Source organism: Manis pentadactyla, chromosome 16 (genome assembly GCF_030020395.1).
Source record: "Manis pentadactyla isolate mManPen7 chromosome 16, mManPen7.hap1, whole genome shotgun sequence".
In the NCBI taxonomy this organism is placed as follows: domain Eukaryota; kingdom Metazoa; phylum Chordata; class Mammalia; order Pholidota; family Manidae; genus Manis; species Manis pentadactyla.
In genome coordinates, this window is record NC_080034.1 from 18,421,816 (window position 1) to 18,665,608 (window position 243,793).

Consider the following 243,793-nt stretch of genomic DNA (forward strand, 5'->3'; position numbering starts at 1 on the left):
AGTTGTAAGACTTTGGAGCGCTACAATTTGCACTTCTCCAAATTCTTGGTTGAGTTCCAACAGTATAGATCCAGTCAAATTTGTTGTTTTACTGTATGCACAGGCCAGCTTAGATATCTCCTTCCTTATTCCCATGGCAAGTCCAGGAACTGGTGGGATGAGTGCATCTACAGCTGTAGCAGTGCGTGGATCTTTGTTGGGGTTTTTTGATGATCATCTTCTGGCATGAGTCTTCCAGAGAGTGCAGATGTTGGAAGTTCTTTTTCATATCGTATCTTAGTTCATTTTCGGGGTAGCCCAATTAGGCTTTGATCCTCTGTATAAACACAAACAGACCCTTTGCCTACACTTTTATATGCCCTTTATACCCTTGTGTAGAACTCGTTGGAGGTTACCACACAGGAACTGCTCTTTTTTTTTTTTTTTTTTGCTTTGTTTTTGGTATCACTAATCTACACTTACATGACGAATATTATGTTTACTAGGCTCTCCCCTATACCAGGTCTCCCCTATAAACCCCTTTACAGTCACTGTCCATCAGCATAGCAAAATGTTGTAGAATCACTACTTGCCTTCTCTGTGTTGTACAGCCCTCCCTTTTCTCCTACCCCCACATGTATGTTAATCTTAATACCCCCCTACTTCTCCCCCCCTTATCCCTCCCTACCCACCCATCCTCCCCAGTCCCTTTCCCTTTGGTACCTGTTAGTCCATTCTTGAGTTCTGTGATTCTGCTGCTGTTTTGTTCCTTCAGTTTTTCCTTTGTTCTTATATTCCACAGATAAGTGAAATCATTTGGTATTTCTCTTTCTCCGCTTGGCTTGTTTCACTGAGCATAATACCCTCCAGCTCCATCCATGTTGCTGCAAATGATTGGATTTGCCCTTTTCTTATGGCTGAGTAGTATTCCATTGTGTATATGTACCACATCTTCTTTATCCATTCATCTATCGATGGACATTTAGGTTGCTTCCAATTCTTGGCTATTGTAAATAGTGCTGCAATAAACATAGGGGTGCATCTGTCTTTCTCAAACTTGATTGCTGCGTTCTTAGGGTAAATTCCTAGGAGTGCAATTCCTGGGTCAAATGGTAAGTCTGTTTTGAGCATTTTGATGTACCTCCATACTGCTTTCCACAATGGTTGAACTAACTTACATTCGCACCAGCAGTGTAGGAGGGTTCCCCTTTCTCCACAGCCTCGCCAACATTTGTTGTTGTTTGTCTTTTGGATGGCAGCCATCCTTACTGGTGTGAGGTGATACCTCATTGTAGTTTTAATTTGCATTTCTCTGATAATTAGCGATGTGGAGCATCTTTTCATGTGTCTGTTGGCCATCTGTATTTCTTTTTTGGAGAACTGTCTGTTCAGTTCCTCTGCCCATATTTTAATTGGGTTATTTGTTTTTTGTTTGTTGAGGCGTGTGAGCTCCTTATATATTCTGGACGTCAAGCCTTTATCGGATGTGTCATTTTCAAATATATTCTCCCATACTGTAGGGTTCCTTTTTGTTCTATTGATGGTGTCTTTTGCTGTACAGAAGCTTTTCAGCTTAATATAGTCCCACTTACTCATTTTTGCTGTTGTTTTCCTTGCCTGGGGAGATATGTTCAAGAAGAGGTCACTCATGTTTATGTCTAAGAGGTTTTCGCCTATGTTTTCTTCCAAGAGTTTAATGGTTTCATGACTTACATTCAGGTCTTTGATCCATTTTGAGTTTACTTTTGTATATGGGGTTAGACGATGGTCCAGTTTCATTCTCCTACATGTAGCTGTCCAGTTTTGCCAGCACCACCTGTTGAAGAGACTGTCATTTCGCCATTGTATGTCCATGGCTCCTTTATCAAATATTAGTTGACCATATATGTCTGGGTTAATGTCTGGATTCTCTAGTCTGTTCCATTGGTCTGTGGCTCTGTTCTTGTGCCAGTACCAAATTGTCTTGATTACTATGGCTTTGTAGTAGAGCTTGAAGTTGGGGAGTGAGATCCCCCCTACTTTATTCTTCTTTCTCAGGATTGCTTTGGCTGTTCGGGGTCTTTGGTGGTTCCATATGAATTTTTGAATTATTTGTTCCAGTTCATTGAAGAATGTTGCTGGTAGTTTCATAGGGATTGCATCAAATCTGTATATTGATTTGGGCAGGATGGCCATTTTGACGATATTGATTCTTCCTAGCCACGAGCATGGGATGAGTTTCCATCTGTTAGTGTCCCCTTTAATTTCTCTTAAGAGTGACTTGTAGTTTTCAGAGTATAAGTCTTTCACTTCTTTGGTTAGGTTTATTCCTAGGTATTTTATTTTTTTGGATGCAATTGTGAATGGAGTTGTTTTCCTGATTTCTCTTTCTGTTGGTTCATTGTTAGTATATAGGAAAGTCACAGATTTCTGTGTGTTGATTCTGTATCCTGCAACTTTGCTGTATTCCGATATCAGTTCTAGTAGTTTTGGGGTGGAGTCTTTAGGGTTTTTTATGTACAGTATCATGTCATCTGCAAATAGTGACAGTTTAACTTCTTCTTTACCAATCTGGATTCCTTGTATTTCTTTATTTTGTCTGATTGCCGTGGCTAGGACCTCCAGTACTATGTTAAATAACAGTGGAGACAGTGGGCATCCCTGTCTAGTTCCCGATCTCAGTGGAAATGCTTTCAGCTTCTCACTGTTCAATATAATGTTGGCTGTGGGTTTGTCATAGATGGCCTTTATTATGTTGAGGTACTTGCCCTCTATTCCCATTTTGCTGAGAGTTTTTAACATGAATGGATGTTGAACCTTGTCAAATGCTTTTTCAGCATCTATGGAGATGATCATGTGGTTTTTGTCTTTCTTTTTGTTGATGTGGTGGATGATGTTGATGGACTTTCGAATGTTGTACCATCCTTGCATCCCTGGGATGAATCCCACTTGGTCATGGTGTATGATCCTTTTGATGTATTTTTGAATTCGGTTTGCTAATATTTTGTTGAGTATTTTTGCATCTACGTTCATCAGGGATATTGGTCTGTAGTTTTCTTTTTTGGTGGGGTCTTTGCCTGGTTTTGGTATTAGAGTGATGTTAGCTTCATAGAATGAGTTTGGAAGTATCCCCTCCTCCTCTATTTTTTGGAAAACTTTAAGGAGAATGGGTATTATGTCTTCTCTGTATGTCTGATAAAATTCCGAGGTAAATCCATCTGGCCCGGGGGTTTTGTTCTTTGGTAGTTTTTTAATTACCGCTTCAATTTCGTTGCTGGTAATTGGTCTGTTTAGATTTTCTGTTTCTTCCTGGGTCAATCTTGAAAGGTTGTATTTTTCTAGGAAGTTGTCCATTTCTTCTAGGTTTCCCAGCTTGTTAGCATATAGGTTTTCATAGTATTCTCCAATAATTCTTTGCATTTCCGTGGGGTCCGTCGTGATTTCTCCTTTCTTGTTTCTGATACTGTTGATTTGTGTTGACTCTCTTTTCTTCTTAATAAGTCTGGCTAGAGGCTTATCTATTTTGTTTATTTTCTCGAAGAACCAGCTCTTGGTTTCATTGATTTTTGCTATTGTTTTATTCTTCTCGATTTTATTTATTTCTTCTCTGATCTTTATTATGTCCCTCCTTCTGCTGACCTTAGGCCTCATCTGTTCTTCTTTTTCCAATTTCAATAATTGTGACATTAGACCATTCATTTGGGATTGCTCTTCCTTTTTTAAATATGCTTGGATTGCTATATACTTTCCTCTTAAGACTGCTTTTGCTGTGTCCCACAGAAGTTGGGGCTTAGTGTTGTTGTTGTCATTTGTTTCCATATATTGCTGGATCTCCATTTTGATTTGGTCATTGATCCATTGATTATTTAGGAGCGTGTTGTTAAGCCTCCATGTGTTTGTGAGCCTCTTTGCTTTCTTTGTACAGTTTATTTCTAGTTTTATGCCTTTGTGGTCTGAAATGTTGGTTGGTAGGATTTCAATCTTTTGAAATTTTCTGAGGCTCTTTTTGTGGCCTAGTATGTGGTCTATTCTGGAGAATGTTCCATGTGCACTTGAGAAGAATGTATATCCCGCTGCTTTTGGATGTAGAGTTCTATAGATGTCTATTAGGTCCATCTGCTCTACTGTGTTGTTCAGTGCTTCCGTGTCCTTACTTATTTTCTGCCCAGTGGATCTATCCTTTGGGGTGAGTGGTGTGTTGAAGTCTCCTAGAATGAATGCATTGCAGTCTATATCCCCCTTTAGTTCTGTTAGTATTTGTTTCACATATGCTGGTGCTCCTGTGTTGGGTGCATATATATTTAGAATGGTTATATCCTCTTGTTTGACTGAGCCCTTTATCATTATGTAGTGTCCTTCTTTATCTCTTGTTACTTTCTTTGTTTTGAAGTCTATTTTGTCTGATATTAGTACTGCAACCCCTGCTTTCTTCTCACTGTTGTTTGCTTGAAATATGTTTTTCCATCCCTTGACTTTTAGTCTGTACATGTCTTTGGGTTTGAGGTGAGTTTCTTGTAAGCAGCATATAGATGGGTCTTGCTTTTTTATCCATTCTGTTACTCTGTGTCTTTTGATTGGTGCATTCAACCCATTAACATTTAGGGTGACTATTGAAAGATATGTACTTATTGCCATTGCAGGCCTTAAGTTCGTGGTTACCAAAGGTTCAAGGTTAGCCTCTTTAGTATCTTACTGCCTTACTTAGCTCACTTATTGAGCTTTTATATACACACTCTGGAGATTCTTTTCTTCTCTCCCTTCTTGTTCCTCCTCCTCGATTCTTCATATTTTGGGTGTTTTGTGCTGTGCTCTTTCTAGGAGTGCTCCCATCTAGAGCAGTCCCTGTAAGATGTTCTGTAGAGGTGGTTTGTGGAAAGCAAATTCCCTCAGCTTTTGTTTGTCTGGGAATTGTTTAATCCCACCATCATATTTGAATGATAGTCGTGCTGGATACAGTATCCTTGGTTCAAGGCCCTTCTGTTTCATTGTGTTAAATATATCATGCCATTCTCTTCTGGCCTGTAGGGTTTCTGTGGAGAAATCTGACGTTAGCCTGATGGGTTTTCCTTTATAGGTGACCTTTTTCTCTCTAGCTGCCTTTAACACTCTTTCCTTGTCCTTGATCTTTGCCATTTTAATTATTATGTGTCTTGGTGTTGCCCTTCTTGGATCCTTTCTGTTGGGGGTTCTGTGTATTTCCGTGGTCTGTTCGATTACTTCCTCCCCCAGTGTGGGGAAGTTTTCAGCAATTATTTCTTCTAAGATACTTTCCATCTCTTTTCCTCTCTCTTCTTCTTCTGGGACCCCTATAATACGGATATTGCTCCTTTTAGATTGGTCACACAGTTCTCTTAATATTGTTTCATTCCTGGAGATCCTTTTGTCTCTCTCTATGTCAGCTTCTATGCGTTCCTGTTCTCTGATTTCAATTCCATCAATGGCCTCTTGCATTTTATCCATTCTGCTTATAAACCCTTCCAGAGTTTGTTTCATTTCTGCGATCTCCTTTCTGGCATCTGCGATCTCCTTCCGGACTTCATCCCATTTCTCTTGCGTATTTCTCTGCATCTCTGTCAGCATGTTTATGATTCTTATTTTGAATTCTTTGTCAGGGAGACTGGTTAGGTCTGTCTCCTTCTCTGGTGTTGTCTCTGTGATCTTTGTCTGCCTGTAGCTTTGCCTTTTCATGGTGATAGGAATAGTCTGCAGAACTGGGACGAATGACGGTTGGAAGGACTTCCTTTTTTGTTGGTTTGTGGCCCTCCTCTCCTGGGAGAACAGCGACCTCTAGTGGCTCGTGCTGGGCAGCTGCGCGCAGACAGGGTTTCTGCTTCCTGCCCGGCTGCTATGGAGTTAATCTCCGCTGTTGCTGTGGGCGTGGCCTGTCTCGGGCAGCTGCTCCAAAATGGTGGAGTCGCGTTGGAGCAGGAGCTGCTGGGAGGCTATTTATCTCCACAAGGGGCCTCCCTGCTCCCTGCAGCCCAGGGGTTTAGGGTGCCCAGAGATCCCGGATTCCCTACCTCTGGATTAAGTGACCCGCCCTGCCCCTTTAAGACTTCCAAAAAGCACCCGCCAAAACAAAACAACGCCCACCAAAAAAAAAAAGAAAAGAAAAAAAAAAGTTTTTAATTAAAAAAAAAAAAAAAAAAAAAAAAGGTGGTCGTTCGTTTTTCTTTATTCTCCGGTGCCAGCCTCAGGCCTCTGCTCACCGGTCTTTCTGCGCTGTTTCCCTAGTATTGGGGTCCCTATCCCTTTAAGACTTCCAAAAAGCGCTCGCCAAAACAAAACAGCAAAAAAGCAAAAAAAAAAAAATGGTCGCGCGCTTTTCTTATGTCCTCTGTCGCCCAGCCTCCAGTGCCTGCTCACTGTTCTTGCTGCCCTGTTTTCCTAGTATTGAGCGCCCTGCACTCTGGCCCGGATGGCTGGGGCTGGGTGCTTGGCAGTCCTGGGCTCTGTCTCCCTCCCGCTCTGCCTATTCTTCTCCCGCCGGGAGTTTGGGGGATGGGCGCTCAGCTCCCGCCGGGCCAGGGCTTGTATCTTACCCCCTTCGCGAGGCGCTGGGTTCTCTCAGGTGCGGATGTGGTCTTGATATTGTCCTGTGTCCTCTGGTCTTTATTCTAGGAAGGGTTGTCTTTGTTATATTTTCATAGATATATGTTGTTTTGGGAGGAGATTTCCGCTGCTCTACTCACGCCGCCATCTTCCGCCCCTCTAGACATAGTTTTAAGAGTTATTCATTGATGTATCATATACATCAATTATATATTATATATATATATATTATAATATTATCTCTCTCTATAATATTATTATCTCTATATATATTTGGGAAAAAAAAGTTCCTTTCTCACCTGTGCTCCCCATTCTCCAGTGCCCCTCTCCAGAGGTAACCACTGTTTCAAGTATCTATATGAAGATAGTCAATACATATATAAGTAGATATGGTTATATAGCTTTAAAAATGCATATAGCCATCCACATAGCTAGTATATATGTTGTTTTTAACTTCTTGTCATGTTTTGGAATCAGGTTATTAGGTGTGTTTTTGTTTTTAATGGCTACATACTGTAATTATTCATCAAATTCCCAACTGATAGACATTTTGATTTGTAGTATTTTGCCATTACAAACCACACTAAAATGAACATCTTGTATCTACTCCTAAAAGATACCTTTTTAAATATGAATTGCTGTGTCCAAAGGTTTTTTTGAATTTTTAATGTAGATAGTTATTTCCTATATTCCACTTTTTCTCTATGAACTTTGTTCTAATTTAAACTCCCACCAACAATGTAAGATGTGCTCACTTCCTCACACTTTTACTAACATGGTTCTCAAACTTTTATATATTTGTCCATCTCAAAGTCTAAAGAAATAAATAGCTCCTTTTGGCCTAATGTCCCTTAGGTCTAATGTTAATTAGATGTGAGGTAGAATATTTACCAGGATGTTTAAAAGCCCTTTGTATTTCCTTTCCTATGAACTTTATCCCCATACTCTCTGTCCATTTTTTTTAATTGGATCACTGATATGTTTTATTGTGATTTATAGAAACATTTCATATATAAGGAAATTAGCCTTTTGTCTATTATGGATGGCCAGATTTTTGTCCCAGTTGGTCATTTGTTTTTACATTTTATGGGCAATATGGTATACTGAAGGCACTGAATCAGTCATCAAGAAATGATTCATGGAAGTTAAACTGTGCTTAAATAAGTCAGCATTTATTAAGCACCACCTATAAAGTGTGTGGGAAAGGATATGCCAGGAGGAAGGACTGGTTACATTCCTTTGGTGATATCACTCTGCAAAGGCTTTGGAAAGGCTTCATATAGGTATTGTTAACGTTTAACATCCACAACCATAGCGAAGACAACAATGTCCAACAAATGAGACGGGCAGGTCGGGGGGAGGAGGAAGGCAACTGAAAACATGTGGGCAAATTGAAACATAGAAAGGAAAAAGAAACAAAGTGGGAATGAATGAAGTATACTTGAGTGATGCCAGGGAAAATGAAGAGAAGTAGACAAATGCAAAGCATATGAAACCATAGACAGACTCCTGAACTGCTTTGTTAATTATGTAACTAACATAAACCCTTACTCAATACTGGTTATTTACTATTTGTTAGTCATACAAAGTTGTCATGTGCATTATTGAGACAATTCCCTTCACTAACCAATTGTTCAGTTTCCTCCTGAATGGGCAAGGATCTAATCTGGATGAGAATACTAAAGGGTGCATTTTATTTATTTATTTATTTATTTATATTTTTTGAATTTTTATTTATTTATTTTTTTGATATCGTTAATGTACAGTTACTTGAACAACATTATGGTTACTAGACTCCCCCTATTATCAAGTCCCCTCCCACATACCCCATTACAGTCACTGTCCATCAGCGTAGTAAGAAGGATGCATTTATTTTTGAAGTAGAATTGCTCCTTAGTGCCATTGGACACTACAATACCCAGTGAAAGTAGTGAGTTGAATGAATTGCTAATTCTGCACCCATCTGGTATGTGGTCAGGGTGGTATTTCCAAAATGCAAAGGAAGCTTAGTAACTCTATGATCTTGCAGGTACATTATGAATTGCCACTTCTAGGGGGAAATGTTTTTATAAATTTTTGGTTAGAGGATAATGTAGGGCAGTTTACCTCTCAGGGGTATAGAGGAAGGAACTATCTAGTGCCCTATACAGCATAAAGTGAAGAGGGAAGATAAATGTCTGGAACTTCGGGATAATTCATTATTATACAAGGAAATCAATATCTCAAAAACTGTGAAAAATTAAAATATACAAGTAAACCAATCAATGAAGACTTATACTTCATGTACACCTCTTGGACAGAAAAAGGAAGATTATGATAGATATCTGAGAGGTCTGGAAAAATCACCTACTTCTAATTGCATTTACCTTCGCTCTTCAGGTCCTTGACAACTACCAATTAAGCAATTGCACCAGTTATTTTCTTTAACATTCATTTTGACATCTAAGACATATGTTTCTGATCTTTGCAGAGTGGCTTGTCCTCTCAGAAAGAAAGAAAAAAGAGAGGTTGGGGGAGTAAACTTAGAGTCTTTGAGATTATAATTGAGACAATATCCAGTGAAGTCATAAACTCTTTCAGTTAGGGGCTGTGTCAAATAATTTTATTGTATTATTCACTTAACAAATAGTCTTGTGCTCTGTCCTTCCCCTGCTTGCTATTGTTTTCTCTATTCTCTCTCTCTCAAGGAAAGGCATCTCCATTGACTTAGTTACATAAGCCAGAAACCTAGAAGCAACCCTTGACATTTCCCTGTCTCAGCACTTAGATTACCTGATGTGTGATAGATTTCTTCTCCCAAATATTCATTGCATTTGTCTACTTCTTTTCATTTTCCCTGGCATCACTCAAGATCAAGCTACCATTAATTTCTGTTTATTTATGCAATGGAATATATGCATATATGCAATAGAATAATATATATCATATTTTCCTTACCCATTCATATATCTATGAACACTTACTGTTTCCATATCTTGGCTATTTGGCAAATTATGCAATGAATGTAGGAATGTAAGTATCTTTTCAAAATTCTGATTTTATTTCCTTTGTGTCTGTTCCCAGAATTGGTATTGCTAAATCATATGGTAGTTCCATTTTTATTTTGAGGAAAATCCATACTTTCTTCTGTGTGGCTGTGCCGATTTACTCTCACCAACAGTATACAAGGGCTGCCTTTTCTCCACATTCACATCAGTACCTGTTATCTTTTATCTTTTGAGTAGTAGTCATTCTAATGGGTGTGAAGTGATGTCTTGTGGTTTTGATTTGCATTTTTGCGATAATTACTGATAGGTTTTGATTTGCATTTCTGTTATCTTTAGTAATGGTGTATACCTTTTCATGTACTGTCAGCCATTTGTATGTCCTTTTTTGATAAATGTCTATTCAAGTCCTTTGCCCATTTTTAAGTCAGGTTATTTATTTATTTATTTTGCTACTGAGTTTAAGTTTCTTGCATATTTTAGACATCAAATTTTTGTTAGATACATAGTATGCAAATATTTCCTCCCATCCATAAGTTGTCTCTTAATTCTGTTGATTGTTTCCTTTGCTATACAGAAACTTTTTAGTTTGATGCAACTCCACCTGCTATTTTTCCTTCTGTTGCCTGTGCTTCTGGGGTTATACCTAAAAAATCATTACTCAGACTGATGTCAAGGAGGTTTTTTCCCTATGTTTTCTTCTAATGGTTTTATAGTTTCAGGCCTTACATTTAAGTCTTTAATCCATTTTAACTTAATTTTTGTAAATGGTGTAAGAATCCAATTTCATTCTTCTGCATGTGAATATCCAGTTTCCCAATACCGTTCATTGAACAGATTTCTTTCCTTATTGACTATTCTTGGCACCCTTGTCAAATATATCTTTACTGTAAATGCACAGGTTTATTTATTTAAGGTTCTCTGTTTTGTTTCATTGGTCTGTATGCCTGTGTTTATGCCAATACCATATTGTTTTGGTTACTGTAGCTTTGTAATATATTTCAAAATCAAGATGTGTCACCTTCAGCTTTGTTCTTGCTCAAGATTGTTTTGGCTATGTAGGGTCCTTGTGTTTCCATATGAATTTTAGGATTGTTTTTCTATTGCTGTGAAAAATGCCATTGGAAGTATAATAGGAATTACATTGAATCTGTAGGTCACTTTTGGTAATATGGACATTTTAACAATGCTAATTCCTCCAATCCATAGACATGGGGTATCTTTCCACTTATTTATATCTTCTTAAATTTCTTTCATCAGTGTTTTATAGTCTTCAATGTCCAACTCTTTCACTTTCTTTGTTAAATTTATTCATAAGGCACACTCAAAAGTAAAAGGTTGACAGCTTTTCCTCTAAGATCATGAATAAGTTAAGGGTGGCCAATCTTATCACTTTCATTTAACATAGTAGTGGAAGTCCTAGCTGGAGCAATTAATCAAGAAAAAATAAAAATAAAAGGCATCCACATCACAAAGTTAGAAGTAAAATTATCTGATATGGCGTTAACCCTAAAAACTCCACCCAAAGCTGTTATAACTAATTCAGTAAAGTTACAAGGTAAAAAATCAAGTTACAAAAAATCAATTGCAGTTCTATATACTAACAATAAGCTTTTAGAAAGATAAATTAAGTAAACAGTCTCATTTATAGTTGCAATTATCTTTAGTTGTTCTCTCTCTCTTTTTTTTTGTAGATAATTATTTTTTATTGAAGGGTAGTTGACACACAGTATTACATTACATTAGTTTCAGGTGTACAACACAGTGATTCAACATTTATATACATGATAATTCTAGGTACCAGCTATCACCATACCAAGTTGTTACAATATTTTGACTATATTCCTTATGCTATACATTACATCCCAGTTACTTATTTATTTTACAATTGGAAGTGTGTACTTTTTTTTTTTTTTTTGTGAGGGCATCTCTCATATTTATTGACCAAATGGTTGTTTACAACAATAAAATTCTGTATAGGGGAGTCAATGCTCAATGCACAATCATTAATCCACCCCAAGCCTAATTTTTGTCAGTCTACAATCTTCTGAAGCATAACAAACAAGTTCTTACATGGAGAACAAATTCTTACATAGTGAATAAGTTACATGGTGAACAGTACAAGGGCAGTCATCACAGAAACTTTTGGTTTTGTTCATGCATTATGAACTATAAACAGTTCAAATATGAATACTCATTTGATTTTTATACTTGATTCATATGTGGATACCACATTTCTCTTTTTATTATTATTATTTTTAATAAAATGCTGAAGTGGTAGGTAGATGCAAGATAAAGGTAGAAAACATAGTTTAGTGTTGTAAGAGAGCAAATGTAGATGATCAGGTGTGTGCCTGTAGACTATGTGTTAATCCAAGCTAGACAAGGGCAACAAAACAGACATGTATGCAGAAGATTTCTCTCAGAACAGGGGGCTGAGGTTCTAAGCCTCACCTCTGTTGATCCCCAATTTCTCACCTGATGACCCCCCTGCGACTGTGCCTGTCTTAGGTTGCTCCTCCCTTGAGGTGTTCTCTCTCTCTTGAACAACATTTACCAGTTACCCCTTGATCATTTTCTCCACATAGAAATCAGAGTAATCATTTAAAATTTAAATCATGTTTTGTCACGCCTTCTGCTCAGAAACTTCCAATAAATAAACTACTTGCTTTAGGAGAAAAAAAAGAAAGCCTCAGTGGCTTAACACAGTAATAGTTTATTTCTTACCACATCATAATTCAGTGGTAGTATTTCTTTTGCTAATTCAGAGACCCAGATTCTTCCATGTTACGGCTCTACCACTGCTCAAGGGACTCAGAATCTCACATTGGGTCTTCTGGATCTGGCCAACAGACGAACGAAATAAGAAAGATGGACTAAGGGAAGGGGAGTATTCAAGATGTTTAAATGACCAAGTCTGGAAATGGTGTATATAATTTCTATCAAATAACTCACTATATAACCCCACTTAATTTCAAGATGGCTGGGGAATATAGTTTAGCTGTGTGCCCAGGAAGAAATGGAAATGTATAGATATTGGTGAGCACTAACATTGTCTGCCAACAATTAGCAAAATTTGCACCATGGCCCATAAGGCAGAGGAGGAAAAATTTAAAGTTAGGCTAGGGAGAGGTTGTTAAAAAATGACATCTAGATTTTGGACTCGTCAAATGAGTTAGATAGTTTAAGATGTTATTCACTGAGACAGGAGGAGCACCACTGGGGAATGGCATTTTCAATATGTTAAAGCTGAGGTTATAATGAAATATTCAATTGAAAATTCTTGGTAGGAGATTGGATTTCCAACTGGTGAGTTTAGGAGATCTTGGCTACCTATATTATTTGAGAGTTATCAGTATATAGATAGGGATTGAAATCAGGAAAATAAATGAGAATAACTAAAAAGATAAACAAAAAATGAGATCTAGAACCAAACTAAATAACAGCAGATTTTAAGGAAAGGCCGGAGAAGGTTAAAACAGGAGTTAAAGCAGAAGAGGCTGATGTTATAGATGGTTCTTAAAAGGGAATTGTTAAACATTTCAAATGCTTTTAAGAGGTCACTTAATATAATTGAGAGAAGTCAATAATTCAGCAAAATAAGCTGTTGATAACTTTGTCAAGTATATATTAAGGATAAATTTTGGTAAGTCTTGAAACGAAATGCATAGATTTTAGTGAATTGAAGAAGCAAGCAGGGTAATTAAGTAGAAAAGGATCATTATGTATCTAATTCAATATGTTAACGTGGTATTTGTAGGGAATCTTGAGGTCTAGGGAAAAAATTCCTATATCTGTCTATCTATCTATCTATCATCTATTCTCAATCTATTTTTCTATTTATCTATCTATCATCACTGAAAAAATTCTGCAGTGTGTGTAAATGTTGATGGGAGGAAACCAGTAGAAACAGAACATGAAGGAGAGGACAGGGGATTAAGAGGGTGGGTGAAAAGGAGGAATTCTCTCTACTTGTAACAGGAGGGAGGAAAAAGGGTACATACTTATCAAGGTAAATGTATAGATTTTGTGAGTATAGTGATTCAATTTGTGATTGCTAAATTATATTTTCTCTGGTAAGTAGGGAGAAAGTTTACTACAATGAAATAAGTTAAAAGATCATTGGTCTTGTAAACATATAGTAAGGAGGTTGAAAATGTGTTGTGGAGAATTGAAACATTGCTTATTAGGGAAATACAGAAATATTAATTAGCATAATTAAGGACTCAGCTTAGGCTGGAGAACTTAAATTTATAATATAGCTGATCTATTTGGTCTCAAAAATTTCTCTGACAGTGCTCAGCAGTTGCGTGCGTAGGTGCAAAAAAGATGAACCATTTCATTCAAGGTTAGGGTTTGCAGACTGGACCAATGCCAGGCCACAGAACATCTGATTTAAGGTTATGAGGAAAGGAGGAGTTGACCCAATTAACCAGAGTTTGAAGCTGATATCATAGGAAATGAACCCTGGGATGAGTTAACAGAGAGGAAGAAACTTGAGGCATCAAAATATTTGAGATCATAACGAATTTGAAGACAAAGTGATCTGAGCAAGTTGAAGGACAGGAAGTTGTGATGATCAAATGAGATGTTTAAACTTAATATTTTGTAGATGTTGCTATTCTAGATGCTTTTGAAATACTGATTTGGACAATCAGATTGAAGCAGGGTATGGTCAAGCCTTCTGGTGATGTGGGAATCAGAGAACATGGGAGCTATTCTGTTGAGTGTATCATTTTCACTGGCATTGCAGTGACCTAGTTATGGCAGAGTATTAGTGAAGGGAAAGAAAATGAACCCTATGTTATTAAAGTCTTCAAGAAACCAGTTAGTCAGTAGATGGCATTAAAGTAGATGCATGATCACAGGCAACTTACTCTGTTGTACAAAACGTAATGTACTTTATAAATAAGTTTTACTTCAAGTCCCTATTGAATTTGAATCATACATTTTCACATTATAAATTATATAATATTTATGCTTATTATAATTATTATGAGAAAACACAGTTAAATTGGTGAGGACCCCAAAGCTTTATTATAAAGTAAGTCAAATTCAAAGCTCTGTCTTTTTGCCTCCTGTTCCCCTTCATAAGTTTGTAATTGTTTGGTGGTATCTTGGAAAGATATTCTTGATACATGGTTATCAGGGCTTTTTTATGCAGTTTTTTTCTGAAATGTACAACCTGGGTGGATGGCCTTGTGTTGCGGGCATTCATTCTCTCCAGCTTATAGTCAAGTAACTGATCCCAGTCTTTTCACGCTCACCATTAAGATAGTAACTTCTTTTTCTGCATTATCAGGAATCTCCATGGCTGCTGGTTGTGTCAAACTCAACACAATTATTTTGAGATATGAAAAATTCTCAAATGTTTCTTTACACTAAGACCCCAGGGGATTCAGAAGGTTGACACAGGTTTCTTCGCCTAAATACGTGTCCCATTTCTCATCAGGTACTTTGGGGCTATACTGGAAGTGGAACTTCTCTAGGTCAGCTGTTCCTAAGGGGCTTCCCAGAGAACACGCTGAGGGGCTGGTCTGCTCTGGGGTCCCTTCAGCCTCATTTCAGGTTCCTGTTGTTATGACTCAATGGCTCTGACTGTGTCTGGGATGGGGCCTAGGATACCTCCTTAGGGACCCTCAACAAAGTTTACTTAATTTTATTGTTCACCTTGCCCAACATTTTTTTTCTTTCTGCAGGCTGGATTGACTTTATTTATTTTAGGTGTCACACATTTTTTATGTTCTAAATTCTCCCTGTAGAGAGAGAGCCCTTTGAGCTTTGTATTATTGTTTGAAGACATGTTTTTCGGTAATAAAAAAAAAAATACTTCCTTTGAAGAGCTGGCTCTTGAAAGTCCAAACATTTTGTATTTCAAAAATGTTGTTTTTGCTCTGGATTTAATAAAGTACATTTAAAAATTTAATTGATTTCTGAAAATTTAGTTATTTTCTTATTCTAGTCCTAGAGTGATGAAGACCTTTAGGTCATGAGTAGATGTTGCCATCCAACAAGAAAAATGCAGGAGAGAAAAATCTTTGTTATTAACCAAGAATTTCATCTTGCCATAATATAAATAAAGAAGCTGAAATGAACTTTAGGAGAGCTGGTTTTTGTTTGTTTGTTTGTTTGTTTGTTTTTATGCAGGAATGAGAAGTAATGGTATGGGATGGCCTTTAGAAATAAAGTTGCATGTGGATGTCATTCTTTTCCCCTGGAACATGGGTTTTCCTCCACAAGAGACTTGTTTGGAAAATAGAAATTTCCAAAAAGGTCCATAATTATTTAAAGCAAATAAGAAATGTGCTAGAAGCCTCATTAGATAAACTAACAACAATAATAAATTTGCATGCAGATCAATGGAAGTAACTGTTTAGGAAGATGTATGTTTAAAATCTGTCCTGGAATGCCAGAATCCAAGATCTACTCTTAATTTTTGTCCCTGTAGCCATTTGTTCATGGATATTTCCTTGTTTTTAAGATGTTTAGAAAGAAAGACAAAGGCATTTTCTGCTTCCCCAAGTCAACAGGGTTTGCAGAAAAGACTGATTTGAATATGATTTCCGAAGGCTGTAAGATTCTTTTCACCGTTGGATCTTCAAGTTCAACTTCTGAGTTAGAAATGATGATTAACTGCAGAGCATGAACATCCTTGGCAAACCTAATTGTCTGCAGAGACACCTGCAGAACAATTCAGAACCCTTTGCCACAGAGACATATACCTGTTTTCTATCCAGAAAAGAGCATCGTATTCTCTATTCTCACAAAAGCTTATTCTCTTAAAATGTTTTCTTCTTAAAATTTTTCTTGCATAGTGAGCTGAAGTGTCTAAATATTGTATAAATTTGGAATTTTTAATGTCAAAGTGTTACAGATTCAAAGTCAGATCTCCACTGAGTGTGATAATAATGTCCTAATATTGGTATGGACATTGAGGGCCTCTTTTCTAAAAGAGATTTCATAAGAGACAGATAGAAGAAAGTCACAAAAAATGGATGTTCTGTTATAGAGAATCTGGCGGACCAAAGATTCACTCTGACTGGCCCATAATTTTATGTTATCTACTGTCAACCAACACATTAAGAAAAGCTGTATCTTTTCTCATCTGCTCAAGTTTTCTTAAGAAAGCGATGACAGAATATAGAGGTAATGTATTTTTTTATTAGAATTAGAAAGGATTACTTTAGTCATAATAACAAATATAATTCCAAGAGAAACGAATTCTACTTCTTTCTTTATAAAATAATATTTTTCCTTTCATGATTTTTAACTTAAAGGATTATGCATATTAAAAAGTGAAATTATTCAAAGATGCACAAAAATCAATTAAGCTATCTCTTGTTCCTCCTTCATCTCTACTTCAATTCTGTTTTCCTAATAGGGTAACCAACATGAATCACAGAGTATATCCTATTAGTTCTTTCTCCTTGTTCAGAAAAGAATATGCATTATGGGTATGTGAATGAATATATAGTGTGTGTGTGTATATATATATATATATATATATAAATAATACACATTTATATGTATAAAGCATTATATGTATAAAGCATATATGTTACTTATAGATATTATCTCTAATATAATTATTATTACTATGGCACTTGCTTTTCACTCAATGCATCATTCCTCCCTATATATCAATAGATTGATCTAACTTTATCATTTTGATGCTATAAATTATTAATGCAAATAAACACACAAGAATAATTATACATAAGGATTATATCATACATGTGTTTCAAAAACATTCAGTCTTTTTCTTTATTATTTGTCTCCCTTTACAAAAAATATACACCACCATAAATATATGGATTTTTAAAATGTTAACCAAAAACTTATTTTCTCTTTCTCTTTATCTTGCTCTTTTTGGTCCATAATAGCTTGTGAAAAGCTCTCCACCTAAATTGGTATGGCTCTAATTTATTTTTATTTGGTTTGTGATATTTCATCCAATATGAACATAGATGTTCATTCAATCTTTCAACCATTCCTCCATTAATAAGAATTCATTTACTCTTAAGTTTTGCTATATAAAGATATAATGGATACCTTTAGGCATAGCATTATTTAACTGTGCTTTTAAAAAAAATCTTTTCAATCCAGTCATGACTTTGGATTACAATTTCTATTAAAAAACCAAAAGTTAAACAAAATTTGTTTCATGAAAGTAAAATTTTAAAATATTTCGTTAAATCGTATATATAATATATAAAGTATACATGATATGTATAAAATTATAAAATATATAATACATGATATGTATGTAATATATACATAATGATGTGATAAGAAGTTAAAGAATAATATTACATGTGCTTTCCATGGTGAAACAAATCGCCAACACCTTTGAAAGGCTCTTCTGTGTTTATTCCCAATTGTAGTTCAGTCCTGTATTTCCTCTACCTCCTTACAGTACCAGTGACAGACATAATTTCAATGTGAAATTTACTTTTGTTAATTAATATATATATATATATATATATATATCCTTAAATAGCTCAAGATTTATAGCTTTATATGAAAGATAGGACAGTATGTGCTCTTCTATACTTTGCTTTTTTGTTATACATGTATACAGTTCATGTAGATAGACAAATCTATACTTCATTTAATTTTTGGCCTATGGTCCATTGAATATGTAACTATGATAAATTGACTCATCCTCCTATTGATGCACATTGACTTTCTTTACTATCTGTATGTACCGAAGAGTGAAATTGCTCGGAGGTGTGGTATGAGCATCTTCAGCTTTGTGAGATCCTGCAAGATTCCTCTTCTTCTTCCTTTTTCTCTCCTCCTCCTTCTCCATTGTCATTACCTTCCTTTTACCTGATGTGTACAATTGACGAAGGAAAACTGGGAGGGCTTGTAGAGAAAGATTGTGTGGTTGAATTAGTCACTCTATTGAATTAGCGCTTCACAATTCCTTTGATATCTTAACCTTAACACATTTTAACCATTCTGTTTGTGAATTCTGTGGTGTTTATATGTTAAGAGCAGCAGATGTGAGTTTGAGTTCTACTCTGCTGGTCCTTGCTGTATGCTCTTGATTGAGTTAATGATCTCAATTTCCTTGTTCATAAATTAGAAAAATATAATTGCATCTCTATCCTCTATGAGAATTTTAGCTCCAGAAGGACCAGAAATATGAGTGTTGGTCACCACTATATTTTCATTGTCTAGAATAGTGCTATCATGTAGTAGATGTTTAGTAAATATTTACAGAATGAATTAAAGAATTAAATGATGTAGCTACTGGAAAGATCTAAGGAAGGAGCCGGGCACATAGTAAATGCCCATTCAATGTTTGCCAATAAGTGGTAATAAACATGTTAGTTGGTGGTGCTTGGACTAGTGATAGTGACGTTGCTATTAGTAATATAATAATATAGGTAATGTTTATTGAGATTATACTACATAAATTATTTAATTTGAACACTCAACAGTCCTTTGCAGCAGTATAATTATCATCATATCATGAATAAGATAACGGAAGCAAAGAAACTTTAAATAACTATTACTAATTATAATTATAATTTATAGTGGATTGAATATTAACTAAAAAAATCATTCCATTTATCTTTCATTTTCTGTGAATGTTATTATTTTCCAGTCTTGCTTGGGCTGCTAAGAAACAGATTTAAAATTGCAGCTCACCTTTAACAATATTTAGAACCATGTGGCTTAACATTATTATTTATTATAGTCCTGACTTTATTTCTCTGTTCTTGTCTTTCATTTATCCTAATTCCCTAAAATACTTATTCTTTTCTCTTTTCTTGCATATATTTCTGAAAGCTACTAAGCGACTTAAAGCAAAACATCAAAATGAATTTTTCCCTTGCATTATTTCCTGTCATTTGTACAAAAACCCCGTGGATTAGGCAGGCTTATCATCTCTATTTTACTAATGAAAAAATTGAGTTTTTAAGAAATTATTGTGACTTTTACAAGGTAATAAAGATTGAAAATGAAAAATCCAAGGCTCAACTCAGATTGAACTTATCCTTTAACTTTGTTGTGTTATTTTTAGGTTTACTTTTCTAGTATCGAACTCTCAGGTAGTTTGGGAAGCCAAACGTTGATAAACTCTTTTTAATGGAGAAAAATTCCTATTTCTAAATTACCTTTTATTTCTAGTTTCTGGTATCACTTTGTCCTGCTCCTGTATTTTGGCCTATACTCCTAACAAAAGTAGTAAAATTATCAAGATTGCAATAGTGACATAATTGCAGCAGTTTTAAATATCAAGGTCTAGGGTCAGTTATTTAGAGCACATTTAAGGTGAGTTTTGTAGTTGCAACACTTAGCAATAACATTGCTAAAACAAGTTATATGCTACAAACCTAAGCAAATGTCATCCACTGTGCATTCTTCTCTGCGTGCTTCCCACTGCCCTGCCCTGCCCTGGTCACAAAGCCACTCTCATAACAAATGGTTTAGTCCTAACTCTACTGGACAATTCTGTCAATTATGCCTGCACACACATCAAACTTAGAAGAAAGAAGAGGGGAACATACGTGTCATTTTGATATTCATCCTGAAGATTCATTATTTTAGGAAGAATACAGAAGGGTTTATGATTAGAAGTGATCTCTACTTAGAGGGATGTTTAATAGTTCCTTAGCTGAAACATCTAAATGAGAATAAAGTGTATTCAGAGAACAGAAGAAGTTTCTTCAGTACATATATTTCAAAGAGATTATGTTTGTTTTTATTTTCCAATTGACTTTAAAAAATTAATTTCAAATGTGTTTTTGTGGGAGAAGTAATTTTATTATCACACTTATTTCAACTTCCGAGGGACAATTGAGTCAGGGTCTTAAAAGTTTATATCACTGCAGGAAGCTCCTTATATCATCCTCACCCCAGGCGGGTCTGTCAGAAGTGAATAATGATACCAGAAACCCTCTTTTCAATCCCCCTTCTTGTAAAGAGCTTGTTTCCTTTTATTAAATTTGTTAAACAGTTCATCACTTTGGTCTCTCAACCTTTTTTCATTACTAAGGTACAGATTTTAAAATGATACTGTTTTGTCTGTAATTGTAATGAGTAAAATACAGGAGGGACCTGGTGTGAACGCAGGGCACCTCCTTTGTTTGAACTCTCCAGACTCGTATTACTCATGTGTTAGTTTAACACATCCCCACAGGCAACAGCTCATTGCTTAAAGTTAAGAAATATGAATCCTTACACTAAGCCATAAGCTATTTAACTTACCAGCAATTGAATTTAAAAGATTTAGGCTGTGAGTACAGCTGTAACCCTGGGAACAAAGCATTTACAGTAATAAGGACATAAGGAACTATGAAGGGATAGCCAAGAAGCTTAGACCCTTGGTTCTTGGTGAGAACACGTCACTGGACATTCTACTTATTTTTCATATCATCCTTCAAAGTTCCTTTGATTTTTCATCATGATCTCTATCAGGATGTTTATATATACCCTATGCATAAGAGTTATAGAATGTTATTGACACATCAATTTAAAAATGCTTGCAATGTTTATTTCTAATTCAAAATGATTTTGATCATTCCTCAATTATATTCCCCTTTGAGATGGTCTCAGGTTTATCAGTGTCTGAGTAGGTTCTGTGTGATGTCTTGAGTCATATTACTGATCAGAGCTATGCTTGACCATGAGGTTTATGCAGTTTCAGAGTTTCACATTGCAGTCTTGTCTGTCCAGGGATTCAGTACACAGTTGGGAGACCTCCAGTTACCTCCTATCAGACCAGCATCTGGATAGAGGGTAGGCAGTGCTGGCAGACAAGCTGGCTTCACACAGTGCCTTCTGTGACTGGTTCTCTTGGGTGTTACCAGTTCCCCAGAACCTTATTTATCTCATCACACACTTTATTAAACATCCCATTCTTTGTGTTCAGCAAGGGCCAGTGTCAGTAAAGCTGGGAAAAAGAATTTTCCTTTCAGAGGTTCTGCACTTGCCCTTGAACTGCCTTTACTCTTTCCTGCCCTGTTCCTCTGGTGATGCAGTAAAGAAGAAACACTTCTATAGGTGCCTGGCAAAGGATTCAGAATGATGCGCCTTCTCCACAGACTTTTAAGTGTGAGTGAAAATTGACCCTCTGTAAGGATGGCATCTCACTGACAGCCAGCATGCATTTTGGAAAGAAAAGTACATGGTCTTAGTAACTTGATATGGTAATCAGTCCCACCATAGAAAATAAAATAAAATGTATGTGAGATTTGTTCTCATTTTCAGTTATATATCCCACAAAAATGAAGGGAGTTTTTTTCACCCAGGACTCTTGGCTGGGCCTCTGAAAGTCAGATTTTTTTCTTATAGAATTTTGACAGTCTCCAATTCTGTGATGTTTCAGGCTAAGTTTTGGGTTGACTCTTTCCCTAGCCAGCATTTCCCTTGGCGGTATAATGATGGGCAAGTCAAAGCTAGGTCTAGGTTGTCTGTTTACCTTACTAGTAGACGTGGGGAGAGAGATAACTTTACTTGAAAAAAATTCCCCATATACTTCCATTTTTCTATTTTTGTTATCATGGGCATATGATTTTTTTCCTGTAAGTTACTCGAACATCTTGAGAATACCATGAAAACACATGTGTTGGAAGCAGATCATTTTGTCTGTCCAGACAACATTTCAATGTTTTGTCTAGGTTCCTTTATTTCCAGTTTGTATGCACATCCTTAGGGAGGTTTTGAGTTTTATATTCAGAGGTTTGTTTACTTGGAAACTCAGGATATGTGCGCCTTAACAGATAATAAACTGTCTCAGTTATTTTAAAAATATTTAGAAATCCTCACCTTTCACTTGTCCTTTTAGGATGCAGTTTTCCACCCTCATGGTAAGCAGTGTTTGATTTTATTCACAAAAAGCTCAATTAGGTGGTGAGCAAGGGAAATAAAACATATGTAGGCATTAACATTCTCCTCTGAGGACTCTTCGTGTTTCAGGATATGAATAATGTACCACATATGGATGAGTAATTCACTCAGTGTGCCAGGAGGGCTCTTATTATTTCAACCAAGGAAGGTTTTAGAATTTGGGAAAGATATCCACAGATTGATCTACTTGGAAAAGAGCTGTGATGTGTTTACATTCATCATCACGGGCAGTCAGCTAGAGGAATGTTGGGAAGAAGCCTTTTCGTCATTTTAAAAATGTAATTTATTATTGCTGGCTGCATGGATTAAGATGTTCCAAGTCATTTCTCCAGTTCCTCTTTGTCTCACGTTCCTGCTGGGTTCTCAGTAGTCATCTTTAAGAAAGAGGGCTAAAGTCAAGTAGCGAAATTTACTCAGAGTTTCTAAGGTTTCAGACATCTAGCTTCTCTTTTATCTCCCTTTCATTTTTCATTTCTTCTGTTGCTCTTGCTGAATGTTGTAGCAGATCAGATGTTTTAACAAACATCACACACACACACGCACACTCACACACACACAAACATTTTCAGCAAAGATCTAAATCCATCAATTTCATTAATATCCATCATCTGGCTAGTGGCCTCGCTATTCTCAACTGCTAGTTGATGCTTTAAATCAAAGACACCATGTGTATTACTTCTATTCATTACACATTAACAATGCTTTCTGTCTTTGATGAAATTTTCAACAAAAATTTCACCTAGAAAAAAAAAGGATGGCAAATATATAGACAAAAAAATTAAAAATACAATTCTTTAATAAGTATGAAAGTGTTGACAGTAATATATGAGAGTACGTAATTGGCTCAAGTGGAATATTTGCTAAGAGACAGAGGGAAACCATTCTCAGCGTGAGATGTGTTGATACTTGCAAATTTATTTAGAAGACATTCCCAATACCTGAGGAAACTGGCTTAAAAACAAACCAAATTTTTATCACTTTGATCTCTCCTCCCCCATATCCAGTCATCAAGTTTTGGCATCAATTTAGATTTGGACATTCTTCTTCACTTCTTACTGTCCACAGTTTAATTGGTCACTTCAGATCTCTTAATGATTATTCTGGATGTAAAATTTTAATGGTTTTATTCTTTTCTATTTACCAACATTGTCTTCCTCTTCCTAAAACACTTTTTGTTTGCACCACTTTATCTTGCTTGAAAACCAAGAGTTATTCCCTGATGCCTGTTTGTATCAAGGTTGAATGTCTCAGATTAACTTTAATTATTTTTTGCATAATACAGTTCCTCTATAGTTTTCTGACCTTATTTTTCTATTTTCATACATCTACTTTCTACTTGCATTAAACTGGCTTCTTCACTGTTTCATGAGTACACCATTAACTCTTCAATTTATTCAGTTTGTTCCAACGTGATGCTCTTTATTCACTTGAAATGTTCTCTTTGCCTCTTCAAACACATCCTTCTTCTGAGGCTACTCCACATATATGTCTTCTGTGAATAATTAATGACTAGACCAACCTGTATTGGCTTACCCCTTTTGTTGATTCCTGTAACTCAAGTGCACACTTGGCCATATATTAGACCATAGGCATTCTGATATTTACATTAGTGGTTTTGACCTTTGCAAGATCATAACAGTCCATGTAATTTGGTGAGGTGTACATCTGAATCACACATGTCTTGAGGCTGGCGTGGGCTAGTGAGTCACTTACTAGTAAGAAAACTGGCCATTACTTTAGTCTTCTGCTTTGTATTCACATTTATAGTCTTGTGTAAAGTCATGAAACTTTTATTTCATGTGAAAAATAATATCCATCCCAAATGCAAATCCTTGCCAATATGGAGATTCAAACAGGACTCTAGATGATTCTCTCAGAAATGTCAAGAGTGTGTGTACTCTATGTGGTTTCCTCACTGCTTCATGTATAATAATGTGGTCTCCCAATCTAGTCAAAATTCCCAGGAAAATGAACTCTGCACTGAAATTCTCTATCCTAAAAATCTTCTAGCAGAGTTCAGGGAAGAATATGGTCATGCCTTTACTAAACTAAGGTATACTGATTACCTACCAGGCACAGTACCTGTTACTGTGAATATTTTACTCACCTTCAGGAGCTCACCATTATATGATATCTGTTATAGTATAAATTTGTACAAAATTCATTGTCTCTCAACTGATAGGATGAATAGATCCCTTAGAAAGATGTGTACTTCCAAAAAGCTTAAATTGATATGAATTTTATTATAAAAACCTAAAATAAAACAGAAATAGGCTCTAGGAGTTTGGCTCCAAATTCCAGATTTGCTCTTTCTGTAATATTTTTATACAAGAATAATAAACTTGAACTATTATTCATAAATTATATATGACTTTATATAAAATTTAAATATTGTCATTCTTAATTGATAAAGTACATATATAACATGAACATACTAAAATATGTTCATTCAATTAAAAAAGAGACCATGCCCAGATTTAGTTTATTATGATTACCTATATGATTCTGTTTCTTCTCATTATAATGATTCTTAGATACAACTAATCAGAAGTTTGTTCAGTCTCTTTTGAATTGTCAATATGTCGTATGTTTTTACTAAGGTGAAATGCAAGTAGAAATGGTCCTCCAGCCTTTTAATTTTTTTTGTTAAGTGCATCCTATAACCTTCCTCTTGGCTCAAATGTTACCAAGCTTTCACTGCTTCTTTACCTGGGGACCTCCTGGAGCTATTGATCTATTTTAGTCATGGCTTAAGTTAAAAATTAAAAAAATTCGGAGTTCCTAGAGGCTAATCTCAGCACACCTTCCAGGAGGAGGAGAAAATAGGTAAGGCTAGTAGAACACCTTTCCTTAAAGTGTTCTGCCACTTTTTCTTTGTTACTCTTCAGGGTGTCCAAACTATACAGTCATCATCACACCTGACATAGGAGGGTGGGGACTATCAAGATGATTATACCAAACTTAATTTTTATATATATATATATATATATATATATATATATATATAAAATTATTGTTAAAAGTTAAATTGTATGTGTTAGTACATATACATATACATATATATTTAAAACTATATTCATTTATTTATCTTGCTATACTTAAAACACATGAATCAATTTCAGAGTGAATTGTGGAGGCAGTGTCCAGTAATGACACAGAGGAAACCAGTAAATTGATACAATTTTAATTCTGTAAGGCAACTGTTATAACAACAGTATCCTTTCATTCTAGACAGAATCAGGATACTTAGTGGGAAATGCAGTGGGCACCAAAGCAAGGTGCTGGCTGTCCCTGGGACAGTACTGCTTCTGAAAGACTATCCCAGCATCTTGGTTTTCTATAAACAGCCGTGATCTTAGGGTATAAAGATCTTAGGGTCTAAAGCATTACTTTTTTTTCCTGGGGAAAATGCTCATGGCTACAGTGGTATGAACTTTCCACTATAAAGTATTCATTAACTTAGGAATCAAATACATGTAACTGACCAAATTTAAATATAGGTTGGCCTGTAGAAACCCCTCAGTGTTTTAATTTTGGTTGAGTTTGCAATACTTGAAAAGGTATTAGAATCAGTAGCTTTTTTAACTCTGTAGAAACATAATTTATATTTTACATTTTATATTAAAAGCAAAATCACATTTTTAGGGGATAGCCTTTTGTGGGCAGTATACATTTAATGCATTTACAGCACAATTCTTCCACACTAAAACATTGTTCGCTACAAGTGCTGCATGTGTTCAACCTCACAATACGTGAGCATAGAGAGCAAACGTGAAGGTTGTCTTTCTTGCTCCTCCACATATTCCAAGTGCCGCCAGTATTCTATCAATTTCCTCTTGTTTGTGACAGCCCTCTTTACGTCCCCCCGTCATCCGCCCCAGTGATGTCAGCTTGCCCTAGAGGCCTGCTGATGCTTGGGTTGGTCTCCACCATCGTTTCCTGGGTTCTGTGTTTTTCCCCCTTCTTGTTTCATCTTCTCTTGGGAGGAAACACCTCCTCTGGTAATTTCTTGAGAAAAGTTGCATGGACAGTAAAAACCTTAAAACCTTGCATGCCTGAGAATGTCATTAGCTCCTTCTCACACTTGATACAGGTGCCTTGGGTATGTCATTCTGGTTGAGAATTATTTCCCTTAGCATTTGTTAGGTGTTTAGCTTTCACCCCTTTCAACTATTAGTACTCTTTAACTTTTTTTATCTCCAGTAAACTAAATAGCTACTTTAGTTATTAAAATTACTAAAACCATAACTAAAAGTTACTTATTTAGCAGTCTTATAACATTTTTACTCCAATACTTTGCAAATGAACTCTTCCTTCCTGTCCTCTCTGTAAGCTTTTAGGATCTTTGTTTCTGGAGTTGTAAGGTGTCGTAATTATATGTGCTATGAAAGTCTTTTTTAAACTACTGTGCAGTAATCTGGAATATTAATGTTCTTAACTTCTAAAAAAATCTTGACTTATTTGATAATTTCTTCTCTGTTTTCTCTACATTTTTAAAAATGTCTATGATTCATAATAAAATTCATAAGCTTATTCTTAAATTTAAATTTTGTTATCCTTTCCCTTCTATTTTCTTTATCTTTGTCTTACTGCTTTTTATTCTAATATATTTTCTCAATTATATCTCCCCATGTTTCTGTATAGGTTTCCATTTCTGCTTTCTGTTTTAAATTTCCAATAGCCCTTTTTTTTGTTCTTAAAGATTGCATTTTTATAACCTTATCTTCTTGTTATGTAGTGAAATACTAACTCTTGTCTTTCTGAAGGACATTATGTTTTCCTGATGTTTTATTCTTTTATCTGCACTAGTTTTGTCTTCTCCTAGATCTTTAGAAAAGCTTTTTTCATCTGTTTTGGCTTCAGTTTTGTCATATGTGAGTTAAGACCATACTTGCCTTTTTTCCCTAGTTAAGAATTAGGTCCTATAAAGCTAGTAGAATGTTCCATGTTCAAAAATGGCCTTATTTCATAGGGTATTGCCTGGTATTATATACAATACCATAGATATTACAATAGATTGGTCAACTAGTATACCAGGTAGTTTTGGCTGTAAAAACAAATCAACTTTAAAATGAGTTGCTTAATATAACAACCATTTATTTGGTGATTCAGTGGGTCAGGTGGAGTCTGGACTGGCCCAACTGATGTTAGGCAAGCTCATGCTTTTTTTATTAATTGCTATGTAGGCTGGCCACTGAGTGATCTAGGGTCTCATGTGGTGGTTGGTAGGCTGTTGGCTGGGACAGCTTTGTTCTCTTCCCCTCATCTTTCCAGCAGGCTGGCATGAGTTTGTTCACATGATTCTTCTCAGGATTTCAAGTGCATCAAGAGGGCATGCCCTGGTGCACAGAGGTTTTTAAACATCTGTTTTATATCATGTTTGATAATGTTTCTTTAGCCAAAGCAAGCCACATAGCCAACCCAGATTCAGTGGGTGGGGAAACTGTCCCCATATCTTGATGGAAGATCTGCAAAGTCACACTGTGATATGCAAGGAGAAGACTAAGTGGCTATTTTTATAATCTGCTACAGAATGGTTCCCAGCTGTTTTGTTGGGTATTTTCAAATGTCAGGTTCTGTAAGTTTTTTCTCTTAAGAAAATTTTACTCAGAAAGAAATTTTCAAGGGAATATAAGGCTAACTGCTGCATTTCCAGTAGGGGGATGGGATGAAAGGATCTTACCAGTCACTGTCATTTTTTTCTTAACCTTCCCATATTCATTTTGATGTCCCACATTCATCTTTACTTTTTTACTCTAAATTGATAGACCCTCTGTTTTTGCCTCTCCAGAGTGAAAGATTGTACTCTTTTGTTAGTGTGGTAGAGAAGTTGTTGCCTGGCTGTGTAGACAGTAGATAAAGACCTAAATGGCAAAAAAAAAAGTCCCTATGGTACAGTAGTTGCAGTCAACAATGAAGTGACAGCAGGACTTACCTGGTACTACTATTTGAAAATAGTCTATAGATAAATCTTTCCATGACATACATATTTCAAATGTTGTACATTCCACTCATTAAATGTAGAAGTTAATAGTTGTTAAGAGCAAGACATCACACGAAGTTTTGCCATCCTAAGTGCTCTGGACCAGGTAGTTGAACTGGGAACTCCTCTTAAAAGATTTCCTGCCATTTTCCAGTCCCCCTGTATGCACACATTAGAGACGCCAGAGGCCTGTAATCTCTGAGCCTTGCTAGTTTTTACAGATCTGCTCCAACTGCTAGCTTTGAATTTACTTTCCTGACAGTTACCCCGTATCTCTATGCTTTCCAGATTTCGACATTGTGCTGCTATCATCTTCTCTCCTGTTTTCTTCGTTTCCACTACATTGTAATTTTCACAGGAGGGAGTGGAAAAGGTAGACGTGCTTCCCTCCTTTTTTCTTTCTTTCCTTTTTGCTGCAGTGACAAACCATTTACATATAATGTGGTAGAAAATTGTTGTCTTATTTATACTAAAAGCCCATCCAAAATGAAATATGGCCTTGGTAAATTGCAACAAAATAGAGTTCATAATTATTATTTCTATTCATGAATCTATTCTTAGACTATAGCATGAATTTTTCCACGTAACATTTATGGCCAGAGAAACTGACTGTATGTGCGGTTATTTGTTGCTGTTACTCAGACTGTAAATGTTCTTGATGTTTTATAATTATAATCTTAAGACAAGGCATTATAAAGTTATATACTAAGTAATCTATAGAATTGAATGTGTAGTAAAAACCCAAACTTTCTTTAAGCCAAGATGGATTTACCAACAACAAAATACAAAACTCATAGATGTTGTCAAATCTTAAATTAACCAGAAGGAAGGACTTTAACAAAATAGAAAGATATTTGTGTGCATGTGATTAGAATTAGTGTGTAATATAAAAGTATATTTTCACAACGGTGTCTTAGTCCGCTTGGGTTGCTGTAACAAAATGCCAAAGGTTTAGTGGCTTAAACAGGAGACATTTATTTCTCACAGTTCCAGAGGCTGCAAGGTGATGGTGCCAGCAGATCTGGTGTCTGGTGAAGGCCCTCTTCCTGATTTTCAGACAGTTTCCTTCTTACTGTATCATATGTATAACCGGGAGAGGGTAGGGAGGGAGGGGGTTAAGGGGAATAAACATGGGAGTAGGAGGGGGAAGAAAGATTAGCTCATCTCTTCTTTTTTTTTTAATAAAGGTATCATTGATATACAATCTCACGAAGTTTTCACGTGAGCAACATTGTGGTTACTACACTCACCCATATTATTAAGTCCCCCCCACACCCCATTGCAGTCACTGTCCATCAGTGTAATAAGATGCTACAGAGTCACTACTTGCCTTCTCTGACCTATACTGCCATCCCCATTACCCCTACATTATGTGTGCTAGTCATAATGCCCTTAAACCCCTTGTCCCTCCCTCTCCCCCTTGCCAACCCCCTTCCCTTTGGTAACCACTAGTTCCTTCTTGGAGTCTGAGAGTCTGCAGCTGTTTTGTTCCTTCAGTTTTACTTTGTTGTTATACTCCACAAATGAGGGAAATCATTTGGTGCTTGTCTTTCTCTGCCTGGCTTATTTCACTGAGCATAATACCCTCTAGCTCCATCCATGTTGTTGCAAATGGGAGGATTTGTTTTCTCCTCATGGTTGAATAATATTCCATTGTGTATACGTACCACCTCTTCTTTATCCATTCATCTACTGAGGGACACTTAGGTTGCTTCCGTATCTTGGCTATTGTAAATAGTGCTGCAATAAACATAGGGGTGCATATGTCTTTTTGAATCTGGGATCTTGTTTTTTGGGGTAAATTCCTAGGAGTGAAATTCCTGAGTCAAATGGTATTTCTATTTTTAGTTTTATGAGGCATCTCCATTATTGTTTTCCACAAGTTGAACCAACTTACATACAACAGTGTAGGAGGGTTCCCCTTTCTCTGCATCCTCGTCAGCAATTTTTGTTCCTTGTCTTTTGGATGTTGGCCATCCTAACTGGTGAGAGGTAATATGTCATTGTGGTTTTAATTTGCATTTTCCTGATAATTAGAAATGTGGAACATTTTTTAATGTGCCTGTTGGCCATCTGAATTTCTTCTTTGGAGAAGTGTCTGTTCAGGTTCTCCACCCATTTTTTAATAGGGTTATTTGCTTTTTAGACATTGAGGCATGTGAGTTCTTGATATATTTTGCATGTTAACCCCTTAATGGATATGTTGTTTATAAATGTATTTTCTCATACCATAGGATGCCTTTTTGTTCTACTGATGGTGTCCTTTGCTGTACAGAAGCTTTTTAGTTTGCTATAGTCCCATTTGTTCATTTTTGCTTTTGTTTCCCTTGTTTAAGAGATGTATACTATCCTTGTATCCCTGGAATAAATCCCACTTGATCATGATGTATGATTTTTTCATGTATTTTTGAATTCAGTTTGCTTATATTTTGTTGAGTATTTCTGCATCTATGTTCATCAGTGATATTGGTCTGTAATTTTCTTTTTTTGTGGTGTCTTTGCCTGGTTTTGGTATTAGAGTGATGGTGGCCTCATAGAATGAGTTTGGAAACAGTTCCTCCTCTTCTACTTCTTGAAAAACTTTAAGAATAATGGGTATTAGCTCTTCTTTAAATGGTTGATAAAATTCTGCTGTGAAGCCATCTGGTCCAGCCATTTTGCTCTTAGGCAGTTTTTAAATTACTAATTCAATTTCATTGCTTATAATTGGTCTGTTTAGATTTTCTGTTTCTTCCTTGGTCAGTCTTGGAAGGTTGTATTTTTCTAGAAAATTATGCATTTCTTCTAGGTTATCCAATTTGTTAGCATATAACTTTTCATAGTATTCTCTAATAATTTTTTGTATTTCTGTGGGGTCCATAGTAATGTTTCCTTTCTCATTTCTGATTCTGTTTATGTGTGTAGACACTTTTTTATTGATAAGTCTGGCTAGGGGTGTATCTGTTTTGTTTATTTTCTCAAGGAACCATCTCCTGGTTTCATTGATTCTATTGTTTTATTCTGCTTGATTTTATTTATTTCTCTTCTGATGTTTATTATGTCCCTTGTTCTACTGACTTTGGGCTTCATTTGTTCTTCTTTTTCTAGTTTCCTTAATTGTGAGTTTAGACTGTCTATTTGGGATGGTTCTTCTTTCTTGAGGTAAGCCTGTATTGCAATATACTTCCCTCTTAGCACATCCTTTGCTGTGTCACATAGATTTTGCAGTGTTGAGTTATTGTTTTCATTTGTCCCCATATATTGTTTGATTTCTGTTTTTATTTGGTCATTGATCTATTGATTATTTAGGAGCATGTTGTTAAGTGGGCTTTTTTTGGGCATATTTTATTTCTAGTTTCATACCTTTGTGGTCTGAGAAGCTGGTTGGTACAGTTTCAGTCCTTCTGAGTTTACTGAGGCTCTTATTGTGGCCTAGTATATGGTCTATTCTTGAAAATGTTCCATGTGCACTTGAGAAGAATGTGTATCCTGTCGCTTTTGGGTCAAGTGTTCTATAGATGTCTATGAGGTCCATCTGTTCTAATGTGTTGTTCAGTACCTCTGTCTCCTTATTTTCTGTCTGGTGGATGTGTCCTTTGGAGTGAGTGGCGTGTTGAAGTTTCCTAAAATGAATGCATTGCATTCTATTTCCCCTTTTAATTCTGTTAGTATTTGTTTCACATATGTGGGTGCTCCTGTGTTGGGAGCATAGATATTTATAATGGTTATATCTTCTTGTTGGATTGACCCCTTTATCATTATGTAATGTCCTTCTTTGTCTCTTGTTACTTTCTTTGTTTTGAAATCTATTTTGTCTGATACAAGTACTGCAACTCCTGCTTCTTTCTCCCTATTATTTGAATGAAATATCTTTTTCCATCCCTTCACTTTTAGTCTGTGTACATATTTGGGTTTAAAGGTAGTCTCCTGTAGGCAGCACATAGATTATCTTGTTTTTTTATCTGTTCTGTAAATCTGTGTCTTTTGATTGGTACATTCAGTTCATTTACATTTAGGGTAATCATTGATAGATATGAACTTATTGGCATTGTAGGCTTTAGATTCATGGTTACTAAAGGTTCAAGGGCAGCTTATTTACTATCTAACAGTCTAACGTAACTTGCTAATTATGCTATTTCAAACACAATTTAAGGATTTTTTTCGTCCCTTCTTTTTCTTCCTCCTTCACTCTTTACATATTAGGTGTCATATTCTGTACTCTTTGTGTATCCCTTGACTGACTTTGTGGGTAGTTGATTTAATTTGCATTTGCCTAGTAATTAATTGGTCTACTTCCTTTACTGTGTTTTTATTTTCTCTGGTGACAGCTTTTTAGCCTTAGGAGCACTTCCATCTATAGTAGTCCCTCCAAAATACACTGTAGAGATGGCTTGTGAGAGGTATATTCTCTCAACTTTTGCTTATCTTAAAATTGTTTAATCCCTGAATCAAATTTAAATGATAATCTTGCCAGGTAGAGTATTCTTGGTTTGACGCCCTTCTGTTTCATTGCATTACGTATATTTTGCCACTTCCTTCTAGCCTATAAGGTTTCTGCTGAGAGGTCTGATGATAGCCTGATGGGCTTTCTTTTATATGTGAATATTTTTGTCTCTCTGGCTGCTTTTAATACTCTGTCCTTGTCCTTGATATTTTCCATTTTAATTATTATATGTCTTTTTGTTGTCCTCCTTGGGTCCCTTGTGTTGGGGCATCTGTGCACTTCCATGGACTGAGAGACTATTTCCTTCCCCAGATTGGGGAAGTTTTCAGCAATTATTTCCTCAAAGAGAATTTCTATTCCTTTTTCTCTCTCTTCTCCTCCTGGTATTCCTACAATGCAATGCAAACATTGTTCCTTTTGTATTGGTCACACAGTTCTCCTATTATTCTTTCATTCCTAGAGATCCTTCTTTCTCTCTCTGCCTCAGCATTTTTGTATTACTCTTTTCTAATTTCTACTTCATTTACTGTCTCCTCTACCTAATCTAATATGCTATTAAGTCCCTCCATTGCATGTTTTATTTCAAATACTCTATTTCTCAAAGTTTCTACCTCTTTTTTGAAGTCCTCCCTAGATCTTGGATATTTTTCTATAGCTCTATGAGCACATTTATGATTTTTATTTTGAAATATTTACCAAGAAGATTGGTGATTTCAGTTTCACTGAGCCCTTTTCCTGGTGTTTGTAGGATTTTGGTTTGTACAAGATTCTGTTGCCAATTTGTATTTCTGATGATTACTATGGAATAATAACTGTGTAGGTGGTGCCCTCTAGTGCCCAGAAGCTCTGCTTTCTGGAGGTGCCCAGCCCTCTTGCTGTTAGGAAGTCTTTCAAAGTGCCCTACTTTCTTTTTTCCTGGCTGGAGTGGCTGGTTGTGTATACCTGTTCTGCACAAGTGACTGAAATCTCAGTCTGTCTGAGTATTCTGCCTATATTTGCTTTCCAACCCTACTGATCTCCAGAGCACTATGTGATGTGGATTCATGTTCTTGGAGCAGATCTCCAGGGATGGATGTTTAGCAGTCCTGGGCTTCTATTCCCTCCCCACTCTGTTTTCTTCCTTCTGCCAGTGAGCTGGGGTTGGGGGAGGGCTTGGATCTTGCCGGATCAAGGCTCTGCTACTTTACCCTTTTTGGTGTCATCTTCTCTTTTTCCCAGATGTAGGTCATCTGTTGCAGTGTTCTTTCTGGTTGCTATTTCAGGATTAGTTGTATTTTTTGCATTTTTGTGTTATATGTGGTTTGGGGAGGAGGTTTCTGCTTCAATTCTCACACCACCATCTTTTTCCACTGAGTGCCTGCTCATTTCTTCTTAAAGGCCACTGATATCATTATGAGAGCTCCCTCCTGAGCTTCTGACCTAATTACCTAATTACTTTCCAAATGCCCCATCTCCAAATGCCATTGTATTAGGGGTTAGGGCTTCTACATATGAATTTGGGGGGGCCACAATTCAGTAATACCATAAGGTCATTTTTAATGCAATTTATTTATATACACATTTACACATATGAAGTTTTTTTTTTTGTGTGTGTGTGTGTGTGTGTGTGTGTGGTGTGTGTATAATTAAATAGAAAAATAGTCTTGAAGAAATGTATTGAAAAAATATGATAATACAGTCATATTAATGCTTATAATACTTGCTATTGGTCATAATATTGTATCTTTTTCTTCACTAAAACAGAAATATTAGTATTTTTCAATATGTTTAAATGTAACTTTTAGAAGCAGATTTATAATATTCTGGGGTATCCACAGAGTGAGTTTTAGAAATTATTTTAGGTAAGACTGGAAGAAAATGGTTATTTTTCCTTAACTTCCACATAAGCATTAGATGATCAAAACAGGAAAAGAAGGGTATTTTACTATGAGGAATTGGACTTTTTTTCCCCTCTCTCTTTATTTTGATGCAATTACCCTGGTCTTGGCTGCCTTAAATAAACTTTCTTTTGATCTGATTTAGCTTGGTGCTCTCTTCTAAATTATTTTGCATTCTCAGTACTTTAATCTAAAGAATGTCTGATTCTCTACCAGAAATTCATAAATGTCAGCAGGGTTTCCTTTCAGTCTAGAGCAGGACAAGGGAGAAACTAAACATCTACAAACTTTTCTGGAGCCACTGACTTATTCAGTAATAAACTTAGAATTTATCTCTTTCAGAGACAAGTGCAGGGGGTTGACTTTCTTTAAAGATGATACATGTTACTGTATAGGTAATGGTGTCCTGTGAAGGAGATATTAGTGATGTGCTATAAGACTTTTGAAGGAAGATCAGAAGTTAGGTGGTAGCAGTAGATTCTGGTTGACTCAGAAAATGGTTTAAAGTGAGACAAACTCTGTATAGTAGTTGAGAAACCTGGGGAAAATGCTAAGATTTATGTCCTATCTGTTTACTAAAATAAGATGTAAATTATTGTGCAGTAAGAAGATAGGAAATGATCCTGGTGTATCAGGAAGAGGACTAGAGTTAGCTGCATTGAGAAAAAAGTATTTTTTAAAAAAATGCAGTTATTCATAGAGAAGTACAAGTCCAAATTGGAGGGCAGAAAGGCTGACTTTCTCTTCAACTCACAAATATTTCATGGCAGGGGTTGGACTAGATTTCAGACTCTTGTCTCTTGCAGATTGGGTTCTGAAAGAAGCAGTCTAGGTGGAGTTTAATATGTAATATATTTGTTATATAGTACTCTTGGGATCAACACCTGGGAAAGCAAAGGGATGAAAGCAAGAGAAGTCAGGCCTAGGGAATCACAGCTGACCCCACAGGGAGCTCTGGTGCTAGAACAGCCTTTGGCATTTCTCCCAACTGGGCCAAGATACCAGCCTTTAACACTTTTGTAGAAATACAGATCATCCACTTTTAGTATACCTGCCAAAAAATTCTCAGAAAAATTTGCTTAATTATTAGTTTATCTGTACAGAAGAGTAAATGAAAAACTGTGGTTAGGTAGTCCAGCAAACACTGGCTGATGGAAGAACGATACCAGCAATCAAGATACTTGGGTTTAAATCTTGTCTCTGCCACTAACTGACTGCCAAAGTTCATAGTTCTTAGTTTTTCTTTCTAAATAGAGGGTGGCTCATTAGAGATGTAAAGTATAAAAAGATTTTTTTCTACACAACTTTAATGGGTTATTTGTCCCAATAATGGAGATAGGTATATGAAAAACACCTAGGTATCTCAAATACTATTTTTTTCTAATTGTAGTATCTTTCAAACATAGCTTTAATCAAAATTGAACTTCATTCAGTAGCTTGGATTCTTATTTCTTATTTTCCTTATCCCTCCCTTAGTTTTCCATGAATCAGAGGCTTTACAAAGCAATGAAATATTCAAAAGGCAGCAATAGAACTAGATGGAAGTATGGTCTTTGTGTGGGATGACTACAGCTTTAGTAACCTTTCAGTCTATGTACTTGGATCGATGCCTTTATATTAATTTCATATATTTTGAAAAAAATAAAAAGTAAAAGTTGTCCATCGTTATTTTGCTGGAGGAAAAATGCAAAGCACATATGATAGTGATGAAAACAAAATCCCACAGTTTATGTAACAGTTAGGGATGATTTATGAAAAAAGCAATAGTATAACATTTGGAATGGATTTCTAAGTCTGGGGCTTGGGGAGGTGATTCAGAGGATTGCTGCAGTGGTAATACTGATCACTCGTTACTGCAGAAATTGGCACTGTAAAGAATAGATAAAGAGATCATCAATCTTAAAAGATTTACTATTGGAATTGGTGGGGGATATTTATAACTACGAGCTATTTTGAGTTTCCAAAATCAAGACATGATTATAAGTCTTCAGGATAGGATATGGAGTACTACACAGAAGCAAAATTAGCCATCATATTTAAAAAATCATATCATTTAAATATGAATTTTTACCAATAGCTACAAATACTTGTAGGAGGGTGTTTATTGGAACATTACGTAGAGTAATTAGAAATGTGTGTCATAGAGGCAAATGTGTTTCATTATGCAGATGCAGACTTCCAGGTTAGGTTCTCTGAGACGCATATTCTGAGATGGAATTCAGTGCATAAGATGTTAATTAGGAAGTGTTCTTGGAATTAATATCTAAGGAAGGGAGGGGAGAGAAGCAAGATTGCGTGGAGGGAGAGTCAGGCTGCAGTGTAAGCCTGACAATAGCCTCTGGAGCTAATAGACCAGCCAGAGTTGATCTAGCTGGGATGGAATGGCCAAGTCTGTTTACCCCCACCTCCTGCATCAGCCACTGGAGGTAGGCTGCCCTGGGGAGGGTGCTGTTCTCTGCAGCTGAGCAATCCGTGCGAGTTCTGCCAACTGCATTTCTAGCATATGGGGCTATAAATTCTTCAGATGGGAGGATTTGGATGGTCCATCTCCTTGTCTACCACATACACAGCATATTATTGGCTTAAATACAAACATATTAAATAATATAAGTAACAGTGGATGATCTTTGGCTAATTGACCTCTGTATGCTTTAGTTTCTTCATTTTAAAAAAGTTTGCTTCTACACAGGATTATTGAAAACTCATACATGTAAAAATGCTTAGATTACTCACTATAATGTAGTGCCCACTATATGAATGTTAGTGAATATAAAATAGTAATATAACTTCATGCATTCAGAGAGAGTGAAATTTATATAGCTTGTATTTTCCTAATAATTGTTCCATACAGTTTGGTTTTCTGCTAATTGGAATGTTTTCAAGGAAAGCATTTCCTTTTTTTTTTTTAATTTAAAAACTTAAAAAAAACTTAAAACTGCAAACTTTATATGCCAATAGCTCTTGAAAATTCTTTTTTTTCATTATGTTTTTAATAAGTCCCCTAGTATAAGTATCACTGCGTCTACACTAATATTTTAAAATTTCTTTTGTCTTCATCCAAAGCTTTAGGAAACTAAATTCACAATCTATAAAAATGTAATTTCAAAATGACAAAATATCAACCTAGAAAACATGAGAAATACAAATGTTAACTGAAACTAATCTACAACTATAAATTCAATCTTAGGGCTCAAAATGTGGCTGGCCATGGGTGTTTGCCGCATACTTTGGCAGAGGTAGGAGGGGTTTGTTTTGTTTCAAAATAACTATGGAAGTTAAAAAATGTGTATGATTTTCTTTTCCTCAAACTAATTTGTATGTAATATTTGTTTTCTGATGAACTGACCTAAAGGTTCATATTTCAGGGCTTCTTTGTCAGTAGGAACTTGGCAAAGAGCTCTGACTATAAAACATTCGCCAGTGGTGGATGGAGCCTGCAGCAAAGCAGCCAGCTCTCTGCTGCACTGGACTTTACTTCTTTAAAAGAAAAAGGGAAGGAGACAATTTCAGATGAGACAATTTTATGAATGACCTTTCTTCCCCTGAAGATATTTGTACACCCCCAAAACTACTCCTCTACAGGAATAGATACTGAATAAATACTATGTTTGTATGTGCTAATGGAAAAAACTCAAGCTATCTTTTTTTTTTTTAACTGAATGTTTTCCTTGAGAAAACCATCTAACTTTGATACATGATAGGACCAGGAGGCATCTATGTTTTGCCCTTTAGTTTGCCCCTATTAGGACAAAGCAGAACATTCTTGTTGGAGAAATGATAAACTACAAGAGAAATGAGTGGCTTTTAAAAATAAATTTTAAAGAAACAAGCATACTATACAACTTCCAATTTTTCAAAGTTAAGCAAGCTCAGTGTCTTAATAACTTTCAGGCTGGCGAGATGTAATGAAAAACTGAAGTTAATAATGGGCCATCGGAAGGATACTACCATTTTTTTCTGCAAGAAGACCTTCAGTGCTGACACAAAATTGGGTAAGCCGGTGGCATGGACATTTTCTGTCCCCCAAATTGTGATGCATCAAATACCAAGGTCACTGAAGAAGAGTTTAGTATTTAGAATCTGTACATTCCTGTGTTGAGTGAACACAAGATATTTTATCAGCTAAAATGGTGAACTATCATACTACTTCCAGAGCAATGGGAACCCCTGATATAAGTAGATATGCACAGATAGGAAGAGTGCTCACAAATATCTACCTATCCTATATTTAAAAACGGAGTTTACTAACTAGACATAAAATCTAAAGTAAATTGCTTTAAGTAAAGCAATTCAAAGGACAGTAGCAAGAATCTGAAATGATCAACTAGGAATGAGTTAGGGACATCAAATGAACATTCTATAAAGGGAAAGCTTAAAACTTTTCTTAGTTATATAATTCTTATTTGTGGCATCTGCTTTCAAGTTAGCACAGCTAGATAACCAATTTCATTAAAGCACCCAGCAAATAGAGCCATTCATGCAAAAAAAGCGGTGAGAGACTCGAGAATCATGAATGATATTTTTATACGGTTTCTTCAGTCCCTGTGAAATTAGTGAAGTCTCAAAGTTTGGACCCCAGACTAACAGCATTACCATTACCTTGGAACTTATTAAAAATGCAAATTCTCAAGCACCACATCAGACTCACTAAGCCAGAAAATCTGGGGTGAAGCTTATCAGTCTGTATTTTTGATTGGCCTTCCAAGTGTTTCTCATGCAAACTAACGACTGAGAACTATTACTTTACAGGAAAATGATACATTAAAAAAAAAGAGATGTCATTGTATTAAGTTATATGTATATCTCCATTTTCACACATTTGAATTTCACGTTAAATGTACTTTTGTTATTAGCGGATTCATTACCAGTCAGCTTCATCATATGATGATGCTCTAAGTTCATCTTCCTCAGGCACATTTCCAAAACTGCGTGTGTTCACTGGTTCAGTTGTTGAATGCAATCATTTTTATTTCATTTTACTTGTTTTTTTTATAGGAAGAGTGCAACACAGAAAAATATCAAAGTACTGATACAACTTATTGCAGCAGAATTTGCCTACATTTTATATAAGTAAAATAATACCCATATTATTAAGTTAACCAGAAGTTGCAACTTTTTAGTTCCATTTATATGCTTATGGGACTTAATCTTACTGATTTTGTGTTTAATTGTGGAAGAAATATGAAAAGTCAAGAGAATGCCTGAAATTCTCAAAATGTATCATTGTGACTTAAAGGAAAATGTGGGTTGTGTAACATTTTTGGGCTCTCTTAGAGGGGAAACACTCTTGCAAGATATTTAGAAAAATCCTATTTTCCTTTACAGTTTTAGCTATCAATTTTCTTGTTTGTGCATGTAAGCAACAACCAATTATTCTCAAACTAAAAGAGCTATAAAGTTTTTCTTGGTTTCAGAGAGTCAAATATAAAATGCCAGCTCTACACTACTCATGCTATGCACATTTCATTGACTAAGGATATTCATTTATTGTAATCATTGTATATTTTATTTAGCATGCCAAGATATCTAGAGGCAAATAAAAAATTTCTAGACAAAATAGATATTTTATTAGTAAGATATTATTTATTACTCATGTTTATCCTATTTTAAAATAGAGAAATGTTCATGGAAGGTCTAAAGGAAGGTCTATAAGGGGAAAATGTTAGGATTGAATAGATTGATTTGTCTATAGAGTTGCATTTTCTCAATGGATTGAGAAAGCAATTGTAGGAAAATAATTGCTGAAAAAAAATATTCTAAGCTAAAATCATATACTTTTAAATATATTGTAAAACTTAAATCATATTTATGATTTAAGTACTTGCATAGCCTTTAATATTAGAAATTACTCTAATAAAACATACTAATTGAGAAATTTGGTCAAAGTTAGTGATTGATAATAGTTGATTTTCTAAACCTTAATTCATATCCAACTTGTTTAATCAGGAACATTTTACAGTTATAAAATGTGTTGATTCACAAAGAAAAATTAATAATTTTAGAGCTAAAGTGCTTGAATCCCTTTGTGGTAAAGTTTATTGCATAAATGCCCATGATTCTCCATTTATTCCTGTAATCATCCCCTTCGTAGTGCACCTCAGTAGCTTCAAGTAGTAAAATCTGTATCTTTACCCTTGAGCTTGGATTAAATCTGGGACTTTCTTTGGCTAATAGAATGCAGGGCAATTGATAGGATGCCAGTTAAGAAACCTTGTGTGGTTCCCACTGTTTTCGCTTTGAAACCTAGCCAGCTGCTATGAGAACTATACTACAGAATAAGCTGAGGCTATCCTACCGAATAAGAGGTGTCCATCCCAGTCACCCCAGTAACCCCAGTCAACAATTAAGCAAATAGCCAGACAAATAAGTGAGGCCATCCTCAAACAGCCAACTCCTAGCCTTCCCACAATTGAATATAGATGCTAGAGAAAGCCCACCTTAGATCAGCCATGCCCAAATCAGCACATCCAACTGACCTGCAGACTCACATTTCACAACAGAATGCACATTCACGTGTGTATGGCAACTGAGGTTTTGCTATTTGTGGCCATTTGGCTTGCCAGATTTAACTACTAAAAATAGAAGATGTCCAGAAAGGACAGAAAGGATTTGCATGAGGCCTATCTATACTAAAATTATTTTTTATGTATTTGCAATAAATTATAAGTATTTAATTACATACTGTTTTTTAAACTATATTTCCTTGATGATTTGGCTCTATTTAACTGTATCTTGTTTTGCATCTCAAACTCCTTGCAATTACAGCATAGGTTCCATTTCTATTTGCATTGTAACACGGCTTTTGCAACTGTCATATCTAATTTATTTTGTTCTTTGGTCCACTGAACATTCATTAATGAGGAAAAAGACTCAGCATTAGTGTTACACTCTAGTATACTGAACACTTACTGGCAAAAATGAACAACTCTGAGAATTGATTTTCAGTTTGATTTGTTGAAGCACATTACTGTTTTTAACGGCATGAATTGCTTTTGCATTCTTTAGGATGATGTTGCATATTTTGATCAACTATTTAAAATGTCCACTAAAAAAAAGAAAAAACCATTGTTACCTATGTTCCATTCTTCTTCAACCCTACACATAATGATTTCATGTTATCACACTGGAAGAGTATTTACTAACATTCATATACAAGAATCAAATTCCTTAAGGGATGAAATCCATTTCCAAAGACAGTCATGACACATGCCTTAACAATTCCACACCTTTAAATCAGAATTTATTTTCCTAATCATAAGTAATGTTGTCTCTTTTAAGAATAGCCTTTCCACTTGACATTTGTCATTAATTCTTTCCTTAACATATTCAACAAGTTCCTATGCAAAGGAGCGCTCTAATAACACCGTTTGCCCACCTTCCAATTTGCACAATCCTAGTGTTTGAGACAGTAGAGGCTTCACTTTGTTAAAGAAAGCCACCAGGGTTTTGAATTTGAGAGAATTAAAGAATGCTTAAATGCCAAAGTAATCACAAAAAATGTTAATCCTTTAGTTTGAAAAGAACAAATGCTGAAGTAAGTGAATAATTTTATAACATTTACTTCAGTGTCAATAGAATGGACATCCAATGATGTTCGAGGATATCTATAATATGATACAAGCTTTATAATATTAGAATATGGACAAGAAAGCCAAAACCTTCCATAGAGTCATTCATGTTTTGCTTCAACTTCAAAAACACTGTCTCTCCTTTAAGCAAACATACATCCAAATTTTTATTGTATTACCTCCACCAAAAGCAGTACATTTTTTTTCTTATTAATGCCAACTTAATAAGAGAGTCTGCAAAATTTTCTGTTGTTTCCTAAGTTTCATCTTATAAGCATGATTTTTCACAAGAAAAATATTGCATGGGCAGAGGGAAAACTTCTGCATTGTAATTACTTGCATCTGTGGTTTATTCTGTTAACAGTGAGATATTTACATCTTTGGTAATCTGTCATAGTAAATGTAGTTAGTACTTTTAAAACTTATTGCAGTGGATTTTGTCCTGGTACCTAAATTTGCTTGCAATTTTGGAATCAGAAAATTCTTCTGCTATTGGTACATTCAGTCCTTGGAGCTAAAAGACTTGATGAAAATATACAATGTGAAAGGCCTTACAACTTTTCTTTTTCTGAAAGTTTCTTCACAGAAATGTTTCTTTTATCTTTCTCTGGAAGATCTTAGCTGGAATATGCTGTTCTGTACCAGATTTTCCATAAATTTCAATATTGAATTAATAATGCATACTGCTCAAAGAGCTTCAAGAGTTCTTTTTCTTTGTTGAATATGTATCCACTGTTCAGGAAATTCACCATGAAATTTACTCTTGCATTTTATGATACAAATGTCCAAAAGTAAAAAATAGATAATAGCAGCCACTGCAAGAATTGACAAGATTCCATTTTGTGATATCACAGCCCTACACTAGAGCATCTGTTATTTCACGAGTACAAACTGTAATCAGAAGTTGAACCATTGGAAGAGTTGCAATCTAACAAGTGACTTTGATGTCTGATGTAAAAAATGGTTAACTTCCCGTTTGCCTGAAAGAGAGCTGCATTTTAAAATAATGCAAAGCTAGGGTTAATCTTTAAGGTTTTGGCAAGTCTGGAGAATGGTAGACTTTCAGAAGTGGGAGTGTTTTGATGGCCTGTGGGGCTGTATAATGTGGTCACAGGAGTTAAGTCTGCTGTTGAATGGCCGACTTCAAAGTCACTGGGAGTGAGGCACTGGCTGGCTCTTACCTGAACTCATCACCGATTGGCTGACTTTAAAAAGCGTTGCCCTATTTTTCATTTTCTAACTTTACGAAGAGAGACTGTTGTTGAAGGCTGATGTCAGAGCATGTATACAGATTCAAAGTCGTTTCTACTTAATGGTGGTTGTCACAACTTAGAACTCTGGCCCCCAACAAAATCTTTTTCTTTTCGTTATTTGAATATGAAAAATAAGTACTTTTAATTATCAGTCCCGTCTGCCGATCTTCCCTCAAAGATCAAACTGCAAGGGGAAACCACAAGAGATTGTTCCGATCTTTCTTTGTGAAGGAATGACTTTCAGCTAATGTCATCTAAATGATTTAAGCACCAATTACTGTGACAGAAAACAAGGTCAGTCATATTTTAGTAATTTTTTGACAAAAGCTGAACAAAGGGCCCTTAGGGTGTCCTATCAAAGTTAGTACAGGACACAGAACAAAAATCATTAATACAGGACATGTTCAGTACATTCAAGACACTTGGCAGCCCTCACGGCAACAGGTAATTGATAGAGACTTTTACAGCAAAAGTGGGGGTTTGTTTTAGTTTGGGGTTTTTTTGACCCTGCATTTGAACACATCCAGTGACAAGAAACTTCTATGTCCTCAATATGTACAGATTAGTTGACCATGCTTTTGTTGTAGGAAACCTGCTCTTCATTACCCTGAAGCTTGATTTTCAGCCATTGATCCCAATTCTAACCTTCGGAGTCATGCAGAACCAGTGTGATCCTTCTTCCACAATGGATTTCCCTAAATGTTTCCATTTAATTATCATGCTTCTTTCTGAGTTTTGTCTTATTAAGGTGAAATCTCCAGATACTCAACTTCATTTCCTTGTATTACCAGGCTAATAAGTCTGTCAAAAATAAAAAAAAAAGAGTTCAGTTTAAAATTACTAGTTTTTCTAATTTTTGTTGGGCTGCCCATAATGATTAGACACTTCTATTTTCCATACTTACACACTGTTCCATTTATCATTTCAGCCAGCAGCTTACCTGGAATTGATATTTTAAGCCCTTATTTTGAAAAATATTACTTTATTTTTACCATTCTCATTAGTAGTTCCTTTCCACCTTCCCTCAAAGATAACAGAGTAAGTGCCGGGATTTGTGTTTTTTTTTTTTTTTTTTTGATTTCTGTATAATCTAGACATGTAATTTTCTAGACCATGAGCCCTGAGCTCTTACAACCTCTTCCTTGTATGTAATACAACATCTTGTATTTCAGTTCCTTCCTAACAACTTCTGTATCCTTCTCAATTGCAAGTTTGAAAATCTGGGATTCATTCTTACATAAGAACTATTGTATTATGGTAGAAGCTATGTCTTCGTAGATACAGAGTGGCTGTCAATCATATTTAGCCATTTATTTTAATACACTTTTAGTACTCTTGTGATGAAAGGGAAAGGCTCATAGTGGCACCATATTTTGAACTTTAAAGTGAGACTATGTGTGATTCTGAGGTTTTTTTCCAGAATTTATTTATTAAAGTACTATTCAGTTAATTGACATGATGTTTGTAATGAAAGCCAAAAATCGTAATATTTTCACTTCCTTATGTTGGGTTCCTAGGAAGATCTTACATTATTCATAATATCTAAATGTTGCAACATGACCTTGCAGTAAAACCCAAGAAAATGTGGACAAGCAAATGATACCCACATTTTGTTGTTGATCAAGAATCATAGCATTTCACACACAACATTTTCTTTTTATACATGTTATTTTAACATATTTTTCATTTAGTTGGTATTTAAGTCAAATAGTTTTCCATGCTGATAAGTTAACAACTGGTTTTATTTATGGGTGACATGTATTTTAGTATTCGTTATTGATGTTCAATAGCTACATGGTAAATAGAATTACCACAGCTGTTTAAAATGTAAAATGCTCAATTGGCAGATGGTACTTTAATGTAAAATTGAGCTTCTAGTGAAATAAGCTCCACGAATTCCTGATAACAGATTTGAAAGAAAAAAAATTTAAGTGTGTTTGTAATTTAAATACTTGGGGAAATGTACTTGAGAAGATTTTAAAATGCAATCTTGAAGTTCCCAAACGTCCCCTATGTTTTTAGTCATAGTTTTGGCAGACATGTTTTGTGTCATGTTAGAGTTTTCTGATCTTCTGACTTTAAACAAAAATTGCACATAAATCCTCCCTGTATATTCCAGTTACTCTTTTTGCTGCGTAACACACTCTGGCAGACTCTGTTGATCAGGAACTAGGAAAGGGCACAGAGAGGATAAATGTTCCTTGCTCCACAATATCTGGAACCTCAGCAGAGAAGACTTAGGGATGGCTGTGGCTTTGAACAGCTGATATTGGAGATTTACTTCCAGGATAGCTGCTTCATTCATATTCTGGCATCTGGGCTGAATCTGTTGACTGGATTCAGCATGGCCCCTCATGTGTAGTGGATTCTCAGAGTGTGGTGGCTGGGTTCCTGAAGGGTGTATCCCAAGAGACCCCTAAGGAGTGAATGACAGAAGCAAATCCGGCAAAAGCTGCATAGCCTTTTCTGTCCTAGTCTCAGAAGTTATGACATATCACTACTACAGAGTTCTTCTGGTTGGAAAAGAGTCAACTTTTCAAAAGGGTGGCCCTGGGTCAGAGAGAGGACAGAGGGAATGGGTATCAAAAAACTTGTGGACATATTTTAAAACCACTGCAGTGCATGAATAATATGTGATCAGACCCCAACACATTCACTTTATTAATCTTGGAATACCTAACCACATCTTTTTCACAAACCCTAAGTTGACACCCAATGATTCCTACCTCCTGGGGTGTGCACCTTTGTGTAATCCCTTCTTTGTGAGTGTGGGCAAAATCCTTGGCTTACTTCCAACTGGTAGAGTAAGGTGATGGAATGTCATTCCTGTAATTACATTACGTCATGTGAGGTACTGTCCTAGCTGACTGGAGGTAAAGACTCGTGGGCTCAATGAAGTATGCAGCCATGTTGGAGGAAGCCCACGTGGTAAAGAACTGGGATGGTCTGTATGACCCGAAGACAGCCATTTGCCTACAGCCTGCAAAAAGTCAGGACTTGTAATCATATAGCCACAGAGAATTGGATTCTACCAAGAACCCACATGAACTTGGAAGTGGATTCTTCCCCTGCCAAGCTTGCAGTTGAGAACATGGGAACACGGCTCATTTACCTTCACTGAAGCCTTGTGAGACCCCAAGGAGAGGACTAGTTATGCTCTGCACAGATGCCTGACACCCAAAGCTATGAGATAATAAATGCGTGTTGCTCTAAGCTGCTTAGTTTGAGGTGATTTGCTACACAGTGACAGAGAACTAATGCAGTCTTATTGCAGGGTCCCATGTGTGCTGCGGTTTGAATCATACAGAGAGAGTGGCCATGTAATGTCCAAACTGAGATCCTTTGAATTTGAAAAGTTCACTAAGAGTAATGAAAATTCCTTAAATTTTGAAATATTCCCAGTTGACACTTGGGTAACATGGGTTTGAACTGCCTAGGTCCACTTATATAAACATAGTTTTTTCAATAGCTATATTGAAAAGTTTTTTGGAGATTTTCAACAATTTGAAAAAAACTTGCAGACAAACTGCATAAGCTAGAAATATCAAAAAAAATTAAGAAAAAGGTAGGTCATGAATGCATAAAGTACATGTAGATAGTAGCCTATTTTATCATCTACTACCATAAAATCAACAATAGGCTATTAGTAGTCAAGTTTTGGGGGAATCAAAAATTATATGTGGGTTTTTGACTGTGCAGGGGTTCCACACACCTCAGGTCAACTGTATTGAACAATATATTGGTGCACCTATAAAATAGCTGTTTTCAAAAAGTATTTTCAATTTTCTTTTAGAAATTAGAAATACATACCCACATATATTAGAGTAAATAGATTTTATTATAGTAATAATCTGAACATTAAGAAAAACCTAAGCATTACATTTACTCATGAATTTAATCCATTTATTAGTCCCACCTTTCTCTAAAAGCATATCACTGATATTTTCTAAAATGTGTATGTGTGTGTATGCTTTTTCAGTATGGACTTAGCATCAAAACTTCCCATAATATTTCTACATTATTTTCCAAAGTTATACATTTTGTTTACTAAAACTGAAATTTTGCCTCTTTATTGGACTCTTCTCCATGGATCATATTTTCTTTAATTGAAAAGATATTTTTATACTTGCTGAGGTTCCTGGTAAGCTCAGAAAAATATCTTTGAAATAGAGCGTATTCTAAATTCCTCTATATTATTCAAATTTTAAAATGTTTAAACCCAACTAATTATAAAGTATTGTCTTTTTAGTTGCATTTAGAATACTTTCACTATGACAAAATATTTGCAAGATAAAACTCAAGTAAATTGTCTCTATGAATATTTGTTAATTTGTTATCCTATTCAAATTGAATATCTGCTGCCTTTTTCAATACAAATGTCAATGTCCTATTCAATATCTATTTTGTTGAATATTTTCCAAGTTAAATGTTGTAAAGGTATTAACCTCATTTAATTTCATTCTCACACAGCAATAACATTTATCGAAGAAAACAAAGAATTTTATTAAAAGATTCAAGATATCACAAAACTCAATTATACAACTTCAGACTTAAGTCTTATGCATCATTTAACTTTCACCCTTCAGTTTGGAGTAGTAAAGATAAACAGTTAGTCTTCTCTTTGCAAGCTTTGTCTTCTGTAATTGCAATTTGTTAAAGGTTTCTAAAGTTGAAGTCTTGGGTATTCTGTTACCAGAACACGTATATTAAAGATTTCCAACTCTTTGAATAAAGTGCTACCAAAATGCAGAGGAATCTTTTACAAATACATTCGATACATATTAGAGATTGAGACTGATTTACAAAGTGTTCACAGAGGTTCTAATATTCTAAAATCAGATCAAAGATGACCAGTGAAGAATGAATGTTATACTGTGATATTGCCATGCTTTGTTTTGTTTTTTTGTCAGTTCATTACAAAAACATTGTAGTTCAGTTATATATATCCCAGTATGTGTGCACTTGACACCTGCATCTTCAATTGTGATTAGTATAGTATTTCCCCAGTTTGGCCACATTCATGATTTACTTGTGCTTTATAATCAATTCCAAGTCCATTTTTTTCTCCACAGGTCCTGTAGTAAAAACATTATTTTTACTATACTGCTGTGCTCCACAAAATTTTTATTTGTACTATCCCAGATAAAACATATCTTCAGTGTTGAACTATTAACTATACTTACAATAGCCTGCACAGTAAAGTCAGATCTTTTACTTTGGTAGAACAAATTTCAACAGCTTTAATTTGATTCCATGAATCAGATGAAAAATGAAGTGAAACTTCTCCCTTAAATTAGCTTAGCTGCTTTTCTATTTGAAATCTCGGGATACATGTCATAAAGAGGTATCACTTATGCATTCTCTTCCTCATGGAGTGAATATATTAACAGCCCTCTCTTTACTATTCATATATATGCAAACCCAAAAAAGCCCTAGTAAGTAAATAGGCAGGATTGGCTTAGAATCATCATTTATGTCAATGAAAAGTCATCCTTTATAGTCATGTTTGATAAACATACCACATCTGCCCCTGCGTGCGTTTAGATGTTGTGTTTGGAAATAGTCTTCTTAAAATGCTGACACTTCTGTTGTACATTTACATCTTCTGATTTTCATGTGATTAGTACAACCGTCATGGTAGTTGGTAAATACTAACCACATTTTATTCAAATTCCAAATGCATCATCAACTTCCTTGAGAAGGGGAAATTGAGAACTTATTATTTTTAAATGTACATTTCTATTTTTTCATGCAATTGCTATGGATTTAATTACAGAACTGAAGGTATTAGTGTAAATAAAAAGTCAACAAATAGTTAAGATTTTACCTGTAAAATGTATAGCATATTTTATGAAACCCTCACAGTATCTAAGTGTGTTCACTACTTAATGTTCTGTAGAAGGGCTGCTTATAATTCATGTAGGTTTAGCTTATAATTTTTGGTATTTCCCTCTGACCCAGAGAATTGGTATCCTGACAGCTTCAGGCATCTCACAGGACTAGAAAGGGGTTCTGGGACAACTAACAAGCTGGTAAGACCAAGGGACCAGCAGGGGCTGATGAGTAGATTTCTTCTCCCACCACTGACACTTGAGACCAGAGGGCGGCAGCTGTCACTAGCTGCTTCTTACGAAGCACATTCTATTTTATTAGCTGGCGCCCTGCATGCTGTCCTTGAAAGGGAGATAGTAGTTATTTGTTGCATCTGGAAAAGATCAAATAAAGGAAGGGGCTAGTGCTAGTCATCTTACAGTTCTAACCACGTGTTAAAGTGAGAACTGCATTCTCAGAACAAATGTCTCACACTCTGCAAGATGAGATTATGGCAGAAGCTGGAAGTACAATATGGAGGTCGACTTAACCTATCCTGGCTTATTTTAATACAATTATTAAATAAAATCCTTTGTTAAAAGTGAGAAATTCAGGAAATTCTAAATCAAATGGGACAGTAGGACAAGTAAAATCCAGGACTGAAGCAGGCAAGCTGGGAAAGTTGTTTTTTTGAGGATTAAATGAGTTAATATATGAAGAACTATTAAGATTACACATGGCACACATAAATCAATCAATAAATGTAAGTTAAGTATAAATTATTATTATTTCAATCAACTTTCTAGAAGCTTGAAAGGAGATATAGACCATGTATTTAATAGTGTGTGAATTAATTATGGTTGGTTAGCTATAAAACTTTGGTTATTAGATTATATTCCTTTTAATATTTTATAGTCATTCTGGAACCAGTTAAAACAAAGTTTTAGAGTAAGAGAGAAATCATATTTTCTGAAGACACAGTATGAAACCTTTATAAATTATGCTGTATGGTACTTTTTATTTTGAGTGAAAATATCTCTGCCACATGCAGCTAAGATGGAGCGGTGGAAAAGAAATCTAATTTTTGCTGGCTATTATTTGTACGAAGATTATAAAAATGATATTTGAGTGCTAAAGGATATAGGATAAATCCCATAAACTAATTTTAATTATTTTCTTCTGAACTAATGATAATAAAAGTAAACACATCCTCTCTTAATATTTGAATGATAATTGTAACATAATAAAACATGTAAGCCGCCTTAGGATATTCATGAGTCTCATACTCACGAGTAAGGTTTTTGTCATGAGTGATCCCAGGACTCTAACTCTTTGACCTGAGCTTAAATCTTTGCCTGGGAAATCTGGCCTTTGATGGAATTTCAACAGCTCATTGAACACGACTAAAGGAATAAGGGAATCAACTATCAGGAGAAGTTTTAAATTTATAGGGAGTCTCCTTTCTAAGGTCTAAATGTTTGAAGTCATGGAGAAGAATTTAAACCTAAAATGATCCATGTTTTTCATGGATTTCATTCTTGCTTAGTGAGATTTCAGCAAAATAACTGTAGCCTGACAATTCCAAATGTAGGCTTGGATTCCAGCCATCTTACTAACTAGCCATGCAATGCTTAGTTGATGTCTGTGGCTCAAATTGTGTCATCTGGAAAGGAGAAATCACACGACCTTTCTTGTGAATTAGATAATATGTACTTAAAGTACTTAGAAAAGTTTTGGCATGGGATAAGACATCACCATCATTATGGTTTAAAACAGTGGTTCTCAAACAGTGGCTATTTTTGCCTCCCAGGGGACACTTCTCCTTGTCTGGAGATAATTTTGGTTGTCACAACTTGGGGGAAGCTATTGGTATTTGGTGGGTGAGCCCAGGGATTCTGCTAAAATTCCTACAAGGCACAGGACAACCCCTCCCACAGTAAAGAATGATGCCCAAATATCACTAGTGCCGAGGTTGAGAGACACCAATTTAAGTTACTCTGTTGTTGAAGATGATGTTTAAAGAGCAACAACCCTTTCTAAAATGTTGCAAATAATGCTGGTTAATCCTAATTTAGGACTCTGTTTCTTATAAGCTTCTGTTAAGCAAACTATGAGTTACCAAGAATCAGAAAGTTCCATGAATATGGTAAAAGTTTCTGAAGGAATAATAGAATAACTAAGGTGACAGGTGTGTCCCTACAACATAGAGTATGAAGGTGAAATAAAAGATATTGGAGGAAAACGAATGGGAGCCTGTTCCACCCCTTGGTGTGGGTTTATAACTTTTTAGTTAATCTTAAACTTTAAATGAATGCTGGAAAAGTTATCCAAGTAACATGTGAATTTTTGAAAGTTATAAAAATCACTATTGCATTACCCAATAATTATAGATTGTCTTGAAAATTTATATGACTCCATCTTGATGCATCTCCATTTTGTGAATTTAGTGAGGATTTGAGGCTAGAAAAATGCAGAGCATTGAATAATGCCAGTCATTAGAGCACTTACGACTTTCTGCCCTTATAATTTTTAAGTACATTGTTCTTGGAGTGATGGCATTATTGTAAGAAAGGGACTCCATTATCCAATCAATTGGTGTGAATTCTTTAGATAATTATACTTCCAAGAGAACTCTGGGAAACTGTTGGCAAGGCAATGACTTTTGCATGATGGAAAAACCTTAAGTGGTAGAGTAAAACTTCATTAGTTCAGGAAAAAAAAATTCCACATGGTATGTGGGGAAATGTGTTAATGACTATGCCAGGCACCAGAGGGAAAGAAAAAGTGATCAGGAACTCATAAATCAAAATTCCTATCCGATATATGAATGTTTTAATAAACTTATAAGCATAATAAGTCCATGGCTTGAATGGCTTATAAAAAGAGGTATCCCACCACCGTAAGACAGAACATACAGAGACGTTGAAGTTATTAAGAGAGTTCTTTAATCTTATGTTGTTCCTATGAACAATACTTTTAATGCCATCAAATATGAAAAGGTCCTTGGTTCTCATATTTAGGACAAGATTATTTCCTAATATCTATTGTAGAAATCTCAGGGAATGCAGAATTCAAGTCCTTACCTCTACAGGATGCATCTTATTCTTGAAAATCATGAGATGAAAAAGAAAAAGCAAAGGCTTTGACAGACACAAATTTGACTTCTTACACTTCTTTTTTGCTTTGGCATAGTTGTTCAAAGTTGCTGAGTTTCAGTTTCTTCACCTGTTAAATGGGGATGATAACTCATACACATAGTTTAAATAGTTAGCAAGGTGCTTCAAAGGTCTAATCACTTAATAAATACGATCTTTCCCTCCCTGTCTGTGAAGAACAGGTATGACATACTTAAAAAAAATAAATACTTTAAAATCAGTCTCTTAGCACATCTGATGGATTTAGGCATTTATGTTTATCTGTGGCAAATTGGAAAATGGTCATTTTAATGTGTAATATCCACAGTGAAATAATCATGGACATAAAATATCATTAAATCAGGTACTTTCATGGAGATTTTTATTTGAAAGTTATTTCCATGACTTGATAGTTCTTGGTAGTAATGCAGCCTGCTATCAATTGGTCTTTCCTCTCCCTTTCCCCTTCCCCTCATCAGGATAGGCTCTGTCAGGCCAACCCTCCCCAAAGTGCCTCCTTCCTGATGTCTTCTGCTCTGTTTCTAATTAAACACTGAGATGACTCCCTTTGCTTATGGTTTTCAGCTTAGATTATCACTTGGACCTATCAACATACTGCTTTCTTGTAGATATTGAAGTGACATCATATATCACTACTAAATTAGAATTTTTTTGTGTTAAAGACTGCCTGGTTCATCCTTACTTCCTACATAGTTGTATAGTGTTCTATATTTATTATGAAAATAACTCAATAAGCATGTGATGAACATGCAAATTATGCTCTAACTCATGTTTTTTACCCAGATTCTACAGTTTTGGAATTTAGTTTATTACAGATTTCTGATTAAAATGTATCTGCTGTATCTGATACACACACACACAGACACACATATGTACACACATTTTAATTTGTTTTTTTCAGATGTCACTACTAGAATGTGAGATCTTGAAAGCCAAGAAGGCATATCCTACATATCCATTCATATTTGCTTTCCCTTTAGCTACTGAGTATCAAATTTAAAAAAATCTCTACTGAGTTAAATGAATGTTCTATAGAAGTCATTAAATTTGGGTTTTGTAGTTTCCCTCTAATTGGAGCAATGTCACACATACATTCTTAACAGCAGACTGATTTCATTTGAAAAGAGGAAAAAAGAAAGCTAAGATATATGCAAAGCAAAATACCAAGTGCTTTGTACTTGTCATCAATATTGACTTGTTTTCTCATTCAATAGTACTTGATACAGATTCAAAGAATGATACTGTGTCCATGTAAGAGTTAATATAGTTTACCCGTTAAGGTCACATTTACAATAACCCATCAAAATATATCAAGCGATTGATAAAAACATTTTCCAAATAGAGTCTGAGTTTGTAGTTAATGGGATGAAAAGATACTTTTATATCTATTGGCAACAATTATGTGCACTGTAGCCATCTAATGAACAATAATAGTTAATGAACAGTCAATGTCTGTATCTTTTATTTTACAATATATTTGGCAAAGCTAGTGCTTTTGGATCCTTTTGAATTAGAGAAAGAATAAATAGACTCCTATATCTGGAGAAATGTGGTTTGCAGCTTTGTTCTGATTTCTGTATCTAGTGCCAGGTATCCACCACCTGGGGTGGGGTGTTATTTTGGTAAGATAGATCTCATTACTTATTCTCAAAAGAATGCTCTATTTCAGAACAGTGCTATTGTTAATGGAACTTTGATTTTAGTGTCCAAATGCCAGGAATGTTCTTAAACACTCTGTTATCCTTCCCATCAACTTAGATCAGACAGACATAACATATGTGAGAAGTTATCTAGATTTTTAAGCAATAAAACTGAGATGATGAAAGCTTCGCTTCCCCTTAGGTATCATCCAGTATTGGTAACCAAGTTGTTTTCATTCTTTCTTTTTTATTGTTTAAGGCTGGAGCACATTACTTGTGATACTTGCCAGAGTTTCCTAGCATCACTGTTTGAGACACACCATATGTGTCTTTGATCTTTGCCCAGTAGGTACCTTGGCTACATGCCAGTTTGGCACTTAGTACTATTATAATTTTGATTGTTTCACTTGCTTCTGATTTTATGCACGTTGGCATCATGAAGGCCCTTAAAGAGTCATTTTTAGGACTAAAGGGACTCATGAGAAAACCTGTTGTAACTGAACCCTTCTCCCCCAAGGACTTCCCACTTGAGAGTATTGATGCAGTTAGTCTATCTAGTTTTGAGTTGACTGGTCTCTGGAATACAAACCCCTCCCCATTCTGTTTTTGAGAGTCCTTTGTTTAGGATTAGGCAGTGCACACCTCTGTAATTTATTGTTGCCATTTTACAGACAGGCGATAGGAGTGGGGATAGAGAGTATGTGACTTCAGTCTACTGTTTTTCATGTGGACTAGTCAAGATATCAGAACTGTATTGCAAGATCCTCAGGTTCTCTGAGTTAAATTTAATGTTCTTGGTTCGGTTCAGCATCTCCTCAATCATACCTTCACTCCAGAATGTTTGAAAAATATGCATAAACACAATAACCAATAGAAAAAATTTCAATTTAGAATTCTGGTAAACATGGAGGACTAAGCTCATATGAGAAATGCCTTTCCCTCCCCTCGAATGCTGATATCAAGGACATACCCAGTGACTAAATACTACCAAGAGCTCCCAAGAGGGTACCGATCTTGATAGTCAGAGGCTGGGCTTTAATCATGGGTAGGTATATCTAAACTGGTAGCCATCTGAGGACAGGGAGCTAATTTAGCTAAGGTATGAACCTCTGGGTCTGCAAAGGTGGTTGCATGTATGGAAGATGGAAAAGGTTCACCTGAGTCAGCAAGAAATTAAATCCCTATAAGAAAACTGAAGCCAAGTTCCATTGTGCATAGTTTTAAATTCCAGATTCATAGTATACTCATTGTGTCCCAAGCTAAGATCTTAACAAAAAGATAAATCCAAAGCTATCAAACCAAACTGATTGGAAATCCTGGCAGAGCAAAAAATGAAACAATTCTTTGGGGGTGATCCAATAACCAGAACAAGATTCCCATAGGAAAGACCAAACCAGATAAAAACACAAACAAAAACACAACCCTTCACCAAAGATAAGCTTAAAGAAGCAAATTATGAACCACACAAGGAAGTACTGTATATATGAAACAGAACTTTGTTAAAAATACAAATAGAAATTGACAGAGACATAACTATAGCAGAGGGTTTCTGCTGTCATGCTGCTTTTGGAAGATTAAATAGATAAATATTTATACAAACATTCACATTATCATATTCTAGTTGTCCATTTCCCTTTCACAAATAATTAAAAGGCTGTACTTTAGAATATTAGTGAAAATACGATTTTGATTGTATATGTATATATATGAAGATTACATAGCCATTAACATCATAGTTTCAAAGACTTGAAATCAATATTAAATGAAGAGGACAGAATAAAAAGTACAGACAGGAAGATAATTTATTTTCTCCCTGAAAGAAAATTTATTAAAATATTTATAGCATTAGAATAATGTGTGCATCTTCTGTATTTCCCAACACATCTATAATAAGGGACAAGATTAGAATGATAGGACAGTATGAGAGAGCCTTAAAACTGGAAATTACACATAATTTGATATTTCTGGAGTGAAAGATGAGTGTAGAAAGTGGGCTGGCTATATTTGAGACTGGAAGGGTAACAAGAAGGGAGTCTCATCAAGAGAAATTTAATGTGTCATTTTAAGAAACAACTTCTCTGCAAGGGCTATGGGGAATCTCTAAGAATTTTAAGCTTTGAAGTATTGATCAGATATGTATTTTCAAAAATTCCTCAGGCTACACAGTGTAGATTTGTGCATGCATAATTAAACAGGAAACCAGACTACTGTAGTAATAATAGCTAACATTTACTGGGTGCCTACTATGTGCCAGAGACCATGTGTTGAGCACTTTATATATTCTAGTTCATTTAATCTTTGTAACAGCTCTGTCAAGTAGGAACTTTGATCATCACACTCTTACAGACAAGGAAACAGAGGTTACAGAACTTGCCAAGGTTAGTAATTGGTGGAGCCAGGCTCCCATCCCAGGTAATCTAAAACCACACTGCACCATGGTGGTGCCTTCCCAAGACAAACAAGCAGAGAAAAGTCAATAGAACAAAGAGAGACAACGGATGGGTCCAAGATGTTAATTAACATCTGTGGTTGACAGACTGTCTTTGAGGTAGGTGATTAAGGAGAGAAGAGGGTCAGGAACAATTCAGGAAATATAGGTAAATGCAAATGTTTTTTAATAAAACTTAGAAGTTGCTTAAATTCACTGGAGAAAACAGGAAATATAATTCCTTTTAATTGCAATGAATTTTTGTATCTTCTTATATTTGAATGATTAAATGCAGTAAAAAAGAAATAGCTTAGTTCTATGATGCAATGCTGCAATGATATTAAGATAGAGTGCAGAGCCTATATCAAGCTTTGTGATTTTTAACAAGTGATTCCTTTACTGTCGATGAAGCCCATGTTTGCTAACCTGGTTTGGGGAGACCTACAATACCTATCACAGGGGTTTGCTGTATCTATTCTCATTTCCCCTAGAGCTTTTCTGATTTTCAATAACAGGGGTACGTATTGAGAATTTTCATAACACATATTGAGAATTCAATCACAGGAAGATGTATACTAATACTAACTGTTCAAATTTAGAATTTGAAGGTGTTCAAATTTATAAATTTTAAAGCTTCATGATTAAATATCACACTATACTTTCCAGCAAACACACATCTATTTCACTCTCTTTAATTCAGAAGATTAAACATTAGGTATTTGTTCCTTACTGTTGCTGATGGTTTTGTTATTTACAGGAATTGTAGTTTAGGTTTTTGAGATTATGGTATTTTTCCATATGGAATGCATTAAAATAAAATTGTATCAACAAGTATTTTCATATTTGTAAGTTTTTTTCTGTAAAAGACAAAAAGTATATTACTATGGTGAATTGATTGGGATCTGAAATTTTTTGAAGACCTTTCCCACTAAGCAGTAAAGTTTATTTCTAAGTGTTGATTTTCTTAGTACTGCAGGATTATACAATATTTGATTTATTTGAGAGGTCATAGGCTCCAAGAAGACTTAAAGTTACTTGTTAAAACATTTTCAAGTTTGGAACAACTGACTCTGTTTTAATGGTTACCTTGCTGAATTAGTGTTGTTCAAATTGAGTCCTTTTAAATTCTTTCAAATGCTATCTTCCCTGTTACAGAATTACAACAGGAGAGAGAAAAAATGGTATAGAGATTGCTGCATCCTATATGCTGCATTACAACTGTGGTGGAAAAAGTAACAGTAGAGCTCTGCTGAAAACAACATAGCCAGGAGATGTAGCTCTACAAATATATACCTATAAAATAGTCCCATCCAGAAAATAATAATTTGATTTTGTGTGTGTGTGTGTGTGTGTGTGTGTGTGTGTGTGTGTGTGTGTGTGTGTGCGTGCGCGCGCGCGCGCTTTAGAAAGTTTTAAAGGTGACCAGTAATTGCATGACTTGACTTCGGCAGTTGAGAGCATGTTCTCCATTGACCGTCCTTGGTGAAAGCTGTGAAAGGTCGAAGATCCCCTCATCCTCTGTCCTTTCTAGAACTGTTTCCCTAAGGGGACATGTGCTCTCTCCCCCATTCTTTGCCTTTTTCTGTCCTTAACTGCTCTATTTCTTTTACTTGTGGGAGTCTCACCACTCTCACAAGTAAGGATGGTGTGTTTATTCTGAGTGTTAAATTCTTTCTAAGTGTGTTTATACCATGTTTTACAATTTTTGTATCCTTTCCTCTAGTTGTGCAACCGTGTGTGCACATCAGCCTCTCCTGACTTATGTTTGCTGCAGCAGGCAGTAGGGCTGACAGGCTTCCGTGGCCATGCACACGCGGCTGCACAAGGTGATTCTTGATGAGTATGTCTATTCAGCTGCAGGCTGCTGAACCATCTCTGGAAAGTTTTAGAATGAGTGTATGGAGGTAATTGTGCTTGTGAAATGAGGGGAGGCAGGGAGGTGCTCTGTTCCCGCACCATCTTCTGAACCACCTCCTCACCCAGTATAACTCCTCAGGTTTTACGGATTTGTGTAGAGTGTTCAGTTTGAATGGAGTTAGCCTTTGAGATTCATGTTGTAAGTCATGTGTTTTAAGCAACCCAATCCCATTTCCGTGCTTATCTTGTAAGTACCACCTTACTGACAGCGTACTGCCTTACCAAGTTATCTGTGACAACTCTAATATAGACCCTTCTTTATTTTCTTCTTTATTACGCTGTGCTTTTAACCTTGCAGACTGCCCCAAAATATTTTTAAGTGGAGCCTACCTTCCGCAGGTATAAAGTCAAGTGAGTTCAGCGCTGGACAAACCTATTGAAAGGCAAGGCTGTAGCTGGGCACAGAGCCCCCCACCCCGAACCGCGCGCCGGTCTCCTCCCGTTCGGACCTGTCCCTTGCCCGGGCGCCCCTGCCCGGGTGGGAAGCCGGGACCGGGCGCGCGCAGAGGCCGGCCGGAGCGCGGCAGGCACCCCACCTGGACGGCCGCCGCCCCCGCCCCCGCCCGGGCCGCGGGGCGTCCGCCGCAGGTGCCCGCGCCGCCGCAGTGCGTAGAGCCCGCGCCACCCGTCGCCGCGCAGCCCCGGGCCCGCCATGGGGAGCGTGCCGTCCGCCGTGAAGCACTGCCTCAGCCACCAGCAGCTGCTCCGGGAGCACCTCTGGATCGGGGACGCGGCGGCAGGGGCGGTCGACCCCGCGCAGGTACCGCCTCGCGGCCCCGGGCGGCCCCCCCTGCGCGCACTGCCCGCGGCCTCTGCCCCGTTCCGCCAGCCCCGCACCCCAGGGCCCGTGCTGCGGCAGCCCCGGCGGGGTAGGCCTCGCCCCTTGAAAGCTTTCCCATCGCCTCTGCCGGGAACGTGTAGACCCGCCCCTACAGATCAGACCCAGCACAGTCCCCACCGGGGCTGTTTGCAGGTCGCCCGCAGGAAACTGTTCCTTCTCTGTTTTCCCTTCGGAAGGGATGCATTATGTTATGCAATTTGTGTCGGTGGGCGCGCCTCCAAAATAGTGCCCTTCTTTTCAGTGCCCTTCCTCTACCGTGTAACAAAGACCACAGATCTGTCAGAATGGGAGACAGGAAAAGCGCCGAAGCCGACAGGGAAGGTTAGGAAAACACTGCAGATGAAATTATCTGTCCTATCGTTAATTATCCCTAATGTGTTTATGCTCCAGCGCACTTGAACACTCTTGAAAAATGTCTAAATAACACGATTTCAGACCAAAATGTATTCCCATGTGATTTCTGACCGCCCATTTTAATAGGCAACTTAATAGTATCCACATACTTGCGATTTTAATGCACTCTCAACCAGAAATGGCAAGTAAACTAGGGAAAACCCTAATATAAAGAAAGGTACTTTTCTCTTAAGAGCTTAAAATTTACAATTTTACAGATATAGTAACAGTGATAATTGCTGCGTGAATGTTAAAAGATTGAAAAAGGAAGGGACACTATGAGGATTTAGCCATTTTTTCTTTTATTTTGAGGGATGCAGAAATGTTTATTCCTGACTCCTCCTGTGAACAAAATGATAACATGTTAATTGTAATATTTTAGTCGATAATACTTTATTCTGTGGCTTGAAATCAGCTATTCCAATGTTAGTTATCTATTTTCCTATACATTTAGCTTAATCTCAGTTCAGTTTATCAATATGTGAAATTGTAGCATTAGTTCTGCAAACGAATTCACCTGTTTGTGGACTCTTTAAAAGAAACATTTTTCCTCATTACTTAAAAGATGGCATGGTCATCTGACTCAAAGCCTGCTGCTGACAGTGCAAGAGAGGAAGTTAATTCTTTGCCTTCACATATCTATTTAATTTTACTACATTCTAATTTGATCTATTATAACTTTTCTCCCAACTTTTATATTCAGTCTATTATGTAGTCAAAGATCCTTACTTTTACTCCCTTAATTTGATACTTTTTTCTGATATTTTCGCTGGATTAAAATTGTATTTCTCATGCCAGCCCCTTTGTCCAGATTTTGTGGGGTTGGAGGATGGTGGTACAGGCGAGGCTGCTATGTGAGGATGTCTACTTTTCCCTTTTAAAAGGTAGAAGCAGGGTAATTGAAAATGACTAGGATTACTGATGAAGCAATGTGGGGAATAGGATTTTGGACACAGCCTCATAAGACTTTTTGCTCCGTTTTGAGAAGAAACTTCTCTATTGTTTTATCCCCCAACTGCCTGGCCTGGGAAACTTCTGTTCCTTCCTCAAACACAGCTTAAATTTCACTTCTTTCTATCAACTCTGTTCTCCCTGCAGAATTAATACCCCATTTCTTGGCTCATGGCATTTTATGCATAATTCTCTTTTAGTCTCAATCTTGTTGAATTGTAATTTTTATGTCTGTCCTATTTGAACTCACAGCAGCATTGACACCTGGCACTTGACTCTTTTAAATTGATCTCCTTTCTTTGCTTCTATTTAACAATACTCTTATTGCTCAAAGCCCTGCCTCTCTGGTTCCTTAGTGTGGAATCAGACTGGCTTAGTGGCCAATGTCTGTCTGGTCAATGTTTAGGTTCCTAATGACTTCTTACGCACACTCACAGCTTCAGCGAGTTCCAGATTTATACTCCCATCCTGCTCTTAAGCTCTAGTCCTCACATTCAGGTGCTTACTTGACATCATCACTTGGATATCTCAAAAGCAATTCAAACTCCACATTTCCAAAATTGGATTCATGTTCTCTGCTTACAAACCCAGACCTTCAATATTTCCTACTGCAGGGAATATCATCACAATTAATTCAGTTCTACAAGTCACAAACCAAGAACTCCTTGTTTCCATTTCCCCACATCCAAAATTTTACTGCATCCTGCAGTTTTTCTTGAACTTCTCTCAAACCCATCTATTTTTCCAACTATACTGCTACTATCAGTTTTTAAATGATAGAGATACTAACATTAGTGGACCACTGGACTATTGCATTTCTTTCTCAACCCACTATCTATATAGCTAGTTCTGTTTCAAATAAGATCATGCTGTTCCCCTATTTCACAGCCTTCTATGAATTCCCACTGCTTTTAGGAATGAATACCAAAACTTTGAATGTGTTCTCTGAAGCATCAAATGGTTCTTCCATTGCATCTCTCTGCAACATCAAACTAAGTGGTTCTTTTTCTTGCCACAGTGGCCGCCTTCGAGTTCTCTCTGTTTCCTCTGGAAACGCAGTCTTTGTTTTCTTCTCTGCTAGGAAGGTTCTTTTCAGCTAATTAACTTCTATTCCAACCTTCAGATCTCAACTCAGATGTTGCTTTTTCATAAAATCTTTCCCAGACTCTCAAGGCAAGGAGCCATTGTTATATATTGCACAATGCACAATTTATTATATAAAATATTAATTACATATTTATTTTTGTGATTATTTGATGTTTAATTCTCTACCAGAGTCTAAGCATCATAAAAGTAAAGAAAAAATCTGCCACAGGATTCTCGGCAGCTCTGTGAATGCCAGGTTAGTTTTTGATGGCCAGTAAATATTGTTGTATTGCTGTATGAATAAATGAATGGATGTTTACCCTTCTAAGCCATAAAAATCTCATGCTTATGGGCACTGTGAAATTGTTCTCAGCACTTTCAAGGTCCAAAACAGTGATTAGTGCACTGTTGTACAATGAAAATATTTGTTAAATGAAGGCTAATGTGAGAAGAATAATACATGGTGTCAATAGAGTTTGGTGTTAGTGTTGGAAAATGGATTTTATTACTTTTTGTGTTTTACCTTTTCATAGGATCTAGTCATGCTTTGATGGGGAGAAAAGTCGAACATGGATTCTGAAGGGACAGCACAGTGCTTAAACAATTGTTTATTGTTAAATCTGGCGTAAAGAAGCATGGGCAGGAACCCTGTGATTTGAGATAATTTGGTTGCTGTTAGGACAGACAGAATGCTGTATTTTGAAAGACTCCTGTGCTAGACAATAGAAGATTGGAAATCAAGACCTTTTTCTGCTACCAGTGGATTCTGTGATTCTGTGCAGGCAATATCCTGGCTAGATCTTAAATTTTCAGTTTACACATTACAGATACTATATCCTGATAAATTGTTAGGATAAAATAAATATTGGGTGTGTGTATGTGTATTTACACATTTGAAGTTTAATGATTTATTATCAAATGTTAAATGGGTGAATGTGACTGAAAGGCTTACTCTGCCAGAGCACCAGTAATTAAATTCTCTGAGTCTCTAATTTTTTGCTAACGACATAGGTTTTATAGAAGATTACCTTAATAGACTGAGAGGTTAAAATTGTTCATTGTATAGAGCAAGCTATCTGTCAGGGCCTGTTTTATTTTCTATATTTGTCTCTGTTAAAATGGATATAATAACACTGGCTTAAACCAGTAATGTTTTAAAGTTTTGATTAAATTAAAGATCTCTAGTAAAGCAATCCCATTTTGATTTGCAAAGCAGTAGCTAAATTTCTTTATATATTAATACCCTGTAGCAACAATAAAATTTCCACAGACCTAAATTCTAACACAAGCGATGTTTTCAATGTATTACATTTATAAAAGAAAAATTGTAGATTATGTGAGATTAAATTCATAGTTATTTCACATTATTCTTGATCCTTTAAGTTAAATTTGCTGTCAGGAAAAAAATTATTATTCCAAGTAAAGTATTTGGTGTTAAAGGGTCTCTGGAATTTAACCCAAATGTATTATATTTCCACTTAAATTTAATCAAAGAATAATGTGACTATATACTTTTTCGTTTGCAAGTATGCAGCTGTTAGTACATTTACTAAATACCTTAGGATGACTTGGGGGAATTTTCAGGAAGGAATGAAAATACAATCCCACTGTTTGTTTTCTATTTGCCTCAGGTGTTTTTCTTTTTTTTCTCCCTTTTCCTCCTTTTCTTTTAACACTTTTTTTCTCCTATGGCTTTCTTTGAACTTACATATTTTTATTATTTGTTTTCCTCCTGCATTAGTGTGCTAGCTGTATATTATTTTTACTTTACCCTTAGTTTTGCTACCTATAAGATATCAATACAAACTTTATACAAATTAGTAGTTCTGACTTATTAAAAATACAAATATAATACCTTAACCCTATTTACTGATTTCTGCCTTTAAATTGTTAAATATATTTATTATATATATGGCATATTTGTAATATATTTTTACAGTCAGAATACGTTCATATTTATGTATTTTTTCTTTTCTTTGCTCTTTATTTCTTTCTTCATTTCTATTCTTCCACCTGCAATTACTTTCCTTCAACTATAAGTATTTGCTTTACTATTTTCTTTAGTAAAAATCTGCTGATGATTTCATCCAGTGTTTTATTTGTTGAAAGTTACAATTATTTTAATGCACACACATCTACATATATGTAATGTGCATAAATGTAAATTAATTTTATTATGCTTGTAAAAAGTTAAAATAATTGACAGCAATACAAAATGCAGATTTCTTAACAGATACAGTGGAAATGAGAGACAATGAAATCAGCTATTAGTCGTGTTTTTTGTTCTTTGATGATAATACATCTTTCACTTTCTTATGGTTTTTAACAATATGACTATTATGTGTCTGGTCTAAATTTTCTTTGTATATGCTAATGATTCAATGTGCTTCTTGGATCTGTGGCTTGATATTTGTTGGCTTTCATATGTTTTGGAAATTTTTCAATCATATCTCAAGTATTGCTTCTGTTTCGTATTAAATTCCCTCCATTTGGGCATGTAGCTTGAAGAATCTCAGAACTTGCCCTGTTCCCCATTTATTAGTTACTCTCATTTTTGTAGTCTTTTCTCTCCATACTAAGTCTGAATAGTTTCCTCTTACCTATATTCCATATCACCAATTCCCTCTTCAACTTTGTCTAATTTGCTGTTAAGCAAATTGAATTCTTAATTTTATTTGTGTTTTTGAATTAATGTATTTCTGTTTGATTTTAAAACCACTTTTCAGTGCTCTGCCATAATTCTCCATCTTGTCATAAATTCGTGAATGGGTTTATCAGAGTTATTTTAAGTTTCATGTCTTATACCTCCAATATTCTGATCTCTAATGGGTCTGTTTCATGTACCTTCCCTCGTGGAGTGCCTGCTAATTTTTTAGTTTGTTTGGTGTCAAAATAACAGAAGTAAAACCAGTGAGCCACTGAAGTAGTAATTAGCAAAAGTTTAGTGTGCACACATCAAACAGTTTGCGAACTCTGAGCACTTATGCCAAAACATGGCATGAAGTTTAGGAGTATATTGTTATAAAGCAGCTAATATAGTAAGAAAGCAGTAACTTTATTCTTCACAGTGATAGGTTATCATATGGAAATTTTCTTAAATGATACAGAGTTGGTTAGTGGTTTTCTCATGTCAATTTTAGAAAACAGTTTAAATTTTCCTTTTGATTTCCAGAGGCATAAGCAAGAAATGACCCATTCAAGTTAGTGTTGCAAAATAAGCTAAATTAAGTTGTGTGTGTATGACCAAACTGGTTTTGTCTGCTCAGGTGATTTCAAGGCTGGTCTTTATTAGTTTTTGGTTTTCAGGTCTCTAGTAAGGTTACAAATGTCTCCCCTCCTAGAATGCCTACTCATTTTTGAGTTTATGTTAAGCATATAATATGACAAATTATAGATATAATTTGAGATTCTGTATTGTACTATACTTCTATAGAAAGGATTACTTTTTTTTCCCCCTCCTTCACCCACACCTTTGGCAACCACCAATCTGTTCTCTGTATCTATGAGTTTGTTTTTTAGATTCCATATGTAAGATCTTACAGTATTTGCCTTTCTCTGTCTGACTTATTTCACTTAACATAATGCCCTCAAGGTCCATCCATCTTGTAACAAATGACAAGATTTTCTTCTTTTTTTATGGCTAAGTAATATTCTAAGTATGTGTATCACAAATTCTTTATCCTTTCATCTGCTAGTGAACTCTTAGGTTGATTTCATGTCTTGGCTATTGTAAATGATGCTGCAATGAATATGGAGGTGCCATATCTTTTTAAGATAATGATTTCCTTTCCTTCACATAAACAGTCAGAAGTGGAATTGCTTGATCATATGGTAGTTCTAATTTTAATTTTTTGAGGGTATTCTGTACTGTTGTCCATGGTGCCTGTACCAATTTACATTCCCATTAACAATGGGTTCTCTTTTCTCCACATCTTCACCAATGCTCATCATTTCTCGTCTTTTTTTGTAACAGCCATTCCTATAGGCGTGGGGTGCAGAAAGGATTAAATTTTGCTTCTGGAAAGTGCTACATGTTAAGTATAGCTTACTGTAAGCCAATCGGATGCTTAGCTAATTTGAGGCTGGGCCTGCTTCATTTGTGAGGGCTTGTCTTCTTCTCTTCACCCTTTTATTTTGTAGCTCTTCAGGGGTTCTAACTAAAAGACCTAAGGTGTTTACCAGGGTACCACTTCCTTATTGGGACTAGAACTCAGTATTTCCCCCTTAGCTTGTAAGGCTCCTGGAAGCTCTGGTTGATCTTCTCAGCTGCTGAGAGGGTTTTGGCAAATGCCTCCAGAAGAGAAGTCCTGCTGAATGTTGGTTTCCCCAGTTCCTATTTCTTCCACGTGGTATATTGGCCCTGAAGTACTCACTACCTTGGCAATTCTCTAAGCCTATCACATGTGTTTTACATTAATATTTTGTCCATATTTTCTGGTTGTTCTCAGGGAAAAGTTAGTTTTGAGCAAGCTAGTTCAAAGAGTAACAATATAACAGAAAATGTTAAAAATACCAATTTTACCATATAATTTGAATTGGAAAATATATTCATTTACCATATTACAAAAATTTTGAGGTGATTACATTCCAGGTCGTATGCAAACTGCTTCTTGTAACTATCCATCTATCCATCCATCCAGCTTTATTGAGATATAGTTGACATATAACACTGTGTAAGTTTAAGGTGTACAGATTTGATACACTTGTTTTGTTTTGCTAAATGGTTACCACCATAGAGTTAACTAACATCTTCATCACATCTCATAATATGGTGAAAACTTACAAGATCTACTCTCTTAGCAACTTTCAAGTATGTAATGCAGTATTTATTATATGTTATACATTCATGATGTTGTACATTTGATTCCCAAAATGTATTTACCGTATGGCTGAAGTTTGTATACAGTAACAACTTACTTCAAAAAAGGAATAAAAATTTGCTGAGTCATGAAAAAGCAGTATTTTATGGAAAAATGACTATTCTAATGTCCAAAATGAACTACAAATGAAAATTACCAAAGATAAAGAAGATATTTTTAAAGTAAAACTATATCCACCTTCAGCATCTGGCTTTAGGGAAACAATATACTGTATTTACTCCTTCTTTGTATTTGATATAGTTCAATAAAATTTGTTGATTGAATGACTCAATGAATGATTGAACAGATAGTTCCTTTATAATTTTATCTCAATTGATATAAATTTATTCCAGATCTTTCCATTTTATGAGCATGGATTTTGTAAACATTTTCTTCTTATTATTAACTTTTTCTTTTCCTCATTTCATTCCTGGTTTGTTCTCTTCCCCATTCCTCCCCTGTCTCTCTGCCTGTCTCTGTCTGTTGCTCTATAGGCCTTTCTACAAGTCTATGTATTTTATGAGTTTATTCAAAAAACATTTTGTAGTTTGTTGATCCTCTTGTTTGTATGTGTGATGTGCTAACAACCGATCTCTATTTTTTAAAACAAATACTTCTGTTTTCCTGCTTTTGGCATTAGTATGATAATTTATTTGAAATCCAGCTGTTTTAATTCAGCTAATTTTAATCTTTAAAAAAAAGTAAACACCTTAGGACAGTACATGCCCATTTCTCTTTGTTAAATTTGTCTCTTTTAGGCCATTTAGGTGAATTTAACTTGAGTTATGTATGCTGTGACTTGATAAGTTTAGCCTTTTTTTCTGCCGTATGTATAAGTCCCACCACTTAATGTTTCTTACCTTTGAGGCTATTTTGGTATCCTTATTTTATATGTAAGTCAATACTGTTGTTTGGAGAAAAAGATGTGTTTCATGGAATGAACTCATTCATTTTGAGAAAAAGTCTGTTTCATTATTATCACACTGTGGTTCCTTAAATAGCATGTTACCAGGTGCATTGCCATTCTCAAGAAGGTATTTGTTGACATAAGATATCTGATGGATGAGGTGAAAGTAGAGATTCCAATGTGTTGATGAAGCCATGATTTTAGTTTTGGGCATAACAAAGTTCAAAAGTTGAAAATGTAGGTATTTGTGGGCCGAGGCTTGATAAGGGAGCAATCACAAGAAATAATGAAGCTCTTTGTACGACCATATGAGCCAAAGGCTGGCGTGGACTAAAATTCTAGTGAATTTCACTGGAGATCAAATATTGGATGGAAAGTTCATCAAGACATTGACTACACTGCAGAACAGTGTCAAAATTGGGAGGGGAACGATGGTGACCTAGGTTTTAATGGCTTTAGTCTCTAAGGGATACAGGCTTTATCCTCAGCAGGGATAAAGGATAGTTGTGACCCAATCACATGGCTCTCAAAGGAGTAGGAGTTTTTATACAAGTTAAAAGGAGTAAACAGTCTTCAAGCAGTAATGGAAACCAAATACACCATTCATACTTACAGTCACTAAGCGGGTGTAGGAGACTAAGCGGTCTCTGTATGACAGAGTTACCGGTCAGGTGGCTTTCCACAAGGGTGATCGTGGCTTCATACAAGGCCAGAAGATGATGGGAATGTTGAGTAAAGAGGCGGAGAATGTGGTGGAGCTTGTTATTATAGAGCTGAATTTCCAGCTGGAAAAATAGACTTGAGTCTTAGCATAATGGGAAAGGCAGAGAACTATGTGGGGTTGGGCAGAAGAAGTAGATGATTGTTGAGAATAATATGTTGGGAAATAACTAAAGAAAACAGAATTGTGAAATAAGGTGAGTTGCCAGGTGAATGACCCTCAACAGTGTGACGGAGGGGGGTCTCTTTGGGTATCCCAGTGTGAGCCCAACCAAGTCCCTGATCAGCATCAAAATCTGCATCTCTCAAGAATGGAGATGCTCGATTTTGGAGTTACCTTTAATTTGAATTGACTTATATGTGCTTTTGGGAAAAAAAGGGTTTGTCGAGACAGTTCATGTATTGATTCCCAAAGAGAAATGCCTGGCTCATAAATGCTGAGGCCAAGGACAGAAACTAAGGGCTGTCACTTGGTCTCTGTGCCACAGGGGAGTATGCTCCCTAGTGTTTTATGAGATCAGTATAAGACTTTATAAAATCCTCCTCATATTTTATATAAATTCCCTTTTGAAAGGACTTTTTGTAGCTTCATACTACCTCTATTGCATGTTCAGTATGTACTAGGCACTGCCTAATTGCATTCTATGCAATAACTCATTTAATGTTTGAAACAATCCATTTTATAAATTTAGTCATTGGGATGCAGAAAGGCTAAATAACTTGTTCATGTTGAATAGCTAGTGAGCAGCAGAGCTCGGAATTGAATTCAGGCTGTTACAGTCCCAGAGCCCCCAGTTTTCACCACTATTCCAGTGCTTCCTAAACTTTCCTGGTGATAAGAATCACCTGAGGTGTTAAATGTCCTGGAAATTCTGAATCAGTAGCTCTTTGTTGGAGCTCAACCATCGTTGTTTTTACTTCACCTCGTTTTGGAAGACACCGTGCTGGGGGGTGCTCCTGCCCCTCTATCCCTGTATCTGCTGCCGTAGAGTCTGCTGTCACATCAGGTGTCCTCTAATCTGTCTTTGCAGAGCTTCTGGCTCCTGCCCAAGAAAGACTGCTATGATTTTCAACTTCCCTTCTGTCCTCTTTGAGGTTGAGACTAGAGTTCTGCCTGGAACAGAATTGTGTTGGATACAAAAGGAAAAACAACTTGGTTTCCAATAAATTTCCTGTTCCCTTCAATCGCCGATACTTTCTGTCCTTGGATTTCTGTTGGCCCCTGTATTCCTTGCTTTCTCTAATTCCAGCTGGCTTTCGCAACGTTCCCTCCCCCCACCCCACGTTCTTGTTTTTTCCATTAGCTCTGCACTCCTCCAAGTCTTCTGGCTTTCCTTATGCTTATTCACTCTGGTGTAACTTTCCCTGACCCTTTCTTCTCCTCTTGTCTATCCCTATCCAAGTCCAGCTTTTACTTTTGTTTCTTTTTATTTTCCCTAATCAACCAAAGGCCTAGGTTGTGCAGATCCATACCATTATGGGTCACTGTCATGTCGCAGATGGTATTTAAAAGAACTAAAGCAAAAATGTATATTTAGGGAATATCATTTTAACAGAAATTTTTATTTGACAGTGATTGTCCAGCCTGCTTGAAGCCCTAATAATAAAAGCAGCATAGGGAATCCTAGTTTCCTCCCGTTGGTCTCTCTGCTGTTAGTCTAAGTAGGAGAAGCAGATTGGATGCTGCACAGCTGACCCAAATAGAACCTCTAGAAATATTTTGTTGGTTTAAGTACCCTTGAAAGATAAGTCCTTACAAATGCCTTAAGCAGGATTTGAACTCTTTATTCATCTATTGGGCTGCCTTGCACATCCAGGTTATCTTCCTGTGCCCTTGAATATTTAATTTAGTTTTGTGAACTTTGATGGACAATGACATAGGGATACTTAAATGAGACCATCTAGGGCATTTCTGAACACTGGTTTATTTTTAACCAGTGCAGAGTCTAACCATACTTATTCAGCAGGCAGGAAATTGTCTTTAAATTACCAGAAATTTGCCATCCTCCATTTTTAGATGATCTTCCTTTTCTGGGTGATCAGAATTCAGTCTTAAATGAACACTCAGAAATTTTAAAATTTCTTTTCCTGGTTGTAACCAACCTGATGAACCCATTTTAATGCTCTTTTCTTACAGAAAATAATGCCTGTTGGTAGATCTTGTTCCCAGGTATTCATTCTAAAATCGGACTCTAGGTAAAGAGAATTCTACATGAAGATAATTAAAAATATTATTCAAGTTCATAGAAGTTTATATTTTTAAACTTTTTTTCATACAATTTATATGAAAGCCACAAAACAAGAATGGAAAAGCTCTCTGAAAAATAAAACATACAAACAAAAGCTGTTTGTAGACATTGATGAAGGGATCAGAGCTATGAGTTCCAAACACATTTTTGATAGAAAGAGCTGATACTGCCTTCCCTGGTCTGTAAAAAGACAGAGCTGTGTTCTGGGTCTCTGATACTTGTAAGGTGGTGAGGACCATGGAGAAGAGGCCAAGTGCTGTGGAAGAAAAAACCACTAAAGCTTCTGTTCCAAGGTTACTGTCCAGGCCAGTTTCATTCTTCATTGCTGTGTTCTCTCCAGATCTCTTAAATCTCTTAGTTGCTCTTTCAAAAATGTCTAAAAGCTCTGAAAGCTCATTTCTTCATTCTGCTTTTTATTCACATCACTTTTTTACCTCCTGCAATTATTTTTTGCAGTTCAACTAGAAACACAAGCCTGTAAACTTGTTCTAATTCAGTGTTGGTGATGATGATAGTAGTCTTTGTGCTGGAGGTAGAGTTAAAGACAGGTGGGATTTGGAGAGAGAGAGAAGGCATGTCTGGTCAGAATAAGATTGAAAATTAGTGGGCAGAACTAATATAGTGAAATCATGAATTATTCAGTTATATATGTATGTGAATATGTACATATCAACCTTTTGTCTACATCTATATCATCTATCTGTCTACCTATCACATATGTAAGCTATTGTCTCTTACAGGAAAAATTAAGTCCACTGGTCTTAAAAATTGTCAATTTTTTCATATTTAAATTGAAGATGGATGCTCACTTTTTAAGAGTAGAACTTTTAAGTTTTCTCTTGTGTCCTTTGTGTCTCCCCCTGCCAACCCAATTCTTGTATAGTACTTAGTGTAGCTGTATTTGTTTTCTGCACTGAAGCAGAGTTCCCTAACAAGTATGTTTGTAGAGATGAAAATATCTCTTTAGTAAGTATATACTGTTTGCAGTGCTAGATTGAGGTCTTCTCAATGGATGAGATTCTATATTTTATTTACCTTTCTGTTATCCAGAAGATCTAAATTCTTAGATCCTCTTCAGATGTTTATAGAACTAAATAGTTTGTATGTGCTAAATATAGCAAACATCCATAGTATAAACTTCAGGTGCTTTTAGCCAAATTAAATGACTTTCTGATTGGCAAAAATATGTATTTAACTATATCAAAGATATTTTTATAAGCTAGAATTAGTATTGTGAACTCTTACATGTTATATTTCATATTGGCCTATAACATTTTTATATCAATGTACTAGTGTTTTAAGTTTGAAATCCTATTCTTTTTCTTTCTTGGCTACCTTTGTAAATGTCAGGGAAAGTAGAATCTAACTTTTTGTTCATTTTCCATATCTGTTTTTATTGAGTAAATTCACATAATGTGCACTATGCATCTTCTCATGACTCCATTTTACAGGAGAAAATGTAGAAACATTAAAGGGTGCCATTATACCCTCAGGGTGATGCAGCTTCTCTGTTGCAGTGTCTAAGCTATGGTTTCTGATTTTGGATTTAGTATTTGGGCTGAATATCCCACTGATAGTAAGTGCATCAAATGTCAGCTTATGCTTGTAACTTTCCAAGTCACAGTTTGTTGGATCTATGAAGTAGGAAAATGCAGAGGGCAGGAAACTTCAACTACATAAAAATGCCTTTAATATAAGTTTCAGTCTATGAAATCAGCATTTCATAAAGTCTTTTTGGTAAACTTTATTAACAAGCAATGGGGTTTAAAAGCTTGGCAAAGAAGGAGGCAGGAAACCCCAAAGAGAACATGTCTGTCAGATGTCTTTCCTTCTGGGGTTTCCTTCCAAATGTTTTCGGATCTTGAAGGAAGTGGAGTGGCTCTCTGCCACCACTTTCATACATCTGTAACCCACTGAGTGTACAGAGTCTGGCATTCACGCTTTAAATTCTTTACTCAATCTGTACTTATTTCACCATGAAATAGAAGCCAATCATAGGTTACTGTTAAAGTTAAAATATGAATCTTTAGTTAGACAGAATTTCTACTTTTTGAGAATTTTGATTTAAGGGGTGGGAATTCTCTGATTTTTTAAACATGATATAGAACAGTTTAAACCCTGCATTTTGCAGAATGCTGTGGACCCTGTCAAATGTAAAAGCTGAGGGCAGTTTGGAACTCTGTGTAGGTTTCAGGGCTGCGTTTAAAAGATGTTTGCAAGACCTGTGGAGAAACAGATGTAGTTATCCAGTTTCGCTCATGAATGCCTGCTATCATTTAGTCCCCATTCCCTTATGACAAGATTTTAATATTTAATTTAATATCATTCTCCTGAAAGTATTTTCTAGTAAATATTGAAAGAAAAACTTGAGCTAAAGGAGATGGAACATAAGCCTGCATAAATACTTCTCTCTGGAGAACCAGATCTCTTAAATCTCTTAGTTGCTCTTTGAAGAATGTATGCAGGTGTTGACCTTTTGGTAGGAAGGACATAGCGATAACTTGGGAAGTAAAATGTCAATCATTTGTCTTAATCAAAAGTATTGTTAAGGGGCAGTAGTATTATTTTAGCTTACCTGCCCTAGATTTGCTACTGACTTATTGCATGGGACAAATGAAAGAACACGAGATACAAAATGCTATGCTAACTGCTAATAGAGTTTTATGAACAAGAGTTTGGGAAATTGTATAGTAGGAATAATAATATCAACCACTCTTTGTCAGACAGCACACTTATTCCAGTGACTTTGCTAAAGGCAAGCTTCTGAACTCTTACAGTTCTGTAAAGAAGATCCTGTTATTGTCACTTCTAATGTAAGGAAAGGGAAGCTCAGTGAGTTCATAAAACTCTCCCCAGACTGCCACATACCTAGTAGGGGCACTGGACTTGAATTTATGCATTACATCAAAATAGTCTATTGACCAGTAAGAACTTCAATATGAGAACATTATTTTGTACTCCTTTTGTATAACATTGTTTTGTTTAACATGTCATGTTCTAGATTAATCTATCATTTTAAGGAATTGAATGCAGTTGGTTACAAATGACTTCAGATGACAGAGCTCAACTTCCATCAGTTCATTTTGAGATCCAGCATTAGAAATTGAGGTGGATGAACTTGGTGAATCATTTTTTCTTCAGAGACTGGTTATTTAGACTCCTTAAAATGATCCCATATTTCTTTATAACCTTTCTTGGCCCTCTCTTTTTACTCTACGCATACCAGAGCCCTTCCTGTTCCCCTGCACTCAGGCAAAGCATTTTATAGGATATTTCTGAGACATACACCTTTCCTTAGTTTTTCAGTAGGAGGCCCCAAACTCAGGGCAAGTACAGTTGACTCAAAGTCCTATCAAAAAGGTCTGATTTATATAAAACGTACACGTATCAGATATTGTGTACACAGATTTCATAAACATATTTTGAATTCCTGGATAGCTTGTGTTGGAAAACCTTTTTTACTTCAGTCATTGCATCTTTATCCTTTTTTCTAAGTGGCCATTCAAAACTACAGTATGTCAAGTAAAACCATACTATAATATAATAAGTGGAATTTTAAAAGAACCCTCAGTTACCTAAATTGTGAAGTGATATCGTGAGGTTAATAAAAACCTTTGTTAAAAAGACATGGGCTGTTTGACATATAGAAGACAGTAATTTTCGGTCACTTGTCACTGAAATCAGAAAAGTAAAGATAAATAACTTATATACAGTTAATCATAGAATAAAAAAAATAATGGATGAGAAAGAAAAAATAATGACAAGATAGTTCTTCTTATACCCACAATGTTCCCTTCAGAGAAAAACTTCATGATACTCCCATTTGAGGAGCTGAGGAATCATAGCCAGTCCCCTCATGACTGCACATTTGAGTGGAGTTTATACTATCACTGATGCACTTTCACACGGCCTTGCTGCACTTCCATTTCTGCTCAGCATTTCTAAAAACCATGTTGGAAGTGTGGAAAGTGAGACGGCTAGGAGTTCCCTCAGGCCTGTTTCAGTAACGCCTAATTTCTCCTGCCTATGGATGGACAGATGCGGATGTTGTTCCTTGGGAGCATCAGGCTGTGATGTTGCATTGTCTACCTCTAGGGAAGCCACAGTGGAGTCACCTTAAAAGCCAGAGCAAGAGAAGACCAGCAGGTCCTTTTCAAACTCTTGGGAAAGGAAAATAAAAATGAGATCCTTGTAATTCATTTTGTATGAACTCCTCTTCATCCAGATTTGGTGAAGCCACATGTAAAACTTGGTATCGGATTACTTAATTACTTAGACTTCATGTAATAACTTTCTTCTTTGTTGTGATTCATAATTTAGTTGGAGACATTTTCTGTTGACCAATAGGGACCAAAGTGGAAAGTGAATGCTGAGAACTTTTTCAGAATGTTTAAATTACTTAAAGCAGGCTGACACATGCTAGAAAATAATATCTCATGAATTCCCAGGAAGGTATCATAAGTGCAAAAACTTAAATTTGTGACTGTCATTAGTGAAATATGCAACTCTCATGTGCTACAGAAATCACAGGAATTGAAAATAATACTAAGTATATTCTTACAGTTTTTCTGTTTGTATTTCTCTTGTGGCAGAGCATAATTATATTTGGTCTATAGGGTGTGTGTTTTACTTTTTGCATTTGAGTTTTAACATCCTGCTAGCACATATCAATACGTTTCTTAGAACACTAGTTTAAAATTTATTAGCTCTGATCTGCTAAAAAATCAGATATTTCCCAGTGATGATAAATTTTAGTTGCTCTGATTTTCCTGAAGATAAATATTTATAGCTCATAAACTTGTTCCTATTAATATGTGTTTGTTGATTAATATTAGCATGCATATATAATCCCCACTGAAAATGACACCATCCATATCCAAACATGTTTGAGGATGCATCAGTGGAAGTCTTTATGTGTGTAGGTGTATGTCTATGAATATATGTAAGTACGTATTTATTATGTTTGGTAAATGATGGTATATCAAAGCATATTTTTTGGAGCTAGAGCACCTGGGGGAAAGTGACGGTTGGGCTAAAGAGAAATTAGAGCCTGGAGCAATTGAGGACCGATATAATAAGTGAGGAGGGACCACTGAAACGTGGGCATGTAGGAGAAGGCACTGATTAGGATAGAATCTTCCACAATGCCTGCTGTTTGTCCCATCTGCCTTGTAATTGATTGCTTAGCCTATTCTGCTGTCATCTTTGAGTGTCCATGAAGCTATGATACATTACTTCAAATAAGCTTTCAAATAACCATTTAATGTATTAGATTTGTTATGGTTAATACATTTTGGGTAATAGGACCTACTCTTACTACTGCTAGACCAAACCCACGTAAGTTAGCCATTGATGTCCCAACCCTTTCTCTCCACAAGGACTGAAAAGAGACCCCTAGAGGGCAGGTGGCCTGGTGGCAGAGGACCAGACCCTGAGGCCTTTCCTTAACAACCATCTCCTATTCTCGCAAACTTTTCAGTGTTAAAATAGTGACTACCTGTGTGTGTATGTTTCTTTTAGTATACTGTAATATATGTAGGTGTGTTCCTGATATTTGTGTTTCTAAAGTACGGCTGGAAATTTAAAGAGACATAGAAAAATGTTTAGATGACTTGTCAACTTTGTAAAGCAATTTTATAGACTCATTTGAGATTCTGGTGTTATGGTTTAAAATTTCATCCATTATTTACTCTAGTGTATGTTAAGAAGACCGATTTGAAATGGCCCAAGTGAGGAAAGATACATCATTTCCACTGAGATATGAAGTCATAGCATTTAAAAGAAAGGAGTTAGAAAGTGCTATTGAAACTATGGAATTAGAAGGGATATTAATATAAAATTTAAATTTAAATTTTTATATTTTAATGATAGAAGGATTTTATCGATTTTGTAGTTGATGGTGATAGGCTGTTACTTAAGAATAATCATACAAATTTTTTTTAATTGGCTTAAGCTAGACCTGTGTTTCTCAAATTGTGGTTCTTAGATTAACATCACCATCATCCCTGAGCTGATTAGAAATGTAAATTCATGGACCCAAGCTGACCTAATGAATCATAATCTCTGGAGATGGTCCCAGGAAACTGTGTTTTAACAAGCTCTATAGGGGATTCTGACTTAAAGAAATTGTCCATGACTAAAGCCTTATAATCTATACAGGAAACAGCTGGAATTAGGAGGCTTGGGGTTTGTCTCAGTCTTATGTTATAGGGACCTTATTTTCTTATTTCTAAAAAAGAACCTACATTAACTGGGATTGTAGAATAAATAAGATCAAAGTTTTAAATATGATTTTTGTAAGATAATATGGTTTAATTGTATTCAAAGTTGTTATTAATATGAATTTCAAAGAGTTATTTTAATAAACATTGCCTAATACTAGTTTAGAATAAATAGTTGGTTCAGATATTTACATTTACTGAATAAATTAAATAAATAATGTTGCCAAAATGAACTGTATATACACAATAAAATTAAACTTTATTGAGCAACCTGATGAATTTTATTAGAAATTAGATTTCCAAATAGAAGCTTAGTTCACTTAGCTGGAAGACATAAAGACTAATTAGTCTTTGCATGTAACCTGTTTGTTAACTGTTCCTCTGAGGAATAGTTGAAAATAAGCCACTATAATTATTTTTTAATAGAAATTGAAAAGAAAAATATTGATTTATTGCCTAAAATGGCTGATAAAGGTTGCATCGATCTTTAGCACAACTGTGCAAAGCTTGTTTTTCTTTGTTTTGATGTTTCAGTCCGCAGATGTTAGCTGTTTTTGTGAGGAAATAATGGTGTTAGCTATGAGTTTTCTTGGAAAGAAAGAGCTTAAAAGCTTTGGAGTACTGGACTCACAGCCTGCACAGCCAGATGAACATGGATGGAATGTTAGGTGAAGTCCCTGGGGAGTCATTCCCCAGCAGCATCTGGAAGGAAACAATAAGTGACTGGAGGGTTTACTTTTCAAGCAAATGATTAAGAGGAGATTAAATGAAGGTGTTAGGATGTGAGGGAGAGAAGGAAGCGCTGAAGGTGTATATATAATATGGAACAGAGGGATTATGGAAAAGACTTAACAGAATGAACTATAGATCATAGCTGAATTTATAAAGAGCTGGAATTGGTATTTGCACAGAACAGTTTATGGGTATCACTTGAAACAATGTAAGAGTTACATAATACAAAACTTAATGGGACATATTTTTTGGGGAAGGAATAAAGGACAGTGATGATGTCTGGTTATTTAGAGCCACTGGAAATCATTTCTTAAGAGTTAGAAAGATGTCGTGCATTACTCTTTTATAGTCTTACTCCAATTATACTGGCCCTGCTTTAAAGTCCAAAGAAAGCTCTGGACTTTGGAAGTGGAAATCCAAGGCTTTGATCTAGTGAGTGGTTTTGCTTCAACAGTTTGATTCTAATATGTTCATAATGCATAATGACAGAGTTGCTATGCATCCTTCACACAAAATTCAAAAAATGGTTTTGCTCTTCTTGTGAATAATCTTATCTTCCTGCTCATTTCTCTTGCTTACTGACCAGTTCTCCACTCCCAACTGTGAATGAATGAATGAATTAGTGAATACAAGAATGGATCAGTGAATAAATAAATAAAACTCTTGTGCTTTTATGTGTAGGGGTTGGAAAAATTTTCCTGTTTTCCCTTTCAAGATTCTTTTGGCTGGTCTATTAATTAAATTGACATAAGACAGATTAACAGGAGAAAAACAGATTTAATTTCATACACACTGGAGTGCCACAAAGTCACGAGAGGCTCAAAGACAGGAAGTTGCCATCTTGAGCTAAGGAGAAGGGGATAGGAGTCTGAAACTTCAAAGGGAAGGAAGACTGTTTAGAGGAAGATGGGAGGAGCAAGTGTTTGGTAAAGAAATGTTTGTCCTGAGCCAACATGGCGGCGTGAGGAGGACAGTGGGAATCTCCTCCCAAAAACATATAAATTTTTGAAAATACAACAAATACAACTAATCCTAAAAGAGACACCAGAAGACACAGGACAAGAGCCTGACTACATCCACACGCGCGAGAGCCCACAGCCTGGTGAAAGGGGTAAGATACAACCCCCGGCCCGGCGGGACCCGAGCACCCCTCACCCCAGCTCCCGGCGGGAGGGAGAGGGAGCCCAGGACTGCTAAACACCCAGCCCACCCACCCGCACCAGAGCAAAGACACGGTGCTTGCGTGGAGGGCTGGAAACTAGGGAAATAGGGCAGCAAGACCTCTGAGCGGGTGCCGGAGCTGTTGCCCCTGTGACAAAGAAAAGCGAGTGCTTTGTGAAAGTCTTAAAGGGACAGGGATTTAACAGCTAGATGGAAACAACACAGGTCACAGCCCAGTAGCTGGAAATTACAGGGAAAACCGGGCCCACTAACCCCCTGGGCAACAGCTCTGAGACCCCTCACGGAGGTAAACAGCCAAACAGCCCCCCCGTCCATTACCCCTCCGGGCGCTGCGAAAGCAGAGAAACAGCCTAAGGCAAAACGCATACAGAAAGGGAAATTCCGACACTTCTGTTGGGCAAGACACAAAGACCCAGCCTACACGCAATTACCCAACACAAGCCACTAGGGGTCGCAGTTGTCCCAGTAAAGAAAGGACAGTAGCAAGTGAAAAGTTTGGCCCTCCCAGCTGACAGTCAATAGCACCTGTCAACATGAAAAGGCAAAAAAATATGACCCAGACAAGACTAACCCAGACAGCTTCGGCATCTGCTACATCTTCCCCTGAGAAGGAACCTGGGGAGATAGATTTAACCAGTCTTCCTGAAAAAGAATTCAAAACAAAAGTCATAACTATGCTGATGGACTTGCAGAGAAATATGCAAGAACTAAGGAAGGAGAATACAGAAATACAACAAGCTCTGGAAGGACTTCAAAACAGAATGGACGAGATGCAAGAGACCATTAATGGACTAGAAAACAGAGAACAGGAACGCAGAGAAGCTGATGCAGAGAGAGATAAAAGGATCTCCAGGAATGAAAGAATTTTAAGAGAGCTGAGTGACCAAATGAAAAGGAACAATACACGCATTTTAGGGATACCAGAAGAAATAGAGAGAGAAAAAGAGATAGAAAGTGTCTTTGAAGAAATAATTGTCGAAAACTTCCCCAAACTAGGGGAAGAAATGGCCTATCAGACCACAGAGGCACACAGAACTCCCATGACAAGGGATCCAAGGAGGGCAACACCAAGACACATAATAATTAAAATGGCAAAGTTCAAAGATAAGGACAAAGTATTAAAGGTAGCCAGAGAGAGAAAAAAAGGTTACCTACAAAGGAAAACCCATCAGGCTATCATCAGACTTCTCAACAGAAACCCTACAGGCCAGAAGAGAATGGCACGATATACTTAATGCAATGAAACAGAAGGGCCTCGAACCAAGACTACTGTATCCAGCACGAATATCATTTAAATATGAAGGAGGGATTAAACAATTCCCAGACAAGCAAAACTTGAGGGAATTTGCCTCCCACAAACCACCTCTTCAGGGCATCCTACAGGGACTGCTCTAGATGGGAGCACTCCTAAAAAGAGCACAGAACAAAACACACAACATATGAAGAAGGGAGGAGGAGGAATAACAAGGGAGAGAAATAAAGAATCATCAGACTGCCTTTATAATAGCTCAACAAGCGAGTTAAGTTAGACAGTAAGATAGTAAAGAAGCTAACCCTGAACCTTTGGTAACCAAAAAATTAAAGCCTGCAATGGCAATAAGTTCATACCTTTCAATAATCACCCTAAATGTAAATGGACTGAATGCACCAATAAAAAGACACAGAGTAATAGAATGGATAAAAAAGCAAGATCCACCCATATGCTGCTTACAAGAGACTCACCTCAAACCCAAAGACATGCACAGACTTAAAGTCAAGGGATGGAAAAAGATATTTCATGCAAACAACAAAGAGAAGAAAGCAGGTGTTGCAATTGTGGTATCAGACAAAACAGACTTCAAAATAAAGAAAGTAACAAAAGACAAAGAAGGACATTACATAATGATAAAGGGCTCAGTCCAACAAGAGGATATAACCATTATAAATATAGATGCACCCAGTACAGGAGCATCAACGTACTGGAAACAAATATTAACAGAACTAAAGGAGGAAATAGAATGCAATGCATTCATTCTAGGAGACTTCAACACACTACTCACTCCAAAGGACAGATCCACCAGACAGAAAATAAGTAAGGACACAGAGGCACTGAACAACACACTAGAACAGATGGACCTAATAGACATCTACAGAACTCTACATCCAAAAGCAACAGGATACACATTCTTCTCAAGTGTACATGGAACATTCTCCAGAATAGACCACATACTAGGCCACAAAAAGAGCCTCAGTAAATTCCAAAAGATTGAAACCCTACCAACCAACTTTTCAGACCACAAAGGCATAAAACTAGAAATAGACTGTACAAAGAAAGCAAAAAGGCTCACAAACACATGGAGGCTTAACAACACGCTCCTAAATAATCAATGGATCAATGACCAAATCAAAATGGAGATCCAGCAATATATGGAAACAAATGACAACAACAACACTAAGCCCCAACTTCTGTGGGACACAGCAAAAGCAGTCTTAAGAGGAAAGTATATAGCAATCGAAGCATATTTAAAAAAGGAAGAGCAATCCCAAATGAATGGTCTAATGTCACAATTATCGAAATTGGAAAAAGAAGAACAAATGAGGCCTAAGGTCAGCAGAAGGAGGGACATAATAAAGATCAGAGAAGAAATAAATAAAATTGAGAAGAATAAAACAATAGCAAAAATCAATGAAACCAAGAGCTGGTTCTTCAAGAAAATAAACAATATAGACAAACTTCTAGCCAGACTTATTAAGAGGAAAAGAGAGTCAACACAAATCAACAGTATCAGAAACAAGAAAGGAAAAATCACGACGGGCCCCACAGAAATACAAAGAATTATTAGAGACTACTATGAAAACCTATATGCTAACAAGCTGGGAAACCTAGGAGAAATGGACAACTTCCTAGAAAAATACAACCTTCCAAGACTGACCCAGAAAGAAACAGAAAATCTAAACAGACCAATTACCAGCAATGAAATTGAAGCGGTAATCAAAAAACTACCCAAGAACAAAACCCCTGGGCCAGATGGATTTACCTCGGAATTTTATCAGACATACAGGGAAGACATAATACCCATTCTCCTTAAAGTTTTCCAAAAAATAGAAGAGGAGTGGATACTCCCATACTCATTCTATGAACCTAACATCACCCTAATACCAAACCAGACAAAGACCCCACCAAAAAAGAAAACTACAGACCAATATCCCTGATGAAAGTAGATGCAAAAATACTCAACAAAATATTAGCAAACCAAATTAAAAAATACATCAAAAGGATTGTACACCATGACCAAGTGGGATTCATCCCAGGGATGCAAGGATGGTACAACATTCGAAAGTCCATCAACATCATCCACCACATCAACAAAAAGAAAGACAAAAACCACATGATCATCTCCATAGATGCTGAAAAAGCATTTGACAAAGTTCAACATCCATTCATGTTAAAAACTCTCAGCAAAATGGGAATAGAGGGCAAGTACCTCAACATAATAAAGGCCATCTATGAAAAACCCACAGCCAACATTATATTGAACAGCGAGAAGCTGAAAGCTTTTCCTCTGAGATCGGGAACTAGACAGGGATGCCCACTCTCCCCACTGTTATTTAACATAGTACTGGAGGTCCTAGCCATGGCAATCAGACAAAACAAAAAAAATACAAGGAATCCAGATTGGTAAAGAAGAAGTTAAACTGTCACTATTTGCAGATGACATGATACTGTACATAAAAAACCCTAAAGACTCCACCCCAAAACTACTAGAACTGATATCGGAATACAGCAAAGTTGCAGGATACAAAATCAACACATAGAAATCTGTGGCTTTCATATACACTAACAATGAACCAACAGAAAGAGAAATCAGGAAAACAACTCCATTCATAATTGCATCAAAAAAAATAAAATACCTAGGAATAAACTTAACCAAAGAAGTGAAAGACGTATACTCTGAAAAGTACAAGTCAATCTTAAGAGAAATTAAAGGGGACACTAACAGATGGAAACTCATCCCATGCTCGTGTCTAGGAAGAATTAATATCGTCAAAATGGCCATCCTGCCCAAAGCAATATACAGATTTGATGCAATCCCTATGAAACTACCAGCAACATTCTTCAATGAACTGGAACAAATAATTCAAAAATTCATATGGAACCACCAAAGACCCCGAATAGCCAAAGCAATCCTGAGAAAGAAGAATAAAGTAGGGGGGATCTCACTCCCCAACTTCAAGCTCTATTATAAAGCCATAGTAATCAAGACAATTTGGTACTGGCACAAGAACAGAGCCACAGACCAGAGAATCCAGACATTAACCCAGACATATATGGTCAATTAATATTTGATAAAGGAGCCATGGACATACAATGGTGAAATGACAGTCTCTTCAACAGATGGTGCAGGCAAAACTGGACAGCTACATCTAGGAGAATGAAACTGGACCATTGTCTAACCCCATATACAAAAGTAAACTCAAAATGGATCAAAGACCTGAATGTAAGTCATGAAACCATTAAACTCTTGGAAAAAAACATAGGCAAAAACCTCTTAGACATAAACATGAGTGACCTCTTCTTGAACATATCTCCCCGGGCAAGGAAAACAACAGCAAAAATGAACAAGTGGGACTATATTAAGCTGAAAAGCTTCTGTACAGCAAAAGACAACATCAGTAGAACAAAAAGGAACCCTACAGTATGGGAGAATATATTTGAAAATGACACATCCGATAAAGTCTTGACGTCCAGAATATATAAAGAGCTCACACTCCTTAACAAACAAAAAACAAATAACCCAATTAAAAAATGGGCAGAGGAACTGAACAGTTTTCCAAAAAAGAAATACAGATGGCCAACAGGCACATGAAAAGATGCTCCACATTGCTAATTATCAGAGAAATGCAAATTAAAACTACAATGAGGTATCACGTCACACCAGTAAGGATGGCTGCCATCCAAAAGAAAAACAATAACAAATGTTGGCGAGGCTGTGGAGAAAGGGGAACCCTCCTACACTGCTGGTGGGAATGTAAATTAGTTCAACCATTGTGGAAAGCAGTATGGAGGTTCATCAAAATGCTCAAAACAGACATACCATTTGACCCAGGAATTGCACTCCTAGGAATTTACCCTAAGAATGCAGCAATCAAGTATGAGAAAGACCAATGCACCCCTATGTTTATCGCAGCACTATTTACAATAGCCAAGAATTGGAAGCAACCTAAATGTCCATTGATAGATGAATGGATAAAGAAGATGTGGTACATATACACAATGGAATACTACTCAGCCATAAGAAAAGGGCAAATCCTACCATTTGCAGCAACATGGATGGAGCTGGAGGGTATTATGCTCAGTGAAACAAGCCAAGCGGAGAAAGAGAAATACCAAATGATTTCACTCATCTGTGGAGTATAAGAACAAAGGAAAAACTGAAGGAACAAAACAGCAGCAGAATCACAGAACTCAAGAATGGACTAACAGGTACCAAAGGGAAAGGGACTGGGGAGGATGGGTGGGTAGGGAGGGATAAGGGGGGGTAGAAAAAGGGGGGTATTAGGATTAGCATGCATGGGGGGTGGGAGAAAGGGGAGGGCTGTACAACATAGAGAAGACAAGTAGTGATTCTACAACATTTTGCTACGCTGATGGACAGTGACTGTAAAGGGATATATTGGGGGGAACCTGGTACAGGGGAGAGACTAGTAAACAAAATATTCGTCATGTAAGTGTAGATTAATGATAAAAAAAAAAGGCAGTTCCTGTGTGACCTCCAATGAGTTCCACACAATGATATAAAGGGCATATAAAAGTGTAGGCAAAGGGTCTGTTTGTGTTTATACAGAGTATCAAAGTCTAATTTGGCTACCCTGAAAATGAACTAAGATATGATATGAAAGAGAACTTCCAACATCAGCACTCTCGGGAAGACTCATGCCAGAAGATGATCATCAAAAAACCCCAACAAAGATCCACACACTGCTACAGGTGTAGATGCTCTCATCCCACCAGTTCCTGGACTTGCCATGGGAATGAGGAAGGAGATATCTAAGCTGGGCTGTGCATACAGTAAAACAACAAATCTGACTGGATCTATACTGTTGGAACTCAACCAAGATTTAGGAGAAGTGCAAATTGTAGTGCTCCAAAATCTTACAACTACAGACTATTTACTGTTAAAAGAACATATGGGATGTGAACAGTCCCCAGGAATGGACTGTTTTAATTTGTCTGATTTCTCTCAGACTGTTCAAGTTCAGCTGGACAATATCCACCATATTATAGATAAGTTTTCACAAATGCCTAAGGGGCCTAACTGGTTTTCTTGGTTTCACTGGAGATGGCTGGTAATTACAGGTATGCTTTGGTTACGTAACTGTACTCCTATTATGTTTATGTGTGTGCGCAGTTTAATTAGTAGTGTAGAACCTATACATGCTGGAGTTACTCTACAAGAAGATATGTCAAAGAAATAATCAATCTTCCCATGTTTTCTTCTGCCTGCTACTTCTGTAGCAGTTCTGTAGTAGTTACGAAGGAAGAAGTTTTCTTCTTCCTTCCTAACTACAACCCTTAAATAGAATTCGTGCCTCATATCGAATTTACCGAGTATCATAATTCTTCCAAGTGCTAAATACACCTCAGGACAAATGCTGGGCATAGAAGCCACAGGGCATAAATATGCAAAGAAGTAAAAAGCTAACCTTTTCAAACAATAAGGCTTCTCTCACTTACCAACTTAACATTTCCCTGTATGGCCCTGGAAGATGACTGGTTAGCCAGAGACGGGTAAGATTCCTCAAGGGAGGAACAACCTAAGACAGGCACAGTCGCAGGGGGGCCATCAGGTGAGAAATTGGGGATCAACAGAGGTGAGGCTTAGAACCTCACCCCCCCCCCCCGTTCTGAGAGAAATCTTCTGCATACGTGGATGTTTTATTGCCCTTGTCTAGCTTGGATTAACACATAGTCTACAGGCACACACCTGATCATCTACATTTGCTCTCTTACAACACTAAACTATGTTTTCTACCTTTATCTTGTATCTACCTACCACTTCAGCATTTTATTAAAAATAATAATAATAAAGAGAGAAATGTGGTATCCACATATAAATGAAGTATAAAAATCAAATGAGTATTCATATTTGAACTGACTGTTTATAGTTCATAATGCATGAGCAAAACCGAAAGCTTCTGTGATGACTACCTTTGTAATGTTCACCATGTAACTTATTCACTATGTAAGAATTTGTTCTCCATGTAAGAACTTGTTCGTTATGCTTCAGAAGATTGGAGACTGATGAAAATTAGGCTTGGGGTGGATTGATGATTGTGCATTGAGCATTGACCCCCCCTATATAGAATTTTATTGTTGTTAACAACCATTTGATCAATAAATATGAGAGATGCCCTCACACACACAAAAATATATATATATATAAACTAACTGGGCAAATTAAGTAGAGGGCTATGTACATAGTATTTGCTCCACAGCAAAACTCTGGACCAAAGAGTCACTTTTAATTCTATTTAAATATCTCTCTGGCCTCTCTGCCTGTCTAGCATTGGTGCACATGCTGAGGGCTGGCGTGAGGTTAGATGTTATGGCAGGAAGACAGACGTGTGTGCTCTGGCTCAGGAGCTCATCACCTACAGTGGGAAACAAAGCCATATACTTTAAACTTAGTAACTGGAAAACATGAAAGTCTTACAATGTATTTAGTATAAATTAGTATCTGCAGGTGAGCTCTGAGTTTTGGGGGGGACTTGAGAGTAAAACAACAAAATCTTGGAATCATCAATATATTAGTACCAAGGTGAATGACTAACTTTGTAAAGTGTGAGAAAGTTTCTTGTAGGAAAATATTTAGTAGTATTCTGAGAGAAGGTAGGAAGGTGTTTTTTTTGAATAAATTAAAAAATTTACTTTCCTCTTTTCTTACATTTGGGATGAGTTCCCTCTCATTAGTAGTCTGCCATTCTGTGCTTTCCATTGTCAAACTTTCCCCTTGCTCACTCCTCTCCACTTAACGCTGGCCTTCTGGGCCTCCCTAGAACACTTAACACACTGAACACGTTTCCCCAGTCAACTCAGAGAACACGGCAGTGCCTGTTAAAAGCTCTTTCCCAAGACACCTGTATAACTTTGCGCCTATCCCCATTGCCCATTCTTGTTCTTTTCTCAAACCACACCTTCCTACGTAAAATTGCAACATGTCTAAATTCTTCTTACCTTTCCCTAGTTGATTTCCTTTTTTCATAATAATTATCACATATACTTTACTTTTCTTTTTCTTGATGTCTGTAAAGCCTTCTGTTTACTCCATTCACTGCAGTATGACAGGTATCATCAAATGAATGGGTGGAAGAAAGCCCAGCTTATTAATAGTCATATAATTCCATGGGGCCTGTAGTCAAATTGAGGCTGATAACAGTAATCAAAACTCTTCCTCCTCCAATATAGGGGAAACTCCAAAGATCCTGTATATTAGTAGATATTTGGACCCTCAGAGTCAAGACTCTTCGTATATTACCTTGTTATGTAATTGCCAGTAATACCAGTTGAAAATTTCATCTCTTGACCTCACCGTGCCTAAGAGAATCAGTACAGCAGAATCATGTGTAATCCTTTAGACTACCGGACATTAGATCCTTTAGAAAAGCAGTGGTCCAGCTATCAGTCGGTCCCTTTTGTTCAAGGTTCTTCACTGCATGCAGTTCATTAATGTTTTTGAAAGCTTCATTTGGATAATTTGTGGGCAAATAATGATTCTACTCGTTTTCCCAGAGTATAAGTGGGCACTATGTAGAGTGAATTTTTGATGGATTTCTTAGCTATCATGAGTGTGGATATCCTCTGTTGTGTGACTAATTTATGTGAACTCTGATTGGATGGATCATATCCTTTTATTTATCCTGGAAGTGTTTATTGAGCATGTTCTACATACCAGGCTCAGTTAAAAGAGTTGAGATACAGCAGTGAACTTAGGCAAGAAGATACCCTCAAGGGGCTCTTAGTCTTATGGGAAGAGACCAACAGACAACTAAATAGACACCTATGTAACATGTAGGTGGTGGTGAGTGCTAGGCGAGGAATAGAGGTGAAGGGTGATAGAGAGTGGAGAGGTCTGCTGTTGTTTTGAGCTTCTTTCATATTATATAGGCTTTTCAGGGAGCAGAGACCTGAAGGAAGTAGGAAGTGAGCCCCAGAGACATCAGAGAGAACAGCAGTCCAGCAGAGGAAATGTAAGTGCTCAGGTGTTCAAGGGATAGCAGGGAACTCGGTGTGGCCAGGGTCGGGGTGAAGGAGGCCTGGGAGAGGAGCTCAGGAAAGTGGTAAGGTGACTCCAAATGTCAGAATACCTTGGAGGCCTCAAAAGCCATGGTGAAGACTTTGGATTTTTCTCTGAGAGAAATGGGAAGTCACAGAGAGTATTGAACTAGAGGAATGAAGTGATTGGATTTATGTTCTGAAAGTATTAGTAAGGCTACTACTGCCTTGGAGAGGGGGTGTCAGGAGTGGAAGCAGAGAGACCACTTATCATGCTTAGGTGGTTAATCCAAGTGAGGAATGATTATTTCAAAGATAGAACATTGTTTTCTGACTGACCTGACAGAGGTGTGAGAGGAAGTAAGGGTGAGTCGATTGTAGGCTTTGGCGGTTGTCTCAGTCTGATGGCTCTGCTATAAGCAAGCACTGTAGACTGGGTGTCTTATAAACAGATTTTTTCTCATAGTTTTAGAGGCTGGGAAGTCAAAGATGAATGTTCTGGCTGATTCAGTGTCTGGTGAGAACCCACCTCCCTGTTCATCTCAGCTGTCACTGTGACCTTATGGTGGAAGGCACAATGGGAGCTGCTTAGAACCTCTTTTATCAGGGCACTGATCCCATTCATGAGGGCTCTACCTTCTCGGCCTAATCACCTTCCAGGGGCCCTCCCTCCACCTACCATCACATTTGGGGATTAGGTTTCAATATATGCATTTTGGAAGGACATAATGTTAAGGCTATAGCAGTAGCAAAAAAGAAAAACACACCATTTACTGAGACTAGGAAGCCTGCCAGAGGACAGGTTGTAGGGGAATGAACTGCATCTCAGTTTTAGACAAAACCGCCCTTCACACCTGGGCAAGCAGGTCCCCTGTGCTGGGCTCCATGCTGCAAGTGGCCACTTGCAGCATAACTTCCTTCAAAATTGTGTAAGCCCCCTTTCGTTGCTTTTGTTGTTCTTGGTGCAGTCCCCTTCTCTTTTGAATGTCCCAAACAATGTGGTTTCTGAAAATACTGATCAGTTTTTAGGTCAAGAAGCTTTTCCATTCCACTACCTATAGTGACATTTAGGATAATCAGTTTACTCCAAAAATGATGACAAAACAAGTAACTGGGCTATTTTAAGGCACTGTAAAGTTTCTTGCTCAAGGGTGTGGGTTAATTTAAATACCTTATGCTGTTGTACAAATGTCGCACCATTCTCCAGGCCTCTGCTCCACTTTAAAAAAATGTGAATCTTCTGTACCCCAAAACTACTTGTGAAGTTGAAAGGGAGCTCCCTGGAATGAAAGAAGAAATTGAAATCTAGCTTGTGAAGAGGATATCGAGCTTTTTTTTGATACTCTTGCCTCTGACCATGCAGTGCCAATCAGAATTATTACATATTTAATTTTTTTTTAATTCATAATTTTTCCATAAAAACATCTCCAACAAGTAAATAGCTGAGACCTCTGTGTTCATTTAAGGCATTGTTCAGGCAGTCTTTGAATATGAGCTCTTATTTACCCTACGATGAAGTGAGTACCCCTCTGTTGCCGCTCAAAGGTTCTTACTGAGGTCGACATTGCCGAGTGGAACAGGATGCGTGGAGTTGATGGTGTCAGCGCTGGAGGTGATAGAGTTGTTGGCAGGCTCCAGACTCGGATAATGTCTCCAAAGTGGTTTGAGCTCCTTGCTGAAAAGACCTTGAATAATTTCCATGTATTATTTTGATGGTGGCAAGAACCGTATAAGGGAATCTGCTCTGTAATCAACACTGATGCTCTTCATTTTAAATTTTAAACAAGTAGATATATTTTAAAATGATAAATAATTTAAGCTATCTCTCCTTCAAAGTATTGGAAGAACCGTTTCACTTCTTTAAGTAAGCCTTTAGGAAAGGCAAGTGATAAATACCCATCAGGTATTAACCCTTCACCAAGCACTGTGCTAAATGCTCTATAGTCACATTCTTATGTAATCTTCACAATAAATTTACGGGCCAAGTGCCATTCGGGTCAGAGGGGAGGTAAATTCCCACCTTAAACAGAGGAGAATGAGGGAGAGTAATTCAATGATTTTCTCCACTGTGGGCATCCATGCCTGGCAGAGCCAGGTTTTTGGTGTCTCGGGAGTTTTTCACTATCACATTGGATGGCCCACTGTACCATCATATTTAAAAGACTCCTAAGATTTTCTTCAGTAGTAATATTGGAAATAAAGCTGCTAGTAACTCCTGATTTTAGAATTGTTTGATCTAGGTTAATTCCTTTGAGTTGCTCTCTGTATCCAAATGGTCTTTCTTTGACCAAGTTTCAGTATTTGTTAGGTGTCTTATCAGAATTAAGTGAATGAATGAATGAACAAAAAATCATTGCCTGTACCCATAATTTTGCCTGATGGCCAGTATATGAACAGCACTCTTCATGGTTTTGTCACAGCTCTCTGTGGCTATTGTCGTGATTTTATACAGGAGCTAATGAGGTACATAGTGGTAAGAAGAATACTTCCACTCTACCAGGGATGGCAAGTAGATTTTTGTTTGGCTGCTAGATGGAATCATTGATAGCAGATACCTGGAGCTGGATGGTAGTGTCCTACCTGGATAGTAGATAGTGAATAAGAAAGCTGTACTGAGAAAGCCTTGGAGGCCACATCCAGACTCCACGGCTGACACAGAAGCTTGGGCCCGCGTTTGTGATAGTTCACTGTCGTCCGTCAGAACACTAACATCTTTTTGGTTTTGAAAGAGGCGGTGCTCACCCCTTTATGCTTTGCTTTAGATACTTGAGGAGGCGGTTGCCCCTGCCTCTCAGTTCTCCCAGGATCTTGCCTTTACTCCTTTCCCTTCCCTTTCCCCTTGGCTGAATGGGAGGTGGGAGAGGTGAACAGTTTCAGAGGCACAGAGGCTTCTGCTCTCCTGTCCCTGCTGTGAGAGCTGTTGTACTATAGGTCAAGGAACGAATGTGTGGTAGGAGCCGTCCCAACTATGAGAGAGGGCTATTCCAGTGATATATTCAGGGGCTGGGAAATGACCCTGAGGGGAATAGGGGCCCAGGACTCAATTGTTACATGGTCCCCATACTCCCCATTCTGACAAGGGGACCTAACGATGCTTTGGGTCTCCAGGTATCTGTCAACTTGGACTTTGTGTCCAAGAGTCCAAAATGTTTGGTCTTCCCTTTGCTTGGTATACATTTATTCAAATAGATGTCTATAGCTCCCTTTGGGGAAACATTAGATAAATTACTGTCTGTAGGTGCCATAGTAGTACAGGGTCTTTCTCATGGGAATTTGGCTTTTTTCTTCAGGCAGTTGATTTTTGGTCTGAAAATTGGTTCAGATACATAAACCAGGCAAGGGATCATGTTTTTATTGAGGCAGCTAATAGCAACTAACTGATCTACTATATTCTTGGTTTATTTTGATTGTATAGATCAGGGTGTCTGAAACTTAACACTACTGACACTTTGGGTAGGATCATTCTTTGCTGTGGACACCTGTCTGTGCACTGTGAGATGTTTACCAGTATTCTGATCTCTACCCATTAGATGCCAGTAGTGCCCAGCATTTGTGATAACAAAAAAACTCTCCAAACATTGCCGTATGTCCCCTGGAGGGCAACAGTTACCCTGATTGAGAACCAGAGAATCCTTTAAGAATTGCATTGCTGCAGGTTCCCAGGGAGTATTAATGCCTCACATATTTCCAAGCAGAACTAACTAAAAAATAACCATGTGATCTAGCTCCCAGATCCCATTCTAGAGACCGTTCCCTCAGCTCACTTCGAGCACCAATATTCTTAGGTCTGATTCCCTGGGAAACAGATTCTTGGATGAAGATCTGTTTGCAGGAAGTTGTTGCCCTTCATTCAGTACCTGTGAGGAAGTAAAGGCAGTAGGACTGGGCAGAGGGAGAAGTGCAGTGCGCTGTACGCAGTCACGCCAGAGGCCTCGGGCAGCCCCACATGCATCTCTGGAGCTGCTGGGGCCTTTCCGAGTTGTACCACCTTTAGGCAAAGGGGCTGGGCTTTTATGTGCCTGCTTCAACCACTCATTCATTGATCACAAAGAGGGGATGCAATTTTGGGTAAGGTGACTTTCTTTAGCTGAGGGCTCTTCCTGAAAAAGGGTTCCGTGAAATCTCATCAACTGCCAGAACTCCCACTTCTGGTAATGTCTCAGTCCTGAAAATGATATCTGAGCAGCACACCCAAACACCCACTCTTCCAGTCTGTTAATAATAGAAATCAAAACTTCCAAAGGTACGTCCTTCACCTAACTTTACTAGCCTACGGCAGTCTTTCCATCTGCCTCTTACTTTGCCACTTCCAAAAATTTGCCACTCAACAATTCATCCCTAACACATCAAACACTATTTATATATCATGAGGTATGAGATACTATAAATTATTAATTAGTGTTTTCTGAGAATTATTGGTGTACGCCTGTAACCATGTAAATGCTCAGGAATTTCAGTTGATTTTTGATAGTGAGAAAGTACATATTACCTAAGGAAATAGTTTGATGGATTGACTTTATTGAGATCTGAATTAGAGTAGATTCTGTGGGTGGCTGAATAGTCTTATTGTGTTTTAGAAAAACTATTACAAAGCTGAAAATAAATAACATACCTCTGATATGATTTCCCAATTTGCCCTTGTTATAAAACCAACATAGCATAACTAAATAGATATGTAAAGCAATGCAATTGTTCTTTGACAATCATAGTAACAACCCAAATTAAATAACTATTAAGAAAAATGAATTGCAGCTTCTTATTCCCCCAACTCCCCTCCAAAAAAAAAAAAAGAAAGAAAAAGCCGGGTTTCCTCAGCAGAAGCCCTGCTCTACCAGTTTGGGAGTATGAACTATCAAATTCTGACAAGATTACATATCCCAATAGTTTTCTTAAACTTTGTGACTATAGGTCATACTGCTTGTGTAATTAGTTTAATATAGTTAATTGTATTTTCTATTACAAACTGATTTCAGAAATTTATCATACTAAAAAATTTTCCGTGATGCAACTTGGCATATTACATGGCATATCACATTTTATCCTGGGAGATTCGGCTTTTCCAAACAGATGTATATATTTTCTTTTTCAGTCAATCTGGCTGCACTTGGGTTTGCAAAAGACAAAGACATTCTTAGTGATTTTTAAAAAAGTATTAGTAAAAACACTGTAGAAAGGTAACTTCCCATACTTAGTTGTTTCAAGTCAAACTTTTTCTTTTGATTTTCTATTTAATACTTTCACTACTATCTTAAGCTTTAATACAGTAGTAATGAAAATAATAGTAATGAACAACCTGAAAATGATGACTAATTTTTCATAAAGTTTTTTCATTGTTAAATTGCCATGAATGCAAGAATAAATCATTTTATTTCTTGAAATTAATTAATATAATTGACAGTCACCACTTAAGCATAACTATGTTTGCAAGATTTCATGCTATATCAATAGGTCATTTTTAAAAAATTCTTTTGAATTTCAATGCTTTTACTGGGTGGTGTGTTGAATTCTTGCATTAAAAATTACTTCTGTATTTCTTCAGTTCATTTTTCCTTTCATGTGCTTCATCTCACTTTTGTTTCTATTATTTTATTAACATCCAAGTTTCATTGAGTGTTCACACAATCCATTTTAATATTTTGTATTTTCAGTCTCATAGACTATTACATTTATACAGTAATGATTTTGTACTAAAACAATAATAATTAGTAGATAACTGTTAAATGCATATAGGTGCATTTGTTTCTCAAGATACTTTTAAAAATGGAATTTAACTGGGAAGTGAACTTACATGAAGCATACGTTAAAAGCCTCATTTTTAAATAAACAATTTTAGGTGATCTTGTATGGTCCATCATTTTACTTAACATTTTAATCTGCCACATTTGACAGATGCCTCATATAATATTCTTATGCTTTTTTGTAACTACTTTTGATTTATCTTTATGTTCACAAATTTATATATTCCCAGAAGGAATTCATATTTTATCATGCTGTTTATGTTCACTGGCACCTAGCACCAGTTTTCTATCAAGTGCTGAGAACAAATATTTGTAAACATAAATACAGGGGAGTGTTCACATTTTCCGAGCTTATTTTTAATCTCTGTTGAACTCTGAATGCAGTTGGGAACAGAATACTGCACATACTCCACTTTTCCTTCTGGCTGTCCAAATATTACTATAATGTAAGTGTATACCTTCCTTTACCCTTTGAATTACTAATTAAGATACATTGTTCATGGAGTTTGAAGTCGCTCAAGTAGTACATAGCAAACTTACTTGGTTACAAATAAATTCCTAAACTGCTAGAGTCTGCCTTTGGATCAACCTTAGGACATGGATGTTCAGAAAGAAGGGTGTCAAGTATCAGTGTTGTGGATTCTGCCCTTCATCCCAGGGAGAGAAATGTCTTTAGACTGCTCCAGAGAACCAAGGCTCCTGTTACACCATCAGTGATTATGCTTTATGTGTTTCTATGTTCGGTTAAAAGAGAAATCATCTCTACGTATCTAAGTACCTAAGAAATAACAAATAGCAGAATATGGAGAGTTTAGTATTACCACAAAATGGATCATATGCATATTTCAGATGATAAGGCAAAATCAGATTCTTTCAGAAAAGTGAACATCTAATGCCTCCTTAAAAAGTACAATTTGATTTCAGAAGAAAATCATACAATTTTCTGACTCACACTTTTCAGCTGTGTAGTGGGACCATTTGATGTGCCCATTGTAGCAGTTCTCCATGGGAATTCTGGCTCTGAAACAGGGCATGCCAATATCCATGAAGACTTTATTTACCCATAAAATTACTCATCAAGAATTAAGTGAGTGGAACATAAAAATCTGTCTAGAAATTTTTACTGTGGATGGTATCGTTTTTCTAGGGGAAACACTACTTGTAAAGTGAATAATAAGGAATCATATCTGTCACTATAAGGAGGGTTGATTGTATATATTCAAGCCACATGTTATGACTGTTGGGGAAAAATATGTATATATAAAAACATGTAAATATACATACATATAATATGTACAGTTAGATATTATCACCCCCCCACACACACTGAAAATTTCAGAGAAATCTCCCTCACAATAAGCCTTGCATTTAATTTTATGTAAGACTGAAAAATGTGAGTAAAGCAGTCCATTTATGTTCTGCATAAAAGAATGGCTCATTATTACTTTCTCAACCTAAGCTCAATAGTTGGTAAAAACTAGAACGGGAGCCAGGGAACTTAGGTAACCTTAGAAAGTTGTATAATCTCTCTCTCAGTCTTGCCTACCTCACAGCATAGCTTCCTAGATGAAATGTAGATATAAAAGTGCTTTGGAATAATAGAGTCACGTGTACGTGCAAAAGAGTATCGCTTTTGTTGTCGCTGTATAAAAGTGAACCACTGGAAACCTGACTCCAAATGTGGGCATACACTCAGCCCTTGTAACGTGGCTTTTGGAAACCCTCCTTCTGGATAATACATCTTTGTCTTTCACTAGTATCATACACTACTCCACATTAAACAGGATACACTGAGCTCAGTAACATAGGGCTTTTAATGCTATAAAAATAAATTTAGATTATAGACCTGTTTAAAGACTAGGGGCCAACTTCTGCAGACTACTCTTTTTAAACTCAATACCTTGGATCTTACAGTCATTCATGAACTTACATATATTGAGTGTGTAAGAAAAGCGTCATGCCCACACTACCGCACCATCCCCACCCCAGAGGGTGGCATGCACATATCCCTGTGTCACTAAAATGTAAGCTTGGTACAGGTGGGGAGTTTTGCATGGTTGGTTCATTTCCATATATCCAATAACTATATTAATGCTGGCTAGTATGTGTTGGATAAATGAGTGGTTAACTTTTTCTAAATTTTTAATGTGAACGCATTCATTCAGTCATCAAACAGTGATCAAGAGCTTAGCATGTGTCCATTCTCATAACTCTGAAGGTTCGTAATCAAAAATGGGAAACAGGCAAAGAAGTAATTACAGATATATTTTTAAATAGGTCTCTACAAAGTTTATGGGATCATAAAAATGATACTATTTACTTCTATTTGGGGAGGTCAGTAAAGCCTTTCTTGAGTAGGTAACAAATTGGATCTTGGATAATGAGTAAATTTTGGTTGAGGTCAATAACTGAGGTAGTAATAATATCGAGAAATAATTCTTCATAGGTCTCTTGCATTTCTGCATGTCTTACAGGCAAAGCATTGATTACCTTGCTTTAAAGATGTTTGTCTAGTAATTAGCCTTTGAAGACAGAGGTAGTGTCTCTTTCTGAAGCAAAGGGCAGGCATGCTGAATGCCCAAATGACCTAGGTTCCCCAGGCGCCACTCCTGACCTGCTCAGGGATCCCAGACAAGAAAATGTTGATATTCTGACTACTGTTATTAATGTGAACAATAAAGTTTTTTGTCTCTAATTCAACAGTCACATGTCTTCTGCAAGTATCCAGAAAACCGTGGCAGGGTTACTTAGAAGCTAGCAGGGAGAGTAAAATCTCAGCCTTTCACAGTTTTGAGTTTTGTTGATGAGGATGGGCTATTGAGGGAGACATGACTATAAAAGAGGAAGAATGAGGACTTTTCAGGTGTATTAAAGAGATTTCAGGGAAGTTCATGGAAACTGATAACAAACAGGTTGAACAGATTTTGTGGTCCACTGAGCACTATATAGCCTTTTCTTTATTGCCTGTTATTGATGAGGAATTGGGAAGATGGTTGCAGTCTGGTGCCTGGTTAAGCTAACTGTCCTGGAAGGAGGGGACCTTCCTCGGCAACCTGGTGGGAAGCTTCAGGTCCACCCATTATAACAAGTAGCATTGAGAGAAGTCCTGTGTGGGCTGAAGATGTTCAACTTCCCTCTTTCTTTTAACCGTTACAGGGAGTGTAGATGGAAGAAATGTGACCAATTTTGTGGAAAGAAATCAAAAGAACTTTGGCTCAGTTGGGAGGTAAGGGGGTTGGGTATGTGATGCTTGCTAAGGAGAAAACTGGACCTTCTAACAGCTAGCCCGTCCTGCAGTCTATCATGCCAAGCTTAGATACAACTGGGGATGACAACAAGAGGTCTCTGAGTTTTTTTTTGAAGTGAGTCCTGGCTGCTATATAGGAAGTTTGGCCCTTTTGGGGGCGATTTCACTGGGCTGGACAAATTCCTCCGAGAAACCATAGATGAGTCGTTGACTAGCATGTGAGGTCCTACTGCCCCAGATTGTGTTTGTAAGTCTGGAAGGCAACCCACTGGAGAAAGATAAAGGACCCAGAGAATTCTAGGTAAATTTTACAGTCAGTCCCTTGTAAAACTCTTTGCATTATATTAACCAGATGAGTACTTCCAAACAATGTTATCTTGATAATGGATGAAGTGCAGCAAGTCAAGTAAGTCCGTGTCAGCGGGAGGGAACAAACACCAGTGCCTTGCTGGAAAGCAGAGCAGTTCTGGATGCTGTCAGGAGTTCCTAATGTTAAAATAGATGGTGTCAATGATGGTGATTTTGGTGTCCAGTATAGGGCTTTGAGTGAACCCAAAACATTGCAAATTCATTTGGTAGAGCTGGTAAACGGCTGCTATTCTACCTAAAATTAAAAGGAAATGTGCCTTTCTTCCTGATAGGGGAGATAATCTCTCCCTCTGTGTTCCCTGATCATTCCCCGCCTTCCTCCTGCAGCTGCTTTATGGAAACAAATGATTCTTTTTGCATGGAGATCATCCATCTGAGTATGCTGGGGAGTTTTGGGGAGAGCAGGGACTCAACTTTGATGGCTCTGTTGGATGAAGGCATCAAAGTCACCTTCTAACTCAGTCCCGAGGGGCTGGGAATCCTGACTCCATCCGTGGGGTATGGGCAGAGTGCATCATGGGAAAGGAGGCCAAAGTAGCCTTGTGGGTGGGGCCAGCTCAGTGTCCTGCTGTTATGTCTACATCTGAATGTAGTAAAATTTGATGTGTGAAGTGATCGTAATTCAGAGGGGATCATTTCAGTCAGGAAGAGCTGCATGTAGTGAAACGAACATGCCTTTTGGGGTCCCCAAATCCTTCTGACCTTTTTAAGCTGCATGTCTCTGTGACAAGTAATTTTGCAAATTAGATCTTCTAACAAAGTCAGGCAGCCTCCATCTGGAGGAGCTGCTTGGGGCTTTAGACCCCTCGCTGCTCTGACAGAAACCAGGTATCTTTTAAAAATCAGCAATTAGTTTTCTGTTGAGCTCTTATTGAAACTGGACACCTGAGTCATGGAGGTCGGTGACTTTCCGGCCTGTTTCCGTTTTGTGGCGGTCAGCTTGGACTCAATGACTAACAAGGTGGGACAGTCTCAACAGGCCTCACTAATCAAATGAAAATGGTATATTCAAGAAAGTGGCCAGCCTGTCCCTAGTGCAGTCTCAGCTTTACATAAAAGTAGCACTTGGCCTCAGCTGCCCACGCCACTGCCTAAAACAAAGCTGCTGCTTCAATGGGCCCATTCTGCTCACAGTGCTTTCCTGTCACCTGGGCCCAGCCGGATGACGTTTTGTCTAAACTGAAACCTGATGATGTCCACTGGGCTGCTGCAATTGTACAACCTCCACAACAGCTGAAAATGGATGTGATTCTCTACTCACTCAGCACAACTTGAGGCCATGCCTGTGTTTTTACTGAATCTTGGGTTGTGTTCAGTGGCTTAGCTTACTTGTCTGCCATTTGGAAAAGTACAGACTGATAGATTTAAAACCCCTTTTTGGGGGCTATGAACTGTGGCCCCAAATCCCAGCTGTGGATGCGATCACCTGTGGCCCATCCCTGATGAGACCCACAGGAACCAAGCTGATGGACATGGATTGCCACCATTGCAGGCTGGGTGCATCCTAGCCATGATCAAGTAACACATGCAATAGATGCAAAGTAAACAACTCTAAGTAGTGATGCAGAGGGTCCTGCTGTGTAGGGTTTATTTAGGAGACTTTGGAGGACGGCATGTGGCTGACGGCAATACTGCAGGCTGGCTTTATCCTGCTACTTTGAGTTCTGTTGAGAGTAGCTTTAATTAAATGTTTTATGAGAAAAGTGGAACAGATTTGGTCCCAGCCTCTGTTCATCAGATCAGTAAAAGGGGTCAACAGAATGGCCTACAACTTGGGTAAATTTGCGATACAAGATGGTATAAAAATAAAGAATGAGTAATATTAGGAAATAATTCTCCATGGGTATCTTGAATTTCTGAGTCTGGCAAGCAGAGTCACAGTTGCCTTTGTTCCAGACTATATTTTCATGAATTTTTGTATGGAGAACAGCTTTGGATGATAGAAATAGTGCTTCCTTCTGGAGTAAAGGCTAAGTGTGCAAAGCTTTGGATGATAGAGATAGTGTCTTCCTCCAAAGCAAAAGGCACGCATGCTCATAGTCAAGCATAATATACATAACATCTACCTCTGGTGCCAAGGGAAGATATACTTACTGCCTATTCCCACAGGTTCAGGTTCTTTATTTTTGGGGCTGTTTTTCTGTAAGCAACCCATTGCCTGTGCAAGCATTGCATGGTTCTCTTTGCTTCTCCCTGTAGGAGTTGGGGCTTGGGGAAGCAGCACAAATCCTGGTGCTCTAGCTACTGCTATTGCTGTGATTAAGAAGCTGTTTTCATTCTCTGACCCAGGAGTCTTGGCCTTTCACCTGGTCTGTGGCAGGCTCACTTGTTAACCTACAAGTAGGCTAAAATACAGACCTGTCACCATTCTTCACAGCAGAGAAGCTTTAAAAGATACATGTCTAACTTCAGTGGTCTAAAAGAGTTGACATTTATTTTTGTCCATGTAAAGTACAAAATGATTGCTTGTTACTGGGATGGAATTCTTATTCACGCAGTGATTCAGGGATGTAGACTCCTTCAGAACATTTTTTTTTTTTGCCTTTATTAGCTTCCAAGTTTGCCATGCTCATTTGCATCATGCTGGCTGAAGGGGAAGAAGCCTGCAAGAATACGCATGGGGTATTTTCCTGGGCCAAGCCAAAGAGTGGTGCATATCAATCATTCACCTTTATGTCCCATTGACTGGAGCTTGTTGAAACAAGTCTTGTTATGGGAGAAATGCGGTCCAGTCCTGTGTCCATGAAGACGAGAAATAGATTTGGTAGAAAGTTCCCACCAATAGTACAGACATGAAAGTGAGGAAGACGTGATTCAGCCTGGCTGAAATGATAGGATGCCTGAGGTGGAACGTGGTAGGTGAGAGGCTAGTCATGGTCTTTTACCTTAGGCTGACAGATCTCTAAGGTGACTGGTAGATGCTGAAGGATTTTAATCATGTAAAAACAAGATTAGAGAGAATACTTAGGAAGCTATACAACAGAGTTGGTAAGAAAAAATGGCGAATTTTAATGAAGGCAGTGACAGAAGAGATTCACTCATGCAATCAACAGTTAATTATTGAGCACAGTCTGTGTCATGTCTTGTTCTGGGTGTTGGATATATGACAAAGTAGTACTAGTAGTAAATGGACCAACTAGATATGAGTGGTAAGAGAAAGTAAAGAAGAGCCTGTGGGGGAAGCATCTGAGGAGAGGTGTGAGGTGGGGGATTAATGAGGTCAGTGTCGAATCATTGAATTTGAGGTGCATTTCAACATTTCAGTGAATTTGCCCAGAAATTTAGCTGCAGCTCCTTAGAAAAAGTGAATACAGAGATAGTATTGCCCAGAAAGAGACTAAAGATCACCAGAGGAGAGGGCTTTCACACCACACATTGTCAGAAAGTATGTATTATCTTTATTTTGTTTTTATTTATTTGCTGTTGGAAAGGGGGAACATATTACTCTTTGAACTTAGTGAACATACTTCAACTTCCTTCTGATTTCTCAGATATTCAGGTAGAAGGAATATGTGCCTATGCCTAGAAAGACAAAAATAGTGGTGTTAGAGTCGAGAAGAAATCTAAAATTAACATCAGGTGAGCACATTTCTGCTTTGAAATGGCTACAAACGGTGGGAGTTTATGCTTTACTTCTTGAGATTGTTCTAACAGGGATGCAGAGGAGGGCCCCAGGCACTTAACTGTACTCAGCATAATGTTGTCACCTTAAAAAACACTGTGTTCCTTTTTTTATTTTTGGTTCAACATTACTGTTTAATAGAAAAGTAGTCTTCATCCCTGTATGCTGCATGCTAATTGCTGTTGAAAATGTATTTTCATGAAACGATCAGTGTTAAGGGACTACAAGGCATAAGATTACCTAGTTTAGTTCTTGTTTTATCATTTCTGCAGTATTAGGACTGGAGGTAATAATCCTACTCCACCTTCCCACGCCATCCCTCTCCTTTATTGCCTTGTTGCGATTATGGCCACTGTGTAAATGAGGCACGATTTCATGATTGCCACCCACAACTGAGCCTAAAGCTAAGGAACCCTCTGCTTCTCTCTACCCTCCGCCCTCCCAACCACATGTATCACAACCTGCTCGGAAGATGCAGAAATGAGAACTCTTTTCCTTCTCAGTTAATTTAGCTTATTGATTGACCCAAACTCATGGAAATTGTGGAGGGTGGTATGTAAACATTGTAACAGGAACCATCTGAGTTCTTTCCCTGAGTTAGCAAAGGATCCTACTAAAACAAATAATAGCTATGAACCTAAAAGGGCCAGTGAGCATTTTTCTGTGTCTTAGAAAAAATGAGGTCCTCTATCCAAAAGAGCCACTTCACCAGTGTATGCCAGTTATTGTTAGGACAGAGTAAGATGATATGAATTGGTCTGTCCTTGAGGAAGCTGTGTTTAGGTGTTGGTTCTGCTGTGTAATGCAGAAAAGAAAGAAACAGCATGCCTTGTCTAGCCTTAGTTTTCTGGGCACAGCCAGAAAGCCACAGCCCTACTCCTCAATTCAGGGTATGGAGTGTGGCTTCTGTATGCCTATGCTTGGTAGAAGTCTGTTAATCCTAAGACCTAATTTTTTTTTTATATTTAAATCCTTGTTTGCTTGTTTTTTTTTTTTGAGAGGGCATATCTTACATTTATTGATCAAATGGTTGTTAACAACAATAAAATTCTGTATAGGGGACTCAATGCACAATCATTAATCAACCCCAAGCCTAATTCTCAACAGCCTAAGACCTAATTTTAAATGAACTCTACCAATGGTAAATTTATCATCACTTGTAGAATTATTCAACAGATTTGCTCTTTAGATACTGAATAAGTCACTTTTCCCTGTTTATATCTTAGAAATTAATCTTGTGAATTTTTATCATAGGTAGGTTGAATAACACTTGAGTTATTTTTCTAAGATGACCTCATTTGCCAATCATATAAACTTGGTAATCTGGATCATATCATTGTTACCATTTTAACTTTCTGGTGTGAGAACTTAATTTAACAAAGTGTGATTGTTTAACTTTTAAAATAAGAAACTGTGATGGTCTAATACCTCTTTTCTTGTTTCAGGAATCATCCCAGTTATCTGGCCTCCCCGATTATGTTAAAATAGTAGAAGTTGGACCAAGGGATGGATTGCAGAATGAAAAGGTAGTTTGGTGTTAGTGTTTACTATTTATTTCATATGTTAAATCTAAATATTAATATTAAGGTTCTAAAGACTTACATGTATTTCATATATTACATGGTTATGTTTGTTCTCAATTACTACTTAACTTTATAAATCTTAAACAGGATTTTCTTTCAGTTAGTAAGTAGTGTTCTATTTGTACTTGAGTAGACCCTATACAAATTACTTATAAAATAATTTTTATTGCTTTCATAGGTTATAGTTCCTACAGAAATAAAAATTGAATTTATCAATCAACTTTCCCAAACTGGCTTGTCTGTAATAGAAGTGACCAGCTTCGTGTCTTCCAGATGGGTACCACAGGTATGTAAGTCTTTAATTCCTTAACCAGATCCTCAGTTCAACTATGCTAAGACTTAGTAAACTGTGTGATATGCATTATGATACTAATCTGATATAATTATTTATTTGCTATGTTCTTACAAAATGTTAGCCCACACACTGAGATATGATTGAAGACAAACCCATTTGATGAAATATCTTACTTAGGTCAACGAAATCCTAAAAAGTTATTTTGGGATTCCATCCTAAAACTACGTAAGTATATGGTCCAATATAATGAGTAGAGGATAAGGCTCTGCAGTAGCAACTTAGGGGCCTGCCCTCCATTTACTGTGGTACACTGAGGTCATGAATGATTTTAATGTCTCCAGGTGTTAGGAGGATGTGGTGATGAGTGGCCTGATACCTTCCTCATGAATCCTGTGTTAAATAGTGAGACATGTAGATGTGCACTGTTCACATTTTTTAGTATTTGTATTTGCTAGAGGGTCAAATATATGTGTATATATAGAGATAGATATATGTAGATATACCTACATCTACATCTCTCTCTCTATATATATATACATATATTATATATTAATTATATGTGTATATATATATTATATATTGTTATTATATATGTGTATCATTTATATTAATGTGTATTAATATATATGTGTATATATAGAGATAGATATATGTAGATACACCTACATCTACATCTCTCTCTCTCTCTATATATATATACATATATTATATATTAATTATATGTGTATATATATATTATATATTATTATTATATATGTGTATTATTTATATTAATGTGTATTAATATATATGTGTATATATAGAGATAGATATATGTAGATACACCTACATCTACATCTCTCTCTCTCTCTCTCTCTACATATGTTATATATTAATTATATGTGTATATATATTATATATTATTATTATATATGTGTATTATTTATATTAATGTGTATTAATATATATGTGTATATATAGAGATAGATATATGTAGATACACCTACATCTACATCTCTCTCTCTCTCTCTCTCTATATATATATATGTGTGTGTGTATGTATATATATATATGTTCCTCATCAAAGATAAGGCAAGGAGAGTATCTGGAATCGTCTCTTGAAAGAGGACAGGGTCTTACCCTGAGCTCGCAGACACGTGGCAGCAGTCGTCACTTCTGAGACTGGGCCCTGGTCTTTGCAACGTGATCCCCAGTTAGTGAGCAGTACACGCCCTCCCCTCCCAGCCCAGGGCCCTTGTCATTGCTCCGATCCCCCAGTCTCTCCCCAGCACTTAGCTTCGCTGATTCCGTTCTCATCTCATTCCTTTGGGTTCCGATATTCTCCACAATCCTTCTTCAGTTGTTTCCCCCGTAGCTCTTTTTCTGTCATCCCTGAGGTCATTTCACCACCAGTAAGTCTCAGCTTACCCTCAGGTTCTGCTGTCAGTAATTTTCTCTGCCTGTGCTCTCTTCTTTGCTTATCCTTCCAGAATCGACAATCACTCCGAAGGCAACGATGCATCTGTACTTCCGGTCCCACTCTCTCTCCTGAGTTAGGTGTGCCAGCAGCACCTCCAGCTCAGTGGATTCAAAACCAAACTCGTTCTTTTCCATCCTCCTCTTTGCCAGTAGCTCAGCGGTTGCCTTTGGAATCACGGAGCCCTATCTGTAAAGGTCTGTCTTCTATAGCTAGTCAGTTACTGACTCGAAATCCTTCTTCCTTAATGTAGCCTGTACTTGTCTCTTCTTTTCAGTCCCATTGATGGTTGAGTATCCACAACCTTTTTGACTAATTATCATCATACTACCTCAAAGTATATAAGTAAGCACTTTCTCTCTTCCTTAGATTTTTTTTCCCATTATTCCTAAAATAATATCCCAGAAATATCAGCCTCCTCAAATTGAAATTCCAAGTTCTTCAAAGGTTCCCATCTCTCCATTGAAAAATTCTACAAAGTTTGACCTAATATTCAAGGCCCTCTATACCTGGCCCCTCTTTCCTTTTCAGCCTTAACTCTGATTTCCAACTTAATTTTGTCAAAACTCCCATCAAACCAAACTATTTCTTGTTCCTTGTTTACAGGTCCTGCCTCTGTATCTACATAGCACAGTGTCTGTACTTGCTCATGTACATGTCAGTGACTGCATCGCTCTGCAGTTATAACAGGATGATGTTAAACGGCTTAACGCACTGCAGCCTTTTTAACTGCAAGGCATTGGAAGCAGCAGAAGCCACAATGAGATTAATAATATTAGTAATATGTCTCTTTTCATAGACTCAGTTTTCAAATATCAGGGTTACTTATATTTATCATCAAAACAAACTAACTTTTCTTCATCCCATGTGTCACTGTTTAAAATCACACATATTCTTGTAATTATTTTCTAACTATTGCTTCCTAGACTGTGAGAATTATGGAGGGTAGTGACTGTCTTTTGTTTATATTGTATCCCCAGTGCTGGTACCTAGTAAGCATGTGCTCAATAAATATTTGTTAAGAGAATAATAAATCAATCAGCAACACATTACTTTGAATTCTTTGGTATGGACATGTGACTCTTGTTTTATTGATGTGTTTGGTTCTGTGTAATGAAGGACACAGATATTTTCCTTAAGGAGAAGTAAAAAGCTTGATGAGACTAGACATATTTCCTTGACATTATCATTTTGTGAAATTCTAGCCATTATTATTTTACTAGCTGTCATTCATTTTAAGGGAACATGAGACCTTTTTATCATCTTTCAATCTTCATGAAATTGCCTCTGTGTTTGATTCAGTTAGTGCTTTTTTCACGTATTTGATTATTGTTGGAGAGAAACTGGATAATATAACTTTAGAGTAAAGGTTGCAAAGAGGACAGGTCTTGGTAATATTAATTGATAACCAACCAAAGTTATATTTCAGATATTTTACTAGTTTTCTTCAAGATACCGTTATTTCCCAGTGGTTGTGTAAAGCTGCCTACAAAATATTCTTCTTTACTACAGTGATGCTCAAGGTCACATTCTGTTACTACGCAATATGGGAAACTTTTGGATAGATTATTCTTCAGACTGATGTAGGGCACATCCTGTAACATTTACAAGGATGAAGCTGGAACTCTTTCTAGAGGGCCACACTTCTTGCACAACTGGTTAAGAGAAAAGATGGATAAAACAAAAGGGAAGGCTGTCCTTCTGTGGGCAGTAGTAGGAAAATGCCTTCTGGCCTTATATTAAATAGATACATGTGATGAGACCATAAAATAGTAAGATTTATTCTGGGCCTGATCCTGAGGTGAATTCAGGACTTAACGTATAGAGATTTAATGGTCACTTCCTAGGCTCAAAATATTATTGAATAGCTGACAGAATCCCCCAAACAGCTCTTGTGGTCAGCAGTGGTGAGGTTGGCCTATCCCTGGTACCGTGTTCCTGTTCTCATTCTGCCTAGAGCTTTTGAGTAAGGGACTTAGCCTCTTTGAACCTTGGAAATCCCAGCAGCACTGCCTGTAGCATGGGAGGGTCTAGGGCAGTGCGGCCCATGAGCGGTTCCCTGTGTGTAAATGCCCAGAGTCCAGAGCATCTGGCTCATGACCAGTGCTGAGGAGGGTGTAAGTGAATGCCCGACTGATGGATGGACTGACTGGCTTACTCTGGTTTCTACACAGGTTAACTGCTTTCTCTTTGATAAACAGCCTTTTTCACAAAGATTAAAGTAAGTGTTTCATTTAAATACTAGATCAGGCCCAGTCTGAACAATAAAAGATACTCATCTGCATATACTAAGAAATATGTTACATGTTTCACTTTTAATACTCACCTGGTTACGTGCATTCCAGACAACCCTCTGCCCGCCCACTGCAACCACAAAGTGTTTTCAATAAATCATGTATCTGTGCAAGATCAGTGTGCCTGAAGCAAAGACATCATCAGATTTGTCTTCCAAAGTTACAGTAGTCACTTACTACTCACTTTTTAAAGGGCAATATTGAGAAATACTATTTTTGCAGTTTGATTTTCCATAGTTGTGTTTGTGTTTTGGATTTCCCCGAGGTTGCCTGGGTAGAGAGCATTTTTGATTGTAGTTGGAGGTTGTCTCATGTAATTCCGCTGATTTTGTTGTTTTTATGCTAACAAAAAAAAGGCCTTAAATCAGCAGAACTAATTTATTATGATAATCTCTCTTTTGAAATCTCTCATTTTGAAGAAAACGTGACATCAGACGAACCTTAAAATAATTTATGAGATTTGTGACAGAACGATTTTAGTACAACAGCTTACATGTAATTGTCTGAAGTAATTTCTGCTTTTCCTAAAGTCAATGAATGTGGCTCCAAACTGGTATTCTGTTAAATTCTCTGCGTCTTCTTCTATTTCTTTCCTTTAAACATAGGTCATGGGAATAGTCCCTAGTTTATGTTTAGATTGCTGCTTGCTCACTTATTTCTTTTTTTAGCATTTTAAAGCATTTTTACAGTTTCCCTCCCACTGTTTTGTTTGGCAGCAGCTTTCTAAGGAAGCTAAAAGAACAGTTCCACAGTAGCAGGGTGCCGTATAAAACAGGATCCCCACACCTATAATCTAAATGGCCAGAGATGATAAAATGCCTTCCATTTTAAAAAAATACACATTCTTTACAACCTGTCTGGAAAAAGGGTTCCTTAGAGTGACATTTAACATAACAGCATTTGAAATGAGTCCAGACAGCCCCTCCCTTCAATGGAACGAACAACAATAACAGCAGGAAAAAAAAACATGTTTGTCCAAACAGTTTACTGCAACTTTGGAATGTGGCTTTTAGTCGTGAACTATTTAAATAGTTATAAATACAGTAATTTTTAAAAGTGAACTAGAGTTTTATATTCATCTTCAGTTTAGCCATTTGGTGTAAACATTGTCATTCATGTGAGTGATTGAAGTGAATATCACTTATTTAAAAATAAGACAATGTTAAACGTACACAATACTGTATGCATTTATCATGCAAAGTCTCAGTTATAAATATTTGCTCTTTTAAACTGATTTTTAACTGTTGGAATGGATGGGTCACAAGTCTTGATCAGTCAGCAAGGGCTAGAAAGAGATTTTCTCTATAAAAGTAGAAAGAAATATACATAAAAGACGGTAACAACTATTTACAGATCAATCTACCACTTAAACATATGGCCTAAGCACACTGTCAGCGAGAAGGAATGAGTAAACATTTCCCTGCCCTCTTACTAGTGTGTGGTACAATTAATTCTTTATTGGTCATGAAAGCATTTACTGGATTGAAGTTTAAGACTTAGATTTACACTGATGAGATGCAGGAAGCTGTAGCGTCTGGTTCTCAGTCTGTTCTTCTCTTCCTGGCTGGACTCTTTTCTGAGGGGGGATGGGCGTGTGGGGAAGAGGCAAGGGTGGGGGCAATTTAGTGGAGGTGTGGTAGTGCGTGTGTGTGTGTGGGGGAGAGAGTGAGAGTGTGTTCGTGAACGCACACCCACAGCCCCCAAATTACTTTGCGGCCGCAGTTAACTGGCAGGGAAATTTCATTATCTTAGAAGTGTCACAGCGCAAGTCTCAAGCATTGTACCCCAGAGGAGCTTGCCTCTGCCATCTCCCTAGAGGATCCTGAAGTTTTACCCAGACCACCCCGGTTCCTGTTTCATGGCATTATGGGAGCTCTTTACCCTGTTAGTTTGTTGGGATGGGGGCGGTTGCTGAAAAGGAAGCAAGATTGAACCCAAACTCTTTCCTCAGGAGGCTGACTTAGAATGCTCAGATCTTGGCTTAGAACACTCTCTTCTGCCACACGCTGTGACGAACTGACCCACTTGCTGTCCCACTTGGGACCTTTAGGCCTTCCCTGTGCTATTTCTGTACGAGCTGTGGATCTGTTTAATTACTGCACAAGCGGGATTCATGTTGGTAATCGAGGGAGAAGTGTGTCGCCTGGACAGCTGAAGAGATGAGGGGAGAAAGCTGCCACCACAGCCCCTCTGCACCTTTCTCATCCTCACTTCTGGTTCAGGCAGAAATGAGGTAACAGTTGGTGCAACAGAGCCATGGGCTTTTGCCTTGTAACCTCTTCCACCCTGGAGTGAAGCCCTGTATACCGATTTCTAAACTTGTAGCCCAAGTCAGGAGGTCACAGGAGGAGAGAAGCTCCTTGCTAGAAGAGGGAACCAAGGGGGAAGAAAGACCCGGAAAGCAACAGGTAAAAGTTAGAGCGCACACTTTCCCTCCCTCAAAGCCCTGCCATTTGTCTAAAAACAGTGAGCACCCCCAGCTGCAGGAGTCACCACCATTATGGCAGAATGTGTTACTTCTCTGTGCGCCTAAACTGTGCCTTCCATCTGTACACCTGCTCAACTGAGTCCCATCTTCTAGACTGACACCTTTTTAGAAAGTCTGTTGTAGCCTCTTGGGCATGACTGGCATGTATACATGATTTGGCTCAATGTGTACCATTATTTAGATAATGCCTACTTTTGAAAGAATAAGGAGCAGGAGACCCTTTTTTTTTTTTTCCTGAGCAAATGTCAGTATACTCCAGGAATGAAAAGTAGCAACTGAATTTTTGTTGCTTTTTGTCAGCCCCAAACACCCTGCATAATTGTAAGTTGCTGTATTAAAATGTTTTTCTAGATATATGACCAAAGTTTTCTCCTTTTAAATGAGAATAGTCACCTGCATTCTGAATACTATACTAGGCTCTCTACAATATGGTGTTGAATTTAATTTATATGCTATACAATTGCTGTTATATAATAGTGGGATTACTCACTATAGCTTTACAGATAGTGGTGATTAAATTCCTGCATTGCTCTGACCAAATTGTGGAGCTTTGCATAATCACTTTCTGTGTTTTTAAGCAGTGATTAACCTGAAATACTGTTTTTAAAAGTCGTTCCACTTGTACAGTTAAATCTTTGCTACTGTTATCATATAGAGCAAGCAAGCTTTCTAAAGCATGTTCACATTTCTGAGAGAAGTTTTGTCTGAACATGAAAATATGAAAATGATTTTTTTGGTTGGAATAGTGGGCACTACTTTTTTCTTTTTGCACTTGTAAAAGTTATTATACTTTTAAGTAAAAGTAGAAAAAATATGAGTTGCTAACATGGTACATATTACTTAGCATTCTCCAACTAAGATGTAGTTTCACTACTCTATCCAAAGCAAAAGCAAAGCTTATAATTATGAGCAATAATGTCAGCAATTCCACTGGTTAGATTTTCTTACTTTTTCTTGCTGAAAGTATACTTCAATAGTTTTTTTGGATTTTTCTTTCCCCCCATGAGGCCAAAAACTATGATTATAACAAAAAATTTATTATGCTCAGCATGTACTGCTTTTCTAATTACTTAATTTGATCAATTACATTTTGACTAACAAATTTTTGTCCTTAGATTTATAAAAAGAACCATAACAAAATGTTAAAACACTTTACCTCACCTTCTACTCAATTATTATGAGTATGTCATATTTGTCAAGTTTTCTTTGTTTTCTCATGAAAGAAACTTTTGAAGCCACTTTATCCATATTAAAATTCCATTTTTCTATCTCATTAAAGTTATTATAAATTTGGTTTTGTAGAACTAAGTGTTTTAAAGGTCTATACAGCAATGTAATTGCATGAAAGCTGAAGAGAAGTACAGTTTGGCACAGAAAAACTTGAGTCAAACTTTTTAATGGTCTTTATGCATTACTCTAATTAGTTTGTTGATAAACATCGTCAATCTTAGTTTAGGGTAAACTCATTCCGTTGATATGACTCTGGACTAAGCCACTTAAATGCAATCCACTCCAAGAGAAGCAGAGAACTGTGCACTAGCCTAGAAGGAGCTAGAGTACTTCCAGTTAGGACTCTCTTACCTGGCGAATCGCAGCCGTTAGTGAAAAGTTTATACTGTTAAGACACTAACCATGAACTGGTTTGCTCACCAGTTTTAAATATGTTCAAGTTAGCGCTTGTGTTAAAGAGTTGATGATCCTTGTACACTGAGCACTGAAAATGAGCATACCATTTCTGTTATTTTTAAATAGATTATAAGTTTTTGAAACATATTTTTGTTAGTGTGTTTATAAAGAATTTGGTGTCTAGTTAATTTTTTCCTAATTTTTAGACACACACAAAGAGATCTCAAATTGCCTGCTTAAATTTTTGGAACATTCTCTAGGTATAATATGTAGTAAACATGGAGAATTAGATAAGTCTGAATACTAAAAATAACATTACATTACAAAAGTCACATTAAACAAATGGTAAGTTTTATATTTCAAAACTTACACACTGAGACACATGTATGTTGACATATCACTTCTATATTTGATAAAATAAAAGGACTATAAATTTATATTTTTTCACTTAGCATATTCCTTCAAGTAGAAAGCATGTTATATAAAACATTTTATTATACTTTAAAAACATTACCCAAATTCATTTATCTTGAATTCTCAATTGATAAACCGAAAGGCTGATATAAATCATAATCTTTTTAGAAGAGTAGACTGTAATTACTATAACTTTAGACATTTGTTCACTGTTTATCATATATCAAATCGACTGAAGAATGCTGTTCATCTTATAAATATCTTGGACAACTTCAAATTGGTAGTTGTAGAGGTTCATAGTTTATAGTTTTAATTGTTCTAGGTATTCACATTTATGATTGCCTTTTAAACTACATAAGTAAGCACTCCTTGAAACATCAGCATGTTGCAGCAGATTCTAATAACTGTAGAGCACGAACAGTTTACTCTAGACCTTCTTGTTGGCTGTCATGTAGGATCCATTAATAAATCATACTGCTACTCTTGTTAACACTGATGAATTTTGTATTCAATTCAGCTTATAGTATGCAGTAAGAAATGTCTTAGTAACCCCAAAATACTTACTTCTCCCCAAATCTTCCATGTTGCAGCTTCCCTGAGCTTTTAGTGACATTATTATACCTATTGTTTATATATAACAATGTACACATTTTCTGATGGAACAATAGAAAACCTGGGGCTTAACTCTTACTCATTTATCACATGATTTAGTAAAGTATTTTCTCTCTCTATGCCTTGGATCCTTTCCATTTAGTCATTCACACACTCACTGGTTTTATTTTACCTCTATTAAAAATTTTATCAAGTTCATTGTTGGACTAAAAAATTGAATAACACATACTTGCTAACAATAAACATAATATCTATATAAAAAGACCATTGTCAAGTTAAAATGGGTAATGGAAATGAAATCCCTAACAAATTAAAGGTCATACAAAGGGACTTTAAAATCAAGTGACTGTCTGTAAGTTAGTTATAATGAAGTAGAAACTAGTCACCATTCTATGTTATGCAGTTTGTCATTCGTCACTCTGGCAAACCTTTTATAAAGTTTTACCTTCTGTACTGTTTACCAAAGCTGAGCTCTCCAGATCCATGTGATGGTCTAACTACTGTAATTTGATTATGTCAGCAATGGTATTACTTGACAAGGTAATAAGACCTTTTTGGTTACAGCCATTTCTTATTGCCAGTGAGATAATTTTCCTCAAACAACTCAGGCTTACCCTCTCTTCCCATCCATGCAGCTTTCTGCTGTGGACCGAGGCGGCTAATAAAAGTGTAAGTATAGGAGGGGAGCTCTATTCACAGTCATTATAGAATGAGCACAATTAGAGACAACATTTTAAAAATCACTCCCGCTTCCATGCATGGGAAATAACTGTGACAGTGTTATTATCAAACACAAAGGCATGATGTATGAGAGGCAACGCAGTTGAATGGAAAGAAAATTATACTGGGAGATTTGAGACTTCTTGCCCCTACTTCAGAGTGATGTTGGGAACATGCTTGCTTTGACATGGGAAGACCAGGAGGGTGGTCGCAAAAGGCACGGACCGGAAACAAGAGCAGCTAATGAATATTTTTTATGTTTATCTTAGGAAACTGGGAAACGTTATTGAATAAAATGACTTTGGTTCTGCCTGGAATATTGGTCTCCCATTTTATAACCCCCAAAACCATTGGGTAGAGTGGGTTTATAATTTCAAAATGAACATTTGTAGACATTAATGGATTGTGATTAAAATGTCCTGCCTGCATTCACAGTAAGAATAAGGGTCATATTCTGCTTCCTTCGGTCACTCTTGAAAAGCATGTGTGTTCCATCCAATAGAAGGCAGTACACAAGTCCTTAGAACACAAAGGTAATGTTGAACAAGAAAGTACAGGAAATTATACACCAGACCAAATTAGTTTTAAGGCTTCTGGACTTAAGAAGTTTTGTGAATATGGTGTCAGATCATTTTAGCAGTGGCCGCCAAGACAGGGTATTGGGTAGGAAAAAAAAAGAAACTGGATGTTCAATTTTCCAGAGATTTCCTGTGTTTATTATTATAACACTGTGATTTATTAAAACTGTCTTACTTCTTCAAGCAGAGCAAGATTTCCTCTGTGCTACTGAGGCTAAGATATATGGGGTTTGTGCAAAGAGTCTGTGAATGAGGCAGGGTTATAGTACCCAGGCTACAATGCTATTCATAGCTGGGTAGAGCGTTTTTACCCAGGGTTGTCAGGAAGTGCTCTAGTCTTATTTTTTTTCTCATTACTGAATTTATGAACGTATTACCTTTAAAAGGAGTTACTGCTCAAATTGAGTTTTGAATTATAGCATCTGAAACCACATTATTTACATTTTTATAGTAATTGATGGCATGTGTTGAAGAAACTGCAAGTTCTGTATCCATCTTCCCTGCTGCCCTCCTGCGTACAGAGAGTAATACCATCAGTTATGTCTCCTCTGGCCAGTGGAGACTGTAGGCAAATACCTTCTGACATTTCCTGCATATTTTGAAGATATATGAATGTTTTCCTGGGTGATGGTTTTGCTGGGTGTGTGGGGGGGCAAACAAAAACAAATAATCTTTCAAAAATATTTTTTAAAATAGTTCACCAAACTTTATTAGTGAACAGGGAAAAATGAGGATTATAGGTCCACTAGTTTCCTGGCAAATTTAAAATGGTGTTTAAAGCAGAGAATTTATAAAATAGATATACTCAGAAATATTATGGATATGCTAAGAATGAGACATACTAAACTGATTCCACCTCTTTTTTGATAGTTTTTCTGGGGTGGTAAAGAAAAGGAATACTCTACAGCATGGGTATGTTTCAGGAAGATCCTTAACTATCTTGACGTCATTGGTAGGAGCAAGGTAGGGAATTTCACCAAGGCTGGTATTTTACAAACTTTTATTTTTTCATCCATGGGACTTTTTTTACCCTGGAAATAACTTTGTTTAAAACTTCAATATATGATACAAACAGGACAATGACTATAAAATATTTGTAAAGACCCCTCTCAAGGCCCTGGGAGGGGCCCTAGCAATATACTCACTTGGTTATATGTTTTAGTGAAAGTTATAAAAGTTACATATTTTTGTGTTGTTTTTCTTAGAGACTCCCTCCCAAATCACAACCACTTCAGACCCACAGAAATCTACATTTACCTCTGAGTAAAAATAAAATGACGCTTCCTTCCTGAAGCAGGGCTGGAGGCTCAAATGCACTGATTTGGACTCCACCAGCCCCAGCGTCAGCCTTTGGGACTGAATCCGCTGGGATTTCCAGTTTTGTTGATGTCTAGCATTTCCTGAGAAGCTGTCGGGGCTACAGAGTTCTGGGTCCTACAGAAGTGCAGAATCAGAATCTGTATCGACGGGTCCAAGAGATCTGTATTTTTTTTTTAAGTACCTCAAAAAGTTATGATGACAAATCCTGTTTGGAAGACACTGGGTTAGATGATAAAACATAACATCCAACTGTTCAACCAGAGGGTGGGGGTTTTCTACGAGGTCTTCCCTTGACATTGTGATGCACAACATTTTTAGAATTAAGGTGAAGATATAGAAGATAGATAGAAAATATAGAGGATATATTTATCAAGGAGGTATTAGAGAGTGTGCTTTACTGTCAGATAGATTTGGGTCCCATCCTGACTCACCGTGTCCCTGTCCTCCTCATCCTTAATATCTCTGTCTAGCTCTTCTTCCTCAGAAGCTGTCCCTTTTATTGGGTTGTTAAAAATATTCAAAAGGTAATGCATATAAAGAACTTAATGCATATAGACTTAACATACAGGTGACAAAGTAAATGTTTGCTTTTATCATTATCACCATCTTACTAACAAACAACATCATAGAAGAATTAGCAGAGAAGGAGAATCATGATTCAAAATGGATTGAGTTCAAATGAATCCAAACCAGAATAAATGGCCTGGAAAAGAAATTTCAGTTCATTTCAACAACCATTTATTAAATGCCCCTTTTATGTAAAGACTTCAAGGAGCTAATAATTCAGTCAGGGAGAGAGACACATAAATCAACATAAATTATACAAAACTTGATAAGAGCAACGATAGATATATGTATTTACCTAGAGAGCTGTGGGAGGTATAGAGATATGAATCAAGGAATTTGATGAGAATATGAGAACATATTGTATCTTATAATCAGAGAAGTTGAGTTGAATAGTAGAGGATGAAATAAAATGGATGAAAAAAGGAAGAATGGTTATTAGGCAGTTGAATGATAATGCGAAGGATCAGAGATGTGATGCAGCTTGGCACAGCATTGCAAACACTTTCCTATGGCTAGAGGTGAGCTGGGAGCACTTCCACAAGAACTGGATGAGCTGGTCAGATGAAGTAGGGTTCTGGAGTTCTGAAGACCTTCAAGGCTTAGCTGAAAACCGTTCTGGAATATCAAGTAGGGGGGAGGATAGAAGGTTCCATCTGAAGAATGTATAGCTTTGCTATAAGGCCGCCCTCAGCTATATAGTCATCTGATCCAAGATGACACACTTCCTGGAGTCCAAAAAGTTGGGGATGGTTATAACCTGACCATGGCACTCTGGACAATGATGGTGCTCATATAAAGCAAACAAGTCTTATTCCATAGTTTATGTGGGTTGAAGGAGAAACTCACCCTGAAATTTTTATTCCTCATACCAGGGAGGGATTTCAGACTCTTGTAAACAATGCATGTAAATTACACAAGGAACATATTGAACATGCTGATTTCTACTTGATGCTCTGTGAGATTTTGGTTCATGGGGCTGCAATGGAATGCAAAAATAGACATTTAAAAGTCATCCCAGATAATTCTCACCTGGGCAGTCCTCAGATCACAGTGTTAAGGAAGCAGTTCTCTAAGCACACTGAACCCTGCTCATTCCTGTTGGTGAAAATGGGTTTTCTAAGATTTTTAGTCTTTATTACAGCTATAAGATGAAAGGTCTTAATTCTTTCAGATTGATGTAATTAAAATGTGGAGTCCTAAGGGTCATTTGCTTGGCAACGACTCACATATTTATAGGTACATTCAAAATATCAGAATAATTGAAAGTCATTCCATCTTTACTTGTGCATCATTTAGAAAATTAAAAGATTTATATCCTACCATGGGACTTTGAAAGTCCGGTATCCTTACCTTTCCAAATGTCTTATACCCCCACCTGTGTTTTAGAGACTCATTCTCTAAATGATCTTCTTTTCCATTATGCCTCTTGGGTCCTATATCTTTTTGCTTAGTTCGTCGATTCCATACCACAGTAGGTGCCTGGCTTGGACCAGCAGGGAGAAAGTCAGGGTAAGGGAGGAATTTGTGCTGACAATGACAGAGTTTTCTTTGAATCATGGCAGGGTCGTGGAAGGTGGTGAGGTCATGAAGAGGCCTCAGCTGCTCATACCCAACATTTATTCTGATCTATTTCTACTTCCACAAAAGACATCAGTATTAATTATGCTGTTCAAAGACCCATTGTATTCTAGTCTGTTCCCTTCTTTTCCTTCTCTTGGTAAGTTTGCTTCCTATTCCACACTTCCGAAGTGCTGTCACGTTTAACCTTGGTGCCTCCATCAAAGTCCCTCATCCCAAACATTTGAACTGGGGAATATGCAGATTTCAAGAGAAGAAGCATCAGGTACGGCTCAGACTCCTCCCTCTTCACGGATTGTGTTTTTGGTAAGGTGCAAAGTGCAGTCTGGTCCCTGAAGTCATTCAGTTTTTGAGAGTAGTTGGCCAGCACTAAGGCCTCATCACTCCAAATGCAGCATCAGCTGCACTGCTGCTAACTGGTAGTATTTCAACAGTGCAGATTCATCTTTCTCTGGTCGAGATCTGGGAATCACTAGGTGACATGACACAGACCGACCACCTGTAGGGAACTAAAGGGCCTGAGGGTATCGATTTGGAGGACCCTTATCAAGAAAATAATGCATAATGTCAAATACAAAATTAAGAAGAAAATTGAAAATTTGGAATGTGAAAAAAATTCATGAAATAATAAAATTTTTAAAGTTATCAACATCACAGAAATCTCAAAATCAGGAAAAAGTGCTTTAAAAACTCAGCTAAGTATCTAAGGTTACTTTGCTCTTTTTATTTATTATAGTAAGAAAACGTAACATGAGACCTACTCCAAGTTTTTAAGTGTATAATACAACATTGCTAACTATAGGAAGAGTATTACACAGGAGGTCCAGAACTTAATCATCTTGCATAACTGCAACTGTACGCACTGAAGAGCAATTCCTCATTTGCCCCTTACCCCCATCCCTCCACAGCCATCACCCTGTGCTCCACTTCTATGTGTTTGATTATTTTAAACACCTCATGTAAGTAGAATCACAATATGTTATTTTGTGACTGGCTTATTTCACTTAGCATGATGTCCTCAAGTTTCATCCATGTTATCATATGTGGCAGAATTTCCTTCTTATTTTTAAGGCTGAATGATAATCTATTGCATGTGTATGCCACATTTTCTTTATTCATCCATCCCCTGAACATATAGATTGTTTCCACATCTTGGATATTGTGAATAATATTACAGTGAACACAGGAATGCAAATATCTCTTTGAGATTCTGATTTCAATTCTTTTGGATAAATACCCAGAAGTGGGGTTGCTGGTATTTATATATTTAATTTTTTGAGGGATCTCCAAACTGTGTTCTGTAGTGGCTGCATCATTTTACTTTCTAGTGAACTGTGTTCAAGGGTTCCGTTTTCTTCACATCCTTGACATTACTTATTATCTTTTAGGTTTTTCACAATAGCCATACTAACAGGTGTGACATGATATCTCATTGGGGTTTTGATTTGCATTTTCCTGATGATTAGTGACATTAAGCATCTTTTCATATATCTGTTGGACATTCATATGTTGTCCTTGGAGATCTATTCAAGTCCTTTATACATTTTTTAATTGGGTGGTGGTGGTGATTGTTGTTACTGTGATTTGCTACTGAGTTGTAGGTATTAACCCCTTATCAGATACACAGTTTCCAAACATTCTCTCCTAATTCATAGGTTTCCTTTTCACTCTGTTAATTGTTTTCTTCACTGTGCAGAAACTTTACAGTTTGGTATAGTAACACTTTGTTTTTGCTTTTGTTGACTGTCCTTTTGGTGTTATATCAAATAAAGCATTGCCAAGATCAATGATATACAGCTTTTTTCCTTATGTTTTCTTATAGGAAGTTTATAGTTCTAGATCTCTCATTACGGTCTTTAACACATTTTCAATTGGATTTTATGTATTGTGTAAGGTCAGGATCCAATTTCAATATTTTTTGTGTGAATGTCCAGTTTTCACACAACCCTTTGTTAAAGAGATAGTTCTTTCCCTATTGTGTATTTTTGACATCCCTGTCAATGCTCAGTTGACTCTACATGCATAAGCTTATTTCTGGGCTCTCTATTCTGTTCCATTGGTCTACATATCTGTCTTTATGCCAGTACCATACTGTTTTAATTATTGTAGCTTCATAATATATTTTGAAACCAGTAAGTATGGTATTACCAGCTTTATTCTTTTCCAAGATTGATTTGACTATTTGGGTTCCTTTCAAGTAAATTTTGTGATTACTTTTTCTATTTCTGTAAAAAAAATGCCTTTAGCATTTTAGTAGAAATTGCACTAAATATGTAGATTGTTTTGGGTAGTATGGACATTTTTGCAATAGTAAATCTTCTAATCCATGAAAACAGGATGTCTTTCTATGTATTTGTATGCTCTTCAGTTTCTTTCATCAGTGTTTTGTAGTTTTCAGTATACAAGTCTTTCACCTTGGTTAAATTCCTAAGCCATCTTTTCAATACTATTATAGATGACATTGTTTTTTTAAAATTTCCTTTTCAGATAGTTTGTTGTTAGTGTATAAAAACAATGGATTTTTGTATGTTCATTTTGTATACTGCAACTTTATACTGAATTTTTTTATTCTGAGTTGTTTTTTTCTTTGTGGCATCTTTAGAGTTTTCTACACACGAGATTCTGTTGTCTCTTAACAGATTTTACTTCTTCCTTTCTGGTTTGGAAACTTTAGGTTTTGCTTCTTTTTCTTGCCTTAATTACTTTGGCTAGGACTCCCAATGCTATCTTGAATAGAAGTGGCAAAGGAGGCCATCCTTTTCTTATTCCTGATCTTAGAGGAAAAGTTTTTCATTGTTGAGTATAATGTTAGCTGTGGGCTTTTCATATGTGACCTTTATTATGTTGAGATCATTTCATTCTACTCCTAGGGAGTTTTATTTGTTTGAGAGTTTTTATCATGAAAGCGTGTTGAATTTTGCCAAATGCTTTTTGACAAAGCATTTTTTTTTCAAATTTTGACATATCTTGAGGTGATCAAATGGTTTTTATCCTTTCTTATTGTCATTGTGATTTATTACAGTAATTAATTTGTGTATGTTGAATCTTCCTTGCATCCCAGGGATAAATCCCACTTGGTCATAGTGTGCAATCCTTTAAATGTGCTACTAAATTTGGTTTGCTAATATTTTGTGAAAGACTGTTACATCTGTGTTCATCAGGAATATTGGGCTATAGTTTTCTGACAGTGTCTTGACTGGTTTTGATGTCAGGTCTTATGAGTTTGGAAGTATTCCCACCTCTTCAATTTTTTGGAATTGTTTGAAGAAGGATTGGTTTTAAGACTTCTTTAAATGTTTGGTAAAATTTACCAGTGAAGTCATCTTATCCTGGAATTTTCTTTCTTTGGAGGTTTTTGATTACTGATTCAATCTGTGCTAGTCACAGTCCTGTTCTGATATGTGTCTTCATTTTTTCTGTGTATTTTTAACTACATATTCTTTGTTTGCCTCTTTATTATGTGAGCCCTTTGTAATATTTTCTAGGGAGAGGCTAGAACGCTGATTCAGTCTTTTCTCTTGCATTGTTAATCAAGATTGTTTTTATTATGACAGATTAGGATTCTGTATTCCAGTTTCATAATCCATTATTGGTAATGTCATACTATGATGTAGTCTAATAATTTGTGATGTGCAACCTTATACACAGATATATTGTTTCAGAAGAATTGATATTAGTTTTGGGCCCTTCATAAGTGATATATAATTTCAATATATACTCTAATATTGTGATTTTTCATAAAAATAAAGACAATATAAATGTGTTTATAATTGTATATGCTGTATATTGAATATGTTTCTGATAAGAAAGGAATTCCATTTGATTTGACATTGTTGAAAACTGATTCAGTCACAATTTTACATATACAATGTTTAGGAGAATTTTCTATAGACTCGCTTCTGGCTGAATACATTTTGAAACTTGTTTTTCCCCAAATATATACATACTTCTTGTGTCAGATATTGTAGGACTTGGTGAATATGGACTCTTGGCTTAACTACAGAGTGACAACTTGAATAGGAGGTACAATTGGGTACTGTATTTTATGTTACATATTTTAAATATAAGATAGCATTTATACCAGTATTCTTGAAGGGTGCAACGATTGTGAGCTCTCCTAAGTGGCAAAGTCTGTGTCTGGATTTACACATGAGGAAACGTAAGATTGCAACCTAAATGAAGTAAATTACATTCCATCTTAAATGAGTTATTTGAAGACCATTACAGGACACAGTTCTAGAGATTAAAGCAACACTTTGTATAGTCACCTTTTTGTCTTCTCTTCTCACACTTAACTTATCGTGCAAGGGCAGTAAAAGCATTTTTCCACCAAATCATATTTCTCAAGTCCTATTCTCTCCGTCTCCAACATCTTTATACTTAGATTATTTAGATTTTCTGTCTTTCTCATCTTTTTTGTCCTAGCAATTCTTAGCTTTCTCTTTCTACTTAATATAGTGTGACAAGAAATCTGGCATAGAACTCTTGATAGAGGACAGGGGAGGGAAACAATTTGCATTCTGTAGCAGATGAATGGAGTGAAGGAAGGAACAGTGGGTAATGCTCCCCCATTGATGATGCTTGACTTGTTCATGTTGACTGGACCAGGGAGAAGAGGAGAAAAAGTAGAGTTATGTATTTAGGTTGGGTTGCAGGATCCAGTTATAAGAGAGGTGATCAGTTATATACTTTTGCAGACATCCCTATAAAGATGGAATGTCTTAACATTTTTTTTTCTCACATGAATCTTAGATTCTACTCTAAACACTTAACCATTTATGATCATGATGCTAACTTTAAACTCTTAATATTTCCACCTTATCACAAAATACAATTGTCTCATCTTCAACAGAACCACAAAGGTGTGTGAATAATTGCTATGGTGATACAAAGTGACCCAGCTAAGTTGGCAATCTTGTTAATGACTAATCTCTTATTGAATCAAGATAACAAATGTAGCAGTTTTGTGCATCATAAACGTGTATAAGAGATTTTCACATAAAATTTTGTAATAAATGCAGCCCTGGAACTTAGAGACCTGTACAATGTGGTATCTTTGTGATTGCCTTTGTTCTGGGAAAAGGAGAAAAAAATGTTAATTACTGATTAGATTCTAAAGGAATAGGATCAGTTCTTCTAAAAAAAAATAGAACCTCTCAGTTTCTTCTGCACTTTAAAGTATACCATAAATATTTATTTAACTTTATTGAACATCCCACACAACCTGTATTCAGTTGGAACTGAACAAAATTTACTCAGTGAATATTCTATTTCCACTCTCAGCTGTTGCTTGGAAGAGAGATAAAGGATAATGGTTATTTTTACTTTCCATTTTATTGGACTTGTAAATGAAATAATTGTATGACTTTAAAAATTGCTTTCTAAACAGTATTTCACTTTATAATCCAAAAAATTTTAATCAACAACTGTGTTTTAAGTTTAGGTTTATTAAACCCTCTTATAGTACACTAGGAAGGTTGCTTTTCATAGAACATATATATGTATATATTAATAGTTTTGCTCTATGAATATTTTAACATACTTTCAAGCCCTGTGAATTATTTTGCTCATTAAAAAACAGGCCCATGTGTTATTTACATTTGACCTAAGCAAGGCTTAGATGAAATATTTGTCATTATTCTTGTTTAAGTTGCAAAGAAAAACAGTTCCTTATTTGTGCTTAAAAGAACTTCAGGTCACATGGCATTTGTATTATTTTGTATTTTTGGTATGTACACACACACATATATATCTTACTCCACCAACATGTGTATTGTATAAGTATAAATATGAACTGCATCTGCTTCATATTTCTATGCTACAATGTTAGGATATAGTAAGTATATAAGATAATGAAGTGAATCAGTATCTAAGTACTGAGATGAGTCAATATTCACATATTGAAAAGAATTTTAAAAATCAGTTTTTTAAGATCTCATATTTTAAATTAACTTTTATATTCCCTCAATGGTAAATTTCATAGTCTGCTTACTGAATATAACTGGAACTTCCAATATTTTCCCACTTTTAAGTTTATAAGAAACCCTTTGTTATTGTTTATGACTGCATTCTCATATGCATTATCTTGACATTCCAGTAATCTCAGAGAAATTGGGTGAGTTTTGGACACTGAACAATACTCAAACCATACTTTAGCCATTTATGTTGTCTGGAGAACACATTGAAAGCCTAAATATTTAGCAAAGATTATTATTTGGTATTAATATTTAGTATTTGGTATTACTATTTAGTATTCAGATAATGAATGACAAAATATTAGGAAGATGTCTAAATATGTATAATGTGGAATTCCAAATTTAATCACCCCAATGTAGAGTTAGTAGCAAATAAAATAAAACCTCTAAACTATACCATGTTACATGTTGCAATCCTTTGCATATCTTTAAGACTCCTGCAAAGTGTTGTACAAATATTCTGATTATTTGAATCCATATCAAAATGTGCATACCTAAGAAATTGATTAACTATGGTATAGCCTGTTTTATAGGCTAGATAGATACAGGTATTGCTATTCCAGACTGTGGCCAGATGATGGCAAAACATGTTACCAACCAAATCATGGGGATTTTTATGATCTTCAATGAAAGAAAAACCTTAAAAATATGTTAAACCAAACCAGATGTAGAAAGCTTTCATTAAAATGTCAAAATAGTACTGTAAATGAATAGTTCTATTATTGTTTGAATAATAGTTAAACTTTAGACATTAAAATAACATCAAAATTGAAGTATAGCATAAACTATTGAAGAGTAAAAAAAAAAGAAATTAAGGCAAGGATTTTATACCTTTAATTGAAACCTGCTCTATTTTATTCATTATAATAAAATTATATTTCAGGATTTCCTCATCTCTTTACATAATTGTCTTTATTGACCAAATTTAGAATGTGGTCTAATTCTGACCAAGTAACAGAATGCTATCATTTCTTAGATGACTTCATATATTGTGGAAAAAGTACTGAATTGTTGGATTCTAATTAATATATTATAATTATATTAAGGTACCTTCAGTGGTTATCAAAATTTACCTTTCATGACATAGGAATTTGTTTCATTACATGAGTTTCTTCATAATGATTCAAGATTTTCATTAAATTATAACCACTTATAGTTAATATGACCTATATTTCTTGAAGATTAAATTTTGATTTTTTGGCTTTCATGACTCACTGTCATACTTTGTTAAAGAAGCACTCCTTATTCATTTCTGTTATCATGTTAATATAAATGTCTCTAGTAAATATTAAAACATACTATGTTTAGACTTAAGTATTAGCAATTCAGTTAATGTTATTCTCTAGTAAGAGAGTGTCAGTACAGTGTCCTAAAAGTAGTAGTAGCTTTGCTTTTCTTTCCACATGAAGTTAGGAATAAGTACTCTAAATTTTTTATTGTAATTGGTGTGTGTACATTTGCATTTACGTGTGTATGTGTTTTGTGAGAAAGAGGCACAGAGGGAAAGACAGTCACACCCAAGCATCTAGTACAGAGGCTAAATTGGATATGTAATCAAGAACTGTGTCAAAACATGCACAAATTTTAATATTCAAAAAAGAAGACTTTAGAGGTGGAGCCAAGATGGCGGTGTGAGTAGAGCAGCGGAAATCTCCTCCCAAAACCACATATATTTATGAAAATATAACAAAGACAACTCTTCCTAGAATAGAGACCAGAGGACACAGGACAACACCCAGACCACATCCACACCTGCGAGAACCCAGTGCCTCGCAAAGGGGGTAAGATACAAGCCCCAACCTTGCAGGACCCAAGCACCCCTCACCCCAGCTCCCGGTGGGAGGAGAGGAGTCAGAGCGGGAGGGAGACGGAGCCCAGGACTGCTGAACACCCAGCCCCAGGCATCCGGACCAGAGCACAGCCAAAGTGCATACGCGGGGCCCTGGATACTAGGGAAACAGGGCAGCAGAACTGGTGAGTGGGTACCGGAGGTCGGCACCTGAGGACAAACAAAAGTGAGGGTTTTTTTTTTTTTTTTTAATTATTTAATTTTTTTAGTATGTTTGTTTTGTTTTGTTTTGGCGGGTGCTTTTTGGAAGTCTTAAAGGGACAGGGCGGGACACTTAATCCAGAGGTAGGGAATCTGGGGATCTCTGGGCACTCTAACCCCCTGGGCAGCAGGGAGCACGGAGGCCCCTCACGGACATAAATAGCCACCCAGCTGCTCCCCCTCCCACGTGGCTTCACCATTTTGGAGCAGCTGCCCGAGCCAGGCCACGCCCACAGCAACAGCGGAGATAAACTCCATAGCAGCCTGGCAGGAAGCAGAAGCCCTGTCTGCGCGCAGCTGCCCAGCACAAGCCACTAGAGGCCGCTGTTCTCCCAGGAGAGGAGGGCCACAAACCAACAAGAAAGGAAGTCCTTCCAGCCGTCACTCGTCCCAGCTCTGCAAACTATTCCTATCACCATGAAAAAGCAAAATTATAGGTAAACCAAGATCACAGACACAACACAAGAGAAGGAGACAGACCTAACCAGTCTTCCTGACAAAGAATTCAAAATAAAAATTATAAACATGCTGATGGAGATGCAGAGAAATATGCAAGAGCTAAGGGATGAAATCTGGAGGGAGATTACAGAAATGAAACAAACTCTTGAAGGATTTATAAGCAGAATGGATAAGATGCAAGAGGCCATTGATGGAATAGAAACCAGAGAACAGGAAGGCATAGAAGCTGACATAGAGAGAGATAAAGGGGTCTCCAGGAATGAAACAATATTAAGAGAACTGTGTGACCAATCCAAAAGGAACAATATCCACATTATAGGGGTACCAGAGGAAGAAGAGAGAGGAAAAGGGATAGAAAGTATCTTGGAAGAAAGAATTGCTGAAAACTTCACCAAACCGGGGGTGGAAATAATCGAACATACCACGGAAATACACAGAACTCCCAACAGAAAGGACCCAAGGAGGACAACACCAAGACACATAATAATTAAAATGGCAAATATCAAGGACAAGAAAAGAGTTTTATAGGCAGCTAGAGAGAAAAAGGTCACTTATAAAGGAAAACCCCTCAGGCTATCATCAGACTTCTCGACAGAAACCTTACAGGCCAGAAGAGAATGGCATGATATATTTAATGCAATGAAAGAGAAGGGCCTTGAACCAAGGATACTGTATCCAGCACGATTATCATTTAAATATGATGGAGGGATTAAACAATTCCCAGACAACCAAAAGTTGAGGGAATTTGCCTCCCACAAATCACCTCTACAGGGCATCTTACAGGGACTGCTCTAGATGGGAGCACTCCTAGAAAGAGCACAGAACAAAACAACCAACATATGAATAATGGAGGAGGAGGAATAAGAAGGGAGAGAAGAAAAGAATCTCCAGACAGTGTATACAACAGCTCAATAAGCGAGCTAAGTTAGGCAGTAAGATACTAAAGAGGCTAACCTTGAACCGTTGCTAACCACGAATTTAAAGCCTGCAATGGCAATAAGTACATATGTTTCAGTAGTCACCCTAAATGTAAATGAACTGAATGCACCAATCAAAAGACACAGAGTAATATAATGGATAAAAAAGCAAGACCCATCTATATGCTGCTTACAAGAAACTCACCTCAAACCCAAAGACAGGCACAGACTAAAAGTCAAGGGATGGAAAAACATATTTCAGGCAAACAACAGAGAGAAGAAAGCAGGGCTTCCAGTACTAATATCAGACAAAATAGACTTCAAAACAAAGAAAGTAACAAGAGATAAAGAAGGACACTACATAAAAATAAAGGGCTCAGTCCAACAAGAGGATATAACCATTCTAAATATATATGCACCCAACACAGGAGCACCAGCATATGTGAAACAAATACTAACAGAACTAAAGGGGGAAATAGACTGCAACGCATTCATTTTAGGAGACTTCAACACACCACTCACCCCAAAGGATAGATCCACCGGGCAGAAAAGTAAGGACACGGAGGCACTGAACAACACAGTAGAACAGATGGACCTAATAGACATGTATAGAACTCTACATCCAAAAGCAACAGGATATACATTCTTCTCAAGTGCACATGGAACATTCTCCAGAATAGAACACATACTAGCCCACAAAAAGAGCCTCAGTAAATTCCAAAATATCGAAATTCTACCAAACAACTTTTCAGACCACAAAGGTATAAAAAAAGAAATAAATTCTACAAAGAAAACAAAAAGGCTCACAAAAACATGGAGGCTTAACAACATGCTCCTAAATAATCAATGGATCAACGAACAAATTCAAATAGAGATCAAGGAATATATGGAAACAAATGACGACAACAACACAAAGCCCCAATTTCTGTGGGATGCAGCGAAAGCAGTCTTAAGAGGAAAGTATATAGCGATCCAGGCACACTTGAAGAAGGAAGAACAATCCCAAATGAATAGTCTAACATCACAATTACTGAAACTGGAAAAAGAAGAACAAATGAGGCCTAAAGTCAGCAGAAGGAGGGACATAAAAAAGATCAGAGAAGAAATAAACAAAATTGAGAAGAATAAAACAATAGCAAAAATCAATGAAACCAAGAGCTGGTTCTTTGAGAAAATAAACAAAATAGATAAGCCTCTAGCCAAACTTATTAAGAGAAAAAGAGAATCAACACAAATCAACAGAATCAGAAATGAGAACAGAAAAATCACGACAGACTCTGCAGAAATACAAAGAATTATTAAAGACTACTATGAAAATCTACATGCCATAAAGCTGGAAAACCTAGAAAAAATGGACAACTTCCTAGAAAAATACAACCTTCCAAGACTGACCAAGGAAGAAACACAAAAGTTAAACAAACCAATTACGAGCAAAGAAATTGAAACGGTAATCAAACAACTACCCAAGAACAAAACCCCCGGGGCTGGATGGATTTACCTCAGAATTTTATGAGACACACAGAGAAGACATAATACCCATTCTCCTTAAAGTTTTCCAAAAAATAGAAGAGGAGGGAATACTCCCAAACTCATTCTATGAAGGCAACATCACCCTAATACCAAAACCAGGCAAAGACACCACCAAAAAAGAAAAACTACAGACCAATATCCCTGATGAATGTAGATGCAAAAATACTCAATAAAATATTAGCAAACCGAATTCAAAAATATATCAAAAGGATCATACACCACGACCAAGTGGGATTCATCCCAGGGATGCAAGGATGGTACAACATTCGAAAATCCATCAACGTCACCCACCACATCAACAAAAAGAAGGACAAAAACTACGTGATCATCTCCATAGATGCTGAAAAAGCGTTTGACAAAATTCAACATCCATTCATGATAAAAACTCTCAGCAAAATGGGAATAGAGGGCAAATACCTCAACATAATAAAGGCCATCTATGATAAACCCACAGCCAACATTATACTGAACAGCGAGAAGCTGAAAGCTTTTCCTCTGAGATCGGGAACTAGACAGGGATGCCCACTCTCCCCACTGTTATTTAACATAGTACTGGAGGTCCTAGCCTCAGGAATCAGACAAAACAAAGAAATACAAGGAATCCAGATTGGTAAAGAAGAAGTTAAACTGTCACTATTTGCAGATGACATGATATTGTACATAAAAACCCCCAAAGACTCCACTCCAAAACTACTAGAACTGATATCGGAATACAGCAAAGTTGCAGGATACAAAATTAACACACAGAAATCTGTGGCTTTCCTATATGCTAACAATGAACCAATAGAAAGAGAAATCAGGAAAACAACTCCATTCACAATTGCATCAAAAAGAATAAAATACCTAGGAATAAACCTAACCAAAGAAGTAAAAGACCTATACCCTGAAAACTACAAGTCACTCTTAAGAGAAATTAAAGGGGACACTAACAGATGGAAACTCATCCCATGCTCGTGGCTAGGATGACTTAATATCGTCAAAATGGCCATCCTGCCCAAAGCAATATACAGATTTGATGCAATCCCTATCAAATTACCAGCAACATTCTTCAACAAACTGGAACAAATAGTTCAAAAATTCATATGGAAACACCAAAGACCCCGAATAGACAAAGCAATCCTGAGAAAGAAAAATAAAGTTGGGGGGATCTCACTCCCCAACTTCAAGCTCTACTGCAAAGCCATAGTAATCAAGACAATTTGGTACTGGCACAAGAACAGAGCCACAGACCAGTGGAACAGTTTAGGGACTCCAGACATTAACCCAAACATATACGGTCAATTAATATTTGATAAAGGAGCCATGGACATACAATGGCGAAATGACAGTCTCTTCAACAGATGGTGCTGGCAAAACTGGACAGCTACATGTACAAGAATGAAACTGGACTATTGTCTAACCCCATACACAAAAGTAAATTCAAAATGGATCAAAGACCTGAATGTAAGTCATGAAACCATAAAACTCTTAGAAAAAAACATAGGCAAAATCCTCTTAGACATAAACATGAGTGACCTCTTCTTGAACATATCTCCCCGGGCAAGGAAAACAACAGCAAAAATGAACAAGTGGGACTATATTAAGCTGAAAAGCTTCTGTACAGCAAAAGACACCATCAATAGAACAAAAAGGTACGCTAGAGTATGGGAGGATATATTTATAAATGACAGATCCGATAAAGGGTTGACATCCAAAATATATAAAGAGCTCACCCACCTCAACAAACAAAAAACAAATAATCCAATTAAGATAGGGGCAGAGGAACTGAACAGACAGTTCTCCAAAAAAGAAATACAGATGGCCAACAGACACATGAAAAGATGCTCCACATTGCTAATTATCAGAGAATCAAATTAAAACCACAATGAGATATCACCTCACATCAGTAAGGATGGCTACCATCCAAAAGACAAACAACAACAAATGTTGGCAAGGCTGTGGAGAAAGGGGAACCCTCCGACACTGCTGGTGGGAATGTAAATTAGTTCAACCATTGTGGAAAGCAGTATGGAGGTTCCTCAAAATGCTCAAAGTAGACTTACCATTTGACCCAGGAATTCCACTCCTAGGAATTTACCCTAAGAATGCAGCACTCAATTTTGAAAAGGACAGATGCACCCGTATGTTTATTGCAGCACTATTTACAATAGCGAAGAATTGGAAGCAACCTAAGTGTCTATCAGTAGATGAATGGATAAAGAAGATATGGTACATATACACAATGGAATATTACTCAGCCATAAGAAGAAAACAAATCCTACCATTTGCAACAACATGGATGGAGCTAGAGGGTATTATGCTCAGTGAAATAAGCCAAGCGGAGAAAGAGAAATACCAAATGATTTCACTCATCTGTGGAGTATAAGAACAAAGGAAAAACTGAAGGAACAAAACAGCAGCAGAAACACAGAACTCAAGAATGGACTAACAGGTACCAAAGGGAAAGGGACTGGGGAGGATGGGTGGGTAGGGAGGGATAAGGGACGGGGGAAGAAAGGGGGCATTACAATTAGCATGTGCAGGGTGGTGGGGGAATGGGGAGGGCTGTACAGCACAGAGAAGATAAGTAGTGATTCTACAACATTTTGCTATACTGATGGACAGTGACTGTAAAGGGGTTTGTGGGGGGGGACCTGGTATAGGGGAGAGCCCAGTAAACATAATATTCTTCATGTAATTGTAGATTAATGATAAAAAAAAAAGAAAATTGGGATTACTCTCTGATAGAATAAAACTAACTGTAAATCAATGATTAATGCATGCTTTAATTATCCTTAATTTTGATCATTTAAAGGGTGTCAGATGATCAGCTATGGAAATACATTTTTCTGATAATATTCCTTTCTCTTAAAAAAAAAAGCAGTTCCTTTGTAGTGATCTCTAATAAGTTCTTCACAATGGTATAAGGGGCATATCAAAGTGTGGGCAAAGGGTTTGTTCATGTTTAAACAGAGGATCAAAGCCTAATTTGGCTACCCAGAAAACGAATTAAGATACGATATGTAGAAGAACTTCCAACATCAACATTCTCTGGAAGAGTCATTCCAGAAGATGATCATCAGAAAACTTCAACAAAGATCCTGGCACTGTTGCAGTTGTAGCTGCATTCACCCCACTGGTTCCTGGACTTGCCACTGGAATGAAGAAGGAGACATCTAAGCGGGCCTGTGGCATACAGTGAAACAACAAATTTGACTGGATCTATACTGTCGGAACTCAGCCAAGAATTAGGAGAAGTGCAAGTTGCAGCCCTCCAAAATCTTGTGACTATAGACTATGTACTGTTAAAAGAACATATGGGATGTGAACAGTTCCCAGGAATGTGTTGTTTTACTTTGTCTGATTTTTCTCAAACTATTCAAATTCAGTTAGACAATATCCATCATATCATTGATAAGTTTTCACAAATGCCTATGGTGCCTAACTGTTTTTTTTGGTTTCACTGGAGATGGCTGGTAATTGTAGGTCTGCTTTGGTTATGTAGCTGTATTCCTAATATGTTAAAGTGTGTACACAATTTAATTAGTAGTTTAAAACCTATCCATGCTTATGTTACTCTACAAGAAGATATGTCAAAGAAATAATCAATCTTCCCATGTTTTATTCCGTCTGCTACTTCTATAGCTTTTCTTCTTCCTTCCTAATTACAACCCTTAAGTAGAATTCGTGCCTCATGTTGAAATTACCGAGTATCATAATTCTTCCAAGTGGTAAAGACATCTCAAGACAAATGCTGGGCATAGAAGCCACAGGACATAAATCTGCAAAGAAGTAAAAAGCTAACCTTTGCAAACAATATTGCTTCTCTGTCACTTACCAACTTTACATTTCTCTGTATGGCCCCGGAAGATGACTGGTTAGCCAGAGAAGGGTAAGATTCCTCAAGGGAGGAACAACCTAAGACAGGCAGAGTCGCAGGGGGGCCATCTGGTGAGAAATTGGGGATCAACAGAGGTGAGGCTTAGATCCTGACCCCCCCTGTTTTGAGAGAAATCTTCTGCATCCGTGGATGTTTTGTTGCCCTTGTCTAGCTTGGATTAATACTTAGCCTATAGTCACACACCTGATGATCTACATTTGCCCTCTTACAGCACTAAACTATGTTTTCTACCTTTATCTTGCATCTACCTACCACTTCAGCATTTTATTTAAAAAATAATAATAATAATAATAATGGAGAAATGTGGGATTCACATATAAATCAAACGAATATTCATATTTGATCTGATTGTTTATAGTTCATGATGCACGAGCAAAACCGAAAGTTTCTGTGATGACTGCCCTTGCACTGTTCACCATGTAAGAGCTTATTCACTATGTAAGAACTTGTTTGTTATGCTTCAGAAGATTGGAGACTGTTGAGAATTAGGCTTGGGGTTGATTAATGATTGTGCATTGAGTCCCCTATACAGAATTTTATTGTTGTTAAAAACCATTTGATCAATAAATATGAGAAATACCCTGTCAAAAAAATTAAATAAATAAATAAATAAATAAATAAATAAAAGAAGACTTTAAAATATTGACTATATTTTTTGAGTAATGTCATTACCGTTCTAATACTGGCTGCTGTGTCCTATTAATTTCTCTTTGGGAGTTCTTTTCCCAGTACTGTTTTCTATCATCGAACTTGTCACAAGCTAGATTCTCACAATTCCCTGAGAAATTCATCTCTTCTCTGCACCTCTCACAGATTAATCTTTTAAAATACTGCATATATTACAATCCTCTCCTACTAGATCAGTGCCCACTCCTATGGCTTTCTGTAGCCTTCACAATAAATCCTGAATTTTTAGAATAACATAAACCTAACTCAAAGACATATCACAGTATGTGACCCCCTGTCTTCATTTATAATTTTTTTTCTGATTATTTACCAATACTGTCCTCTATAGCCAGGTACTGTGTTCTTACTGGTGGAGAATTTTTCATCCCTCCCTCTTTTCTAACCCTATTGATATTTTTAGTGTTTAAGCTTTTATAGCTATGTAATGAATTACCTGAGAACTTGGTGGTGTAAATAAACATTTGCAATGCTCATGAAATCTGAGGCTTAGCACTTGAACAGGGTACAGATAGACAGGTGGTCCACAAGGTCTGGACCTTCCTCTGGGTGACTTGAATGCTGGATCCTGAAGTCATCTGAAGCCTCTTTCAAACACAGATTTTGGGAGTGATGCTGGTTGTTGGCTGGGGACCTCAGTTCCTCTTCACATGGGTCTCTCCATGTGAGTCTCTTCACATAGCCTCCCTACCTAAGCGAGTTGTTCCCACAGTAGCTTCCTCAAAGAGAAAGGTACTTGGAAGCTGTATCCTGATCTATAACCCAGCCTCAGAAGTCACGTATTATTATTTCTGTTACACTCTTGGTTGGAGCAATCTCATCCTGCCCAGTTTCAAGAGGAAGGTAAGTAGAGTCCACCTCTCCTGAGGGGGGTTGGTGAGGTTCTGGAAGAGCATACAAGATTGGAAATACTGCTTTGGCCATTTTGGGGGAAATTTTAATATGCCCTATTCAGGGACCACATTTGTATCCAATACGCTCTTTTAAACCTTCCCAGACAGTTACAGGCTTTCCTCACTCTGACCTCTTATAACCCGTGCTCTCATTTATGACTGGTGTATTCCTTTGAATTGTTAACTTTCCATGAGCATGTGTTTTTGCCTCCCAAACCATGCTGCAAATTATTCAGCAAGGACCTTACTTTGCTGTATATATCTCCCAAAGGGCATAGCATAGGGCTTTCAACATAGTAGGTACTCAATAAATTTCTGGATTAAAGTCCAATAGGCTTAGAATGAAATGAGAGAATTTGTGTGTGTGCATTGTGGGTGAGTGTGGTGGTGGATAGTCTTTTAATTTTTTTGAAGTATTGTTGATATACAATCTTATATGGGTTTCAAGTATACAACACAGTGGTTCAACTGTTGCCCATATTATTGAATCTTCACCGCCACTAGTGCGATTACTATCTGTCAACATAGAAAGATGTTACAGAATCACTGACTATATTCTCCATGCTGTACTACCATCCCTGTGACCAACTTACATTATAATTGAGAATTTTTATGCCCCTGTATCCCCCTCACCTCCTCACCCACCCACCCCAATCCTTCCCCCATGGTAACCACCAGTCACTTCTCAGTGTCTATGAATCTACTGCTGGTTTGTTCATTCTATTTTACTTTGTATTTATATTTCACAAATAAATGAAGTCATATGGTATTTGTCTTGCTCTGCTTGGCTCATTTCACTGAGCATAATTCCCTCTAGATTCATCCATGTTGTTGCAAATGGCAGGATTTCTTTTTCATGCCTGAATAATATTTCACTGTGTATATGTACCATATCTTTTTTGTCCATTAATCTATTGATGGATGCTTTGGTGGATAGTCTTTGTAAAGGATGCAGCTGGGGAATAGGAGATAGTAGATGTGATCTCTAAGAAATAGATGAGCAAGAATCACATTTTAGATAAAAATAAATGTGTTTGGATTGAATGAAACATGAAAGCTTAAATGCCAGTAATGCTTGAAGACAATGGGAGGTACTCTTTTGCATCTTAAATATTTAATTTTAAATTTAACATTTATTTAAAATTTGTTTAATTTGCATTATATTCATTGAAAATATTGAATTATATTGGCATTTAACTGAGAGTTAATAAGACCAGTGGACCAATAAGGGTAAATATTGTAATATTCCATAATTTTCAATGAGGTTATATTAAGAAATTATAATTTAGTTATTCACTTTTGTATTATTTTAAAATTAAAAACAATACATGCTTATTGACTATAACAAGCCAAGATGTGTAGAGACAAAACACGTCTTCCCTCATCCATTCCCATATTGAAGATCCAGATTTTGGTTTGCTGTATGTTTTTATAGCTTTCTCCATGCTCAGTTTTTACACTTCATTGTTTATGTATTTTTCCTTATGTTTGTTGTTCATGCCATAATTTGTTATTCTGAAATATGCAAAGCACGTGGTAATGTCAATGGTAATTTCTCTTTGTGATAATTACGGGATTTGATCATCGGTTATTGCTGCAGGAGGGTAATTTACAGGCTTTGTGCCAAACTAGTAAACTTGGTATTTTAATTCAAAGTTGGTTTTTTATAGATTCATAAAAAATATAGAAAAATAAAGTCTTGGCAGAATGGGTTAAATTTGTGTACTCCATTGTATTCATTTATTTGCATCATGAGAACAAATAGTAATATGATAATAGTATTGCATAAATAATTTTGACTATTACTAACAATTACTAACTTTTACTAAACTAAAATATCTGTGCTAATCAAAGAATGTACTGGATCTCAGCCTTGATAAATAATTCTAACAGAGACCTGTAATTACATTTTACTAAACACTATAAAATTCCAAACACTGTAAATTATTTGGACAGAAAATTTTCATGTGGAAGGTAAATGCATAGCATGTTGCCTTTCATAGTCACCCTAATCTCAGGATATTTGTGGATTGGGCCATGAAATTAAAAGAAGAGAATGAAGACCAGTCAAATGGAAATAATAGAGTTCAAAATTCCTAATTATTTGTAACCCATTTAACCAAATCCTGGTATGTGAACTAAAGCCAGATCTAGTTATCATGTATTCTTGACATTAAAAACTACTTATGTTTAGCTACATTGGTTTAGTTTTATTCTTTCAAACATTAATTTGTAGAATATAATTACATCTGTAAATATATCCTTCCTGAAAAACTAAAACATCTTGACACAATATTTAAAGGTACATATTTATGTGTAACTGTTAATGTGTTTAAGATGGCTGATCACACTGAAGTGATGAAAGGCATTCATCAGTATCCAGGAGTTCGATATCCTGTCCTTACTCCTAATCTTCTGGGTTTCCACCGTGCTGTAAGTGTGCTACTAATTTTCCTAAAACTAATAAGCTTCTTTTTGTTTTAAAGACTTTTACAAAATTAAAACTGTGTCATATGTAACTCACTTGTTACTCTGCATAAATACTATGCTGATATACTCACATGGATGCACAGAGATCAGTAATAACCTTACAGTATTTTTAGGTTCGTCAGTGTTCTGTGTTCAGGCTCTTCCAGTTTAACCATTCAAGAATCAAAACACAAAGATAGAATTATCCATTTTGATAAAATTCTTCTGAAAGTATATTTCATGCTTCCCTCTTAAATAAGAAATACATAATATAATTTAAACATTTTTCAATATATAATTATTAATATTGTAGTGGATAATTATTCCTGTCAGTTTTTTGGGTCAGCTTTCTGTTGTTGTTCCCTCCCTCTAGGTGCTAATCACTGTTTTGGAACTGCCTCTATTTGGAACTGCCAGTTCCTCTTATGGCTTGTTTCTTCCAATCGCATATGACTTAGGGATTTATATGAAAAAGGCTTTAATAACTGCACGTATAAGAAGAATGCATTTTTAAGTAAAGGCTTGAATTGTTATGCTTACATGGCTCTGTTTTAAAAATTTTGCAGCAGCTAATTCTGGTATTAATATTTTCACTTTTGTATTTGGGACTGTGTTGCATAAAGCTGAAGTGGTGGGTTCTAGTTGATATATTCCCTGTTAATGTATATTGTTAAAACCACTTTTCTTTTGCTTGATTTGATAAGATTTTTTATCGTGCTGCAAAAAAAAGAAAGCGGCATTTTAAGAAATTTTAAATATTGCTATCATCTGTTCTTAACAAAGTAGGAAATGTTTCCACCTTGAAAAAGGTACTAACAGAAGACACCTTCATGGTGGCTTAGAAGGGCAAGTAATGGTGTTGAACAAATACTGGCTTGGGGGTCAGGCAAGCCTGGGCCCAAAACATGGCCCCACAACTTTTACTAGTTTTGCAAACTTATAGTAGTAATTTAGCCTCTTTTGATTGATTAATATTGAATTATCCAAATGCAGCCATCTTTTTTATTTTAGCTTTTTTCTCATCTGCAAAACAATAATAGTTTACAAAATTGTGGATTCAGAATAGGGCATGCAAAATACTAACAACAATACTGTCTTACAGTAGGTATTCATAAATAGAATTTTCATTATAGAGGTTAAAATTTATTATTATGGAGGAGTAGAAACCATTTTTTTTTAAATGTTGGAGGAAAGATGACAATTTGTTTTTCTTAATAAATTAATGGGACATCAGAGTGGGGGGGTGGGAATCCAGGCATAGTGCTAGAGGCGCACTGATAGAGAGCCTTAAAAATCCAGCAGGAAAAGTAGGAGGTTTGATAGTTGTTAACAAGTCACTGAAGAAGCCTTGAGGGTGGGGTAAGATGGCAAAAGGGGCAAAAGGGAAAATTAATTAGGTTAATATTTTGGATTTAAGGGCTGGCAAAAGGATGAAGCCATTAGACGTACAAGAGTATGGTCGTAACAGTGAAGGTATGAAACAATGGGAACTAGGTTAAGAGGTAGGAGGAAAATTGGGGGCAAAATCCAAATGGTGGATTTGAAACACATTTCTGTTGGGTTAAAAGAAGAGAAGAAAAACAGCATTTACTATCCTGTATTTTAATAATTGGTCTAAACTAATATTTTCCATATATATATTAAGAGGTTTTATCGGGTGCTAGTATTTTCCATAATTAAGGTTAACATATACCTTTGATAACATGTAATTAAGGAAAGGCAAATTAAATTGGAACATCATCACTGTTGTATGTGCCTCATAGATTTATGAGTGTTGCAGTTTATGGAATTATTTGCTGTTATAAAAACTTTTACATTTCAAAAGATGGTTTGTGGCAGGATGAGAGGAATCGAATGTTAAATTCTAAGGCAAATGTTAATGCAACCATGTCTTTATAGAGTAGTTAATATTTCTTCTGCTATCATTTACATTTTTGAAATTGTTAGCTTTTTCCTCTAAATTATATTTTTCAGGTTGCTGCTGGAGCCTCTGAGGTATCAGTTTTTGGTGCTGCATCTGAATCCTTTAGCAAGAAGAATATTAACTGTTCTATTGAAGAAAGTTTGGAGAAATTTGAGGAGGTGGTTAAGTCTGCAAGGCACATGAATATTCCAGCACGAGGGTACTTACGAAATTCCACAAATTCTACTTAGTTAACATTTTTTGTTAGGTTATTTATGAACTATCTAGTAATTATTTCATCATTATAATTATATACATAGGGTATCTTATTTGTAAGTTATGTGATCAGGCCATCGATGTATGCTGATATATTTTATTAATATCAGTTAATAATTATTAGAGCGTATCAAGCTTATGGAGTGTATAATGCAATTGAGATCAGAGAGACTAGCATGCAAACCTGTTACTCATTTGATTAATACTGAATTACCCAAATGCAGCCATCTTTTGATTTCAGCTTAGTATGAGTTGACATATTGATATAAACTTAGAGTAGCATTTGGAAAGGAATCATCTAATATGGTTTCCAAATCTTTCTATATTTCTTTTTAAGAAACATGCCTTTTTCTTCAAAGAATCTTAAATTAAATCCTTTTAATTAAGTTAAATTTCAGAAACTTTTAGAGTATGTAAAACATAAAATGGAGCCTTTGAGCTGCACTGGGAATTTGAGTCCATCATCTTACTCATTCAGCCTAACCCTATATCTTTTCAAATTAGTGTTTTCATTTTCTTGAGGTAAATACCCATAAGTGGAACTACTGGATGGTATAGTATTTTTATTTTTAATTTTTGAGGACTTCCATACTGTTTTCCATAGTGGTTGCACCAATTTACCTTCCCACCAGCAGTGTACAAGGGATTCCTTTCACCACATCCTCTCTAACACTTGTTACTTCTTGTATTTTTGTCAACAGATTGCCCTTTTTATTTTGTTGGTGGTTTCCCTCACTGTGCAGAAGCTTTTTAGTTTGATGTAGTTCCAGTTGTTTATTTTTGCTTTTTTTCCCTTTCCCAAGGAGACAGATCCAGAAAATATTGCTAAGGCTGATGTCCAAGAGTTTACTGTTGATGTTTTATTTTAGGAGTTTTTTGGTTTCAGGTCTTACATCTAGGTCTTTAATTCCATTTGAGTTTATTTTTATGTATGGTATAAGAAAGTGGTCCAGTTTCATTCTCCTGCATGTAGCTGTCTAGTTTTCCCAACACCATTTATTGAAGAGACTGTTTTTTCCGCATCCTGTATTCTTACCTCTTTTGTCATATATTCATTGACCATGTAAGCACTAGTTTGTTTTCTGGGCTCTCTGTTCTGTTCCATTGATCTATGTGTCTGTTTTTATGCAAGTGCTATTCTGTTTTGATTACTGTAGTTTTGTAGTACAGTTTGAAATCTGGAAGAATGTAGCTTTGTTGTCTTTCTCCATTGCTTTGGCTATTCAGGGTCTTCTGTGATGCCATAAAAATTTTAGGATTATTTGTCATAACTCTGCGAAAAATTTTATTGCTGTTTTTGATAAGGATTGCACTGAATCTATAAATTGCTTTTGGGTAGTATGGACATTTTAACACTATTAATTCTTCCAATCCGTAAGCATGAAATACCTCTCCATTTATTTGTGTCATCTTCAGTTTCTTTCACCAGTGTCTCATAGTTCAGAATTCCCATCTTTTACCTCTTTGGTGAAGTTTATCCCTAGGTATTCTGTTCTTTCAATGAAACTATAAATGAGATTGTTTTCATATTTTTTTCTTTCTGCTAATTCATTATTAGTGTGTGAGTATTCTGAATATTAATTTTATGTTCTTCAACTTTACTGAATTCATTTATTAGTTCAAATTGTTCTTCGATGTAGTTTTTAGAGTTTTCTGTATGTAGTATCCATTTATCTGCAAATAGGGACAGTTTTACTTCTTCCTTCCATTTTGGGTGACTTTCATTTTTTATTCTTTTCTTATTTGATTGCTGTGGCTAGGACTTCCAGTACTATGTTGAATTATGAAAGTGGTGAGAGTGAACATGCTTGTCTTGTTCTTGATCTTAGAGGAAAATCTTTCAGTTTTTCACCATAGAGTATGTTAGCTGTGGATTTGTCATATATAGCCTTTATCATGTTGAGGTGTATTTCCTTGATACCTGTTTTGTTGAGAGTCTATTGTGAGTGGATACGGAATTTTATCAAAGGATTTTTCTTCATCTATTGAGATGATCATGATTTTTATCCTTTCTTTTGTTAATGTGGTGTATCATTTTGACCGATTTGCAGATATTGAACCATCCTTCCATCCCTGGAATAAATGCCACTTGATGGTGGTGAATGGGCCTTTTAATGTATTGTTAAATTTAGTTTGCAAATACTTTGCTGAGGATTTTTGCTCCTATGTTTATCATGGATATGGTCTGTAATTTTTTAATAGTGTCTGCCTGCTTTTGATATCAGGGTAATGCTGGCCTCATAAAATGAATTTGGAAGTATTCCTTCCTCTTCTAATTTGTAAATAGTTTGAGAAAGATCAGTATTAATTCTTTAAATGTTTGGTAGAATTCACCTGGAAAGTCACCTGATCCTGGACTTTTGTTTCTTGGGGTTTTTTTGATTATTAACTCAGATTTCTTGCTAGTAATCAGTGTGTTCAGATTTTCTATTTCTTCATTTAGTCTTTGAAGAATTTATGTTTCTGGAAATGTATCTATTTTTTCTAGGTTGTCCAATGTATTGGTGTATAATTTTTCATAGTGTCTCATAATGCTATGTATTTCTGTAGTGTCAGTTGTAAATTCTCTTTCTGATTTTGAGTCATCTTTTTTTTGATGAGTCTGGCTAAAGGTATATTAATTTTGTTTATCTTTTCAAAGATTTTAAATAAAAAATATATCATGCAAAGCACAGAATGAAAATTTAGAACCAAAATAATGTATTTCCGTTGACCGAAAATTAACAATGACCGTTTTTAAAACAAAAGTTACATAACCACAACCCAAAAGCAGAGATGTACTGTAAGTTTCTAAATTCAGACATATATAAGTTGTTCTGTTGCTCTTTTCATTAAAAGAAAGGGAAACATTTAGAAGTTCTTCTGTTTCAAATGTGTGTTTAAATGTGGAGTGTAAGTTTTAGGGTAAAGTTATCCTATTGGGAAGTTGAAATAACAAAACTATAAGGAGTAAAGTGCATGTTCAGCTTGTCTTCAAATAGAAAATTTGTTTTTAATTTTAAAAGATGGATGTAAACATCAATTGTATGATATCAGATTTTAACATTTTGTTTTTATCTTATAAAAAAGAATAGGTAATATGATAAAGCTAATAGAAACCCCAAGTACCCTTAAATACTGATCATTGAACAATTAATATTCTCCCATCAGTAAAGAAACTTCTAACCATGCTACAACTTCAATCTTCTGAACTTTGCTAAGAAGGGTATAGAAATACGAGAAGTAATGCACAGTGAAATCAAATAAGTAAAGTATATTGGAGATTTACTGTAGAGTTGTTATATACAAATGTATGTTTTTCCAATGCAGGATTTTGTTTCTTTGGAGAAGAATTCCTGGACTTCCTGAAACACTATTCCGTTTTTAGAAATATGCCTTTCAGTATGTGCATTCGCTATTTATTTGGGCAGTTAAAAATTATCTTACCTCTCCCAAACTTTTACCGAGTTTAAATTAGATTTTATTTTTACTGGCAGTCTTGACTTTTAGGTGCTCATTATTAAAATCCATAGGCCATTGGTACTCATTTAAAGAAAAGAGCCACGCTCAACTAGTTGAAACCGAAGTAGATCCTTTAGCGTGTCTTACTGTGGTAACAGCTGCATCAACATGTACTTGATCATCCAGAAAATTTATGTCATCAGCTGTCAGATACAAAAGCCATAAGGCAGTACATAAAACATATTTTATAAATGTTCACTAAATTTAACCATTAACCATTTATATTTTTATAAAAGTAATAAACCTTAATGTGGTCTAAATAGCAGCTTTTATTAATTATGGAGTCCATTGTTTGATTCCCCCCTTTCCCTGAAACACAGACATAGACATGCATGTGTACACATTTTTTATACATTCTCAGAATTTCACATAACATCTGGGATACATTGGGAAAAAATATCATGCCAAATCATTGACATAAAATGCAGAGTCAGCAAACTGCTGCTGCATATACATTATATGTGAATGAGCACAAGAAATATCTTCATTTTGGAATTCATTCTTTAATTTGTAATTCACATGACATATGTTTAAAAAACCTTCGTTATTTTTCTATTATTGGTATATTTTTTAAAGTACAAAAAGCAAAGAAAAAAGCCTGTGATACATGTAATCATTTTCTCTCTTTTTATCAATGGCATTTATTGAAAGAATTATCTCTTGATTTGTCAAGTTCCTTTTAAAATTGAAACACCTGAAGATATAAAGTAGTGTTCTAATATATAAGACATTCAGGTTTTATTCCTTTCTCTCTAAAGTTAGTATCAAGTTCTCTTTCATGAAGTCACAAGGGTCATGTGCTCACTCTCTTTGTAAGTATATTAATATAAAAAGGAAACTAACAGGTGCCATTATTAATCTCACAATTAAAATGCTTATAAATATGTATTGTAAATTCAAAAGATCAGCAGTTGTGCAATCGAAGCAAAACCTTTTTATGTAATTACATCCTAGGCCTCTCCTATATGGCCTAAAATGATTTAATCCACAATTAACCTCCTGAAATTCCAAGCCTACTGTAAGTTGAGAGAAGTGTATTTGTAACATTTTTCCCAGTAACCAAAGATGCTCATCCATTGTTTTAAAAAAGTACAGAATGCAAAAATAATTAACAGTGAGCTGTAACTGCTGAAGTTCTCAAATTCACAAAAAAAAGTAAAGGTGCAAAATAATAAGAACGAGTAATAGGCAAATTAGTAATTCAACTAATATATGCAGTCAGACAATTTTTAGATACAGTAAAAGATAATTTTAGAATGTAATTTTTTAACTTTCACTATAACTTCTTTATAAAATGTGATTGATATTTATCAACATTTAGGAGGACACAAGGAATCATGGTTTGCTAGAACAATAATGAATCTAGAGTGCATATTTTACACATCTCTTCGTCTGCTATCACCCCACCACCTACTTTCAACTTACCCAAAACCAATGAAAAATCCAATCTGGTTTTAAGGGTTTCTGAATAAGATTGTGTCACATGTACTTGTGACAGATTTCTTTGATGAAAGACCTTCAACATCAGAAAATTCTTCTTGTGCTCAGTTATTTTTTGACTGGTTGCCTAGCTCTATATAACTTCCAGCCTTTAAAATGGCAGTCTTTCTAACTGCTGTAAAGTAAGGGCCTAGTTGTCTTCCTCCAAATGGACAGTTTTACTGGTTTTTCCTTTGAGAGGTAATTTATAACTCGAGACACTTTTTTAGGAACTTGCAACCTGCTAATTAACCAAACCATCTAGGTTATGCTGCACTTGGGGTATTTCCTATTCCTCCTCGGTCTAATGCAAAGTGTCATGGATTCTCATTCTGATCCTGTAGATTACAGCAGTTTCACTGATAATAAGCCTTGTTATTTAGGGCTCAGTTTTTTATGGGGCAGGCTTTGTTTCTCATGACTGATGTAGACACTGGATGATCTATCCCAGTGGAACTCAGTTGCATATATGGCACCATCTTCTAAGTGGAGAGCTTATTGGTCAAATTCTGTTCTAACTTCTGTGAAACTGAGGCGTTTGTGTTAGCCTAGAAGAGCAGTTTGAATCATCATTGGCCAAAATATGGTATATTAAGCTAAAAATGAGACATCTGTTAAAGCTGTTTTCTTTCATATGTATGGTTTGTTTGAGGGTTTATATCTTCTTTAGGCTTCAAATTATTCTAGCACTGCTGTATGGCAAAATAACACATAACCAGAAATAATTAATATGTATAAACTGTGTTTGTGCAGTCATGGCTAAATAGCTCTCATATACAGCTTTTGAAGAAAGAAAGTGTTTCGTCATTTCTCATGAAATTAACATTTTAGAACAAAAGGAGGATCTTAGCAGTGGTTCTTGAGACCAGGTTACAGTCAGTTTCTTTTATCATCTATAGTGTTAAGTGCTTGATAGGATATCAAAATTTATTTTTGGTTGACTTATTAATAATAGAATGCTCTTGTGTATTGTTTGGAGGTAGGGATATTCTGCGCAAGTTCATCAAGCAGCTCCTGTATTTAAATGTCTTAATTACATTTAATTGGTATGACATGCCGTCTTATGCTCTTGACATTGTTTTTCTCTTCTGAGGATAGCAGTGGTTGACCTTTCCCCTCCAAGTGTTCGTGACATTTATTCAGGGGTTTTGCGTTTCTTTTTGCCAATATGATTAGAGGAGATGGAATAACTAGGAAGGGAGGCTTGGGTTGGGCTTAATAAGTAGGTGCTTTGTCATGATTCAGTTTAACTAGGTGAAATTGTTATAGACTTGAATGTATTAATTTTGTCTTTTATCATGATTTTTCACAGTGCTTACAAATGGCCTCAAGGGGCACAAATAAAAATAAATTCAATCCATTTGCAGAGTTCATTACAATGCTGGTTTTGGTTATTAACAAAGTTACCTTCAGTGTGATTGGTGATTCCTTTATTACTCTGCCATCTTAAACAATACGTAAAACATGGTTCCAAGTTCTGAACCTCCAATTATGTGTCAGCATCTCTGGCTACAGGATTTAGAACAATAATAGCCTAGATCTAGTTATAGGTTTATTATAGAGATTAAGATTTGCATAGGAAATTATTCAGAGTGTGAAAATGGCATCTTAAGTAACATCTGCATTAATTCATTCAAGAAACATCAATTGATTGTGTTAGATAATATACTGTCATGTGATGCTATGTAGAATATAAAAATATAAAAGTAGCCTAACTTCAAAGAGTTTCCATCAGACAAGGAAAATAATGTGTATAGAAATTCTTATAATACTGTCAAGAAAGGCAAGTACAGTAAGAGAGTTACAGATAAATCCTATTAAAAGTTTAAAGAAATACCATATTAAATTTGTTAGTGTTATTTGGAGAGACTTCATGAAGAAGGTGTCAATAAAGTGAAGCTGGAAAAAGTTTACTTCTACTGGAATAGGAGTTTTTGAGGCTGTATAGTGGAAGAGAGGTGGAAAGTTAGATGAGGTTTCACAAATTGCTAAACTTGAATACTAAGTTTGCTTGGCATTTTTACTATACAAGTACAAGTTTACTAAGTATTTACTTGGCAATACTAAGAACATGGCATACCATTGAAGATTTTCAGAGTGGAAAGATATGTAAACAAGTCTGTGCTCTAGGAGTATTATTTTGGCAATAGATACTGGAGTAAGAATGGGTGGCATGAGACTGAAAGCGGTGAGACTAGTTAGGTGTCCACAGCTGTCCTGGAGAGAGGACTCAGGGACTGTTCTGTACACTTGGGCACATAGATCACTGGCATAGGTCACATCTCTTCAGGGGGCTGGAGAGGAAGAATCAGCAATCCTTGGTTTTTTAACCAATGTTCTTAAAAGTGAGTTCCAAGTGATTTAGCAAGATAGACTCTGAAAATGATTATATCACTTTTTAAATGGCAAAGGCAGGGAAAACAGGAGTGAGCACCATTTTGGACATATTGAGTTTACTCTGGCATGTGAATGTCTCACTTAATCCATTTGCACTATTCATGAGTTTTGGAGTTGTCTTGGAGTTATTGGAATAATGGTGAGAGAAAGCAAGGAGGCTGTGGGTGACTGAGCTGATGCAGAGACTTCATTTTCTGTTCCCATTACAAACTCAGAAACAAAACAACTTTAAAATATATAGCCAGACTCAGAAAAGAAGAAAAGAAAGTCCCCAGATTTCATCAAAGAAATGCCGTACACATGTAGGTTGAGTTGATGCCACTAGCACATGGGGCTATCTGTGCCAGATATAATCCCTAGTGGCTTGAAAATGGGATTTTAATGTCTATATGGGAAAAGATAGATGTTCTGCTAAAACATGGATTTGGAACTGATTATTCTTGGGGCCTGGAAGCACCTCGTTGCCAATGCAGAGTCACTGGAACCTGCACATTGTTCAATCCAAATTGAAAAATTAAGGTAGAAATGTGTCCAGGAACTGGTAAAGTCTGCAGGCAAGGGCAAAAATAAATCACAACTCCTTTATAGGAATTTTAAATAAGTCAAGACTCTCACGGAACTCCTACAGAAACTAAAATTACCATGAAAATGCACTCTCAGTAAAAATTATAAACCACATGAGGAAGCAAACTAGCCTAAAATAAATAAGCAAAAGAAAAAGGAAAGCAGAACTTTAGCAGAAAAGAAGGAAATAGAACAATCTGAAAAGGAGATTATAAATTAACCCTTTAAAATATTTATAGAGGCAAAGGAAAAACCATGTAAAGACAGATCCTTATGGAAAAAAAGTGAAAACTTGACAGAAAGAAACATTTTTTTTCTAGAGGTGAAAAATACATTTATTAAGTGAAAACGATTCATTGAACAGCAGATTATATATGGTTGAAGTTGGAATAGTGACCTGAAAGTAGGATTTGAGGAAATTGCAATAATGAAACACAGGAAGATAAATTAATAGAACTTTTGAGAGTGAGGTTCAGAGTTCTACTCTGCCTAGTAGAGTTCTGGAAGGATAAAACAGGGAAAATAGATATGAAAGATAATGTTTGATGACCTAGTGCCTAGAGGATTTTTAAAAATGAAGAAAAGCATTAATGTTAGTATTGATGAATTATAATAAGTCCTGACATACATGGTAAAATACAGAATAGTTGATATAAACAGATAATCCTAAATATAGATAAAAAGTTGCTCTAAAATTACTGTAAAGGAACTATCATTAGCAAAATTATCAGCAAAAACTGATAAGACCAGAGATAATGAAATAATATGTTCAGCATGGAAAAATAAAATAACTGTCAACCTAGAATTCTATACCTAACCGAATAATTATACATTAGTGAAGGTGAAATAAAACCATTTGCTGAGAAAATTGTCCACAAAATTCCACCATTGCTGAAAGAACAACTAGAGAATGTAGTTCAGGAACAACAGTGAACCAGAAGTAAGGAATCAAAATTAAAAAAAAAAAAAAATAGAGAGCTTGCAGGTTGGGGCTTCAGAATAGAAAGTATTTGGAATAGGTCTGTGAGAAATTTAATCACCAGCCAATCAAAGACGGACAAAAGTACTGTGGCATAGTTTTGAGGGGATTTCTGAGATTAGATAGTTTGGGTCTTATCACTTTTTTTTTACAAAGGAGAATCATTTAGTCAGCCCAGGTGAGGCAATATTGCTAATATTGAATGGTTTTCAATTTTGGCAGAATAATGGAACTCCGAAACATTTAAAATTTTTCATGGATGCCATTCCCTGAGTTTCTGACTAAGTTTGGAGTGTTTCCTGACCCTTAGTATTTTTTTTTTAAGCTCCGCAGGTGATTCTGTATGGCCGAGGCTGAGAACCACTGTAGATCACAGACGTCTAGAGAACTGACTTAGCCACTAGTCAGAGCAGGTGATGTGACCTATTTTCATCATGAGGGAGGTCTTTTCATACTCATCAAAGTGCCTCACTTTTTACCAGTGGTTGGCAAGCTTTTCCTATAAAGGGCCAGATAGTACTATTTTAGGTTGGTGGGTCAGATGGTCTCTTTTGCAACTACTCAATGCTTATATTACAGTGTAAAAGTAGCCATGGATAATAGGTAAACAGATGGGCATGGCTTTGTTCCAGTAAAGTTGTATTTGCAAAAGAGTGATGAGCAGAATTTGGCCAGTGGGCCTTAGGTTGCCATCTTCTGCTTTATAGTGTTAAACACAGTTAATGGATATAGTTGACAACCATCACATTTGCTCTGAAGAAAGTAGCCTCATGTGTGAATAGGTTAAAGAAGTGGCCACTCGAAAGGATGGAGAGAAACATGTGAAAATGAAGTGCAGTGGTTTAAGGTTATGGCATAAGGGATAGCTATGGTCAGGTAATAAGGTGGGAATTCAGGAGAGGTCTGCTTTTTATTGCTTTGTACTTGTTTCTTTGCTTATTTTTCACATTAAGGGATAAGCATGTAAATGGATGGCTTGGATTTTCTGTTTCATCACATCTAGATATTTTGGGTCCAGATTACATGTACTTATATTTCCAATACATTATCTATAATTATTGTATCTCACTTGAAAATATGTATCTTTTTTCATCTTTAGCCACCTTCTGCAGTGTTATGTTCACATAAGTACATTTTATTTTCACATATCTTGACTAAATTTATTCAGATTATTCAAACCATAAACTTTGGTTATAGTAATTGGAAGAATAGAGACACAGGTTCCTGTCAAGCATAACTTTCAAATCTGTCCTTTTCTCCTCCATGGCCTCATAACTGCCTGCCTGTGTGTGCTTATTTATTTTAATTCCAAAACATAAATTTTATTCACATTTTAATACTCTTGAAATTAGATTACATCTGTAGAGTCAATGGATATGTATTGAACCACTGAATATGTATTTTATATTTTTACTCCAAAATATGTTATGAAATTCATAACATATCTTTCAAACAATATCATCTTAAAATGGTGGAAGTTCAGTATTGTCTTTAACTCTCATGTTTTTGCTTCCTCTTTTCCTCTGGCAACCACTTTCAGAATTCCCAAAGAGTTACATTTCTGGAAAACAAATCTGATCTTGTCACTACTTACCTAATATTTTTGAGTAATCCCAAAGCTCAGACCCCTTGGCACGGCATTCAAGGGCCTCTCTCCTCTAAAACCTCTTATATTCTGGCTCAATAAACTGGATCTCCAGACTCATTTCCTACCACCTTTCTTTCACTAATGTGAATCACTTCATTCTTGACAATCAGACACATGGTACATTATTTTAATACAAGTGTTGTAAAATCTCTGAGGAAAATTTAATGAAATGGGATTGATGTTGAGCTGAAAATAGTTAAAACAGGCTTTTTCTAAAACTTAATACTTTGAGATGGAAATGTGTCATTGTCCTTGCAGGAAAGAGTTGACCTTTCTATATTAAATTGTTGAAGAAGCTTATGGAATATCTTTATTTGGAGCCTATTAAACACAGACAAGACAATTCTCTGTTTGGGATGATTTAAGTACACCCATGAGAGATAAACAAGATGAACTTTGAGGTTGTGGCCAGTTCTGGGAGTTTTGCGGTGATTAATGACTACATCTAAATGAGGCCAAAACCTCCAGATGGGAATGAAGAGAGAAATTCAGTTTGTCAACTACATTTTCTCTCAATATGATTCCAAATACCTGGATATTTAACAGTTGAATGTGTGTGTACTTATTTAAACAAAACTGTGTATTTCACTGGTATTTTCTTCTTTGAATGTTCATATGTTGCTATAATATCAACAACCACACAAGATAAACTCCTGTTTACCTTATTCCCATCTCCTATTAAATAACTATATCAAATTGTAATTATTAAAAAGATAAAAAGTGTGAACTTAATTGAAAGTGTTCCCAAATTGGTTTTATTTGATCTGAGAACCAAATAATAGTGAAGGTACAGTGTTAAATAAATTTACATGATGGCTTTTGACTCTCTTCATTTTTATAAAATCGAAATTAGGAAATGGCTTATCCATCATCCACATATTTATAGGGCTTTTTATTTTAAATTTAGGTATGTGTCTTGTGCTCTGGGCTGTCCATATGAAGGAAGCATCACACCACAGAAAGTGACAGAGGTAAGAGATGCCCCCAGTTTTCTGGTTCATGGTAAAATGCTGTCAATTATTTTTAAAAGCAGGCTGTTTTCCTTACTACTTCTGATCTGCCCAACACAAACTAAGAAAACCCAGGAAATGGGGGACGTGTTTAATCATTTCACAAATAGTTTTGTTTTAACACTAAAGACGTGTACCTTGGCTATCACTGTTGAGAGCTAACATGTGAGTCTTATCATTTGTGTGGTCAAAGGTGGAAGGAATAAAAACATCTGTTTTATGTTTGTGTCTTTAGAACACAGTAAATAAGCTCTTCATCAGACTGTCGGAGCAGCTTGTGCGCACACACATACACTTAAACTTTGCCTTGGTTGCGCAGGTAGCGTCCCTTTGTTCTTCCCCTGCACACTTTGGAACTCGTATCAAAGTACGCATGCTTCGGTGCTTCTCTTCCTTGAGATCCTGTAGCCCTTGCTGCTGAGTTTCAAGTTGCTATTATTCCAGAGCAATTTCACAGCAATAGATTATAGTCCTTAAGGACCTGCTTATTGAACTTTATTTTCTACTTCCTTTTCCTGTTTAATCATTGATTCCAATGAACAAAAAATGCTTGGTCTTTGAGATTCTGTCTCAAATTCTATCTGACTATCTCAGAATTCTGACTATCTCAGAAGCTCATTTGCATGTGAAGTATATTAACATGCCCCTGGTGCGAAGGATGTTAATTTTTGTAAATTTAGTAAAATGGTACTGAAGCAGTGAAGATGGCATTGTTAGAAAATCAAAATTGAGGCTAGATAAACTTTTTTGGCTAAACCATTCTTCTTTTGTGCATTCATTTGAACTTTTCAAATTTACTGTAGATTTTTCAAATGAGAGCTATCCTGTGGTCTATTAACTTATCAAGATCTTTGCACACAGAGGCAGATATATTATAAAATAATGAAGCTTAGTTTTGTAGTCCTTCCCTTGCATGGAGCCCTTCTAAGACTGTTAACCATTTGTAGTCAAAATTATATATTATTTCTTAAAGAACACTTCCAAAATGGTATAACTTGAGGATCCAGTGCTGCCTATACACCAAACCCTTTGCTTTTCTGCCTTTTGCTTTGTGTCACCTTTGGATGGATGACATACATGCTCTGGCTCTTCATTCCTGCACCAGAATGCCTAGGGAGTTGCTGAAGAGAGTCACGTAACAGGCAGATTGGAAACAGGAGTTCATGAGCAGCAGTGAGCCATCTGTCCTCTTCTCCATTCTGTGGCCAGCCCACTCTCTTACTTTCTGAAGTGACTATTGCAAACTGTGTTCACTGTGTTCCAGCCTCTCGCCCTCCTCATTTACTCCCCGGCACATTCAACTACATAAAATCCCATTGACATGTGAACACGTTCAAACCTCTTCCATCCAAAATCTTCCCTTCTTAAATTAGCATCCCCATCTTTTTATCGAATATCTGCATCTTTGTACATGTAAACATCTTCAAAGGGCTGTCTACAGTGATGTCCATTTCCTCATGTGCCACTAAGACTCCAGGATGACATCTGGACCATTCACTCCACTGAAATCCCTTCTCATAAGATCACTACTGGCCACTTGGGTCAGGAAATGCAGAATTTGGGACTCGTGACCATTCCCTCCTTCCTGACTCCCTTGTATCCCTTGACACCAAAGTTCTGGTTTTTGCCGACCTGTTCAGTTTTCCCTTTGATGCCTCGTTCTCCTTTACCTGGCCATTAAGAAATTTTTCCATTTACTAGGCAGTAGAGGAAAATGCACATGATGCTTTTTTTTTTACCAAAGTTTTCATCCAATAATAGTCTCCTTGCCTGAACTAGGTAGCCCTTCAGAGTACTCCCTGATCTGTTTTTGATATTGCCTTTCTGAAACAAAAATCTGATTATATCACCACTACCCAAATTCTGTCATGGCTTCCTATTGCTCTTATGATAGGGTCCCCTACCTAAATCCTAAACCTGGCTGGTTTGCCATGCTGTCCGTGATCTGTCCCCTGCCTCCCTCTCCAGCTTCGTGCAGACTCACTCCCCCTTGGCTTTAGCTTTCTTGTCACATCTGTCCTTTGCATCTGACTGTCTCCCTACTTGGAATGCCCTTTGCATTTTATGTCAGCTGCCTGGAACAACACATTAGCCTTTGCATTTGATATTCCACCTGGAACATTCTTCTCATACCTTTCCTTCTCACCCTCATCAATAAGTTAGTGCTTGCTTTATCTCAAGCTGTCACTTAGACCCTTCCTGCTTGACAGATCTAGGTCAATTTCCTTTGCTGCAAGCTCTTGGAATCCTATTTCTTTGTTCCAAAATTCTTATTTTAGCTGTATTTACACATTCCTGAATGGAATTGATTAAGGTCTTTCCTCACTTGACTCCAGGCTCGATAACACCTTAAGCCATCTCAATATCTGCATCCCCATTATATCTCAGCAGTAGCACATTGCCTGGCATAAAATAGGCACCAAAGAAATACGTAATAAATGGGTTACAGTGTTTTGTACTTGTATCAGATTTTATAGAATGATTATTTATATATTCTTAGTTCATTTTCACAACCAAGTATCATTATTAACTTCATCGTTGTTATTGTAATTTTGTATTATCTTACTTTCTAAAGTGACTATAAGTAATAAGGCTTAGAAAATATGTTAAATAAGGGCGTGTGTTGTCAGTATTTTACAGAATAGGGATTGAGGTTTAAAAAGGTTAATCTTCTGTCCAACATCCTAGCACTAGCATGAGTGGCAGCTGAGATTTAAATCCAGGCCTGTTTGATTCCAGAACCCAAGTCTCTGTCAACATACCATGCTGCCTTCATGCAAATTCATATTGGTCTTTGGAAGGAAACTTGAAATTTACCTTGCAGAGTGCATCCATTTATGAGCCAGAAACGATAAATGACCTTATCAGTACAAAGCTACTTAGTGACAGAGCTGTGACTAGTATTTGTTATCTCTTGGCCCCTAATCTAATTCCTTGAAAAATGCTACCTCTAAAGTGCATTTTAAATGCTTCTGTTTGGTTAGAGAGTTGAGAAAGTAAGCCTCCCATAGCTGAAATATAGCTTATGACTTCGTAATTGAACATGTAGGTAGGGAGGTAGATAATTATAATTTCAAGGCATACTTGAATATAAGAAAAAAAGATAATTACAGTAATGTCATATAAAATTTTATATAATGCTTAGGATTTAATAAGCATGGAAAAGGGCCAGAGAATGAAAATATGTTCCACATGGATGCATATATGATCTTAGTTGTGATTTTTGCCTCTCAATGACATTTGCTAAGGAACAGCAGGGCTTGAGTCTGTTCATTTCCATTGTTTTACTAGCTCTTCGCCTTTCCTGATAGGTCTCTAAGAGGCTGTATGCCATGGGCTGTTACGAGATCTCCCTGGGAGACACAATTGGAGTGGGAACTCCGGGAAGCATGAAGAGAATGTTGGAAAGTGTCATGAAAGAAATCCCACCAAGAGCTCTTGCTGTTCACTGCCACGACACATATGGGCAGGCCCTGGCAAACATCCTTACGGCCCTTCAGGTATTTTGTATTATTTGTGTGTATGTGTAAAGGTATGTATCCTTACTTGTAATAACAACATAGTAAGAACGTTAGTGAGGTAATATGTATATATTGCTATGGATATAATGTTTAAACAGAGCCTGCCACATGACAAGCACTCAGGAAATATTTGTGCATTGCACGTGTTTTTTAGGACAGTGTATTGATTTTTACATTTAATTTGATTTCATAGAATCCCTGAATTTTTTCCTTTTAAAGTATTAATCCTCTTAGAGCTATGTCTGCTTTTTTCAACTCCCATATGCTCTCAGCCATAAAATTTAATAGACTGAAATATGATGGCATTCTGAGGAATGCAAAGCACAAAGATAGTAGAATATACTATTGTACTCATGTAACTGATGCACTTTTTGATAATTTGGTGCTCTATCATGAGAAGATAGGGTGCTGAAATAAAGAATATTTTGTTTAAGATGTTTTCCTCATCTTGGCAAGCATACTTCTGAAAGAACCCCTGGTTTTTATCAACTATATTCAGTTAGATAATCAAAACGAAGAGATGTAGAGAGTTGGAGGATTAAGAATTGCTCATTAAATTCTAGTGACTCAGTTATTTTAAATGTATTTCTTTAAAATAATAGATATAAATAGCTTTATAGACATTATATTAACATTAATGTTAGTTTCTATAACTCAACGAAAAATAGATTCACTTGATGTTATTAGAATCTGAGACTTTGACCATTAAAGATGAGACTCTATGAAAGCTTTTGGTAAGGCTGAAAGTCAGTAAGCAAAGCTTAATGTCACTCTTCCAAAGTGTACAGTTGCTTGGCAAAAGTTAAAAAACAATGTGAAGATCAAACCCCACAAGGGCTTATTTTGACTTTGTAACATATGTGCACAAATCCTTATTTTTCCTCTGGAAGCAAGCAAGGAACATTGTATTGAATTAGAGGAGAAAATGATATCCCATGGACTTTAGGGCGTGGGAATTTTTACAATTTTTCCTTCCCTAGGTATTCTAGTTTCTAAAACAATAGAGAACTAGGCATCACTTCAGGATTCTCTGTTCAGCTGCAACTGCAACTGATTAAGTATCCCTGACTAACAAGTTCCTGAAGAGGTCGGTCCATTTGTCTGTCTCTGCCTGTCTCTCTCATTCTTGTGTGCATACTTCTTTTTATAGATACATCCTCTATATGGTAACACTTTGAGTAGTATTTTATTTGTGTAGCATATTTATTATATAATGAATGATAGTTTAGTTCTTTGGGATATAGGCTATAGTGCAAAATCTGGGAACCCAGACTTTGGCTTCTGGAAACTATCTGCTTCTTGAAAATGACTAACTAAAAAATATTGCTGATATCCCATTGGGATTCTAATGGTTGAGAAGGTGTATCTGAGGAAGGAATGTTTAAAATCAGATATAAAGAATGAGAAGGTACTGGCCTCAATAAGGAGTGTGTGTGCTTATGTGTGTGTGCATGGACATGTGCTAGTGTGTGGGAAGAACAGTTCCAGTAGATGAAGCATCACTTGAGCCAAAGGCCTTGGGAGAGGGGATGATAGTACCCTAGGAATTGAAAGAAGACCATGTTTTCAGAGGAGAAGCAAAAGTTGAAGAACATTTGCTGAATTAGTGAAAGAGTCTCTGTGGAGAGGTGAGAATTGAAATCCTGGGGCTTTTACCTATCCTGTAACAGCTACCTGGAGGACAGGAAACAGCCTTGTGCTGAAGCAAGGTGGGGAGCATGGACGAGAATCTATATAAGGCTGAAACCTGCCTCCCCTCAAATAAAATAGCATACTCTCAGTCAAAAGGTGAACCAGCAAAATCCACCTCACAAAGGGAGAGGACAAGCATATTGAATTCTCATGGCCTTGGTTGTGGGTAGAGGGGAAATAGAGTCCCCCTTAGTATTTCATGACCTTTTGTCAACCCCAGTGTAGGTTTAGGGTTCAACTCACATTGCCTACAGAATTTGAAAGGCCCAAGCAGATAAATTATTTTCAAATGGTTGTGGATTAGTAGCACCTTCAGGTGCCAGGAAGAATATAAATATTTTTGAAGGTGAGCATCTTCAGCTTAAGCTGAACTATTCTGTGTATGTTCATGTGTGCACGTGTGTGTGTGCACATGCCGTCGGGGGGATGTATATTCTACTCTTCAGCAGCTCCTGTGGTAGTTGGTAGGAAGAGTCTACAAGCATCCATAACTGTTTTCTGTTCTTTACTGTGTGCACAAGCTCTAAGTGCATATTGGAAGCAGGAGGGCAGAAGGGAGCCTAGGCACCTGGGAAAGCCATAGCATGCTTCCAGCACGCCCCAGAGCTCACGCTGGGGTCTCAGGGTGAATGGGTGGAGAAGAGTAACTGTGGCTTGTGTAACAAGCAACATGACATGAGGCTGGAGGAGCTAGTTTAAATGAACAATAAAGGAAATGGTCAAAAAACACAGCCTTGCTGTCTATACTAATAGGGTTGTAGACTTTTGTCTTTTCTGCTCTCCACTCTTATATAGTTTGATAATCCAGTGACAGCGTAAGGAAGAAATACCCACTGTGCTCTCTTTGGAACTGTGTAGAGCTGAGACAATCTTTAAATGTTCCGGAGCGTTCGTTTTCTTGACGGCAGCTTGCTGTGGTATGGGTTTGTCACTGTAAGCACACATGTCCTGGCCCCAGCAGCACTATGGCAGAGTCCCTCTTACCCTTTTGCTCTTGTTGTTTCCCATCCCCTCCTCAGCAACAGCAGTGATGAAAGGACCTGAAAAAAAATGCCAGGGTTTAAATAGAAAGGAAATCAGAGAAAGTCCTGCTTCATTATGAACCGGGCTAACCTTGGCTTCAGGAAACAGTGGCCGTACTTAAAATGAAATCTTTGAAGTGGCTTCTAATGAAATTGGTGGTGGCTGCAGAGTGGATATCATTTGCTTTAATTTAAGGGGTTGAGAAACAATTTACAGTGCTCCAAACTGGGAGTTAATATTAAGGCAAGGAGACATGTAATAAGTGGAAACTTGGCCACAACAGTAGGAAACAAATGAGTTATAAATGGAACATCCCCCCTCCGTCTGGAAAGCACATACTGATCATGCAAAAGAGGGATCTTTCTTGGGTTCCCAGGTCTTACTGTATTTTTTTGTATTACTTAAACATATGACTTATACAACTATAGATGGTTGTATAGAAGTTAAGAATTCATAATTATCAGATATTACTTAATATAGAGAATAATTCTGAGACTGTACATTCAAAAGGATATTTACAACCACTCAAAACTAGAAAAGCAAGAAAATGAGGTGGCAAAACATACAACATTTTAGTAATTAAAGAAACATACAGAGCCCAATATACTTGTCTTAATTTTTTATGTAAAAATTGAGCTTCATCCTCCTGCAAATTCCCAAGTGCCTAAGTAAAGCACCAGTGAACAAATTGTTTAATCTGCTTTATACCAAACAATTGCGATCTCTGTTTTCCTCCACTCAGATGATTTGGGTCTTCGTAACTGGGTAAAAACAGAATAAAACAAATGAGATCCAATACCACAAATAACAGTACCATGTTAATTGGTAGCATAGAAATACAGCAGCACAGGCAATATTTGACTTTCTCCTAAAGAAATACTGTGTGCCTTTTTTTCTTTCCAACTTAATAGATTCTTAGCTAATGTGCCTTTCTTCATAATGTTTTCCATATGTTTATTACTCTTTTTTCAGAAAGACCAAATTATTTACCTAATCTTTTACATCAAAGCATTCATTTTTTTATATTAACTCTTAGGAAACCATGTTTTAATGGCACCAAACAACTAATATTTCTCCATGTAGTTCGTTTTTGAAGTTCTCAGGGAGAGTTTTTTTTTTTTCTTTTTTAATTCCAGTCACTAGCCAGATGAATCTCTCAGGTCTCAGTTTTGTGTCTGTAGAATATATACAGTGCTGTCTCCCTCCTCAAATGATGCAAAACAGAGATAAAATGCCAAGTTTCTAGAAAAACTGCCTTGGTAAACAGTACATTTGGTTAACAGTTTATTATTACAGTCATTACAATTAAAATTACTACTAATAACAATAATAATAACTTTTATTACTCAATTTATCTGTGAGTAGAGCGAGGAGACATAAAAATAAAGCATTGAATTACAAATATTTTTTGTGAATACATGCATTAGAAATTATTCATTTCTTCAGTGTATATTAAGAGCTAAACAGAAATCAGTGAACAAGATTGAGAACAAAAAGTTGAAAATTGGATGCCCCTACAGAGGTTTTACAAAATGCATCATTAATTTATTCAACGGATACTTAATTTATCAGACACTTATAGATGTTAGATTCAAATGTTAAGGTCTCTGAGCAGTACTGATGTGAAGAAAACTGTTTCAGTTTAACTCAGTATTTCCAAAAGCATTTTGTGAAATAGTTTATGTTTGAATGTGTGGTACACAATTAACTTTCTCCAACATGGTATTCTTTTGGAAAGTATTCTCATAGGAAGGCGGGATGATATATCAGTTATCATCAAAAAACAAATAAAGAGGACAATAAGACCTATAGAATTTTAACTATCCAATTTTCTAGTGTATAGAAGCAGGGCTCCTGAACTATGAGAGTTAGTAAGAAAAAGATGAACAAAGTACTTTTTTATACTTTCTTCAAGTGGTTGGGTTGCTTATAGCAGTGATGAAAAATGAGTAAACATTTGAATTATGAAGAAAAATGAGTAAACATTTTAATAATTTTGATTTTTTATCTCTAACATCTTATTAATATGAACTTCTCTCTGATTTTGGCAATAAGTGATCAGTTAGTTTTAGTTTTCAGAGATAATACAATCTTTATTTCTACATAGCCATGGGTATTTTTTAAAACAGGTTGGAAAAAGCTGCTTCTGAGCCAGAAGGCATTTTAAACTAGCATTCAGTCAATCAACATTTAAAAATAACTCATGAAATTCTATTGTAATATGCTAAAAATGAAAGTTTTAAATCTTTACATAATGGCTTATGCTTAGATCATAAACTTGAACTCTACCAAGAAAGAAACCATGTTCAAAACTGCACTGCCTCTCCCACAGCAATTAATCTATGACGATCAGATAGGCAAATGTTACAAAAATTAATTAACGTTTTTTTCCTACTTAAAATAAATCTAGTCAGCAGAAAAGTAAAGAAGAAAAAAAAATTGAATTCATCAGCAGGTTTTGTTTCTTTTTAATTATGGTTGAATGTTTTTTCAATCATTGTTTTTCCATCGATACCAGCTCCTTTAATTTACAGTTGATTTACACCCTGGGGTATGCATAGGAAGCAATGGTTGTACATTGTGGTCTGTATTCCCACAAATCACAGCTTGGGAAGATACCTAAAACATAATCAGATTATCTTTGTTGGGACTCAAAGGCGGAGCGCCAGAGAGCAGATGGACACTGAGAAGCAGAGTCAAGGCCCATGCGCTGAGAGTAGATGCGGGAGAGCGGAGCTGACAGATAACTTTTCATTCCCAATGAGCCTGAGTGTTGTACTCCTGCTTCATTTTCTTGAAATCCTCCGGTGTCTCCCAAGGGTACTTTTCGTTTTCACTTAAGGCTTGTAAACAACATTATGCAAAACAACTAACTTTTCCATTATCTATAAAATACAATATTGGAGAAGTCTTATATTTTTCTAGATTTCCATTTCCTTATATGCAAAAGAAGTCTGTTACATTAGATGATAAAGTACACATTTATATCTCTTTTCTTAAATTTCATTACTTCAAAGCAGATACAGTTAATCAAAATACTGTGTTCACTCTTCTTAGCAATTTTGACTTTGTTTATTAGCATGCTCATATTATTCCAGAAATTAGGTGAATGGATGTCTCTTTGTCTTTACCTCTGATTGCACCAAGTAATACAGCAATCCCGGATAGAAGTTGTCATTTTGTCTTCTTTGCACATAATCAGAGTTTGAATCAGGACAGACTCATCCTGATAAATGTTACCTTGTAAAAAAATAAAACACTGTTAATGTAAAATCAATCCTTGTTGCTATTATCACCTTCAGAAAAAAAAAGCATCTATTTATACAGTTACTTTTTTCCTAGTCCAGTCTTTCTTTTCTGTAGGACTTTGGCTTTTCTATTATTGGTGGGGTTGGGGCCAGAATATGATATGGCTCTTCCCTTGGCATAGGAGATGGAAATTTCAAAACGCACTACCTCTTTGAGTACCTCTCTCATCCATTCTGTGTGTGTCTCATCTTATTGTTTTAATCTTCTTTTCAGTATCTTATTTTCAACCAAGTACTTGTCACAATTCTCCCAGCCCATATGGCTTTAATTTTGAAATGTTGTTTGGCCCTGTTGTTTGTATAAGAACACATTAAACTTTTTATTTTCTAATTTATTTCCATGCTTTTTTCCATAATTTTCTGTCCTAAAAATTCATATTTATAAGAAAACTAAATGAACATATACTCTTGCCACTGTATATAATATGACCTTTTTCTTTAGGATATTTGTTTGAAACTGATCAGTTTGGTATTGAATATAAAGTACTATTCTAATGAATTACTTCTTTTTATTGAAGTATTGTTGATTTACAATTTTATGTTGGTTTCAAGTATACAACACAGTAGTTCAACAGTTACCCATATTGTTAAATCCTCTCTCCAACTATGGCAGTTACTATCTGTCAACATAGAAAGATGTTATAGAATCATTGACTATATTCTCCCTGCTATACTATTATCCCTATGACCAACTTATATTACAATTGAGAATTTCTGCGCCATTTTATCCTCCTCACCCTCCCCACCCACCCATTCCAACCCCTCCTCCATGGTGACCACCAGTCACTTCTCAGTGTCTATGAATCTGCTGCTGTTTTGCTCATTTTCTTTCATTGTTTTTAGATTCCACAAATAAGTAAAATCATATGGTATTTGTCTTTCTCTGCCTGGCTTATTTCACTTAGCATAACCCTCTAGGTTCATCCATGTTGTTGCAAATGGTAGGATTTCTTTTTTTTATGGCTGAAAGATACTCCATTGTGTATATGTACCACATCTTCTTATCCATTCATCTACTGATGGACACTTAGGTTGTTTCCATATCTTAGCTATTGCAAATAATGCAGCAGTAAACATAAGGGTACATATATCTTTTCAAATCAGGGATTTTCTTTGAGTAAATTTCTAGAAGTGAAATTACTAGGTCATATGGTATTTCTATTTTTAGTTTTTTGAGGAACCTCCATTCTGCTTTCCACAATGGTTGCACCAGTTTACATTCCCACTGAAAGGAAGGGAGCGACACACAGCAGCAATTCACTGGAGAATTCCGCTTTATTAGGGAAAGGTACTGGGTTGTATAGGAAGGGGCATGGGGTGATTGTGGTGTTACTTCTACGGGGCTGGTGGCTATTGGCTAGGTGCTGGGATTAGGGGGGCGAGGGGTGATTGGGGTTCAGGTGGCGCCGGCGGGAACCGAGGACCCGGAAGAGAAGCAGGAATTTCACCATCTTATGGGTGGGGGCTCTTCATTCCCCCCTTTCTCCTCTATGGGGTTGTGGACGTTGCTTTCTCTCTGACTGCTTCCTGCTGAACGGGGGCGGAGAAGGGAGTGAGGGCTTGAGGACCGGGAGGAAAGGGTTGATAGGACTCCCCACAGTAAGGACGAGTAGATGTGGACTTCTTCAGGTTGGAAATCAGTGAAGGTTCCCTGTAACCATAGGTCGAGGACTTGTTGATTCCAATGGTGCCAAGAGGATATGGGTGCCAGAAGCCAGGCGTCTGTGGCCATTGTTTCCAGGAACAGTTTCCAGCGGAGAGAGGGGTCCATCTCAGCGTGTGGTGGGGAGGTCACGTGAGGGTGAGGGATCTTCTGTGGCTAAAAGCTGGTAGTTCCTGAGTTAAAGCTGGTTGAAAGTTTGATTAGAGATTTTACTGACTTGGGATTTGATAAACTTTACAAGGCAAGAAGAGACAGGCTAGGAGAATGATTATTATAGGGCCTGCAATGGGCCACAGCCAGGTAAGGAAGGGGTTTGTTAGTATTGAAGAGAATGGGTTGGAGGAGTAATACTGTGGGTACTGGGAGTTACCCATGTAGTGAATGATGCAAGACCAGTAGGGACATCCCTGTAGGTGTCTGGCCATTGCCTGCAACAGGCTTGTTTTTGGTCATAGAGGAAGCAGAGGTAGGGAGAATAAAGGTAGCTGCTAGTGAACACTTCAGTGGAGGGAGGAAAGTGGAGGTATAAAGGCTCAGAGCAGCCTTTCAGAGGGCAGTCTGATGTGGCACTGAGGGCAGTAATTTTTGTTTGATGCTGTGTGTAAGTCTGTCTGACTTTGAATCGCCATACAAAGGAGGCTGGGGTGGCGGGGAAGAAAATAGGAATGAGGAGAAAAAGCAAGAGAGAGCGAGGGAGCAGTAAAGGAGGAAAAAGTCATGATTCGGGTATGGATGGCAAAGGGGGTGAACGGGAATTTGGAGGAAATAGGACAGTAAGGTCAGGAGTCTGGAGGGAGGGAGAGTCTGTAAACTTTTGTAGGTTAAGAGATCCTTTAGGTGATGTGGGGACAGAATGGTAAGGGGCGCCCCGAATGTCAGTTTATGAGCTTCTTTCTGCAAGAGCTGTCCAGCGGCTAATGCCCGTAGGCAGGGGGCCCATCCCCCAACTGTGGGGTCTAATTGCTTGGAAAGACAAGCTACTGGGGCAGAGGATGGGCCATAATATTGGCCTAGGACTCCTAGAGCTTGACTAGACCTCTCATGAATGTATAATGAGAAGGGCTTCGACAAATCAGGAAGATGGAGAGCTGGGGCTTCCACAAGGGCTCGATGGAGCTTAATGAAGGAGTGTCGGGGTGAGAAGGATAATGGTTCTTCAGGGGGGCCCTTGCGGAGGTCGTATAGGGGTCTTGCCAACAGGGAGAAGTTAGGGATCCACGCTCTAAATACCCAGCCAGGCCTAGAAAGGAAAGGATTTCTGTCTTGGTTTTGGGAACGGGCAGGTCAGAGAGGAGCTGTTTTCTGTCTAAGGTAATGGACTTTCTTTGTTGAGATAGAAGGAATCCGAGGTAAGTGACAGAAGGGGAAGAGATTTGAGCTTTGACGGGGGATACCCGGTAACCTCTGAAAGCTAGAAGGTTAAGTAGGGAGGCAGTGTCAAGTTGAGACTGTTCCCACGAGGGACTGCGGAGTAGAAGGTCGTTCACGTATTGTAATAAGGTGGACTCGGAGTGAACATGATGAAACTGTTTGAGGTCCTGAGCTAGGACCTGTCCAAAAATATGGGGACTATCTCGGAAGCCTTGTGACAAAACTGTCCAAGTGAGTTGTTCAGAATGTCTTGTGTATGGGTCCGTCCAGGTGAAGGCGAAAAAATCTTGGGAGGAGGGGTCCAGAGGGATAGAAAAAAATGCATTCTTGAGATCTAGGACTGAGAAGTGGGAGGCCGAGGCAGGGATCTGTGATAAAAGGGTGTATGGATTTGGGACTAAGGGATGGATAGGGATGATGGCCATGTTGATGAGGCGAAGATCTTGGGCGAGGCGGAAAGATCTGTTGGTTTTTTTTAACAGCTAATATGGGGGTATTAAATGGGGAGTGAGTGGGCCTGAGGTAATTTTTGTTTAAAAGATCTTGAATGATGGGTTGGAGGCCTATGAGGGCTGAAGTGGTTAGGGGGTATTGGGCCTGACAGATATACTGAGAGGGGTCATGTAATTTGATAGAGGCAGGAGGACATAGAGCCATGGAGGGGCTTGTAATGTCCCAAACTTTGGGATTTACAGGGTGTATGAGGGCGGAACTGGAGCTTTCATTGGGTAGAGGGGGGTCGTCGGCTATGAGGGCCATCAGAAAGGGAGTACTGGGGGCTGTGGGAGTGGATATAGTTATGGAAACATGGAGGAGAGAAAGGATGTCCCGTCCTAGTAAGGGGATGGGACACTGGGGCATAACCAGGAAGGAGTGGGAGAAAGGTATGGGATTGTCCTGGATTGTGCATAAAAGTGGCGGGGGGGTTAATGGGAAAATCTGTTTACCTCCTACCCCGACTACAGGAGTAATGGCAGGCGTGGTAGGGCCCCGGTATTCCCGCAAGACTGAGAAGGTGGCTCCTGTACCTAGGAGGAAGGAGATGGGGCAACCGTCTACTATTAAAGTAACCCTGGGCTCCTGTTTGGTGATGGAAATGGTCGGGCGAGAAGCCGCCGGGCCCCGTCAATCTTCTTCTGCCAGCCCCACTACGGCGGGCTTAGGATGGGGGTTGTTCGTCCAGCCTCCCCTTCGGGTGGCTGGGCAATCAGACCCCCAGTGGCCCTTTTTGTGGCATCTGGGGCATGGGGTGGTAGGAGATCTGGGGGAGGGGCACGCCCTTGACCAATGTCCCTCTTTTCCGTACTTGAAACAAGCTCCTGGGGGAGGGCTTGTTTGTAGAGGGGCGCCCAGGTTGTGGTTTTATCAGCTGGGCCAACATTTGGAAATTGGCCTGATCAGCCTTTTGTTTACGGCGTTCTTTCTCCTCCTCCCGGTTATGGAAGACTTTAAAGGCCACTGTTAGGATCTCAGTCTGTGGGGTAGCGGGGCCCTGTTCTAACTTTTTGAGTTTAGCTTTAATGTCGGGGTAGCTTTGAGCTAGGAAGTATGTCATAAGGACATGTCTCCCGTCAGGCGTTTCTGGGTCCAGGCTGGTAACTGTAATAGGGCTTGAGTGAGTCTGTCTAAGAACTCGGAGGGAGCTTCCTCACTCCTTTGAATTATGTCTTAGAGCTTTTGAAAACTGACTACTTTACGAGCTGCCTTTTTCAGACCTGATATTAAGCAGCAGGCGAAGATATCTCGAGAGCGGAGACCCACGGCGGTGGGGGACTGAAGGGTTCTGGCTCAGTCTGTGGGGGAGAAACAGGTGATGGGGGCAAAGACGGAGGAGGCTCCTGGGACTTAGAGGGGGGCTGAAAGGCTCAGGCTTGATCTGCAGGGGGGTGAGGTGGGGGAGGAGATGGTGGTGGAGGAAGGGGGAGGGGCTGTTGTAGGAGAGGAGGGGGAAGGGAGTGGGCGGGAGGCTTTTGCGGGGGAGACGGCTTGCAGGCTGGGAGAACTTGGGGGGAGGCAGGGGGAGGAGGAGGCGGAAATCTTTGATATAGGGAATCTCCTTCCATTTTTTCAGGCGCTGGCAGTAGTTAAAGAGATCGCGAGTGATGTTCGGATCAAGAGATCCCCCTGCGGGCCATTGGTTGTTATTGTCTAGGGGGTATGTCGGCCAATCTTGGGAGCAGTATTTACGGAGAAGTTTTGGTTTTATATCAGGCGTCAGGGAGAGGGTGGCTAGATGCTTGAGCAGGCATTCAAGAGGTGAGCTTCCAGGGAGGGACGAGGAGGCTCCCATGGCTAAAGGACAGAGAAGGAGAAAACAGGGAAGACGAACGGAGATCCTCGGACTGGGAGCAGACGGCAAGGAGACAAAGGGCGTCCCCGGTGATCCTTGGGGGTCTGCGGAAACTCGTATACGAGTCGGTTTCTTAGGAAGTGTGGGTCGTCACCCAGACTTCTCTAAGAAGGCAGAGTGCCGGAGTCACGAGGAACCTAGTACTAGGAATTTTCGGCGGAAGGAACGGAAGGGGGGGGGAAGGGAGCGTTTTCATCCGCAAAGGAGTCACCTCGTTTATGGCTGTTGGAGGAGGGGCTGAGGGTCCGCCGCAGCCTTGAAGGCCTAAGGCGGGGAGAGTTCCCTCCTCGTCCCCGAGCGTCAGGGCCTTGCCGGACAATCACGGTCAATGGCGCTGCGATAGCTCGGGGAAGAGCGGCCCGCTCGGGGGAAAACTTACCCAAAGGCCAGAGAGGAGTGGTGAGTGTGAGGAGCCAGCGCCAGAAAAAGAGGACGAGGGCAAGGTGCTGCTGGTGTCGGGGGAAGACAGGGCCCAGTTGGGGTGTCCCGTCTCCCGGGTTTCGGCACCAATGAAAGGAAGGAGCGACACACAGCAGCAATTCACTGGAAAATTCCACTTTATTAGGGAAAGGTGCTGGGTTATATAGGAAGGGGCATGGAGTGATTGTGGTGTCACTTCTATGGGACTGGTGGCTATTGGCTAGGTGCTGGGATTAGGGGGGCGAGGGGTTATTGGGGTTCAGGTGGCACCGGCGGGAACTGAGGACCCAGATGAGAAGCAGGAATTCACCATCTTATGGGTGGGGGCCCTTCACCCACTAACAGTGTAGGAGAGTTCTCATTTCTCCACAACCTTGCCAACACTTGTTATTTCTTGTCTTTTGGATAGTGGCCATTCTAATTTGTGTGAGGTGATAGCTCATTGTGGTTTTGATTTGCATTTCCCTAATGATTAGCAATGTGTAACATCTTCTCATATGCCTGTTGGCCATCTGTATTTCCTCTTTGGAAAAATGTCTGTTCAGGTTCTTCGCCTACCTATTAATCAGGTTATTTGTTCTTTTTGGTGTTGAGTTATATGAGTTCTTTGTATATTTTGGATGTTGACCCCTTACCTGATAAACTGTTTATGAGTATATCCTTCCATACTGTAGCTTGCCGTTTTGTTCTATGACGGTGTCCATTGTTAAACCAAAGCTTTTTAGTTTAATGTAGTCCCACTTGTCCATTTTTTATTTTGTTCCCTTGCCTGACAAGATATGTCTAGGAGATCATGCTTATGTTCAAGAGACTTTTGCTTATATTTTCTTCTACTAAGGAGGTGAATGACCTGTACTCTGAAAACTATAAGGTACACATGAGGGTAATTTTAAAAGACACAAATAAATAGAAATCCATCCCATGCTTATTGATTTACAATTTTATGTTGGTTTTAAGTATACAACATATAATTTCAAGAATTAATATGAAAATGGCCATCCTGCCCAAAGCAATTTGCAGATTCAGTGCAATCCCTATCAAAAAAACCAATGGAATTTTTCAATGAACTAGAGCAAATAGTCCCAAAATTCATATGGAACTGCAGAATATCCTGAATAGCCAAACCAATCCTTAGAAAGAAGAAGAAAGCTGGGGTATTATACAACCTGACTCTAAGCTATACCACAAAGCTACAGTAATCAAAACAGTATGGCACTGCCAAAGAGCAGACACATAGATCAATAAAAGATAATAGAGAGAGCCCAGATATAAACCCATGCATAGATGGTCTCATGGCAATTTTTTTTGATAATTGTAATGTAATCACTTAATGGTTTATATGTTCAATACTAAAAACAAAAACAAAAAGAAGTCTCCCTGACACACACACAGTTGAGACTACAGATAAGCCTAATACCCAAAAGTCAAGAATCCTTAGTTTTATTTCTTGAACAAAACTTTCTCATATGTTGCCAAATATTTCTAGTTCTAGGTTTGAACTAGGTCGGAGCAATATATGCTATTCGCTTATACTGGGTCATTCTTATTAATTTCTCAATTTAAAATACCAGACAATACTATCAGTAATAGATTCAAGACTAAAAGACAATAGAAGATGAGGAATTTAATTAGTGCAAGTTAAACATGTGGAATTCTAATTTGGAAACTACAAAGATTTTTTTCCATTTTTTTGTAAATCTCTTTAATATAGAACAGAACATAAAATAGGAATTGTCTATCAATTGTAACCACTCAAAATAATTTTACGAATTATTTAAAAATTTTCTTTTAACCAAAAAATATTCATTGGCTAACTTCTATGTGATAGTCTCTGCTATTACATGTAATAGGCAATAAAAAGGCAAAATGAAACACAATGCCTTTACTCAGAATTTTTCCACCTACCAGATAAAATGTGAAAATTATGTCAAATATCTTAGGCAGTAAGTTATTTTCACCTGGATTACTAATGTAAGTTATATTAATTAAATTAATTTAATTTTTTAGCTGATAAATTTTTTAATTGAAATATAGCTTATTGACAATATTGAGTTTCAGATGACAACATAGTAATTTAACAATTATATACACTACCAGATGCTCACCATGTTAAATGTAGTTACCATCTGTCACCTTACCAAGTTCATACAATCTTATTGTCAGTGTTCCTATGCTGTACTTTACATCCCTGTGACTAATGTATTTTATACCTTAAAGTTTGTACCTCTTTAATCCCTTCACCTATTTCATCCATCCCCCAACCCTTGCCCCCTGGCAACCACCAGTTTGTTCTCTGTATTTATATTTCTGTTTTTGTGTTGTTTATTTCTTCTGTTTTTTAGATTCCACATGTAAGTGAAATTATATATTTGTCTTTCTCTGACTTAATTCTGTTAGTATAATACAATCTAAGTTTACCAATGTTGTCACAAATTGCAAGATATGATTTTTTTATGGTTAATATTCTATTTGTGTGTGTCTGTGTGTGTGTATCACATCTTCTTTATTCATTCCTCTGTTGATGGACACTTAGGTTGCTTCTATACCTTAACTATTGTAAATAACATGGCAGTAAACACAGGGGTGCTTATAGCTTTTTAAATTAATGTTTTCATTTTCTTTGAGTAAACACTCAGAGGTGAAATTAATGGATTGTATGATATTTCTAATTTTTTGAGGAACCTTCATACTGTTTTCCATAGTGGCTACACTGATTACCATTCCCCCCAAAAATGCACAAAGTTGCCTTTTCTCCACATCCTCACCAACAGTTATTTCTTGTCTTTTTGATACCACATATTCTGAGTAGTGTGAGGCTAGATTTTGTGGTTTTTGATTTGCATTTCCATTATGATTACTGATGTTGAACATCTTCTCATGTGTCTGGTGTCCATCTGTATGCCTCCCTTGGAGATGTCTATTCAGAGCCTCTGCCAATTTTTTAATCAGTTTATCTGTTTTTATGGTGTTTAATTGTATGAGTTCTTTATATATTTTAGATATTAACTCCTTACCAGATATATCATTTGCAAATATCTTCATCCATTCAGTAGGTTGCCTTTCCTTTCTGTTGATGGTTTCCTTCACTGCAAAGAAGCATTTTAGTTTGATGTAGTCCCAATTATTTTTGCTTTTATTTCCTTTGCCTGAGGAGACACAACCAAAAATATATTGCTAAGGCATGTGCAAAAGTGTTTACTGCCTATGTTTTCTTTTAGGAGTTGCAAGTTTGCAGGTTTTACATTTAAGTCTTAAATCCCATGTGACTGTATTTTTGTGCTTGGTACAAGAAAGTTGTCCAGTTCATTCTTTTGCATGTGGCTTTCTAGTTTTCCCAATACCATTTGTTGGAGAGACTGTCTTTTCCCCATCATAAGTTCTTACTTCCTTTGTGTAGATTAATTGACCATGTAAATGTGGGTTAAATTCTGTTCCATTTCTGTGTGTCTCTTTTTACTCCTCTACCATAGTGTTTAGATTACAGTAGCTTTGTAGTATATTTTGATATGAGGGAGCATGATACCTCCAGCTTTGTTGTTCTTTCTCCACACTGCCTTGGCTATTCATGGTCTTTTATGGTTCCACACAAATTTTAGTTTTTTGCTCTAGTTCTGTGAAAAATGTGATTGGTATTTTGATAGGGATTGTGTTGAATCTCTAGATTGCTTTAGATAATATGGACATTTTACTAATATTAATTCTTCTAATCCATGAGCATGAAATACCTTTCCCTTTATATGTGTCATCTTCAGTTTCTTTCATCAGTGTCTTGCAGTTTTCAGAGTACATGTCTTTCACCTCCTTAGTTAAATTTATTCTTAAGTAATTCTTTTTGATGCAATTATAAATGGGCTTGTCTTCTTCATTTCTCTTTTTGCCTGTTATTAGTGTATAGAAACACAACAGATTTATGTACACTGATTTTATATCCCACAACTATATTGAATTAACTTATTAGTTCTAATAGATTTTTATTAAGTATTTAGGGTTTTCTATATGTAATATCATATCATTTGCAAAAAGTGAGTTCTACTTTTTCTTAGCAATTTGGGTATATTTTATTTATTTCTCTTGCCTAATTGCTCTGGTTAGGACTTCCAATACTATGTTGAACAAAAGTGGTGAGAATGGACATGACTGTCTTGTTTCTGATCTTAGAGGAAAAGCTTTCAACCTTTCACTATTGAGTATGATGTTAGTTGTGGGCTTGTCATACCTTTATTACATTGAGGTATGTTAAATCTATACCCACTTTGTTGAAAGTTTTTAATTATAAGTGGATGTTGAATTATGTCAAATGATTTTTTCTGCATCTATTGAGTTGATTGATTTTTATCCTTCTTTTTATTAATGTGCTGTATCATGTTAATTGATTTGTGCATAGTGAACCATCCATGTACCCCTGAAATAATCCCATTTGATCATGGCAAGTGATTATTTTAATGTATTTTTGAATTTGGTTTGTTAATATTTTATTGAGGATTTTTGCATCTGTGTTCTTCAAGGATATGTCATTTTTTTTGGCAGTGTTTTTGTTTTTGATATTAAGGTAATGCTGGTCTCGGAAAATGAATTTAGAAAGCATTCCTTCCTTTTCTATTTTTTGGAATAGTTTGAGAAGGATAGATAGTTGCTTTCTTTAAATGTTTGGTAGAATTCATCTGTGAATCCGTTTAGTCATAGAATTTTATTTGTTGGAGAATTTTTGTTTACCAATTCATATTTGTATTAGTAAATGGTTTGTTCACATTTTCTATTTCTTCCTGATTTAGTCTTAAAATATTGCACTTCTCTAGGAAATTTATACTTCTTCTAGGTTGTCTAGTTTGTTGGCATTTAATTTTTTGTGGAATTCTCTTATAATTCTTTGAATTTCTCTTATGTTGTTTGTAACTTCTTATCTTTCATTTTTTATTGGTTCTCTCTTTCTCTTGATGAGTCTGGATAAAGGTTTATCAATTTGTTTATCTTTTCAAAGAACTAGCTTTTAGTTTCATTGATATTTTCTTAAGTTTTTCTACTCTACAATTTACTCATTTCTGCTCTGATCTTTAATTTCCTTCCCTCTACTAACATTGAGATTTGTTTATGCTTCTTTTTCTAGTTCCTTTAGATGTAAGATTAGATTGAGATATTTTTGTTTCTTAAAGTAGGCCTGTATGACTATAAACTTTCCTCTTAGAACTGCTTTTGTTGCATTCAAAGATCTTGAACCATTATGGTTCTCTTTTAATTTGTCTCCATGTATTTTTTTAAATTTCCTCTTTGATTTCTTTGTTAATTTTTAGTTGTCCAGTAGCATATTGATTAGCCTTCATGTTTGTTTTTTTCTAGCTTTTTTTTTCTTATAAATGATTTATAGTTTCATATCACTGTGATTGGAAAAGATGCTTGATATTTCAGTCTTCTGAAGTTTATTGAGACTTGTTTTGTGGCCTAACGTATTATCTTTCCTGGAGAATGTTCCATGCACATTTGAAAAGAATGTGGTGTCTGATTATTTTAGTTGGAGTGTTATGTAAATATCTATTAAGTCCATCTGGTTTAATGTGTTGTTCAAAGCTACTGTTTCCTTATTTACTTCCTGTCTAGATGATCTATCCATTAATGTAAGTGGTGTGTTAAAATCCCCTACTATTATTGTCAATTTCTCCTTTTATGTCTGTTATTATTTGCTTTATATATTCAAGTGCTCCTGTGTTCAGTCAATACATAATTACAATTGTTCTATCCTATTCTTGTATTGGTCCCTATATCATTATGTTATACCTTAATATAATGACATAGGGGCCTTCTATGTCTCTTGTTACATTCCTTGTTTTAAAGTCTACTTTGCTCATTAAGTATTGCTACTCCAGCTTTTTTTTTTTCTCACTTCCGTTTGCATGGAATATCTTTTTCCATCCCTTCACTTTCAGTCTATAGATCTGAAATGAGTCTCTTTCAGGCAGCATATAGATAGGTCTTTTTTTTTTTTCTTATCTATATGACCACCCTGTGTATTTTGATTTAAGCTTTTAGTCCATTTACATTTAAAGTAACTATTGATAAGTATGTAGTTTTTGCCACTTTGTTAATTGATTTTTTGTTGTTTTTATAGGTCTTCTCGTTCATTTCTTCTTCTCTTGTTCTCTTCCTTGTGAGTTGATAACTTTCTTTTTAGTTATGCTTGGATTGCTTTCTAGTTATTTTTATGTATCTATGAATAGGTTGTTCATTTGTGGCCACTGTGAGGTTCTCATGTAGCTTCCTACATATATAGCAGTCTTTATTGGTTAATAATTGTTTACATTTACACACATTCTAAAAGCACTACGTTTTATTATTTCTCTCTCCTTCTATGTATGATATAATTTGAATCTTTTTATTTTGTGTATCCCGTGACTAATTTTGTGTATGTAATTGGTTTTACATTTGTCTTTTGAACTTCACACTAACTTTATAAGTGATGAGGATACTATGTTTACTCTATGTTTGTTTTTATCACTGATATTTTTTTCATTTCCTAATTTACTTCTAGTTATGGCCTTTTCTCTTCCTCTTTAAGAATTCTCTTTAACATTTCTTGTAAGGTCAGTTTAGTAATCATAAACTCCTTAGCATTTGGTTTGTCTGGAAATCTCATTATCTCTCCTTCAATTCTGAATGAAACTCTGCTGGATAGAATATTTTTGGAAGTAGTTCTTTGGTTTTACTTTCACCACTTGGAATATAGTGAGGTTTATATGTGAATTCCACTTCTGGCCTGCAGAGTTTCACTGAAAAATCAACTGATAGACTATGGGATTTCCTTTGTATGTAGTTTTTACTTTTTTTCTTGCAGCTTTTAAGATTCTCTGTCTTTAAACTTTGGTTTTCTGTTACTTCATGTTTTGGTGTGGACCTCTTTGGGTTCCATCTTGGTTGGGGCTCCTATGCTTTCTGGACCTGAGTGTCTGTTAGGGAAGTTTTCAGCTGTTATTTCTGCAAATAGGTTTCTTTGTTCCTTTCTCTCTCCTTCTTCTGGGACCCCTATTATGTGAATATTGTTTCACCTAACATTGTCATAGAGATTTCCTAGCACCATCTCACTTTCTAAAATTCTTCTTTCTCTCTTCTGTTCAGCTTGGTTGCTTTCCACTATCATGTCTTCCAGATCACAGATCCATTCTTGTGTATCCTCTAATCTGTAGTCAATTCCCTATAGTGTAATTTTCATTCCAGTTATTGTTTTCTTCATCTATGACTAGCTTTTTTTCCCCCTATTTTTCTGTTTCTTTGTTGATGTGCTCCCTGAGATCATCCACTTTTCTCTCTAGTCAGGTGAGTATCTTTATGACCATTGCTTTATCTTCTTTATTGGGTAGATTGATTTTCTCCTATTTGTTTAGTAATTTTTTCTGGCATTTTATCTTGTCCTTTCATTTGGAACATATTCCTCTGTTTCTTCATTTTGTCTGCTTCTCTGCGTGTTTGTTGCTATGTCAAAGCTATGTCTCCTGATCTTGAAAGCATTGTGCTTAAGTAGTAGGTGTCCTGTAGTGTCCAGAAATGCAGTAGCCCTGGTCATCAACCCCAGGCAGTCCAGGGGTGTCCTATTGTGGCTGTACCACAACTGTTGTAACGATGCTGGTGAGTGAGGCTGGCCTTCTGTCTTTCTGTCAGCAGTGACTGGTTTTCATGGCTCCCCTCCAGGTGCATCTGACTGAAAGGCTGAGCTGCATTCCTTGCCAGTGGGTGGGTGAGTTGAGCTAGCCCTGAGCCTAGCTGTCACCAACAGCCAACAGAACTACTGTGCGTGTTCTGATGGATGGGAATAGCTCCTCCCCTCTCTGGGGTGACAAACACATTGGAGGTGTGCATGCAGGGCCTGGCATATTGGTCTGGACAAGTCTGCAGGGAAACACTGGGGCAGGGTGAGTGGTGCTGACACAGTAGATGGAGAATGTAAGAATGTCTCCCTGGATGTGTGGCCAGTTAAGGACAGGTAGGGCCAGAAAAATGTCATTGGCCAGCTTCTCTTTCCCTAGAAAAAGCTCTTGCAGATCCCCATCCCTCTGGCATATGTCCCAAAGTTAATCAAAAAATCTCCTTTATGTGTATATCCCAGGTGCTTTTCAAGCTACTGTGTCTGTGTTGGAGCTGAGACCAGTTAACACAGCACACAGGCTCCCTGAGAGCAGAAACCCTGCCCCCTACAGCCCTCTAGTCCTCCCAGCATTAAGGCTCATTGATGCTTCAAAGAGCCCATGGTTAATGCCTGCTTGTTTTCAAAGCTTCCGAGATTAAGCCCCAAAGATTTTCAAAGCCAGAAGTTATGGGATCTCATCTTCAAAGTGCACATTCCCAGGCCAGGCTTGCCAAACACAAAGGCTTTATCATCTCACTCTTCTTTGTACCTCACTCCCTCCTGCTTTATGGCATGTGGCAGGAAAATGTTTTGGGTCCCTTTACTCCTTTTACTCTTATCATTGTGGCCTTATTTTTGTTGTTGGCTATGGAAGGGTTCTGCTTGTAGTTATCAGGTTGTTTTCAGAGTGCTGTATTACATGTAGTTGCTGCCTTGGTATGTACAGGAGGAGATTAGCACAGTGACTTCCTATTCTGCCATCTTCCGAGAAACCCCTATTAACTCTTCTTTAAATGTTTGTTGAGAATTTTTAAATTACCATTCAATTTTGTTACTAGTAATCAGTCTGTTTAGATTTTCTATTTCTTTCTGATTCATACTTAGAAGATTGCCTATTTCTAAAAATTTATCCATTGTTTTTCCAGGTTGTCCAATTTGTTGGCTCATAATTTTTCCTACTAATCTCTCATAATCCCTTGCACTTCTGTTGTATTGGTTGTAAATTCTCCTTTCGTTTCTGATTTTGAGTACTCTTTTTTTTTATGAGTTTTATTAATTTTGCTTATCTTGTCAAAGAACTAGCTCTTATTTCAGTTAATTTTTTGTATTGTAATTTTAGTGTCTTTTTTACTTATTTCTATTCTGATCTTTATTAGTTCCTTCTACTAATTTTGGGCTTTGTTTATTCTTCTTTTTCTAGTTCCTTTAGGTGTAAGCTTAGATCAAGATTTTTCTTGTTTTTTTTTAAGTAGGCCTGTAGCACTATAAACCTCCCCATGAACTGCTTTTATTGCTTTCCACAGATTTTGAACCATTGTGTTTCTTTTTTCATTAGTCTCCAGGTATGTTTTGGTTTACTTTTTGATTCATTCATTGACCCATTGGTTCTATAGTAGAATATTGTTTAGCCACTACTAGTTTGTGTTTTTTCCAGTTTTTTCTTGTAATTGATTTTGATTTTCATGTCACTGTGGTGAGAAAAGATGCTTGATATGATTTCAATCTTCTTACGTATATTGAGAGTTGTTGACCTAACACGATCTATCCTAGAGAATAGTCCATGTGCACTTGAAAACAGTGTGTATTCTGCTGAATTTGGATGGGGTGTTCTGTCTATATCCGCTAAGTCCGTCTGGGCTAAGGTGTTGTTCAAAGCCACCGCATTTCCGGGATACGCAGCAGCTTCCGGGTGTTCTCGCCAGGCCTTCTGGTAAAAGGGGCCAGAGTCACGCTCTGTAGGATGAAGGGCTGTGGCTGTGCTCTTCTGCCCGGGCAGGACTAGAAGAACCCACATCAAACAACTCCAAATTTTCTGAAAAAGGCTTTCTGATAGGGAGTATTCAAGAGCTGTACTCACCCATACGTGATGCTATGAATTGATTCTTTTCCTGGATATAGCGAGGAAACTCCGTGTAGATGCTGGCTTTGTTCTAAGGGTGATTGGCTCCGCCCACCTGAACGCCCCTCAGCTCAGGCACTGCTGGGTTATGCAGCTTCCAGCTGTTCTTACCAGCCTTTCTTTCTGATGAGTCTGTGGGCCCTGCTCCACAGTGGGTGGGGCTGTGACACAGCCCCTATGCCTGGGCCTGGCCACATTCTCCAAGGTCAGCAAATTGAAGACTCCTTGAAGAGTCTTCAGATCAGGTAGACGTGTACCCATCCCTGGTCAGACCGCACCAATGACTCAGCCCTGCAGATGAGCCAAGCTGCTCATTGGAACTACTACTTGGACTCTGCAGGTGGGAAATCAGTCTGCCAAGAGCCGAAGGCAAGTTGTAAGCCCCTCACTCCTTCTCCATCACAATCAAATACCTATTGGTTGAGCCCAGCATATTTCCCTGTGATCCCAGTGGGACATAATGACAGCAGGGGCTCTCACGGTGCTGGATATCACCCTTGGGTTCTCTGTTAACACTGGAGGTACTGTAGGCTCGGGAGATTTTCTTGGCATGGTGCTGTGTAAGCCTGGAGGAGTAGTGAGGTCAATATTTTGCTGTTCCTCTTACCCTTCTAATGTGGTCTATCTTGGTGTCTCTGGGCATAGGTGTGCTTTGTCTCTCGGGGGTATGAGCTCATCCCCATGTTCTAGGACTCTCAGTGGTGTCTTGAACTTAAATAGTTGTTAGTTGTTCTTGTGAGAGGCAGTGAAGTCAAGAATGACCAGTATTGCCATTTTGGTCAATTGTTTTTTTTCTGATGTACCTTTTGAAAAATTGCCAAAGAAATAAAAATCATAAGTAGTTTGTCAATCTAGCCCAAAATATCATTTTGAATTTCCTTAGCATGCATGGTTTTGGGAAGTTTCCTATCCTGCTTTCTACTTTATTCATTACCTTTAAGAACATGTGTATGCATATTTATATACTCTATGTATAGTAAATATATGTATGTGTATATATATATATATTTTTTTACATTTACATTATATGTTTATATTATATTAATCTAATTAAAACAGTGAAATGTTCTGTTACTGGGAAGGATGCATACAAGAGTAAGCTCAGGTTCCTGACCTTAGAGAGTGTCCAGTAAGAATAGGGGGATTTTCAGGTAAAGTGTCACAGGAACTCAAAGGAGACACTGTTTCCTTTGAAGGCACCAAATGTGAAATTTTTGTTTTGTTTTTATATTTTTAGTGGCAATGGCTAACCACTTGATGTTTTACTTGGGGATGGCCTGTTTACCACCTTGCTTTAGGAAGCTTTACACCAAATTGTCTCTGGTGGTTGGACTGGTATGATACTGGTTGATGCAGACTTGAAAAGGCAAACTTATAGAGATCAGAGACATAGACACTAGGGCAGACTTTACAATAGTCCATTTCTGGTGGTAAAGGACTAGAGGGAAAACAGGAGGAAAGACACATGAGAGATATTATTCCAGTGTTGAAACAGTGAGACCAAGAACCGCTTGTGAGTATATCTAAGGTGAGGTTGTTAAAGAATAAAATTTAGAGACAAGGAAAGACAGTGATGACTCTGAGACTGCAAGTTGAAGAATAGGTGATGTCATTAAGATATTTGATCTTTCCAAGGCATTGCCAGCTTTTTTTTGTAGATAATTATTTTTTATTGAAGGGTAGTTGACACACAGTATTACATTAGTTTCAGGTGTACAACACAGTGATTCAACATTTATATACATGATAATTCTAGCTACCAGCTATCACCATACCAAGTTGTTACAATATTTTGACTATATTCCTTATGCTATACATTACATCCTGGTTACTTATTTATTTTACAATTGGAAGTGTGTATATGTATATGTATTTTTTTTTGTGAGGGCATCTCTCATATTTATTGATCAAATGGTTGTTAACAACAATAAAATTCTGTATAGGGGGGTCAATGCTCAATGCACATTCATTAATCCACCCCAAGCCTAATTTTCATCAGTCTCCAATCTTCTGAGGCATAACAAACAAGTTCTTACATGGAGAACAAATTCTTACATAGTGAATAAGTTCTTACGTGGTGAACAGTACAAGGGCAGCCATCACAGAAACCTTCGGTTTTGCTCATGCATTATGAACTATAAACAGTCAGTTCAAATATGAATACTCATTTGATTTTTATAATTGATTTATTTGTGGATACTACATTTCTCTCTTTATTATTATTATTTTTAATAAAATGCTGAAGTGGGAGGTAGATACAAGATAAAGGTAGAAAACATAGTTTAGTGTTGTAAGAGAGCAAATGTAGATGATCAGGTATGTGCCTGTAGACTATGTGTTAATCCAAGCTAGACAAGGGCCATAAAACATCCTCGGATGCAGAAGATTTCTCTCAGAACAGGCGGGGGGAGGTTCTAAGCCTCACCTCTGTTGATCCCCATTTTCTCACCTGATGGCCCCCCTGTGACTGTGCCTGTCTTAGGTTGTTCCTCCCTTGAGAAATCTTACCCGTCTCTGGCTAAGCAGTCATCTTCTGGGGCCATACAGGGAAATGTTAAGTTGGTAAGTGAGAGAGAAGCCTTATTGTTTGAAAAGGTTAGCTTTTTACTTCTTTGCATATTTATGCCCTGTGGCTTCTATGCCCAGCATTTGTCTTGAGGTGTCTTTACCACCTGGAAGAATTATGATACTCGATAAATTCGATATGAGGCACGAATTTTATTTAAGGGTTGTAATTAGGAAGGAAGAAGAAAAGCTATAGAAGTAGCAGGCGGAAGAAAACATGGGAAGATTGATTATTTCTTTGACATATCTTCTTGTAGAGTAACTTCAGCATGTATAGGTTTTAAACTACTAATTAAGTTGTGCACACACATTAACATAATAGGAGTACAGTTACGTAACCAAAGCATACCTGTAATTAACAGCCATCTCCAGTGAAACCAAGAAAACCAGTTAGGCACCTTAGGCATTTGTGAAAACTTATCTATGATATGGTGGATATTGTCCAACTGAACTTGAACAGTCTGAGAGAAATCAGACAAATTAAAACAACCCATTCCTGGGGACTGTTCACATCCCATATGTTCTTTTAACAGTAAATAGTCTGTAGTTGTAAGATTTTGGAGCGCTACAATTTGCACTTCTCCTAAATCTTGGTTGAGTTCCAACAGTATAGATCCAGTCAAATTTGTTGTTTTACTGTATGCACAGGCCAGCTTAGATATCTCCTTCCTCATTCCCATGGCAAGTCCAGGAACTGGTGGGGTGAGTGCATCTACAGCTGTAGCAGTGCGTGGATCTTTGTTGGGGTTTTTTGATGATCATCTTCTGGCATGAGTCTTCCAGAGAGTGCTGATGTTGGAAGTTCTTTTTCATATCGTATCTTAGTTCATTTTCGGGGTAGCCCAATTAGACTTTGATCCTCTGTATAAACACAAACAGGCCCTTTGCCTACACTTTTATATGCCCTTTATATCATTGTGTAGAACTCATTGGAGGTCACCACACAGGACTGCTTTTTTTTTTTTATCATTAATCTACACTTACGTGACGAATATTTTGTTTACTAGGCTCTCCCCTATACCAGGTCTCCCCTATAAACCCCTTTATAGTCACTGTCCATCAGCGTAGCAAAATGTTGTAGAAACACTACTTGTCTTCTCTGTGTTGTACAGCCCTCACCTTTCTCCCACCCCCCCATGCATGCTAATCATAATACCCCCCTTCTTCTCCCCCCCCTTATCCCTCCCTACCCACCCATCCTCCCCAGTCCCTTTCCCTTTGGTACCTGTTAGTCCATTCTTGAGTTCTGTGATTCTGCCGCTAATTTGTTCCTTCAGTTTTTCCTTTGTTCTTATACTCCACAGATGAGTGAAATAATTTGGTATTTCTCTTTCTCCGCTTGGCTTGTTTCACTGAGCATAATACCCTCCAGCTCCATCCATGTTACTGAAAATGGTAGGATTTGCCCTTTTCTTATGGCTGAGTAGTATTCCATTGTGTATATGTACCACATCTTCTTTATCCATTCATCTATAGATGGACATTTAGGTTGCTTCCAATTCTTGGCTATTGTAAATAGTGCTGCGATAAACATAGGGGTGCATTGGTCTTTCTCATACTTGATTGCTGTATTCTTAGGGTAAATTCCTGGGAGTGCAATTCCTGGGTCAAATGGTATGTCTGTTTTGAGCATTTTGATGTACCTCCATACTGCTTTCCACAATGGTTGAACTAATTTACATTCCCACCAGCAGTGTAGGAGGGTTCCCCTTTCTCCACAGCCTCACCAGCATTTGTTGTTGTTTGTCTGTTGGATGGCAGCCATCCTTACTGGTGTGAGGTGATACCTCATTGTAGTTTTAATTTGCATTTCTCTGATAATTAGCAATGTGGAGCATCCTTTCATGTGTCTGTTGGCCATCTGTATTTCTTTTTTGGAGAACCGTCTGTTCAGTTCCTCTGCCCATTTTTTAATTGGGTTATTTGTTTTTTGTTTGTTGAGGCGTGTGAGCTCTTTATATATTCTGGACATCAAGCCTTTATCGGATGTGTCATTTTCAAATATATTCTCCCATACTGTAGGGTTCCTTTTTGGTCTATTGATGGTGTCTTTTGCTGTACAGAAGCTTTTCAGCTTAATATAGTCCCACTTGTTCATTTTTGCTGTTGTTTTCCTTGCCCGGGGAGATATGTTCAAGAAGAGGTCACTCATGTTTATGTCTAAGAGGTTTTTGCCTATGTTTTTTTCCAAGAGTTTAATGGTTTCGTGACTTACGTTCAGGTCTTTGATCCATTTTGAGTTTACTTTTTTATATGGGGTTAGACAATGGTCCAGTTTCATTCTCCCACACGTAGCTGTCCAGTTTTGCCAGCACCATCTGTTGAATAGACTGCCATTTCGGCATTGTATATCCATGGCTCCTTTATCAAATATTATTTGACCATATATGTCTGGGTTAATGTCTGGATTCTCTAGTCTGTTCCATTGGTCTGTGGCTCTGTTGTTGTGCCAGTACCAAATTGTCTTGATTACTATGGCTTTATAGTAGAGCTTGAAGTTGGGAGTGAGATCCCCCCTACTTTATTCTTCTTTCTCAGGATTGCTTTGGCTATTCGGGGTCTTTGGTGGTTCCATATGAATTTTTGAATTATTTGTTCCAGTTCATTGAAGAATGTTGCTGGTAGTTTCATAGGGATTGCATCAAATCTGTATATTGCTTTGGGCAGGATGGCCATTTTGACGATATTAATTCTTCCTAGCCACGAGATGGGATGCGTTTCCATCTGTTAGTGTCCCCTTTAATTTCTATTAAGAGTGACTTGTAGTTTTCAGAGTATAAGTCTTTCAATTCTTTGGTTAGGTTTATTCCTAGGTATTTTATTTTTTTTGAATGCAATTGTGAATGGAGTTGTTTTCCTGATTTCTCTTTCTGTTGGTTCCTTGTTAGTATATAGGAAAGCCACAGATTTCTGTGTGTTGATTTTGTATCCTGCAACTTTGCTGTATTCCGATATCAGTTCTAGTAGTTTTGGGGTGGAGTCTTTAGGGTTTTTTATGTACAGTATCATGTCATCTGCAAATAGTGACAGTTTAACTTCTTCTTTACCAATCTGGATTCCTTGTATTTTTTTATTTTGTCTGATTGCCATGGCTAGGACCTCCAGTACTATGTTAAATAACAGTGGGGAGAGTGGGCATCCCTGTCTAGTTCCCGATCTCAGAGGAAAAGCTTTCAGCTTCTCGCTGTTCAATATAATGTTGGCTGTGCGTTTTTCATAGATGGCCTTTATTATGTTGAGGTACTTGCCCTCTATTCCCATTTTGCTGGGAGTTTTTATCATGAATGGATGCTGAACTTTGTCAAATGCTTTTTCAGCATCTATGGAGATGATCATGTGGTTTTTGTCTTTCTTTTTGTTGATGTGGTGGATGATGTTGATGGATTTTCGAATGTTGTACCATCCTTGCATCCCTGGGATGAATCCCACTTGGTCATGGTGTACGATCCTTTTGATGTATTTTTGAATTCGGTTTGCTAATATTTTGTTGAGTATTTTTGCATCTACTTTCATCAGGGATATTGGTCTGTAGTTTTCTTTTTTGGTGGGGTCTTTGCCTGGTTTTGGTATTAGGGTGATGTTAGCTTCATAGAATGAGTTTGGGAGTATCCCCTCCTCTTCTATGTTTTGGAAAACTTTAAGGAGAATGGGTATTATGTCTTCCCTCTATGTCTGATAAAATTCTGGGGTAAATCCATCTGGCCCGGGGGTTTTGTTCTTTGGTAGTTTTTTGATTACCGCTTCAATTTCGTTGCTGGTAATTGGTCTGTTTAGATTTTCTGTTTCTTTCTGGGTCAGTCTTGGAAGGTTGTATTTTTCTAGGAAGTTGTCTATTTCTCCTAGGTTTCCCAGCTTGTTAGCATATAGGTTTTCATAGTATTCTCTAATAATTCTTTGTATTTCTGTGGGGTCCGTCGTGATTTTTCCTTTCTCGTTTCTGATACTGTTGATTTGTGTTGACTCTCTTTTCCTCTTAATAAGTCTTGCTAGAGGCTTGTCTATTTTGTTTATTTTCTCGAAGAACCACCTCTTGGTTTCATTGATTTTTACTATTTTTTTATTTTTCTCAAGTTTATTTATTTCTTCTCTGATCTTTATTATGTCCCTCCTTCTGCTGACCTTAGGCCTCATTTGTTCTTCTTTTTCCAATTTCAACAATTGTGACATTAGACCATTCATTTGGGATTGTTCTTCCTTTTTAAAATATGCTTGGATTGCTATATACTTTCCTCTTAAGACTGCTTTTGCTGTGTCCCACAGAAGTTGGGGCTTAGTGTTGTTGTTGTCGTTTGTTTCCATATATTTCTGGATCTCCATTTTGATTTGGTCATTGATCCATTGATTATTTAGGAGCGTTTTGTTAAGCCTCCATGTGTTTGTGAGCCTTTTTGCTTTCTTTGTACAGTTTTATTTCTAGTTTTATGCCTTTGTGGTCTGAAAAGTTGGTTGGTAGGATTTCAATCTTTTGGAATTTACTGAGGCTCTTTTTGTGGCCTAGTATGTGGTCTATTCTGGAGAATGTTCCATGTGCACTTGAGAAGAATGTGTATCCTGTTGCTTTTGGATGTAGAGTTCTGTAGATGTCTATTATGTCCATCTGTTCTAGTGTGTTGTTCAGTACCTCTGTGTCCTTACTTATTTTCTGTCTGGTGGATCTGTCCTTTGGAGTTAGTGGTGTGTTGAAGTCTCCTAGAATGAATGCATTGCATTCTAGTTCCTCCTTTAGTTCTGTTAATATTTGTTTCAGGTATGTTGGTGCTCCTCTATTGGGTGCATATATATTTATAATGGTTATATCCTCTTGATGGACTGAGTCCTTTATCATTATGTAATGTCCTTCTTTGTCTTTTGTTACTTTCTTTATTTTGAAGTCTGTTTTGTCTGATACCACAATTGCAACACCTGCTTTCTTCTCTTTGTTGTTTGCATGAAATATCTTTTTCCATCCCTTGACTTTAAGTCTGTGCATGTCTTTGGGTTTGAGGTGAGTCTCTTGTATGCAGCATATGGATGGATCTTGCTTCTTTATCCATTCTATTACTCTGTGTCTTTTGATTGGTGCATTCAGTCCATTTACATTTAGGGTGATTATTGAAAGGTATGAACTTATTGCCATTGCAGGCTTTAAGTTTTTGGTTACCAAAGGTTCAGGGTTAGCTTCTTTACTATCTTACTGTCTAACTTAACTCACTTGTTGAGCTATTAGAAACGTGGTCTTATGATTCTTTATTTCTCTCTCTTCTTATTCCTCCTCCTCCCTTCTTCATATGTTGTGTGTTTTGTTCTGTGCTCTTTTTAGGAGTGGTCCCATCTAGAGCAGTCCCTGTAGGATGCCCTGAAGAGGTGGTTTGTGGGAGGCAAATTCCCTCAAGTTTTGCTTGTCTGGGAATTGTTTAATCCCTCCTTCATATTTAAATGATATTCGTGCTGGATACAGTAGTCTTGGTTCGAGGCCCTTCTGTTTCATTGCATTAAGTATATCGTGCCATTCTCTTCTGGCCTGTAGGGTTTCTGTTGAGAAGTCTGATGATAGCCTGATGGGTTTTCCTTTGTAGGTAACCTTTTTTTTCTCTCTGGCTGCCTGTAATACTTTGTCCTTGTCTTTGATCTTTGCCATTTTAATTATTATGTGTCTTGGTGTTGCCCTCCTTGGATCCCTTGTCATGGGAGTTCTGTGTACCTCTGTCGTCTGAGAGACCATTTCTTCCCCTAGTTTGGGGAAGTTTTCGGCAATTATTTCGTCAATGACACTATCTATCCCTTTTTCTCTCTCTTCTTCTTCTGGTATCCCTATAATGCATATATTGTCCCTTTTTGTTTGGTCACTCAGCTCTCTTAAAATTCTTTCATTCCTGGAGATCCTTTTATCTCTCTCTGCATCAGCTTCTCTGCGTTCCTGTTCTCTGTTTTCTAGTCCATTAATGGTCTCTTGCATCTCGTCCATTCTGTTTTGAAGTCCTTCCGTAGCTTGTTTTATTTCTGTATTCTCCCTCCTTAGTTCTTGCATATTTCTCTGCAAGTCCATCAGTATGGTTTTGACTTTTTTGAATTCTTTTTCAGGAAGACTGGTTAAATCTATCTCCCCAGGTTCCTTCTCAGGGGAAGATGTAGCAGATGCCGAAGCTGTCTGGGTTAGTCTTGTCTGGATCACATTTTTTTGCCTTTTCATGTTGACAGGTGCTATTGACTGTCAGCTGGGAGGGCCAAACTTTTCACTTGCTACTGGCCTTTCTTTACTGGGACAACTGTGACCCCTAGTGGCTTGTGTTGGGTAATTGCATGTAGGCTGGGTCTTTGTGTCTTGCCCAACAGAAGTGTAGGAATTTCCCTTTCTGTATGCGTTTTGCCTTAGGCTGTTTCTCTGCTTTCGCAGCGCCCGGAGGGGTAATGGACGGGGGGGCTGTTTGGCTGTTTACCTCCGTGAGGGGTCTCAGAGATGTTACCCAGGGGGTTAGTGGGCCCGGTTCTCCCTGTAATTTCCAGCTACTGGGCTGTGACCTGTGTTGTTTCCATCTAGCTGTTAAATCCCTGTCCCTTTAAGACTTTCAAAAAGCACTCGCTTTTCTTTGTCACAGGGGCATCAGCTCCGGCACCCGCTCAGAGGTCTTGCTGCCCTATTTCCCTAGTTTCCAGCCCTCCACGCAAGCACTGTGTCTTTGCTCTGGTGCGGGTGGCTGGGGCTGGGTGTTTAGCAGTCCTGGGCTCCCTCTCCCTCCCGCCGGGAGCTGGGGGGAGGTGTGCTCGGGTCCCACCGGGCCGGGGCTTTTATCTTACCCCTTTCACCAGGCGCTGGGCTCTCGCACGTGTGGATGTAGTCAGGCTGTTGTTCTGTGTCTTCTGGTCTCTCTTTTTGGATTAGTTGTGTTTGTTGTATTTTCAAAAATATATATGTTTTTGGGAAGAGATTCCCACTGTCCTACTCACGCCGCCATGTTAGCTCCGCCCTATATGCATTGCCAGCTTACTGACAACAAGTTCAGGGACCTGTTAATGATATTTATCCGTATTTCATGAACTCATGTTCCACAGGACCACAGTCATTCTGCAGTTATCCCACAAAATAATGTAGGGAGAATTAATCAGAGCTTCCTTAATCCTTAAGGCAAATAGACTTCTGGAAGGCTTGCCTGCCAAGTAATATTGCAGGCAGAATGAAAATTCAGTTCTACATTTATTATTTTATTGTTATTTAAGGCAGTTGTAAAGGGGTTTACTGGTTGTTTATATTTCCCCAGTTTTATTGATATAAAATTAACATACATCACTGTACAAGTTATGGTATACAGCATACAGGATTGACTTACATATTTTATGAATGGCTACGTCAGTGAGTTTCATTAACATCCATCATCTCCTATGCTGCAGCAGAAGTGGAAAAAAGGGAATAAAATTTTTCTCCTTGTAATAAAGATTCTTAGGATTTTCTCTTTAATAACTTTCATATATATCATACAGCAGGGTTAACTATAGAGATCGTGTTGTATATTACATCTTTAGTATTTACTTATAAGTAGAAGTTTATACCTTTGACCACCTTCTTGCAGTTCCCCACTCTGACTCACCACCTCTGGTAACCACAAATCTGATCTCCCTCTTCATGAGTTTGGTGAGTATGTTTATTTTAGATTCCACATGAGTGAGATCATATAGAATTTGTCTTCCTCTGACATTTCACTTAGCATAATGCCTACAAGACCTACAAATAGAATGTTTTCCTCATTTTTATGGATGAATACTACTCCATTGTATGCATAACACAACTCATTATCCATTTCTCCATCAGTGAACACTTAGGTTGTTTCCTGGTCTTGGCTATTATCAATAATACTGCTAAGAACATGGGGGAATAGATATCAGTTCCGAAAAGTGGAGCTGCTAGATCACACTTCTATTTTTAATTTTTGAGGATCCTTCATTCTATTTTCCATACTGTACCAATTTACAATCCCACCAACGGTGTACAAGCATTTCCTTTTTTTCATATCCTCATCAGCAGTTTTTATCTTTGTCTTTTTGATATGGCTGTTCTAATGGGTGTGAGATGATAACATACTTGGTTTTGATTTGTTACCCTATAGTTACCCTTGCTGTATGATATATATGAATAATCTAATTACTAATGATGTTGAAACTTTTCGTGTACCTGTTAGTTGTTGATATATCATCTTTGGAAAAATATCTGCTCAGGTATTTTGCCCATTGTTGAACTGGGTTATTCCTTTTTTTTGCTTTTGAATTGAGGTGTATGAGTTCTTTATGTATTTTGGATATTAACCCCTGTCAGATTCATAGTTTGCAAATTGTTTTCCCATTCTGTAGTTTTCATTTTGTAGGTTGTTTCTCATGCTGTGCAGCTTTTTAGTTTGATATAGCCCCATTTTATTTTTTAATTTGTTATTTGTACTTTACATGTCATATCCAGGAAACTATTGTCAAGAGCCCTGCCAAGGAGTTCTCCTATGATTTCTTCTAGAATTCATGGTTTCAGATCTTACGTTTCAGTTTTTAATCCATTTCAAGTTAATTTTTGTGAATGGTGTCAGATAGGGGTCTAGTTTCTTTCTATTACATGTGAATATCCAATTTTCTGAGAACCATTTATTGTAGAAATTGTCTTTTCTCTTTTGTACTCAAGGCGTTCTTGCTTCCTTTTATATACTACTTGAACATGTATGCTTCAGTTTATGTTTTGGCTTGCAATTCTGTTCGTTGATCTGCTTATCTATTTTTATGCCAACACCATCCTATTTTGGTTTCTAAGCTTTATAATATAGTTTGATTCAGGAATTGTGATTCCTCTTGGTTTGTTCTTTCCAAAGATTCCTTTTGCTATTTGGGATCTTTTCCAGTCCATATAAATTTTAGGATCATTTTTTCTACTTCATTGCAAAGTACCATTGGAATCTTGATAAGGATTTCATTTAATCTATAGATTGCTTTAGGCAATGTCCACATTTTAACAGTATTCTTCCAACCCATTAAAACAGGATGGATTTCCATTTATTTTTGTCCTTCAGTTTTTTCCATAAATGTCTTCTAGTATTCAGAGTAGAGATCTTTCACCTTGGTTATATTTAGTCCTATGTATTTTATTCTTTTTGATACTTTTGTAAAGGAGATTACTTTATTTATTTTTTATATAATTTACTGTTAATGTATAGAAATGCTAGTGAATTTTTTATGTTAATTTTGTGTTCTGCACCTTCATTGAATTCATTGATTACATGTTATCATTTTTTAGTGGAGACATTAGACTTCTTTATATATAAAATGATGTCATCTACCAAGAGAGACAATTTCGTTAGTCCTTTCCAATTCTGATTCCTTTATTTCATTTTCTTGCCTGATTGCTCTGACAAGGGCTTCCAGTTCCATGTTGAATAGGAGTGGTAAGAGTGGGCAACCTTGTCTTGTTCTGGTCTTAGCAGAAAAGCTTTAGAGCTTTCTTTATTGTGATGTCATTTATAGGCTTGTCATATATGGCCTTTATTACATTGAGATGTTCTATCTATACCTAATTTGTTAATAAGTGTTTTTAGCATGAACAGATGTTGAAATTTGTCAAATGCTTTTTCCTTATTGAGATGATCATATGATTCTTTCATTCTGTTTTTGTGATTTGCACATGTTGATCCATCCTCGCATATCTCTTGATTGTGTTGAGTGATCCTTTTAACGTGCTGCTGAACTAAATTTGGTAGTATTTCATTGATGAGTTTTGCATCTATATTCATCAAGGATAATGGTCTATAGTTTTCTTCCATAGTGGTGCACAACTACCTTTGATATCAGAATAATGCTGTCTTTGTAAAATGGGTTTGGGAATATTCCCTGCTCTTCAGTATTTTGGAAAAGTTTCAAAAGGATTGATAGTAATTCATCTTTAAATATTTGGTAAAACACACCAGGGAAACCATCTGATCCTGGAATTTTCTTCATTGGGAGATTTTTTGATTATTGATTCAGTCCTGGTAGGTTATATGTTTCTAAGAATTTTCCCATTTCTTCTACCTTGCCCTGTATGTTTGCATACAGTTGGTTACTATAGCCTTTTATGAGCCTTTGGATTTCTGTTTATCAGTTGTAGTATCTCTGAGTTCATTTCTGATTTTGTTGATATTGGTTCTCTTTTTTTTTAGTCTATATAAAAGTCAGTCCATTTTTTTTTTCCTTTAAGTTTGGTTTGGTTAATCTTTTCTATTGTTTTCCTGTTTGCTATTTCATTTACTACTGCTCTCATCTCTATTATTTCCTCCTTTCTGCTAACTTTGGGCTTAAGTTTTTTTTCTTTTTCTATTTCTGTGAGGTTGTTTATTTGGAAACTTTCTTCTTTATGTAGCATTTATTTAGATGAAATTTCCTCTTAGAACTGCTTTTGCTGAATCTGTAAGTTTTCGTATATGGTATTTACATTTTCATACATTCATGATAATTTTTTTATTTTCTCTTCTAATACATTCTTTGATCTATTAATTACTTAGAGTATTTTTTAAAATTTCCATGCATTCCTGAGTTTTCTAGTTTCATACCATTGTGTTCAAAGATACTTGGTATGATTTCAGTCTTTTTGAACTTGCTAAGACTTGTTTTGTGGCCTAACAGGTGGTTTGTCCTAGAAAATATTCCATGTGCATTAGAGAAGAATATGGTTTCTATTGTTGTCAAATAGAATATTCTATACATGTTGTTAGGTCTATAGTATTGTTCAAATCTGCTGTTTCTATATTGATTCTTTGCCTGGAAGATCTATCCATATTTAAGTGGCTTATTAAAGTCTCTATTTTATTGCTGTTTATTTCTAACCTTAGTTTATATATTTATATGCTTTGATGTTGGGCATACCAGTATTTACAATTATTCTATCTCCTTGCTGGATTCATCCCTTTATCATTATATAATGACCTTCTTTGTCTCTTTTACCAAGTTTTGTTTAAAATCTATTTTGTCTGATAGTTACAGCTATCCCTACCTTTTTTGGTTATTATTTACTTGTGTCTTTAAAGTGAATCTCTTGTAGGTAGCTTGTTGTTAGATCTTTTTTCTTTAAGCCAGTCAGCCATTCCATGTGTTATGATTGGAGAATTTAATTCATTTTAGTCTAATTATTTGTAGGTAAGGACTTACAATTGCCCTTTCCTTTTTGTTTTCTGGATGTTTTGTAGATCAATTCTTTCTTGTTTGTTACACTGCTGTCTGTATTTTGATCTCTTTTGATATCAGTATTCTTTGATTCCTTTATCATGTTCTTTTGTGTAAGTGCTCCACGGTTTTGTTTGTGTGTGTAATTGTACATAAAATATCTTAAATTTATAACACCCTGTATTAAGTTGGTAACAACTTCAATAGAATTCCTAACTTTACACTTTCACTTCTTTCCCCTCACATTTTATGTTACTGATGTTACAATTTATATATTTTTATATTGTATACCTCATAACAGATTATTGTAGTAAGGGATATTTTTACATTCATTTGTTAACTTTTAAACTAGAGTTCTAAGTGAATTGTGTACCATCATTACCATATCAGAATATAACTTTGACAGTGTATTTACCATTACCAGTTAAATTTTATGCTACCTTCTTGTTTTTATGATAATTAATGTCCTCTTATTTCCACTCAAAGAACCATCTTTATCATTTCTTGTAAAGCAGTTCTAGTGACAATGAAATCCTTCTTTTGTGAACAACAGCTTTACTGTGTATAACATTCCTGGGTGACAGATTTTTCATTCAGTGTTTTGTATATGGCATCCCATTCTCTGGCCTGGAAACCAACCAGACGTCTTAGGGGAGTTCACTTGTAGGTACTTTTCTCTTGCTGCTTTAAAATTTTCTTTGTCTTTGACTCTTAATAATTTAACTTGCAATGTTTCTCAGTGTATCCTTATTCGGTGTCAAACTATTTGGGATTCTTTTGGCCTCTTAAAACTAGATTTTTATTACTCTCCCAAGGTTTGGAAAATATTCAGCCATTATTGCTTTAAGTATATTTTTTTCCCTTTCTCATCTCCTTCTGGAATTCACATAAGGTGAATTTTGTTTCTTCTCACTGTGTTCTATAATCCCATAGAATTTCTTCACTTCTTTCATTATTTTTGCTCCTCTAACTGGATAATATTAAATGTTCTTCTTTCCAGGTCACCAATTCTTTCTTTTACAAGGCTAAGTCTCCTTTGGAAGCTTGCTATTTTATTCTTCAGTTCATGTATTTTATTTTTCAGCTCTAAGATTTCTATTTTTTTTCCTTTAATTTCTCATTTTGTTTCATGCAAAGGTTATTCTGAATTCTATATCTGACAATTCATAGATCTCCGTTTCTTTAGGGCCAGTCCTTTTTCATCATCCTTGTTTCCTTATGTTGATTTCTTTGCATTTGAATATGCAGGATCCTCTTTTATACTCGGCAGTTTCACTTTGTCAGACATAGACTAGAAAGCTTGGGTTCTACACATATCTGCTGTTAATGTCCTTAGCCAGGTGGGACCCGCTATTAGTGTCTCTTTTTGGGTGAGCTAACTGTTCAAGGTTGAGGTTGAGTGGTATGTACCATTGGTGGAGAACAGTTGGTTGGGACTGCTGGTTTCCTACCCATGTGAGATTGTAGGATGGGCTAAGCAGTTGCCTGCATTCTGTGGTCAGAACCCACTGCTTCTCTTACACTTGTAATGCAGTCTGTTTTGGTCTCTGTGTTGCAAGGTGGTGCTTCAGCCTTACCTTCATGTTCTAGGATTCTTTTAAGTGTCTTGTCCCTGAATAGTTATTTTTCTTATGGGGGGGAATAGAAAAGTTATGAATGACCAATGTCACCATCTTGATGAGTTCGGTCCTCTTATTGGTTGGTTTTTAATGGCTAAAAAATTAATTTTAACTTTTGGAAGCATAGATAAGTACAAATAAAAAATTACTTATAATCCCACCACATAGGCAAAAATACTATTAGTTACTAAAATAGGCTATTCTCATTCATATATATCTCAAGAGGATATGTACATAATGATGAAAGAATATTTTGATAGTGTATTAAGCTACATAAGTCTGTAGTTCATGATTTCTATAATCCCCCATACTTTTCTTTCTCTAACTTCCCTATACGTGTATGTAGGCATTTGAAGATATAAAAATTGGTTTTGAGTAAGAAGTCTTTGCTGAAGGTATAAATTTAGAAATAATCAGCATATAGTCTTTAAATCCAAGGGAATGCATGAGATAATATATGGAAAAGAGCACCAAGAAATTCTTGAGTCCTAGACCTTCAAGGAAGAAGTATACCAAGGAGGAATAAGTGATCAACTATTAATGATCATCTATTAAATGCCAAGTAAAGTACAATAGGACCAGGATTAATAATATTGACCTCCTTTTATGGGTTTTGCCTTGGGAATTTTGCTTAGAAGGACCTTCAGTATTCCCAAAATTATATAACTTGTTTACCTACCTTTACTTTAGCTTCATATACTTACAACCAAATATTTAATCCAATAGTGCTGTATTTTTTTATTCATGGTACAAGATAGGAATATAATTTTTGTATAAATACACTATTATTCATTCATTATATAAGTTATTCTTTCTAGAGTTTCTATTCTGTGATAAAATTAGTTGCTATTTATTGAATTTTTCATTATAATTATTTTTTTACGTGTGACAACTGTGTTCTACCAAGGTTAGATCAGTTGTGCAAACACCCGACCTACTTGAAAGATAATAGAACCAGTATACCAACCTTGTTTATCTTGTCTCTTCCTGTCCCTTTGGTCTGTCTATTTTGTGCAATGGCCATACTTTTAGTTAACATGCATTTATGTTAGATTTTGTATCTAATATGGAATGAGACCTTTATTATTCTTTTTCTCAAACCCTTCTTAATTATGTATTTTTTCTAATTGAATTTTTACTAAATTTTTCCAAAACATCCATTATATTAAATACATAGTTTACAGAGTAATTAAAACATTATGTCCTCACCCAAGAAATTGTTTTTCAATTTATTTATATTAAATGTATAAATACCTTAAGCAATTTTGGTGGGGGAAGGACCTTCCTTGCTGGACTTGGAAAATATGTTTATGACATTAATTTCCTGAGGAAAAAAAATTCGTGGTTTAGAAAGGATGCTTTGAGAATTAGGTTCCTTGTACTTTGATCTCATAGTAGCTACAGATAATAAAATGAAGCTCACATTTCTTAGTAAAATGTTTTCAGTTCAGTAAACATCCTTAAAGGAAACATTTGTTTCAGTAACCAAAGCCCGCTGTTTTTCTTGAAGGTCCAGACTATTAAGAATGCTGTAAGGAAAAAAATTTCATTTATAACTCTTATTTATTACAAATTTTTATTATTATTACAAATTTTTAATATTTATATACAAATAGATGTTAAGATGGAAATAGGATAATGTGGGAGGGGGCATGCGAGGGGCATCCTGTGCTGGTAATACTCTATTTTCTGATGTGGGTGGTGTTTCAACATTCATTGATTTACATAATAGATAATTTTTTTTTTTAAGAAAAAACTAGGAAATGGTCAAAGGACTTCATTAGGCATTACACACAAAAGGGAACTCAAATTCCATATAAACATAAACATATTCAACCTGTTATATCATAAAAATCCGTATTAAAATAAAAGATTCCATTTTATACCTGGTATATGGACAAAAATTTAAAAATCAGACAATGTATCCACTGTTAGCTATGATGTGGATTTATAGACAAATCCTATACTTGCGGTAAGAATATCTAGTGTACAAACACTTTTGATTAAGGTTGGCTCTTTGAAGTAATTTTGAGCATTCACATACTCTATGAGGCAGTAATTCATTCCTTGGTATATACTTAGAAAAATCTCTTGTATGTGTACTGAAGGAGACATGGCAGAAGAATTTGTAGAAAATTTGTTCATGATATAAAAACTGAATCAGTTCCAATTTCTATCTTTAATAAAGTATGACAAATTCACACAATGAAATATCCAGGTTAATGCATATCTAGAGCTACATGCAATCACACAATTTATCTAAAAAACCTAATAATGGGTGAAGAAAAGCAATTACTGAAGAATACATAAAGTAATATTCCACTTATGTGAAGTTCAAAAACAGACAAAATTAGCTCATATTATATTGTAACACTATAAAGAAAAACAATGATTTGCAAAATTTTCTGCACTGGGCAGGATATGCAATCAATGAGAGCTTATAGGGGGATTCAAATATTTTGGTGATGCTTGATATCTTAAACTGTATGCTAAAAGTACGTTCATTGTATTATGTTTTAAACTGTATGTCTATTTTAAATATACTTTTTACACTAACAATAACATAAATTAAAAGACAAAGGGAAACAGAGTGAAAAGTCAGTGAAACTACATTTGGATTTTTGGCCATGATTTCCTGAGCCAAAGTTAGCAATTAAAATAAAAAACAGTATTGTTTTAACTCCTACAGTTATTTTAGAAAATGTCCATCTGATATCTTTCAGCCAGTGGTCATTTGAGAACACATTGGAGAGATCTATAGGGTAAATCACCAGGACTTATTTACACAACAAAAAATGTGGCTGGTAAAAATATTCCCTGTTGATGTTTCTGAAACCAGAGACCGGAAACATACAGTGGAAATGAGACCCCTTAGTTTTCTTGTGCCAATACAAACAGCAATTACAGCACCATGTGAGAAAAGTTTAAGAAATATTGCTGGGTTTCAGTGGTTCAACCAAGTCAGCAGATTTCTGTAACTGTGGTAAACTGGACCCCAAAACTTTACAGTCTTTAGCAAGGAATGGCTCTTAGACATTAAACTGATCCCTGATAAAACAACCCCGGGGTCATGAGAAGGCTACTCTGCCAATTTCATTTCACTGTGGGACCAACTAACATCTGGCTCAGCTGCGGAAGCTGGAAAACTTTAACATTCTCTTGACAGTAAAAGTGGACATGTGGAAAACATTCTAATCTGTTAATCTTTGGTGCTCCTGAAAAAGGGACATTTGGCTTTATACTTCATGATAATAAATATGAAACCTAGATCTTGTTGTAAATAACTTAATGGCATTTGAATAAAAGAATTTTTATTTCCCAAATGTGCCAAATGATGAATATGCACCTGCATCAACCCCATGATATAAGAAAGCCCTTGGATTCTTTGCTTACACTTGGGTTTTGCAATTTGTCACCCTTTACATCAGTTCCATTTGGCCAGTGGAAATTAGCAAACAGTAGCAAGTAATTTCTACTCCTCTTCCTCTCCCTGCCCTCTACCCTCCCCTTCTGTCTGCCCCTGCTGACCGGCTCTCGTGCTTGCTCAAACACTCCCCATACATTCAGTATTTCAAGTACTCAGGGAAATAAAAACCATTTTCATATCTATATGTGTATGTTTGCATTAAGTGACCTTTGGGGTTGCTGCATAAGTATCTGGCTTCAAGATCAATGGATTGCAGAAACTGCCTCTATCCTGCAGTATACACAAAGTGTACAGAATGGTAGTAAAATTATAGCATGATTTGGACTTCCTGTCATCCTCACTTCGGCTTCCATGCTGATTTAGCCTACCTACTGTTCCCCATTTCATGTAGCATGATCACTTGCTTCAAACAAGTTGTGTTTTCCTTTTTAACAATCTTTTGTCTTTCTTTTCAGTTCTTTGCTCTACTGAATTCTTCCTTTCAGCATTAATATATTTGTCCAAATTTCAAAATACTATCATAAAAGCTCTAGATTGAAACTCATAAGCTAGAGAAGAAAGGCAATATGTCCGACTAAATGTAAGTCTATATAATTCTCCATTAAATGCATGCCATTCAGGAGGTTTGCTTTTCCTATCCTCAAACACTCTGTGTGGTCTCTAATCAAAATAAATATGCAAATATATAAATAAATACATAATTAAAGGAAATAAAGCATAGCTATCACTTCTGATATACCAACTCAAGATATTTTTTTCTGACTACATAGCATCTTAGGTCCTGAATGGCAGAGTGTAGCATAGTAGTTTCAGGCATGGCCTCTGGAGTATAAATGTCTAGGTTCCAATTGACTCTATGGCCTTGGACAAAAATTACTTAACTTTCTTATATCCCATTTTTCCTCATCTGTAATTTGGGATATTAGTAGTATCTATATTTGAACAGTTGTGAGGATTAAATGAATGTGGGTGCATATTAGGCACCAGCAACATTAGCTTTTCTTGCCCTTTTTATTGTCTCCATTCCTCAGCTAACAGTCATTCTAGGCATCATACCAGAATCAGGGAGTATCGCCCTCATGCATTCCCCTTTCCACTGGAAGGTTGGCTTCTTCTGTAAATCTTGAATCTAAAAGACAGGTATTTAATTGATTGTGGAAACATTGAACTATAAAATAACTTTCTGTATTTGTCATTGAACATCAACAGAGCACCTTCTATAAGATATTTATCTTCACTACGTACTAGACTTGACTGTTGCTGACTGTGTGTGTCTCTGAGGCATTAGGTCACTTTCAAATAATTTCAAAATCATTAAACTTGAACCCATTTTTATCTTATAAAGTACATTTTTAGACATCACAACTCACATTCTGCTTAGGCTTGAGTAACTTCATTGCACCCTTAATGTCAAGCCCTGAAATAAATCCCCAAGCCCTGGTTAAGCTGCCCTCAGCCTGTCACCACCCTCTCTCTTGTCACTCTCCTCTTCACTCCCAATCTCCTGGACAGGATTCCTTTGCACAGGCTGTTCTGTATTCCTTTACACTTTTGCCCCCCTTCCCTCTGGACAACTTCTATTCACCTTTCAAGTCACCATTTAGAAAGACTTCCCAAACAGGTGTTTTGGGACTGTGCTGCTATGCCACATGATAATCCACTGTCTATTGCTGTTTATGTAATGTCTCTACTGCTTTGTTCAAAAAATTCAGTTTTATTGAGGCATAATTGACAAAATATAAGATATTAAACTGTACATGGAGGTAACTAAATATATGTATACATTGTGTAAGGATTCCTCCTATCTAACACATCTATCACCTCACATATTTATCTTTTTATTCTTTTTGTTGAGAACATAAGTTTTACTGTCTTAGCAAATTTTAGTTGTACAATATAGTATTATCAACTCTTGTCATCAGGTTTTACATTAGATTCTCAGACTTTACTCATATTATAGCTGAAAGTTTGTGCTCTTTTACCAACTTCTTCCTATTTCCCCAAACCCTCAGGCCCTGTTTGTCACTTTTCTACTGTTGCTATGGGTTTGACTTTTTAAAAAATTCCACATTTAAGTGATACCATGTGGAATTTTTTTCTCTGTCTGACTTATTTCACTTTGTATAATGCCCTCAGGGTCTATCCATGTTGTTGCAAATGACAGGAGTTTCTTCTTTCTTATGGCTGAATACTATTCCATTGTGTGTATATGTGTGTTTGTATGTGTATATATTTGTGTGTGTATACATGCAGATATATATGTGTACATATATATATATATATATGCACACACATGTATACACACACACACATACACACACATGTACTGCATCATCTTTATCCATTCACCAGTTCATGGGCATTTACGTTGTTTCCATATCTTGGCTATTGTGAATAATGGGAGATCAACATATCCAATCATCAGGAAAATGCAAGTCAAAACCACAGTATGGTATCACCGCACATCTGTTAGGATGACTATTATCAAAAGGACAAATTGTAGCAATTATTGACAAGGGTGTAGAGAAAAGAGAACCCTTGTGCACTGTTGGTGAGACTTCATATTGGTGCAGCCACTATAGACAATAATATAGAAATCTCTTAAAAATTAAAAATTGAACTAATCTATGATCTAGCAATCCTACTTCTGAGTGTGTATATATATACACATACATAAGAAATGAAAACAGGATATTGAAGAGATATTTGCACTCGTGTTCATTACAGCATTATCCACTGCTTATTCACACATCGGTACTCCACTTACTAGTGAAGAGGAGTGTATGTCTTGGCTAGTCCAAGCTTCCAGTACAGGGTCTTGTGCATAATATATGCCTAATGTTCAGTACCTGTCTTCAAAGGATGATTAAGTATTGCTACAAATAGAGTTTCAGTAGAAATACACTATTTCTTACCTCAATGATGAGGATTTTTTAAAGTTTGATTTCCTTGTGGAAAAATCTTAGATGACTACTTGATAATGTAGTACCTAAGTGTACAAAAAGAGTGGGACACTTGCACTTAGTAAGGACTATTTGGCAAGTCTTCATGAAATTATTTAAAACTCAGAAGCTTGCTTTCTCCCCCTAAGTGGGCTCTGACAGTCTTCTTTGATTCAGTTCTAGTCAGTGTTGGATGTAAGGTGGAACAGGAATTCGATAATATGCATTCAGGTAGCAGGACAACTTTATCCAACTTTGTGCACAAGAAACTTGAACCTACTCTTGATTAAAACATTTCAAAAAAATACAATGAAAATATTCACATAGAGAAAATATATTCCATGTTACATGGAAGCTGTGTAATACTACACGTATGGAATCCATAAGATAAATGTTTTTTACGTGTGTGTAGGAGCTCCTTAAAATGATATCTTTATTAGTTGAAGTCATAATTTTATTACAAATGCATGGTTTTTTAGAAGAAGCAATGCCTTAAGATGAATAAGAATTAGTTAATGTAGAGGCAGATTTCCAGACAGAAAAGATACTGTGGTAAGAACTAAGTTAGAAATAGCATGGAGAAATCTATGAGAATTTTTATGTTGTTGAAATATAAAGTTCAAGATAATGGTAACATAAAGACAATTGTAGTGTAAACACAATGTAAGATGATGACAGAAGCCGAGGCTGCAAAATGTATCCTGAGAGCAAAACATGCAGGACCTCACTCATAAGGGTGAGAACATTGGACTTCATCCAGTAGGTGGTGGAGAGCCACCAAGGGTTTGAAGCAGGGAATTAATATTTGAATTTTAGATTTGTATTTTAGAAACATCTTTCTGGCAGATCTGTAAAGGGTAGGTTTAAGAACATAGAACAAAGCAAATTAGATCACAGACTTGCAGTGAACCAAGCAAGAGATACTGAAGGCTTTGTGTGTAGGGCATACACAGTAGAGGAGAAGAGTGCTATTGGAAATGTATTTAGAAGTACTGTTGGTAGGATCTCATGACTGGCTGGATATGGAAGGTGAGAGAGGGAGATGGAGAGAAAAAGAGGGAAGGAAAAGGAGGAAAGGAAGGGAAGAAAGAGAGATGTATGGCTGATTCCAATAGTTTTTACATGGGTGACTGGATGCTGATCAAATCATTGCCATGTAGATACATTTGTTAAACTGCTATTATTTAGAGCAGAAAACAGTTGTGTCTGAACTATGGCAGAGGCAGTGGAAACATAAAAGTAAAAGCACCAGACTCATTTCAGGTTGTCAGATTAGCTCAAATAAGTGGGATTTAATCATCAATTTCTTTTGGCACTTGATGACAAAGCTCTTTTTTTGATTTGTCACTTCATTCATTTCCTTCTGCTACCATTATTCTAAGGCTTCATCTCTCATAAGCATCCTGAAAAGTGGTATTTCCCTCTTGCATAGCTGGTGATACTGCTTTTTGATTAGTCAAAATCATTAGGTTCATCAGGCAAAATCTTGCTCCACCACCATAAATGTTTATGGAGTAGAGTTCCAGGCCTCCATACTGGGCCTCAGAGAAGCAGAGTCTCCACAAACAGGCCCTATACTCAGGAATCTTAGAGTCTAGCATACTTTCATTCACCTTATTTTATTTTCAGCTTAATGTGTCTTAGGAAAATTATCTACTTCCATTACTAATGTCAGTACATAGTAGAGATTAAGTGCAATGGTTTTGGAATTACACCAGCCATAACATATGTGGATACATGTGCAAATGTAGCAAAAAAGAAAAATCTTAAATGAAATGAAAGATGGTTTTAACACAAATTTTCAGCCATTACAAAATTGAGTCTAGCAAGAATGAATACAACGTGACTAAGTTTGTTCTCCCCCCACCTCCAAGTTATATGTTGAAATCCTAACCTCCATGTGATGGTATTAAAAGGTATAGTATTGTGGGAAGTAATTAGATCATGGGATTGGAGCCAGGATGAATGCGATTGACACTCTTATAGGAAAAAAGACAGACTTGATTTCTCTCTTGGCCATGTGAGGATAGAACTCGAAGATGACTACCTGCAAACCAAGAATAGGGACCTCACCAGACACTGGTACCTTATTTTTGGACTTCCCAGCTTCCAGAATTGTGAAAAACACAAATGCTTTTTTAAAGTCACTCAATCTATAGTATTGTTATAGCAGCCCAAACTGACTAGGACACCAAATAAAATTTATATCAGAAATGGATGAAAGATCAGTTCAATATCAGGAAATTGATGTATGTATTCAGAACCCTAACAGATTAGAAGAGAATAGCACTTTTTGAGAAAGGCAGAAAAAATTGTGATACACTCCTTCATGATAGAACCCTTTTAAATTAAGAGTAGATGAGAATTTCCTGGAGCTCATGAAGAGTATCTATCCAAAACTTACAACGAATGTTATGCTTAATGATGAACTTATGGAAAGACTTAATTTAAAAAAGATAACAAAAAAAAGATGCCTGTCACTGTTTCTGCATTGTAGAAGATTTTAGCCAGTGTAATAAATAAGAAAGTAAGTAGAATAAAAGATATCAGTAATTTTCAAATTGTTGATTATGTGAATCAACATTATTTGTAATAACTTTGTTTTGTGTGTATGTGGTAATAGAACTATATATAATAAGGACACTCAAAATTAAGGTTAAAATACACTCAACATAGAAGTGTTTCATATAGAAATAATAATAAAGGTAGAATAAATATGCAAGTTAGGAACAAAAATCTATGAAGTACTGGAAGAAACCAAGTATGTGTTAAATCCAAACATATGCTAAACACTTGATGTAAAGCCTGTTTATCAAAAAAGGTATTGAAATAAATACAAAGATATCTGAAAAAGCAGCTAGATATGTAATGTTCATAGAGGAGAAAATGAAGTATCTTAAAGATGGCAATTATCCTGATATAGATTTATGAAGTTTATTTTCTTTGAAATGATGCAATAGCCTTGATGATGAAACTTGAGAATGAAATGTGTAATGCCACATGTGACAAATCTACAACCAACATCATATTCAGTGGTGACAGTTTCCTCTAAGATCAGCAATAAGACAAAGATACCCACTCTTACCATTCCTGTTCAACATAGTACTGGAAGTTGTAGCCAGAGAAATAAGGCAAGAAAAATAAATAAAAGGCATATAAATAAGAAAGGAAGAAGTATAAATGTTTTTGTTTGCAGATGATAGGATGTTTTATATGGAAATCCTAAAGACTCCAAAAATTTGTAAGATATAATCAATGAATTCAGTAAAATTGCAGGATGCAGAATCAAAGAAAACAGTCACATTTCTATATATTAAAAACATCTGAAAAATAAAACAATCCCAATTACAATATCAAAAACAGTAAAATATTTGGGAATAAATTTATCCAACAAGGTGAGAGATCTCTGAAAACTAAGAGTTTAATGAGAGAAATTGAAGGAGATGCATACAAATGAAACGATACCCCATGTTTATGGATTGGAAGAATTAACATTTTAAAAATGTCCATACTACCCAAAGCCATCTACAGATTCAGTGCAGTCCCTATCAAAGTACCAGAGGCATTTTTTGCAGAAATAGAAAAAACAATCCTAAAATTTGTATGGAACCACAAAAGACCCTGAATAGCCAAAGCCATCCTGAGGAAGTAAAAGTTAGAGGCATTACTCTGCCTTTCTTCAGGTTATACAACAAAGCTATAATAATCAAAACAGTATGGTTCTCATATAAAAATAGGCACATAAATCAATGGAATAAAATTGAGTCACCAGAAACCAATCCTTGTATTTATGGCCAACTAATATTTGACAAGGGATCCAGTGGGGAAAGGGCTTTCTCTTCAGTAAATGGTCCTGGGAAAGCTGGACAACCATATGTAGAATGAAATTGAACCCCTGTCTTACACTACTCACAAAAATTAACTTGAAATGAATTAAACTCCTAAACACAAGACCTGAAACCATAAAACTGCTACCAGAAGTCATAGGGAAAATAGTCCTTGACATGGTCTTGGCAGTGATTTCCTGTATAGGACATCAAACCACAAGCTAAAAATGCAAAGTAAAAATTCATCAAAATGAAATACTTTTGCATAGCAAAAGAAACAATAAACAAAATGAAAAGGCAATCTACACAATGGGAGAAAATATTTACAAATCATATGTATTAAGGGATTAATATCTAAAATACAAAAGAATTCATACAACACAATAGAATAAAAAACAAATCCAATTAAAAAACAGGCAGAAAAATTGAATAAAAATTTTTCAAGTGATATACAGATGGCCAACAGGTACAAGAAAAGGTGCTTAACGTCACTAATCAGGGAATTACAAATTGAAACCACAAGGAGATATCTCCTTGCACCTGTTAGAATGGCTATCATCAAAAAGACAAACAGTCATAAATGTTGGCAAGGATGTAGAGAAAAGAGAACTCTTGTACATTGTTGGTGGAACTATAAATTGGTATAATAATGTGGAGGTCCCTCAAAAAATTAAAAATAGAACTATCATATGGTCCAGCAGTCAAACTTTTGTGATATATTGAGGAAATGAAACCACTATCTCAGTTATTTGCACCACCATTTACAATAGCCAAGATACAGAAAAACACCTAAGTGTCCACGATGGATGTTTGGAAAAGAAGATTTAGTTTAGATGGATGCACACACACACACACACACACACACACAAGGATATTATTCAGGTATCAGAAAGAAAGAAATCCTGTAATTCATGATAACTTGGATGAAACTTGAAGACATTAGGTTAAGTGAGATAAATCAGACAGAGGAAGTCAAATATTGTATGATGTCATTTACATGTAAATCAAAATACATTGAACTTAGATAAACAGAATAATGATTATGAATGATCAGAAGGGTGGGGGAAATGGGGAGAAATTGGTCAAATGGGACAGACTCTGTTATAAGATTAACAAATGCTGGGGATCTAATGTATAGCATGGTGACTATAGCCCATAATAGTGTATTACATGTTTGAAAGCTGCAATTGTTTACATCTTAACTGTTCTCACCACAAAAGAATGGTAATTACATGAAGGGATGTAGGTGTTAGCTAATGCTATCGGGTAACCGTTTTGCACTATATAAATATCAAATCAAGATGTGCATTGTAAACTTATTAATGTTACATATCATATTTCAATAAAGCTGAAAAAAAAAGAAAAAAACAGGAGTAAAAGGCAAAGAGTAAACAGTGTTTTAGAACAAGATCGGAGAATCTGCCTTATCAAGTTGTTATAGGAACAACTTCTTTATGACAAAGCAGCTTATAGGACTGATTTTATCCAGAATCCTAAACAGGCTCACAGTACTTTGGATTATGATCAATACTTAATTCTAAAAGGCAAGGAAGTAGGAAAGGGTGGGGAAAGGCCTGGGCTGTAATATTAAGCTCTCATCCCAGTAGAAATTTGGTTTTACCTGTGGAGACCCACACAGAGGAACTGTATTATTTAATCCTGACTAGATTGTTGATCTGAGTGAATATGAGTCAAAATCAAAATGGAATGTCAGGCTCTCCAGTTGCCATATATTTGTGTTTGGAGAACTTTGTTTTAGGTTTTATTTATTAAACATATACTTCAAGTGGTTTTCCATGTGGGTACACAGAGGTCTTTTGAGTTTCTCAAAGTAAATTACTAAGTCACATTAATAAGTGTATGGCTGCAGAACAGGATTGTTATATCTTTCATTTTATCCTTTCTTTATTTCTACTTGCAACTAGGAGTCTAATTTTTTAATATAATAATTTTGTGAGTGTTTTTTTAAAAGCATTGAATAATCTTCATGAAAATCTAATGACAGATTTGATTATGTTTTCAGTTCATAATCACATTAGCAAATTAGGAAAATTAATTTATCTTGGAATTAATGTTAAGATTCTTCACAGTCATACATTCTACTTTGTAGTTATACAAGTTTCATTACTAATAATATTTAAAATTTAAAATATATTAAAATGTGAGGAATTAGGCTAAAAATCAAAATTTTAGTCTAAGAGCCATATGTGTTCTTGATTTCCACCTGTTTTGTATTCTCTTTTTTTTTTTATGGTCCTGTACGTATAGAGTATTGCCCTGGAGATGAGACTTAAGACATTCCAAAGAGTTTGGAAATATTTTATCCTGAAAGTGTATTCCATGTATTCTCTCAGGAAAGCAGGTATATGTGGAGTGAAAAATGAACAGCTCAATCAGAAACAGAACAAAAGACAAAGCTCACTTTCTTTTCAGGTGATGATTCCATCTGGAGAGGTACCTAGAGGTTACTACATTTAGGGGAAAATGTAGATTTTTTTTGAGATACTTGGAAGTAAGTCCATATTTACACCAAAGTTTTTTATTGTGTTGTTATATTTTGAAATACTTTTATCAGAATATATATTATTGTTTTATAGGAGCACTTTGAAAATTTATATATTCAAGCATAACTTTTCTGGAATGTTCTCTTCACTAGGGAGTTCTAAAGCAGTAAACTAAGGTATAAGACTAAATTAATTAGGAATTATAAAATCCCTTTTTCATTTGCTTTAAAATAGCTGCATAGGTTTTCACATTGCAAGGGCCACTTTTTCTACATACCTTTGTCTTCTCAGGCAAAGACTGCGTGGACTCAACTCCATGAACCTAGTGTATTTCTTTGTGAATTATGACTACAGATATTGTCCCAGTTGGGAAGAGATTCTTTGTACCTTCTGTGCACAATATTCTTTCATAAGCCGTGTTTTTAATTAATTGTGATGGAAGCATTGTTACATCTACACGTTCTTCAATTAACTATTTCTGAGAAGCCTATTGGCTGACCTATGTATAGCAACAATATGACATTGAGAAAACATGCATCTGAGGGCATGCCTACAACATAGGAAGTTTGTGTTATCAGTTTGATCTTATGTCGTATTCCAAATAATCCTTGGACAAGGATTATCCAAGCACAGGTAAGGATGGCTGGATTTTCATTGAGTATTCACATTCTGTAGTTTAGGTCAGTTTAAGGAGTTTATAAGATTTTATTGGTGCACTGTTATGGATTATATAGGAAGAAAGGAAGTGATTTTATATATGGTTGCAGCAAATAAAGGTGAGAGTTTTGAGGAAGGCAAGGTCTCAAAAGACCAGATTGCAGCGTTTGAGACAAGTATATGTTTTAGGAAAGTAAGCATAGAGAAGCACAGCACTCTTACTTACATCTTCTTAAAATGGTAAGGCATTTCATTTTTAAAAATAAAAGGCTGTCTTCCTTATTTGTTGACTCTAATTTTGATAGATGTTTGCATTAGGATGCCCCAAAGCCCCATAATCGCATATGTATAGATGTGCTATATGCATATGTATATATATACATGTATGGCATGTTTGATGGGACCGAAGGATGTCTTGATTTGCTATATTTGACATTCATATGGGTCACAGTGACTCATACAAACCTTCTGCCATGTTCGTAAGCAGCCATTATATTCTTATTTAATTTTATATTCTTATTAATGTTGCCAATATTTAACTTCCCTCTCTGAAGTTAGAAATATTATTTCATTATTAATGAGCTTATGGTAGTTTTGCACAGCTGTGTATTTTGGAGCAGAGTGGCCAGTTTTTTAATTTATTATTCTTTAGTACTTCTTCAGTTTACTTAAGTCCAGATAGTCCAATAAAGTGTACCTATATTTAACATATAAAGTATTTGTTGACGTTTGGTCTAATTTTGTGATGCTATTTTTTAGGTTCTGAGAAAATTACAGTTACCTTCTCTTATTCGAAGGGTGGTTTTAATTTTAAATGAAATACCATAACAAGTCAGCTTTCCATAAGGGAATTAAGTAGTCAAAGTAACCTGAAGCAAAACTTAGTTATTCTTGTCCTTACCATGTGCCAAGTATTCTACCCAACTCTACTGTATTTCAAAGACAGCAGATCTCTGCATGTTTGGTTCTAGCTCCCAATCCCATGATTGATTAGGAGCCATTGCAATACTTGCTAAACCTTTTTGATAGCTGTATCATTTGGTGAATATAGTATTATTTGGAGAATTACAATGTGATTTACCTTTCTTATTTCCTTTTTTTTTTGAAACTTTCAAAATACTGTACATGTGTCACTCACAGTTGGAGATTTTGGTAGGCAAAGGAATGCATTCCACATGTTTCTTCTTTTGACTCTCCAACACACCAGTTACTTTCAAAGAAAAAAAAAATCTTTACTTCCATGAAGAATGTCTAGATGACTAAAAAAAATACAGTGAGTCATTATTCTTTAGGATGTTTATACTGCTTGCCAACAAAATACCACAGAATAATACTATAAATTACTTTTTTTTGTTTTTACATGTTCAGGGCATAGAGTTAAATGATTTTGTTTCCAGTTCTTAATAAAATACATTAAGTTGTTTCTCATGAGAAGATCTTGCATCTTACATGTCTCGTGGAGATTTCCTACTTAACGCTAGTTGGTCAGATAAATGTTTAAATGTCGCTAGTATTGTAACAGTAAGTAAGGAATGTTGTCATTAAAACTTAGCTTCATACTAAATTTCAGATTGCTAGGTTAAAGAACATTCACAAAAAATATGTGTAGATACATGGGCTACAGAGCCCACTGGTAACAATAGATTATTTTTGCTCTCTTGAATAAGGGTGACAAGTGAATTCAGTTATGTTTCTTTTAAAAAGTATTCTTGCCCATGGATGAGATCAATATACACAATTTTGAGTGTGTCTTTTTTGTGAATTTTTTTCTAACCAAAGAATAGAATGTTTTCTTCTGATTCCTAGAGAAATCTTGATTTATAAAACATTTTGAATTCTGACTTAATAGAAGCAGCACTTTTTTAAGGATTGAGAATCATGAAGATTTATAGCACAATAAACATGCTATTCTCTTTATGTTAAACATGTACTCTCTTAACTATACTTTTACCAGTAGAATCAGTCATAGAAGCACAAAATACGTTCATTTAATCAACAAACATCTATAGACTGCCTGACTAGTATGTGCAAACCTGTGCTATAAATATAAGTAAGGTATTTGGATGGTGTAAATATTAGCACCTTGAATGCCATGTTCTTTAAACTTTATAGAGTGCTCTTAAGCAGCTCTCATTTCCTTCTTAATTAGGAGACTAGCCATTAAGTCTAATAATCCTTTTATTAAGAATATATTTTTCTATACCCTAAAGTAAGACTGCAAAGGGAACTCCTGCAGCAAATCACTTTTCAAATGTGGAAAATGAGGCCCAAAGAAGTAAACTCAAGTTCCAAATATCCAGTTACTGAAGAGTTAAAAGCAAAAGCAAAACCAAAGGCCATTTCTATCATGTTTTCCTAAACCCTGTTTGGTTTTCAACAGCTTTTATAAATATGTGCTTGGTGAAAGAGACAACAACTTGGTAAAATTAAGCTTCAGTGTTTTCTATGAATGTCAGTTGTCTATCATTTGTTTCTGATTAAGTGAAAATAGGCAACTTGCGTACATGAATGCTTCAGGTTGGAGCGAAATACCAACTTGAAAATACTATTTTTGGTTTTGTATATATTGAAATACATAACAAGCACTTTTTTGCATAGATAACTATGCTATGGTGCACTTCATTTTGTGTAAAATTTCAGATTTTCTTACCTTAGTGAGATACGAAGCCTGAAAGTTTTCTGCCACTGTAACATTTCTCATGCAGCTGTCTATTAGAGAAGCACACATGCATTTGTTACGTGGCTCACAAGCTTTGATATAAATTCCTTCTGGACGTGTGAGATGATGTGGGTAATTGATACAAGATTAGGCACTTGCCTGAAATACTGAGCACGAACAGACATACTTCTGTTAAGAAATGCAGTAATACTTGCAGATGTCCTGTAGATACTAGCTATCAAGATTCCCTGTAAGTAAGAATTCTCAAGTAAATAGTTTTTTCTTTTCTCTCAATTCTCTTTCATTTTTTTATTAAAGTATCTTTGATATAGAATCTTAGATTAGTTTCAAATATAACACAGTGGTCAACAGATACCCATATTATTGAATCCACACTCCTTCTAGTGTGGTTACAATCTATCAATGCAGTAAGATGTTACAGAATCATTGGCCATATTCTTCATGCTGTACTACCATTCTTATGACCAATTTATATTGTGATTGTGAATTATTGTGACCTTTTATCCCCTTCATTCTCCCCACCAACCTACCCAACCCCTTCCCTGTGGTAACCACAAGTCTCTCCTTGGTGTCTATAAGTCAACTGCTGTTTTGTCCCTTTAGTTTTGCTTTGTTTTTATACTCCATGAATAAGTGAAATTGTATGATACTTGTCTTTCTCTACCTGGCTTATTTCACAGATCATAATACCCTCTAGATCCATCCGTGTTGTTGCAAATGGTAGGATTTCTTTTCTTTTTATGACTGAATAATAATATTCCATTGTATATATATACTTCATCTTTATCCATTCATCTATTGATGGACACTTAGGTTGTTTCCATATTTTGGCTACTGTAGATAATGCAGCAATAAACATAGGGGTGCATATGTCTTTTTGAACCAGGAATTTTGTTTTCTTCAGGTACATTCCTAGGAGTGGAATTACTGGGTCAAATGGTATTTCTATTTTTAGTTTTTTGAGGAACCTCCATATTGCTTTCCATAGCAGTTGTACCAGTTTACATTCCCAACAGTGTAGGAGGGTTCCCATTTCTCTGCATCTTCGCCAGCATTTGTTATTTCTTGTCTTTTGGATGTTGGCCGTCCTAACTGATGTGAGATGATAACTCAAAGTGGTTTTAATTTGCATTTCCCTGATGATTACCAGTGTGTAGCATCTTTTCATGTGGCTGTTGCCCATTTGTATTTCTTCTTTGGAGAAGTGTCTGTTCAGGTCCTCTGCCCATTTTTTAATCGTGTTGTTTGTTTTTGGGTGTTGAGACATACGAGTTTTTTATATTTTGGAGGTTAAGCCTTTATCAGATGACTCCTTTATGAATATGTTCTTGCATTCTGTGGGATGCCTTTTTGTTCAGCTGATGGTGTCCTTTGCTGTACAGAAGCTTTTTAGTTTTATGTAGCCCCACTTGTTCATTTTTTATTTTGTTTCCCTTGCCCAAGGAGATGTGCCCAGGAAATAATTGATCATGCTTATATTTAAGAGATTTTTGCCTATGTTTTCTTAGGAGTTTTATGGTTTCATGACTTACATTCAGGTCTTTGATCTACTTTGCATTTACTTTTGTGTATGGAGTTATACAAAAATCCAGTTTCACTCTCTTATATGTAGCTGTCCAGTTTTGCCAACACTAGTTGTTATAGAGGCTGTCTTTTCCCTATTGAAATTCATGGCTCCTTTTATCATATATTATTTGACCATATATGTGTGGGTTTATATCTGGGCTCTCTATGTGTTCCATTGATCTATGGGTCTATTTTGTGCCAGTACCCAAATTGTTTTGATTACTGTCACTTTGTAGTAGAGCTTGAAGTCAGGAAGCATAACCCTTCCAGCTTTGTTCTTTCTCAGAATTGCTTTGGCTATTTGGGGTCTTCTGTGTTTCCATGTGAATTTTAGAACTACTTATTCTAGCTCATTGAAGAATGCTGTTGGTATTTTGATAGGGATTGCATTGAATCTGTAAATTGCTTTGGGCAGCATGGCCATTTTGACAATATTAAATCCCTCCTATCCATGAGCGTGGGATGGATTTCCATTTATTGGTGTCTTCTTTAATTTCTCTCATGAGAGTCTTGTAGTTTTCAGAGTAAAAGTCTTTCACCTCACTTGATTAGGTTTATTCCTAGGTATTTTATTCTTTTTGATGCAGTTGTAAATATACTTGTTTACCTGATTTCTCTTTCTGCTAGTTTGATTTTAGCATATAGGAATGCAACAGATTCCTTCTTATTCATTTTGTGTTCAGCAGCTTTGCTGAATTCAGTTATCAGTTCTAATAGATTTTTTGGTGGAGTCTTTAGAGTTTTCTATGTATAATATATACATGTCATCTGAAAATAAAGACAGTTTAATTTCTTCCTTACCAATTTGGATGCCTTTTATCTCTTTGTGTTGTCTGATAGCCGTGACTAGGACCTCCAGTACTATGTTTAATAAAAATGGTGAGAGTGGGCATCATATCATGTCTTTTTCCCAATCTTAGAGGAAAAGCTTTCAGCTTTTCGCTGTTAAGTATGACGTTGGCTGTGGGTTTTTCATATATGGCCTTTATTATGTTGAAGTACATACCCTCTATACCCATTTTGTTGAGAGTTTTGATGAGTATGATCTTTTTGATGTATTTTTGAATTTGGTTTGCTAATAATTTGAAAATTTTGTGTTTATGTTTATTTTCATCAGAGCTATTGGTCTATAATTTCAGCTGTGAATTTGCTAATAATTTGAACACTTTGTGTTTATTTTCATCAGAGATATTGGTCTATAATTTCAGCTGTGAAGCCATCTGGACATGGAATTTTGTTTTTAGGTAGTTTTTTTGATTACCACTTAAATTTCATTGCTGGTAATTTGTTTGTATTAAATTTCATTGCTGGTAATTGGTAAAATGAGTGGATGTTGAATTTTGTCAAATACTTTTTCAGCATTTCTTGAGGTAATCATGTGATTTTTGTCCTTTTTGTTAATGTGTTTGTACAATATTGACTGATTTATGAATATTGTACCATCGTTGCATCCCTGGAATAAATCCCACATGATCATGATGTATGATCTTTTTGATGTATTTTTAAATTTGGTTTACCAATAATTTGAATTTGAACACTTTTTGTTTATTTTCATCAGAGATATTGGTCTATAATTTTTTTGTGTGTGTTTTCTTTGGTTTTGGTATTAGAGTGATGCTGGCTTCATAGATTGAGTTTGGAAAAATTTCCTCCTCTTCTACTTTTTGGGATACTTTAAGAAGGTGGCTGTTAGCTCTTCTTTAAATATTTGGTAGACTTTAGCTGTGAAGCCATCTGAACATGGAATTTTGTTTTTAGGTAGTTTTCTTTATTACCACTTAAATTTCATTGCTGGTAATTGGTTTGTTCAATTTTTCTGTTTCTTCATGGGTCAGTCTTGGAAGGTGTTTTTCTAGATAGTTGTCCATTTCTTCTAGTTTGTCCAGTTTATTGGCATATAATTTTTCATAGTAGTCTCTGATAAATACTTTTTATTTCTGTGGTGTCCATTGTGGTTATTCCTTCTTCATTTCCAATTTTGTTTATTTGTGTACTCTCTCTTTTCTTCTTGATAAGTCTGGCTTGGCATTTCTCTACTTTGTTTGTTTTCTCAAAGAACCAGCTCCTGGTTTCATTGATATTTTTCTATTGTTTTATTCTTCTTTATTTTATTTACTTCTGCTCTAATCTTTATTATGTCTTTCTACTAACTTTGGGCTTCATTTGCTCTTCTTTTTCTAGTTTTTTAAATTGTGAGTTTAGGCTGTTTATTTGGGATTATTCTTGTTTTTTGAGTTAAGCCTGTAGTTGCTATGTACTTTCCTAATAAAACTGCCTTTGCTACATCCTGCAGGTTTTGGGCTGTTGATTGTTTTCATTTGTTTTCTGTGTTTTGCTTGATTTCTGTTTTTATTTGGCATTGATCCACTGATTATTTAGAAGCATGTTTTGCCTCCATGTGTTTGTAGGCTTTTTTGTTTTCTTTGTGTAATTTATTTCTAGTTTCATACCATTCTGGTTTGAGAAGCTGCTTGATACAATTTCAATCTTTTTTAACTTATGAGGCTTTTCTTGTGTCCAAGTGTGTGGTTTATTCTGGAAAATGTTCCATGTACACTTGAGAAGAATGTGTATATGCTGCTGCTTTTGGGTGGAATGTTCTGTAGATATCTGTCAAGTCCATCTGATCTAATGCATTGTTCAGGGCCTCTGTTTCCTTATTTTCTGTCTTATTGACCTGTCTATTGAGGTAAGTTGTGTGTTAAAGTCTCCTAAAATAAATGCATTCTATTTCTCCCTTTAATTCTGTTAGTATTTGTTTCACATATTTAGGTGCTCCTGTATTGGGTGCATTAATATTTATAATGGTTATATCCTCTTGTTAGACTGACCCCTTTATCATTATGGAATGTCCTTCTTTGTCTCTTGGTACTTTTTTTGTTTTGAAATCTGTTTTTGTCTGATATAAGTACTGCTACTCCTGCTTTTTTCTCCCTTTTATTTGCATGAAATATCTTTTTCACCCCTTTGCTTTTAGTCTGTGTATGTCTTTGGGTCTAAAATGAGTCTCTGGTAGGTAGCATATAATTGGGTCTTGTTTCTTAATCCATTCTGCCACTTTATGCCTTTTGATTGGTACATTCAGTCCATTTATATTTAAGGTGATTATTGATAGATATATACTTCCTGCCATTTTATTAATTGTTTCTTGTTGTTTTTATAGCCCATCTCTGTTCTTTTTTTACTCTCTTATTCTCTTCTGTTGTTATTTGGTGGTTTTCTTTAGTGTGGTGATAAGGGACGTCTTCTTAAATTTTTTATCTATATATTATAGGCTTTATTTTAGGTTTGGGGTTGCCATGAGGGTCAAGGATAGCTTCCTGACTATATAACAGTCTATATTATCTTTATGATTCCTCTATTTCACACACAGTCTAAAAGTACTTCTATTTTCTACTTCCTCACACTTTATGTATTAGATGTCATAATCTGCACTTTCTGTGTATCCCTTGACTGATTTTGTTTATAGTTGGTTTTACTAATTTTGTTTTGTACTTGCTTGGCAATTAGTTGGTTTAACTTTACTATGGGTTTATTTTCACTGGTGAAAGCTATTTAACCTTAGGAGCATTTCCATCTACAGCAATTCCTTTACCATGTCCTGTAGTGCTGGATTAGTGGTGGTTAATTCCTTCCAACCTTTGTTTATCTGAAAATTTTTTAATCCCTGCTTTCAATTTGAATGATAATCTTGCCAGTTAGAGAATTCTTGTTTGGAGGTCCTTTTGTTTCATTACATTAAATATACCATGACATTCCCTCAGGCCTGTAAAGTTTCTGCTGAGAAGTCTGCTGATAGCCCGATGGGATTCCCTTTATAACTGATCTTTGTTCTCTCTCTGGCTGTTTTCAGTACTTTCTCATCCTTGATCTTTGCCATTTTAATTATTACATGTCTTGGTGTTGTCTTCCTGGGGTTCCTTTTGTTTGGGGCTCTCTGTACTTCTATGACCTGAGTGTCTATTTCCTTCCCCAGATGGGGGAATTTTTCAATAATAATTTCCTCAAAGAGACTTTCTATCCCTTTGCCTCCCTCTTCTCCTCTGGTACCCCTATTATGCAAACATTGTTCCATTTGGATTGGTCACATGACTCTCATTATTTCATTCGTAGAGATCCTTTTTATTATCTTTTTTCAGCTTTATTGTTTTCTTGTTTCCTAATTTCCATTTCATTCACAGCTTCTTCAACTTGCAGTAAGCTTCCCTTAAATCCCTCAATTGTATGTTTCATTTCAGATACTGTATTCTTCAGCTCTGAGTGGCTCTTTTTCAGGTCTGTCTTTTTTGTTGAAATCCTCCCTGGAATCTTGAATATTTTTCTGTGAGCATGTTTATTACTTTTACTTTGAAATCTTTAGAAGATTGGTGATTTCTGTTTCATTTAGCCCTCTTTCTGGTGTCTTGTCTTGTAGTTTTGTTTGGAACATATTCCTCTGCCTCCTCATTTTGTCAGGGTTTCTGTGTTTCTTCCTTTATATTAGATGGCTCTGCTTCTTCCTGACCTAAGGAGTAATAGCTTTGTGAAGGAGACGTCCTCTAGTGCCCAGAGGTCAAAACTCTCTGTTTTCCAGTGTGGGAGCCCCAGCTGTTGGCATGCATTGGGTGGGGCTGCCTTTCTGTCTGGTTTGTAGTGATTTGAGTCTGGGAAGGCAGTTTGCTTTGGCCACACCTTTGTGATCAATGCAGAAGTCTCTGCCAGAGTCACTGTGGGTGGGGCCATTGGGCCACTCTCTGTCTGGCCTGCAGCAATGGTGGGGCTGCAGAGCTAAAGGGGTAGGTGGACTGATATGTGGCTCTACCCAGGCCTGATGCACAGCACCAGGCTTGAACTCCTGTGGGAAGGAATGAGCTCTTGGGGCTGTCTCCCACAGGCACCTTCATGGTTGGGCTGAAATGGAGCTGAGAAAGCTGGGAAGGTCTCCATCTGCCTACCTGGCAGCAATATCTGACCCTACTGCTGGACCAAGTGGGTTGTCTGACAGCTGTGTGCACAGGGAGGAGCCTCAGGGCTGTGTTGTCAGCAAAGAGTATGGAGCATCTGATGCTCCCAGGAGTTCCTGACCTGTTGGGCCAAGGGCGGGCCAGGGAGGTATTGTCCACCTTCTGAGAAAAGAGCTCCATCCAACACTTGTCCCTCTGGAACCCTCCTGCTTCTGGGAAGTCTTTCAAACTGCCACTTTGCTTTTGTTTTGGGGGACTGGTGGAGCGTGCCTGTTCCCCTCGAGCAGCTGGGGTCTCAGCCACCCTGAGTATTCCATCTGTCCTTGGTGTACAGCTGTGCTAATCACCAGAACACCATGTGATGTGGGCTCATGCTCCTGGAGCAGATCTCCAGGGCCAGGTGTTTAGCAATCCTGGGCTCCTACTCCCTTCCCACTCTGTTCCTTTTTCTCCCACCTGTGATCTGGGGTGGAGGGAAGGCTCGGGTCCCACTTGATCTCGGCTCTGCCATTTTAGCCTTTTCTGTGGGGTCTTCTTTTCTTCCCCAGTGTAAGTGGTCTGTTCAGCTGTCTTCAGGTTATTTTCAGGTTTATTTGTATCTGCTGTATTTTCATGTTTTCTGTTTTGGGGAAGAGGCTTCTGCCTTGCCTTCTTACTGCTATCTTTTCCAGAATCCCCTAAAGTAAATATTTTTATATGATAATAGTGGAAATGTATACTTAGATATGCAAAGAAGCTAGATATAGATGTGTGTATCTCCTATATTTACATACAGCTATCTTAAACATATTCAATAATGTAGCATTTGACTGAAATTTTAAAAGTACATGTTTGTGTCCTTGTGTGTACACATCATAATGCTATCATAAAAATCTATTAAACATCTAGAGTTAATTATAATATTGCATCTTACTCTTATTTATGTCCCCCATAGTGAATTTTACATAGAAACTACTTAATAAACATGTTTTATTAAGTAGTGAATGAATAATATTTGGGATACTCCTACCAAGTTTTGCCAGATAGCAGGAGCGATCCAGCATGATGTCAAGCTAATGTTAAGTCAGTAAACAGGAAACTGTTATTAGCTAGTGCAGTCAGCAGAGTTGCTTTTAGATCTTTTTTAAAGGACTGCTCCCAAGCCCCATACTCTGTCTATAGAATCATCCTACCCTTCAAAGCCAAATTCAGATGCCATTTCCTCCACGAAAGCTGTTCTGATTGACCTAGCCTGAAATAATTTCCTTTCCCCTTGAACTCATATTTTCCAAATTGACCTGAATTAGTTCTCACAGGCTTCCTTTTATTTTACATATTCACATATACATAGTCTCTCTTCTACTAGATTACAGGTGCCCCATGAACAACATGGGGGTTTGGGAGATCAACCCCCCACACAGTTGAAAATCTGTGTAAAACTTTTGACCTTTCCCAGACTTAACTATTAATACAGTCTACTGTTGACTATAGCCTTACCTATAGCATAAAGTGATTTAAAACATGTTTTGTATGTTATATATATTATATACTATAGTCATGCAATAAAGTAGGCTAGAAATGTTTTCTCCAATTGTTGCAAATCTCCAAACAATTTTCCAATATGTTTATTGAAGAAAAATCCACATATAAGTGGGCCCACACAGTTCAAACCTATTTTGTTCAAGAGTCAACTGTATAAGATTTTTCAGTCAAGGACTGTATTTTCTCCATTGGGTTTTATCAATCCAAACCATTGTGGCCTATTAAACAGAAAAATGTTCCATGGTGTGGGAGAAAGTGCCATATTTTCTGTTTTGTACCTAGCACTGAAAAAATGCTGATTGAGACTCACATCTGCTATGCTAATGATACTGACCTGATTAAAGAATACTTATCCACAAGAGCTGGCCCTGGCCATGTTTCTGATCCTAATTCCAACATTGTCTCCCTGGCTACCTCTGCTCATCACAATGGTCTCCTAACTGCTTTCTAAACAAAGAAAGCATTTGTTCTCCCTTTTCAAAGCATTTGTTCTGACCTTGTTCATTTTGCCTTAAACACTATTATTTCAGATTAGTTCATATCTCCTATTTCATCCACGTCTCTGCTCAAATACTCCTTTATCAACACAATGTTCCTTGAAAGAATGCTATGAAATGCCTTCTTTCCCCAGTCACTTACTTTCCAGCATCATTCTTATCTTGTTTAACAGTCATGTTTTTATCCTCCAACAGAAAGTTGACTCCATGAGAGCATAGATTCTGTATGTGTATTTCTCACTACTATATGCGTGGCACCTAGAATGACTCAATAAATATCTGTTCAATGATGAGATGAACAATTGCCCCTTCTAAACATTAAATGATATTTTAAGTTTTCTAAAATCAAAGACATGAGTGCTAACACAAATGTTTTTATGGTTTGAATTTTAAATAGAATACATTGAGTGGCTTCTAAAACAGGAATTAATGTCTATTTGTTATTTGGTCTGCTCAAAACAGCACCCCCTTTCTAAGAAATTGCTCCACACCATTCCAACCATGTGGATCTTGTGAGGACCTAGAAACTGCAGCACTCTACCCCTACCCCAACACAAAAACACAGGCACACACATTCCTACTGGGTGTACAGGTGGACTCATGACCCCAGATTTTGTTTTCTAGCTTACTTGGCTCCAAAACTGAGATGAACATGTGATTCAATGTGGATCAATAAAGATCCCTTTCCCACGAATTTTCTGGCTGGAGCTCATGAAAAAGTGCTTGCTTTTCTTACATAAAGCCCTGTGACCTGTGGCATAGCAGGCATGAAAGAAAAAAGCCAACACAGAAAATAGATGATGAGGAGAGAGAGAAAGAAAAGCAAGGAAAGAAAGGAAAGAAAACAAGAAAGAAACAAAAAAGAAAATAAAGGAAAAAGGGAGAAAAAGGGGTAGGAGAGGGAGAGAGAAAAAAAAAAGAGGAGAGAAGGGAAGAAGAAAAGAAGAAAAAGAAAGGAAAGAAGAAAAGCAGGGAGGGAGAAAGGACATTGTTGGAATCCTTGTTTCTGGTCTCCCCAAGACTGGCTCCGCCTAACTCTTTCACAGTCTACTTAAGTGAACCAATAAAGTCCCTTTTTCTCTCAAATTCAACCTAATCACCCTGGTTAATGCAGGCTACAACTAGTAAAATTAATGGACAATATCTTTAGCAGGAGTTTTAGGAAAAATGTAGGGGGAAAAAATCTACCAGCACAAGACTTACTTTTTAGTGTTCATAATGACTATCAATAAATGCAAGAGAATAACCTTAAAATTCAGGGATTCAGGGAAGCTATCTCTGCAGGAGTCTGAGCTGCTGAGATCCAGGTATATGTCTTTCTGGTGAAATAAATTGATATAAGTATACCTCTAAAATAATTAGATAAAGATGGATGGACAGTATTTTCCTTAATGTCTTCTTCTTTAATATTTTCTCAATCTGCCTTTGACAAGAGCTAGGTAGAAACAAATTCAAAGTTTAAGTGCACAGAAGGGATGCTAGAATTTGACAGGGTCCAACCAGAAAGCAGGAGACACATAAGCATTGAATATAGGGAACTGGTTACACAGGTAATAGAATTATAAATCTTATTACTAGTCAATGAGGTAAATCCGAGATGAACAGGGTCTGGATTAGGGCAAACCAGGTGCCAAAGGTATAGAATTTAGGAGGCATTCATTTTCGTTCATTTTCATTTTCATTCATTCACTTTTAAGAAGCCACTCCTGAGATTAACACCAGCAGGAAAATACCACTGCAACATCAGTGAGGCCCCTAGGCTGGACAGACAAGAGAAGAGGACAGTATTCCTAAAGCCCACTCTCCAGAGTTAGCAAGAGGGAGCTAGAACCATGGTGGGCCTAACCGTGGTCAACAGAGGCCAGTTGGAACCACCGAGGATGCAGGCTCTTCTGGAGATACCCCCTGAGCAGTCAGAGAGGGAGAATTCTGGCTTCTGCATCCTTCAGAGCTGTATATTGCCTGAACCCATCAGGAGAACAGCTGATATGGGAGTTTGCGGAAGGTAGCCTGCAGGGATCCATCTGTTGTGATAAGGAGCAGAAAAGGTATGGATAAGTAAGACTCAAAGCGAACAGGCACTTGATTATCCCAGGGCTCCGTCCTTTGGAAATCAGTGGTGCGGGTGGCACCTTCCTGGTTCTGTTGTGAAAGGAGCCTAACTCATACTCTTTCCCAAATACAATATTTGCCCGCATCAACCTGGTTTTCAACATGGTAATAGTTTGTGTATTTTCCTACATACCACATATGTAATTATTATTTTTTCTCTGAATGTCACCCAGCCAGTGAGGGAAATAACACTCAAATTAGACTCAGGTATGAAGATTCCTATCTGCTTCTCTACTTCCATTCAAGAAAGGGTGGCATTGAATTTTAGATGCTCAAGTGTATTAAAATCTTTAAAAAAATCCTAAAAACAAAATCTTAATAAATGTTACAGATCATGTGGAAGCTGTCATAAGACTAGTGGTATTTGGCAGCCTTGCCACAAACACCAAATATGTATGGGTTTGACACCCTTCTGGAGAATCTTCAAGAATATTGTTTTGTTTTTAAAACTATGTTCTATATGACTTTTTCTTGGTTACTAGCATTAGATATCACAGTTGTATGCCATCTGGTGGAGGCATGTGGCCCATTGCATGTGGCCTTCCCAAGAAGTCCCTGTGTCTTTGCTAGAACTCACCCATCATGCATTCAGAAGCCAAAGACTAGACCTGCCATAGTAATCTGTTGCCTCAAGATGCAATAGCAGAAGCCTTAGTATTTTTACTTTTATATGTTAATAACTTTATGACAGTAGTAGATGTTATTAAGCAAACTAAGTTCAATATGCATAAGAAAGCCTTAGGATTGAATAAAACCCAAGAGACCATCAAAACCAGTAGCTTCACTCACTGTAGAAAGGATTCCTTGATGAGCTTAGATTGTCTTTCCATACAGTCAGTGTCAAGGAGATCATTATTTTGAGAACTAACTCATTTAAGGTTGAACAGCATTAAATGGCTAGAAAGCTATCCCTCATAATCAAGCAAATCTACCTCTGTTTTCCTGTGGAATCAAACAAGGTATGTGTACATTCTTGACCCCATTATGATCTTGAACTATATAACTATCACTATCACCTACCTCTGAGTCTTATCCAAGATAAATGCCCACAGCTGCCTCAACCACTGCTTATGTCATGTTTTTCAGATAGGTTCGTTTGCTCCAAACCTGCTTCATCCCCTGTATGTTTAACTATAATTATATCTACTTTTGTTTTCCTACCTTCTCTGAATAACTGGCTTCAACTGGAGAGAAACTCATTCTGGTTTTCCGTGTGCTTAACTTTCTCTTCTTTCACGTTGTGCTCACTGCTTAGAAAAATTAATACCATTGTTACCATAAAAGTATCCTGTAAGATATACTGACCATTGGTGGCTCTAGAGTAAGCAAGGTCCTTGGCTAGTCATTTAGAAATGAAGTTGAACTTGAATGACTTGAAATAAACAATAAGGATGTAAGTAGTAATACTCAGTGATGTAATATTGTAAAATAAACTCTATATGATTTATATAGACATTATATTTATTTAGTTTAAGATTTATATTATCTAATATATCTCAATGTCCAGTTTTATGAATCTTCCTGCTTAAATGCCCCCAAATAAATATCTCCTAATAAATGGCTGAATGCATGTATTAATCAGCTTAGTCATTTCTCATTTAAAACTAAATGTCCAAGTTTCTCCTGCCCCTCTTTTCCTCTTTTTCTTATGAGTGAGCTAAGTCTGAAGGAGTGTATCATGCTGCCATTAGTCAGGGGTTGCTTGGTCTGGAGGCATTCTTAGTCCTCCCTTGTACCCCCTGAGATGCGCTGTCCAGCCTATTCAGCCTCTGTCCTCGTGATGGTAACCTAACCATGCTCCATACTGTCTTCACCTTCCTGATCATGATCCTAGTCCCGCATGCCCACCAGTGCTCTCTGAGCCCTCCTGGGAGGAAGGGGAGCTGCTGTATGCTTTCTCTGCCAGGATTGAGCGCCCTGTTGCATTTGAGGCTGCCTTGAGTCCCCCTTGCAAGGTACCTCACTTAGCACTAAGTATCCTGACATCCCGCTCAGGGTGAAAATTTTTAAGCCTTGTAATCCCTCCAATATATACCTCTGAGAACAGGACCATCCCTCTATTTTCCCCCACACCTATATGGGTTTCTATCACCTGTTACCTCCAACCACACCCCTGGGACTCAGTGGTGAAGAGGAGCCTTGGACTCTTCTCAGGGACCCAGAAAGCACATTGTCATTCCTTTTAAAATTATTTACTGCCCAATGGAAACCAATTCTTTGGATTATAAATGCTTAACCATAAATTAGAGTATTGCTAAAGCCATGAAATCACCCCAGATAAAAATGGCCAAGTGGAAATAAGTATGTAGTAAGAGATAAAAAAGGAATTTAAGTTAGTTTTGACCAATCAGAAATGCCTTAATAAGTATCATGTATTAAATACCCAGGTTTGTTCTACCTTTCAGTAGAGTTGATTCTGTATTCCATTCTGGTTAATGGATCATCTCCACTTAGTTGTTAAGCTAGACATCACAGTACTTTTTTAAATAACACCTCTTTCTCCCATTATTCTTCATTCATTTAGATACCATTTTACCTCATGAATTTATCTCAGATGTATTCTTTAACAAAAATCTTTTTTTCTCCTGCTTTTATTTCAAATACTCATCACCACTGACTTGATGCATGATACTAATTTTTTGACTACTATTTTTACTTACATATTTCTCAACTTTCTATCCATCTCAATTATTGCTCCCTTGCTAATGAAATCTGAGTAAAACAAAATGCTAATGGTGGCCTGATTATTCATAAACCCTAAGTAGATCATTATTTCTTAGAGAATAAAGCTCATACTCTATAAAAAGGCATTCATGGCCTAACGTGATCAGGATCTGTGCTCCATCTATGCTCCAACACTCCCTACAGTAAAAGTCTCATTAAAACCTTCTCAGTACGTCCTCGGCCTGTTTATATGTGCTGTTTCTCAAGCTGTTCCCTCTCTTAGACTATCCCTTCTGTCACCATCCCTCACCTGCCAGCATCCGTCAGGGCCCAATACAGAGCCAGATTTATTCATCAGCCTTATCACTCTACCCCTTGCTCTACTACAAATCAGAGAAACCTGCTGTTTCTGAATGGCATTGTTTATAATTCTCCTAATCGCTACCACACTCCACTTTGTATTGTAGTTATTTGTATCTGAACATCTTCTCTGCCAGATCATTACCTTAGTGATGTGTTTGTTACTACTCTTTGTTTGTTAACAATGGTGGCCAACTCAAGCTCCTTTAAGCAAAAAGGAAACTTTATTATGAGGACACAAGAGTGTCTTGTGGAAACTCTTAGAAGAAGTACACACGTAAGTTAAGAGCAGAGATTTGGAAGCCTTTCCACTTGATTCAGAATTTCGGCTTTAGCCACTTACCAAATATGTAACATCATGATTACTCATAGTATACATTCTGTGGCTCAGTTTTCTCATTTATAAAATGAGGATGATAATGATAATACCTAGTTCTTTGGATTTTTGTGTGGTTTAGAGCATATGGCAAATAACATTGAATGTTATTTCAGAAATGAAGCAGGGAGGAAATGCAGCTAGACGTCAGGAAGGACTGAGAAGCTGTCTGGGATTCAGATGACATTTCTCTTATTAAGCTATGCTCCATTTTCCCTTTTACTGAAGACAGATTTCTCTGTGCTCCACTGCTCGTGGGAAGAACTGCTTGTCCATAGCTCATATGATAAATATCTCACCTCTTAGATGGATTGTGTCTTTGTCTCTGCTCCTAATTCTGGGGGAGATGATTGTGATGGACTCAATTTAGGTCCAGTCAACCACCAGGATTAAAAGTCACTGAGCAAAACAAACAGGTTTCAAAAACACATCTTCATGAGAAGCATTTCTACAGAAGGTGGTTTAGGGAGCAAAATAGTGATTTACTGAAATGGTTCATTTATTTTGGTATCCTTAGTATCCAGCTCTGTATCTCAAATTGAACTGTATCAAGTTCAGTTATTACCACATATACCATTCCTGCATCTATATCTGTCATGATATATTGCAAACATTATTCTATGCACATCATTTGTTCAATTATTCTTTCAAAAACATGTAAATAATAATTTGGCATGTTTTAGGTGCTATGCCATATACTGAGGGCATAAAGGAGATAAAGTGAAATTCCTGCCCTCATATAGTTAGTATACATTGCTTACTGGTTTGACATTTTTTTTTCCTTTTTCCAAACTTCAGTCTCTCATTCTCACAAGCCCTCCCTGGTTTGTGAGTACTGATAACACTGTGATACTGTTCATTCATTGTAAACACCACTGTGTTGTTTCATTATTTTTTAACTTACTGACACTTAGTTATATTTTTAGAATATTAGGTAGACCCCTCGCTAACATGTATTTTGAAACTGGGAATTATTTACCTCCTCCCAGTGAAATTCCAGAAATATGAAGGCCTAAGTTCTAGATTCATCTCTAGAATAGATAACTTCTGTGACTTCTCACAAACCCCTAAGAACTCTGGGGTGTGTCCTTTAAGTTAATCAATCAATTGGAATTTTGACTAAATTATCTATTTGCAGTAGTCTGATTTGCATATTCTTTTGAAGAACAGTGATTATGCCTTTAGAGGCATAATATTTCTTGTTAACTGGTGTTGTTTATTGATATTTCCCTATTTCTTCATTATTCTCCCTATCATCACCTCATCCATCTCTGTGCATATACTGAAGAGTCAGGCATGCAGGGAAGGGCTGAGTCTAATAGAAGCAAGTGTCAGGGAGCTAGAAATGAGATGATCAACTCTGGATTCTCAGCAGATGAACTCAATCACTCTATTTCTGAGAATAATTTATTTTCCTTTGAACTTCAGGATCCTTGTTCCTTTAACATATCTTTGTACCTCTGTCTGTCCTCTCCTCTCATGCTACTTCAAAAAACAGTTTTCTCTACTAATTTCCTAGCTTAATTCCATGTTTCTGCCCTAATCTCAAACTCACAACACCTGAGGTTTTTTCTCTGGTAATTTCCTCTTCTGTCTGTGGCATCATTCATTACTTCCATTCAATCAGCTCTGTCCTTTACAGCCTCTAACTTACATGTGTCCTATATCCCCCCATCTCTCCATTCATACTCTCCTTCCCCAAATAATGCCCAGGTTTTCTTCTTTATCACCACATGTACTCTGTCTGCCTCTATATCCTTGACATATACTTGTTAAAACCAGTGTTTGCTGCAGTGTTATGTGCCAAGCTATGTGAGAAGTGTTTTCCACGGAAGATTTCATTGAATCCTCAACAAGCTGATGAATCAGTACCATTATCTTCATTTTATAGCTGGCAACAAAGAGCTAAACTAACAATATTATAATCATACAGTTAATAAGTGGCAGAGCAGGTGCAAACAGAAGTCAGCCTCTGTCTCCTGAAAGTGATCTTTTAAGCACTAGGCTGTAGGCTCGCCATTTGTTTTTAGATCTGTTGCTAGCAATACCCTGTCTCTGCTGAAACAATCCATTACAAACTTTGTCAATTTCATAAATCCAGTGGATTTTCTCAGCTCTCATTTTCTTTTATTGTGGGAAGCATTCATCACTGTGGTGGTAATATTTGGAGAAACATTGTCCACCCTGGCTTGTGACATTGTCACTGACTTATCTCTCTTCTACCTTCAAAAAGTGAATGTTCACTTAACACCAGGATTTGAATTTCTGCTAGTTTCATTATATGCAGTTCCTTCAGAGAACTTAGAAATTTAACAAATCAGGATAAAATTACTTTTCTTATTTCTAATTGCACTAAAAGATTACTGACTGTCTAGAGCAAAATGAGTATTAATAATTATGGATTTATATGAATTAAGATATAGGAAAACAGTAGTACAATGATGGGTGGAAACAATTGTGAATATATTGTAAGGTCCTTTGCTACATGTGGCATGGATATTTGAAGGTAGACTATTATTAAAGATTTATATTATAAGCCATAAGATGACTACTAAACAATCTAAAGAAGAGATAGAAATACTGTAGTAGAGGAAATAGAATCATGAAAAACACTCAATTAATAAAAGAAGATAAAAAAAAGAGGAAAATGAAATAGATGGAACAAACAGAAAATAGCTAGCAAAATGGCAGGTTTAGTCCAATCATAGCAGTTGGTATATTAGTTCTCACTGGTTATGCTGATTTAACAGTCCACTCCAGCAGGAGTAATGGCTCAAACCCATGGATGTTTCTTTCTCACCCATTAGGTAATGCACTGCCCATATTCCTATCAGTGGGCATCTTCCCTACCCGTGGTCATTCAGGGACCCAGGCTCCTTCCATTTGGTGTCTCACCATTCCCAGAGGCTTCATTGCCATCTGCATTTGACTATTACGGAGGTAGAAGGCACACAGTCTCTGAAAGGACTTGTTCTAGACATGCCTGTGTCGTTTTGCACACACACCACTGGCTCACCTACAGTCACACAGCCACACCTAAGTGAGAGGACAGTTGGGTAATGTAACCTGAGTTCCAGAAGAAGGGGGAACAGCTTTTTGGTGAGGAGCTAGCATTACCAGACACAGGTGAACAGTTAAATTCAAAGGTTAGAGACTTTTAAACTTTATTATCCATAAAAGTCATCTTGAAGTTTGAAACAGTGCATATATTTGAGCTTGACAAAAGGAAAACTTCAGATTTTGGAGTAGAGCCCAGAAATCTGCATTTTTAACTAGGATTGCAGGTGATTCTGGTCTCAGATGGTCCCAACCTGAGAAACACCACACAAGGCAAAAGGGAGCCACTATGGTGACAGGCAGAAGACATACGGACATCCGAGATGTTTCCCGGAAGAACCAGAGCCTGGTGCCACTCAAGCGTGTTCCGGGGACCAGCAGCTTCAGCATAATTCAGGGGTCGTTGGTAACACAGAAGCCCAGGCTCCACGTGACACGTAGGAAATGAAATCTTACGCCCATTAGACTTTGAAGAGAACCGGTCTAGTATTTGTGCCAACAGATTAGAGAGAATTGATGGTTACTGAGGAGGTGCAGTACAAACAACATCCACTCCAACGTAGATGATTCGGAGAGGAATCATCTTGGATGATTGAGCACAGTTTGGATTGAACCCAAGAAATGAGAAAGTGGAGCCTGAGGTAGGCTAGTATACTTTATACTTTGGGGGATATTGTCCTAGCAGAAGGAGAGAATGATTTTGAAAGAAGACTCTGCATTTATTAATAAGGTTCATTTGTCCTAATTATATGAATCATATATATTTACTATACAGGATCAAATAATCTTAAACATCAGTGGATCATACCAAGCATAATTAATATCCTGCTCTCATGTCTGTCATTTTCTTATAATCAGTTTCCATATCATTATATATTTTTATTTGTTTTTAATTGTTTCATGAGTCTATTTGACATAATTTGTTAACTGTTTTCCTCTTGTTGAACATTTCACTTACGGACTTTTTTCCACCATTACAAATAATGCTACAAAGAGTGTTCACACTTGAACATCAGTTTATGCCAACACTTCTGCCTTCTTCCTTGGGTCAGCTTCCTAGAAACACAATCACTGGCACAACCATCATTTGCTTTCTCAAATCTCTTAATAATGTTGCTAAACTACGTAGGAACTTTCCAGAAAGGTGAAGAAAGTCTCATGAGAAAATGAAATCTCTTGATTTGTCAATGCTCGCTTCCTTATTCACACCCTGCCCTCTGGGGTTGTTATATGGATTAAATGAAACAGTTCATGTAGAGTGTTTATTAATGTACCTGGTGTTTAATTAGCCTGTGCTGATTAAATGTTAAGTATTAATATTGAACAGTAGTGCACAGTTTTTAAACTTGGATTTGCGTTTTTCCCCTGGCTCATGCTAACCGTATGAAGCAGGAAGCATCTTTTGCCTTCTCTGTGCCTCAGTTTGCTCATCAGCAAAACAGGCATGTGTTACTACCCCCTGCACATTGATTTTGTGGGGCTTTATCATATGTGAAGCATATGGTACATGTCTGACAAAATAAGCATTCAGTTAAGTGTTCACTAGTGCTAATCTATTAGTTGTACTGAAATTGAGCATTTCCTTGTTATCTGTTTCTCCATTTCCTTGTTTCCTATGTACACTCCCCTTTCAACCATAACTTGAAATATTCTAAATGAAGGTAAGAATATAGTCTCTCTCATTATGTATGGTAAGGCAAGCAGGAGTGAAGCATACAGAAAAACCTTTTCCAAAATGAGAGATGTTATATGAAAGCATTAGTCATCAGTCACCATTACCTTAGTTATCCCCCAACAGCAGTATTTGGGCCAATCACCATTTCACAGACCAATTTTGGTATACACTTCAGTTTACTGAAACACCGGAATTTATCCGTGTATGCCAACTGTTCATTATCTGTGGTTTACATCGCACAATATTATTACACAAGGATAGGTTCTTTCTCAGATGGGACCATAACTCAGCTATTTAAAGTGCTGTTTGAGAAGCATCTCAAGGCAAGATCTGGGCTTATCAGAAAGAGCGCTGTGATCCACCAGTGATATCTGGCCTGGGCACTGGGAGCACAGCACCTCATGTGTGGACAATTGCAATTTTTGTTGGAGTTGAAATATTGGCTGTTAGGAATAGTTGAGGAGACAAATATTAGGAAAATGAGTACCTTTAAATATTTGATCCTACGTGAATATTTGACTTTTTTCTCCCTGAGTAACTTAAATCCAAAAATGAATATTTTCCAGAAATCTCCTAATTTTTAAATTAAATTGAACATGACAGGTTTTTAAAGAAAAATTTGATCTTTGGCCAGAAAGAAAGTAGATGTCATTTCAAAAGTTATTACCAAAATTCTATATATTCCTTGAGACCGAGTATCCTAAATACCTAAAATTTAGATTTCAGTAAATATGTGAAACCTAGATGTATAAAAAGATTATAAATTTTGTAAAACCATTACCTTGACTTCTCTTTCTGTATTTCTCAGTTTTTTTGGGAAAGTAAGTTTTCACAGCACCAAGAAAAAGTCAACATGTAACTTTCTTTTAGTTAGAATATCAGTATGGTGTGGGCATGTAAGCACTACACAAGATTAATTCTCCTCAGAGCTCAGCTAAGATTGTGGTACACAGCAGTATGCTTATGGTATATCTACACCTAACTTCCCACTTTCCAGAAAAAGGGGCCACTAATATTTTATCTATTTTCCTCAGCCCTTAAATCCAAGCACATACCGGAGAGCCTAAGCAGATGGAGCGCCATGACCAGTCCACCAGTTCATCATACCCTGGGTCACTGGGTTACAAGCTTTGAGAAAAGTGGAAGCAAAGGACACTTCATCCCTTGAGTTCTGGGTTTGTTTTATTTCAGAGAGAATTAGTGCCCTGAAATCTAAAGAGAATTGTTTCTCCTTTGATAGTAGTAAGCTATTTCCTAGTGACAGACAAAATACGGTGCTTTTAATTTCTATTGTTAAGCTTCATGAACTATAGGACTTTGTATGCATTCCAACTCCCTGGCACATAGAACATGCTTAATAAACATGTCCAAGTCAAAGGAAGAATAAAAATATACAGAATATATTGAGCCACAGTTCACACAATTAGTAGAAGTTTCCTTATTGTAAATGTAAGAAAACTATTTATTTGAATAACAAAGCTATTTATTTATATGTTTGACATTTTCTTGAGCTTGAACACAGTGGGATGGTAAATGCTCGTCTTGAACTTGGTAGATTTCAGTGCTACATTGCCACCTTGTGGTTACTTGTCTAAGGACATACCTTCTCTCAAAACAAAAATAAATGCTTTGTTTTTTGCAATATGTATGGTGGGAAAAATGCTTGTGCTTACACACACACACACACACACACACATACACACCAGGAAACTGAAACCCTAAAGGCAGTGGGTGAGGGAATATCTACAAATAATATTTGAATACAGATAATCTCTTGAGTGATAAAAATCAGCTAAGTGGCCCATCTGTTATTTTCAAAAACATGGTGATACTATAGTAAATGTAATAGCATTTACTTTAATACTTATTTCAGTAATAAAGTACCAATAAATATGTATCCTCTGTTTACCATGAGGAATGTGTGAAGAGAAGAAATGTTTTTCTTCCTCCTCCATTAAGAACTTTTTTATGATGTATTACATTACATTTCTAATGGAATAGGAAAGTAGATGCAAAGAAAACATGCATAGTAAAATTGAATTTTCTTAGATGACTATGACTGGACATTTCCAAATCAGCTTGTTTATAAATAAGATCATATAACTTAGTATATGGGTAACATTATCCATTGAGAAGATTTATTCCTGGGGAACAGAATTGCACATTTAACAAAGGACTGAATGTACGGGCTGTTGCATTAACAGAAACATTTGTGAAGTAGTGATTTTTTTTTAAAGTGTTTAAAATAATCTTAATATTCTCGTTCACAGGTAATGTATACTTTAATAAACTCTCTTTAAACTTACTTTAAATCCACATACTGCTTAGACTTGATTCAATTAATCTGTGAATACAGCTTATTAAAAGAGAATCTGTGTCCGGAGCTAATCTGACAGTAGGAAAGAAGGAAAGACTGTTTTCCTGGTTTCACTCAGATGATGTCTGCCTTTAAAATATTATGTATGCAAACTAGCCCTGCAGTTTTACACCCTAGAAAGATTGATCAGTTGTAAAAACGTTAATCAAGAAATTCAGTCTTGGATTTATTTATGCTCATTTTCATTCACTGACATTCTACTGCAGGCAAAAGTTTGCAGAAATCTTTCCTTTTATTTTTCTACTTATATACATAATTAACATTCACTGTAGGGGCACTGGAAAATGAAGAAATAGAACTAAAACAATACCTATAATCACACCACCCAGTAACCACTGCTGTTAGCGTTTTGGTATATCACCCAATTTTTTTTTTTTTTAAGAAAATAGTATGATGGTTTTATATACTGTTATACTATCCTGTAACCTGTTTCTTTCCCTTAACTATGCATTTATGTAGCATTTATTCCATTTTATAGCTATATTTTAATTTAAATTATTCACCATTATAGACATTTAGATTGTTTTCAAAATTTTTATTCTTATAAAACATATGGTGATTAATCCATATATAGGTGTGTGTGCATGTGTGTGGTGTATTTCCTGTACAACACACACACTCACCCACATGTATTTGTTTTTATTTCTTATCTAATTATTTACTTAGGATTCATGAAATATTCCTAGGAAGGCCTTTTTTGATAGGCATTACTGGGATGGTGGATATTGGCAATGAAGACTAATTACTAATTGCTCACCAGGAAAAAATTCCAATTTATTTTCCTACCACTGTAAGTTTTCCTGTTTGCCTTCAGTTCCAACTCTGCTTTATTGTTACTGGTATTTATCAAGTATAATTCACATACACACGCAAATGCACAAATCATAAGCTCAAACTTATGAGAATTTTCACAAGCTGATTTTTTCTGCGTAACCAACCCAGTTCAAGAAATAAAATGTTGCCAACAGCTTGGAAGCTTTCTTTGTGCCCATTTGTATTAATACTTTAAAGGGTAACTCTTATCTTAGTAGTGTTAATTATCTATTTTAAGTTTTATCTACATGGAATCATGGTGTATATTTTCTTTTGTGCCTGACTTCTTTCATACAAGCTTTTGTGAGATGTGTCCCTATTTTTGAAGTTACACATTTTCACATATTCCGTTTTTCTCTACTGTTTGACTGCCAGCAATCTTTGTCAGTCTGAAAGTAAGTGTAAAACAGGTTTTAGTTCAACTCACAATCTTTGACTTAATGTGAGAGTGAACGTGTTTTCCTTCCTTCACTTTTTATGTATGTTTGCTCTGTTTTGACGCTGCTCCTTTATTGTTCCTCTGTTGGGACACTGATTCCTCTACTGTGAATAAACCTTTCACTTTTGCCTGTGTAACCGGTCACCGTGGCCTATAGTCACAAAAACAGAATAGTGAATTTTGTCTTTTCACTGTCAGAATGCCACTTAAGGCTGCTCTTCTGACAACTGGTTCCCTTCCGGAGCTCTGTGGTTGTAGAGTCCTGGTCCTCGGCAGCGGGAAAAGGCAGATGACCCGCGGGTCCCAAACCCAACACAGTTGGTCTGCACGGTGGGCCGAATCCACCCTTCACCAGTCATGCTGGTACCTGTGACTTCAACCACTTCACAGATTTTTGGGTCTTCTTTCAAAAACTAGTTTCTTTGCAAGTTGACCAGCCATTAACCCTTTGCTTCCCCAAGGGACAGAGCTTCACTAAAAGTAAAGCTGACTCTTACATACAACTGATAAAAGTGTTAGATGATAAGAACTTCTGCCTCAGGGATTCCCACACTCAGTTACACAAGAGAAATTACCAGAGAAGCTTCAAGCAAATGCACTGGCTGACGCCATCCCCAGACACAGATTCTGATCTAATTGGTTTGGGGGAAAAGCTTCGGTGTTAGTTTTAAAAAGTCCTTAGGTGATTATAATGGGCAGCAAAGGAATAAGAAGCATTGAAACTTATCTCCTTGGGTGATGGATTCAATTCTGCTGAATTAATAAATTTTAGCCTGTAAGTGAAGAATGCCTCTGCCATGTGGATGCCATGGCAGACTTGGAGAGATGAGCCATTACCCTAACATTTGTCTTTCCCAACTACGGAACAATACCACAGATTTCATTCCTAGAGCATAATTCCTCGTACTTACTATTTTGATTCATAGCAAATGTATATTGTCCTAATGGAGTGTGTTAGCTGTTCAGTTGTTAATACTGGAATATGACTGAACTTTTTAGATCATAATTTGAGACAGGTTTTGGTAATGGAAGAAGAGCTATCGAGACCTTCCTTTTTGAGAAGTATAATGAGGAGAAATGAAGGTGCAGAAATGCACATGGTGTTTGTAAACATGCTTTAGGTCCCAAAGTAGTCCAGGGTGTTTGGAGTATGTCTCTGCCTTTATAAGCCTTGGTAAACATTCTCTTAGGTCTCAAGGAAATATAAGAATAGTACAAAAAGAGCAATCCCCTTGGCATGACAAAGGGACACAGGAGCCAACTGAAAGAGCTCCCAAAAGCCAAACCTCAAACAACTTGAGCAACAAAATATGTAATAGCAGATTATAAACCAAATTGCAAAATAAATACCATGAATCCCTACTGATAAAAAAAAAATCAGTGTTTGAATAAATAAATAAATACTAGAGAATAGACACATTTCCCACTTGGAAAAATTCCAAATAATTTATGTAGGTATTCTCCAGCCCTAAAGTGTGAGATGCATATAGTGACTTTTTCCAAAGAGAGCAATATGGAAAGTGAGGGCAGGGGCTTTGTTATGCAGAAACCTGGCAAGCAGTACCTCAGCCAGGTGATCAAGTTTAATATCAGCTATAAATCATGTTGATAGCACGCTCCCTTGGTATGATATACTGAGAGTGACACTTCACCTCTGTCATCTAAAATTCAGAACTCCAGCCTAACCATGAGAAATACAGCAGACCCCAAATTGAATACCAAATTGAAAATATTTAACAAATACTATTCAAAATTGTCAAGGTCAAAGACAAAGGAAATGTGAGAAACTGTCACAGCCCCGAGAAGCCTAAGGAGAGGACTACTAAATGTGCTATCCTGGAGGAGTTCTTGGTACAGAAAAGTGTTAGACAGGAAAATAGATATGAGCCGGGTGGAAAGAGAATAAGGCCAGGAAAGCCAACTAAAAAGACCCCTAGTTAATCAGTTAAAGTTCAAAAAGCCAGGAGCAACTTGGCCTGGAATGTTTGAATATTCCCCAGATAAAGGAGGGTACCTCAGCATAGCCCATGTCTTTATTGTGTTAATTGCAGGCCCAGCTTATTTTTTAACTTTACCTATATATTGTTTTTTTCCCTCCTCCGGCCCTAATCAAGTAGTTGGCAATTTAGGCAACTAATTTAGCATGCAGGCCCACCCGTTAACAACATAAAAGGCAGGAAGGATTCCAACTTAAAAATAAGATTGCATTTTAATACCCAGGAAAGTAAGAAGTAAGATTCTTAACTTACTCTGTACCAAACAGACAATAACTCAGCCCACCTTGGGGGCTGGGCAGGTGGTCTTGTTTGATATGTTCTCAGACCAAGATGCAGGTTATCCCAGGGAGAAATCAGAGCAGGAAGTTCCTTGTGTTAAATTAATTCTAAATATTCAGAGACCACTTAATAGGTCTGCACCCCCCAATCCTTAGTCACATTCCTGAAGAATCCTTAAAAGGGGGAACCCCCAACCTTTTGGGGTGCTCCTGTCTCTCTGAGGTTGCCCGCACTTTCTAAGTGTGTAATCTTTTAATCTTAAACTTTCTCTCTCCAACCTTTTAGGGCATCTCTCCTTGCTGGGATGGCCTGTACTTTTTTTCTCTTTAAGTAACTTTAAATAAAACTTTTACTCTGCTTCACTACTGTGTCTCTGCCCTTCAGTTCTTTGTTGCAGTGGGGACAAGGACCGAGGAAAATACACAATGCTCCCCCACCAAAAGGACACTGGATTCAAAACTAGAGAACTCTGATTAATAATGTTAGTTGATAAAAGTGTATCAGTATTTGTTCATTAGTTGTGACAGATGTACCATGTAATGTAAGATAATGTAAAAATAGGGGAAACTAGGTTCATAATATATAGGAATGCTCTGTACTTCAGAAACTTCCTGAAAACCTAAAACTATTCTAAAATAAAAAGTTTATCAGAAAAGAAGGAAAAAACCAGTAATGAGAGTGGCATCCAGGGTGTTGTTAAAATCTAAATTCTCAGGTCATAGCACAGACCTTCTGAATCAGACGTCCTGGGGACGTAGCTGCAATTTGTGATTCCGTTTGGGTGACTGAGAACCAACAACCCACAGGCTGGCCAAGAGCTCTGCTTGCAGGTGCTTCTCCTTTCAAGTGAGGTCATGGTAGTTTTCTTCTCTGCCCAAGAGTGAAGAATTAGGTGAGGCTTCTTGGTGGCTTCTGAGTACCCAACTGTCACCATTCACAGAGGAATGATATGCCTGCCTCTCTTCTCCAGATAGTCAGGTCTGATCTCCAAGACCTCTTATTTTTTCACAGCATCTCCAGTCACACACAGATCTCCCCCACCCCTGGTACCCCCAAAGGTCTAATATGTGCCTGCTTGCATGCTCTCAAAGGCCCCGAATCACAGCAGAGTGGGAATTCCCTGGAGGCAGAGGTGCCCGTGGGGAAACTGAGTGATCCTTCTGTGCTTGAGTTTCTTCACCTGTGATGTAGGGATGATAGAATAAGATCTACCTCCTGGTTTTTGTGAGGATTGTGAATTAATACTCATAAGATGTTAATAATAACATCCACCACTTAGTAAAGACCCAATATGTAAATGTGAGCTATTGTTAGTAGTTGATGTCTTTGCTTCTTAAATATCTCCTCACTTTTCCCAAGTAGCAGGGATTTTTGTGCAAAATGATGGCTCGATTCAGTAGACTTATAGACACCAGAAGGGACTAGTGGTTACCAAGGGGGAGGGAGGAGGAAGGGGATTAAGGGGTACAATAATTCACAATCAATATAGTTTGGTCACAGGGATGGTAGCACAGCACAGAGAACAGTTAATGATTCTGTAACATCTTACTATGTTGATGGACAGAGACCACACTGGAGGGGGTGAGGACTTGGTAATATGGGTAAATGTTGAACCACAGTGTTATGTATCTGAAACAACATAAGATTGTTTATATCAGTGATACTTTTTAAAAAATGATGGCTCAGTTAGATGGGTTAGATTTATTGGGTGGACTGAATGGGTGGATTGAGCCCACAAAAGTCCTATTTCAAAGTGACCTACCACCACCACTAGTCTTCTAAGGCACCTTGATTTTGAGTTGAGATGTTGGAAATAAGCCATGTTGCTTGTATAATGCTTTTAGGATAGAGCTAGAGAATTGGTTGGAGAATCTATACAACCTGGGAGTAAATTAATCCTACTTCAAACCTCACCCCCTACAGTTGTGCTGTTATCAATAAATACTACCATTTTAAGTTTAATCTAAGGTTATTCTAGTCCCTGAGATCCTTAGGAGAGTTTCTATTCACCCAAAAGACAAGATCTACCACAAAAGAGATCAGCATCCCAGAGACAGTTTAGCAGCAGGTAAGTAAGTGAATACGTTTGGATAATGGGCTTAAGTTTTTCTTACTTGCTCTTTGGAACAAGTTAAATAGAAATGCAACAATTCACATTACCATTAATAGATAAGCCTTGAGTGTGTTGGTTTGTTTTCCAGATGGGGATTAACGTGGTGGACTCTGCAGTATCCGGATTAGGTGGTTGTCCTTATGCAAAGGGCGCTTCTGGGAATGTAGCCACTGAAGATTTGATATATATGCTTAATGGCCTGGGGCTCAATACAGTAAGTTAACTCAACATACTTTTAATACTCATATATTCCTTACAGATAAAAATTGTAATGCATCTCAGACGTGGGAAGCAATTTGGAGGTCAAAGTTTTACTACACTTTTGCTATTTGCTAAAATGCACAGTGGGGAAATACACAAAAAAATGTCTTTAGAGGGCTCTATAAAGTAACATTGCTCTAGCTCAATCACCAGTACTGCTTCCATTTCACATTTTTATACTGCTTCATGACCTCCAAAGTACTTTTTCATGTATAATCTGATGTAATATTATACCCTTCATGAGTTAGAGCCTGTGTCTTTGTGATTGTTACTGGAGTTTTAGGGATTTTTTGGTAAGGATATTTTCCTTGAAGGAAACTGAGATCTTGATTTTCTCACAAAATTAACTAGGGCTTCTGGAGAAGAGCCTAGGGCACTTTTGCTATGGTCAGTGGAAGAGCAGAGCTTAATACTACTTAGCATGTGAGGCACTGGACAGCAAGAATATTTTCATTCCTGAGAATTCTAAAATAGTCTCTTTCATACCTGAAAAGTCACATGCTCCATAGCAGCATTCACCAAAATCAGCACCTTGTTTTGCCTCATGCCTGTTAGCATGAATTATTAGTCTGTAAGGCTGATTTTTTGGTGGGTGGAGGGGGACAAATATAAAAGGACAAAAAATAAAATAGCTCATAGATGATTAAAAATTCAAAATGTTTTCTGAGATGCAAAAGCATCATCTAGATTACAAAATAGGGTTTTCCCTCTTTGTGTCCCTCGTAGCTCCTCTTTCTTCCCTTTACTTACATTGAGGCTTCTGTAACACCAGACTTGCCTGTTGCCCCCATTTCTGCACCATTCTATCTATTTCTCACCTCCACCCTCACGCATGTGTTCACAACCACTTGGAATGGCCTTATTTCCCATGCTCGATGTCACCTAGAGAGGGAGGGGAGGCACCTCCATCCTCGAGAACTCTTCCAGCAGCCCCCTGCCCATCTCCCAGGCCCTGCTGTTGGGGTCCTCTGTTTAGGGCTTCCACGCTATCCTCTGTGCCTCTGACTCTGAACCTACCTACAGGTTGGAGAATGATCTTAATTCTGGGTCTAGCTCTCCCTGTAGCCAGAGATCAATTATTACAGTTTATTCATACTATTGCATAGAGATGCTCAATAATGTTCATTGGAAGGTGGCTATCCCTTGGCATTAAACACTAAAAGCTGTTGCCTCTCTTCTCTGGTTCGGAATGAATACTATTTCATTTACAAAGTAATTTAATCATATTAGAAATGTATGGCCATAACAAACTGAAGGGAAATGGACCCTTCCTTGGACATTAGATGACTGAATTGAACTTAGCTGATGCTTAAAATGTGTCAGATCGTATTCTCTAATTTGTGATTCCAAATGCAAATAAACGGTGTCACCATTCCTAAGAAATTCACAGTTCGAGGAGGATTGTTACATTGAGTAGCAGCTGTACGACAACCTCACCCAGGCTTGCAAGCCAAGATTCTCCGCAGAATCCATGTCACTGTGGCTCCCACATCCAGTGTCAATGACCAAGAGCCACCAATTTGACTTATAAAATATCTTGGTTATTTGTCCTTTCCTTACTATTCTTGCTTTAACTACATCAGCACATGTCCTTGTCTCCTTCCTGCGTCTCCACACTCGACCAGGCTTCTGATTTGCCTTTTAACTCATCCTCCATGTTACCGTCAGAGGATTTCACCTGAAACAAATATGAATACGCTTTGCTTGTGCTTGAACAGTCATCAGTGGGTCCTAATTTCCTGAAAAGCAAAGCTGTATTCTGTCACCTAATATGACCCACTCATGCCTTTTCTAGTCATCTGTGCCCATCAGTCTCTGTTTCCACTATAGTATCATTCAGATGCCTCGTAATGTTTTTCTTTCTGCTGGCAGTAACCCATCTGTCCTTCCTGTCAGTGACTTATTCTCCATATAAGACCTGGGTTAGGATTTGCCCTTCCCAGCACCCTTTCCTGACTCCCCCCCCACTCCTTTCCTCAGCGGGCTGATCGCCCCATCCTTTGCCCTTGTAATCATCTGGGCATATCTCTTCATTGACCTTAACTATAGCACAGGATTTTCTGTTTAGGGGTCCATGTTGCCTGCTTATCTAAAGACATAAACCATATTCTACAGGAGGTTCTTGAGAGCCCAGAACATTCCATAGTACATGAGACATATTTAAGCACCTGACAAATGATCATTATCAAATAACATTGCATTTAAGTAAAATGACAGAGAAAGACCTTTTTTGGCATGATATCAGCAAATCCCACTGTATAATTGTTATAAATGGAATTCTTGAAAAGCAAAAAAGTGTTGGTGGTGACTAAAATATCCCTATAATGATCACTTGCTAGATATAATTCAGAAATAAAAGATCCATATAGCTAATCATTTACAAAAACCTTAAGCATCACTGGATTAAAGATGTTAAGGTAACGTGCCTAACAGATACCACACTTAAGGCCATTCCTATGACAAAATCAGATTTCTCAAACTAAATGTGAGTTCTCTAACAGAAACTTTACAATGAGGAGATAATGAAAATCATTTTTAAGTGTCATTTTATAAAATATTTTTCTTGATCACTTTTAAATAAAGAGGTAGAAGTAAACTACAAAGGAAACAGTACAGGTTTCTAGAGAGAAGAAATTGGATGTATTAAAATGATCTCTTTATGATCATTATTACATAAAGTCCCTCAGCATATTTATACTTGTCTATTTTAAGAAAATTACAGACTTAGATAAGTATTAAAAATTACTCCTTAATAGCAAGGAAGACTGAGTGGGTTCAATTTTAAGTTCATGTTGTTTCTACTCCATGTTGAGGGAGGATGTAGGAGTTTACAAAATGCTACATGAGGGCAAATCTCTGGTTAGTCCACCTAATGCTCTACCTCCCCTTGTGACAGCAAAGGTGTTGGGTGGCGACCTTGATGATGACCTTTTGTCACATGAAAACTGAGAGGTGAGGAGCACGCCCTGAACTTGGCCTTCAGACCCAACTACCTGTCTGTCATCTGTGGATTTATCTAAGCCTTTGTTGATGACAACCTCTCTGGCAAACAAGTTCCAGATGTGCACTAAATACTACTTCATTTTATTTGACCTACAACTGCCTCATTCAATATCATACCAGTAATAGTGTTTCTGAGTATGGTTACAAAATTATGCATTCATCTCTCCTATATTTCTTATAGCTTTACCAGGTTTGTTTCTGTATATAGTAAAAAAGTATTTTCCCCCCTAAGTTCCTACCTATAAACTCCTCTAAACCATTATCATTTCAATTGCCCTTCACTGATATTTTAGAGATTGTTTCTCATTCCTCTGTTGTCCTTCCTAGAGTTTAGGTACCAACCTGAATTGCCCTCAGATTTTCAGGTAGTCTGGCCTATGGTTTCATACCTGGGTCGACTCAATATATGCTTTAAAAAGCAGAAAAGTCTAAAACGCTAACTATATGATTCCTGAGAGCAAATGTTGCCCCCAAATCAATTATGAGCAATAATTTGTTGAGTAATTTTATGGCCAAGTATCTACTAATAAAATTAAAAGGAATCTTTTCTCTTCTTTCTCCCTTCCCCCTTCCCACCTTGTATCCTTTCTTTCTCTTACCAGGGTGTGAATCTTTACAAAGTGATGGAAGCTGGTAACTTTATTTGTAAAGCTGTCAATAAAACCACAAACTCTAAAGTAGCACAAGCCTCCTTCAATGCTTGACTTGAATGAATTTGTGACTTAAAGCTGAGAAGATCCATTTCAGCTACAGATATTCATCTGAAGATCATTATTGTCAACTTATTCTGAAATGTGAAATAATAGACAAAAGTGGGAAAAAATATTCTTTCAAAGAGAATATTGCTTGGTAGATTACAAAGGGACAGAAAACAATACCAGTCATCAGTTAAATTGAAAGCTGGGGCTAAATAATAACTTGCAGACATGCTCTTGAACTTGGAGAAAAGCCTTCTTTTGCTCTTATAGAAAGAACTTTTTAATTTAGTAGATGTGAAAATTGACTTCAGATTTCTCTAAGTATCAAATATTGTGTTAATACTTAATCAAGCTGGCTTAGCACAGTGTACATATTGTCAGTAGTTTATGAGCTCCTGCATCGTGTGCAAAGTGTGTGGCCTCGATATTATATATGCCTCTGGATCTCAACTTCCCATTTGCCAAGTCAGTTACATTATGAACCAAGCGCCAAATCTCCATCTGACCCTACATAATTTTTAGCAATAGAACATTTATATTTCAAGTATGGCTAACATCTGTTAACTATTTCAATGACTTTATCTTGTTCCAAGAGGCTGTGGTCAATGGCAAGATGCCATATCCTGGAAGCATATTACGACCTCCCATGTTTGTTACATGCATCCAGTTTACCATACTTCTCTTTCATCGGTTATAGTAAAAACCAGCATGGTGTTACCCAACTACTGGGAAATGTAAGGTACACCTGTAGTACCAATGTCTAAGTTGCAATGATAAGAACAGATTGATACATGTACCACGATCCACTTTCAGAATTTTCAGACCACTTCTAAAATGCCCAAGGAAATGTCATTGTGATCCTAACAATAGTAAGGCAGCTTTTAACTCATGAAAAAAAAAAAACTATTTGCCTTTGATTCAGGGTATTTTGATTAAGTTGCATCACTTTTTGGTTGGCTTTTTATGGTTATTTTTAATGTTGAAGTGGCTGAAATTCTATCTTTGTAACAGAAAGCATTGCCAGAGTTAGCAAAAATTAACATATCAGAGTTGAAAAGAGGGGCAGAAGGACTATGTTAAGAAAAACATTTCTCTAACCTGTGGAAATCATACAGGAGTGATATTATTATATGTGCATCTCAATCATCAGCTCTATTTTTTATGTAGACTTCTCCAATAATATCGGGCAATCTTTGTTTGAATAAATTTGAATATAGCTAGAAATATGAAAGTGAGCAGTATGGAACATCTATTAGACATTCATCAAAACCATTGAAATAAAAGGAAATTTAAGACAATACTGATTACAATTAAGTAAAGTAAGAATCACAAAGGAAACATATTGGCAATTGACAAAACCCAACTAAATTTCCTTGGAATTTAGGGAAGAGGCTTCGTTTGTGAAGGGGGGTAGAGCAGGAGCTTGCCTGCAGCTCACTTTCTTCATCTCAACTTCCTGAACTTTGTGTCTTCCATCCGAGGAAAGAGAACTGCACTGCGTATTCAGAACTCCACTGTCACATGTCACCAGGCGAAGCGTGCCTGTTACTTCAGTGTCAGCTGTGTGATTAAGAGATATAAAAATTTCATAATGATTTGATCTCAAAGCCTCATTAGTTCTGTATTCCTTATTCCTTAAATAGTTCTCAGGTATAGCCTTTTCAGAGTCAGGTATCAGGACAGATACACTCCTCAGTTCTCTGCGACTGACACATAAACTTGCTCTCTGTAGTCTGCCTTCAAGCGGCACGTTTGATCCATCAAAGGAAGACAGCAGAGGGAAGCTTAACAATACTAATGCCTGGAGTTGGCCCCAAGAGATTATAACATAATTGGTTGGGTGTGGGACTTTACACATAAGCATTAAAAATAAAAGTATACAAGGCAGTCTCATATCCAGCCAGAGGTGGGAATCTCTGCGCTAGCACAGCAATTTTTAAAGTGTGGCCCTGGAACCATCAGTATCAGCAGCACAGCCAGCTTGTCACAGGGCCTTTACCCAGTTGCACCTGGATCACCTGGGAGTCAGCTCACAAAATCTGTATCGTTAACATGTCTACTCCAGAGATTGGGGGGAGCGACTGGAATACCCGTATCAGGGAAGCTTAGCTCTGAGACACATTCCACCAGTTTTGTGTATATGGTATTCTTCATGCTTGGTGTTGTATGTTTGAAGCTAATATGAGAATCTATATCAATGATAATTCAATTAAATAAACAAATAAAAAGAAGCAAATTAAAGTGAGCACTAGGGAGCCCTCAGGATAGCCATAAAGGGAGATTAAAAATAATGCCTCAATTGAGGGAAAGAGACATTGTCACCAAACTACTTTGCTGCTGTGAGCAAGGAGATCTTGTGGGCTTCCTGCCTACCCACAGGTCTGGAGTCTTCTTTGGCACCGTCTGATCTGTTACTTAATGGCTAGATAAACTTCGTCAATTCACCTAATACCTCTGAACTTCATTTCAAGCCTCACTTCCATCACTCTAAAACTTAGATAATGACAAGCTTTATTTATACGGCTGTTTTAAGGGGTTCCTGAAATAATTCTTACAAGCATTTGGTCAAGTGCCTGGTGTATTAAAGTGACCAGTAACTGTCAACTATCATCATTTCTTTTATCCCTGTCTACAGCCCTGCCTTGGAGTGGGACTCCTCCTGTATTATGAGTTGTTTGATTCTCTGGGAGGCCCTTGTAAAAGATCATCCTTCCTTCTCTCAAGGGTTCCTTGTCAGAGTGCATGGTTTCAGAGAGTCTGCCATGATCCCAAAAGACATATCCCACCCTCAAACCTCAAAACCACATAATTTTGACCCCAAAGTCCATGCTTTACGTATGAAGCTGCATCATTGAGCTATGCATTCTAATTCTTTTCTGCGTTCCATGTAATTGCAGTTACAGCAGGAACTTACTATGAGACTTTTACCAAGTAACCTGCTTGAAGAACACCATAATAGACTCAGTCTCCATATCTTGCATCACCTAAAGTCAGAAATTTCGTGAATATTAGGAAGTTGTCCCATTTGGCAGTTGGACAAGTGAGCAGATAGATTTGAAATCTACCACCCCCTGAGTGTTCAGGATTTGGCAGGCTAATGGAGCTAGGCAGGCTTCTACTTTTCTCCTTGTTCTAGAGCATACCCTCTATATGCTTCTATTGTGAAGCTCTGTGTTTAATTGAAGAGGGCTAATCTTTGCTTCCATGGTAGTCATCTATCCTCTGCCCTAACTGTGCCATCGTATCAAGCTAATGGAAACGATGGAAGGACTTACACTCTTCTAGGACTTCAGGGAAAAGATCTCAAAACTCTGATAACTTGTTTCATCTGAACTTCCCTTTCTCCAGCTAGTTCTGTAGGGCCCCTATCATTGTGTTAAAGTAGGCCAGCACATCACAGGCAGCCAACCCATTATCCTGAACCATCGAATCCCAAAAAGCAGCCTGTCGATCAGGTTTTCACAGTGGCCTTCTGTTGATGGAGGCCGATGTGTGGTATTGTTGGGCAGACATTCTGGAAGTATTCTCAGATTAAACTCAATCATTTGGGAGTCAGCTGACAAAATGCATATTCTGACTGTGTGTATCCTACGAAAGCAAGGGGAAGTCACGGAATTGGAATACCAATGTCTGGCTCTTTTTTAAAGGGTTGATTTGGAAATGTTTGCATTGTTAGATCGTGTTGCTAAAAACAATGTGTCCCCAAACCTCATAAAAACTTGCTATTTTATTTTAAAACACTGGAAAAATGACTATTTTACTTTGTCTAAAAACCTTAATAGATTTTTTAAATGCATTTGTTAAAATGTAAAAATCCAATTTCTTTTGATAAGTGTATAAGAACAAGTGGCATTAGAAAAGGCATTAGACATTAGGAAAACAGCAATATATTAGAGAATTTCAATAAACCTTTCCATGAAATTGGTGGATGTTATTTTAAACCTTAGTCATGGTTTTGTAAGTGTAGCCCTAAATGCACTCTGTTGAGGTTCATATGTCTTCAGGAGTTTTCTTTTTCCCTGTAGCTTTACTGGTATGAAACTGACTATAACATTGCATAAGTTCAGCTATATAATGTGTTGCTTTGATACACCTATATATTACAGAATGATTACCACCAGAGTAGTTAAAACACCTCCATCATGTCAGGTAAGAATATTTAGGATCTACTCTCTTAGAAATTTTCAAGTATGTAATGCAGTACTATTTCCCATGATCTCCTTACTAGAATGGTGGTTACCAGGGCCTGGAGGATGGAGGAAACGGGGAGATGTTGGTCAAAGAGTTCAAATTTGTGGTTATAAAATGAGCAAGTTGTGAAATCTGTTGTCTGGCTCTTAGAGCAGCCTGTACTCTTGAATAACCTATCACATTTGCGTGAAGAAAAACATACCTATGGACATGTCCTTAAACAAAAACCAGTATGTCTTAGGTTTGCCAACTCTGAAGGTCTTCAGAGATGTTGAGGTTTATTCTCTAAGAGGTCTGCACAGATACACGAAGGATGGTGTATGACACACATTACAGGCTCTTAGTCTGCTTTGCCTCCTGGTCTTTGACCACTAGGCCCACTGGACTAATGGAACAATGCACCACTATCCTTAGGTATTTGATGCATGTGGGCAAGGTTGTCTTCCAAAGCTGTCATTTTGGACAGCCATGCATTCATGTCAATGGCATTATCTTTTAGAACTGTAATTCCTTTGAGTCTCTTCCATATGAAAAGCTAAATTTCACAAATGTCTAGTCACATTCAGTTGTTATATTATGATATTGTTAAGAAGGATAGTATTAACCATATTTTGTTCTTTTGTTACTGTTATCATGATTATAATCAACTCAGTTATCCACATTATTCATTAGATTTCTATCTAAATGATATTCAGTTATTTGTAAAACTCAAATCCAGGCTAAAACAAGAGTAGTTTTCAGTTTTCCAGATATTCGAAAGAATGTATCAAATTCTTCTAAAATAACTTTCGTGAGCCAAAAATAAACACATTAGCTTCACTGGCAGAACGTTTGAATAGGTGTCCAGAGTTACAAGGCAATGATTTTGAAGGGGCATCCTTTATTTCTGTCTTTTAAAAAAATCACATGATTTTTTAAAACAAATGACTTCATCTCATAACTCATATAGTACCATTTAATTTATTGAGATTAAGTAGGGATGAGCTTTTAAAGATACATACTTTTCCAAGTTTGAATGAAGGGTTCCACTTTACCTTCTATTTAAAGAACAGGCATTTCTGTAGGAAGTATTTCTGTGATCAGGATTTATTTGCTTCCCCAGTTTTAGAAACTCCTCATGACACACAGAACATTCCTAATAAGGATTTAATCTATCATTTTAGTATAATTTCCTATTATATTGACTATCCTCTCTTCCACAGCCTCTGTTCAAACCCCCTCAAAATGAATACCTATCCTGAGTGTCTGCCTCTCCGCATGCCCATTTTTTGGCCTCTGGTACCTTCTCCCTATATAGCTGCTACTCATCCAGCTTGTCCCCATGGTAACGTGTTCGCATTTGACCATTGTTCAGTGTGATTATTTGCTGTGTACCAGTCTTTCTAACTGAACTGTGACTTCTGAAATTCAGAGGCTGCATCATATGTACTTGTGTATCTCCAGCATCTCAAATGATATCGAACATATTGTAGCATCTTGTGAGTACCTGTTGAATGAATAAATGAAGGATACAGCTTGTTATCTTGATAATTTGGGGATTTATCATAAGCTTCATTTAGTAACAGTCTCAAGGCACCTCTTGGCGTTTTCCATTTCACTTACTATTTTAAGTCTTTGGAGATGGCAAAGACCAGCAAAATGTTAGTAAGCTATATATTTGATGTTTGAACCATTTTTTTTCTAGAATTGCCTCACATACAAGTTAAAAAGCTCTTGGTGAAACTTGTAGGTTCTCCTTGTAAGTGAACTGAAGAATATACAAGAGTAAACTGGGGTTCTTATTTGCCTGCAGTTTTCAGAGTGGTAAGTTTTATTCATTTATTTATTCAAGTGTTTATTGTACATAGATAAAATAAACACTTTGTTAAGTTCTGAGGTTTCAATATGAACAAAGGAGATGTAGTGTCTGTGTTTATCAGTATTACCCTCTGATTCCGGGAAGGTACCGAGGTGCGAGATAGGTATTCACTCTACATGGTGACAAGTACAGATGGAAGTGAGTAGCTCTGAGATGTACCTGATGTGCTTGACAAGGTCTTGTATGTAAGGATCTACATGGAGCTGAAGATCCAGATTAGCCGATGTTAGTGCAAACCAATGACTAAACAGTGCTTAAATAGAAAAGTAAAGGAGTTTCTAAGTGAATGGAGTTCATTTCAATCTCAGGCCTTTCTGACACACTATGTCCTTTTGAGTACTCATCTATTTTTGTGCCAACTTTTATCTTTTTTCCAGTCATACTGGCTCTGGATTACTTATCTTGAGTGTCAAACTCTAGCATGTGTTGACATGTATTATCTGGCCTCAAAGTCTAGCATGTATAGATGATCATGCTCCGTTTCATGAATTTACTTACGATCTGTCTTCAGTTCTTTTGTTGTAAGCCCAGGTTAAAGGGCATAGAATGTACAGAAAATATAAAAGTCAAGACCCTGAAAGTCTAAGCCTTGTGGGTACCTTATAAATTCCCATTGATTTCTTTATCACTTAACAAATATTAATAGTGAAATGGAAACCAAAAGACAATAAAAAAGTTCAGTTACACTAAAGCTGGCTTTTTGAAAAGATAAACAAAATTGACAAGCCACTGGTAGAGTCACCAACAAAAAGAGAGAAGGCTCAAATAAATCAGAAATGAAAGCGGAGAGTTAACTGATACCATCACAACACAGAACATCATAAGAGACTACTATTAACAATTATGCACCAATATCTTGAACAGCCTGGAAGAACAGCCTAGAGGAAATCTAGCCATTCAGTGCAATCCCTATCAAAATTCTAATGGCATTTTTCATTATAAAGAATAAAGAATCCCCAAATGTGTATGGAACCACAAAGGACCCTGAATAGTCAAAGCAATCTTAAGAAAGATGAACAAAGCTGGAGGTATCGTGCACCCTGGTTTCAGACTATTACGAAGCCATAGTAATCAAAACAATATGGTATTGGCATAAAAACAGAGTATATAGATAAATGGAACAGAATAGAAAGCCAAGAAGTAACACATCATGACCAATTAATCTATGACAAAGGAGCCAAGATTTTATAATGGGGAAGAACAGTCTTGAATAAATGGTGTTGAGAAAACTGGACATCAGCTTGCAAAAGAATGAAACTGGACCGCTATCTTAATCAAATATAAAAATTAACTCAAAATAGATTAAATACTTAAATGTAAGACCTAAAATCATAAAACTAGAGTAAAACATGCATTTTTAAGCACCTTAGCCTTGGTCTTGGTGATGACTTTTTTAGATCTGATTCCAAAATCAAAGACAAAAAAAGGATAAAAACAGGTGGGCCTACATCAAACCTTAGTTGATGTTTTAACCATTTTTTTTCTAGAATTGCCTCACATACAAGTTAAAAAGCTCTTGGTGAAACTTGTAGGTTCTCCTTGTAAGTGAACTGAAGAATACACAAGAGTAAATTGGGGTTCTTATTGGCCTGCAGTTTTCAGAGTGGTAAGTTTTATTCATTTATTTAT

General features: G+C 36.7%; 1 protein-coding gene across 3 annotated transcripts; it reads left to right on the forward strand.

Annotated features, from left to right (window-relative positions):
- Positions 1 to 58,994: 58,994 nt before the first annotated feature.
- Positions 58,995 to 242,111, forward strand: HMGCLL1 (3-hydroxymethyl-3-methylglutaryl-CoA lyase like 1). 3 transcript variants are annotated; one of them, XM_036916326.2, is made up of 9 exons: positions 58,995 to 59,173; positions 102,229 to 102,309; positions 102,545 to 102,652; positions 135,040 to 135,135; positions 137,146 to 137,294; positions 148,826 to 148,889; positions 152,240 to 152,428; positions 232,242 to 232,367; positions 241,991 to 242,111. In XM_036916326.2, exons 1-9 carry the CDS (start codon positions 59,066 to 59,068, stop codon positions 242,024 to 242,026), a joined length of 957 nt encoding a protein of 318 aa, XP_036772221.1. In that variant the 5' UTR covers positions 58,995 to 59,065; the 3' UTR covers positions 242,027 to 242,111. The 3 variants fall into 3 exon arrangements, with proteins under 3 accessions (XP_036772221.1, XP_036772217.1, XP_036772222.1); XM_036916322.2 differs by lacking the exon at positions 241,991 to 242,111 and adding an exon at positions 236,020 to 237,311; XM_036916327.2 differs by lacking the exons at positions 135,040 to 135,135; positions 241,991 to 242,111 and adding an exon at positions 236,020 to 237,311.
- The last annotated feature ends 1,682 nt before the right edge of the window (positions 242,112 to 243,793 follow it).

What these genes read in the sequence shown, in the direction of transcription:
- HMGCLL1 (XM_036916322.2), top strand. Translation starts at nt 59,066, where the DNA reads ATGGGGAGCGTGCCGTCCGCCGTGAAGCACTGCCTCAGCCACCAGCAG. An exon ending in TTCTGGGTTTCCACCGTGCT is followed by an intron (nt 135,136 to 137,145) that starts GTAAGTGTGCTA and finishes TATATTTTTCAG; the next exon opens with GTTGCTGCTGGAGCCTCTGA. An exon ending in ACATCCTTACGGCCCTTCAG is followed by an intron (nt 152,429 to 232,241) that starts GTATTTTGTATT and finishes TTTGTTTTCCAG; the next exon opens with ATGGGGATTAACGTGGTGGA.